Source organism: Vanessa tameamea, chromosome 19 (genome assembly GCF_037043105.1).
Source record: "Vanessa tameamea isolate UH-Manoa-2023 chromosome 19, ilVanTame1 primary haplotype, whole genome shotgun sequence".
NCBI lineage: Eukaryota > Metazoa > Arthropoda > Insecta > Lepidoptera > Nymphalidae > Vanessa > Vanessa tameamea.
In genome coordinates this window covers 5,290,307-5,555,279 of record NC_087327.1, presented here as the reverse complement: position 1 = coordinate 5,555,279, position 264,973 = coordinate 5,290,307, and the positions used below count along the sequence as shown (strand labels likewise).

The window sequence follows — 264,973 nt, the reverse complement described above, 5'->3', positions numbered from 1 at the left end:
TTCTGTCAGTCAGGTTTGTAAATAATATATTTACTGTATATGTCACAGTAATTTTTAAAACAGTAATTAGTAATATTAATATAATTTGACTAAATCTAGATATCTGAACATATATTTCATTAAGTCAAAATATCTATTAGGGGGTCCTCTCTTGCGGCCCCGGAGCAGTTGCTGCGGTTGCCCTCTCCTAAGTCCGGCCCTGTGGTCCTGTTTTTTGTTTTGTATTGAATTTAAGTTGAATGACAAACTACCAGAAATGTCTACTTGTGAATGAAGATTCAGTGGTCTATATATATTATATTATGGATAAGCTCTCATTAAATAATGTAAACGAAAGTATAAGTTCGACTGACTTGAAATTTAGTATAGTTACGCCGTTCGGAAGGCACGCTAAGAAAGGATTTTTGGAATTCTCAACAAGGGGCGAAGTGCGAGAGTTAACCTTATATAAATATTACCCGTACAAAGTCTGGACGAACAACTACTGAATATATTCGTAAATTATTATAATCGTAAATTACAATTGATACCGAAGATGAAGAAAATTTTATCGAGTCTTTCTAAAAACAAATACAGAATTACTTTTAATGACGTTATATATTTAATATCGTTTTTTTTTTTTTTATTGTAAGTGGATTATAATACCGAATATAATTAGATATTTATAGATTTAATGTTAATAACGATTTAATTTTTATTTATTTATATATTTAGGATTTCAATTTTTTTTTATTATTGGGTATAAGTAAACACTACATTTCTACATTAATATATCTTTACTTGGTGGTAGAGCTTCGTGCAAGCCCGTCTGGGTAGGTTCCACTCACTCATCAGATATTCTACCGCCAAACAGCAATACTCAGTATTGTTGTGTTCCGGTTTGAAGGGTGAGTGAGCCAGTGTAACTACAGGCACAAGGGACGTAACATCTTAGTTACCAGGGTTTGTGGCGCATCGGTGATATAAGGAATGGTTAATATTTCTTACAACGGCATTGTCTATGGGCGGTGGTGACCACTTACCATCAGGTGGCCCATTTGCTCGTCCGCCTACCGATATCATTAAAAGAATATATCTACTACTATACTAAGCACAACAACCTTTAAATGTCCCAACGCTTTGGTAGGGCCTTTAGGTAAGTAGTAGCTAATTCCATCACGTTGCCCAATGCGGGTTGGAGGATAAACATTTGACAAAATTGCATTGAAATTAGACATATGCAGGTTTTTACGTATTGTTTTCTTCAACGCCGAGCACGAGATTAATTATAAACACATACTACGGAAATACAGTGCCTGAAGTGTATTCCATAAGAGGTGCTGTAGTACAATTCAATGAACTTATAGTGAGAATAAACATTTGACCCACTACACAAATGGTCGAACTACCCTCTTAAATCGAGAAGACGTTAAACCATATTATGTTTATTGTGGTTTATTTTTATGCATATTTTTTATTACTTACAATTTCAGTCTTTATAGAAACTTAAATATGATGTGTTCACCTGATGTTCGAAATTCGAACATAATGTTCATGTTTCCTACTCTCATTTTATTTATTGTATTGGTAACACTGAATCTCGTCAGTAACTAACACAAAAAAAAACAAGAGAAAAATGTTCTGAACTTTTTTGTTATGTATATTTATGATTAATTATAATTTTAGTCTTTATTGACTTAATTCAATTGGAATTCACAACAAATTTCAGATTTATGCATATATATTCATTTTATTAATCAGTATGAAAAAGAAATTCAATAATATACCAAAGCTGATTCGTCCCGTTCCTTCCACCGGCCTTTTAAGCGTACGTGTACGATAAAATAATTTCCTTAACCACGATGAATAGGGTAAACGTTTGGAAAACTGAAACCATTAAAAGATAAGCATTTGTTACCGTTCCGAACCGTTTAATTTCTTTTCTGTAATGGAAATGCCGAGTTCGTACATCGATTTGGTAACTTCGGATGATACTATTTTTTCGAAGCTCTGAGCAGTCGGATGTCATTAGTGTTATTTATGATGGCGTCGTGTACGCGTCGGCTTCAAACTACGTGACCGCTTTGTACAAAACTATGTCCAGACAATTATTTCCTTGTTGATTACTTTTTAGTTTTGAAAGACTCAGTCAGACTTACGTTAAATACAGTAATGACTGTTATGATATTTATTCAACAAATGGTATCAAATTTTGATAATACCATCTGTTTTGTATTTCGCGTAAAATCGCAATCGTGTTTCGATAGTTATGTGAAATTAGTGAATTATGGAATCGAAGATAAAGCTTCAGTTGACGTTATTAGGAATATAATTGTTTGTAATTTTAATTGCAATATAATGTTTTACAAATCTCTCTCAGATTGGGTTGTCTGGAAAAGATGGCTAATTAGCCATAAGTCCGCCCATTGTCCAACACATGAAGTAATTGTTTATATATTTTGTTTTATTTTCTGTGTTTAAGCCTAAGTTTTCTTTATTTTTGTTTGTAGTGTACAAATAAAGTATATTTCATTCATTCAATATAAGTAAAAAAAATAAAGGCTTTTTACAAGGCAGAATGATTTCATATGGTGGACTAAAATCCACTTGTGCTAATTTAAGACGGATTGGTAGATATTACCTATAATTGGCACATGCATTTTCACACGACATAAAATTTAAACGCAAATTAACCCAATGGTACTTGCACGGTCTTGACCGCTCATTTTCTATTAAAATTCATCTGTTCTAATAATAAGGCTATTTCGTCAATACGAGTACTGATTTATTTTTATGACGTAATAAAAAGTAATTAGGGAAGGTCATCAATAGGAATTACAGTTGTTCGACAATAGTGCAAATAGACCGAACACATGTTTGGAGGATTACGTTTAGGCTTTCGAGGCGCTCTGTTAACCCACAGTGGCTCTGTTGTGTAGGATTAGCCTCAATAGCGCTCACAATCAAATGACAGTTCGGAATTTTAACCCGAAACTATAGCGTGAAAAGCTCGGGTATAGAGTAATTAAACAGCAAACACTCGCACACATGTAAATAACTAAACTATTAACAGTGAAATGAAATTTACTTTTTGAATTTGGAACTTACGTTTTTCATTCGATTCATTGACAAATACCCAAACAAACATAACTGAATTTTGACAATTGTTTTCTCTAAGCCTTAAAAAAATAATTTACTCGGATAAACATGTACGTTTCGTTGCGGTTCGGAAATTAGTAAGAAATTTGGATAGGTAATATTAAAAATCTTTTTTTTTTTTATGGCATTGGTTGGCGGACGAGCATATGGGCCACCTGATGGTAAGTGTTTAATTAGTTATAAGGTTTTACTTTATATAAAATACAACAGAGTAATAACCAGTGTCTTTATTAAAGAATAGTAGCAATGATCCGTTTTCAGTAATATCTTTCTTATTTAAACCTCTAATTAAGCTTAAAACTAGGTCGTGCTATGAGTGTGGACGATAATAGCCCGAGGGTACAGGATCGATCCTGGGACTTTTCACATCGCTAGGCGGTCCATACACCATTGCGCTATATAAAATACTATAATACATAATACAAAATATATATGAAAATCGTATTCTTGATAATTACAGCTTAATAAGGTAAAACAAAGAAAAAAAAATGTGAAATATATTATAACTCGTAAAAAAATACCATCTAAATGATTAGCACGTGGACAATACCACAGCCAGACAGATTACCTCATTACTAGGAACTTATTAATGAATTTAATTTTTCATTCTTTTTCTTGTCATCAATTAAATTTGAATTATGTAAATGATTATTAAGAAATAATAATGCGACACTCTTTCAGGCTTTTCGACAACTAAGGAGGTTGCTTTGGCCTTGATATATTTGTGAACGTAAGGAACTTATATCCCCTTTACTGATTGCTGACCTCCCAGTGGTTACCAAATAAATTAAAAAAAAAAACTTCAAGTGCAATAAGCTGAGAAAACATGATTGTCAGCAGTGCGATTCTTTAAAAATTCACTAAGCATCTCACACGTGAGGCGTTGGATACGCGACATACGCTGATACGCCATTTTAACACGTATATACTATACGTTGTATAATTATTTTAGTCAATCTCACATATCATATTTTGACATTTTACGCTCGTATTCAACGGTGAGGTTCGAGTTTCATCTTATAACATTAAACTGTTGTTGTTATGTAAATAATACAATATATTCACCGATTCTAAATTAAATTTATAGTATGGATTATACTTTGAGGGTTTTCTTATATAAATTAAAAAAAAACACACACAACTATTGTTAAAAAAACTAATAAACTCATCACTGGTTCCGCTAAGGGGCGGCGTCTTCTTTTCTCAGCGCGTTTTGGAGGGTCTGTTTATAAATTAAACACTGATAAATCATTAAAAGTTAAATAATAAAATAACAAACAAATAAAAATTGACTTTAATAACTTGTCTATCTTAAAAGTATTTAAATACTTACAATACCTAACGAGTTTTATTAAAGTGGGTTGCAAGACATATTACGTGTTTTGGACCTTTTTATTGAAATTGTATAAATAATTTTTATTCGTAAATCAAACCTAAATAGTAATACAATTATAACACTATTGAGATTTATAATATAAAAGAAATTAAAAGTTAGTGAATAATGTATTTGTATAATAAAATAAAAGAAAAAACAATAAACAACCCTAACGATAATCTTGCTTCAAAACATTAATTCACTTCAAAAATATGAGATATCATGATAAATTTATATTTTATCAAATTGAATAAATTCGAATGTCATTTTCTGAATTTAATATACTTATGCTGAATAGTCTGTAAATCTCCTATTACAAGGACTATCGATTCAATCGTGAAGGCATGTTGAATTATAAGCGTTTCAATAAAATAAACTTTTTTGTCATCTGTACTTATCGTCTAACGCACACTAATACATATTGTTAACACAAACGTCACTCACACACTAATGTACGAAAATATTAATATATTTTATAATTTAAGATTGACGGTCGCGTCTACGTAATTGTATTTATGATGAAGATACATTACTTAGTGAATATACACATTAAAACATATCTAACAACTGTATTCTTTTAACGTTGTTTAAGTTCATCAATAACTACCCGACGACCCCCGTGGTCGAGTAGTGTGTACACCGGTTTTCATGGGTACGCCACTCCGATGTCCCGGGGTCGATTCCCTGCCGAGTCGATGTAGAAAAAGTTCATTAGTTTTCTATGTTGGCTTGGGTCTGGGTGTTTGTGGTACCGTCGTTACTTCTGATTTCCATAACACACGTGCTTTAGCTACTTACATTGGTATCAGAGTAATGTATGTGATGTTGTCGTAAATTACGTCATAAATTATTACGAAAATTCCGTCTTTATAAAAATCAATAGTATTCAATTCAAACTAACTCATAAAACATCAACGCGTAATTCCTTTAGATATCGTTCCCTAATCGATATTCCCAGCTTAGATTTCCGTATGCAGGACGCCGACAATTTCACAATACGCTCATATTCAAATCCATATAGCAGATAATCACAGCACATACATACCCTTAATTGTCTCCAGAGTATTGTGGGGTAAATTAACACCTGAATAACTCAATCGAAAATACACTTGCCTCTAGTAAATTAACTCAATAAAGGGAATATTCTACATTTTAAAGATTTTAGAGCCGAGATGGCCCAGTGGTTAAAACATGTGCATCATAACCGATGACCGCGGATTCAAACCCACAGGTTAACCATAAGGCAAGCACCCCTGAACGTACATTATTTGTGTTTATAATCCATCTCGAGCTCAAAGGTGAAATAAGACATCGTGAGAAAACTTGTGTATTATTTCAGAATAATGAAATTAGGCCTAATGTGTATCTACCAACTCGCATTGGAGGAGCGTGGTGGAATTACCTCCAAACCTCAAAGGGTGAGGCTGAGGTGAACAGGCTTTAGGCCTTTGGAACACAAAAAAGACTGTTACTAACATTTTAAAGAGATGATCTCATCTAAGGAAGATAATGTGTAAATATGTTTTACTATATATTAAAATGCAATTATTGATTTATTTATATATATATTTAAGTTACTTAATCGATGTTTAGTACTGAAGATATACCTTTATAATAATATGAGCTATATTGTACAACCAATCACCTACTTTGAATTGAATCAAAATCAATAAAGACATTATAAAAATATTTAGACGTTTAGATTAAGCAATATATTATTAGTTACCGCGAATTTGTTACAATTACATTTTTTATATCTATAGTATTATATGTATTATAAAGCTAAAGAGTTTGTTTGTTTGTCTCGTCATGATTTTAGAATATACCGATTTAAAAATAAACTGTTTCTTTCTCTCTATCTTCTCGTATTGAGAAAGGATTATTTAATAAGGAAAAATACAAAATAAATAATATTATAAACAGCAAAACTTAGTATTTTTGTGTTCCGGTTTAAAAGGTACTCGCCCTTGTAGTGCCAGTGTAACTACAGGTACAAGGGACATAACATCTTAGTTCCAACATGAGTGATGATTAATACTACAGTGCCAATGTATATTAACTGTGACCACATACCGTCAGTTGAACAAATTTCCACTCCACCTAACTATTCAATAAAAATAATTAATAAAAATACATAAAATTTTCAATGCGGATTTTAAGATAATATAAAATCTCAAGTAAACATTTCTGATGTAATTATTTATAATCATTATTTTTAGCATTTGTAAATTTACTCTACGACTTCCCTGATCATCAAACTCATCCCTTTTAGATAGATTCATGTATTTTTTCTATGGATTCGGTGAAGCTATCTCGTTTAGTGACGTAGTCCGAACATAGAGACGAACATTTCTAATTATAATACAAAAACCACTCCTCATAAAAAGTGACAATTTGATTCATAATCCCACTCGTATCATTAGTACCTATTTCAGCTCATTAAAACGCACTTATAAATAAAAATACCGTGTAATGTGTTCATAATAACTCGATTTTAATTTACAGAATAAGTATAAAATATCCATTTTGTATTTCAATGAGATTTATATAATTAAATCTTATTTTATTCATTTACTTGTCTAGTTTAATTAAATCCTAGAATTATTACAGTTAAAAACTTTTATAACACTTGTAATAATGCATTACTTAATATAAATATACCCATATTTTTCTGTAATTAAAATTTTCAGGTGCGTTAAGGTAGGTTCACATCGGTGAATGAACGTCGAAGAGTTTTAAAAATTATTTTCTTTTTTAAATATCGCCGATGTTCGAAAACATTGATTAATGAGACAGTGTTATAAATCAAAAATATTATATTTTAATTTAAAAAAAAAAATGCACGATTTTATACGTATATTATTACGAATAGTGAGTAATTTTTTTTTTAATAATTGAAAAGCAAAGAACATCCTAATATCCGCCGCTTAATAGGCGGCCTAATGATAAAATATTACGTCCCTTGTGCCTGTTATCACTCTGGCGAGCTCACCCTTCAAACTAGAACATTGCTATACAAAGTGTTGACGTCAGTGTTAGAATAATTAATGAGTGGGTAGTACTTATCCAGAGAGAAACTTGCGCGTTTGAGCGCTCGTGTGTAGTCACCCTTATACGTATGTTGTATGTCGTGTGGCTCATTATTAACATATGTACGCTCGTCAAGTACTGTTGAATACAATAACTCTGATGGTCGAAATTAATATGATTTATTATTTATACTGAAAATAATTATTTACATGTGAAATGACTGATCGTATTAATATAATTACTTCTTATGAAAAGTAATAATACGAAGTAAAAAATATTTCTGAATGACATTAAAATGTAATAAGTATATTAAAACTTTTTGTTTAAAATGAAATGAATTCTATATAACAGAATAGAGTTTTTAAAAAATGAAAATATATAAAAGACTAGCAGCCCGTCCCGACTTTGAATGGGTAAAATAAAAACTATATTTACTTTTTTTGTTAAAAAAACCTGAAAACCGGTTGCAGCTCCACGTCGGTTCTAAACAAAGCCATCCAACTCAAATATACAAAAAAAGTTATCAAAATCGGTCTAGGATGACTGTAAAGTAATAAACTGAACCGTAAAGTAATAAAACTACACAGTGTTTTACCATCAGATACACACGGAGCTGCCTTTATTGTTGCAAGACGGAACCTTGGTCGAGTGACGTGACGTGAATTTTACTCGGACTATGCGGTCAAGAAAGTTTCACTTTACAAACTGTAGCAGTTTATGCTATTGCTTGAGATTTCCTGATATTGACAAAGTTAAAAAATACGCTGATGGTTCGATCACATTTGCTTTGTTAAAGATTTTACGAAAGAAATGAAAATATCATGAAAAGCCGCACGTGTGACGCATAAAAACCTTCTCAACTGCATTTGAACAGTGTGTAGCAAGCTTTTTAAGAATCGTGGGCCTTAGCCCAGCAGTGGTGCATTAATTTAAGTTTATTCTTATTCTTACTATTGACAACAATTACCAGATAATTCAACGACGAATAGGCCCTTGTGTTTTTACTTGAGCGACGAAATAAATTCTTACATGACGTGATTAAGCTGCGTGGAGGGATAAAGCAGATGTTAAGTATCCCTTGTCTTTTTTGTGTACTCCTGATGTGTATGCAGAATTTAACGGTGATCAGTATCGATGAATTGCGTAGTTAAAAGTGCAAACGTTAGAAACGAACAAACAAACAAACTTAGATACACTTTTCACTTAGATATTTATATTAGGAATAATTTATCTCGGTTTAACTGTGTTTTTTTCGGTTAAAAATGCTTAAATGACGTATTAAAATTAAATATAAAAGTAAATTACTATTATTAGCATAGTTTTTTATTTAGGGCACTTCATAGACGTTTCGCCAGCTAGACGTCACAATAAGATAAGATATCATCTTATTCTTATTCTTAGCACAAACTAATGTTTTAGTAAGACAACATTTAAATGAATGTATATTAATTCTATTTTCAAAATTATCCAGCCAAGTTTTTGCTTATCACACTTAAAAAAAAGTTTTGATTGGTCTCCTTCGTTGCATAATTAAGATCGTATAATTCCGGGAAACGATTATCAATCACATTTGTCGTTCTATTTTTGAATTAAGTTATATAATATCTAGTCTTATATTCTAGAGGTGTATGTTACCGTTCTATTTTTTTTTTAAAAAGAGGTTCTAATACACAAAAATTGTATTATAAATTAATGCGACGATTTCGTAAACATTGCCCACTTTATTAGAAGGGAGTCACGTACAAGACCCGTTACGTCAGTTAATGAATTCTTATCTTGTTTGCAATGGCTTATTGTTTTCGTGAACATTCGTTAAGCTGATCTTGGCTCATGCATTTCGATCAACACGTTTTGTATCATATATTTTGCGTAAGTCAAACTCTTTGATCGTCTCAGTAATTAGGAATTACTATAAAATCGACATCATTGATATTTTTTAATTATTTCAATTTAAAAGGATTTTTTTTACATTTTATTAAACATATACGTTAAGAAAGCGTTATTTTTATTTAAATCTACACCGTTTGACTGTCTATCGATGCACTGCCACAACTACTGAAGCTAGAACTTTTAAATTTGGAACATACATTTATTTTACAACGCAAATGAAGGGGTTTTTGGAAATTTCAACATTAAGGGGGAAATGGGAAGAACCCTTTGTATGAATTTTACCACTGCGTCGTCGGGACGGGAAGGTACCGTATTAGAATTCCCTCGCAAAAAATGTTGTACAGCGGTTGTGGAGTTAATAGTGTAATTTGTGTAAATAACTTAGCAGTTTTTTTTTTTATATTTATCAAAGTCTTTTCAAAAGGTAAATATTCTAGTCTAGTTTTTTTCTATGAATGCTTAGACGTTTTATTTATATATAATTTTAAGCTTGTATCCCGTTACAAGAAAACTTGTTAAAAGAATTAAGAGCGAGAATCAAAGCGATTTTCTATTAATGAAAACGAAATTTTAAACGGCATACTCTTCGAAGTATCTTCTAACAGTATTTTTAAGGTATTTCAAAAACAATTTTCTTTCTATTATATTCAAAAAATCGTCTATTTTTCTGTCAATCCAAATCCTTGATATATTTTTTGTTCTAAAAAACCGGCCAACCTACTGTTCTAAAAACTAACCTAAAATAGTTTTTCATACGAATAACGAATAATCCAGTGAACTATGACGCCAAAATGTTAGTATAAAAGTATCAAATTTTTCGCCGATTGAATTTTATTCAAAATAACCGACAACGCTGTTTGCAGCATTCAGTTAATTTAGGTACACGCTATAGTAAATACGATGAACAACATGTAATTCCTGTTTTATTTGGAACCGCTGGCAAATTGGGTGCGGAGAAAACACGACCGACGTGTACGGCCGGTCAATATTTTTCATTACTATGCTAATTTCATTGTGCCAATAAACGGCACGAGCCGCACTGCCGCAAAGAGGTTAGCTTTCACGAGCATTTTTACCCTGTCCACTAAAAATTTGAATTCGCTCTTCGAAAGGTCGGTCGGTTAATTTGAAATTCAAGTGGACATTTTTGTATTGTCGCTGCGCGCGATTTAAATGGCATGCGATAAATGAAATGATGATGACAACAATGTAAATCCACTCGACTTAAATGTTTTTCGTGGTGGTTTAAATACGTCCAGTTAAATACTTCAAGTAACAAAAAATATTGTAAATAAAATATCAAATAATATTTAACATACATCATTTAATTCAATCTATATTTTTAGATGACTGTGATTTTGTTCCGTGATAAAACTAGTTCCTATTTCGAGGCAGGTATAAAGAAATAAACCCGATTCCAGACAATGCTTACAAACGAACACACAATCACGCCATGATTCAATAGATCAGTGTTGGAAATACACGCGATTGTAAAGGACTTAAAGGGACCTCTACATAGGATAACCTCTATTTATGTACTGATACGTTGAGAAGTACGGAACAATATAAAGCTATAACAATATATTTTCTTTACAACTGAATCTCAATTGTATTTACTGATATAAAACTGAAGAGTTTGTTTGTTTGGACGCGCTAATCTCAGACCCTGCAACTTCGATAGCCCATTTATTAAGAAATACTAGACTAGACTAGACTGTATAACTTCTATATAACATGATATGACCCTCAGGAGAGTTAACGCGAAAAAAATATATATTTATTAAATAAATAAATATTATATGGAATTTATTTATCTATATGTAATGAATAGAAAAAAGCGCAACAATGTAGCTGCTTAATATTATATATTAATTTAGAGTATTTTGTATAGAAACTTTTTAAATTTCAGATGATGAACCATAGACATAAAGATTTTAATCTTAAGTTGGCTGTACATGTTGGCCGTAGTTCGCCAAGGCGTGTACCAATGTATAGATAGTCGATTTGTCTAGGTTCCTCATTGTTCGTCGTCACTCGGTTAGCTGGCCAAATACAAGCGCGCTAACGTGTATACGGCTCGTATGGTATTCCTTAACAGTACAGAGAACCACTTACGACGACTTGTTTTACTGCGAAGCAGTTTTGTCTTTCTTCAGAAGTCAAAGGCTTGTATGGTCCGTTAAAGGGTTAAAAGATTATGTGAACTCCTAACTCTATTGCTGGCCTCCTCAACTTTTAAAGAAAAGACCTGTTAGATTTTACTACCACGCTATTCCATAGAGGTCTGGTTATACACGTAAGAGAATTCACTGAACACATGCAGGTTTCCTCGAGTATTTTCCTTCATCACCAAGCAATAGATGAATTATAAAGACAAATAAATGAAAATTCAAGGGTGCTGATTACGCGTTCTTCTGTTAAGATTAACTTTATTTTACCACAGGGCCAACTTATAATATACAGAGTGCTTACAAAATAGATAAATTGCTCTCAGAACAACTAATAATATGCAAACAAACAAAGCTTGCAAGAATATTATATTCTGTACAAGAATACAAATTATGTTAAAAAGTAAATAAATTATAAAGAAAAAGTGGATGAAGCTTATAATATATTTTATTTCAGTGTTAGTTTTATGGAGTGAATCCAACTATGTAATTAAAACTTTTAAGAGTAAACCGGTGTTAGTAAAATAGACCGTAAAATAAATTTTAATAGCGTGTACTGTTTTTCTCTTTTTTTATTTTATAGCGGCTGCACAGCCGTAACTGTACGAAATTTAAAGTGTTAACATTCCTGGAGCCGTGCAATGTGTTCTGGCTCACGCTTTGTATAAGTACACTTTAATACGCAGACGGTCAAAATACACGACGGTCGAAATACAATCTTTAATAAATTATAAATATATAAAAAAATCTTACATTCTTTTGACATGACATGTAATTTTCTTAAGGATTTGAGTACATGGCGCCGTAACGATACCAGATACCAGCGCCGCAGGTCAATAACAAACCCTATATTGAATAGAACAATAAAAATCGGTTCCTTTTATATGGTGCAATATAATAAGGTACCGAGTAGATGTTTGTTTTTAACAAACATTGTATTTTTTATGTTAAATAGACGGACTGAAAAATAGGCCGCTAAATGATAAGTAGTCACCAGTTCACATTGATTAGATACCGTAAGAAATATTAATCATTCCTCACATCACTGTTGCGCCACCAATCTTGGAAACTAAGAAGAATTATACATTTTTGTTTCTCCTACTTGTAGTTAGAAGAGCTGAAATCGGAACACAACAATACTAAATATTACTGTTTACCAGAACAAATGACCAGTAAGTGGTGCCTATCCAAGGAGTCTGCACAAAGTCCACCAAATAGATAAATAGATTTATTAACATAATGTCAATTATAGTAAACAGTATCAGTCTATAAATGGCTAAGTCCCCTCTGTTAGTGACGAGTTTATTACAACAAGCCGCGTTGGAGAAGCGATGTGGATGAAGCTCCAAAAAATTAGGAAAATAAAGGCCTTTTTTATCTCGTTGATAAAACACTTCAATATCGGTATCATGCCCTAGCACAAGAAACATCCACTAAATACCATTACTCCGTATCTTCGATGGCAGTGCGGGAACTCTTGCGTATGCTACAGTGACGTCTCGATGATTGGACCTTTGCTACTCTCCATGCTAGAGAGTTCAAGGGGTACAAATCTTCAACAACTATCACCACCACGGATATCTCCAGGTCCATTATGGTGTAACGCACCGTGCCCGACAAAGAGTACGAAGGCTTTAACCTAACAGATAGATATTTAAAAACTGTTGCTTTTACTATTTAAATATACTATTTAGTGTCAATAGTTTTTTATTAAATACATGTGGTACTGACGGAGTATAGTAAAGCCATTTCATCTGAACCCGTGAGCGTCTTATGATCTGAAAAAAGTGTGTGGGTGTCTTTAGATATATTTTTGTTAGTTACAAGACATTGATAACTTAGACCAGACCTTTGATATACAGCCATACACCCAATCGATAAATGTTTTACTTTAGTGATATTGAGGGCATCTCTATAAGGTTAAGTACTAGGATTTTTGTAACAAATTTCTTTAAGGCGGCTTTTAGTAAACTGGCATAAATCGTCACGAAAGAAAAAAAACGTTATACGCCCGCCAGCCGATTTTTCCGTGTTTTTTATTTTCACTCTGTCTCTTTCTATTACACATTTATATATGTATTCTATGATATAATGTACAATACAAAAGCGTAGTATAAATTGTTGGTGTCGAATATATATATATATATATATATATATATATATATATATATATATAGTTTTGTACAAATATATTTAAGCTAATGACAAAAAAAAAATCTTGCCATTCTCAAACGTGGCTAATTTATTTCATTTTATGTTTTATTGAATACATTATATACAGCGAATTCGGTCGTCCATGGTTCCAACGATGACACATCATCATATAAATAACGGAATCCAATAATAACGATATCCTATGAGTCTCGAACTGTAATAATGGTAACGCTCGTTTTTACAGTTCGAGCCGGTTTGTCCACGGCCTGCAATCTCAAAGGAGACTAGCCCGCTACACAGGACATATTAAAATGAGTGTTTGTGAGTGTGTCACAAGTGTGTGCACAAACATAGGTGCAGTCTCTATTCCATCACTCTCATAATACAATGAGACGACAAATCCGACACGACCGGAAAGAGTTCAAGCGCAGGACCGATTCAAAATTTCATCTTCCAGAATCCGGCTACTGAGAATTTTCCGACTGAGAAATCCAATAACTTTTTATCTCCTACCGACCTAAGGCTAGAAACCTAGACCTTTAGGATCTGCGGCCTTATATTTGGCCACTAGATCAACGAGGCAGCCTCGAACTGTACACGATGTGAAACTTTTTTTTAATAATTTTATAGTGCTATTAAATTGCAAAATTTGTATAACTGAGCGAACTATTTTCAAAAATAATAGTAGACATTTGAAAAATTATTTGTATCGGTATTACGAACAATTTTTTTTTTTTGTTTCGTTCGATTAAAATAAATTGGGTTTCCTCAATAATACGGTATGAAATTTCCACAAACTATAGGCATGTTTAATATTGTAGTGCTGTCACGTAGATGCCCCTAAGCGCATGGATCTTAAGACAATTGTATTTATACAGAATATTTCAACAAATTGGCCCTTTGTGTTCTAATATATATTGTACAATACGATTGTTACATCATATTGCTTCTGGACGCGGTTTTTTTGGAACATGTTCGGTAATATCCTACTAATATTATAAATGCGAGAGTTTGCGAGGACGAATTTTTATAAAACTTTCCAATAATATTGCTTATACATCAGAATAACACGTAGGCATAATATCAAAACATTGCGTAGATTTCGTTATTGAAATATATTGTATAGTCATATTTCCTAGGTAGGCAGTGTACTTTTTATCTTTTTTAAGAAATGTGATTATTGATGGATCACCTGTGGGTTTAAATATAATATATACGCGAACAAAGTCGTGGGCAAAAGCTAGTGTTAAATAATTTGGTAAGCGCAGTCCCCATTGTATTTCGCTGTTTTTTTAACGGTACTGGTTTTATTCCCCGCTTATAGCAAATACCTGTGTTACAGGTAAAATTTCTCACTAATCACATTCAAATGGCCCTCGCCGATTTTTATGTTGGCCGAGTCTAGCGGTAATTAACCCGTGGTTTGTACAATCTGTAAAAACGTTCGAACACCTAGAAATTGTATCTATTCCCAATTTTTATAAATGTCTTGTTTTTTGAATTACTTACCAGCTAACATAGATTTTTTTTGAAATCGTTAAAATCAATTCGTCTAAACTTTTTTAGAAATACAATCAAAAACTGTTTGCTGAAATTTATACAGACACATGTTATCACGATTTAATAAACGTCCAGAGACGACTTAGTCGAACATTTATTATAAAATCATATAAGCTATGAACAGTCAACGAATCGAGTTCAAACTAATTCTAAAAAGTAGTTTTTAATTGCTGTACGCCAAATAACAACGCACGATCAAGATTCAAGTCTCGCACTATCTCCCTCCCTCCTCTTAGTGCGGAAACAAAATCGCAACTTTAACTTAGTTTTACTTGGCTATTACCTACTACTATGTTATTGGCATCTACCTTTATAACTATTTTATCCGTCAATTATTATTAAATCCTATTAATATAGCAAAGTTTTTTCTTTATTGATGGAATACTTCTTTCGGGATAACAAAAGTAATATATCAACGTCTAATGTTAGTGCAACGTTTTGTGTGTAACGATTCTGAATCGAAATTACTGTTGATGAAATATCAATTAGTTGATGAGTGGCGCATCCGTTAATTTTATTTATTACTTCCCATTCGGTAGTTATCGAATTGGACCTTTTTTAGACCTTTAATTCTCTAGATTCCAAACCACTTTTCGTTATTATAAAAAAAACCATCCGTTGACTAGTTTATGTTTGTATCAAAACCTATGTATAATAGAAAGGGCAGAAAATAAATAGTAAAAACTATTTGTAAGTAAATTACCAAATAAATAATTCATAGCACCGATAGGCCCAGTGGTTAGAACGCGTGCATCTTAACCGATGATTGCGGGTTCAAACCCAGGCAGGCACCACTGAATTTTCATGTGCTTAATTTGTGTTTATAATTCATCTCGTGCTCGGCGGTGAAGGAAAACATCGTGAGGAAACCTGCATGTGTCTAATTTCAACGAAATTCTGTCACATGTGTATTCCACCAACCCGCATTGGAGCAGCGTGGTGGAATATGCTCCATACCTTCTCCTCAACGGGAGAGGAGGCCTTAGCCCAGCAGTGGGAAATTTACAGGCTGATTATGTATGTTATAGTGCCGCGCTCAATACTGAACATCTTCTGATCTGTTGACATCTGTCGAGCCTTATATAAATACTTGTCATTGTAATCAATTGCACAACCTTATTATAATACCGGAACTTGATTAAAAAATATTATTTCCCAAATATTTATTGACCAAAGTATTGTGTTGTTCGTTTAAATTTTTCTTTTCTGCTGCAGATTCCCGAGTTCAGATCTAACGAAAAAAAAGTATTAAGTTTTCTTGTCAATGAACTGTTATTATAACCATTAATTTAATAAGTTGGTGACTCCATATTGGCGTAGCACAGAAAATCCGACCATCTCGTATTACTGGACTCTCATAAGCTGAGGGGAGATATTGTATACTATATTTTAATTTTTTATTTTCATTTATGTAACGTATGTCTTAGGATTGAACCTACCAAAAAACGACTCAAAATCAAAAAGTTTTAAAGATAAAACTAAATTGTACAGCTACAGATTACAGACTACGCTTCCTTCCTCGCAAAAATAAAACAAAAGAAATTAGCTTAAAAACTAAAACCCGACTACGGAAAAAATCGCACTCTGAAAAGTGCGAAATGAGATAAACAAAATCTTCCAATTTTTAGATTATTTCAATTACCTTGCGGTCACTTTATATATTAATAAAAACGTATACATCTTAATACTAAGCATAAAACATAAATTAAAGTTCAAATAGTTATAATTAATTCGATTAATAAAATCAAAGAAATTATACAAACGTCATTTAGATTAGCACCGATTTTCTCACGTCGATATTTTGCATCCACAACAAATAAACACATTGATCAGACATATCGCCATCTCAGCATTTTCGTAGAGGAATATTAGAAAAGTTTTTCGATTGCTGGGATGGCACGGCTACGTGAGACACAAACATTGCAGCGAAGGCAGCATAATCTCCTGGCATCGGGCCAGTTCACAATATGTAAGCGTAGTTTTCAATAGAGCCGTTTAGGTATCCACTGCAGCTCAATAACCCAGCGACAATTAAGAGAAGGTATGCGCTGTGATTATCTGCTGTATGGTCTCGAATATGGGCGTATTGTGAATCCGATGGTACGTGTGCATTCGATCGCTTACGAAGGCGATTAGTGAACAATATTGGTTCGGAATTATTCCTTGGTTTAAGCTGTTCTATTTTAAGATAATCAAGACACGATCTCTTTGTTTAATGCGTGAATGTTATGATGTCTTTGTAAATTTATTTTAGTGAAATATCTAAAATTATATAAATAAAATATAATATAAACAAAAATAAAAAAAATAAATTGTAGTTATATTTCAGTGTTCTGCAATCATAGTTCCACAGATTTTTGTTTGGGAAATATTTGCATAAGCCAACAATTCAGATACGTAAATTATTCAACTAGGGACGTAAACAGAATGTTATGTAATGGTTTAATTGTACTTGCGTTCATTTAATGTGTAAAAGTTATTTGGTACTCGGCGTTGAAGAAAAACATCTTGAGAAAACGTGCACGTGTTCGTGAAAAAAACGCGGATCCACCAAACCGCGCTGTAGCCAGAAAGTGGTGGAATAAGCTCTAGATCCGTATTGTAGCCGCTAGATGGAATAAGTTCCTGACCTTCTCCTTAAAAGGAGAGTGTCCCAGCAATGGGACATTTACAGGCTTCAACTTAATATTTACTTTATCTGTTAGCATTGTATGGATACAAAATCAAAATATACCTTATTCTTGTAGGCTTTCACAAGCATTTTTAAATCGTTATTTTCCAAACTATATAAAGAGAAACTACCACTGGTTCAGAATGTAGACAAGAAACTCGGTAGTTACTCTTTTTTAATAATTAAAAATACTAAGTTTCACACAAAATAATATACATTATTTAATACCAAGACAAAACAGTTGCAGTAAAATAAATAAAACAAAATAACTGATGTCATCAAAAACGGGATTATCTGTAGAAAGAAACATCATTAAGGAAAATATTCTGTTATCGGTTGAGTACAAGTACCCACACAAACACACACATATATATTTGAGTGTATACATACCATCAGATTTCAAAAATATAACAACACGTAATTTAAATTGTTTCATAAAGATTTAATCTTAGTGAATTTAATGTACCACCTAATTCATACGGTTTATATTATAACCGTCTAGTTTTATAAGACAGTCACATACGTCGTGTATCATGTAAGCTTTAAAGTTAGTTTTTATAGATAAATAAAATAGGTCTCCGTTAGCTGTCGAGCTGCTTAAATATTCAAGTTACGTCATAGAACATGCTACGGCATTCGTTGCATATGTTCAATAGCTTACTACAGCTTACATTGTGTCACCAGTTACATAAATAACATCTCCAAGCGACTTTCACGTTTAAAAGCCGCACAATAAAGACCATTATCGCTTGTTATTCAACTATTTCATGTATGCCGTCTTCATAACTATTAATCCACAAACCTTAGTCTTCCTCATCTTGACAAGACAAACAGGAAGTCATGAATCATTGACAAACATTGTCGTTGTTGCATGGGTGGCGGATGTGGAGAAAATGCTCCATCATTCAGCTCGGCCACTTCCACCGGATATGAAGCCTGTATCGTCATCATCTTCGTCAGTCTAATGGCCCCTCTGCTATTTGGTGTTCCTGTGAAAATGTCGCTACGATGAGTATGTAGTTTCGAGCGAGTTTTTTTAATCTGGAAACGGTTTTTTGTTTACAATATGATTTAAGACTAGTGTATAAAAGCGGCAACATCAACCGACGTTTGCAGGTTCAAATCCAGACAACGAACTAAGTTTTCAATATTTATGCATTATTAGGTTTAATTAACGATGAAAATATTTAAAGAATAAATTTGTTTTGCTGACCACATAATACATTCACCAACTCGTATTGAAAAACTAAACTAAACCAAACAACAGGGCTACTGTGAGTATATATAACATAATGAAAACATAATGTGTCTTTGTTTAAGGATTATTTACTTAAAACATATTATAGTTACCGAACCGTACATAAACATACCGAACTACACTTAAACGCATAAAATACTAGTGTATTATTAAACTATCTAACCGTCTATAATTCATGTTTATATACACTGTATAATTGCATATATATAATTCTACACAACTGTCTCAAATTGTAACATTTCACTGACATTTATAAAAAAATTCATAAAAAATCTTAGTAGATATAATGTCGACTCCAAAAAGATTTTTAAAACAATAAATTTACCATGTATGTATTATTATATATTTAGAGTAGGAAAATAGGTATGCTATATAATAACATGGCAATTAAATAGTCTAAATTAAAGCAGTACTAAAGGCAAAATTCTACGGAGATAATGACAATTATTAAACAGATTGTATAATAATAATTTATTTTGAATTATTAATTACAATTATAATTTTGAAAATGAAAAAAAATATAACGTATTTTTAATGATACGTTACAACATATTCAGGATGGAGTTATTAATAATACTGTTGGAATTAATCATGAAAAGTTGACAAGGGTACAATCGGTATTTAGACTGACCGTAACTGCCACAAAAGCAACAATTGTAGCCGTGTTTAGAGAACGTTCACCTCATCTTCGGATAAATACGGGTTGAGTTAACAATGCGTAATAATCCCATTGTTTTCATTTCATTTTTACAAAATATATATCGAATCGTTTTCATCAAAGGAAAAGCTTAACCTCTATTATTATTCCCAATATAATCTAGACTTATTAAAGAATCCATATTTTTTCACGCACTGGTATCCTTCAAAAACCCGTAGTCCAAGGAGAGGGGGGTGGGGGGGAAGTTATGTGGCCTTCTTTTTGTTATCCGCTAAAACCACTGTGATATCCGTCCGCGACACTGATATCACAGTGGTTTTATATACGGATACCATAACCGCGGCTAACTACTAAGTATTGTTGTGCTAAAGCTTGAGGCCAGTGGGTGACTCAGTGTAACGAGAGGCACAAGGGACATAACATGCTTGCTCTCAGGTAATGGTGAATGGTTAATATTTCGTACAACGCCTATAACTATGGGTGATGGTGCCTAATATCATCAGGTAAATTTGCCCGTCAATCGACCTATAACAATGAAAAAAGCCGTGTGAACCCGGAAAGGGTTTTTCATAAAATGTTAAATGTAATTACTATAATAATAAAATTGATTAAACGCAAATAAAGGTCTAAAATATCAATAACATCATTAATCATAATGAGTCCTTGGTAATACTAGTTTCCATACCACGAATCGAAATATAATTTTGTAGGTAATATCAATGCCGTTTGTGAAGTCAATTCAATGATAATTCACGTTTGCTGTTAATAATTACGTGCATGAATTAATTAAGATTTTGTCGGATATTGATTGTTAAATTATATTATCATAATATTAAACATGTGTTTTATAGAATACGTTTTATTAATTGTGTAGTAATTTCGATTTTAATTAACATTCAGAATTAATAGAAAGTGTCATAACAGTCATGCCATTTAGAATATATACATTTTGTAACCCTACCAACGAGGGTGCTTGACTCTTGCTGGTAGGTATGTTTCTAATTTAATATAACTTAATATATAACTAATTTTATGGTAATTTTAAAACGAGTTTCATCCGGTTTTCCTTAACCGGTAAAAACCGGTAAAATTCGAACATGGAAGCAAATTAATCTACCCCGTCTGTTGCTTATTAGCGTCCATAACGAGCGCCTGTGAAAAAACTGGCAATCTATCAAACCATTACACCTAAATAACTTAGTATATTTTGTTTTTAGGCAACACTTTAGGTAAAAATTAAATACACAAGATATGTAACGTAAAATATTCCATAAAATAATACATCTAGCCGAGCTGTATTTGTAATTAATCTCAACATATTATGTCAAATGAAATTGTACCGTATGTTTTGTGTGGAGAAGCCTGGTGGAATAAACTCCAAAACTTCTCCAATCCTGTAAAGTTTACAAACTTACTAATATTATAAATTTGAACGTTTCGGTGGATGGTTTTTTGTAACATCAAGCCTGGTAGCACTGCCAAACCTATTTGATTATTATACGTTACATATCTTGTGTATTGAAGCCACAGTCGAATCATCGGTCAGATACAATAAATATCTATAATTTTAAAATAATGTCCTTTAATAGAACGTGTTTCAATATTTAATCTTAAATATACTTTCTATTTCTCATCCTGTACTTGATTTTATTGTAACAACAACTTCGAAATGTTATTAAACCGAAGCTACATCAACATACAATTAATATATATTTCCAAATATCACAAGCGGATATATCATTGATACAGATGCTATACCGGCATCCATTCAACCCGTAGATATGCACATAAACTTACTCTAATTATACAAAGACACGCCGGACGTATTACTCAATGTCAAAGTTATACCGGTTATAGGGAGAATCGGTCATCGTATTAATATCCGTTCGGAAACCTTTGTCTTCATAGTTGACACTTCCTTTTGTCATACATCATAACAAAAATATATTTATTTTCAGTTTTTTGTACGTAAAACAATTTGTGTTAACTGAATACTATCAACATTCTAATAGCTACTTTCATATGGGCCATTTGATGGTAAGTCAGTACCGCCTATAGACATTAGCACTGTAAAAAATATTCACCATGTAATGCCAGTACGATATTGCTGTTTAACAATAGAATGTCTGTGAATGGTCTTCCTGCTTGGCCAAAATGGTCAAGCCGTTTACGGGCCTCGAGGTTGCCCTCCTTGCCCGGGCTGGTCCTCCCCGGTAGCCGCTACCGCGTCCTTTCCTTTTGACCCATAGGATCAGGACCAATTTGGCCCAGTGGTGTCTTGTAGAATGTGCAATGTGAGTGATATATATTCAGACGCAATTTAAAAATACATCAACCACTATCATATGATAGTTTAAATTTTTGTCTGCAATTCACAGGACGGTCTATTTTTTTTAATTGTCAACGTCAATAGTTTCAAGTTATTTCTGCAGTCCTTTGTCTATTTTTGTTCTAGTTTTAAATAGAAAGGCAAACGTGCAAACGAGCTTGATATCTATGAGGATTTCACGCTTTATGTACCGCAAACCCTGGAATCTAAGATAATATGTCCCTCGTACCTTTAATAACACTAGCTAACTTTTATACAGGAATGTATTCCAGAAACACATATTATTGACTTTCGGTCGTAGAATAATGATGGGATAACCTATTTAGCCATACAGCTGTGTATGGCTAAGTAGGTTTTTTTAGATTTTATAATTTCTTCGTTTCGAAATGTAAACGTCAGTACTGTATACTGTACTGATGACAAAATGATATTATTAAATAATAATATGATAGATATATTATATTAATAAATATATTTATAAAATTATAACAGTCTTTTTGTCACTTACTCGATGTATGAAACTTGTGAAGTGGACACAAATAAGAATCTGTGACAGCAAAGTCATTATTAGCAATTCTGAAAAGATAGTGTTTCTTCCTTTGACCACAAGTCGCCTAAAATCTCCCACACCTAACTTTCAATGAGAATGCCAATGTTTTGTACAACGATTTATTTAAATTAATTAGAAACAAGTTCAATGCCATGTTCACGTCTAAGACAGTTAATACACCAATCTTTTTAGAATTCAATGATTGGGCGACTATTGGAATTCATAAGAGTAGGCAACGAATGTACGAGCTTTATGATGAAAGACGTACAATCACAATGCCACTTGGTAATTATGTAAGTAACTATTCAAAATTATTTAGAAAATTTAGTTATATGGCATATAAAAAATAAAAATAAGAATGGTCATGACAAAATAAAAATTACTTGGAAAATTATTAATTGTGAAACTGGTAGAGTGGGCAGTGACAGTTCCGAATTGACCTTGAATTATAACAATAAAGGGGTAAACAGTGAACGGGAAGTTGCTTCAGTTTTATAAAAAAAAATTGCGGGCATACCAGTTTTGTTCTCCAGCGGTTTCCGATTCATTGATCAAAGAAAATGTAAGAGAATGTAAATCAAGCTTAACCACTGTAGACACCAATGACATAATATGTCCGTTTAAGTCATTAGACATATTAATATATTTCTGTAAAGATGTTAACTTCAATTATAGATGTGATTGCACTTTGCAACAATATTTAATAGTAGTGTTCAACGTGGTATATTTCCTGACCTGATGAAACATAGTAAAAGTCATTCCAATATTTAAATCTGACAGTTCTCAGCAAAATATTGTCTTTCATGTTAAAAAAAAACAAATAAATTCAGTAGATATTTAAGTGTTTGTAGTTTTTGATGGAATAAAGTTAAGCCTTGTTAACGTGTGTGTGTTAACCTAAGGAGTTTCTCGTGTTAAGTGCAGCAATTAATACCATCAGCATCATGCCTTAACAAACGTATTGTAGTGCAAAATTAAGTTTTAGTTAACCTCAAGTTTGTGACTTGCAAAAAACATTTGAAACTTTCTTCTGACTCTTTATTCAATAATTTGTATCATCTGCCTCCAGTGCTTTCGTTGGTTCATCTCAGGTAGATCAGCAATCAGTTATTCGACCTTAAATAACGATGTAAAAAATATTTTCAAAGCGAAGAAAACACTATGCGGATTCCAAACTAATAAAATATGGGCAAAATCATTATATGTATATACATATGTATATATAAGGATCTAATATATATATTTACTAGTATTATGTACTTAGCATTATTAATGAGAATGTAACTGTCTGCCAGTTACGCTTTCGTGGTTAAGTTACTGAAATGATTTCGATGAAATTCAGCACGTAGTGAGCGAACCAGAAGAATTTATTTTCAAACTCGATGGGGTTAAATTGTTGAATAAGGTCTGTATGCTATGAAGGTTTATAAATTTCGCATTAAGTTTCAGCGACAGGTTCCGCAAGTTAAACATATTTTCAAAATGAAAGATAGCACCACATTTATTTCACTTAATGAAATATATAACTTAAACTTTTAAAAAATTACGCACTTCAAATCCAAGTTAGTAAAAGTATTAAAACTTACTTAACTTAAAATTGTAGTGTAGTAAGAATAAATATTTCTCTTTTAAAGAAAAGTGCTGCAATACAAAAGAGTGTTTTCAAATATAACTTAAATTCGAACGTCAACGATTCCGTACAATAATAAAGTTTTTATCGTGACTTTGCTAACCATAAAATAAACTTTGTCAGTAATAATATTTAGTGGTTGTATAAAATATATTCTCGTGATAAACACATACAGTTTGAATAGTTTCTATGACTCACCAGTTATCCAAACTTATTATTCTAGCAAAGACTTGCGGTGCCACGCAGTTATACCCGATTTAATTTGTATTATAAATAGAATAAATATGAGCGGTAACTTTAAGCTGTTATTACTTTTGATAGACTGAACCAATTTTGATTAAATAAAGGCTAAACGATACCTTGGAATACTCTATACATTAATAAAAGAAAAATAACATTAGCAAAAAAAAAATAACAGATGAAAATGTTAACTTCGAGAAAAAGGTTTGGAGATTATTCCACCACTCTGCTCCAATATGGGCGAATTTCACTTAAATTAAACACATTTAGATTTCCTCACGATATTTTCCTTCACCACTAGAAGAATTATAAATACAAATTAAGCACTTGAAAATTCAGTGGTGCTTGCCTGGGTTTGAATCCGAAATCATCGCTTAAGAAGCACGCGTTCTGACCACGGGGTCAACTTGGATCATATAATATATGACAGCGCATCGCCGGCACCATCTTTTAAATTACGTGAAAATGAGATTTGACAGCTAGTCGATCTGGTGAAGCGTCGTATCGATGGTTGGCGGGAATGTTGAACGTCGCTATTATTGTGGAGCAGTCAACTGCAAGCGCTACCATGGCTGCTACGAATCGCCTTTATTCCTTGAAGTATTGTAATTTCTTAGGAGATAATAAACAAATGGCTGACCTTAAAATGGAGATCTGATTTTATGTATATAAATCTAAAATATATGTTTATAAAACAACACCATCGGTAAAAAGACAAATAGACATATGTATAAAGATTAAAAAAAAATGGTAACTGATATAGAATAATAAAATCACAGACGCACACTTTAATTTTTATGTAAAATAATAGTTAGAACAAACTGTAATTTTTATCTGTTGTGAGGGAGGGTGATAATTAAAAGACACGTTTTAATGAGCCACCCACCACTTACTATGAGAATGGTAAATGGTAACTTAACCCCACATACATTAGCAGTTAAAGAACAATCCATTATTCTTACATCATCTATTTGTCGGCAAACACGAAAACTAAGATGTTATGACACTGCCACACAACCGAAAAATCTTTAAAAAAAATTAAATGCAAACACCCCGACACGCGTAACAAAAATTAAATTATACCTATCTGCGTCAGAAATGTTGTAATCATAATTTTGGCTTTGAATTTAAGGTTCTATTTGAAATTTGTACATTACAAACAATCAAAGGACCTTCATAAAAAGAAATTTTACATCAAAAATATAACATTAATATTTTTAAGTGAATGTAAAATTAATCAACAAAATAAACAAGATCAAAACACAAATAAAATTGCTGGTACATGATTAATACGACAAGGTTTTAAAGTGTATGTTAAATTGATTCCATGAAGTTCTCTGTAATATACGAAGCTCCCGATGTTTATCTTAACTAAGCGCGTGCTTAAGTATACGCGAAGCACTTCTTAAGTTGCAGGAAAAACTTGAAGTACGGCTTACATCTTCGTTATATTAGACTTCACCATTGAGTATGAAAATAGAGAAATGTTAACGTCTGTTTCGTTCTGTATACAACTCATCTGATATTAATTTGGTAAAAGGAAAAACGAAAAGCAACTAATTAAGGCAACGGGATTAATTATTTATTGGCACTTAAAAGGCACTTTTATACTACAGCAGATCAACACATACAAGCAAATATCTCATTTAATAATAAATATAAAACGTCATTGTTATTAATTATATACGCGTTTATCGTCTCCGCTATACATATTAGACTCTTTTGTTTTGCAATAAAACAATTGAAAATTACGTTTTCGTTGTAATCGTCGAAAACGTACGTTTTCTAACTTTTAATAAAATTTAAGCCTTTAAGTAAATTATAAGAATAGTATAACCGATATCTTCAATGATAAATTACATTTGTCAAAGTTTATGAGGACTTTTTTTTATGATATCCGTAGGCGGACGAGCAAATGGGCCACCTGATGGTAAGTGGGCACCGCCCATAGTCAATGGCGTTGTAAGAAATATTAACCATTTCTTCAATCACCAAAGCGCCACCAACCTTGGGAACTAATATGTTACGTCCCTTGTGCTTGTAGTTACACTGGCTCACTCACCCTTCAAACCGGAACACAACAATACTGAGTACTGCTGTTTGGCAAACTATGATGACGATACTAAATTATATGCAAAGAAATTATAATACAATGCAAAATAATATGATAAAAGAAAAGAATATTATAGGACGAGACAAGTCGAAATTGTTCTATATCTTATATCTATGACTTACGAATATTTAAGGAAAAATGAAAATAATAAAGTCCAAGTCGCAAAATAATTTCAATACTGATTTCAGAAATATCAAATAAGGAAATATCGTAAATTTAACATTTACAAAAAAAAAAAAACAAATGGTTTTCCGAAACCTTTGCAAGTTGTACTTGAAATCGAATGAGGCGAGATCCGTAAGCTTTATACATCTAAAAAGATCAAAGAGAAAAAATATATTAAAATACTTATACCTACAGTTTGTTTGACAAACGAGAAATTCATCTTTGAAGGTGTTTACCACGTTGAATAAAAAGCGGGCGCGTTCAAAGTGTGTTTACTATTAGACTTGTTCTCTCAAGCCACAGCTTGTTTTAGACAGATAGCTGTAATTTGTGATGAGATCTGTATATATAGTTAGCACACTTATTGTGCGTTTTTAACGCGACCTCTAATACTAAAAACGTCAGTATTAGTTCCTTACATGTGAAATTAGCGTTTTGTCGTACTGACCACTTTGATCTGAAATTCAAATTTATAAATTCATTTAGCTGGTATATTTGAGTTTTGAAAACAGTCATTAATTTGTTTTTTCCTCATTATTTTTTTATCTTTGGCGTCGATTATTACCGTACAATGGAAAACATGAAATATCGATATATTTACGAGTACGAGTTCTACCGTGGCACTAGTGTTGCAGAAACAGCTCGAAGGATTAATGATGTGTACGGCGCTGGGGTCGCAAAGCACGGTACGTTTTTGGTTTAAACGTTTTCGTTCTGGAAATTTCAACCTTCAGAACCAACCGCGTGGACGGCCGTAGACCAAAGTGAAAAATAAAGAATTAAAGAATATTGTGGAAGCGGATCCACGAATAAATGATAAAACTGTATTAATCCACTTGATGACAATCCACAATTGACAGAGCCGAGATGGCCCAGTGATTAGAACGCGTGCATCTTAACCGATGATTTCGGATTCAAATCCCAGGCAGGCACCACTGAATTTTCATGTGCTTAATTTGTGTTTATAATTCATCTCGTGCTCGGCGGTGAAGGAAAACATCATGCAGGTTGCATGTGTCTAATTTCAACGAAATTCTGCCACATGTGTATTCCACCTACCCGCATTGGAGCAGCGTGGTGGAATATGCTCCAAACCTTCTCCTCAAAGGAGGAGAGGAGGCCTTAGCCTAGCAGTGGGAAATTTACAGGCTGCTAATGTAATGTAATGTAAATGTAATCCACTTGAAGCAAATTGGGAAAGTAAAAAAACTAGCACGATGCACGCATAGCATGAATTGAGTGAATCGAACTTACAATCACGCGTCGACTGCTGTGTTACTTTGCTCAACCGACAAAATAATGAAGGGATTTTAAATCGAATCATAACTACTGGATACTGTACGATAATCGAAAGCGCTCGTCGCAATGGCTGAACCCTGAAAATCCAGCCAATTCCTGCCCTAAACGAAAATTGACTCAAAAAAGTTACTTGTGAGTGTTTGGTGGACTAGCGCCGGTGTCGTTCACTACAGCTTTCTAAAATCTGGCCCAACGATTACGGCAGATATCTATTGTCAGAAACTGCAAAACCATGAAGGAAGATCTAGCTGCTAAACAACCGAGATTGGTCAATCGCTCTAGGCCACTGCTGCTTCACGGCTACCCAAGACCACACACTGCACAACAAACAACCACTAAGTTAGATAAGCTACAATTGGAATGTCTGCAACATCCATCGTACTCCCTAGACCTATATATATAAAAGTTTAAAATTACTGACTAACATACATTGCACAGCCTAAATGGGTGGATCAAAAGCAATATATATTTTTAAATGCTCTTACTATGGGTGTTAAATAGGGGATGATAGTTTGTACGGGAATTTATTATTTCTTTTGTTAGAAATATGGGAATCGGTTGAAGTTTTTTTGATAACTCATCTATTAAGAGTTTTAAATTGCCGAAAGTTAGTATCAAAGTACGCCGTTATACAAAAAAGTAAAGAGTTTAAAGGAAATAAAATTGACGAAAAAAAAAAAATGCCCCACTGAATTTCTTTCGTCGGTTCTCAGGTCAGGGTACTTTTTTTTCCGAGCCGGTGGTAGTGTAATTTTTGAATAGTGTCTCCGAAGGGATATCCCATCGGATAGTAATGCATATATTTCATTTTATTTATACCAAAACATATCTTTTCGACTGGTCTGGTCAATCTATTATGTTACCCTATAGCGTAAATAACAATGGAAACGTGCCCTTGGAAAACAGTTATTAAATTCTCGCAGTATTCAATTTGTTAAAACGACTCATACGCAACATATTGTATCGTTGTATTAACTAATTAACTGTGTAAAACTATACGCGTACAACAAGTCACTAAAGTTAAATCGTATCCGAATAGATTATATCCGGGAAAAACAAAGATATACAAAAAAACGGTCGAAACTTTTTAAATTATATAAAACCTTTTTATGCGAACATTTTCGTCTATCGCGGATTGCTTTCGTCTTGTTTTCTAGGAATGTCGGGTTCAGTTATAACTTTCTTACCCACATGCCAATTTGTACGGAAAATCGTTGAAAATTGAGTTATTAAAAACGTCTTTCTATGATAAATTGTTATTTTTTTAATGTTTCTTGCCCAACGGGTAAAACGGGACCCTATTACTAAGACTCCCCTTCCCTCCCCGTCCGTCCGTCTGGCACCAGGCTGTATCTCGTGAACTCTATGCTGTATACTCTACTCTATCTCTATTTCTGTTGCCGCAATAGAAATAAATAAAAACTGTATAAAATAAGTATTTAATTCCCATAGAACAATCGTGACTTTTTTGCCGTTTTTATAAATAATGGTATTACGGTACAGCATATACTATTATTATACATATACATAAATATATTTACTTTTATTAATGAAATAAATAAAGAATAAACTTTATACAAGACCCATATGTATCGTCAATTAACAAAATTAAATTTAGGTTTAATGATATCGTTCCAGGAGGTCTACTGAAAAGAAAGGTTCAGTGAAAAAGAGTACTAATTACTCTTACAATACATCAACTCTAACAATATAACAAAAATATCAATTTAACAATCGAATATATATCGTTTTTTGAATTATTTATTTGATCTTATATAGAACAATGTAGCGTGATTATATAACAGACGTAAGTTTAATTTAATTATCCAGGATAGGTTTTGTATTTGTGTATAATTTATTATTATGTATAATTATTTATCATCTATATTAAAAAAAAAAAAAAAAACATTCATAATTGCAAACGTCCAAAGTCGGTACCATTACAAATATAAAATATCTTATACTAAATTCAAATGAAGGTATTATTATATTATATATATCAAGGGTTTTGACTTTATATATGATATTTCTTTCAGATTTCACCCTAAAAATATTGCCAAGTACGCTTTTATGAAGTGGGAACAAACCTTAAAAAAAAACTGTCTGGACAAACATATTGCTCACGCCATCTTTATCAACACACTGCATACGGTTGAAAATTGAAAAAATAATATAAAAAAAAAAAAATCTAATCTCCCAGTTCTTTCAAATTCGTTCATACATGTCACGCGTCTCGCTAAGCCGATTTTTATTACATTTCAAAGTGTGTACTTAGCGGTGTTCAGATTAACTAAAGGGCGACTATTGAATACAATATTTACGGTTCTTCTATATCCCTAGCTAGTAGTCGCCAATATTTTCTAGGTAACAATATGTGTCACTTAGTGTAGTATTATGTACTTTGAAGGTAAGAGGTATCGAATATTTAAGGAACATAGAAACACTTTTCTTAAAATCAAAATGCTGATTTTTATACATGTTTGATAAAATATCATTAAATATGAATACTCTATATTGCCAGACACGTTTCAACGGTGGCGATTTTTGCCAGACGTTTCGAAGTTCTCAAAAAGAATAAGGTAATTTTACTTTTAACCCGAAGTCTTCATTTTTATTTTACAAATGTGTCTGGAGATGTTTGACCTCTTGGATTTGTCTGGCTGTTTGCAAATAGTACTGAAATGACTCCCTAAGTGTCATATACACATATACTAGCCGAGACATTTTGTTACTTAGAAAATAAGTAACATCTGTTTACCCTGAGAACTTGCTCTATAAGGTAACTTCGTCTGTGTACAACTTCGAAATATTCAAACAAACATTTCGAGCTAATTATTAAATAATAAATATTTCATAGATTTATTTATGTAGTTTCAGTAATAATTTCTTAATAATATTGGACTACATATTATATATTTTTTCATAAATACCTGTATATAAATCTTAAGTCAGTCTCGATATTCACTAACAATCCAAGTCATTTTCAAATTAAGAAGCAAAGTCCTCTTACATAAATAAATAAATATTGGACAACATCACATACATTACTTCGATCCTAATGTAAGTAGGTAAAGCACTTGTGTTATGGAAAATCAGAAGTAACGACGGTACCACAAACTCGCAGACCCAAGACAACATAGAAAACTAATTAACTTTTTCTAAACAGACTCGGCCGGGAATCAAACCCGGGACCTCGGAGTGGCGTACCCATGAAAACCGGTGTACACACTACTCGACCACGGATGTCGTTTTATGCAATGAAAATGTATACAATAACGTTAAAGCAAGAACAGTCACAGTTACGATTGTATTAAAAATGTATCATAACAGGTTCGCAGTTGTATCAAAAGTGTACCAATATTAATAAATTATTAATAAAAGAAGATTAGTTTTTTGACCACTAAAATGCGTTGTGTTATTAAAAACAGTATTTGATTTGACAAGTAAATTAATTTCTGATATATCCCTTTAAGAGTAACTTATTTGACAACTAACTATCGGCTTCGAAAAAATGTAATTGGATATCGTTAATTAGTTTTTAAATTAATTCAGTTCGAGTAATTAATCTGTGAAAGTATCTCAGTCTCTGTCAGTGGCAAGATTTGATTCACACGCTAACAAATAATAAGGCAAATACATTTACTAATCTTGCTAACTACCACATCCCTAACTAAAAGTTTGCGGATTTACTTATAAATACTGTATAGTGTCTACTTAAACAATGTATGTCTTCATCTTTCTAATGACACATTAATTATGCTAGAAAGAGACGAATCAACGTTTGTGTTGTTGATCTATTCACTTAACAAAATTTATAACTATAGAACTATCATCAAGGTATATATCGTCGATCCATTATCAAGTGGCGTAAATAATTCCTTCTAGAAGGATTCAGCTAGTCGGAGCTGGTGTCTAAATAGTCTAAATCAGTAACTTTAATCTGTGGAACCCAACAGACCTTTTAAAGACGTGTACGAAATGAAAAAGAAGTAACTAAAGGAGAATTATAAATTGCCCAACAATATTAATTCCAGTTACTTTTTTTTTATAATACTCGAACGCTCGAGACCTAAAAAATGATATTAATAGTAATATATATATATATAAATAACTCACAAATGTTTTATGTAAAGCTAAATTGTTGTAATTAGCAATCAGCTCACCTCTCTGTGACTAACCTATAAGTCGTACAAGCTTTACGACTTCTGAACTGAACCAAATTTAATAAAACTTATCCAACTTCATCTATTAAATTTCAGAGAACTAGATTGAACACAATCAAGGCTAAGATGTGTAGAGATTAAATGCTACAAATTGGTGCTTAGTTATAAGTAATTTAAATTACAGTTTGAGTAAGTTTAGGCAATGTACCTACTAATAAATGAGTAGCGTTTATTCTGTAATGCCTAAATGAAATCCCACTGAGCCAATATATACAAAACTTATACGAAAATATGCAGCGGGTTTCGCAGAACATTTTGGTATATAACACTATTATATATATATATATATATATATATATTGTATGTAGCTCTTCTACACAGTTTCAACCGTTTTAAATTTAGAGTATTGCTAATTATACTTTATTGTAAATATGTATATGTCGCAGAAAACAAGCTTAACTATCCATTGAATTCATTCATTCAAAATTATTTCTTGGTGGTATGTCTTTATGGAAGCTCATCAGGGTAGGTACTATCCATCAGATAGTACCTACTCGTACCCAGATGAGCATCATAATATGATGACAACATACTATTAGGTCGCCCATTTGCCCACCCGATTACCATTCATCAGCAGCCCATACTCGTCCACTGCTGGACATAGGCCTCTTCAATTGCACGCCACTGTAAACTATCTTCGGCTACTCGCAATCAGCACCAGCTAGGGCTAATGAAGAAACGACGTGAAAACCCACTTCGTCAGAGAAACGGCAACTAAACCAAGAGATCAGCAGGCGCGTACGACACGACCTCCGGTGGTCCAATACTCTTGCGATTGATTACCATTATCATAAAAAAATTAAAACACCAATAATAATAATATTTATATAACCAAAATAATAATTCTGCAATCTGACCTAACCAATATAAAACAAAATATTTTCAGATGAGTCTAAAACAAATTACTCTATTCTATGAACGGAAGATCTATTGACCCAATATCATTCCTGAATAAACGGCTCCGTTGATCCGTTGCTCCCCTAGTTGAACGACTCCGTTTGTTAAAAAAGCTAGGCTGTTAATTAAAAGACTTATTAAACTAGTTGACTACAACATCTACATAACAAACAATTAAACAAACAAAAAACATTATTTTTTAATTTTCATCTTCAAGTTTTATATTTAAAATTACTCCGAAACTAATCCTTAAATAAATTTAATTAACAACTCATTTAATCACAATACTAAAACCAATACCAATAACTATTTATTTTAGAAAACCCTGTCACAATGATATTTCATCTGGTTAAATATGATTAAAACTAATTTAGCAAACCAATTTAATAACACAAAGTTCTAAAACCGCAGATGCATTATTGCTTCTGGCTCGATGTTCTACTGTATTACCAAGTCCAATGGGTCGAACCAAACGTTTAAATCGGCGTAGAATTACAGCTATTCTACACATAATTACAAACTCGATTACATTACACGCCCACTTGCGGTAATCTGACAACAATACTCGATTGAGGCTTCTAATGTTTAATTACCTCATTATTCTGTAAATGTGTAAATATAGTAGCTCGATACTTTAATAATTGTTTTGCAGCAGTTGTTTCTTCTATGTTTGCTTGAAATATCGTCAAATAGTTTTGGTGGTACGGCTTCATACAAGTCCATCTAGGTAGTTATAGTCATCACGTATTCTACTGATAAATAGCAGTACTTACTATTTATGTATTCCAGTTTCAGGTAAACGAGCCAGTTTGACTACAGGCACAAGGACACGACGTCTCAGTTTCTAAGGTTGGAATTTGATTGCCTGTGTGAGTAACAGTTCATATTTTTTAACAGTGGGACCATCAGTTCAAAAAATGCAATACGTGTAATTCAAAGTGATTCGCCCAAAGTTCTGATCAAATCTCTGTATCATTCGTACAGCTAAGTAAGTAAATGCATAGATGCTGAGTAGAGCCTAATGTATCACATTCACGTTAATTCTTGTTTCTTATGATTTATTATGTGTACACACTGTGATTTTAACTGTTATTGGCAAACATACATTGCGCTGATTAGTGAGTACACAATTATTATCTTAAGATACGCTTTGCAGAGTTGCTTTAGGAATATAATCGAGTTCAATTTTATCAAATAGATTTTCACTAACACAAACATAAACCTATTTACTTTTATGCTGACTAATTAAGTAGCAACGCTCGTTTACCAGAATAGATCACAGTAATCCGAAATAATCCCCCGTATTTTATACGTTTTAAATAACAATATGATATTCCGATCGAAGTAATCATTTAATATATCATAATATAACATAATCGTTGTAGTATTATTTAAACCACGAGTATCGTGACAAGTACAAACAAATTGTATTTCATTACAACAAAAATAAAAAAAACACGTGAGGCTCTCGGGTTGGCACGTATTTATGGAAGCCAATTATCACTTTGGCATTCGTCCAATGCAATTTCAGAACTAAACACGACGTATTTACCGAGACGTCGGTGTTTTTAAATAACTTTAAAACCTAACTATACATCACGTCATAAACTACAAATGTATGATAATAAATAATTCATAGATTTAACTGAAGCTATTGGTTACGTTGTAATCTGTAATTTTATTTGTGATATTGTAGAGCCTTGAAATAACTGTAACACGAAAATCGGTAATTTGGATGATTATTTTTAGTGTAGTTAATCTACTGAAACGGGTAGGAGGTGGCATACTGGTAAGTGACCACAACACTTAGATATTGGCTGTATAAGAAATCTTACACCATTAATACACCGCTAGGGGTTCTAAGCTGCGTCACGGTAGCGTGCGAAAGCGATCCCGTGGCGCCCGCCGAAGAGACGGAGAAGGTATTCCGGTGTCCGTACACCGGAATACCCTCGCACTCGGCTTCTTGGGCACCGGCGAGTCCCACATACGCCCTCCCCCCACTTTCACGTAGGGGAAACGCATAACGTGTTTTCCGGCAAAAAAGCGGTTCAGGCTGGCCAATTTCTTGTGGCTATTTGTTTTTTTTTTTTGCACTTTAATCTAATTTGAGCACATTCCTTCTGCACAGATACAACATTCTCATAATAGTTTATACAACTAAACTTCACTTTACACAGTATAATATACAAATCTTTATTAATAATTGTTACCCGATAAAATTCAAAAAGCACTCTCAGAGATTCTGATAAAGGATCTGATAGAATGCTTCGTACCGTACTGATATCGAACAAACTTAAATTACTTGAAAAACTTCACGTAGAAGGTTATAATTCATTTATTTGTTAAAAGGTTATGTTGTTCGTTCAATATAGAAAAATTTCAAACGTTGATTTTTTATCTAAATCTCTGTTCTAAATTCTGATTGATTTGATCTGAATGACTTCGTTTGATACAAAAGTGATTGAAAAAGCCTAATTGAATCAGTTATATTTGAATTTGAATTTATCGCAGGTATAGGTGAAGAGTGTAATTACGCTGAAAGGTTGATTTCACGGCCTTTTTTGTCTCATATCAAACAAAGACCAAATTTTACTACATATTTTTATCTATTTTAAATACAGAATATCAGAATAAATTAGAATATTTGCGATTTATCCGTTTCTACTTCGGCCTTTTACGATACAGACTATCTTTTTGTACAGAAGATATTATATAGTACACAACTGTGTGGGAAAATATAGATGGACTTTCTGTTCTTTAAATCTCATACGAAGTCCAACGTGACATGACTGCATAGAAATAGAGAATCGCTGGCTTCCCTATGTAGAGATCGAACGAAAGACCGACAGAAATTGCTTAAGACAACCTTAGCGAGAGACCAAAACGCACATGTTCCTTATATCAATTCTGCCATTGTGCTCCGATTATGCCTTAACAATAACGTTTTTGAAGGTTTTTTTTGGGACAGGTGGCAATCGAGTAGGAAGCTCACATGGAAAGTGACTACCACCCGCCCACGGTACCCTGCAAAACCGGGGGGTGTTTCCTGCCTTCAAGAAATGTGTACGCTCTTTTCTTGAAGGTTCCCGTTCCGAAACGATACGACCCGTATCTCACTAACTAACTATGAATGAGATGCAAAGAAGGACCTCATCCCAACCCAATCCACTGACCTGTAGTGCCACACTCAGCGGTAACCCGCTAAACGAGGAATGTATCACAGAGTAGGGAAAAAAAAAAAAAGCTGACTGCCGTCTCAATGTGATAATTTATGTAAATGCTTAGAATAGAGTTTAAGCCTCTTATTGTTGTAGTTACACCCTTCCCCAGAATTTGGTGGACGCGCTAAGCAGAGCAATCCTGAGAGGGACTCTTCAACGCAATCTCTGATAGTACCCTCCTGGGGTTAAAAGAAAAAAATTCTGCACAAATTCTGGGAGTCGGTATCTGATCTGCGTTCATATAATCTCGTATATTCCACTTTTGAAAATACAATCCAATTCAATTATCGAATCACCTATCCAGCTTATTCCTCTTTTTTCTTATCATAAAGGTTTCTCCACGTGCTGTCCGTGCTTTTGGAGTAACTTTTATATTATTTTGTCTTTTCTTTTCCTGCTCGGTTTCATTTCGAGATAACATCCCAATCAGAATATTTGGATTAACCCAACTGATATATTCAATTGTCAATTATACTGTTGCTTTTATTTTAAAAATAAACTATACCTAACAATATTTAGTAAAATACTGATATGTGAGGGTCCAATCTTTTTATTTTTTTCTTTTTTTCTCGCTGGAAAAACTCATTATGCGTTTTCGCATGCTACCGTGGCGAAGAGGGTACAACCCTACTCGATATATATTCCATAAGTATTTTATATAGTAAACTTCTTACTATATAAAATACTTAGAAAATAAACAATATACCAATCATATGAAATATGATGCTTGTAAACTAACCTTAATTTATTTCACATGCCCAAGTTAAACGCACTTAAACGCACTTAAACGCACACAAATAACATATTTGAACAAAATCAAATTTTAGTATGTTCTTACTTTGAGACAAAAATTGGAGTATGAGAACTAAGATGCATAACTATATTTGCATTCACTAGCTGTTCCTTGCGACTGAATATATTTCATATTATATTACCGTAGCTCAAATTTATGTCTATTTCCTTATTCTGGTCCCAGATTACTTTAATGTCAAATTAATTTATGAACGACTCCTTGGTTTTGTCATGTTTTGTGAAGTAGCTGACAGACAGTTCGCATTTACAATATTAGCAAAGATATATAAATATTTAAAACAAAAAAAAATTTATCATGATTAAATATTTGATAATAATTATCAAATAACACGTAACAGTTTAAAATGAAATACAGGGAACGCTACTCAATCATGGTTTAAATCATTTGATCGCTTGTAATTGTTAGGAGGTTCGAAATCGGCTAATCCGCTAGCCTGGATTGCGCGCTTCGCTAAAACCGATCGATTAATGTATTAACTCGGATTTGTCGTCTATTTGCCTAGTTTGAGCTTAGCGTAGCTAAAATAAAAAATAAGTGATAATTTATTACTTAGCATTTAAAACTCGTGACTAGAATATTCTAGTTAATTTTGCATTAAGAACGCTTAATCAAATTTGATTATTACCATTTGTTTTATCAAGTGCTAAAATACTTTTATGATTATCATCAAACTTTCCAATTCTTCATTTTTATAATTTTGCGTTATATTTTTTTGTATTACAAAATATGGTGGTGAATTTGTCTCCTGAGAAGTGATCACCACCTAATAAATATTTTAAACCTTGGCACCATCACCAATGCGCAACCAACCTTGTGAACTAAGATGTTAATATGTCCTTTATGTGGAGACATTCTCACAATTACTCATTCAATTGGAACTACTACTAAGTAATGCGGTTTGGTGGTACCTACTCAGACAAATTTGCACAAGGTCCTATTCCAAAGTAGAGTAGCACCATATTCTTCTGCTTGATAGATGTAATTTGTGATTCCATAGCTTAATAACTATGGAGTTTTTATTGGCTTTTGTATTTGTTGCTTTAGTTATTTTTATTTTTATAAATTTATAGTTTTTTAACTTATCTGATCTTATCTATACGCATTACATTTTATATATTCTATAATTTAGTTGAGCATAATTAAATATTTTTAAACAATCGAAACTCCTCAATTGGTATGATAATTAATTATTATATATAAATTATTGGGACTATCTTAATTTCGAAATAATATTCCTCTAAGATAGTAATAACATACTATTCTTAAATTGTATAGAAAATTTAATTTTATCGTGAAAATTCTCCACACCAAGACAGATAATCGCTGACAAAAATATACCTGAAGTTTTCAAATTTTCACCTGCAATTCAACTCATAAATCGCGCAGACAATGTCTTTTTTCGCAACTATTTCATTCTTACAACCTTTCCAATCCCGAGTCCTTGCTAACAGAATGGATATAGGTGACCGCAGCGGAAATCCGACCGAGTACGGAGTGTCAGGCCGGTTAACTAATTGGGTGTAGCGGGTCGGATGTGCGAACAAGGCAAATGAAGATTTATCATCTCCCCAGGTCATTCGGCCCTTTTGCGTATATTTTAGATTTCATACAGTTTTGAATTTAGAACAAAATTTTCGCGGTGATTGTCTTTTATTTATCAAAACTATAAGTTGAAAAAGTGTCACGCACCTTCGTGCTACTTTAATACGCGCAACATAAATATAGCTTGGAACACATTTTATAATATCTTGTCATAATAATTATATTATTCTCTCTGTTCATTGTGATTTAAGTATTTATGTTTGAAGAATAGTTAATTTGAATAATTCCAACCAAACGTATGGAAAAATAATATACTTGAAGTACGCATGGATATGACCTTAAGTGGAAATAAGTTGCACAATGCTTGACCTGGTTGAAGAGTTCAACTGGCACTTCGCTTGGCAACAGATCCACTTCAACCCCTATTTGATATGATTCACATAATATCGATTAATATAATAAAACAATGGAGACCCACTCCTGTATATTGGGGTATATTATTTTTTACTGAGCAATCGCTGAGATGGCTGAGTGAATAGAGCACGTGTATCTTAAACAGAGGTTCAAATCACAGTAGCAATAAGAGTTTTTGAATATTTAATTTGTGTTTATAATCCATCTCATGCTTAGCGGTGAATAAAAACATCTTCAAAGACCATGATTCGGATAAAATTCTGGCCCATGCTTTGGACCAACCTTATGCTCAAGAAGGTTGGACTGTCCTCCTTAAGTGAGGAGGATATGTCCTGAAGTGAAGCATTTACAGGTTTCACCATCATCTCCACTGATTTACTGACCGTACAGCACGAACCCCGTTTTTCATTTTATTTTTTTAATTATATACTTGACGTATGCATGGCACAAAAGAGTTGAATTTATATTTTGAAATCGATCTTAACATCATTAACGATTTATTGAGTACAGTAAAGTAATATTATGCAATAATGAAGCAAACGTATTGAACCAAACAATACGGACGAATTGCAGCTGATTTTGTAGCAATTAAACTGTGAATGAGATTATTAGCAAGGGGAATGATCAACGAGCGGTCCGCTTGGAGTGAATTAATTTTGCCATTTTCGAATATGTACGAATGTTTATTGATGTCCATGTGTGTAGCGAACGCGTGTAGGCGTGTGTAAACAAACAACGAATCAATATACATGTGTGTATAATGAAGCTGCGCAATTGTTTGTGTAGTGTATGGTCATTATGTATCGTAGCATTATTAGAGGTTGTAAAGAAAGTGTGAACAATTAAAACAAATACCCTTCAAAGAATTTAATTATGTCTCCAGAGCAGGGCGGTCAATGAGAAAATATCCAGGGAGGATCATTATACGCGCCACAAATTTTCCCTTGAAAACAATCGTAAAACGCTTTTATTGCTCAAACATTCGCCATTGATTCACAGCCCGAAACAATAAAAATACTGGCTCAATCAACCCCACAAACTTTATAGGCTTTGTAGGTGAGTGAATTTATTGTACAAACGCCAATAAAATAATGTTTCATTTACACCTCAGTCAAGTCTCGCAGTAAATGCTTTATCACCGGACAGCATAATGTTTGATGTCATAATGGCATATTTAATACCACTTTGTATACGAGCCTCATAACTCACTTACTGGTGTGCAAATAAACTTATTATATTGACTATAAATCTCGAATCCATTACGATTAAGCAAGTTAAGAAGTTATTGTTTGTCACTTGTTTAAATAATATAAATGACACAAATTAAATCAAATTAAGTAACATTACGTTGAACAAAATAAATAAGTAGGTAAAGTTATTTTGTTTTAATTCTTAATTTGAATATAATTCTGGATTTGAAAAGCTATTGAAAGCCTTCAGTAAATTCTGAAAATTATTTAGATCTTTGTTTTGGGTTGGTTAGCATACCCCATTTGAGTCACTGGATAGTGACAAAAGGCGGTACATGGCCTTTAGACTGAAACAGTTGTTTAGGGGACATAAATGCTTTTGTAAATACCTGCTCAGAATAGTCACGCCGGATATGACATCCTCCACTCTAATGGAGAGTGCCCTAGCGCTTTTCCATGTCGGCCACTATATCTCTCGGAAACCATGCTCGGAAGGGATACCTTCCGAGCATTGTTATGGAAGGAGATGGTATACTTCTGCGGAAATGCTATGTCGCAGAAGGAGGCTGCAGAGCGGTTGCATGAGCATAGTGCCTCCGCTGACTTGCTCCATCGGAGAAGACCAGTGAGAAAGCGTTAGTACTATACGCACCTTCTAGTAAGTGTCACAGGGACTAGGGGGATTTTTTATACTCCACGAACCCGTCTTGTAGCGATTAAAGAAATGTCTTGATTGACATAGATGTCTTCTGATCAGAATATGGAATATATTCTGATATCATCTTCACCACGAAGTAAATAATGATAGACAAGTTAAACGAATTTAAAAGACTAGAAAGATTAATTTACATAGATATTATCAAACGAAATATTTAGAAGTATTAATTGGTTGAATTTGAATCCATCATCGTTAAGGACGTTCATTACGAGTAATAGGGCCTTCACTGTTCTAAATAATAATTATATTTCATATTATCGTTCAAATTTTAACTCTATTATTTGATGTTACTTGTACATTAACTGATGATAAATTTGTCCCAATATCAATGAGTCATATTTTTTTCATAACTGAATATACGGGCCAATATAAAGGATGTTTCAAAGCAATCAGAAGATACGTTTTCAAGTTCTCATCCAAACAGTGCAGGTTATACTTATATCTGGGCTGTCCTTTCGCAGTGTTGTTCATTTTTCTTCTCTTTTCAAGGGGCAAACGGTAAAGAGAAGCTTAATTGGAGGCTTTCCCGACTCTCGGGCTCAATGAAAAATTACGAGCTAAACGAGAACACGCGCGGGAATTCAGTGCTCATTCTCAGCGATGTTGAAGAAATAATTTCTTAGACGCGTAAGTAACGCGTGTTTAAAAATTGGACAAGAGAAGTTACGGGAGCTAATTGCAATGAAATATATTGTTCGTAACTTAATGACAATCTACGGATGTTTGTTATTTTGAATGTTCTGATATAATTAGATTTTTAATATAAATATTTATATAACTAACCGTTTAAACTTGTCATTTATAAAATTAATTAATTTGACCGATATTTAAATACAGATCAATTATTATCAAGTCTAGAAATTATCCACGATTACTATGGACCTGTGGGATAATCAATTAACGCATTGGTTTGTAGAACGCACCAAAACATAAAAGAATAACTAAATTTATTACGACATCTGGTCCAAGATTAACGAATATAATTACGTAATCACTTCGATTCATTTCATTGTATGCTACAAGCATCTTTACACATTATATAACATACATAATATATGCCCTTCACTTGTTCGTGTATTGATAATCAAAAATCTATCCTAATTTGCTGTCATTTAGTACGAACCAAGGTTAAACCCAAGAAAGTTTATTAGGCCTTTTTATGCCTAACACCTGACCACCGACAGCTAAATTGCAAATCTTGCAATTGTATATTAAACAAATTCTACCTGATTTATATCGAAAATTAACACACACTTAAACTTTTCTTTTTAGTACCATTGGGTCAATAATACATATTCCAACTAAACGAAACTTTGATATGACGTACTGAAATTTTGATTTTTTAATTCACATTCTAGTTCAGTTTTCGTGAATGGAATAAAATATAGGATGTTCAAATAGTTAGACTCGTAATTCTAAAGGAGCTAATTCAATTTATTTTGCTTGTATTTATTTTAATCATTTGTAATAAATCTAAAGCTACTGAAAATTATCAATTATAGTCGGCCTTTCAATTAAATCAATTGAAATGTAAAATAACAATTATTTACTGTTTCATAAATAAATTTAAAGTTATTATCGATTTAATTATTATAACATTAGTAATGTTTGAAATTATTTTTTCTTCAAATTAACGTACTGGCATTGAAGTAGTATGTCTGCTATCGTGTTGTCAGTGTTCGCGTTAAAAGCATCAGAATAGACTGTTTTATCTCTTACAACTGTAAACCATACATAGTTCCCTTCATTCCAATCTTGAAACAAAAGGCTATCTTAATAATCTTAATGATCATAAAATCTTACATTCGAAAAGTACTAAATAATTAAAACTAACTATTCAATAGTTTTCGAATAAATCCGCAAAAAATATAAATATATTATACAAACGTCTTAATTAATTTAGACCATTTTTTAGAGAAAGAAAGAATTAGTATATTTTTATTTATTTATTTTTTTATTTAATTATTTATTTATTTATTTATTTTAAGGACCACTAGTAGCTACTACATGTTTTAATGACAAATGTAACACAATTAAATGAAAATAGTATATGTAACGATGATAAGTTTAGTTTTAAAATAATCAAATTGTTACACAGGCATATTCATATAAAGTTTTAGGTATTCGCTCCAGACAACACGCTGTATAAACCTCGCTTTAAATGAGTACTTATATATTTTTTGTAAAAGTACAGGCAATTCAAAACTGTTTACATCATAAAAACTCGGTCTGTCCAAGCTGGTTAATAGAGTATGAGCTGGGGAGTCGCCTAATTGTTTAACTGGCCCCAGGATTAGGTTAGCTGTTCATTATTGCGCTTTCAGGATTTCCCCTAAGGCCACGTGCATAACTCACGTAGGCGATTAGCCTCGATGCATTAAGCACACTTAGAACTGTGGTTACAGTCAGCAAAATATTTAAATTAGAAAGAATAGTGCACTTAGAAAGAAAATGAATTTCTTTTATTAAATACGTAAAAGCTAAAAAAATAAATGCTTAGATTTTTGTTTGTATTACACTAAATTGTTATTTTTTTAATTAATTTCAAGATGTTGTCGTTGCTGACGCTACAGACAAATTCATAGAGTTATAAAGCAAAAAGTCAATAACTTACTTAAAAAACAGAGGAGCAGTGGCCGCTCGGTTAATCGACCCAGCATTTATAAAAAGACCAAAGTTTATTTAAGTCAAGTTGATGGATACAAATTGGAAAACCCTCTCAGGCACGTAAAAGCACAGTTTTAATACGAGAAAAGAATTTGCATCGTTTTTAACTGCAAACTTTGATTCAAGCGATGACATTTAACTGACATTTTAATTAAGGTATGATCTGATGGATTTAATAAGAGTGATTAATACTGTTGGTCGTTATGTCCTTTTATTTTTTAAAGTGTAGTAGGTAGCATTCACCACGCATATTCTACCTACAATCAGCAATAACATTTGCATTGCTGTGCTTGAATGGCTAGTGTTCAAGTGTAGCCAACACAAGGGACATTACGTATTTATTTTAGTGGTTGGCGGTGAATTGTTTACGAGAGAATGATTAGTATAATAATATATTGGGCAAGTTGTCTTACTTTAAATTTGATGTCATGTAACGTTAGTTTAACGTCCCGACTATGGGTTAAATTTCGAATTATTTTCATACATCACATTCACATATAAAGGCGCGCTCCACGACGCTAAATTATCGGCCTGTATTTGTATGAGCAACCCTTGTGGTTACATATTATAAAAAATTAATATATCACTGATTATCGATACGGGCTAATGAAGCCATCGTTCATCAACCCAGTGCTGCTTCAATTTCGTTGCAGTCTTAATAATTTATACATTTTTAACTTTAATTTAAATATGCATCATTATTATATAATGACCTGGACGTTTGAATGGCACTATGGGATTGGATTTTCGTGTCGAGCTGAATTCCACGCGTGTAGAGTTTTACCATCCGTGGTTTTAGCTAATAGATATTATAATTGTTTCTGTTTTTAGTGTAGTGTTGCAAAATAAAGAGCTTATCGCTGAGATAATATTTGAGTCAATGTCAATTCATGTAAGCTTTGAACGAAATAGCCTATTAATGTGCCACTGCTGAGCTCAGGCCTCTTCTCCCTTTGAGGAGAAGTTTCTGGAGCTTACTCCACCACGCTGTTCCAATGCGGGTTGGTGGCATGTGGCAGAATTTTATTGAAATTAGACACTTGCAGGTTTTCCATCACCGCTGAGCACGAAATGAATTATAAACAGTGATGCTTGCCTAAGTTTGAACCTGCAATCATCTGTTGAGATGCGCGCGTTCTAACCATCCGGCCACCTCGGCTCTTTACAATAAAATAGACAAAGACAAAACAATCGCGAACCTATTTCTCGACTGCTTCTCAAGGCATTTAGTTTTTTTTTTTTTATTTCGAAACTTTTTTCATAACTGTTTTTCGTAACTCGTGATATCGTTTACAGCAGTCGATGGCGGTATTGTGACCACCATTCTATTTAATATAATACAATACATACCATTTTCAATCAATTATTATATTGTTCTGAATAATTTAATCCCAATTAACCTTTAAATTAATTTAAAGTTATTTCAAATATGTATGAGTAAGCCATTAACGTCAGTGGAGAATTTACTTTCGTTGTCATAGGAATAGTAATAATTCATTGGCAATTAATCAAAGCATTATATATTGTTATTATTGCCAGAACCGGACTCCACGTATTATATAACATTTAATTATTATTATCTAGTAATGATTAAATATAAATTATTATGATAATGATAAAGACCTTAGAGAGCTCAGTTATTATAATATGTTAATCTTAACCGAAGATTGCAGATTCAAACCCGGGCACTGATTATTATGTGGTTTATTTTGTTTATAGTTAATTAAACATATTATATAATTGAGTATCGGATGAGAATAAACTAAACTTACTCTTCCAGATCAATAATGGGACATTTGAAGGTTTTTACTTTACTTGACTGCAAAAGTAAGCGAATTGGAATTGATAAGAAAAGAAAATTAATTTTCGTCCAGTTAATTGTAATTGCAATTCAATAAGGAAATGTTGCCAGAATTGTTACAACATCCACGTCGCGATAACTTAATATTGCTGAGAATATAATTTTTGGTATGTCCATTATCACTTTGAAAATTAGAAAAAAATTCTAATTCTTTGTTCAAATTTAATTGTAATTAAAAAAAAGGTATTTAATCAAAAAGTTTATATATGAAAAAAAAAAATCAAAACACATTTCAATTTTTATTATTATCCATTTACATTATTTACAGCGCATTTATCACAATTTTCACAGTCAATACATAAAAATTACTCTTAAAATTATTTAATACAAATTTTACTATGAAACTGTTTTTCTATACACAACTCTCCGGGCCTGGTACTTCTTCGGCTATTTGATGTTCTCTTCTACTTAACGTGGAAGTACTTATCGCGACTGGCTTGCTCGCAACTGTACTCGTTGACGATATAGACTGCGAAACGAACATAATATTACATTACTCTGTGGTAGCTTAGTACGTACCTAACAATACTTTTGAAGGGGGGGCAGTGTTACACAAAAGTCATATCTTTAGGAGGTAATGACCACTTACATTACTTCATTTTTTATATAATTTATAAGGTATATAGGCTTTTGATAGTTAAAGAGACCTATTTAATTCCAGGCCAGTTGAATAAACAATAACAAAACGTGTAAAAAAACCGTCAGATATATATGTATTTATAGCATACGAATGTCCTTCATTCTGGTGTCATTTTAGTTACTACCGATAGTATAATTTATTTTTGTGCAGAAAGAGGTTTTATTAAAGGTTTGGAGACATTTTACAAGCGATGTACATTGATTTTATGACGTCAAAATATAAAATTCATACAAGCTAAGGCAAAAATAAAAAGGCAAAAATAGGAATTTATTTTAAAAAAACGTACAGTTTTTTCCGATATGCTAACTTGCCGTTCGGACGCGCGAGTTGCTCGCTCGCACCACTCGTCACTCGTATGAAGAGTCCCATTTTTGACAGCCTCCACCCCACACTTCAGGCTTGGAGGGCTCCCGTCTAAAATCGTATTGATATTTTTATATTTTTTACCTTTACATCGGCAAATGCATTTTCAGTTAACGAAGTCCGCTGGAAACGTTTTTTTTTATAAACGAATAGCGACCACTTCTATTTTACACGGAAGATGTTTTTTTTTCTGAAGGGTCATATTTTGACAGCTTCCGTACTTCCCGACCTCGGTCACGATGACCCTTATCTAGAATAACATTGATGTTTTCCTCACATCCATAAAAAACGTTTGCAGCTCACTAAAATTGAACGGGCCATTAGTTTAAAAAATGCAAAAATATAAAGTACACAAAAGTAATAGAGGTTTTGCGAGATATCCTTTTTCGCGGTAAATTGGTTTGACAGACAGCCAACAGATATGAATCCACATTTTACACACATACGCCAAACACGTAACCAGAAAAAGAGCCATCGTACATATTATGTTGTATTGTCTCGATGGTCCATAAGAATGCAGATTCTAAGCTCATGGGTTTGAAGCCCAGGAATCCAATCGTTTCAATAAAAAAGTTACGTATTCTTTGTCAAAAAGTTCTTAACCAAAGAATCACTAGTGACTTTAACTTGTCTTATTATTTTATAATTCCATGTTACGTAATGACGAGCTCGGCGGGGAAAAACATCGTAAGGTGACCTGGTAACCTGCCTGTCAAATTATGCAGATGTCTCCCTAGAATACCTAACTGTGGGACATACCCTCTTCAAATACATAACTATTATTGATACAATATATATATATTTGTTAAAAAAAGTTATTGAAAATTAAAAACATATATTTTAAGACATTATAACTGAGATAAAAGTTAAGATTCAAATCAGTTGCTTAGTACAAAGTTTGATTGTTTCATAGAATGCAATCAAGTGTAAGGCTAACCAGGTGGCGGATTTAAAATATCTGGCTGTGCTTGTTTAGGCGGCTTCAGCGTGTAGGCAACGACATATTGTCCATCCCCGGAATTTAATTGGAGTTCAGGCGAATGTTGTTTACTTGCCGACCGTGCTCTATAAACAAAAATTCAATATGTACGAACAGAAAGTAACAAAAATACAAAGCGTTTATTTGATATATACCAATTATATTTCAAGGGATATTATATGGTCAAAGTTTTAAGTGGGTCAATTTGGAATTGATTCTTAACAATGTGATCATGTTTTAATTTATAATATTAATAATATTTTAACTGATAATAGATTTTAATATGAAAAATATAAATTAAGGAAATTAATAAATAATATTATACAGCTTTATATGGAATACTTTACCTCATTATCTGAATATTATCACAAAATGTATTCAATTTAATAGTATATGATATATTTTCCAAGTAAAACTCTATATTCAACATAAAATCATCAACTCTGATACACGTCTGATGGTATTCTTTTTTTATTAAGTTATTTTTTTCCCCTTAGACTATTCCTCGAATTTGTGAGTTTATTTCTATCAAATTATTTATTAATTTCTTACATTTATATCTATGTAACCTATATACTATATGTTGTATGTTAATAATCAACAAATATAATCAATAAATACGTAACGTTTATATTTAATATTTTAACAAGCTTTTATTTAACCTTATCTGTTGGTGAGTATGGGTTACATCGTGCAGGTGAATTTTAAGCCAGTTCCACACTATCGATTTAATCTATCAATTACACACACAATATTGCTGTTGATATATCAAATAAAATGTTGTATATATTGTAATACCTACTTAATTTTATTTGATGTATATTATAGTTGATTAAATAAAAACTTGTATTCAAAATGTTTCTTTAATAACTTAACAACAAATTATATAATTACGGATACAAAGATTATTTACTGTAAAACGACGAGTCAAGACTTAAGTTACATTTCTTTTTAAAATAATATCTAAACTAAACATGTTTCTAAATTCTGAGGAAGTGTTAAATTTATAATACCTTTTCCTTCTCAGAAAGACTCCAGCTAATAACGCGACGCAGGTACAAAGAGCCATTGTGAGTACGATGGACCAAAACGCTCCGCTCGACATCCCCGCCATTAGATTCTGACTTCCATCTAAAAAGGAAAATTCTATTTAGTTAAAAACACTAATTTATTTAACCCGTGTATAAAGTAAATTAAATTAAGTATACTCTTTTAATACTTTATAGTTCTTTCGATTCGGTAGAACTGGTTTAAAATTATTAAATAAAATACAGATTAAATAGAAGTGTGCTAAAAACGAATATTTAAATTTGACTTTTTTTTTGTAGTAGTAAGCATTATGCTAACTGTCCATAGAGATTAGCGCTCCAACATTGGGAGCTAAGATGTTATGTCCCTTGTGCCTATAGTTACATTGGTTCACTCACCCTCCAAGCCGGAACACAACACCAAATACTAAGTATTACTGTTTATGAGTTACACATATCAAGACGGGCTTGCACAATCTCCAACTGTACTTAACTGTACTATCAAACAATGACACGACATTTTTAAAAATAAATTATGTAATTTTTTTTTTGATTGGACTGGTTAATTTTTCATTCGGAATTATTCATTCAATGCTTCTTAGCATTCTTGCCACCATTTCCCATACTCATAATCACTACATCAAAAGGAATTGTATACAATTCCTAGGAAATGTATGTAAATCCTAAAATCGCACGGAAATGTGTAAAATAAATTATATTAGACACATTTCCTAGGAAATCTCTACATTTCCTTAATAGCAATCGGAAATGTAAAACATTACTTTAATAATTAATTGTGACATTTATAATTACTTAAATAACAGACTGATTACTTATCAAAGGAAAATCTTTATAAGAACAATATAAGTCAAATTTGTGGCAAAAACATTTTAAAAGTTACTAGATAGTTGTTTTGCGAAGCTTGATGTATTAAGATAATATGAAGATTATTATATTTTACGATATAATTGTTTACTGAACGTTGTTGTGAGTGATTGATCTCAACGAGTGCTTTAATAAGAAATATTATTCTCATTTTAACAACATGTTTTATTACAGAAAACATTATTTTTATTTATTTCCTAATACGATATTCGAATTATATACAATTCCTAGGAATTGCATACATTTCCTAGGACATTTATGTATTGAATAGTTTTTGAAAAAATATTTTATACATTTCTATTTTTTCCTAGGATTCATACATTTCCGGTAACATATATGCTTATTCAATTCTTTTGTATAATTATTAAGTTAATTGTTATTATGTTAATTTATATAGCTAAACTTGCGATTCGTATAATAGAACAAAATATATAATATTACAAGGAGAGTTAGTGTGACTTTCCGAACGTCATACGTCAAACTGTCAGACGTATTTTAAATACATTATCTTTTTGACGGGAGGCAGCGCGGAATACGGTCAGGCGTATCATTAGTAAACTGTTTTTGTAATGATAATAGCCAACCAGAAATTTATTATAATATTTTATTATTAATTATTATTATATTCATGTAATAAATTTATTAAAAGTAAATTTGATTTGTTAATATCAGAAGTGGGATTTTCAACTCACTTTTTCTTTTATTGATTTCTGGTTAATTCTATTTCTTATTTTTCTTTATTATTACTTTTGAACCTAATGTGCATAACATTGATTCTTGGTTTGAGAAGGTAGATCGCGCACAAAGTATTAATAAACGGAGTGATATAGAATGTCTGTCACGCGTAGGGCACTGTCTAAATGGAGACGCAAGGTCGTGGTTAAACGATTGGGTCACCACGGATCGTTTATGGAGTAATTTTAAAAATGATTTTAAATCCTTATGTGTCAAAAATGCTGAAGTGGCTAATATTTTGTATGACATCATGAGTACAAATTCTGACGATTATTCTACATATGCCGTATATGCTCGTCGATCTTTACTACGTTTGCGTATGGTAAAAGGTTTAAGTGAGGATTTAATTAGCGCAATTGTCTTACGGGGAATTAATGAAGCACTCGTAAAAGCCTCAACTACTAATGGAAAACTTATACCCTGTGATTTAGTTAATTACTTGTCTATCTTCGTCAAACCAGTATTAGTTAAAAATGAATGAGATGAATTCCTTGTCATATAACTCTGCAACACACACTAAAAAAACACATAATAAAATCACATACGACAAAACGTGCACAAATTTTTTACATCATATTATTTTATATACAAAATGTTTTTCATGTGGTCAAACGGGCCACAAACAAGCCGTTTTTGAGACGAATAAAAAGTCGACAGTAAACAAAAACGATGTAAAACCGAATACAAAAATAACTTGTGCGTGTTGTAAGAAACTCGGTCATCATATCAGCGTTTGTTTTGCTAAGCTCACGTTCCGATCAGAGAAAAAGTCACGTTAATTATTGTTCTTTGCCTAAATTAAATAATTCTAGGGATGTAATCGTTGGAATGGTTTAAGGGATACCTATTGATATCCTTATAGACAGCGGTGCTTTAGACATTGTCACTTATTTCGTCCTCCTCGGTTAGTCATTTAGCATGCGCTATGAAGCCGATTTATCTTCAATTGAAAGGTGACGGACAAGGTATCACTCGAGTTTTTTCTTATGTTACTGTCTTCATTGAATTTGAAGAAATCACTCTTGAAGTTGATTTATTGGTTGTGCCCAGTGAGAGTATGAACGCACCTATTATAATTGGTATCGATGTCCACAACCGTGAAGGCGTAACGTACGTGCGTACAAAATATTTTTAGCATTTATCTTATAGTCCTGCCTCTACAAATGTTTCAATTTTTAAAGCAAATGAGCATTCTATTAAAACCCCGTTGGCTGGTAAAGATTATGTTAATCTTAATGAAATTTTAAAAGAATATTCGAAATTTATGATTATTGGAACTGTTACTTCTACAGTAACCACAGGTATTTTGCACATTCGCTTGAACAGTGATACAACTGTATATTATAGATCTTATAAATTGTCAATTAATGAAAAACTAAAAGTCCGAGAAATAATAGAAGAACTTTTATCAAAAGGTATAATACGTGAATCCGAATCTGCGTATGCCAGCCCAATTCTATTAATAAAGAAAAAGGACGGAACGCGTCGAATGTGTGTCGACACTACCTAACTGCGCTGAAAATAGTTTAGTGACTATTATCCTGGAACAACTGAAAAGACATATACCGAATATTTAATTTAAAAAAAAACTGAAAATATTTTAGTGACCATTATGCTGCAAGAAATACAACTGAAAAGAGATATGCCGAATATTTAATTTAAAAAAAATCAACTCTTAGTATGCAGTTTGTAGATTTAAACTCAGGGCCGTTAAATTTAGGAAACCTTATCCTACTAGAAGAAGAAATACAACTAAATAGAGATATATCGAAATTAATTTCATAAAAAACAACTGATATGGTCCAATCTGTAGATTTAAACATAGGACCTCTAAATCTGCAAGCTAACAAGTCGTCCAAAATTGTCATATGACTACCGATATTAAATAAAAGGAGCAATAAAAACGCATTTATTTTTAAAAATAGAAACGATTACTCGACACTTAGTCGTCCAATTGTTTCGTATTGACAATAAAGTTTCCTGTTTTCAACTTCTATCTAACTTCTCTTGATATCGCTTTACCAACCTACCATTGGCTTCAATGTATTAAATTTCCTCTTTAGTCTTCCATTCAGACATTAAGCGCATGCTTTAATCAATTACGAGCAAGACAGGACGGGGCGAGATCAGGGAAAAGGCGCAATGGAATAAAAACAAAGCGAAATCCCCAAACAACCAGAGAAGAACACTTTCCTTCTTGCTTTAGCAAAATAAAAGATTTTGTTAAAGTTAAAATTGGCACTTAAAAATTATCTTTAAATATCTCGATTTAAATAGAACATGATGTAAGGGCGTTACTCGTCGGTCATTTACCGCCACAATGCAATCGTTAGCAATTCATTGTAGAAATAATTATCCTAAACGTGTAGATGTAGCCAATTATATTTTATAATAATATAATTGGCTAGCCACGTTATTTTATTATAATATAACTGGCTACACCTGCAATATTCATTTATTTTTAAATAAAAAAAAAAAACGATTCATCTTTCTATATCGATTTTGATTATTTAAATTACGCAATTTATGAATTAAAGAATCAACTTCAACAATAAGTTAAATTAATGGAAAAATGAAAAAAATATATATATTAAAGGCAATATATTCATGCATTTGAGTATCTTATAAGAGACAGACATTAACGCCTACTAAAAATCACGTGATATCAATACGGATTAAATACTGTTTAAATTCGAATTTATTGATTGGTCAATTATAAATGTGCACTGTTTTAATTGAACTAGTTATTTTAAAAAAATCAATATTCATTTCAATGTTTATATCTATGGTAGTTTGTCTATGAAATTAATTCTGACAAGCAACCGATCCAGGCTTTGGACGCGGGTCGGTTATTAATAAAGAAAATAATATTATATAAATATAATTCATAAGATTAAAGCTCAGAAAAAAAATATATTGTAAAAATTTTAGTATTGGATCATCAGTGCCGGTGATGGCAGCCTACACATTTTACCTCTTTATAATATTAGTGTAAATTAAATCGACTTGAAATTGATGTTCTTATTATATTTCAGTGTAATAATTTACTATTTGAAATAAAACAAAAGTTCATAATATATTGAATTCAGAACCATAAAGTCATAACTACCGCAACCAATCAATTCAAATGGATACTTTAATGTAAAATTAATGTTATATGATGATATCATTTATTATTTGATACAAAAAAAAAACTCTATATCCACAATTGAAACTTTATTGTATTATACAAATTAATACAAAGCAAATATTCAGCACCTCGTTGCATTTTCAATTATTAATTTAAAACGATCATAATTATAAATATGAATTCAAATAACAACGTGAAAACATTTATGAATTCGTATAAAATATATTATTCAACGATATTAATATCGTTATATTTTAATTTTATAAATAACTTTTGCAGTTAATCATCAATTAAAAGCGAAATTTTTATTGAATTTAATTATGTTTATATAATACAAAACAGCCAAAATTAGAAATTTTGAATATTTTTTTTATGATATCGGCAGGCGGACGAGCAAATGGGCTACCTGATGATAAGTGGTCACCACCGCCCATAGACAATAGCGTTGTAAGAAATATATCAACCATTCCTTACATCACCAATGCGCCACCAGCCTTGGGAACTAAAACCTTACGTCCCTTGTGCCTGTAGTTACACTGGCTCACTCACCCTTCCTTCAAACCGGAACACAACAATACTGAGTACTGCTGTTTGGCGGTAGAATATCTGATGAGTGGGTGGTACCTACCCAGACGGGCTTGCACAAAGCCCTACCACCAAGTAAATATTATTTGAATAGTATTTGAACACATCATTTTCGTAAATGATAGAAATATTAATAATTTGTTTTGCTTTATTCTTCATTATTATAATAAAGCATGAATCGAATTCGAATTAAAGAAGTTAAAAGAATATCATAAATGGTTTCGACTCCTAACAATAACGATATCAACCAGAGGAGGATTACTTTCCAGCTATAAGCCTTTTCCTGTCACGGCAAACGAGTATTGGTGTACTCGGTGTTTCTTATAAAATAAAATAAAACTATAATCCGATAAGCCTTTGAAAACCATCCGTTAGAATCACAACATTTATACGAACATAACAACAAATAATTTACGTAGCTTAATGATAATATTTTTTTTTACAAGGAAAAAAATGGCTGACACAGCTCGATAAAAGAATGAACGAAATGAACGAATGTGAACAGTGTACCTGTCCTCCTTTCTGGATCCTGATAAGAGAGTGCTTGTATGACAATTCTTTCGGAGGCGCCTTTGTCATTCTTCGAGTGCACGGTGAGACGTAAAGCATTGCCGCTAGTCCACAGTACTTCTACGGGGACCAGGAACACAGCTACTCCATCTATTTACAAAAAAGAATTAACTTTTTAATGCCGAGGTTCTCATCTTCTAGTGTTTAAACGTAGTATTTTAGTTTATTATGTTATAAAAAAATTTCACAGAATCTAATTTTTTATGCGCAACAATGTTATTTTTTAGTTTATGAATTCTCTAAAAACAAATATTTATAGATGAAATTTACTCGTAATTGACTTGGATTGGTTGTAGGGATTAATTTGCAAACATATGTTTTAACAGATATGTATTATCCGTCTGATTTGTGAAGCTTTCTTATTGTTCTTGTGGCTTATACGAGCCGACGTCCAGGGGTCAGCGCAAAAAAATATATTTTCAATTTTCCATTATAAACTTAATGTAAGCAAGAGTTAATCCATCTTCCACCAGAATGGCTACCGTGATTGAAACGTTTAGGAAAATATTATCATCAATATCGCCAAACAAAAAAAACTTAAAGAAAGACATCAATACGTACATACAATTTGACAAGTTTAAGTTCTAGGTGGTAATATATTTCGTTCATACGAACATATTTGGTAGGACTCATAATATCAGTATTGTAATTTTTACATAAAAAATAGTAAGCTCAATTATTAATTTCAAACGCAATTCAAGCCACCGGTTCAATTCGGTTAATTAGCCTAATACGGGGGGGCGTAAAATAGATCATTAAATACTACATATAGCAACCCTTAAGTAATTTAAATAAAAGGATATATTATTTTATCGCATTCCATATTTTCATCAAAGTATATAGTTATTTTATGATATTAAGTCTGTCACAGTAAGTTTAGAACGAATATTTGCAGAAAATAATAAAGAATTAATTCAAGACAGACAGACGCCCCTTACCGTATATGTGTGTAGTGTTTACATGTTTGAAGATTGGAGATTCAATTTAGGTTTCGAGCAAATATTTGATTCCATAAGTAACATGTTTATTAAGGTACGAACGTTTTGTGTTATTGTTGACAAAACATACAGTATTCTGAATTGTTTGCACGAAAATATTTGGATTGACAAAATTAGAGTATATTTAAAGTCGTAGTTTCATTTGTAATGTCACCTTACTATGTTTAAAATAACTTTTGATATATTAACAAAAAGGGGCGTGTCGTGGGACAGCCATTAGGAACGAAGAACCCATTAAATGGCAAGATATATATTATTTATTAAAAATTCAATCGTACGCAATAGAAGAGAAGAGTCAGAGTGAAAGAGAGGGGATGAAACGTGAAGATTTCTACCAGTTCACTCTACCGTAAGCCGCGTAAAAAATTTTAGTTGAGAAATAGTTTCAAATGTTACTGTGAATTGATCTTTAGTTATATACACTTAAGTTTGATTTTCTGTTGTTTTAATATTTTATTTTTAATAAATAAACTTTATACACGTCTGTTCGGGTCGACTACTTATTGATGATTTCATACCACAAATTAATATATATATAAGTAACTTGTTTCTCGACACGGTGTTGCCTGTGTGTGAAGGGGAGTATTAGTTACCCTATGTTATTTGAACCTGAACCTCAATCATGTATGCCAATTTTATGATCAGTTGGGTAGTAGCACAGAAAACGTAGTAGGATAATATTAACGATTTTTTTTTAAATTTAACAATTTCACTTCAATAATCTTAACTTATATCTTGAAAATATTATTTTCTACGGCATCGAAAGTATATTTAGAAACAATACTCAACATTTATAAGGAAATCCTCAAACTAACTGTCCCTGCGATTAGAGGTAAAAACGTGTATTTCAGACGACAGTCCTCTTATCAAAACAGGACTTACAGATTTTATCAAATGAATAAAAAAAAGGCTGTCGAATAAATATAACTTCTTTACTTATAAATGAATACAAATATATGTCTTATAAGCAATTTTTTTTTTGTCCTAAATCTTTTTAAATCGTTAGAAACTATTATAATTCTTTAAAACAAATAAAAAAAACAATTATTTTAAATAGCAAGCAAAGCATTAATAATATTAGCCATATCAAGCACTATTTACTTGAAAATTTATTTTAACATTATTCCTGAAATATATATAATATTGTATCAGTAACCCATAATTCACGTTAATAAATAAAATTTAAATATATATTAGATGAGTTAAGATCTTGTCATGAATATTACTTGGAACGTAAAGTTTTCTAGTTTTACTTGGGGATAGGGCTTTGTGCAAGCCCGTCTGTGTAAGTACAACCTACTCAACATAAATATATTCAACCGCCTTTCATCAACACTTAGTATTGTGATCCAGTGTGTTCCATTTTGAAGGGTAAGGAGCGAGCCAGTATATCTACAAGCAAAATGACTTGACGTCTTAACTCCCAACGTTTGTGGCGCATTAACGATGTAAATAATGGTTAGTATTTCCTACAGCGCGAATGTCTATGGGCGGTGGTGAATACTTACCATCAGGTGATCCTACGCCTGAAACCTCTTTGGTGTCAGAAGTCTAGTCTGACATTGGTGGATGGTGCATGACGTTGGAATGTATCATGTAAAAACAATTCTAAGTCACTATTAACTTACTTGTTTCGTTAGCTGTTACATTGAATCTTACGATTCCAGTCTTAGGGTCCAAGGCTTCGAGGACCACCAGTTGTGGTAGACCCCCATCATAACCAGCAACGCATCTCACGACGAAGTAGTCGTTCGCTTCTTCTTTGATGGACTCGTCGATCCAGTTGGAATCATTGGCAGTTGCTACAGTACAGTTTCTTGGTGGTGACGGACGCGCTGTTAAAGATAGAAGTTATTTAAGCCAAGTATTGTTATCAATCACGTTTTTAAAGCTTCAATTAATCAGCGTTAAAATCGAGGTGCCTTTTTGCCTCAAATCGATCACAGATATTCTTCAATTGATTTATTTCCGGTTACTATATTCGAGTAATTCATAGTACGATGGTAAACAGTTTTACGGGGCGTTTATTTAAAAGCGTCCTAATAAGAAACAATCATAAGTTACCCTCGTAACTCAATTGTTAGTTTTATAACTGTTTCTCTTCCTAATTAATAAATATATACCCTCGTATTAGCAGTGTTGCCCTCGTATTAGTAATAATAATTAAGATATCAAATCAAAATAAAATCACAAACCAATCAAACAAGTTTACGTGACGTAAAAAATTTTAGGAACAAATTTGACGGATAATTCAAAAATCATATACATACATATACAGGGTTATTGGTAATTCGACGTATTCCCGTTAGGAGGTGACTATTTGCGATAATTTTAACCCCCATATGCATGATGCAGAAGTGAACCATTTTTGAGTTATCATCCTCATTAAGCATGAATCTACAGAAAGCAATTCTTCTTTCAGCAACCTCTTTTTTTTTTAATAAATTTTTGATTTTTTTATGTCGAATTACCAATAACCCATATAGGAATCAATCTATAACAATCATTAGAAAACCTTTCCGAATTACCATTAGTTCGCAATAAATATGCAGTATAAAGAACCCCATTTAACCCGTATTTCAACTTGACTCTAATGAACTTTTTTTGCACTTCAAAGGGCTAATATAGAACTTGAAAGACCTCTCTTATTTACCTGCTGGTATAATTTGAAAGACACAAGGCTGAGCTTGTTGACCGACGGTGTTTGTTCCCCGGCACGTCAGCGCGCCGTAGTCTCTCTCGCTGGCAGGCGTGTAACGAAGCTCGCTCGTACTGCCATTCAATGTACCTTATGTATTTAAATAAATTGTTTAATTTTATATGAAACATTTGAATTATACAATAATTGAATTTTTCTAAATATCAAATAAGACGCGTCCGCTTTTTATATTTGGTACGATAATTTATTTTTATTTTATCTTAATTATTTCCTTCAATTTTGTGACATATATTGTTATTTTAGTGAGTAAAATACAAAATTACAAAATTTTCTTTGTTAAATATTTTAATTTTACTGTCTACTATAATACGGAATATTTTTATAGGAAAGTCTTCCTTCCTATTCTAGTCCATCCAGAGACAGTAATATCTCGTTACTTGTTCAACAAATTAAAATCTATAGGTACATTTAACAAAATTGGAGTGTCTGTTTGTAATATTAAAATAACCGCTTATTACTAAATGCATATATATGTATACATATATGAAATAACAGCTCTTTCAATGTTTGTTTGTGTGTCTGTCTGTTTGTTCCGGCTAATCTCTGGAACGGCTTGATCGATTTTGACGGGACTTTCACTGGCAGATAGCTGATCTAATAAGGAGTAACTTAGGCTACAACAATAATAAATAACTAAATAACTAATAATAAATAACAATAACTGTTTTAATAAATTCAAATGCGCACGAAGTCGCGGGCACGTCTAGTATATAGTAAAATGAAATCAATACTATCTTACCAAATTTAGAAGGAGTTATTTTAATTACATAAGTATTCGTATTTAATTATACTCTTATATATTGTATATTATTTAATGACTCCACTTTGATGGATTTTGTTTATATATATATTAATATAATTAACACATTAACACTAAAGATCTAAGAGTACGCTAATCAAAATTAACCCTATGTACAATGCGCATTCCGATCGACCTATTTTCGATGGCACCCAGATTGATACCAGACCGATAATTGTCAATCATAGTTGCGTATTATTTACCAAAAACATTAATGACAACGGTTTATCATAAATTAAAGATTATTAAAACAAATTTATAAAACAACGCTTAAAACACATTTCGACGTGTTATTTCACGTTCACGCCAATCAACGCGACGTGTTTGCATTAAAAACGCCAATTGGCTAATAAAAGTAAATTTTATCACTTCATGAAATAGGTAAATAAATTAATATATTGTAAATTTATCGTGAATATATTACTACTAAACAAATGCCTGTATTTAATTAAAATAAATTCACAATTAAAACGTCATTATGCTTATTTCGTTATTGTATGTTGTTTAGTTAGCGAAATTTCTTCCGACGTAAAAAAATTTCCTTGCGATATTTTCCTCACGGTGCTTTCGTTCCACGAAAAAAATGTGAGCATATGCTTTTATTTTTTTTCACTCGCTTACCGTCCACTGCTGGACGAAGGCCTTCCATGGAACGCCAACCATCCCGATCTTAGGCAGACCGAATCCATTCCGTACCAGGTACCAGTCCACTTAGCAAAAGGGCTTCCTACACTACGTTTGCCTAAGCGTGGTACCCACTCTAGTACGTGGAGCATAATTTAAGAACACGATCAATGGTAGTCGAAAATAAAATCTTAATGTTCAGGTGTTCAGTCTAATTACTAAATTAATATTACTTGTTCTGTATCTACATATGTAGGTACATACATCCGAATTACCTACCTTTCCCCGGTAGAGCGAGTAACGTGTAGGATGCGAATAAAATAAATTAAAAAACCGTATCTTTATAATTAATTTGATCGTGTGATGCAAAGTTTATTATACCATTACAATATGATGTTTATGTACTAGCTAGCCGTCTCAGCTTCACACGAATAGAATAAGGATTTACATAAAACCTCTATGTCAACGAAGAAATATAAAAAGAATATAAACTATTTTTTTTACGGCTGGATCTTCACTTATTTATGCAAAACCTAAATACCTATAGGAAACATTTATAGAATACCTATAGAAAACACATAATATATATAATAATTATTTTTTTATTTATTAAGAAAGAAACAAATATTGCTATCTACGATTAACTTACCGTATCTCGCTGGTGAAACATTAAAACTCTCCCCACTATTATTGAATTGCCAAAGAAACGTGACGTCAGAGGGGTCTGCCTGCACTGAACATCGGACATGTAGCGATTCATCCAGCGCCGCCCCAACTACCTGAGGCGACGACATACCACAAACTGGTGCATCTAAAAAATACTCATGATTACTATTGAGTCTATTGACATTTGATTAATAAAACTCATTCAAATTGTACAACAATTTTGTAAAAGTCTCAAATAGAATACATAATTATGTTATATTTACAACAAAAGCCAAGATGGTCAAGTGAATAAAATACGTGAATCTTTATTGTACATAACGGGCTCAAATTCGGGCAAACACCGATAGTCCACGTGCTTAGTTAATGTTAATATTTATCGTGTTCAGTGGAAAACAAAAGTACTATAAGGAAACCAGGACTATAACAATTTATTGTAATTTTCTATACAAGCAAATGACATCCCTCAAGTATAGAAAACAAGAATGTTATTTCAGTCATACGAAGAGAAATGCAGCCATTATTAATTACATTATCTGTCTCTCTTCTGGAGTAATCTTAATAACGAAAGAAAATAACAAACTTAAATTAACGAATTACTATAGATACGATGGGAGTTAAAACTTATTGGCTGGATTTTATTTCATCAAAATATTTTTAATCTGTTACACGTTAAAACAACATACATTTTAAGTACGTATTTAGTCCACGAACATTGTATATGACATTAAAACCATACTAAGAAATTAAACAGTAAATAAACAATCCAACCAATATATATTTATTGTATAATTTACTTCAACCCTTTATTTATACTTCAACGATAAAGCCAGTTCAGCAATTCCAATACGTGAATGCAAGTACATTCACCTCGGAAAGATATAACATGCACCAACAACACGATGCGGAACGTATCCGTGGGATTCGAAAGGAAATTTATTCCGGGTTTTCGAATTTAAACAAAGCTCTATGAATTAAATTAGTACCGCATAACAACAGATTGCTAAGGTTCCCGCAGAATCGTAGTAATATTAGGCAATAATTTTGATGATTTACTACTGGCACCGCCTTCCTCAGAGGCAATTACTATGCGGTCGGTCCGCAGCGGAAGGAAGCGGGTACGTCGATCCCGACCGCAATCATTTGAATACCTACTCGTAGACACATCGGTATTTATAACGCATACATACCATACATAATAATTCATGCCGTATCATGACATTTTATTGTTACATGTCGTATTCGCTTCGTTATGGTATGTTAATTAGGTGCGTGGTGATTACAAGGGGTATGTTTTATGAGATAACGATTAAAGAGGTAAATGTAAATCAAGCGGAAAGCGACAATTGCTTCATTCCCGTATATGTATAAATGTCTTTGCTGAAAAAAATAAATTTGCATTATATTCGATAGGAGTTAACCGAGCCGTAGGTTGATATTAAAGCCGTAAATACAAATACGACGGCTATTCTACAATTTCAGTAATAGCGTTGTTTACATAGATTGAAATAAATGCCACAAGTTTATTATTCTGTTAGAGCAGCGCGTGGAATATTTTTGAAAATATCGTGCAATTTCGAATACAAAATAAATAAATGGATTTATCTTACAAATAAAATCAAATGTGTATTTGATTAGTTGTGATCAACTAAAATAATTGTATAGTTTTGGTAAAGGCAAAAGTCAAATGATACCTTCGGGGTTTGATTAAAATAGTTCCTTTATTGTTACAAATTCGCTCTCCAGATCGAAATTATACAATATAGTGTACTTATTCATCATATAGAAGTTCGGTGGTTCTAAATTGAAGTAACTTTTGCTTTAATGAGTGCTATTAAACCACCTAACTATGTCTGTATTTCCACTCGATTTACAGTAACAGTACAGTAACAGCCTGTAAATTTCCCACTGCTGGGCTAAGGCTTCCTTTCCTTTTGAGGAGAAGGTTTTTGGAGCATATTCCACCACGCTGCTCTAATGCGGGTTGGTGGATACACACGTGGCTGGTTTTCGTTGAAATTTGACACAAGCAGGTTTCCTCACGATGTTTTCCATCACCGCCGAGATGAATATTTATATTCATTCACAAATTAAGTACATGAAAATTCAGAGGTGCTTGGGTTTGGAACCGCAATCATCGGTTAAGATGCACGCATTTTAACCATTGGACTATCTCGGCTCATCTTCTCGATTTAATTAAAAAAAATACGAATAGAAATAATACTAATACGGTATTTTTTATATTTTAAATAGTTTGTGCTAATTATAAATATAATTAACAACATTTTTATTAAATTTTTCGGTGTTAAGTCATAATGGCCTACAACATCACTTATTAAAATTGCTACGTAAGTGTTTAATTCAACAAAGCTTCCTCTCTTTCTGTCATTATTGATTTCGTATTCGAAAGAAGGAGACAGCGTCATTACTAATCATCACCTAACCAACAGTTATAGGAGAAGTATTCTACTAAAATTAGCAAAAGTATGGAATTAATATTGTCTACCACTGAATTAAATGGTGTATAAAGAATCTGAGATCATTTTATATCCAGTCACTTCGTGCAGAATCAACCTAAAATGGAAGAAAATGTACTCACATTGTACACGGAGCCGGACACTTTCGCTGGAAGTCTCTCCCCTAGCATTTGCAGCTCTACAGGAGTAATGGCCGGCTTCCTGTCTCGTCACTTTTTGCAGTACAAGCGATCTCGTACTTAGAATGATGCCAGACGTCATGTTCTGTGTAACTGGTCTGTCCTACGATAAAAGCAACGAATTGAATCTTAATTCATGTTATATTCTGATATTTACAAAAAAGGATATCTTTACTTTTTCTAGGTGGGTGGTCTGGATAACGGTACTCGGTGGTAAATGGTAACCATCGCAATTGGCTTAGCAATTTACGACTAGCGGTGATGCGACCCAGTTGATACGACACGTCTTAACTGAGAGTCGTAAGTTCAAATCCAGGCAAGCATTATTTGCCTGGATTTCAACTGAATTTGCAAGCCATAAACAAACTTTATTTTTCACAAGAGACTTTCACGGCAATGGGATATATACGAGTTGTTTTACTATTTGAAGTTAAGGAAAATGTCGTAAAAGAAATCTGAGAAATATACACCCATAAAAGGCAGAGTGGTGCACTAAGCTTCATAACATTTCCTTGTTTAAAAAAGGTCTCGGTCGAGCAATGGAATGGAAACAGGCTGTGAGAAGACTGAGAATATTTGTAACACTACCACAGATTAATATATCTACCAAACCATTTGCGAGATAAAAAAATATTACAAATTGTTTGTTCTTTCCAATAACATTATCAAGATAAATCTTATGATCGATATCTTCTATATGATTTACGCTTATAACATTAGCAGAAAATACAATAAATTAGTAAAGATAAATATCTACAGGAACGGAACCATTATTGGAATTGCTCTGTGTAATCGATTATCACTTACATTATGATACCACGATATCCTGTGTTCCCTGGGGTTGGCACGCACATTACATTCGAAGTACACGTCATCGCCTTCTTTGATGTCGTGAGGGTTGAGAGTGCTTCCAAGGGTCAATGTCAATAACGGACTGTCTGGAGGACAATTAATTAAATTATTTAAATTTTTAACAGCAGAGATTTAGAAAATTTAATTTCGTTGACTATTAAATAGCCTAATTTTATTATTAAGATGTCAATTGAATTTCAAGTGCTAAGTTTTAAATAATATACCAAAGCGATTTATAGACATTTTTTAGAATTTTATTGTAATTTTAACAAATATTTTTATATAAATTTAAAAATTTGTAGTTGAGTGCAAAATAATCACAAATATTTAAAAAAAGGACAACTTCAACACGATCAAGAAATTTAATATAATATTTCGTTCTTAAATTAATTTCTTTAAATGTTAAAATTCAATGAACAGAACGATAAATGTCAATAAATCTGAATCATTTAAATCTTCAACTTTATAACTCTAATCATAAGGATCAACTGTCCTATGTATCGGACTGTTAAACGTTACGCTTTGGTGACTATGACAATTACGCGCCATACCACGTTTGCCGTCCTTCTCTTTGATCAAACCGATTGCAGCCCGTGATCCGTATAAATTGAATCTTATATTGCATACTACACCACAATTTTCTAGTTGACTAACATCAAATATTCGAAATAAAAATAAATCATATTATTGGTTTCGAACAGTTTGTATTTTTTTAAGTTCAAGGTTCAATGGCTTTAGTCAAAATGTTAAAACCCTTAATAGCTATTTAAAGTATCTCTTTAGATATTTTAATTAACAATACAGTGAATTTAATATATGGTACTCACATTAAAATAGCACTGTCAATCAGTGAATTATATTCGCAAAGTAAATTTTAAATTCTCAAGCATCAAGCATTAATCTGCTAAGACTTTAATTTTAGCTTGATTATAAATAAAAGTGGGTATAATTAATCATCTGATGTCATCTGTTGCTTTAGCGATAAGATTCATTTTGTACTACTTTCCTTTCATTATCTATATACATAATATACTTTTCTAATGTTGTAATAAAATATATATCATATAATCGTATGGAATATTCGTAAAAATTGACAAAAGTCTTTTTAATACATAAACTCAATTTAATAAATCTATATAGTATAAAAATCGTACTAACATACGACGTTTAGTTTAACTTGATCGTCTATTGTTTTCTCAGGTAAAGCAGTATTCGCAGCGACACACTTCACCGTGACACCATGGTCCTCCGGAGCCGGATTGAAAATCAGCGTACTCACTGTCCAAGTTTCATTCGAGTGGTCACTTACCTACAAATTGTATAACGGGTGAGACTCTTTGAAACTCTAGTCAGTCTAGTTACCACAAAATCTTTGAAAGTTTATTCGAATATTTTGTATATTGTACTAGCATCTTGTTTTCACTCAGTACAAGTACTATAATTTCATTAAAACATAATTCCAAGATAATAACATAAATTAACAAAACATACTACTCTGTCAAACGATTCTAATTACGATTTGTCGACTGAAGACTTTTTTAATAGAAAAACAATGCTATCATTTTCTACGATAAAATTAACTTAATATAAGCATGATTTAATCATGAAATAATAATATTTTCAATGTTCATTACACAATATCGTGTCGAAATAAATAGTAAAATAAATCTTACTTTTTCCTTTTCAAAACTTCGATTATCCTTAAACCAAGTAATTTGCGCTGGAGGTCGGCTACCTTCAGCGACGCATCGTAATGTTGCTGCCGCACCAGCGAGTAGTTGCATCGGTCGACTTACCAAAGAAACTGATAACGGAGGTACTATAGAAAAAAATAAACATTTAAGAATTTCATTTCATCTCTTAGCTCTTTCTCTCCGATACAGACAATATTTATAAAATGATCATACATATTAGCTGTGGCAGAGAATGAGCTCAGTGATGGTCCATTGGCAAGAACAGGAAATCTTAAACGAAGACTGCTGTTAAATCCAAGCAAGCACCACTGAATTATCATTTGCTTCTTTCGTGCTTATAATTCATCTGCGTAACGTTGAACAAAAAAATCACAAGAAATCTTGCAAGTAATTTGAAGTTGGAACAATGTGCTAAAATACTGTCACGAGAAGGAAGGAAGAAGGAAACCTTAGCCTAGTAGACGTAAATGTCCCACACTTTGTGATTTACGTATTAGTGCTCCTCGTAGTTCACTTTAATACATAAGGTATAATAAACAGGACGTTAATATAACAACATTAAACAAATTATTATTCTCTTGTGCAAAGATAAGTTTCCATCTCCTTCGATGAGGACTAATAAATACGCATTTCTTGATATGTGATGTATGCGCGTTTTCATTCATGCCTAGAATTTGATTAATTATAAAAAATCTCGGCTCTTCTCACTCATTTTGTTAAATAATTAACAATATTAACAGCCTGTAAATTTCTCACTGATGGGCTAAGTCCTCCTCTCCCTTTGAAGAGAAGGTTAGAAGCATATTCCACCATGCTGCTCCAATGCGGGTTATCGGATACACATGTGACAGAATTTCATTGAAATTAAACACATGCAGGTTTCCTCACGATGTTTTCCGACACCGATGAGCACGAGATGAATTATAAATACAAATTAGGCACATGGAAATTCAGTGATCCTTGCCTGTGTTTGAACCACTGGGCCATCTCGGCTCTTGGCTCTCAGCTACATAATTAACATTTACTAATAACTAATTTTGGATATTGCATAATATCAGTTAGTTACAATTAGTTCACACTTCACAAATATTCGATAACAGACGAGTAATATGTTACCAAAATAGGTATTATACAAGTTTTATCTAAAACTACAGTTTCGTAAACGTGCTACATTAATATTGACAACATACGACAAATCAATTTTTCTTCTATACATAGACTTAAGTTACTTGAAATATCGGATATTTAAAAACACGTTTTCTGTCAATCCTCAACGCTATTAACACGTGAATCAAAAAGGATTTCATATTTATATTTACTTAAAATAACCCTGATGTCTGTTTAGCTCTAAGCCACTTAACTTACTGATAATAAATTTTAAATAACTTTAGGATCATTATTGTTATAGTGTTAAGGTGGAAATTTACATGAGCAATCTGTCAGTTATAAGCTTTTTGCGAAATATGTGAAATTAATAAAACTATCAGATAAAAATACATTGATTCTCAGATTATAAAACAAATGGCAGATATTATAGTGAAACAACAAAAGCGAATACAAAATCAAAATCGAATACAAAATCCAAATTTGTTTATACCTAAATAATTACTCAAATTAACGTTATAACAAAAAGACGCGTCATTTCGCATTACCTGGAATTTGCTCTCGCTTTTGATTGTTTATTTGATTTGTTGTTTCACTATGCTCTACCTGCCTTTGTATAATCTGTAGTAGTAGTAATAGGAATTCCTATTATTTCAGCTAAAATACAACTAAATAATTAAGAGAAGATATTATTTAATTTAACAACAAAAATAACAAACGTAATAATGACCGAACAAATAAAATGATTAAAATCAAAATTGTGTCAAATGTTTTTTCTCACTATTACAAATATTCTCAAAGCTAATAGCTATATGAATTTCGTTGATAACCTGAATTTTATAACAGTTATTACGTTTTTGTTAAATCAAATGAATTCTGAACGATATAGCGATGGAAAATTTGAAGCTACGAGCTCCATATCTAGCTTTATTGAACTAAATGCTATTGTTATGCACGTTTTATTCGAAACAATTTTTAATTGCTCCCGTTTGAATCAGCCTCCAACACAATGGACCCAATCCGCTTGATGCAAAAAGGTCCCACCTAAAAATATTTAAAAAAAAAAATAGGATTTTACAAGTTGCAAAATTACTCTTGATATAAGTTAAATATCAGCTTATTAATATCCCATAGCTGGGCTAAGGCTTCTTTTCCTTTTGAGAATATTTTGGGCTTTAATCAGCACAAGATTAATTAATTATAAACACAAATTTAGTACAAAAAAATTCAGTGGTGTTTGCCCATGCCTTGAACCCCCAATCCTCGGGTAGGCAACTAAATAATACGGAATTAAGGGGTAACTTAACCGATTATTATTTACCAAACAAAATTTCAGATAATGTTTACTTAATAGATTTTTACTGGTCATTTATCTTATTGTCAATTTATTCTTCGTAAAAAATCCTAAAAGAAAAGGAAAATTTTGCTCCAAAGAGGTTTTACATCATTTTTCAGCATCCCGTTTTCTCATCTTCCTAGAATTGTGGTTTTGACCTTTGCTCGCAATAGGTTATATATTTTACTTATGTTTTGTTTTAACGCAAAAATGACTATGATATAAGTGCTCGATAAAAAACATTTTACGAGATAACATGTTTTAAAATAAATCATTTAAAATAAATCAATAAAAATGAGTTAAAAACTTAGAAGGTTTATTAAATAGTAATACACAAAATTCACAATAAGTAAGAAATTAATGCAAGTTCAAAGAAAATGAGCAATGAAACTATGTATTACAAGTTTCGAGACTAAATTATGAATATTACATAGGTATGCCTAGGCAGGCAAAGGTCATCGAGCAAAAATGGTTTAAAAAGTTTGATTAATTTAAGCGTTATAAGCATAAAAATTTATATCGTAAATATTTAAAAAAAAAACTTTATTGAAATTTAATATTAAAATCAATGAATTATTATCTTTAGTCTCTAAAAGTATGATCGAAATTTTATCGCTCACCGTGTCAGCCTTGACTTTTAATTTTACTGTTTTTAAAATGTAATCAAACATACGTTGTATCGTGTAAAACATGAATTAAGCATAAGTTGTTACGTGACGTACAAGCGACTAAGGCGTTTTTTATTGAGATGCTTTTGAATAAAAACGAGAACAATTCTAACACCCGTGACCAAAACGAATCGTATACATTACCAGACATAAATAGATAAAAATCAAAATACTTACAATTAATTTCGAGTCTAACGATCTTTTCTTGCGCAGGTACAAGCAACGTGTTGGATGCTCGGCATTTAAATGTTTTATTAAGATCCTCTCTCTTCACATGCTGAAGCTCTAACCTGTTCACCACCACATGATTATCTGTCTTTTCGCCAATATACTGTGGAGCTGGTGTACCATCTATCAGCCAGGTTACTATTGGTTCTGGACGACCTATAATAATTAAATAATATTAATTCTATAATTTTATCGATTGGACAACCAGCCACGCTATCAACATCTGAACTCTAGTGCTACTGTGAGTTTCTCGATGTAAAAATGCAACAAATACCCCAACTAAAGGATTAAAAATAGGACCTTAAGTTCTGCCATATAAGCTACTGTAAAACTAACCGCTCAAAGGTATTTATTGGCAAACTTTAAACAAGTATAATCTAGTAAATATTAATGAAAACCGGCCCCACTTATTTAATACTAATAATAATACGCGTATGTGTTGACTTTGACACTTCGATTACTTTTTTTTTTAATTGTTTGACGTGTGTTTATTGAAAAATATTGTAACCGTGACAATTATTGTTCTTAAATAGTAAAAACGTTTTACTTACCTCATCAGGTATTAAGACAAGCGATAAGGTTTTATTACGTTAATCGCAGAGAGTTTTGCAGATAGAGTACATATTATAAGAAGTCAGCGTTAAAATTTGGCCCGATTCCAGGTAGGCGAAGACTTTACTCATGAAAAAGCTATTTTATGAAAATGTTAAGAATTTTTCTCGCACTATTTAATTTAAAGTATGAAATGGACTAAACGTGTATTACTGCGTTAAAGTTAACAAATATCAATGTATTATCTTAATTATTTAACGTATGTAAGACCAAATAATATGACAGAATACGAAAATTACATAATAGTTTTAAATTTCGAATCTTAATCAAAATATCTTAACTTAGATACCAAGTCACAAGTAAGTTATGTTGATAGCTAAACTTAAATTTACTATGGAAATTGAAATACAAATAATTTAATTCAATCCATAATCACTTCGTAACCACGTTTGATGAAGGTTAGCGAGCGAATGTAATGATAATACAGTCAAATTAAATAGTATAAACACTACTTTTTTAATTAATAAATACATACTGTAACTAAGGAGTCATGATACTTTCACTTTATAGTGGTATGAAAGATTTGCATTTTTTTTTTATTGATTTAATTGTATATCGCCAGACATGTTTTCCGTGCCTTTGGTGTATGTTTTTAATTTTTATTTTATTGTACTTGTATATTTTTAATCCAAATTTAACTTTGAGGATTAATTATTATATCTACACGTGATATATAAGCAAAGTAAATGTCTGTCTCAAACGAAGTCGTTGAATCCAGGCGGACATTCGAAACGAGTCCTTACCTCCGAGAAGTGATAAAATGGTTCAAGATTATTCAAAAAACGACCTTGAACAAAGTATTTTAATATTTAGATAACTTTATAACTTTATCTTAACATCAATACAACATCATATTGATACTAAAAAAATATATAATAAAATCACTAATTGACAGACACCGAATAATTCCAACATAAATATACACAATCGCTTTCATATTGACCTGGTGTATGCCCGCTGCATCATCACAATTGAGCACACAGGCAAAGATAATCCGTGACGGTACAACGATCCCTAAATAAAGTTTGACACCGGTAGTTCCTCCTGTGTTTATTATAAAGACTAAAATACAATGGAACTGCATTCTCTCGCGAGTCGCCCACCGTACTGGCGCACCGCCAGCCGTCCATACTGCGGACTTTTCAATGAAGCCATCGGAATGGAATATCTCTTCCAATGTTTCCATAAAAGAGTCAAGCAATAGAAAAATCGAAGAGTGGTAATTTCAGTTAGCTCGCCGAGACGTGCCAAATGCATTATCGAAGTTTAAATTATATTTTGTTCAGAAATATAAAATGTTCAAAATTGTAAATCATTTTATGGAGAAAATTTTACGTCTCCTTGTTCTTTCTGGAATTTTCTTTTTCAAGTATCTCCTTTAAAGATTTTTTTTTATACTTCATATCACGCTTGACTGAGTTCAAATCAGAATGTTATGTTATTATCTAATTGAAAAAAAAAATGTAACCAGATTCATCTTGTTAAATCCTGATATTCATCTATACATATTCTAATTTAATAGTAATTAAATGAGTTTATCCAGATGTACTTTAAATATAAAATATGTGATAACCAACCGTAACGAATTCGTACATTATGTCATAAGTTTGGAAAACATAATCCTATCCTATTGTCTCGTCAGCTTTAATCAAATTTTGGAAGCAACACGATGTACCTGTCATACAACATTAAACATTGGAAATTATGTGCTCTAATAACTTATACCGCGCGTCAATCGCCAAAGTTTCAAATGTCAAAACGGCAATAGAAAATTTGACAAATGAGTATATGAAATCACTGAGCCATAAATTCATATAGTCGACGTGCCTAATGTTACGCGAATAATTTCTACTTCATTTAAAACTAATGTTTACTCACGTTTCGAAAATAAATTAATTTGTACAACTGTAATTAGAACGAGTGTTATAGATACACGAGTCAATACGAATATTTGTTGAAACATTTTTAATAAAAGTTTTCATATATCTACAATAGTCTGAGTTCTTTATAGCAACCCTTGGCTCCAGCTATACGTAACATACTATATACGTATAGCTTACATTCAATATGAAAGAAGAGTCTAAACTTCATCCAAATGTAATTTCTATATATTTGTGAAATACCACCGACTAACTCACAGTATCTCCGAAACTATAAGTCTGATTGATTTGTAATTACATAGCATATTTACTTGGTGACATAGACGGTCATTAATACTTTTTTGGTAAACTTCAAATGGGGGAAATCTTTGAATGTTATTCGTACGATGTCGGGCCGAATAACTAGTATTAGATATATTGGACATACGTGGACAGCTACGAATTTATGACACACTGATGGATGATGAAGAGATGGCTACATTTATTGATATGAGATGTCATACCTAGTCCTCATCCTAGTAAATATACTAGGATGGGGACATATATTTATTGAAAATATACGAGACTAAATTTGTCTATGAGCTTGGATGCTTAATCTCATCGCCTGTTTCGATAATCAAACTCTCATAACTATCATTCAAATTCAAATATCTTTATTTAACATAGAAGTACTACCCTTTTTTACTGATTGTCAAATTTTACAAGCGGTTCGAAAAAAAACCTAAGAAGAAGCGGTAAAAGAAATTCTGCGGTTTTTTTTGTCAGTAATTTGTGTTAAAAATAATATATTTTTATTTTTGGAGAATAGAGGTGATCGCTTCTAAAAAAAATTTTCTATTATATAAATCAATAATATACTCGAACCTAGTACGGAAGAGCAATATTAATTGAATATGGATATTAAACAAATAAATAAATATTGGACAACATCACATATATTACTCTGATCCCAATGTAAGTAGCTAAAGCACTTGTGTTATGGAAAATCAGAAGTAACGACGGTACCACATACACCCAGACCCAAGACAATATAGAAAACTAATGAACTTTTTCTACATCGACTCGGCCGGGAATCGAACCTGGGACCTCGGAGTGGCGTACCCATGAAAACCGGTGTACACACTACTTGACCACGGAGGTCGTCTAAACAAGGCAAGCTGTAATCGTTTTTTACATTTAAAAACATTTTTCTGATTTTGAGAGTTTTTTAATACATTTTTAAATAAAGCGTTAACAAAGAGAATTTTATTTCAACTGACTGTTACTATTGAAAGAGTCGGAATATGTCATTTTTAATATACGTAAGTCTCTGTTAATCAAATTTGAAAAAATATTTATTTACATTATTTACAATCAAAGTGACAATAAACAAAAAATTAAAATGTCTTAAAAATTAAAAGAATTAAATAAAATACCGAAACTACAACCAAAATATTGGTGATTTCCTAAAGTCAAAATACTCTTTATAAAAGAAGGTTTACATACTTTTGAATTATCATTTTACAGAACTATATTAAAAGTAAACCTACCACCGGTTAGGAATGTAGATTCTACCGACAGGAACCAGTGAGAAACTATAGATAAAATATTCAAGGAAACTTACCACCCCGTACTTCACAAACGAGCACCAATGCGGCCCCTTCCACTAAAGGGCCAACAATACCCGATACATCAGCTCCTGATTTGTCGTATAACAACATTTGATGAGGAGGCACTACAACAGAAACAATTACATTATATACTACACAAATTTAATCGATATATTCGAATACAAAAATCGATGTAGGTGAAACGATAATATAAGTACTACACAAATTTAATCGATTAAGTCTACACCGATTTCGCGCACAGATAACAATTTAGATATAATGTAAAGCAACATTAATACGTTTAAGTTTTTTTTTTTATTTATTAAATCTAAAAAAAATTAAAGTAAAAAATTGAATCAGATTAAAAATAATATTTTTTTTTATTTACTTATTTCTTATCACAACTTATTATTGATTTTTAATCTAAATGAATGATCGGAAGATTATATCTATGATGCTTAATTAGCTGATCCAATTTTTAGAGCAACAACAAATTAATGCATATTATTGAAAGTGCAATAAGTATATAAGTAAGTTTCTAAAATTTTAATTGTTCATGAGTTATTTTTGCTGGCGATTCTCGGGTTAATAAATGAATCTTTGATAAAAATAAACCTGCAAACTATTTGTCAAATTATCATGAAAAAACATACATTCTTCAATAATACGTATTGCAATCCACAAAAGAGCATATCGCGTATATTTTATTCCGTGTCTAACCACGATAAACAAAAAATAAACATATAATACCACCTTCATTTAAATTGACCTGATGGACTCATCGTTGAATGAATAACTAATTTATTCTTAATCTATTCTAACCAAAGTTGAGGACGAAGAAGAGGACTATGCAATAACCGAACAAATGTCTAGTTTAAGCAACAAAAAATATTGTTAACTCATATTATAAATAAATTAAAAGAATAGGTTTTTATTGCTATTCGCTTCGTGAATATCGACTAGATGGCGTTAGTGTGTACACATTTTAATACCTATCGAACGATTGTATAATGACTACATGACTGGTATATAATATACACAGATATGACATCTGTCAGTTTTAAGTATAACAATAAAATTAAACAGATTAGTATTGTTGAAAAGTGACACGTTCACCTTTCTCGGATAAGAAAAGGTTATCAATGTATCAAATATGAATTCTAAAATGATTATTTTTTTTTTCGTTAATTCTCTAATTATCTTCGTTGATTTTTCTACGATCGTATCGTATCATGTTCGGCTTTTTGTAAAATTTACATTTATTTACATAATTTTTTTTTTATTGTAAATGAAAAATACCACGTTTAACGGAAAAGTGAGCTCGCAATATAAACAGACTTAACCCCAATGAAAACAAGAGGGGGAACGCTTCTCGGAGGGAGATAACAAAGAATTTTCTTATTATTTTGCCGCATACTTAATATCGCTGATCGGCTTACAAGATTATAAGATATTACGACGTCTTCTGCATTATTATTTCACGCCTAGGTAATAGCTTTTGTTATTCCAATACCCTTACGATTGTAGCACAAATGTATTTAATTTGATAAATAATATTTATCCATACTGGCCCAATGGTTAGGTTAGGTACGCGTCCTTTTTAACCGATGATTACAGGACCAAACCCAGACAAGCATCGATTAATTTCCACGTGCTTGATTTGTTTTTATAATTCATCTTGTGAACATCGTGAGGGAAAATGCTAGATGCTCGTTTCCTTTAATAATAATGATATTATGCCATATGTGTCTCCATAACTCTGTATTGGAACAGCGTAGTAGAATAGGCCTTAGTCCAGTAAACATATTATATATTATGTCACTGTCATAGTATTTTCAGCATTACAGATAATTGTTTCTAACACAGTATGAGCTTGGAAAATTAGCGTTGAATTATTATTTATTTATTGTAATACCTCCTTATAATTTTAAAATATTGCTGGCAGCTGAATTTTTGATAGTTTAAGATAATTTAAAATTGGAAATGTAAAATTTCTGAACACAATAACATTATATTATATTTATTCCCTTTTGTATTATATACATGTTATTACTTACAGACTGTAAATTTCCCACTGCTGGGCTAAGGCCTCCTCTCCCTTTGAGGAGAAGCTTTGGAGCATATTCCACCACGCTGCTCCAATGCGGGATGGTGGAATACACATGTGGCAGAATTTCGTTGAAATCAGGCACATGCAGGTTTCCTCACGATGTTTTCCTTCACCGAGATGAATTATAAACACAAATTAAGCACATGAAAATTCAGTGGTGCTTGCCTGGATTTGAACCCGAAATCATCGGATAAGATGCACGTGTCAGAATAAGTAAGAAATAAATAAATAATTAGACGATTACAAACAAGGCTTACACTATGTATTGTATGTTTTAATCAATTCTGTAATAATAATAATTTAAGTTATTTTTTAATTGTATTGATAACATTGATATTAAATAAGAGGGTACTTTGACTTTCATTATTGTGAGTCACGTGATTTGTAGTGAGGCTTATATAAGTGATGGAAGCTCGGTACAGAACACTTTACTTTAATTTTACTTTTCACTTTGATCCTGGACCAGCAAGGTGCTAACATTTAAGGTAGGATATAATTTTGTGATATACTATAATTGTTATTGCTTCTTAAATTATTGATGAATATATGAATTGTGTTTTTTGCAATTATCAATATACAAAGTTAGTATTAAGGTAATTTGTTTTAATGTAAATATTAATTGATACAATATAAAGATTACTACAGCCATTATAATAGTTAAATAAATATTTGTGTTTCATATATAATTTTTTATTGTCTTAAAACCTTAAAATATAATAAAGAAATAGAAAATACTTATTATATATTTTATTATATATCTATTACTTATTATATATATTATAATCGTGGAGGTTTATTTTATAATGTTTAAAATACCATCACCAGACCAAACATATTTACGCAACTTATATTAACAGATGCAATGCTAAATTATTACATAGGTAGTTGCGTTTCATCCTCTTAACGTGAAAAACGTGTATTTCATGTTCTTGTATATAATAAACTGAGAAGAGGGCTTTATTGAAGAAGTGTATTGTATGTGGATCCAAATTATGAGGAATATCTTCCCTCTAAAATCTCCGTTCTTTTCTCCCAAATCAGATCGCGTTTCTGTACGTTTAGTTTCGTGCGTTCAAATGTAAAAATTTAATTAATTTATGTGTCATTTAACTTACTTCAAGTATTAAATACCAAACTAGTTTCACAATAAAAAAATCCATTCAATAGTTTTTTTTTATCAAATAATATATATTTCTTCATTAATCAGTTAATAAATAAATAAAAGTCTAACACAAGTTGAACACTGAATCAAATCAAATGACTATTGAAATTTATATTCATGTTAATATAATACAGTCATATTTAACTAATATATATGTACGTTATGTTGTAACATAATATAAACATTGTGCATATCAAATAATTGGATTATGGTTACGTTATATACATTAAACTAAATTTATTCCTTTATATTATTCTATTTATATCTATCTATCTATATATATATAATAAAATCGTAACTGATCGAAATATGTACATAGAAGATATTTGAGAAAAAGTAGGTAGGTACTGGGAGTATTTATTAACGCAATAGATCAATAAATTGTCATTTTTAGAATTTTTGTCTGTTTATCTGTTCGTTTGTTACCGCTAATCTCGGAAACGGCTTTACCGATTTGGATGCGGTTTTCACTAATATACTATAGTTAAATCGGGGTTTGTTTTAATAAAATGGGTCCACATATAAAATATATATTTCAATTAAAAAAATATACATTAAATATTTATTTCAAAAATGTCGTCAAGTTCATTTGGTTGAAGCTTTGGTTAAGTATAGTTTGTAAAACAGTTATAACTGACAGTTAATGTGTTAAAAAAAACTGATAACTTCAGAGATCAATGTAAGTTGAGCTATCAGCAATGTAGTCGATCATATGAAATAGGGTTTAACTTATACTGGTCAATTTAAATTTTAGCCAATATAAGCCGTGCCCGCGCCGCTGCCCCCTCCCGATGACGTTGTTGAGGCCATTAGGACCAACAGCATACTCAGCTCGAAAAAAAGCGGTGCTACCTGTAGTATTGAATGACTGCAAGCGTGTGCATGTATATTACAATAATATTTAAAACGCTCGCGGTTACAATACTATTTTTATGTGTTATATCTCCTTAATATATTTAATAAGATAGGCTAATACGATTACATAAGATCTCTACGATGATAAATACATAAAGATTATGCACGGAGTTGATTAGAATTGATGCTCCCCTGACCGATTTTGATCCGACAACCGTTCATAATTGAAAATAGCCTGCACAGGTGATATAATAGTGCACACATGTTCAAACTCAGGTGCAGTTTGTTTTAAATTCAATAGGACGGTAATTTACAGACATGAATAGGCATAGATCAGGCACAAACGGATTTACATGTTTTCGGAAGAACTGCGTATATGGTACAGATTTTTCACTTCGGGCAGCAACTAACTAAATTCAGACCTCAGATATTTTTTATCGGCTTGATCCGGAATCTGAACCCAAAGTTTCCAGTTCTATTGCCCTATAAGCGAAACACTATTATATGAGAATAACATTTATTATATAACTAGCTGTTACCCGCGGCTTTACCCGCGTAGAATATGAATATATTTACAAATTAACTTAAAATGTTACGTTAATGTAAGACCTCTTTGTATACCACATTGGTGTGAATTTCAGCCCTTAGGGTAGAATATCCAGAAACGCTTAAATACGAATCAACTCATTTTTAATCGGTAGCCCAAAAATAAAATTCCATGCTTTTAACTTCAAAACGACGGACTTCCGGACTAACCTGTATACGAAATGTCAAACTCTATTTCTCCCCTTAGGCGTAAAATATCCAGAAACGCTTAAATACATATCAACTCATTTTTAATCAGTGGCACAAAAATAGTTTCATGCTTCTAACTTCAAAAATGAAGGTCTTCTAGACTATCCTATATACGAAATGTCAACTCAATTTCTCTCCTTAGGCGTAAAATATCCAAAAACGCTTAAAAGCGAATCAACTCATTTTTAATCGGTAGCCCGAAAATAAAATTTCATGTTTCTAACTTAAAAAAATCCATACGAACGTTCAACCCCTATTTCATCCATTTAGGGGTAGCATATCCAAAATTCCCTCCTGAGTGGGTGTCGTGATATGTTATTTTATAAGTGTACAGCCTAAAATATAAATTTTACGCTTCTAGTTCTAAAAATTCTAAACATGACGATACTTCCAACAACTTATAACCTTTCATCCCCCTTTTCAACCCTTTACAGCACTTTTTTCCAAATAAAAAGTAGCCTATATCCTTTCTCAGGCTCTAGACTATTTGTGTACCAAATTTAATTTAAATCGGTCCAGTAGTTTTGGCGTGAAAGCGAGACAGACAGACAGAGTTATGTACTTTCGCATTTATAATATTAAGTATAGTATGGAAGTATGGATTGTTATTTCCCTCGCATATAGCTCTCTACTATAATAAAAATAAATAAAAATTATGAATACACGTATCGAATCACGCACGCACGTTCGTGCTAAATTAAAGATTTCCTAAACCAAATCTTGGAACATAGCAATTTTCTCCCTTTGAATAATAATAATTAAATTACATAGTGATCATCACAGAATGTAACATGATCGAATGATATTAAATGTTGTATTTGTTTTATTATCCTGTGAACAAGAATCCGTTGTTATAAAATGTAATTTGATTTATGACGATGTGAGTACACCTGATTACAGAGCAGTTCTTTGTGGGAACGGGTCCTTTGCTAACAAAAGATATAAAGTAAATTGCCTCTTGGCACGAGTTGTCTAATGGTTTTGAATGGAGTACACGTGGTATGAGGCTTACTTTAAATGCTTTGTTCCGAGTAAAAGAAAATTTTCCATCTCCTTTGGTATGTCTCGTCAGTTTGGATGGGGTAATTTCTTTGAGCGACCGTAGTACGACGCGTTTAAACGCTTATATACGATTATCGTGTTGTATCGAGGAAGCAATGTTTAAACGTCAATCGGTTGAATACTCACTTATTGATCTTTTGTTTATCTATTTCAATGTTGATAAATATTATGTCTTTTAATAGTTAAACATGTTATTTTTACTTGTAAAGATACGCATCTCGTATTGAAAGAGAGAGAGGGCCATACCATTTATTCCTTTTGCTTTTTCAGCTTTATTTTGTTCGACGCCGTTGGTCTACGATTATCCGAACTTGTCACAGGCAGGTCCTCTGCTTCGGCCTCCGCGTTTACTAATTAATGCCGCATGGTGGTACAATATTTGGCGTATGGTACCTTCCCAGACGGGCTTGCTAAAGACACTACCGCCATGAAGCATAAAATCGACCTAATTCATCTTACATTACGCGTAAAATTATGTACATGGACCTCGCATATATCTTCCCAGGTGGCGCATCATTAGCTTATGTAGTTTCTAAAAAATGGATGAATTTCTTGGTATAGCTTTAAAATAATATAATAACTAATAAATAATAACTTATATTAATATGAATCAACAGATAATTTATTTAAATCTAAATAGGTAAATTTAAGTCCCACCATTTTATGTTATTTTTTATAAATCTAAGAAAACAATGTCAGAAAACATTATTTCTTCATAAACGTTAAACAAGTAACATTATGCTCCATGTTTACATCACATAGTCCTCAGGTCTCCTAACAAAATCGAATTTATCAACTTCAAAAATTAGGCCCCTCCAAGTTCCACCACAAAAATTCAGCGTAAAAAAATCCTCCATTTTAACAATTAAAGAAGCTTTGAAGAAGGAATGTGAACAGAAATATAGCAACAAAAAAAAACAGAGCAAAAAGGATAAGACGAAAAAAGACACAGAGCAAAAAGTTAGAAAGAACATTTTGACGTCCGATTCTAGGCCAGATTAATGGTTATTTTTTTGGTTTGTGATGAAGCTTATGGTGATTTTAATAAAAAAGTATTATTATTTCATGTGAAATATGCGACAGAAGACAAGATCTCATTCTGTGCTTTTTTTGTAATTCAGATTTCAGACTGGTTATGCTGCTATGATTCTTAGAAGCTTCATTTTCAAAACAAATGTATTTCATTAAACGGTTGGTGACAGAAATTATAACTGGAAGACTGATTGAATATCACTATGTGACTATTGTTAAGCCTACTGTATGTCTGAATATATATAACTTTTAATAGAATAGCAGAATGATGTTTTGCAGTGACTATAAATAAAAAAAATGTACAGTTTAATGACAAACAAAAATTTGATTGTTACTACATGCCCAAAGTTATAACAACAACCCTCGGTTAAATTGTATTATTTTCTTAAAATATTGAAAGTATGTTTTTACTATTAAGATATATTGTATACAGATATAATTTATCTCAAAATTATTAGCCTAGTAAATATATACTTGAACTTATCCACTAAACTCGACGTTTTAAAACTTATTTCAGTCACTTACTTATAAATTTTAAAGAAGCTTAGTCAAAGCCGAGAGTAATACTCATTTTTAAAACTTATTTTTTTTAAACATTCAAATCTAATTTCCTGTTAAATCCTCCCTGTCTCGAGCAGATTTTATCTACGTCATCGCTGGCGTTTTTATCAACGTGGTCTGAGCATCGCCGACAGTTCATAATTAAAATGTCCACGGGACGTCATTACTCAGCCGCGATGCTCCCGCGACTCATCCATAATGACTAAATTGATTCCCTGTCGCAGTTTTATGAAATTTTCATTCGAGATGAAAAGTTTCATGGCTTTTTTTGTTCTCTAGTTTTATAGGAATCTTATATTGATTACTTAGAAAAGTGAAATTTTAAGAAAGTAAAATTATGAAACATAATATTTATCGTCATGAGATGGTTAATAATTTTATAAATATTAAAAGCTAGACACTTGGTTTAGAAGAGCACGCTAATCACAGGAAATTCATAAACGATTTAAATTATTATTTTTGCGTCAGATACTTATATTTTATTGAGGAACGTTATGCGTTAAGTACTCGTAATTTCATCATTATGTTTATGAGCCTAAAAGTCAAGCTATCTGTCAAAACTTTAGGTGAAAAGAAATTAAAAGAAACTCGTAACAAAAACAGTAATTATGTCAAGAGATCTTAAAAGTGATAAATTTATGTAGTTCATTATAATATTCAAATAGAACTCAATGTATAATATATATATTTAAAAAAATACTTACCTATAACAATAAGTCGAATCTGAAAATTTCTTGTTGGTGAGTTTTTGAAATCAACACGACATCTATATACACCTTCATCGTCCAGCTGCACCGAGCTCAGTGTTAGAGCTGCTGGTCGGACCACAGTTGCGAAGTAGGCCCGGGGACCGAAGGCCCCAGGGTCAGACCACTGTAATGCTTTATTAAATGAACGCCCTCGCACGTCAAAACTGTAACAAAATGATTATTATAAGACCATTGGGAATTAATTTTTAATTTAATGGAAAACTAACTATTTCTCACAGTATAATTATTATAGTAAAAACATATTGCTCTTTAGGGACCAAATAACACCCGCGCATTTAATATAAAAATATTGTTATTGTTTCATACGATACGTAGCGCGTGTTCATACTCGAAGTGTAATTATTTTAATGCTAATTGCGTTAACAAATCAATTTGAACGCAATATATTTTGAAATTCTATTACTTTGTTATTTCTTGTAAAAATATTGTGTTAAAAATTTCCATAACACAATTTACTAACAAAACAATCACGACGGCCACTCCAGTTTAATAAAAGCAAATAAATTGCCACGTGGCCCGTTCCTAAATTTATTTTTCCCAACGAAGATTCTGTCAAGTTCTAGAACGAAAATAAGGAGGCTACGGTGAACTTTTTCAATTTCCGGACGAAGGGTACAGTTCTCAATTTACCGACCTTCATCCTAATTTATACACCAAGAAGCTTTGAGAGAGATGATTTGATTGTACACCCTGCTGTTCGCAGGTAAATTTAACAATTTAAGTAGGCTTTTTATGAAGGCATTATCCCCGCAGAACGTTCCCTTCGCTTTCATTTATTGTCGTGGATATTTATAATTGCGATTTCGCGTAATTCTCTTCGTAAACAGGAACGGCGGTTATTTCAATATTGTTTTCGCCCGACAAATGAAACGCTATTTCTTTTCCAGTTTATCTTTTTAATTTCACAGGCTTGTTTTTGACTTTACCTGTTAATATTTATAGGTTAAATCTTGTAACTGAATTAAAGCTAGTTCCACTGAATTGATCGAGCTGAAATTTGGCTCACTGTTTTGGTATTAGTGACATAACGTTTCGTTAAATTATTTTTGATGCAGAATTAAGAATTGGTATATTCCAGTGGTAAGAATACGTGAATCTTAAGGAGTAAGCGGCAATTTCATGCGTTGCGGTTATATTTAGGTAATCTCGTCAAAGAAAAATTTCGTGAAGAAATCTGTAAGCATTGAATGTAATCTGCTACATAGGTATCAACAAACCTCATCTCAAAAGAGGCCTCAGTCTAGCTGTGAGACATTAACAGGAATTAAATAAAGGGTTATTATTAAACGGTTTTCAACTTAATGACTTCTAAGAGTTTCGTTGTCAAAGAATACCCCTTCGAAATGTAATAAGTATGTGTGATTTTAATAAAATACTGTCAGTAATTTAACAGACACATCATCCTCATCATCCTCCTGCCCTTATCCCAATTTAACTTGGGGTCGGCGCAGCATGTCTTCTTCTTCCATACTTCTCTGTCGGACGTCATCTCACTAGTAACATTCTTTCTAACCATATCGTCTTTCACACAATCCATCCATCGTTTCTTGGGTCTTCCCCTACCTCTATATCCATCCACATCCATTTTCAAAACCTTTCTCACAACATGGTCCTCATTCCTCCGCATAACATGCCCATACCAAGACAGCCGGTTTCCAGATAGCTTCTCGGTTATCGGTGCCACTTTCAAACTTCCTCTTATGTACTCATTCCTTACTCTACCCATTCGCGAAATTTAACAGACACGTTATAAATTATTTTTCAATAGGATATTTTATACATTACCATCTTGTAAAAAACACACGAACGATTTTGCCCCAGATGACTCATAATATTTTTCGTTTGAACTGCATAAAATTATTATAATTTCAATTTAGACATTGCTTGAATCCCAATAACGATATTAAGGACGTCTACCGATTCAATAGAAATTTTCTCGTCACCTAATTGAATTATTGTCTGTTCAACTTCCATAAGTTTATTAAAACATTTCGTCTACTTCTCCTGATTGAAATATATTTTTATATTGCCTTTACAATTTTATATTTCTAATTAAATATAGTAATTTAACAAACAATCTCGAGTCAATTTGTTAATCAAAATCGATATAGAAACGATTTGGGAGACTGAAAAATAATATAACAGATGTTTATTCAATCGCTAATTAAATAATTTCAATAGAGGTCCCGTTTAAAAAACATCGGAAGCTATTAGGTTGTTTCAATAGAACTCGGAAAGGTCTTCCCTGGATCGTAAACATTTTCAGGCCCTAACAAAAGATAAAGATTTTTTTTTACAACAGAGGCTAATGGAACTCGTAAGTGCTTTCAAGGGCTAATTTGATGTTTACGATTGAATAGGGCTGCCCTCTCAGAGCTTGAGGACAATAAAAGGTTGTGAACCCCCCCGCAAATCAAGTGTGATCGTTAACGAATCGCGTGAAATGTCTTAAGTGCATTTCGTTGTAAGTGTATTTTCTGTACGCTAATTGGATCGTCTGTACTGGGCTTCCGCTTATCCGTTTAAGGTGACGCGAACGGTTCATTAGCACCGCCTTAACAGGCTTAATTATAAACCGGGAAAATTTTATTGTTCACAACAAAGTCTTTTGTTTAACATAAATATCGTCAAATACACGTAAAAGATTTTATAAAGACGTCTATGGTTTGCTTTATCTTTGTGATCGCGAGTGGCGCCGTGGTGAGGTTAACGATCTTTAAAATGTTCTCTTTAATCGTAATGTATTTCGTAATACATTTTATCATCTCAAATCTCCAAATTATCCATATATTCGAGTCTCGTTATAATGATAGTGACGTAATGTGGCAATCTCAGTTCATTATAGTCCATTTATTTTATTCGAAAAAGGAAATTGTTTTTATTTTCGCAAACATAAAATAATACAACAGGCTACAAAAAATATGACAAATAATTAAATACAACAAATAATGTTATTGAATTAATTGTATTTCCTACCTGTATATTGGCTTTCCGCCGCTTTTCCGAAACCAGAGCACCATGTATACTCTATCTTCGTTTGTATCGGGTGTGACGTCACAAGGAAGCGACGCAGTCCGCCCGAGCACCGCATCTACGTCCACTGTTGATACTGCAAGAAAAAACTTCATAAAGTTCACTGTCACGTGTAACATCGTACACACAAAATTAATTTAAAAAAACAATCAACTCAAAATATTAGAGAACCTAATACAATGTATGTTACAGTAATCAAAAATAATTAAAAAAAAGTCAGTTACACTTGCGATTATATCAAATAATATCAAGTGTACCAAATTAACTAAAATTTTTAGTATCATAGAATCTTTTTTGTCGACGGTACAGTAATATTCAACAAAAAAAAATGGTAGTGTTTGTTAGCATAAAATGTTTTAGTACATTGGAATTTATGCTGAGTTATTTTAAAATTCCGTACAATGCGCTATACTTCTTTATATTTCTGCTCTTAAAACTAAAACCTGGTAGAATTTTTGTCGTACATTTTGCTGTTTGCTGGCAGCTTTGCCTTTACAAAAAGAGGATCGCAGGAATCACTTTAAAATAATTAATTAATAGTTTCTCAGTCTAGTGAGCCTTTGACATGGATTATTTCAATACTTGTGTAGAGCGTTAGTGTACACCGATTTCAGTAGTGAATTGTTCGCCTCATAATTTCTAGTAAAATCCGGTAAAATAAGATCAAACATAACAATAATATTAAAGTATGGTTATTTGTTTTTTTTTATTATTATTAAATTGAGTATTACATCATCATTACCGTTACTTTAAACCAAAGATTTAAGATAATATTAATGAACGCAATCTGTGTGCGTGATTTAATAAAAGGGACGGAAGTGTGTAACGAGAAACCGGGGAAGCACTCGCTTTTTGATTTGCCCAATGAGCGCGCGCAGAATTAGAGTTTGTCATCAGATGGTATAAATTTTTCGAGAGGATATGATATTAATTTTGCTTAGGAACAAGATGAAATAAGATCAAATCTTTTCTTTTTTTAATTTTATTAATGTAAATTGGTCTAATTTTAACTATTTCTTACATAACCATGCGCCACCAATTTTGTAAATGAAAATGTTATGTCTCTTGTGACAGTAGTTACACTTGCTCACTATCCCTTCCAACCGGAACAAAACAATACTAAGTATACCAGAAGCGGAAGAATACCTGATAAAGTGGTACCAACCCTAGCTTGCTTGTAATAAATTATACTATAAACCCATTAAATTCGTAATATAGAAAAGATTTAGAAGAAATTAGTTTCTTAATCGTTGAACTAAAATTAATAAAGTTCCCTCTACGACTGCCAGACCGTAAAACTAACATCAGATATTAATTTACTTCATTACAAGTTCAAAATGTAAAAGACAGTCACAGGGTCAAACCATTTACATTTAGAATAAATCTAGTAAAGGGACGACGGAATGAAATTTATTATGTTACAGATAAAAAATAACTTAAAGTCGACACTTCTCTCCGGCAAATAATAAAAAAAAAGTTGAGAAAAACGTCCCCCGTGTAATACATTTATTCATTATGCAAGTAAATTTAATGAAAGCGGTAGGTTAGAGTTGGTTGCTGAACTGGGATTTCATAAATTAAATATCGCATTTAATATATATAGATATATATGTACTAATAAATGAGACATTTTTATTTGAAACGCTTAACTGGAAAAACAGCTACAACAATTTTCATAATTTAAACCAGGAGATGTAACGCGTTTCCGAGTAGGGTAGGTATTAGTTGATATATAATATTACTATGTTAGTTGCTTGAATTAAATAATACTCATATTTATAAAACAATACTATATTTAAGTGAACGAATTATACGAAAAAAAAATATTCAGAAATGTGTGAGACTGCAAAGAAAAAACTAAATTATTAAGAAGAATATGTAAATATAAATACATTATTTGTAATTGTAAGTTGAACGTACAAGTTTGCAGATATTATAAATATAATATTATATATAAGACGTATTAACCATTCCTTGTAACACCAATGTCCCACGTTGGTAACTAAGACGTTATTGCCTATAGTTACATTAGCACATTCTGCCTTTCAAACCGGAACACAATACTGTGTATTTCTCTTTAGCGGTTGAATGTTATTATGTGGTAACTGGCGCTACCTAGAAGGACTGGCACAAAGCTTTATTAACAAGGAAATGTCGTAGTATTTGGGAAACGTAAATGTAAGGATCTCTGTACGATGAGTGCTTACGTGACCGTTGATCAGCAATAATGAGGATTGTTGTTGTCTCGTAGGATATCGCACGATATCCTACGAGACAACAACAATCCTAGCGCGCTTTCCGGCTTTGGACATTCTGGGGGATATGGACGCGAGAGTCGAGAGAGAATGATGAGCGCGCCCCATCCCAGTGCGCTCGAACCACTAAAGCGGCGAGGACACTGGAGAGCTCTAGCGACGTGGCGATCCTGTCTCCGTAAGGAAAGGTGCGTGCGCAAACGCCTCGTTGGAGTCATAATACCTTCGAAGTTTGGATGAGATGAAAGCGACGAGTCACCTTTCGACTTACACAGGTCACGATTGTTTTGGAGAATACCTGTGTAAGATCGAATGTGGAGGTTCATAGCATCCTTCTGCTAGACCGTCATGGTCCAGAAGAAGACAGCGAAGCGATAACCGGAAAGGGCCGATCCTGCTCGGCGGAGACGATGAAGGCGTCCTCTTGACCCTCCCATAGCTCCGGCGTCCGGGGCTTAAAAGATAGGACGTGACCCTGGAGTCGTGGACGTAGGGGCCTCACGTTTCCTATTTCAAATGACTCCAAGGAGCCGAGATAGCCTCGTGCTGCTGTACGCACTAGCAAGGAATGTGGGTCGCAGTGGTTTTAGTGGGTAAGAAAACCACATGATATAGGCTTTGTAAAAAATATTACATATTCCTAACATCGCCAAGGACTCGTATGTTCTTAGAATGGTATTACCTAAATAGACGAGCCTACAAAAAGTCTACAATAACACCAAGCACTAAGTTAGCTGCAGTATATAAATTTTGGATTTTAAATAAAATAAAAATCATTTCACTTTTCAATAATAATTTTAATAGAATAGAATTGTAAGTCGGGCAAATGGACTACCTGAATGATCACCATTGACCATATACTTTGGCTCCGTATGAAATTTTAATAATTTCTTATATAAACAAATCCCCACCAACCTTAGGAACTGAGTAATGTCCCTGATATTAAGCTGGTTTACTCCCCCTTCAAATCAGAACACAACACAAAGTATTACTGCTTCGCGGTAGAATATACGATGCGTGATGATCTACCCGGACGGAATTCCACAAAGCCTTATCACCAAGTAAGAAGTTGAAATGTGTATTAAAAAAAAGTATCTCGATTCATTATTGTAAGTTACTGTTCATAGTCAAATGTAACTGCAACTGTAAAATTATACTGCCCAAAAAAATTGTTAATTTTAATGAAATTTCTTGTTTTAGTAGCGGCATTTATCTTGGCTTAGTTAATTGGACTTCTCTCTCTGCTCTCCATACATAATTTATTAGTGTCTTGCAGTAAAATTTTCTTAAAGCAAGATGAATATTCTACCAAGACCAGTATTTTGTAATTAATATTAAGTTTTGAACCCTTGTTACTTTACTACGCTATTTGTTTAACTAATTCTTAGAATAACAATATAAAGAAATAATATTTCAGTTCGATTGGATATTTATATCAAATTTAAAGAACCAAAATCAAAACACACACTCAAAGACTCATATTAACAAACAAAATGTATATGGAGATCACGGAAGATTAAAGTGAAGAAACAAAAGCGAACTCAAATTCCTGGGTATTGCGAAACGATGCTCCCGTTTTTTTTAGTTCGTCGAAAGTGTTGTCATTTTAATTATTGACGTATTATATTGCACACTACGGGAAATCTGCATTCGTTTTTAATTATGTATTTACTTTTGTTTGCCAAACTTTAATGTTCCGTGCGCTCCATCCTTGTTTTGTCTAAGCTTAACTAATATAACGTAATAAATATATTGCGCAGGATATGACAGCCTTCCTCAAAAATCATTGTGGTTACTATAGATGTGTGCGGGTTATACCCACACGTATATAAAGTTAATACTAACTCCCAGTATTATTAACGTATTAATTAGATCTTCTAATAATCAAATACTAGATAGGGATTTGGATATGACGTGCGATGCTGGTGACATTACGAACTATAATCAAAATGGCTGCCACACCATAGACGCAACGCTCCTCTGATGTAAATTTACTCCTTTCATAGACGCGCCGTCAAATACATTTACACATTTATAATCACAGACTTTGGCAAAATTAAACGAGATGAAATTCAATCCTTATATTTTGTTTATACATAATTTTTAATTAATTCAATTTTGAATTGCAAAGACCAAAGATTATTTTTAATAGCTTCTTAACCGACAGTAATTATTATTTATATATCCTTTTTATCAGAATAGATAGATATATAGATAGATAGAGTTCACTCAATTGTGGACAAACGGAGCGAATACCACCCAGAACACTCACGTCACGTCATTTGATTAAGTCCAAAGTATTGATGCACCAGTGCTTCTTACTGTGGACATTAAAGTTAATATTTTTTATGTACACTTGCTCACCTGGAAAGTAGTCACGTACTCATTACAGCTATATTCTACCGCCAAACAGCAAATCTTAGTATCTTTAATAAGTCTTAGTATTCTGGTTTGAAGGTTAAGTGAGCACATGTACAAGGGACAAAACATCTATATTCCCAGATTTGTGGTGCAACAAACTTAAAATATTGCAATTTTTCTTATAGCGCCAACATCTATGTAGGATATTCTAAATTTAAAATATATATATATATATTTGAAAAGATTTGGAAAATGTACGAAATAAACATTTTCGAGTTCTATTACACTATTTAAATTGGTTAACCGTTAACATACTTATACAATAGCTATCAAATTCTGTTTTCAATTTGAACATACATTTAAACTGAAATAATTTGACAAATTAATCAATCACATGTACTTAGAATATATTAACACTAATTATTAGCTTAGCAGTGACTATCGAATTAATTATTGTACATTACGTTAAGCCAATCAAATTGCTGGAATTTGTATATACTGCTATAATATTTAAGAGTAAAATTAATTAGGACCAATTAAAACATACGTGTATTATTGAAGGCATCTCAAATTATTGTTAAAGTTATTAACTAAAAATATATTTATTAGGAAATAAAATTAAATATTATGAACAATATCATTGAAAAATTCACTTATTTCCTTTTATAAAAGTAACTTACGTTAATGTACTTAGAAATAGATACTTATAATATCAAATTAAAACCGAAAAGTCACATGAACATTAGTCATACCATAGCCCCTAAGATGTTATGTCCTTTGTGCTTTTAGTTACAATGGATCACGTTATGTTCACGAAAAAGAAAAAAAGAAACTTACCAATACAACGCGCTTCAATTACAAAATGTTAATATATTTTAAGTACTTTTGAATCATCGTTTCATAATTTAACTTAATGTAAATTATAGCCAGTACTTACTGTAAATATAATTATTAAAATATTTGCAAAATTAAAAAAGCCAATATTTAAAACATGACCAGATTACTTTCCATATCGATCAACCTTTCCCTCAATTAGTTTCTTCTCTCTAGTATTCATTCAGAACCAAGTAAATTTTAACTATAATGTTGCAGTTTTGCCTAAATTGCCCTATTTTCAAGCAAAATCATCTAACTTAGTAGTACTAGCATTTGTTTCACACATAAAAAGTATATTACCTTATGATAACAAGTCATAAAGACTAACGTGACCTATGAGACACGACGTTTATCTATGTAGTAGTAGTTTATTAATTACCCACACATGTGGTCAAGTCAGGTCAAGTGTTCAAGTCTGTAACAAACGTACGTGCGAGATCCTCACACGCAACCGTCGATGTAATAGAAAATTATTATAGCAACTAGGCTAAGAATTCACCATTTTAACTTAGCATACAAAAACATTTATAAATCAGAGTTATTATTATTCGTAAAAATATTGATGATATAAAAATATTTTCACAAAAGTTAAATAATATTTAAATTTATTACACGACCGTACATATCTAATTTAATCGTTGGAAAAGAGTAACTATTCTCTTGAATAGAATCTATATTCTGAATTCCGGATATGTAACTTTTTAATTTAAATAAATAATGTTTATTTAAAAGTACTTATAAAAGTACACTTAAATGATTTGGATTAATTAATTTTTATAAGCAAACATATTATAATAAATAAATAATACTAATTGAAAGTATTCAATAATACCTAAACAATTATGAATTCCAAAGCTTCACTAATAACGTCAATTAAAACAACTACTGTGACATAAATTTGACAATTATTCTATTAAAATGAACAAGCTTTATATTAAAACGACCCTACGGAACCTCAATAATAACATAGTCTAAAAACATGTTCCATACAAAGTATAAAGTTTATTTAATAGCGATTTTATTTAGACCGTAAATAATCACGACCGTAATAATGTACCAAAGAACGATCTGGCTTTAAATACAAAGTCAGAAGTGAAACGGAGCGTGCTATTTATTTTATTACATTTTCTATATAGTTATAGTATGTTAGATGTAAACGTTAGAATTATTCTTAATATTTTGTGGGTGGAATTCATATTAGAAGAAATCACTCGATGTATTGTATTGGTTATATGTTTAAATGAAATATTTATTTACATAAGATATATTGACAATAAGTCCTTAAATATATACAAATATAAAACATAAATATTTACTGTATAAATCATGACTGCGTGGAATGGTGGAAAGAATGATAGCAGGCAGCATTTTCCCGTTGAATCGCAATTCCGATCCATAAGGCAAGATCCGAGGCAAAGGCAAACCAGCCATCCTGTGGATATGGCGAGGTGTTATACTTTTAATGAAGATATTTGCACTACTACTCCAAGATCTAAGTGTTTCAACGACAAATGCGACTAAAACATGGTGTGAAACAAGAATTAATATTGGTTTTTGATATTCAGTTCGCGAGCTATTCATGTAAAAAAGAACAACTCAGTGCTGTTCAGCCGAATTTGAATATGCAATTTTCATTTCAGATTCAAAAGTTCCAACCACTGGACCATATCGGAAACATAATATTGGAATAAATTAAAAAGAAAATATATTTTATTACACTCAAAATACTCACTTTATTTTTCTAATTTCAGTATAATACAAGTAAACAATGGATAATAATTAATATTGCTTTATGTAAATTTGTAAAACAATGTTGAAAGTAAATATCAGTGGTCAAACATAAGGGATGATTTAATGTATTGTACTTAAGTATATAGTGCCGTATCGAATAGGCTGTTCCAAAAACGACCACAATCACGCGATGTCTGATTGAGATCTGAAAACCAAGAAATTATGGAAATATGTTTTATTATTTAATGTGCATAAAACCTCTTCAATGCTGTTCCGTTAAAAACGTTTTAAAACTTTTATATTTTGATACGTGGTTTATCCCTCTGTTCATATATTGTCATAAAATGGTTCTTTTAGACAAAATTTACATAAATATACAAATTAAGATAAAAAATAAAATCTAAGTAAGCAGCATATAAAAACTTCAGGAAACCCTTTAACCAAGTCTACGAAATATTGACTACTACAGATCTCAAACTCAAATTATTCTTAATTGAAAAACTCGCTTGTGACTTACTTGTTTTTTTCGACTCATTAATGTTTTGTTTACATAAGTCTGAGTATTTTCATTCTTTGTTGTATTCACTGCATAAAAAAAAACAGTTAAGTGCGATTCAGGCTCGTATTCTGAGACAGATAGAGATACATATACCGATAAAACCACTAATTTACGGTTTTCGGTTCCCTATACTTGTGCTACAAGATATTGCCAAATTTCATCATTCAAGGAGACGTATAGGTTTTGTTTATCTTCGCAAATGTACAGGAAAAGTGACATAAACGGTCATATACTTCGATTGCGTGGACCTCCATGGCTCTAAGGGACCTCAGACTACTGACAGAATACTGAGGTATTAGAGTATCTTGACGGACACACAGAAAAACAGACACAAGGAAAGACTAACAACGAAAGTGATCATATTAGGGTTTCCTTTTTCCTTTAGAGGTACAGAAACTAAAAACTGAATATGGAAACAGGGACAGTGCCATGGACTAGTTTAAAGTAGAGTCGATAAATGTTTTACTACTGAGCCAAGGTGATTTGCAAAGGTTTGGAGCGTATTCCACTACGCTATTCCAGTGCGAGTTCTAGATGAATGGCTTGAACATGTAGCAGAATATTATCTAGCGAATGAAGGCTTTTATTTCTCACTGTGTACGAAATGAAAATAAACGTAGATAGAGGAGTTTGTATTGCAAGCAAATTTCTTTAATTTTTTTTTTTTTTATTTGTACTTGATTTGTAACAGCATATACGTACAGAATTCAATAACGAAATGGTACGCTGTCACTGTATGACGTATTATATATTTTATTACATTTATAACAATTGTGTAATAAATTTTGATGATTACACGAAGTATAATTATTGTATATTATTATATAAGTATAATTGATGAGGCTTGTTCTTTGTTACTCGCGGAACCAAGGTGTATTTTACACACTATTATAAAAAATTGGTATTTTCTCTCTACGGAATAAGCGTCAATTTTTATTTCAAAACTAATTATAACTTTTTGTTGGTATACATTTTTAAAAGCAACTATTTTATTGCATTGATTTACTATGCATGCATTTAATAAAACTACATTATAAACGACAACTGTTCAATGATTGTCTGAATAGGTGACAATAACGTTATGATTTATCTTTTAGGTACCCACCTCCACTCGATTATCAAAATACGTCACAGTATATATAAAAATCTAACAAAATATCAATCTCAACTTCAAGTTTACATCTATCAATCGTACAGTTCAATAGAACCCGAACGATGATAACCAGATTGTAGTGACATCTAAAATCGATTACGCCATTCGAATCCATCTCACGGAGAGTCGGAATCGGTCAGCGAGTCCGCGAGGGAACCAGCGCCAACACGTGACTGGCATCACACTGGCAACACGTTGCAACAATACTTGTACTTGTACATATTACGATTACTGTCAGCTTTAAGTGATTATAAATTAATATAAAATTTTAGATGAATTATTAAAATGTCATTTTACACACTATATCACTTCGTTTGGGTACAAGATCAAGATTTAAGTACGATTTTTTTTTGTTTAATTTAATATCATGATCGAACTGATATTGTATTAAAGCGAAAATAACGTCTTTTAAGTGTTATATGTTAACATATACGCATTTATTGTGAATTCTTTAAAAAACAATAACTTCTAATACTTCTAAGAATTAAACAAAGATTGCTCAAATTGCGATAAATGCCTACGGGCTGTTATAAAAAGCACATAAGCACAAGTCCCACAAATAAACAAAGTAATATTGGGAAAAAGCTTGGAGCTAATTTCACCGAACTGCTCCATACCAGTCATGCAGATTTCCTTACGTGCTCCTAATATAAATAATCAGTGAAGCTTGGCTAAGGCTCTAATCTTTGGTCAAAATTTTGACTCTATCGCCAAAAATAATCAAACACATATCCTTTGAGATATATTAAACTTTTGTTCCCTCTCCAAACTATTGACTATGAAACTATCAGTCATTGATCTTACAAAAATTTTCTTTAAAGCCTTTATTATTCAAATATTTTTAAACCTTTCTTACATACATAGTATAATTCGTTGTGATCGTCGTCATCTGGCTGATTTAGTTTTATCATTACTTGGAGAAATATAATACTGCGATTCCTTATAAAGTAGTCTGTTTTTCATTTGTAAACTAATAGCTTAAACAATTAGATACTTGCAATGAATCGAAATAATATAAACAATCAAAACGTACACACTAAAATTAAATTTGATAGCAAATAATTGCGCATAAAAATTAAATTAAATTTAACAATAACCGCAACATATAATGAACTCGGTAATGAGAACTAATTTAATTATAGTACAAAGTAAATCGCTTGTGACCTTAACTTTGCTAATTAGTGAATAATTTTAATGTCATGTTAAAAAAGCTTTATTATAAGGACGTATTATAAGACTAGTATCACCTAATCACTAATCTACTAATCCTCGATACAAGATTACTAAAATAATAAAGGATATATAAGTTTACAGTTGCTGAGATACTCTTGCCGGTCTTTCTCGGTAGAATCTTCGATCCGGATTAGTGGTAGCTTTAATTCAAACATATAATAAATATATAATCCACAAGACCTTGTTAGAGCGTATTTGAATGAAGTATATTTTGATTTGGACAATTTAAGCAAATTATAACTCCTACTGATTTATTTATACGGTGACTGGATTTAACTGAAAATAGAATATTTAATGTTTATATTATTGAGATTAAATTATTCATTAGTCATTTGTTGAGATCAAATTATTTTGGTTACAGTAGCCAATCTTAAGTACTGTCAAACTGTGCAGGGAATATTATTGTGTACAATTTCCCTCGCTCTAATATTCCATTGGGAGACCAATCTAAAACGATGGAATATTTTCCAAAACTTCATCTTATAATTTCAACAATGAAATTCTCGATAAAAATATTCAATCATTTTGTAGTGACCCTTGCGATTATTTGACTTTGACTTAGTAACCACTAGACCGACGTATCAATTGCTGCTGAATGCTTTGAGAACACGTTACAGAAATTAACATTACTTCATCCGTTGAAGTCATTGATAAGAATAAGATTTTAGTATAAACGATTCTAGCGATTTCATAAAAGTAATCTTCTGCCCTTTTTCTATATCGACTGGTCGTGAACTTGACCCCACCATGGCTCACATTGTAGTCGTTAAAAAAGAAAGTGCTTTTATTAAGCGCTAGAAATTACTTGGTGGCAGGGTAAGCCCGTCTGGTTAGGTACCACCCACTCATCAGATATCCTACCGCCAAACAGCAATACTTAGTATTGTTGTGTTCCGGTTTAAAGGGTGAGTGAGCCAGTGTAACTACAGGCACACGGGACATAACATTTTCGCTCCCAAGGTTGGTAGCGCATTGGTGTATTAGAATTGAATGGGAATGGCTATCATTTCTTACACCGTCAATGTCTATGATGCTAGCCACTTACCATCAGGTGGCCCATTTGGCCGTCGGCCTACCTATAAAAAAAATATTAAAAAGTTACTTTTGTGGTCACGTCCGTAGACGTGACGCCATAAAAGAAGTCGTAGCATTTCAGTGTGTATTTCCGAGAAGTGTCTTCAGCTATCTTTATCTAGATCAATCTATAGCCTTAATCTTGATCTAGAGGGACTTGTAAAGAGGGGACTAGCTCTAAGAAAGTTTAAATATTTTGTACTATTATCAGGATACTGTGTTGCCCTCGTAAATTAATTTCCAGAAAGTATTTTAGAATGATTTTGTATGAAATCGATGTCAAAGTCCGTGTTGAATTGTTGATGGCAATAGCTCATCCTACATAGATAGAACGAAGATCTGCAAATCTATGTAATAATGCACACAAAACAACTGTTAAACAATACAGCCATCATATCGTGTATTTATAGAAATCAAATTAACTTACTTTTCTTTTATAAAGATATTTTTACTAGCAATGTAAACGAACCGTACGCATAAAACATTCATGGTCCATGACTATTTTTCCACTCAATAAAAATATTTAGTCATGTAAACTTGCCGTTCGATTAAACTTCGAAATTCAAAATATTTGAATACAATATTGTTATCAAGGTCTTTTGCATAGTTTGTCATTGCAACAAAGTCAGTTCAATAACAGATTATATCGCGTGAGGAAAAAGCAAGATGAGATCTTTCAGAAGGATTGGTTTTATCTAGCAAATAACAAGTCATGGAAACAAAGAAGCGTGATATTTACTCAAATATGGGATAATCTGTTTTGACGTAAAACAAATCGATCATCAGTTCCAAATGCACCACATTTTTCACGGAAATATTTCAACCCCTAAAAACAAAGACAGCTCTTAATACTTCCTAATTCAATAGAACATTCGCTATGAACGTGACGGTCTATTTTTTATGAATAAACCCTCGTCACGCCATGCTTTTGTGTGTTGTGCCTTGTTTAGACGTCCTTGGATGAAGCGGTGAGAGCATAAAATTTCTTGAAAACCCACTTATCACCGCAAAATCTTACGGGGCTATAATAAATTACGAAACGACTTTAGCTCGTTCTTTTTCCTTAGTTTGTTAATTTAATTGACCTAGAAAGCTGGTTACAAAATATTTTATTTTAAAATTAACTCTTAAACAACACTATGTAAGTTAAAATAGTATACACGTATGGTTTGACGTAAAGTTCGGCGAAGTTTTGATTGAATATGTTTCGGTACTTGGCATTTCCCAATAGATGCGTACGTATCTGATTTCAAACAATTTAATTTGGTTCCGCCATTGGTTATTAGACTGACGAGTTGTCAGACTGACAGAGTGCTACTCGAAGTCGACACAATTCAAAGGGTTCCTTTTGGCCAATTTATATTTTTTTCACTTTGATGAATTTAAATATTGTAAGAAAAGCCATATCATTATTTTTTAATTCCCGTTAATTAGATAAACAAATTAATTTTAAATAATTTCTAATTTTATTATATATATTTATATCTTTATTTTATTTCATTACCATATTTATCTATCTTCCTACTTATACACACAATGAAGGTGTTGAGACGCAGTTGTCACATCAAAGTAGCATAACAAACTAAAGAACAACTTTACGTATACAAAACAGTTGATTTTATATAACAATTCATAAAGAAAACATTGATAGCGTGATTCAGGTTTGTCACACGTGTTGTCATTATGTCAAAATTATAAGAATGTATTAATAACATGATCAGCCTGTATTATGCCACTGCTGGACGTAGGCCTCCCCCAACATAACTCACAATATGTAGTCAGTAAAAAAAGCGCTTTTATTAAGCGTTAAGTTTGTGGTCAAGTCTGTTGACGAGCCGTAACTACGCGGACTCCGTTTCTGCCAAAAAAGAAGAATAATAACATGTTTACTTATTTATTCCGTATTTACCCAAGTAACATTAACCTCACAAACTCGTAAATAAACACGAATGCCATCGATTTTTATTTGTAATGCACTAAGCTGTCACTGATCGATGTCTGTATATAGAAGATATTTAAGTAAACCTTCCATTCAAAATCAAAATATTCTTTGTTGAAGTAGGCTCATTAAAGTACTTTTAAATTGTCATGTTGAATTAAATTTAAAGCTACCACCGGTTCAGAAAGTAGATTGTACCGAGAAGAACCTGCAAGAAACTCAGTAGTTACTCATTTTCACCGTTTCTATTACAGAGTATATCAGTAAACAACGATTATTTTTTTTATATATCCTACCTAGAAATCAATAAATACAAATTCCTCGCCTCTTTATCTTCAATATAATCTTGTATTGAGTAATATCCCTTATTTCTCAATGTTTTTTTTTATATGAGCTTTAAACTTTTAAATAGGCCAAGATAAAAATAACTGTGGAATCTTATTATAAAAACGAATACCGTGCCCGAGGAAGGATGTATTAACTTTGCGAAGTCGGAAACTAGGTGTTATTAGTTTACCTTTCCTCTTCGTGTTCATACAATTATTGTCACCAATTCTTTCGAAAAGATGATTTTTATTGTTAATATACATAACATTGTTGTACACAATTGATTCAAATATATCGTTTATTGAATATAAAATTGAATCTGTATCTGTGACAGCATTATAACTGCATTTTTATGTTTATACTAGTCGTGTGTCTGATGGCGTAACGCATGAGAAATATTATTCAGAAATACACCGAATTTTCTAAAGCGTTAGAGTTTTATTTGCTTGTACCGTGTGGCCCATATCCTCATTTAGCTCGATCAAGGTACATTATCTATTTAAAAATGGACTTTCATACAAGCTTCCATCCCTTATTTAAACAACATAAGTCATGGTTCGATGTTTAAGTTGAAATTTTAAAAACGTTAAACACCGCTGTTCGATGGTTTAGTTTCAATAATTAAAATCTTTCAAATTTCAATAAACAAATTTCATCCCAGAATTAGGGATGAATTTTCAAAAAAAGATTGTCTTTCACTCATAATTTAAAACAGAAACAACGATTTTCATATTTCAAAAATTTTATAATGACAATATATTTCATCCCAAATTTCACCTAGGTGATGAATTTTACAAAACGCTTTATTTAACTCATAACCACAAGCCTAAATACATAAAACCGTATTTCTAACTCTCTAAAATAACGAATTTGCATCCAAACTTTTCATCCCCATATTAAGCCTCTCAAGGAAAGAATTTTCGTAAATACTGCGTATGACTAACAGAAACTCACATAAAGATTTCCATATTTCTTACATCATTAATGATGAATTACAATACAAACTCTTATCCATGACTGTTAGAAATAAGAAATATATTCGATGCTGTCACTCCGCTGCCAAAGACGTTGTAGATCCAATCCACGATGTCTTCGTGTCTTTAATTATACGGCTCTTACTTAAACCGGAAAACAGAAACACAATGTTTGATGTTTGGTTACAGAATAACAGTTCGATACGTAGCTGTATATTTTTGTTGCAATTATTACTTTCAATTCAAATAAAACGTATATAAATTCATTTGCTATTTATTATATAGCTAGCTGTTACCCGCGGCTTTGCCCGCGTAGAATATGAATATATTTAAAATAAAAAGTAAACGATAAGAAAATGGTTATTGTGGGTTATCTTTAAGAGATAGACATATACCATCGCGGACTTTTTTGCAGACATTTTTGAGGTGTACAATTCTGTAGTACATTATTTTGATCTATCTAGTAGGGTTCGACAGCGTTTACAATGTAAGCACAAAAAATGTATAAATTTACGACATCACATTAGAAACTTTTAAAATTATCAGTGTTGCTTAACTATATTGTCTATGTATTATATACAAAAACCTTCCTCTCGAATCACTCTATCTATTAAAAAAAACCGCATCAAAATCCGTTGCGTAGTTTTAAAGATTTAAGCGTACAAAGGGACATAGGGACAGAGAAAGCGACTTTGTTTTATACTATGTAAAGATGTACGATTTATATTCATGTTTATTTATAAGTTTTCAAAATCGTTTTAAAAACAATTAAACAAAAAATGTGCTACTCGAATATCCAAATTATAGCAGTAACACGGCACATAAACGTATGTATTGGACAAATAATTTAATTTTTGAGTCAGTTGTGTTATGCAATATGCTTATATTGAGTTCCTGACGTCGATGGCGTCCTATGCTGAGGTTGGCCTCACAAGATTAACATCCAGCTTGAACCATAGTACTCGCTATCCTATCTATGGTCACTGTCAAGATCAAATACATACATAGTTCCAAAAAACGTAGCATTGTCGTTCATATGTCTAATTTTCAACGAAATCCTGCCACATATGTATTCCACCAACCCGTATTGGAGCAGCGTGGTGGAATATGCTCCAAACTTTCTCCTCAATGTCCAGCAGTGGGAACTTTACAGGCTGTTAATGTAATGTAATTTAAAAATGTGACTTATTTGTTTAGATACATACAGTTTCAGATTTTTCTAAAAATACTTTGTTGATATACAAACATGACGATTCTAGTTTTATTATACGCATATTAAATATTCTTTTGGCAGCATGCGTTCGCAAAACGCAACTGTCAATCTTTTTTTCAACAACTCTAAAACTTCTAAAATAAAACACAACATGTCCGTAATATTAAAAGTACAAATATATATATATATGTTTGAATTCTTAAAAAAATTATACAATTAGTTTAGGTAATAAAAGTGTGCACCGCGCACTGTACAGAAGAAAAACTTCACGCTGCATTAGGAAATTTAATTGAACCGAGAAAATCTAATTTTGTATATTAAGTGGGGGGGATAGAAAAGCCTTAAATTGTTGACCAAAAAAGCCTTGTGCAATTTCCGCCACATAGTACAAAACTGACGTAATGACTGGACTAAGACGGGTACTTAAATTAGACCTTGGAATTAATCGTTCTCGAAAAAACGTAACTTCAGTCACTTCGTAATTTCAGTTTTCGAGCGGCTGACCGATTTCGGCCGTGGGGACTATTCTCAAGGATCTAGAGGTCTAGCTTGGAATATATTACAGTGCGTACGCAAACATGTTATTATCCTACGGGACGACAAATCCGACACACCGATGGAAATCATTCAGGCACACGATCAACAGCATTACGTGTTTACCGTTAAATCTGCTCATTTTTAGAATTTGGTATGCTACTAACTATTCCTTGGCAAAAATACCTAAAGGTTTTTTTTAGCCTGACCAATAAGCCTGAAGTCAGAACCTAAAAGCCTGTGACCTTAAAACCAGAACAAACATTGCAGTACAATGCAAACATACATACACCAAATCCTATAACATATATTTTATTGAATTGATTTTATAACGCTTGACTTTTATTTAACAAACAAATAATCTGATTTTCTTTCAACAAATCTTTTTGCATTCTGTATGAATATAAGGAGTTCACTTAGTATAAACTTGAAGCGTTTAGTTTTGCCTTTAATAAAATCCTCTTTGAAATGGCCCTCGCTAATGGTTGTTTGGCCTCTCGAAAAGGTGTAGAGACATTTGCATGATTTTAATTAAATTCAACTCCCAGAACTGCAATAAACTTAAAAAAGTTTTATAGCTATGAACTAATTTTGAAGCCGGTCTATGAGGCTAAAAATTAATATTGTCGCGATATTAAAATACCTACTGTAAAATTTATAATAACCAGGTTTTATTAAAATTTGTTGATAAAATAATATTAAATATTGTTTCACATAAATTTATTTTAAGGAAATGGTTTAAATTGTTATCTTGCTTTTTGGTAGTATCATTTATTAAATTTTAAATCATTATAGATTCCATCGATTTTCAGAATTATAATTAATAGAAAAATCGGACCTGAAGTGAAATGCTAACTCGTATTTAATTATTAAATACTTTAATAATATCGTTAATCATTGTCAATTAATGATAGTTCAATGTAACAGGTCATAATATGTTATTGTGAAAACAAAGACAAAAATATATATCGGCCTTCAAAAATGAACTTAGTAATTTTGTATTGGATGAAATTCGTCCACATGTGTATCTAGCAAACCATAATGGAGTATCATAGTGCAATAAACTTCAAAACGTTTCCCATAAAGGGGAGGAGGCCGTAGCCTGGCACTGGGACGTTTTAGGGATCAGGATATGACAATATACACTACGACCGTCTCCTTACAATTTTCTGGCACGGTCGTTAAACTTCCTGTAACGTATGCATTTTACTTACTTTCGTTAAGAAGTACGAGTATCTCTTGACTTGTAATGTGGATTCTATCGATAAAATTCGACAAGAAAAATCACTATTAATATCATAATTATCGTGAATTTGTTTATTATTAAATTGTCGTTATATGTTTTATTTTTATTTTAATTCATATGCAATATAAATATTCAGTTGATGTTAATCGAATTGGAAGATATAGGATATTATATTATATATTATATAGGAATTATTTGTAATGTATTCTCTTTTAGAAGTCAAAAATGTAAAGTTGAATAAATCGAATTGATATTCATTAATTTCCTAACACGATTAAACAAACAATTCAATTCGACTCAAATTAATTTTAAGTAATATTTATAACATTAATTCTGATACAGATTATCTTCGAAGATGGCTTTAAAACTCTATCTATTCGTTTAAAACTAAGCTATATATTAGTAGAACCATCGTTCTTTGAGATAAAGAGACAAATTATCGCACGGAAATCGATTCAGAGGCGACGATTCGAGTCACATCACTAACGAACCATGTTTTACCTGAGCTTGTCAGCTCTTAACGAGCGTTGAAACTACACCTATAAGTTTCTCTTGATACTTAATGAAGCATAGTTGAAACTGGTGACGTCACACGTCACTAATCAGCCAGTAATGTATTGCGGTAATTAAATTATTTTTAATCATATTTACCATGAAGTTGTTAGCATTTGCTTCGTTTATGAATCGATTTATGGGTCTCGCGTTGTTTTGTTTGTTTGCTTCTTAAAGTCATAATAAAATGTGGAAAAAAAATAACTGTCAGAAATCAACCAATTACATTTAAGATAAAGAATATAAGTACTTAATTAAATCGCCGTTTCATAAACTGTAGGTTAAACTGTTGTCCAACTAACTTCTAGGGCAAGTCAAGCAGAGGGGAAACTTAGAATTGTTAAGTATGTTATATATTAATCTGTTTCGTTTCATGCGAAACAGACAGTATTTAACACCTTGTTGTTACAATGGTCAGCTATTAGCTGTGTTTAAATTCTCAAGTATCGAACCTGTTCACGACAGGTAAACCTGAGTGTTTTTACTCGTATAGTGGTTAGCAACTGTTGACTTTAACATTGTAATTGAAATGGTGGAAAAGAATAATTACTGAGCTTTTTGCCGGTTCTTCTCGGTAGACGGGGAAACAGAAAAATACGGAACACAACAATACTAAGCATTACTGTTTGACGAGTAGGTCATACCTACCCTTGCACAAAGCCCTACCACCAAGAAATATATCATACTTATATAGCAAGGGTTTCTTTCCGAAGATTTAGTTTACTTTCCGTACGATAAAGGTTGAAATTTCCATTAAATTAATGGAGAATAGCTGCGAATATGACACAATACTATGTTAAACGCTAATTTTAATTTAGGCTCGGACACAACAATTAATTGAAATTAAAAATAGTACGAGGAAAGTATCCGTCAACACAAACACTCCTTGTTCTAACAAATTAGAACATGCGAGTAATTTATTCGAGTTAAGCATATGTGATTTGTTATTTAAATTTTCAGTATTGTAATTTTGTTTTTATAGCAGGATTTACTACTCTTGATACTTTAATGTCAATAACAATCGTGTTGCTGATGAAATTTATATATTTTTTTGCTTAATCGTGGATTAAACCGGTTTGGATGATACGGTTCTAGTATGGATAGAGAAACAATTTATTTTAATACATGCGAATTTCCTTATATGATAAACTCTTTTCGAAGAGTATGAAACTACTTATAAAGAAAAATAACGTTTCCCAGTATTTGAACCCACCACTCGATCGGTGAAAACATAAAATATTTGTATCTACCATCTCGGTTGCCGCTACAAATCAGGTGGGGTTTTTAATATAACATAGGTAGGCGTGGGACAAACAAATGGACCAACTAATACTTAGTGATCACCAGCGCCCATAATTGACAACATTGACACTTTAAAAAATATTAACTATTCCTTGGGAGCTACGATAATTTATCCCTTGTGCGTGTAGTTACATTGCCTTACTCATCCTTCACACAGAAATACAAAAAAAAAAAAACTTAATATTGCCGTTTGGCGGTAGAACATCTGATGATTGTGTAGTACGTACCCAGACTGCCTTGCACAAAACGCTACCACCGTCACAGACATTTCTTTATAATAAGTCACACTGTTGCAACTAATCATTTTGAAATTAAACTTCGTCTTTACTGTACAGATTAATTATTATTGAAATTCAATAATTTTCTATAAAGACTATGAAATATTTTGTCTTTTGTTAATTTTTTTCTATAAATGATTGCTATAAATTTTCTTTTTTTAACATTTCTATAAATGATTCTTTTTATAGATATAGTAATTTGTTATTTTTATTATATATAAATACTTCTAATATAAAACTTTTCAATCGCTATTCCTCTATTTAAATAGAATATATTTTTTTTGAAAAGTTAACAGGAAAAGAAAGAAAATGTAAGCTTCAAAGTATTGCTGAACCTAAATCGTCTGGTTCCTTTGCATACAAAGGCCAAATTTGAAATTATGATTTCCGTTGCAAACTACAATTTCCGATCTTAATGCATTCAAATTAATGCAGACGTGTCCTCATAATGCTGCATTCAGGTTACGAGAAAACAAAAATACTGACAATCTGAAAAGACAGTTTTGAGCTTCGCTTGCTGTAATAGATTTGAGCCATTATAATTTTGCCACATTGTGTCCATCTCCGTAGTTATTTTGGGAATAAGAATAATTAAATTTCTTTATAGAGATTTTTTAGTCAATATGAAATAAACATGAACTTAGAATTGTGCAAAATTTATTGCTTATATGTAAATAAAATAATGTTTACATAATTTTAACAAAAACACTACTAATATTTTTTTTTCCTTTAACTTAACGTTTTTTAATATTTGTGGCAACACTGCAAAAGTATAATCAAAAAGTTTGCATTTCCGAAAGGAACTATTATTAATAATAAATTACGATAAGTATATAAGTATATTTTAATGTAACTATTGGTTACACTGTAGTTATTTTTTATTATTATTATTAAAGAGTTACCGCGTTCAAAGTATATAATATGATTACAAACGTCATTTATTTATAGTCTCTACGATAAAAATGACAAATATTATCACTGTAGTCATTTTATACGGGTATTTATAGTTATAACAATAAAAAAAAATCTTTGATTTATAGATTCGATTCAACACCATTGTTTTATGCAACGTACCCGTTTACCGTTACGGCTATTAAATAGTTTACTGATTTTTAAGTTTCAAATCATACAAAGTAAACTAAAATTACTAGACTATTCTTATGGAGCTGTAGTTCGTAATAAAAATTAACAAATTTCAACTGCTTAAGATGATAGAGTTGGATTTTATGTTGTATTAGAATTATGTACGAGTGTGGTGTGTGTGAGTGTGGGTGAAATTAAGTGGTTTCTTTCTTACACTCATTCAAAAAATATATTCCAGCCGACAATATTCTACAAACATATCCAGAAGTTCAAAACACAGACCAACAAGTTACATAACTGAAAACATGACATCACCATTTTCGTTTTCTTTTACGCTCAAACCAAAAATAAATAAAGAGTAATATTACTTAATTATGTTTCTTAGTACGTATGAATTAGTTAATAAAATTTGAATATACGTTACATTTCAAAAAACAATGATTCGATATATAGCCAAACAGAAAACATTTCAGTAGGTACCTTTTCTCTTTTGTTTCTCAACCGATGTTCTTTTGTTTTTGGTAGCTATAGACGAGCTTATGTGCTATCAAAACAACTAATTGGAAATAGAACTAGAAAAACAAGTATAAGTAGCACCTTCAAACCGGAACACAATAAAATGTATTGCTGTTTGGCAGTAAAATATCTGATGAATGGATATCTACCCAGGCAAACTAGTACAAAGTCACCTACCAAGTGAGTCAATGCAGAAACGATGATTCAATTATGAAATATTCTGTTTTTTATCTTATATATCAAGGATGGGAGCGCTTTGGCGATACAAGGGATGGTTAATACTTACAGCGACAATATCGGTGTTAACAACATATCATTGGGTAACACCAGAATTACCCGTCCGTCGAATTATAAAATTGAATACATTAAATTTACGGTATTTCCAAAATAATATATCAACCTCGTCTTTTATTTAAGCGAAAGGACAGAATGTGGCTAAACCACTCCATGAAATTAATTCACAGTTTGAATACGAGGATAATTTAAATTATAATCAAAACATTGAAGTCGTTTCCGTCCCCTATTCGAACTATGCACAATTTAATTAATACATTTCTACGACTACGATGAATGATACAAATATATTGCACTTAATGTGTTGCCATATACAGTGGAAAATATACCCGCATTTGTAACATTTCTTGAATGTATATATTATTTACATTTTATTTGATTTAATTAAATATCGTTACACGATGATTGACATGTAATAAATAATTTGTAATAGATTGAGGAAAATATATTTAAAAAAATGTAATTAATTACAATTTTATATTTGCAATGTTAAATGCGAGTAAGTATACTTCAATTTAACCTTAACCTTCCACTCATTAGATCTACTGTCAAACAGGAATATATACTATTTTTTGTTCCGGTTCGGTCGAGCTAAAGCAGTATTATTTAAATTAAAAGGTTTATGTACTTGAAAATAAAATAGTAAGGTCACCACCGCCTATATACAATAGGACGGCAAGAAATATTAACCATCTATACTGATACTGTTGCTCTTTCGCGGCCAAACCACTTAACTGAATTTGATCAAATTAGGCATGAAAGAAACATGAATTCTGAGGAAGGACAGGTTTTTTATGCCTAACACCGCACAATCAACTCCTAAAACGCGAGCAAAGCCTCGGGCGATAACTAGTGCCTTATATATCCCATGTGTCTGTAAATGAACTGGTTCACCTTTCAAACCGGAACACGACAATATACAAAATAGTGCTGTTTAGCGGTATAATTAATCATGACACGTGGGGATACCTAGTACCTAGCAGGCGTGTATTATTAAAACGCGCCACAATAAATTAATAACTGCTTATTTTTCCAGAAATCCTATTCATTCTATGAAAGAAAAATAATATTTGAAGCAACGTTTGCTTTGATGAATAGATTATTGTGCCTTTAAAGTTTTCGTATTTTATTCAAAATCATACTCATTTGGGCAGCTCTGACGTCAATTCTGTTTGAATTGAACAAATCCAGTAAACCACCTATGGCTTGTGAAGTTCTTCAGCTCAAACTAATTAACCCTTGAAAGGCGGTTTGAGCGGCATTAAACGAAATTGTGTCTTACGTAATTTTACCTTTACCAAGCGGCTCGTGATTAAAGGTATCTCGACAAATAACTTCTAAAACATTATATATATCAAAGACATATTTGAATAGTTTAGCTTAATAAAGGCAATTACGTTCAACAGTACTTAATGTTATAGTTCTTAACAATATTAGTAGAAAAATAAATAGTTTTATAACAGTTTTCGCTGCTTGGTGAACATTTGGCAGAATTTCATACAACACATGCAAGATAAGATTTTGAAACATTAATTAATCACGTTAAAACTCATCGGTGCTTGCCCGACCTTTAACCCACAATTCGACGTTAAGATTCACAGGTTCATAAAGCCTAATTAAATTTAACACGTAAATATCAACTTGTATTTTTTACTTTAATATATAATAAATAATTCATAATTCAACAGTGATCTTTATTAACATAGCCAAGCCAATAAATTTAATATCTTCTCAGTCTTAACTAATCTATGAAAATAAAAGGGATAATAAAAAATAATAGACCAAAGATATATTTAATGTATGTACTTAAAATTTTATTCGTATAGATCATTCTTGAGGCTATACTTCGGGATATTATTTATATGTACAACAGTAACAATATTCCGATAAAGTCAGGTAGCAAGGTCTATATTAAATATAGGTTACATTAATCGATTAATACTCAATTAATTTATCCTTTCACCGGCCCCCTAATCCAGCTTTACCCGGGAACAATTATAGCTACAACACGAAACATCATTATTAAAGATACTTTATATTCACAATTATTATAATATTATAGTATGACATATAGAAAATCTATAACAGTGAAGATGGTTTGTACAGTGATTTATAACATGAGGAGACATTTCAGAACGATATATTTATATATGAATGTACCTAATTTTTCATATATTTGTAGTAAAATACATATTAATTTTCAAATAACTTGACACTTACACAAATGAACATACCGTTCAAAAGCAGCTTGATTTTAATTAAACTTAATAAAAGGCCACCCGAAATGCACACATTATTACACGAATAAAAATACTGAATAAATATTATTATATCGGTTGGACTCTGTATAAATGAAATCCCCAGGGGTAATAAAAGCAACGCGATATAAAAACTCCGACAAAAATAATTCTGTTCCGTATCACACCCGACAAAGATTGATGTACGAGTGAGCGAGACGGAAAACTTTAGTTTCTTTCATATAAAATTATCACACACATATTAATCAACCAACGACAGTACAAACATCGAATTGTAAAAGCAAATTTCGTGTAAAAAATAAATGAATTTCATTTAATAAAGGCAATGAAACACTGTTTCACCGCATTGTAATTGGCTGTCCTATGAAAACGGTTATTTGATGTTGCCGAACGTAGAACATATATTTAAATACATTCCTTTTTTTTTACAATCCGCTGTTGAAAATATTTACTTTAATAACAGCTAGTCAGTATATAACTATTGGAAAAAGCATCGTTTCCTCTTGACACTTTCAAGGTCAATGTTATGACGTCTATTGGTGTATTCTGTCGTGGAGTCCTGTTAAGCAGACGGTTTATGACTTATTTCACCAGGCTGTTCCATGGCAGCTTTGCATATTTAAATATATATATTGTAAAATGTCATCCAATAGATGTAGGTTTCTTCACGACTTTCCTTTTCAACGCTCATTACGAGATAAATTTAATAAATAAGCTTTAATAATAATAAAAATATCGTCTATTATATTTAATTTATGAAATATAATTCGATGTCGTTCTAACCAATTTCAGCCAAATCAGCCAATCTTATAGTTGATAAGCCAAATACGCAGGACATATGTAGTGCACAAATGTCGACTGTCATAATTCAATAGGAACGCAAATTCCGAGACGACCGGAATGAGTGCAAACGCGAGACCAAAGCTTATACGTGCTATCCGAGGCATTGGAAGGTAAACACTTCCAACTGTCAGACTCCGGGCTGCTATTGTTTCTGACAGAAAAATTCAATAGCTTTTTAGTAGCCCAAGCCGGTGCTTGGACCACGAATCAAGTGAATAAAATATAATTATTAATATTAAAAAGACAGATAAACATTTTATAAAATTTCAATTTTGATATATAAAGTATAAGTAACTATCTTTCATTAAAAAAAGGAAAAAATATACTTCGTTCAAGTAGGCTCTTACAAGCACTGAAATCGTCATTTCACGAGTTAATTAAATGCGAAACTCTGCTTCAAAATGTGGATTTTGCTGAAAAGAACAGGGAAAGAAATTCAGTAATTCTTTTTTACGAACAACAATTAATATTTTAAATGTACTGTTTAATTAATCCGTCTGAAAATCAACGAGTACTAGTTTTATAATATTTATGAAGTTAATGTTACGTCAAGTAATTTGTATTGGAAGTGTAATAAGTTAGGTTGATTTCCTTTTTTTACTTTCAGAATCCAGTAAGTAGTCAATTTTATATTATATTTCCAAATAGGTCTTTGTTAGTTTGCAGCTAAAAATTTGGACTTTGGATTAACTTTGAAAAAAATATATAAAACATATTTATTCCTCTACCTCGTGTCAGAAGGTTTTTTAATTTTTCGCCTAGAGGATCGAAATTGCGATTCAACGGGTAAATGCTGCTTGCCGCCGTTCCACGCGATCATGATCAATACAGTGTCTTTTTTTTTTGTTAATTAGATTTGTCTATAATTATTAAATATATTTTGTATATAGTTATATAACTAGGTAGACAAAATCCCAGGGTCCTGAGTTAAAATCCCAAGTCTGACTGACAAGAAATTATTGGTTTTTTCTATCGATAAATTCTCAGTAACAGAAACTTGGAAGTATGTACACTTACGTGCCTCGGAATGCACGTAAATCCGTTCAATATGAACTGAATTATTTCCGGTCGTATCGAATTGTCATGATCATCATAATAAATAGGTAGATTGTGTGAATTAGAAGAACTAGTAATAGTTATTGGAGCGTATTTAAAAAAATACAAAAATACCAATTAAAAAGGATTGTAATTTTTCAGATAGATATGTATTTCACAACTTTACTGCCTTCGCTGTGAAGAAATTCATATAGGATTTGGAATAACGGATGGACACTTATCTTGTTATAACTCTGCGAGCGAAGATTAAGTTGAAGAATTGGAACAGATCCAAGACAAGAAAAACGTTGGATCAGATAGTCAAAAGGGATAAGAGAGAGTGCAATATTAGAGAGGAAGAGAAGGAAGATGTCAATTGCGATAATGTATAACGCAATTGTAAAATGCAGAATATGAAATGATATCAATTTATACAAAATAATTTTATACTCAGTTACTATAAGGTTGGAAGTTTAAAAATCACTTAATTTATGAAATATTTTGTTAAAATACAGAGCCGATGCTTACGGCGCGGTGTGACAATATTTTTCAATTCATTTAATATTATTGGCTTTCATTTTTGGTGAGTATAATACTCGTATTACATAATGAGCGGAAATTTTAAAATAACCTTTGTGTGAATATGATATTTTATTTAAAGAGAGAAATGATTTAAAAAAATGCTTAGTTGTATGCTCAAATAAGTATATATGAATGTTTTAAAAAATAATTAATATCAATCAATACATATCTTCAAGGTATTACTAATATTTCTATTTCTTTTCTAATGTTTGGAGTGGGTCCATATCGTATTGAACCTATATAACTATTCTCATCAGATATTCTGCCGCCAAGCAGAAATACTTGGTATTGTTGTGTTCTGGTTTGAAGAGTGAGTGAGCCAATGTAACTACAGGCACAAGGGACATGACATCTTAGTTCCCAAGGTTGATGGCGCATTGGCGAAGTAAGGGATGGTTAATATTTCTAACAGCACTACTGTCTATGGGTGTTGGTGACCACTTAACATCAGACGTATTATCATAATATTTACTTTAAAAAAATGCTTTAGAGTATTATTAATCTATTGAAGAGTTATCAATTTTCTTGCCTTGCCTTTTAACTTGTAAACTAAATATTATCTTAACTTGAACCAGACGAGTTACTTAATTTATATTTTCATCTGTAACATTGCCACGTAAATGGCTACATTATTATGATAGATGAAACGTGAGTATTGTGTCCTATTCGATAATCATTATATAAATATATTTTAATTTGTGGTACTCGGAAAAATAAATTTCATAAGCATCGAACGTAAAAGTTAGCTGATAAATGGTACAGTTTTTGTCGTAATCACGAAAGTTTGTTGAAACTGCCCTCTAAATACTGTTGTTTACGAGGGCATTGCTCGCTCCGGATATCCTACTTATATCGTGGCACCTGAGCCAGAAGTTATGTGACTAATACGTTATCTATGTAACAGAATTATAGTCTAAGGTGAAATTTTTAACTTCGTTATTTGAAACCGCTAATATATATTTATTTAACTTTTTAAATTTTAAATAACAAACGTAATTGTGTATATAATCAGAATTCCTACAAATATGTAACTTATTGTACGTTTAGGTATATCAATAACATTCATATACAAATCTTTTATTTTATAGTTGAAAGTTACTGAATTTAAATATAATAATGAGTATGAAGTGTAAAAAGTAACATCCTGTATATATCCGACTTCTGGGCAAAGGTCTTCTTTCCTCTTAAAGAAGTTTTGAACTTATTCGGTGATGCGTCTATGAAGTGGAATTATATCATACGCTCAGGATGTTTTCTTTTATCGCCGACCACGAGATGAATTATAAATACGAGTTAAGCACATCAAAAATTCACTAGTGTTTGCTCGGATTTAAGCTGTCTTCGATTAAAACTCACGTATTCTCTTAGACTACTTCTGCTCGATAAATAATAAAAAAATTTACCGTATATTTAATAAACTAAATGATTTTATGTTTTTTTTTTTAACAAAAGCTGACATTGCCAGTGTTAACATGTTTGATGAGTGTTATAATAGACACATTTTTCAATATGTATCACAAAAATGGAAAATACCCAAAAAATAATATCCTAAATATTATTTATTGTGAAAAACAACGTAACTGAAACTTACAAATGCTTCCATTGCCAAGTTAGTTGTTACCATATTTTAATGACAAACATTTGCACCAGCAATGTACTTCATTTAAATGTATCTATACTTTAAATTCATAGGAATGCAGGTACCTGGTACATGACATGCAAACCACTTTAATTACTTCAGCCGATTCGTCCTGTACAAAGCATAATTGAGACAATCGGGTCACTTGTACCGCGTGGGGGAATTGTATTAACCAGCGCCTGCGTTGGGTCAATTTAGCTCCGGCCGTTAAGTGTTAACCTGAAGTCCTGAGGAGAAATGTGGTGTACCGTGCACATATTAATGGATATCACTATATAACCCACGATTCAACTTATGTGGGGTAGCAATATAATTTTGCATTTTGTTATGGATTTTTTGTCCAAAATACAGATCTTTAAATACTATTAAACAAATAACGATTTTTTTTGATGCATTCATCAACATCACTTAAATAATTTCCAAAAAAAAAAACAGTTAAATAATAGTAAATATATCTCCATGGATAATAGTATTATTATTATTTTTAGGTATTGTTAGTCGTTTATAGGCGAGGAATGAAAATAGATACAGTACTGATACTGAATTAAATATTAACGTAGCGTTTATAGTATACTTAAAAATAAATTACTAAGGTTTGTTTATCTTTAATCCCTCTGTTATTGGAATGGAGTCGATATAATTAATAAATATAAGTATATATGTTACTGTAAAAGCTCGAACTAAGGTAAATCTTAAGATTTTCCAGTAAAACCTAAGATTTACCGACATGAATTGGTAAATGTAAATATTTATTATAAAGGGACGACTTTTTCTGACTTTTACCATTCCAACCTAACCTAACATTTAAATCCTAAGATTTACCAAGTGAATGATGGTAAATGTTCGAATCCCAAAGTTTTATGGATATTTACCATTCATAATCAGCAAATCTTAGGTTTTACTGGAAAATCTTAAGGTTTACCGTAGTTCGAACTTTTACAGTAACATATAAGAAATGTATTTAAAACATGTTTTATTTTTGTTACATCGTTATATATTCCACAAATACGCTTAGTTAATGTAATTGTTGAGCACCAATTGAAATACTTGTCCAGGAATGCCTCTAATTGATAATACACAATTCGTTAAAACTTAGAAGAGCTGAAACTATGCAGATCGTGAAACAATGTTACATTAAATTCCCGCCGAGAACTATGACAACTTTAGCACGAACTTTAATAGAAACCGATTATTCGCTATCCGAATAATAGAACAGTTGACCGTTGAAATTTAACTAGATTTTTACATAATATGAACGGGCTTAGTGGTAAAAAAGCAATGCACGAAGACTACGGGTTCGAGCATTGACCAAGTGCTGAATTTTCATGTGTTAATTTTTATAATTCATCTTGCATTTGCTGATGAAGGAAAACCTAATGAGGCTGATGGACGAAGCTGTATGTATCAGATGAAATTGTACGGCATGTGAGCAGCGCGGTGGAATAAACATTTACTTTCACCATTTACGTGATTGTATTATTTATAATGAAAAATGTATATTAAAAAAAAAAAAAAAAACGTTTTCGTCTCAATACTACCAACTTACTTCATAATGCAGATTTTATTATTATGATTTTTTCAAGAAGTCGTAGTTTTTAAGAAACGACGTCGTTTGTCATAATTATTTACAAATAAACACCCGTATACACACACACACACTCACACACACTCACACACACAAACAAACAAAGATCACTTTGTTGATTCGTGTAATATACAAAATATGTAAATATAAAAAATTAATGTACCGAGTATTTTACATTTGCTTTCATTTGAGTAGAATATCATATAGATATTTTGATTTTAGTAGGTAAAACAAAAGAATCGTCGAAATAGGTTTACAATCACACGTAAGAAATTAAAAATACAAATCTTTATGTCTGTTTATTTATGTTACAGGAATTTATTTTTAACAAAATAATAAAAAATATATTTCACTCGTACGAAATCTGAACGGGCAGCTGGTAATAGGGCATAGTTCAAGGAAGATTTATAAAAAAAAAAAATACAATGAGTATATAACATTAACTCGCAGCAGAAATTTACTACTTTATACAGAAATAACTTCCGCTGTACGTTGATATTTCTTAGGTCTTGAGAACTGAAATTTCATCATGTTTCGATTGACATTTCTTTATAACTGACCGAGTCTCAGCGTTTCAAGTGCTTCCACTTCAAATGATGAAATAGGAAATTTTCACGAAGGCCTTCATACTCAAAGCGATTGTATTTTTGTAATTAGGTATCTTATGGGTTGGAATTGAAAACAAAAAATTTTGATGTCATAATTCTTCTGACGCTTTATGAAAAATGATGAGAGTGTATTTATATGATGCACGCACGTTGGGGAACATGAAGACTACGTGATGAAGTTGCTCGCTAATCCGCCAATTAGGTGTCAATCCGCTAGAAATAAACAAGTTCACACCTTATCGTATTGTTACAGTGTTTATTTTATTACAAATTTAAGCAGTGATTGTTATAACAGTGGTGAATAAAGAAGAAATTATATTTATCATAATAATAATTACTATATTATTATTAATAATGAATTTATTATTATTTTATTGTAAATAATTATTTTCAACTAAAAACTATTTTAATAACGCCTTAGGTAGAACTTCTCATGCGCGTACATACTTACACGCAACAATTGTATTATTTTTTTATGTTTATCTTTATAATTCTCATATTATCAACTGACTATTATATAATATCAATGACATTAACTATCTAAAAATATATAATTAATTATAATTATTTACTCCTGATCGATTTTGCCAACGTCAGCCTTTTGTCAAACGAGGCAAGCCAGCTAAGAAAAAGCATATTGTAATGCACAAGTGACCTCTTAATACATTTATCTTTATAATATGATGTGATGGTAATCCGGCATGACAGAAAATATATCAGTGACAGGACCAAGGGCTCTACGTGCTTTTTGAAACACTGCAAACATGTTTCATCTCAGTACTACTGATAATTTATTGACAGAAAAATCGAATTATTCTTAATGTCCCGAGCTGGATTTGACCTAGAATGTCAGAATCTGCAGCCATATAAGCTAGCACTAGAGCAACAAGGCAGCGAACGAGTCATACGACAATTCATACTAGTATGTCATAATATCATGTCAGTCTTAAAACTTGGCATATAAATTCATATAAAGTTTAATATCTACTAGATTACATATAAGTATTTATTTAACTGTATATGTATATCTTTTTTACAATTATTTTTTAAAGGTGTCTCAAACATTTTTGCTATGTTATATGTTGGCGAACAGTCAATTAGGTCACCTGGATGGATGATCACCATCGTCCATAAATTTCGGGGTGTAAGAAATATCAAGATTCCTTACATCACCAATACTCCACCAATTTTGAAAGCTAAGATGTGCCTAGTTACGCTGGCTCACTCGCCCTTCGAACACAACAATAGTATTGCTGTTAGACGTAAGAATATGATTGGTACCTACCTAGACAGGCTTGCACAAACGTTTACCAAATAAAGCGCCATGCGATTGGGTTATTTATATTAAACTTTGGTTTCTATCATAGTTTGAATATACACATGAAATTATGTAATCATTGAATTGCATAGTTATGAGTTTTTTGTAATTTTATTATCCAAAGCAACGACTTTAATAACATTTATAACTAAAGCTAACTGTACAAATTCTCGTACGTTAACACCGCATCGTTACATTGAATAATATAATAGCGTATACTGCTAAACATATATCTATGTCACAAACAACAGCAATTTGCTGAATGCCTGAGCTATATTCTCAGTATAAAGGGAACAGGAACAAAGCGTCTTCGTATCGTTTAACTACGAACATGCTTCGATAGCGATTCACGCCACCGCCACTGGACTTCGCGAAATATATCGAATACTAACTACATTGTCGACTTGTATCGACTTTCTATTCGATTTAATTAAATGTTTCGATTACCTTTGTATCGATTATTCGAATTTCAAATTAACCACGAATGGATTGGTAAATTAACCGAATGTTAAAGTATCGATTGTTAAGTTTTGTAACGTTGTATTCCGATAACTGGCTAGTTGATTCTGGTTTGGATTGTTTATGACTAACGAAATGGAAAGAGCGATAAACGGAATTGTATTGTAAAAATTCGATAAAAAAACCAATACCTATTCGATATTCGAATATTTTTATTTTTTATTTAGTTTTATTTTATTGGGTTAGCGTTTGGTGTTCCCAAGCCAGCCTATAGTAGATATCACCTCCGCGGATGCATAGGGAATTGATTGTGACTTTATTATTATAACACAGAGACTCTTTAATCTTTTAGACTTATTAAATTCAAAAAGTCAAAAAGTCAAATCTTAAAATGGCATTTTGATTGCCAAAAATAAATAAGTACCTAGATTAAAGCTACGAGAAAAGTTTATAACATGTTTTTATAATAACTCATTGACATTGTATTCGTACTTACGGATATTATAAAAAAAAATCAATTTTATCATCGTGTCCTAGCCAAGTCAAAGAGAGTCCAAGATCGAAAGACTAAAGAATAATAGTCTTCTATTATTCTTTAGTCTATGGATCGAAGATAACAGATAAATGTCACAATATTTAAAAGATTCCTGCGATTAATAAATTCACACTATTGGATCTCCCGCGTTTATTCAAAATATTTTATAGGAATTTCGAAACCTATGACAGGTTTTGTTTTAATTTTATTTCATTGCAAGCCGCAAGTCCCTCGTTCACATTTAGCGCCAAAACGATGAAACCTCTTTTAAATCAAAAATCAATCTAAAACAATTTACTTTAATTTTGGTTACGTTTTTCATTTTTTCTTTCTTATACAGCTGCAGTACCGCTCTCTAGCCGGCCAGTAACATATTTCCGCTCTCTAAAATTAATTCTTTGTTAAATCGTAACAATTTAGTAAATTACAATCAAGAATTATCTTTAATTTTCTGTACATCTATGTCTGGATATCTTCGAAATGAGACTATAACAGATTTTTTATATGCAGACATCGTCCCATAATCACTGGGACAAAAATCGACTTACGCTGTTAATATATAAGATTTTGGCAAGTTGTACTTTTTTCTTTCAGTAGATTTTTCCTTATTCCCTCACAAACAAAAGGGACATAACATTTCTGTTTCCAAATTCCGTTGTACAAGGACGATGTAAGGAATGGTTAATATTTCCTGCATTGCCAATTTCTATGAAAACTTACCATTAGGCCCGTTTATCAGTCTGCCAACCAACTTGCATTAAAAATAGTTTTTAAGGTGTAGTTTTTATTTAATAAAAAAAAACTCATAGTCATATCAGTTAATAATGTTGTCTAACATTAACTTGTTGAATGACAATATACTTTAACTTCATTCTTGAAGTGAGACGAAGTTCTGAAATTTATATTTAAGGGCGTACAAAGTTCTCCCGTGAACTCAGTAGAAAACAGGCGGAGAAAAGCGAGACACTTTAGAATTTAAGAAATTTCCTCACAAAACTTTGTAATTTCGTCGCGGCACTCGGACTAAGGACGACATAAATCATAAAACTTATCTTTGTTTATAAGAATTGTAACTTTATATACTACGTTAATATATATACATTTGTTAAAAATGTAAAGTCCTGCCATGCTATTTAAGGCGATTAATTTCATTTGGGCCTCATTTTGACCTTTGGAATTTATTAGCGACTATACTTATTAAGTGGCTGGCATTTTAATCTCTTATAATCTCCTTGAAGTAACAAATCAATAATTCAGATTATATATTTAAAATTAGAAGTTGGCTTGTCTGTATGAGATTATTTAATTTTAACATTGTTTGACTGTCATTGAAGTGATGGAGTGTATGCAAATGTGATATATATATTATCACGTAGGTTTTTATTCCAGCTCACTAAATTGCATACAGTTCAACTGATCGAAAATGCTTTGCGTAAGTAGTATCAGATATCAGACCGTAAACAAACGAATTTAAAGAGGTGTTGCAATGCATTCCAGGCGGGAAACTAGTATTATTTGAAAATGTTAATTGATATGCTTAAATTATATGAATATGTGTGTGTGTGTGTAATATGTGAGCAGACAGTCAAATGGACTACCTGATGATACGTGGTCACCACTGTTCATAGACATCGGCACTGTTAGAATTATTCGCCATTTAACTACTTACTGAGAAGTAGTCTCCATTGTCCCTGTAATTTCACTGGCTCACTCACCTTTCAAACAAAATGGTACCAAGTGGTGCTTAGTATCAAAATGAGTTAAGTAATGAGTGAGTTGTAATTGTCCAGAGAGGTTAAACTAAGCCCTACCACCAATTAAAACGGACTACACTTCGATTAACAAAATAAAAGTCTCGACGTATTATTAAAATAATTGTTGGATTTAGTCGCAAGCTGATGCCATCAGAAGTTTTTTTTTAATTACAATGAACAAACTTTTCAATGTATTTTAATAATAAATACAAATCTAGAAGTAATCTTCGGTTCGATAAACTTCTTTATAACCTCCAATTTTATAGATTTTGTATAATTTATATTTTATGTATGAAAGTCTGATGAAAAAAAAAGGGTTTATATTGATAACCTAAGGATCAACTTTGACGAAAACTCCTAGATGGGACGCTCACCTGGGAGCAACCGGGTTATGTGGATTCTTACCCATTAAAACCACTATGAAGGCCGCATTTATTATTTAAAATTGGACTTAACATATAATATATATATTAAGTATGAAAGTTTTTGTGTCTGTCGGTCGAACTGATTTGATGTTAGTATCGAAATAACTTATTTATAAATCTCTTTTTTTTTTTTGTACTGTTTGTAAAATAATATACAGCCAAATATTATTTAAATGAATCTTATTGTAGTCGTTACCTCTGTCATAGATTGACATTATGCTTGTAATTTAAAGGTGAACCTGAAGGTATAGTACCTTTATTATAACGTGACAAGCTTTAGTTAGTAGGATCACCTAAGCTTCAGTATCCTTGTTTTGTCACCTGGGTCTCGGAAGTATTATGGGGGGTATTACGGAGCTGTAATTTTCGATGTTCGCGTTATATCGATAACTATTTACGGCAAAGACGAGGATGACGATAAAAAAATTATAAATAACTAAGGTACTATTTATGTTTATGGAATTACTTCAAATTGTTCAAGTGGCTTATTATAATTTTTTTTGTATGAAATCTAATTTACTTAATCTTCCCATAAATACAATTTTTAATTAATTAAAAAATTAGCTTGGGACCGAAAAATAGAAGTAAGTCACCATATAATATTTTTAAATAAGCTTCTCCTTATCATATTACTGATAATGTTATATTAATAAAGTTCTACAGCTAGATATTATAACGAAAACCTTTCACAATTTATACCCTCCTAAGGGACACCTGATTTTAATACCTCATACTTCCAAAGGGACTTTAGTTCATAATGACCATGAAATGGCACCGGTGTCGTTTTTCACGCTAACCTTTTTTGTAAAAGTATTTTTGAGACACTTGATAGCACAATCTCATTTTAATTATTATTACTTTTTTTTCTTTATTTATAGAAGGTAGACGGACTGGCAAATGGGCCACCTCATGGTAAGTGGTCACCATCGCCCATAGTTATACATCATTCATTATTATTAACCTTAAAATTCCATAACGTTATGTCGCTGAACTAGCGACACAAAATTTTACTCGATTCAAAATCAAACCGTATAATGTTTTATAATATTACCCAGCTGCACGTCCTAACTTCGTAATGGTAAGCTACCACCCTCATTACCGTTTGAAGTTAAAATTTTCAAAAATCCTTTCTTAATGAGAGTCTACGTCGCGAAAGGGGTAACTACGCTAAAATTAAAGCGAATCGAGCCTATAATATATACATAGATATACTAGCGACCCGCCCCGGCTTCGCACGTGTGCAATATTAAATGTACTACAGAATGTCTTCATATACAACGTTGACAGCTTTTTCAGTCAGTTCAGGGCCATATTGATCTATATTAATAAGGACTAATACTGTATTGTTTAAAATCGCTTCGTAAACAAGTCATTATTTCTCGTAAAAAGTAAAAAATAAGGGTCATTGTTATTGTGGGTTATCCCTATGATATAGACATATACCATCTCGGACTTTTTTGTAGACCTTTTTAAGGTGTACAATATTGTAGTACATTATTTTGATCTATATCGTAGGGTTCAGCCGGCATTTGCAATGTAAGCGCAAAAAACGTGTTTATTTACGACATCACATTGGATATCTCTAATATTAACAGTTTTTCTCAACTATATTATGCAGGTATTCTCACTCTATCTATTAAAATAAACCGCATCAACATGCATTGCGTAGTTTTAAAGATTTAAGCATACCTACGTAGGGTAAGACTGACAGCGGGAAGCGACTTTGTTTTATACATATAGCAGCAATACTCAATGGAGACAAGCTCGAAGTAGAAGATATCAATCATGACGTCATCATTCAAAGAGTCGACAACCGGTCATGACCGGAAGCTAGGCTAGCTAGCTAGCTAGGCCACAAATTTTTCGTGCTTTCAGGGTAGTAAATTAAAACATACACATAAATTTGAATATGTGTCACGATCGTCGTCGTCAAACGGCGATTAAAATATAATTCCATAATTTTGGTCCTAAAATAACAAAAATTGTAAATATAAGTTTGCCGATTTTACTATATTTCTCAACAATGATATTTTTTCCAAACTATGATTTAGTCCCTTTTGCTGTTGAAACCTTGGAGTAGTAGTGCAAAAAACTTCAATAAAAGTATAACACCTCGCCATATTGCCTCCACTGGTCTGGTTCATTCCTTGCCTAGATGATAGGATTCAACGGGAAATACTGCTAGCATTCTTGCCGCCATTCCACGTGGTCATGATTTATACATTAACTATTTTTAATTCTTGTTTTCATATAGTTCAGGAATTAATGTTAATAATTCTTATGTAAATAATAAATATTGTTTGGTTAAAGCAATAGCATTTCAGTAAGGTTTTTTCTTGATCGATACAGGCTCAACTTTTATCTCATCTTTAGGGAAATTCAAGATAATCATCGTAAAACAGCAGGTTCCGCGTCGTTTGTCATAGTCCAGAGATTTTTTGCTTAAGCTATAATCACACCCGTAATAGATTCGAGCCGATATTTCCTTAAATTTTCTTTTAAAATTCCTTTGGTAGAGGTTTAGGTTAGAATCCTTGTTTGGATACGTTAAATAATTGCTTAAAAAATAATAATAGTCTGTAATGTTTTCCTGTAAAGACCTCACTTTTAGGGAAAAGGGGAAGGTTTGCAAGCTTATCATATGTCAAAAGTAAATCTCTTCATGTAAAAACCAACCCGCATTATAGCAGAATGGTGGAAGAAACTCTAAACCTTAACCATTACAGGAGACATTTAGAGGATGATAATTTTTACTACTTTTATATTCCGGCGAACGAAGCTGAATGTTAATATGTATATCATTATATAATTATTATAATATATATATTGAATTACATAGGACTGATATGTAGCAATTTAACTATAATCATTAGATATCCTGTTTTCCAATTAACTTGATCTATCATCATATAATTACTTTAGCGGAACCTGTTGATAGACGTTATCAAATCAATGATAATCCTTTCAAACAAAACCCTCAAGAAAAATTATTAGCAAATGTGGAACTATTTCTCGTTTTAAGTACTTAGGGAATCGGTCCAACTAACGCTAAATAATGTACACTGTCCGTAGACATTAGTTCTGTAAGAAATATTAACCATTCCTTAAATCGTCGCTGCACAACCAACCTTGGGAACTAAGATGTTACGTATTGCTGGGATAGTATTGTAGATGAGTGGGCGTAACCTCATTATTAAAAACTATTTTATTTATAATATATATATTAGTTTTATTACAGTTATATTATTTAATAAAGTATACATTAAAAATACCTTGACATTGTTAAAATAATTTCACAGCAAACTTTTTTCCCGCTTTATCAGGTCAAGCCCTTAACGTTTACATCTTTGATAATGACAACATACATTATTCAGAAAAGGAGCAATATTCGTTAAGACCGTAAATGCGCTTAATGGATGTTGCGGTTTAAAAATGTCACTGGGTCAACCGTTTTAAAATAATTCTTTGAAATTTGTTCTTATAAAGAGGTGTTTTTTTTATTTAATACATTGTAGTTGTGATCTTTTTTTTTAAATTATATTATTACAATACGGCGGTCGAGGGAATTGGCCACCTTTCATTTATTGTATTTTTTTTTTTTCAAAACCGATCGTAATATTGACGAAGGATAAACACGCGTATTGCCAATCTATATCAAACGTTCCATCCTGACTTTGTACGAGTAAAATTTATACAAAGATATCCTACAATTTCCTTGCCTCCCTAAGCGTATTAAAATAAACCTTACGATCATAATTTTAGCTTTTATAAGCTAAGGAGATTTGGTTGTGCGCTGATAGACTTTGCCTTTTATGTTGAGTGGTCAAACCGTCTAAGTAATAAATAATATATGTAATGAGTAATTACATTAATATAGGTAAGTGTGAATAGGGACGTGTGAATAACAATGAGCCGAGATGGCCCAGTGGTTAGAACGCGTGCATATTAACCGATGATTTCGGGTTCAAACCCAGGCAGGCACCACTGAATTTACATGTGCTTAATTTGTTTATAATTCATCTCGTGCTCGGCGGTGAAGGAAAACATCGTGAGGAAACCTGCATGTGTCTAATTTCAACGAAATTCTGCCACATGTGTATTCTACCAACCCGCATTGGAGCAGCGTGGTGGAATATGCTCCATACCTTCTCCTCAACGGGAGAGGAGGTCTTAGCCCAGCAGTGGGAAATTTACAGGCTGATTATGTTTATGTTTATGATTATGAATAACAATGTCCAACATATCTTATATTACTAAATTGAAGACTCGGCTTCATCACTGCAAGCTAACTGAATTGGTAATGACTGTATATGTTACCGTAAGATTACAAACATCGTTAGATGTGATTACAATGTAGCGAAAAATAATGCGTTAAATTGCAATCATATTTCACGGTTCACAATATTTCGACAGTTTACAATCTGACGAGATAGATTGTAATCTAATGATGTTTGTAATCTTACGGTGACATATACATCATTGAAAGATTGACTTCAGAATTTGGACCACAGGTTTTACGTCCTTTAATAAAATTTGTAGTACAAACACTACCACTAGAAGCTGAAGTATTTTTTAATAGAATAACCTAATAACTTTTCATTTTCTTGATACAGGATTTGAACCCAGAAACTTATAAGTAAACCACAAGACATAAAAAACAGCTATTTACTAATATTAATAAGTAAATACTAATTTCGATATTCAATTTTATTGAAAAGATAAATATATTAATAACGTCGATAAATGCTTCGTAAAAACAATCTTTCCATTGATACATAAAATATGGTTTTAAACAGAAGTCTTTCTTTAAAAATAATAAAAGATACATATTATATTTCCTGTAAACTACCACACGATATATAGACCTTCAAAGTTTCTGATACGAAATTGAAACAAGAATACACCACACGATCAACAACCTGGCTCCCATCCAAAACATAACGTAAACACTTAGAACAACAAACAACAAATGCTCAAAAACCTAATCTACTGCAAACTGTCGTTAATAAAACTTCCTCAAACTCTCCTCGGGGTGAGATAATATTTTTACACCGAAAAACAAACATTCCGCTTGAGGTAACTTGAAGCGCTTTGCACGCACCCCAGATCATAATACCTTGATAACTCATGACAACCCTTGGCAATGTACTATGAGATATAAAATTGTAAGCCCATTTCGCCTCATAACAAAATTTACGGCAAGTATAATGTTACATGTTTTTGAGTAAGCACAGGCTCTCAGGACGCGCTACCAAAAAATTCTTAAAGAAAATAGTCTTCATAGGCTAATATAATAATTTCACTCGTAAAACCTAAAGAGATTTTAATCTTAGTTGCTACAAAATAGAGTGAAATTCTAAATACGAATGCGTTTGGATGGAATTGAATATTTTATAGTACATTTGATGCAACATAATTTAGTCGAATTATAATAAATCAAACAGAAATTATGAGAGTTAATTCTACTTTGTTTGAGAATGATCTCAATTTTTACAAATCACATTGAATAAATATTTTAATAGCTTAAGGTATCGTTGAATCAAATTTAAGATACCACTTTTGTATACTTAAGTTTTAATAAGATTGCAAAATGAAAAATAAAAATATTCTTTATTCTGGTTGGCTCATAAAAGCACTTTTGAATTATCGTGTTACAGTGTTGGATTAAATGAAAAGCTACCTAATTAATAAACGTACCTTATTACTGGGCAAATTCTTTTCTTCTCGATAAGAAGGTGTTCGTGTTATTCCAACACGTTCCTACAATGAAGGCTGGTGGATACACAGGTTTGCTCAAGATATATTCCTTCACCAACTAGCACGAGACGCAATAACACAAGTACGTCGTATTTAACGGTTCTAAACGAAATCAGAAATCAAATAGGTTAAAACTCATCTGCCCCAGCATCTGATGTAATGAAAGAAAACCTCGCAAAGAAATTTGACAATTTTAACCCTACACTTACCAGCAGCCTAATTTAGCTTTTCTATATAAAATTAATACGTTTATTTTTAAAACGTAATCGTCTTTGTGTGCATTTTATGAAAATACACGAATAATTCTGTGGTTCCCAATTCCATTCTCACGCTCGTGTTGAATTTTAATGTAATTCTGTTTACTTGTGTGCTGCGCTGTAGTTTTATGTTTTTTGTTACCTCCTTTGTAAAAGAAGTTGCATTTACTCTTTCTAATGCCTTTGAATTCTATTCGGATTATATTCGGTACGCGTTCTCAGACTGCATTGCCTCGGACGCTATTCATAAATATTTGAGACTTACAATTTTGGGGTTCCGTGTAACGAAATGAAAAATCTTCATAAGCCTATTTTTTCTTAATTTGAACTGAAAAATCTGTACCTTCAAAGAGTATTTAAGCATATAGATAAGAGTATATAAGTCGTAAATTATACTTATCATCGACAAACCAACATATTTTTTTTTAAAGTAGAGCGTCATTGCAAACGGAAAAATATCAATCATTTAATTATAATTTTGTAATTGTACAAGTAAAACTGTACGGAACACGTTTCTATTTCAAATTGAATATTTTTTTATTTTGATAAATAACAGAAACTAGACTTACTTTTGAGCATCATCATAAAAGTAAAGAAACAAGTATCGAATTAATTCTTACGAAACGAATTATTGTTAATTATGCGCTAAGCCACTGAGCCAAACGTTGCATGTGGTGAGGGCTTTGCAATCTGGTCTGGTTAAGTACCATTCACTCACACAAATTCTCCCAGCGAATAGCAATAAATGTCTTAATTCAATAAAGATGAATAAATATTTTTTCAATATAACAAAACAAACTCTACCACTGGTTCGGAAAGAAACTCAGTATAACTTATCTTTTTTTATATATATGTATATTTTAACAATCGTATTTCCACTGTAATTTTTTATAATTCTATTTGAAACGGCCTGGAGGCTACCATTACATTCCCAAGCGTGTTATCGTCTAAGAAGTCATTAGTTTTATAATATGATTTAACACACAAACGTGCAATAAGGATTTTTTTGAATTTCGAATTTGAATATTGAATATTTTCTGGGATCCTGTTGTAACGTATACATTGCCTTAACCTTATGTAGTCATGTAAAAAAAATAAATAGTTCCTTTACATTTCCCTCATAAAGAAAAATTTGGGGTCCAGGCTATTGCGCGTATCTAGACGTGCGGTAGCGTGTCTGCCAAGTTCAACTTGATCAAATTGAACTTGGCACCCATTTAGATCTAAATTCTTTTGAAGTCAACAACCAAGGTATATATCATAATATTGGACTTGGCCCTCATTGTTACATTTATGTTTTTGATGAGATAGATTCTACAAATATAATATATAGAAACATAAATATACTTATTTTAATGTAAATATATTTTATTGTACACCACAAACAAAAATACAGAAACCTTAGGATTAAACAATACCCAAAAAAAAAACTTATCTATGATATATATCTGTATAGCAACAATTCAACGAGTAACATTTCACGTCTTTCACCAGACTGTTAAAATAGAGATGCAGTCTTAATTATACTTTGCGATGTTACGTACCGACGTCAATTATGATGAAAGGCTTTCAGCATTTGATGCATGAGTGACGTCCTCATAGGACCGCGATATGCAATTAAGGGCTCGAAATACCTACATGTCCTCGCCATTCGACACCTGTGTTAGGGTCCTGTTTTGGGTTAGGGTCGCAAGGGTCCTTATGAAAGACGAAACTCGACGATCCCTCCATACAATAGCTGTGTTTATTACGTATGGCAATAACGACTGGGATATTTTTATATGAAAGTTTTTTTTTAATAGTTATTATTAGTTGAAAAAAATCACATATCGAAAATACATTAATATCCATTTTTCTGGTCGTAATATTTTTAGAAACCGTATTTATTATTTTAATATTGTTTTGGATGTTTTTTTTATTTTTTATTATAAATATCTGTGATTTCGAATTCTGTACAATTTTTAATTATTATTATTAAAATTGCACTGAAATATTTTATATATGTAGGTTCCCTGAGAAGAGCTCCATCCAGACACGACAGGAGCGTAGCACGGGGCCTCGGATGCGTTATATCAACACGATCCCGCAGCCGATCCATACCGAAGACGGCCATCGCAGTAATATTTTTGCAGGACCTTTCTTTGCGTTTACTTCTTGCGTAAAAAGAATATACGAGATGCTTATTTTCAACTAATTTAGTATATGTTAAATACGAACTAAATATTAAATCCACCATGCAATAGAATAAGCTAAAATATTGCACGACCTTTTGGTAAATATCTTGTTATTAAAACTTTATAATCATTGATCATACGTGTATCGTTCAAATTCTCCTCGGTGTAACAAATCTGCATGTATATTGGTGAGTTATAAATTAAAAATATAAAAAATAAAATCGTTTAGATACAGACGCACTACTTTTGTGTAGAATTATTTTAATATACACAAAAATACGTGTCGCTAAGATTCTATTTAATGCATACGACATGCATTTGGAACCTCAAATAAAAGAAACGCAACGAAACACTGTCTCTGTGATCCGCTAATTACTTTATTCAAGTAGGCTTTTACGTGTGCTATTGAATCGTCACGTTACAAAGTCGCGACGATTCCACGCAAAGCTAAAGCCAATTTCGAAATATAAAACTATTTTTTGATATCACAAACTAAACCTACTAATATGACACTTGGACCTGGGTTCAAAACCGAGTCCGTGTAATACGGCTATTGAGCTTTTCCTTTAAGAATTGTTTGGAAAATAATAGAATAAGGATTGTACGTTCCTTTGCACGTACACTCGGTAGTATAATATGTACCGTGAAGTCGGTCTAGTGAAAAAATCAAGATCAAAATATACTTTATTCAAATAGGCTTTTAGAGAAACATTTGAATCGTAATTTTTTTAAATTTTAATTAAGTGTTCGGAATGTTGATATCGAGAAGAACGAATTTTCAAATTCAATAATAATTACAATCCTGTAAAATGACGATTGAAAAGTAAGCACTTACAAGCGTAAGGCCTTATTGAATAAAGGAGATTTGAATTACTATTGAAAACAATTAACATAAATCAATCATATACATACAATTACATTTATGTAATCCGTGTGACCCTCAACGAATATTAAATCCGAAAAGTTTTTTATTTTGAATGTATAACATTTATTGGAATTACATAGTATATTTATGAATTAATTAGCTCTATCTGGTTCTATTGGAGAAAATTAAATATTTATTTCCGTAAACTCCCAAGTTCGTTAATTATATCCGCTAACACAGATATATAATCTCATATACTATATACTATATTTAATCTCATAATAATCTTCAAGCTCATTTCGATCGCTTGTTTGCGAACATTCATGCTTACCTTCGCATTTATAATATTAGTATCTCATTACTGAGAGCCGAGATGGCCCAGTGGTTAGAACGCGTGCATCTTAACCGATGATTTCGGTTTCAAACCCAGGCAAGCACTGAATTTTCATGTGCTTAATTTGTGTTTATAATTCATCTCCTGCTCGGCGGTGAACGAAAACATCGTGAAGTAACCTGCATTTGTCTAATTTCCACAAAATTCTGCCACATGTGTATTCCATCAACCCGCATTGGAGCAGCTTGGTAGAATATGCTCTAAACCTTCTCCTCAAAGGGAGAGGAGGCCTTAGCCCAGTAGTGGGAAATTTACAGGCTGCTAATGTTATCTCATTTCTATACAAGTTTATACAAGTATCTTTTAAATTCACACATGTATCTTTTATATCATAAAAATATAATTTAAAAAAATATTAATGTAAATTCTATATAATAAGATCTGGCAGTATTTTATATTTTTAATTGTTATTTCTATATACTTAAGGTCTTAATTTAAATAATTGTTATGTAAATAAATTTTAATAAACATTATATAATTTTGATTCAAGTTACGTAATAAGCGAAACGAGCTTGCTGTGGTGAGCGTTACGAAATATCTAAGTTAGGCCATCGAGTACCTATTACTTCAAAGGTTTCAAGGAAAATGACTTAGGTATTCGGTATAATAGGTTCTAGCTGATTTATTTATTACGTGATATTTATAATGAACATGATTTCCTTTATAAGAAAATTCAGTTATAAAACATGTGGAGTCATAAAATAAATATAATAAACGGGATAAAAAATTATAGTCTAATGAAGTAATTAAATTTTCATAATATATAATACAATTTATACTCAATTATATACATAGAAGAAATCTTACGGAAATCCTTTTTTTATTTTAGTTTTTTTTTTTTATTTTGTTTCAGTGATATATATATTCACCAACTGTCCATAATTTTGTGCATTTAAATGGCACAATTTTTATAAACAATCAATCAATCAAATCACTCAGTTGCCACACATAAACGACGTCGTGACGATATGTAACAATTTTACAGTGTGCCAGGTGACTTCCACGACACAAAGTCGCAACCCTACACGACGTCACAAAGTGATACGCCTCGATATACGTATTTATATGTGACAGCCCTAACTATAGTAGTAACAATGTTTAAAAAAAGAAGCACATTTTACTTATAACGATAAAAGCGTTTAAAGATGAAAAATTCTTGAGCATTGTTGTAGCTTACGTCGTTTCAAATAATAAACTTAATCACAATGAAACTACAGCTTTACTATTTAAACAAAGAAATGAAACACGAATAAAGAATGAGTACTAATTTAAAAATACAAAAAAATAACTTAACGTAATAGCCTATTCCATATCTATTACAAAAGCCTTTCTAGTACATTTTAATATTGCGAAATTCTCTAATTCACTTCCTGTTAAAGGACTGCGCTTTTAATTTAAAATTAAAACAGTTACCCCGTAAACAGAAACAAATTAAAGTGAACAGAGAGCAAAAAGCATTACAGTGGTTATATAAAAAAAGATTCGATTCGACTTCGTTGGAGAATAAGTAAATATTTTTCACTTAAACCTCTAAGGAGTCGCGGGAAATAGTTTTTTTATTGATGTCTTCGTGAACGTCGGGAGAAATTTACTTTTCATTACGATAGAAGTTTGTTCACAAACATTTTCAGTAGTTCCGTTTCATGCAAAAGTTACGCGTCTAACCACGTTTTGCTTGCAAAATAACGTTCGAACAGAATATTGTGGAAATATATACGTAGTAAACATATCACAGAAAACGTTTTGATATTAAGTTGCAAAATACAAGTGCAATAACCTCTTTGAACGTAATACATTTATTTTACATCGCAATCATATAACTTTGTATGAATGTTTATTATTATTGTTATTTTTAAATAAATTTGGAAGCCAGGCGGCAAATGGTTCCTGTTCTTATTGGTCAGACCTCCACCAATAAGATAACACTATAAATGGGCCGAAAAGATATTATTTATCTTGCGCCCGTAATCATTTTATCTCAGACACCTATCAGTTTCCCTTAAAATAGTTTTATTAGTCACATATAATTAAACAATCTTTAAGTATGGCCCATTGATGTGCAATGTTTTCCTTCTATTAAGAACACTTCAAATCTTAAAGCTTAGTGTACCACGCAGCTCCAATTTGGGGTTGTGCATAAACATTTGTAGATTTTTATTTAACCCACGCAAGTGTATGCATACAAAGTGATGTTTTCTACCGTCGAGCACGAGGTGTGAAATTGCAATACTTACTTGCTTGGATTCTAAATACATAGAATAATCATATAGATATAAATAACATATAAAAGTCGAGACATAACTATGTTTCACATGACTTTCTCGGTAATGGGGTATTGTGCAAGTCCATCTGGGTAAGTCCCACCCACTCATCATATTCGATATGTAAGGAATGATTAAAATTACCCACGGCGCCAATATGACTTGAATATGTTTGCAGCTATCTCTGAAGTGCTTTGTGATGAATTCGCTTCCACAATAGCCTTTATTTCTTCATTTTCGACTTTGGTCTACGGCCGTCCACGGGGTTGGTTCTGAAGGTTGACACCAAAAACGTACGGTGCTTTGCGACCCCAGCGCCGTACACGTCATTAATCCTTCGAGCTGTTTCTGCAGCACTAGTGCCACGGTAGAATTCGTACACGTAAATATATCGATATTTCATGTTTTCCATTGTGCGGTAATAAGCGATGCCGAAGAAAAAAATAATGAGGAAAAAACAAATTAATGACTGTTTTCAAAACTGAAATGTACCAGCTAAATGAATTTATAAATTTGAATTTGGAATTCTTAACTAAAGATGAGATATTTCGGATCAAAGCGGTCAGTACGACAAAACGCTAATTTCATATGTAAGGACCTAATAATAAATATTCCCAAATTATTATTGTTCCAATAAACTTTTACTAAATTAAAAACAATACTCATCGAAAAATATATTCATAGAAATTAATGTTTGAGAAAAAGAGTTTTTATTAATTTTATTTATTCTAAAAGCAATGAAATAATAGTAACAATAATAAACCATGTCAAATTATTATTTTGATACTGTTATAAATATATATGTATTAACTTGGTTGTACGATTTCGTTCAACCAGCGCAAGTACCACCTACTCATCATACGTTCTACGGTCAAACATCAATACGTAGTATTGTTGTGTTCGGGACTGAAAGGTGAGTGAGTCGGTGTAACTACAGGCAAAGCAAATCGGGGGGCCCAATTACCACGCCTACCTATAATAAAAATATATATAGTTCTTTAAAATAACGAATACATCTGCTATATACAATCAGTTTTTATTTCAAATAATTTTATCTAACGTTATTGGTACGTAAATAATCTCTTCGCCCAGCCGTGGGGTAGTTCCGGGACACTTTATCATAAATTTAATATCGTTTCCAGCGTTAAATACTTTATACTTCATGCAGGTAATATCGTCTCGCCAAAGTACTAATTACGGCGGCTAAATGAGAAAGGCTGAAGCAAAATCCTTTCATTGGCTCAAAAGTAATAAAGGCTCATCACTGCGTCCAATCTTCCATTAGTAATATCGTGTGACGTGCGCCTTTTCAAGGTACAATAGGAAATATGAGGCTTTAATGAAGCTACTTTTTACCGAGCTTCATAAACTACGGTGAAATTATTCTTTATTAAATGTGAACTTTCGTTTTTAAATTAAAATTTGTTTTGTTAACAGTACTTTATATTAAAATTTATTGTATGACGATGTTGTAACAGAATGTAGCTATAATCTTGTAGTGATATAAACGACTTAGGCAAATCAATACCGTATTCATAGAAAAATAGAGATTAAAATCGCTTGAGGACGCTTTTCTAAAATTAAAAATGTATTACCAACAAGTTTTTCTATGCACTCTCCGGAATCCGTTCGGACATTTGAAACGGATCGATTACCATAATACATTCAGAGCGGCAGAGTGTAGACAATAAAAGGAAATCACCATAAATCCCTAACTTAAGTGGATACTCTCGTTATAATAAAAAATCCCTTCAGACAATTTTCCATTATCTAGATATCTATTGTTGGGGACGGTGGTCAGCGTTTTATGGCTGGGAACAGTGTCATCGTAACTTCTTATTAAACCGACGGGACGCACCGTCTTTTCTCTAATTGATTTACAGACTCGCCATGACGGTCTGCCTTTGTTTTCTTCTTTCCGTTTCAAACGATCTTCGAATTATTTGAATGGCAGCATTTTTGCTTTGGTGTTTGTTTGTAATTGTAAATTATAATAGCATTCATTAGCTTTTTTAGCGTTCCGCACATCGATGAATGAATTAAATTTGTCTGTCTGTAAAGCGTATTTTCTCCGAATTTACTGGGCGACCTGAGTTGAGATTTGGTTATGTATATTTGTTTAAACTATCCAATTATGGATTTTACAAACGATATGACAACAAAACAGAGAGCTTAACTGATAGTTTAGAACATTGCAGGTTCCCTTAAAATTTTTGAAGATTTTGGAAAAGTGTAAAAGCGAAATGTGTGTACAAAGTTTTTGAACTTAAACAAACATGGTCAATAAAATATATTTATCCCGTCCCGAGATTAGAACTGAGGACTTCTGGGTTTACCTTATAAACAAGCGAGTCCCTTGAACAATATGACAGTCGAAATATGTATTGTTGATAAAATATTATGATCGCATTTAAAAAAAAATCGTTAAAGAAACGAGTGCCACTTACACAGTTACGAACGATTGATGTGAATACTTTAGTAGGGCTAACTTACGAGTTAGAAAAGTATGGAACTATATGATGTTAATAATAATAAATTAAAAGCACCGGGCTCTTACCGGGCTACTTTCAGAGTTATCCGAGTAATTTATATCATCCTACGAATATTCCTTACAAATTTCTGAAGTATCCAGTATTTGTCTTAAATATTTAGCTTTCTACATTAATGTTATTAAAAATTAGTGATAATAAAGCATAAGAAAAACAAAAGAATTACCTTTTTGAATTTTCATTAATATAAACTTATTATAATTTCGAAAGTCTGTCTGTCTATTGCTCTTTCACGGTCAAACCCTTGAACCAAATTTGTTGAATTTCTTTATCAAGGTAGCCTGAACTCCAAGGGCAGACATAGGCTTTTTACGCATAACAACCGACGCCCAACTTCTAAAACGTAATTAATTAATTTTGTCAACAGAATCAGAGAAACAATAACAAAACTAGAACAATCTCTGATCCGTTTAAGTTTAAATGCACGTGCCGTTCATTAATAAACAGCGTATAGTCTAATTAAGTATAATACATCTATTTATTTCCATCCAAACACTATACACGGAGAGAATTCTACATAGAATAGATTTCTACATAAAATATTTAAATCATAATAATTACGCGGCGCACGCTTTCAATTGGTGCGATTTTTCCGACATCTTTAACAATTATTTCAGGCAATTTACACAAAAACCATAATTATTTGATTTGATACAACCGGTAATTTTTGAGTTTATCTTTCGTTCGTATCGTTCAGACAGACAGACACAGTAATAAAACAGATTGTAATAATTGGTGGCTACAGCGACTTATTCAGACTTTACACGTAACGTTAAAACATAACATTCAAAAAAAAAATATCGTCACTTGTGCTTCTGTAAATTAAAACATAGTCGGAAACTTAATAACATACAAAAGTTAATAAATGAATTAGATGTATTTAATATTGCTAAAATGTTATTGAATTCAAATATAACCATATCTGATTCAATCGAGTTTTGATTGAGAGATCTACTTATTTATGAAATTGATTCGCACGCTAGTGTAAACAATAGTTAGGTCAGTAGTCAATTAGTGAAGCTGTTTTATTAATTCGTTTGACTACGTTACGTGCCGCTAATGTGAGGTACATTGTATACATGTTGACATTTAAAAAATTATAACAATAATATTTTTTTTGTTGAGACTAGGGACAATTTAAAACACTTGAAAGTAAAAAATGCATGTAATTTAAATTTAGAATAGAGCACGCTAACTTACATTAGGATGTGTTATATTGTTACTATTGTAAATTGACATTTTAAAATATATTTTATTTGGCGATAATTTTATTCTATTTAATAAAAAAATCTATTCATTAAAAGTGGACTGGCAATTGGACAGACTGATGGTAAGTGTTCACTGCCCCCATAGATATTGGTGAAAATATTATTATTGGATAGTGTAAAAAATATTAACCATCTCTTTTCACACCGAGAACACACCATCAGCCTACTAAGATGTTATGTGTGCCCAAGGTGTTTCCAAGGTTGTGGTATATGTTTCTTTGTGCCTGTAATTACACTGGCTCACTCATCCTTTACGCCGGAAAACAAAAATACTGAGTGTAATGTTCACATATAAGGTCGATTTACCAATTAGATAAAATAAATATTATATTTAAATCAGCTCGCTGTGCACACACTTTATATTTCCTCTTTTCCCGCGCTTTCGCGATGTGTGTCACTCGAGATGACAGATGCATAAATACACAGATAATATATATTTATATAAAATATAAATCTAATACTAATGAATATGTTATTATAGATCTGTGTACACTACACTGAGTATTACTCCTTCAGGTAACTTATATATAATAAAATGAGTGTGTCCCGCCCAAAATAACCCATTGTGATTTATCAACAAACAAACTTTCATATTTATAATACCCATGTCCGCATTACAAAATGATACCTATCACTTAAACATTAAAAAAGATTACAAACCTTATTACAATGTTGATATAATTTGTGTGTAAATACAATTGTATTGAATACATAAATGGCGGTATCAACTAAACTAAATTCAACATTATTTAACTTATTCCAAACATAATAAAAGGTTTATTTATGCGGGTCAATTTAATAAAACAGCTCACCGCATAGCGAAAGATCGTTTAAAACCAAGTAAAGCAGAAAACGACGGAAGAAAAATGAATGATTACAGCAAAAAGGGCTATCAAAACGAATGATAAACGAGCTTAATCCGAGCCCCATCCTTGTTTTATTACCGTCCGACGATTGTAAAAACGTATTAGTGGGCGGCTCTACTATTGTGATCGGGACGTCTAGGCAGCCTTTTTATACCCGATGGGACATTTTGCTTAATTTATTGACCCATTATAATCTAAATCGGCGGGATTAGTTTTTGTTGGTGTAATGAGCCATGACTACTTAAGTTTGTCCATCCGTGACCGCAAACATACGTAGAACGTGAAATGACACTTGTTGATATTAAAATTAATATGTAAAAAACAAATATATGTATATAAAATTAGTTACTGATTTTTTTAATAAAATAAGTAGGTGGACCAGCAAATGAGCCACTTGATAATAAGTGGTCACCACCGCCCATAGAAGTTGGCGCTGTTATAAATATTAACCACCCCTTCGCCAATGCGCCACCAACATTGGGAATTAAGATGTTACATCCCATGTGCCTGTAGTTACACTGACTCACTCACCCTTCAAACCGGAACTCAACAATACCAAGTATTGCCGCTTGGTGGCAGAATATTTGATGAGTGGGTGGGACCTACGTAGACGGGCTTGCACAAAGCTCTACCCACAAGTGCACCAATAATATAACGTGCCCATTGCTTAATGAATTACGGCTTTTGCTAAAATTTTGGCGTAAAATACTCGATATGAGCAAAGGGCCCAATCGAACTCAACTTTCACATGCAGTGAAATAGCAAAAAATAATACACGTGAGTTTGACATGTCCGTGTCTTCGCAATGATACATCGACCTATATGGATCTATTTACTAAAGAAGTCACGCCCTTCCACGTTCAATTATCGATTTGATTTGACAACTTTAAAGTACGACCTAGATCACAGAACGATCATTCACAGGTACGGTAAGGTGCTACTTAACTTAATCAAACTTGTTTATATTTTACTATGATATATCATATTCAATAAATATGTTATAATTTTTCTTTAATAATTTAGCTTTTCGGTCTCAAAGCCAATTTAAATAAGACGCCGTTATTATTTTACAGCTATCTGTCATAAATAAAGAAGTTGAAGAATTATTTTTGTTGGGAATTTTACTTAATGGAAAGGCAAAAGTAAAATACAATGGGGAAGAAATCAGCTTAACAAATCAGTGACAAGCATTTATAATTAATCATCATAGCTTTATGATAGCGTAGTGTACCATTTGATACGGAATATATAATAAATAAATATTGAACAACATCACATACATTACTCTGATCCCAATGTAAGTAGCTAAAGCACTTGTGTTATGGAATATCAGAAGTAACTACGGTTCCACAAAAACCTAGACCCAAGACAAATTAGAAAACTAACGAACTTTTTTTACATCAACTCGGCGGGGAATCGAACCCGGGACCACGGAGTGGCGTACCTATGAAAACCGGCGTACACACTACTCGATCACGGAGGTCGTCGAATACGAATTATCATTATATTTTTTAGCTGAGGTTGGTATATAATCTAGCCTGAATGAACTCACATCATGTAATGCTTAATTCAAAGCTACTAGTTTGTGGTACATCTACTTGGCGTGGTCTATGTAGGTACCACCCATTTATCAGATATTCTACCGCCAAACATCGATACTTAGAATCGTTGAGTTTTAGTTTGAATGGTGTATGAGCCAGTGTAACTAATGACACAAGGGACATAGGATGATAGTTCCCGAGGTTGGTTGTCTCATTGGTGTGATGTAAGGATCATAAGGATACCATCAGGAGTCCATTTGCTCGCACCTACATATAACATAAAAAAATACTAGTTTGACAGTAGATGAGCATAATGTTTTAGAAATATGCTAAATGGAATTATTATCAAATGTTGACCGTATAATGTTGTCTTATTGACGATAATTCAAATACGGTCGTACTTTTTGGTTCAATTTTAAGCACCAGCCGCACAGATATATTACAGTTTCACTATAACCTGACTCTGATAGCCCAATGGGACAGTAAACCGACCAATTCGGACAGGGTATACAATATACATGCTAACTCACGGAAGTTGTTCTTCCGTACGTAGACTGGCAACTTTCTCTGATCTATCGATTTCTGGATACTCCGCTTATCCGCAATTCGCTGGTTCAGAATAGACGATATCGACGATAGATTCCCTGATTCTAATTTGACTATCCTACCGACTGAATGAGTGTTACTGGGAATATAAAAATACTTTAACCAATTTAATGTCTACCGATCTATGATAAATCATGTAATTATTGTTTCCCGTTCCTATGTTCACGTTAATGCTGTGCGTCCCGTGTGCCTAGTTCTGATGCGGCGGTTTACTAGGATTGGTTATATATAACATCTGGAATTTAATACAAATTTCTTTGAAAACAACAATTTCAATTCGAGATAGAAATGCATACACGTAAGTTAAATAGCCAAAGTTGCGTTTGCATAAAAATTTATTAACAAACAAAGAAATTATGTCGTTTTTTAATAAATTTAATGAATATTATACGCGGCCTAATTCATATTTACTCAATTATTAATTTATTTTTTCAATACAAGCCATTTATGAAAAAAACAAATCATTAAAACTTTTAAAAATGAAATATATTTGTATTCGGATATTTATTATTGGCAAATCGAACACAGATCAAAGGCTGGTTTGAACCAGTGTAGATTAGCTTTTCGATTAATGAATGCTTTGTGATAACTAATTTTTAATTATATAGATTCTGTCTAGACAGACATTTCAATCAAATAAACACACCTTCATGTAATTCATTGTAGTAAAACTTCGCTTGAAAGTCTTTAATTAACTTTAATTCACCCACAAAATATCTATCGTCGTTGTCCTTGAGAATGACATTCAGGTCATTATATAAGGATTAAACGTCAAAACTCAGAATCGACGTTCGTCGTACGTACATAGGTAAATATTTCTGCATTTACATTTTATTATTTATAGCAATAATACAAGCGGAAAATACGTTTGAGTTGATAACTTTAAATGAATGAATGAAAAAAGCTTTACCTGCAGGACCGCAAAAAAAAAATTAGTAATTTATTAGTATTCAAGATAATTTATTCTTCGTAATAATACTGTCTTGCTGAATGGAGGACAGTAATACATTAAAAATATTTTTGGAAATTTTCTAAAGTTCACCTATCTACCCAGGCATGCACAGAGTCCAAAAGCATTATACCTTGAGCACGCGATGATACCACGTCCATCTACGAGAGGTCTGTTCCTTCTAACAGAGACCTTCTCCTTCCTTCTCCAAGCCCTCAGCTTTCTAAGCTTTGTAAGATGTGAAATGAAATATGAATGTCTATCCATTGGTATATACTAACATCTAGGTAAATTGTTAAATTTATTAACAATGCATTAATAGCCTATAAATCTCTCACTGCTTGACTAAGGTCTCCTCTCCCTTCGAGGAGTAGGTTTGGAGAATATTCCACCACACTGCTCCAATACGGTTTGGTGAACAGGGGGCAGAATTTCGTTGAAATTAGACGACGAGCACGAGATGAATTATAAACACAAATTAGGCACATACAAAATACAGTCGTGCTTGCCTGGGTTTGGGTCACCTCGGCTTGCCATGCTGCTCGATTGCTGGTTATTAGACATACGTGAGGGATTTACATACATATATACTCGATAGAATTCAATGGTCAAGGTTGAGCCCTCCGTCATTGGTTAAAATTTTCGCTTTTTACCAGATCAACTCTGTTATTCATTATTTCTATTTGCTTAACAGAAAACGTTAAGTTATAAAACTGTTGAAGGACGCTGACTAAAGATTGATTAATGTGAATCCGTTAAAAACTCACTTTGTTAAGAGAACCTAAATAATGAATTGCTAATACTTAGAATGTCTACATAGTTTTATTTATTTTATTCAAGATTTTATACGTAAAATAAATACAAAATGTATGCAAAGAAAACTAAGAATAATAGGCATGCTTATGCTTTGAAGTTTTAAAGTTCCAAATAAGAAAAAAGATATATAACACGTAGACAAATCAAATCATAGACAATCTAAATAACAATATGCCCACTGCATATTGTTATTCAATCAATCATATACATACATTAAATAGATATTTACTTGTTGGTAGGAATTTTTGCGAGCTCGTCTGGGCAGGTGCCACACATATTCTACCGTCTAGTAATCTTACTGATGTGGTTTTCGGTTTGAAGGCTTAATAAACAACTATAACTAGAATGATAATGTAATAATTTTAAATATACATATTTCTTTACTTTTTTATTACAATCCTACCTAGATGCAAGTACCTACTGCACCTGACAGGACTACTTTAATGGACACGTATGAAAACCGCTATAAAATTCCAGAGGACGTGGACGTCGTCATCCAGACCGGACATATTCCTTTTTTCTAAAACGTAGAGCTTATTGAACCATTGAAAAATAACATACAGAAAGACATATAATAAAAAAGAATAAAATAATACGAACTAGTAAATGAGCTTACCAAAAATGGTTATGTAGTTAATTTATATGTTGTAGAAGTTGGAAAGAGAAGTATCCTAAAAGTTAGCCCGTCAATATCTGCAGTAAGTTCTGTGTTAGATCGAATAGTCTAAGCTAACAGGTTCCTACCGAATTTGGCTAGACAGTGAGGCCAACACGAGCAGTGAAGCTGAGCGTTGGTGCGCATTGCAAAGAGCACCTTAAACCTAAACCCAAGTCGCAAGTCCCGGGAACTGTTCGAAGACTCAGACACACAATGGACCCACACGGTGAATCCATGGAACGCTGAGATGTTTCCTCTAAATCGTTGTTATTTTGACATTAGTTACTGTAAGCGAGCGTATCTACAGCTACTTTGTAAAATACAAAATTAAATAAACTCCGATCTTTTCGTATAATATTTTCCGACGATAAAATTTTCTCGTAACTTATATTAAACGCTTTATCTTATTTCTGCTAAGGAGTTATTTTTATTATTCCATCGAATCTTCCCCGATGTAAATGTTATATGGAAAATAAATATAGCCGATATTTATTTTCCATATTCCTAAATCGAGCCACATATTAAACGTCGTATACAAAAAGAGGTCGATTTTTTTTAGAAAAATAATGTTTTACTTATTGTAAATGATATCGAATAACCTTCTAGGTAAAACACTTCCACTACTTCAGAATTATTGTTCCGACACAAATGGCAGAGTTTCATCAGACATGTGCAGGTATCCTTAAGATGTTTGTTTTTCTGAGCACGAGATTAATGTACTTATAAGTATAACTCTAGAATGTGAAAACTTAAATAGTTGTGTAAGACTAGATAACCGATCTTCAGTTAAAATGCATATTTTTTAATCTACCATCATCATGATTCATCAAAATGAATTAGCCCAAAATCTATTTTAATGAAATGAATATACGCGAAATAACAATATTTATTGTATGATAGGTATAATAATATTTTTTATGTATGTGATAGGTGGCTAACGAGCTGGAGGCTCACCTGATGAAAAGTGATTACCACCACCCATGGACATCTACAACAATGGGGGGGCTTGCAGGTGCGTTGCCGGCCTTTAAGAAAGGAGTATGCTCTTTTCATCAAGGTTCCCAAGTCGTATCGGTTTGGAAAAACCGCCGGCGAAAGCTCTTCTACAGAGTGCTTATGCGAGCCAGACAATGTCTTAAAAATCGCAAATTATCATTATATATATTATTATTATTATCTACAAATGTATGTCGTATTTGCATTGATTTTTAATTAATGAAAATATTTTCGGTTTTTTTTCACAATCGTTACTTTTTTCATAATAATTTTATGTATAGTATACAAACGCATGACCAAACAAACAAACAAACATTCATTTGTTTTATTGAGATAACTAATTACACCGCGCGGCTTCGTTGTCGTGAAGACGTACATTCTTCCGAGATAAGAAGCAACCTATCTGCTATTCAACAACAGTCTATCCATCCGAATGTCATTCAAAAATATTCAACCGTTCTTGTAGTAACAAACATCCAAACTATAGCATATAAAATATTAATGATATTATAATTCAGCAACAAGATACATCAAAATATGTAAATAGATTATCAGGAACGAAACATAAATTGAGATTTATTTATTGATAATTACTTAACAGTGCTCTATTGGTAGTAACATTCATGTACATATGCTTTTGATGACACAATAAACATACATACATACCTATAAACCTGGTAATTTATATCACACAAAGCTTAATGATAACTGTTTATCATTAAGCTGTAAACATAATTAATCGTACACTCGATCTAACACGCTTAATGACGTACAAAATGGTACATTATATTAATATTTAATGGTACCACAATCTTAATACCCGTTTCGTATTGCTCGAGATACTTAGTATGTATATATTATATTCTGTATACTAAAGTTTTATGATTGAATATTGGTATTCGGATTCTATAATGCTGTAATCCACGCGTACAAATTTTATATTCCATTATTTACAAGTTAAAATAGTTTGTATTAATAAAATCATTTGTATAAATATACTAGCCACCCACCTCAGCTTTGCACGAAAGAATTATAATATATATAAAACGTTTATATATCTAACAATAAAAACATATGACTAAAAGCTAAAGCTGACATGTTTCTTTCCGACAACTTTGATATGCGTCATTACTTTTCAGCTAATTTACACTAACCTATAATAAATTACACCTTAACTTCCTTTAGGAATCTCTCCGTTCGTTGATCCAATGCGTTCTGTAGTTTTTGAATTCATCGCGTTCAAACAGACAGACAAACGAAAGAGACTTTGATAACTTACAATATTATAGTGATACGAATCCAAAATTGAAAATAGTAACTGTACAGTAGTAACCATTAATACGTTTCGTAAATAATATAAAAAAAAAAAACAATATTATATAATATTAATTTTATTGCTTTATAATAAGTTTATTTATATTGATTTATAATAAGTCAATAAGTGGGATATTGTGACCATATATACATATATCCATTTATAGCCTCAACCGATTTTGTTCACGGCAGCGATTCTCGAAGGTGACTAGTCAACAGGACACATAGTTTACGAACTTGTGCAAAACACAAGCACAATCTGTATTAATGCATTATTTATAATTAACTCTAATATTAGAATGGGACACCAAATCGTAAATATTTTTTTATTTACTTGACCCGTTCTTAATAGCCAGCTAAACTGTATAGATAAAAGATTATGTATATTTTTACTTTCCTTGTCGTAATATGACAGAAAATCTTAACGTTGTCTCAGTTATTAAACGAATGAAAACGATGACACTGGACAAAAGCTAGAAGAGAATACTTTGTGCACGCAACACAAGAACATTTACAGCCTAAATTTCTCACTGCTGAGCTAAGGCCTCCTCTCCATTTGAGGAGAAGGTTATAAGCACATTCCATCACGTTGCTCCAATGCGGGTTCACATGTGGTAGAATTTGCAGGCTTCCTTACGATGAAGCGCATGAAAATTCAATAGTGCTTGCCTGGTTTTGAACTCGCAACTATCGGTTTAGATGTAAGCGTTCTAACCACTGGGCCATCTCGGCTCTTGCACGCACACAATTCAAATGACATATTAAGAGTACATTTCAAATTGCCACACTTCGAACTAGTGTTCCTTTTTATTTTAATAAATTATGAATGTCAAGGGTTTGTCAAGTTGTCAGCAAGGCGGTTGTCAGGGCGGCTGAGGGATCTACTCATTAAAAGGACTGGGGTTTCTTGTGGGGCCTATTAAGCTGGGAGATGAGAGGATATTTGAGTGCTCTGACGACAAATACCCAGTAGGGCGAGACAAAAAGGGCCCCTTGTCTATTAGAATATTTAAAAAATATATCGACAGCGCAATGTTAATCAATATATTTGTTTATTTTATATTTCTACTAAAATATATAAAATTTGTTATAAATTGAATCATTACTTGATGGTAGGGCTTTACTTGGTGGTAGGGCTTTGTGCAAGCCCGTCTGGGTAGGTACCACCAATCAGTTTTTTGCCGTAAAAAAGAAATGAATTTCAGTCCTTTCAGATTTAAAAATTTCATATAATTTAAGCAGTGTATTTAAAATATATACAGAGATATGAACCTGACAATATTCATAATTTAACTCAAGCTCGTTGATCATATAACGTTACTGATAGCCTCTAAGTAATTTCCGTAATTTCCGTGCTATTAACGTAAGCGTTCATTTATAATTATAAAATTTTATCATTAATGAGTATTACATATAATTAGAATTAAATTCGGAGAAAAGTTCCGCGAACTTATTATCATTACCTTTTTTTTCAATATTTATTTTTGATTAAAATTAAATTAAATATATATTATGTAAAATAAAATAATTTTATTGTTACTAGGAGCATATGATATCAAAGGAGCAAGAAGGATTAGAATCACTGGTTGGTCGCTTTCATTTTGTGCACATCTGCGGCTGGAGCTCTTCAAAATGGGACAAAAATCGGCTTAGACTATCAATATATAAGCTATGTAGCTCAATAATGTGTTCATTTTCTGATTAAAACAAAATATCTATTGGCACATATATAAAAAAATGTCGAGTGCACATAAAACAAATAGTTGGGGTGAGAGTGACAATGGTAGTGATGACCAGTATTTACGCAGCAAACGTACGAGAAAGAACGATATGGACATTTTTAATGCCGTCAACATGTACTCGCAAACTTCAGTCTCGTGAACAAGACATTCGTAGATAATGTCGAAATATCGAGCTCCATCGAATAAAAATAAAAAACATCGTAAATATCCCCTTTGAAATACTTATAGTATATAAAATCGATTTAAAATATTGATATTATATGAAACGTTCAAAGTAAATCCGTCAACAATCAATTAATTATTATTTTTCAATAATCTTCGTTATTTATTTTCAATATATCGCTGGTTGATTTTAGTTTTTAAAAATACGAGTTTTTATTCAAGATATATACAAGAGAAGTTTTATAATTTTTAGCGAACCATCATTCGAGTTGAAATCGATGACGGATGACATCCCTTGAGAATCGAATTCGATTCCGATGGAAAAAATACTGCACGGAAGAAAAATATTTTTAAACAGAGAGACAGCTAGTCTTTTTACGCATGTATACATTCCACTATCTACCGATCGTGATTTAATACCTACACATTTGTTTAAACAATAATATAAATAATTTAAATTTCGAATATAAAATAAGTATATAAATTAGTAGCTATCAACTTACATACTCAAAATATTCTTTATTTTAATAGGCTCGTATACATACTTTGTAATTGTCATAGTAAGGATTAAAATAATTGAACGTTAAGTTAGACTGATTTCGAACTTTGATTTTATTACAATAACTATTATATACTATATACTTTTTATGATATAGTTGGGCAAGTGGTCACCACCGTAGACAATGATGCTGTAAGAAACATTAACCATTCCTTACATCACCCATGCGTAACCAACCTTCGGAACTAAGATGTTATGTCCCTTGTGCCTATAGTTACACTGGCTCACTTACCCTTCAAACCGGAACACAACAAAAATAAGTGCTGTCATTTGGCAGTAGTCTCTGATGAGTGGGTGTAACCTACCCAGACGGGCATGCATAAAGCCCTACCACCAAAGAAACTACTACATATATGTATATAGTATATTGTAATATACTTTCAGAGACTAGAAGTGAAACCAATCAAATCGGCATATTTTCTATGACTGAGAAATTGTATGTCGGAAGCGTCCAAACTTCGCGCCAAAAAGTAAACCCAAACTTCACGTGACAGGTGACCGCGCGCTTTATATTTTTAATGAAATAAGCGACAAGGTAAGGTAGGCCATAAAAATACGATAACTTTTTATAAGTTAGATAGATAAAAATAAAAGCAAAATAGATGCATAAAAAGATAAAACCATTGACATTCATACATTGAGTAACAGAAGCATCGATTTATAATACTGATATTAATATAACATTTGTATTTTCTTAAGACTATAATATAGTAAAGTCTCACTTCTGGATAAAGGCTCTTGGGAATAAAGTTTAGGAGCATATTCCGTTACGCTGCTGCAATGCGGAATGGTGGATGAACATGTGGCAGAATTTAAGTACTCGATACGTGCAAGTTTTTTCATAATATATTTTTTACTTTTCTTTCTCGACTAAGACTTTTATATCTTGGTATAAAAAATATGTCGCAGGCGTGCAATGTCGTAGCACATTATTGTATATTTATATGTGCGAGATAGTGTTTTGTTTTTTTGTGTAATTTATTATATTTACAATAGGTGCCAATATCTGAAAGTATTTTTTGTTTAAATCAGGAATGTATTGTTTCATAGAAACGAATCGTTCCGATTCTTAATTTAGTATTACATTAATCGCAAAACATACACAATTAATAAAATAGACCATTTTTGTCGTTGAATGTAAAATAAACAGAAAATGAAACACGAAAGCGAGTTGATTAAATAAACAACTGAATTCGCCGACATATTTAATATTAATAAAATTTATACAATAAAGCGACTTTAAAGCATAAAACAATTGTGCTTTAATTTGAAAATCTTATCTTCATTAAATAAAATTTTCTTTATGGCTTCCGAGTCCGATATTTTAACTCGGATAATTTTATCGTTCTGCCTACATTTGCGAAAATCTCATTAAAGTTCTTCATTGTTGCCTCCGCGGTGGAGTTCTTTGTACAAGTTACAAAAAATTATTATCATATTTTAATTTCGTCTCTACTATTCTCCGATTTAGCGGACACAACGCGAGTTCTATTTATATATCAAAGTTTCTTACTTTATTACATAAATAAATAAATAAAAGAACTGTTCTTACAGACGATATAGAAAAATACAGAGTATATCTACGTATACTACGACAGGTGGGTTCTGACCTATCCTGTCAACTACGAATAGGATACAAAGGCGGCTCCATTGTGCATTGGTGATAATATATATATATAATACTATATTATATATATGGAAACTATTCAAAATATGTATGGAAATACTCATATGTTTGTTGCTTATTGACTAAAGAGCGCTAAATAAAACATTGTGTGTTCTTTTGCACTGATTGTTTCAATAAATTAAAAAAAAAAATACAATCAATAATTGAATAAGGGCTTAATTGTCAAGCATTGCTGCTTGGACGCTATTTAGATAATTAGAATATATAAAATTGAAAAACATAATAGCTTTTATGGAACTGAGGCCACACCCTATCGCAGCCCTAATCCCGGTTCAGTAATGGATACCGTGAAGAGTAAATGTAATTGATTCAAAACATATTTTGATGCGTCAACTCTATACTAATATTATAAATGCGAAAATAACTCTGTTAACTCTTCACGTTTAAAAGTCTGGACCAATTAAGATGAAATTTGGTGTGGAGTTAGTTTGAATCCTTGCACCGGACTGTTAGACTTTTTTAAATCATCCCTCGGTGACGTAAAATGGACGTAAATGTATTCATGCCTTTTGTTTTATAATCCGAGACAATTCGTTAACAAAATCCAAAGCTCACTACCGCACGACTATCATTTAACAAGCACGATTTAAATTACGTCATAGAGCTTGCGGCGTTTATAAAATGTATAAAGATTGGGTAAAATCGATATTAGTGTTTAGAGCCTAGCTACGATATAAAAACAGTTCTTGACAGGGCCATATTTTTACAACCGCGTAACATAACTCGCTGAACTATGTGTTTTATGATCGTGTTACACGATCTGAGTTAATAACTGTGTGAAAATGATGTAATACATTTGTGGATTGTTCTCATTGTTGAAGTTATAAAATGTTTACACTTGCAATGTTCCTAAGAATTACTATCGTTATTATTACTAAATTGTAAGTGAGCAAATAAAACAAATATAAATCTTACCACTGTGTCAAATGAGGGTAATGCTTCATTTCCAATACATAGCAATGACTTCAAAAAAAAACAAAACAATTGCGTTTTTTTTTGTACAATTTTTTACTCTACCAATTTAATTTTTCATTAGGTTTCCCATTCGTATAATGAATATTAGTATTATTTATTTTATTAATGTATTTTTGCCATCAAAATTCTACCGTCTTCATTCATTCATTTATTAGTTCGTTCATGATGTGATACAGAATCAAACAGAAGAACCGGATACGTGTCTTGAATCGTTAAAATTATCGTCATCTCTCGGAAACTTTGTTGATTACGGTTACAATATTAAAGCTAAACCAAAATAGAGCTTAACACGAATATAAAATAAACACTGAATGACCCAGTTGAGCTAACCAAAGATTCAGATTAAAGATGTGTATATAAACAATATTTTCCTCAGCGGTAAAGGAAAACATCGTCAGGAAACCCTTATATAACGACTGAAATTCTGCCACATGTGTTTTAGAACGGCTTGGTAAAAGCTTCAAATATTCTACTCAATAGGAGAGACGACTTTAACCATTAATGGAACATTTACATCATATCGTTGTATAAACCTTTTGTTTAAAAATATTTTTATTTTTATATGAGCCAAGATGACCCAGTAGTTAGAACGCGTGCATCTTAACCGAAGATTGCGGGTTCAAAACCAGGCAAGCACCACTGCTTGTCATGTGTTTATAATTCATCTCTTGCTCGGCGGTGAAGGAAAACATCGTGAGGAAACTTGCAGGTGTCTAATTTCAACGAAATTCTGCCACATCTGTATTCACCAACCAGCATTGGAGCAGCGTTGTGGAATAAGCTCCAAACCTTCTCCTCAAAGGGAGAGGAGGCCAGCAGTGGGAAATTTACAGGTTGTTAATGTTAAAAAAATAATTGATACATTCGATAAAAATACATTATTATACATTTCATATCAAGTACATCATGATTATTTGTGAATTGTATTCAAAATGTATTTTAATAAACAATGAAAGAAATTTTCTACTCAGAGATTTAATCGCTTAACATATTGAATTATTCATAATTCACGAATAGCTAAGAAAATTACTTATTAATTTAGACCGTTTTATTCTTCACGATTAAATAAATATATTATCAAAGGAACATGAAACAAATATAAATACTATATTATATATTTATTTGTAAGCTATTCAAATAATAGCCCAATGGTTGGAATGGAATACAATATTAATCAAGAGCCGAGTCCGGGCAAGCAAGATTTTTGAATTTGAAGATTAAATTTTCAATTTGATTAATATGTGTTTGATGGCGAAGTCGTTGTTCTTTCCAAATCTCCAAGATTTTATTCAAAATGTAAGGGACCTTAAGATACGTACATAAGTTTAGACTAGTGTAATTATTCTGTAAGAACAACTCGAAAGTCCATCGTAAACTCGATTGTAAAATTATATAATAAAATAAATAATTTGCGACTCTACTAATCTTTACAGCAATAACATATTTACAAACGGAATTTTTTTTAGTAACTCTGTATAAAAATGTATGTCATACGAGTATAATTTTGCGGTTCTTTTTACAAAACAATTTTCGCCGTTAAACGTGTGCGTTCCGACAATAAAACGATGGCGCATAAACTAAAAGGCGTCACGGTGAAACTGCGCAAGTAACTCGAGTAACATCAGACCATTATAAACGAGTAAAACGAAAAGAAATACGCGACTTCTAAATATAGACTGAACTAGACTTTGGTCAGGAAGCTACGTCATTATGGAATTAGGGACACTGCACTAAGTCTTCTGATTTCGTATCTGAGCAATCGGATTCAGAGGGTTGATGTAAATGGAAAGAGATCTCCCGGGTCTCCAGTTACTGTGGGGGTCCCTCAAGGATCAATTCTTGGACCATTTCTCTTCCTTGTTTATATAAATAACCTGCCACATCTCCTAAGTGATAAACTCGAAATAGTATTGTTTGCTGATGATACTTCTTTAATTTTTAAAATAAAAAGACGTCTTTCAATATATGACGATGTGAACAATGCTCTCTCTGAAATAGTAAATTGGTTTAGTGTTAATAATTTAATGTTAAATAGTAAAAACACAAAATGTATTAAATTCACTACTCCCAATGTAAGATGTGTCAAAACGAGTGTACTTTTAAACGGGGAAGCATTAGATGTTTTAGAATCAACAGAGTTCCTTGATATGACAATAGACTCTAAGCTCCAATGGGGCCCCCATATAAATAAATTGGCAAATAGACACAGCTCTGCAGCCTATGCGGTAAAAAAAATTAGTCTTTTGACTGATGCGGGTACGGCTCGCCTTGTGTATTTCAGTTATTTCCACAGTATAATGTCGTATGGCATCCTACTCTGGGGTAATGCAGCTGACATTAATACCATTTTTGTACTGCAGAAGAGGGCTATACGTACAATTTATAACCTGGGCCCAAAAGATTCGTTAATAGGTAAATTTAAAGAAATTAAAATAATGACTGTCGCTTCTCAATTTGTTTTTGATAATGTTATGTATGTACACAAAAACATAAATGATTTTCCCAGAAATTGTGACGTACATTCTATTAACACTGGGAACAAGAATAAACTTGTTACTCCAAGTACCCGATTACACAGGGTTAGTAACTATTTTTAGGACAATGTATACGTTTTTACAACAGGATCCTAGAAAACGTTCAAAATTATTCAATTATAAAATTCAAAAGAATCGTTAAAGAGTGTTTGTGTGCTTAAGGATATTACAACACTAATGACTTTTAGTTGACTGCACTGCACAAGACTGCACCTTGGGAATGAAATGATCGCCTCCAGGCTGTTTCAAATAACTAAAATATAATTATTATTGTACATGCCAAATGGAATAAAAAAAAATATCCCGCTGAGTTTCTTTCGCCGGTTCTTCTCAGGTCCGAGGTGTTAAATTCCGAACCGGTGGTAGATTTTTGACTATCAATAATCAAGTGTAAACACTTCTATATTGAATAAAGATTTTTTGACTTCGACTTTGAAAAATAATCTTCCTAGATTTCTAGGATGATTATTTTTCAGTCAGCACTTTGTTTGATAGTTATTATTTAAAAAATATGAATATTATTTCAAATGAAATAATAAGTATATATATCAGAAAATCAATGAATATTTTCCTGTAGATAACAAAATAAAAAAAAAAGAACAATAAAGACTATTGATGTATCATTGTAACAGAGTATTCATTTTTATTAAAATTATTATATAATAAATAATATTTTACACAGAACATTTTATATATATAAATATATTATACAATAATGTATTTGAAAATAAAAATAATTTATTAAGTATTTATACTTGTTATTTTTTTTAATAAACTGATGTGTGGACCTTGACAGGATTGCATAAAACCCTGCTATCAAGTATAATAAAACAATAAGCATGCAAGATTGAACCTCGATAAATTAAAAAAAAAAACAAACATTGCACCTTTAGTAAAAACTTGTAAAAATACGTTGAACGTTCGGAAAAACGAGCAAGGATACAGGATGACCGATCGCCACCCGTGTTATTGATTGTACCATAATAACCACTACCCGTAATTCTTATAATTAGGATCGGTTTACTAAATATTACAAGACTACCTAGTCGTTGGTCTATATGTGTGTGTGTGTGTGTCATATTTCTCCGTCCTTGTTTTTTTCCGTAAAAAGGGGTACAAAGATTTTTCTTCCTGTATTAACATATAGATATAATATTTTTATATGACCGGTTCAAATTTCAAAAATTAAATTGCAATATTTACCCATATAATATGTTTAAAATGATTATGTTATTTTGTGAGAATATAATTATATTAATTTAAATGGTTACTAACACTTTTTTTTTAAGATACATGCATGTTTTAGATAAATTTTTAATCCTTTGATGCATACTTTTCGTGTATCGGTAATAGTTTGTTCAGCGTTCGCTTCAAAAACACACGGACCGATAGTTTTCTCTTCGACGTCGTTAACATAAATACGTTGATTTCAATTAAATTCGTTATTTTTAGCGCGGAACCTCAAAAATAGAAATAAACAAAACTTATCTCTTTATAATATTGAAATATAAACCACTGATTTTCGCTTGCGGCCTTGCTCGCATTTTTGGTGTTAGGCGCTAAGTGTTACATATAAAAAAGTACTCTAAGTCCTTCCTTGGGGTTCAAGCTTGCTTTATAGCAAATTTCATCAAATTCGGCTTAGCGGTTTGTACGCGAAAACGGAACAAACAGCAAGAAATAATTAGTTTCACATTTATAATATTAGTATGATAATGTATACTTATTTTTTATGGTTATTTTTTAACCCTAATATCTGGTGACTGTCTGTTTTCAGGGTTGAGTGAAATGCTTCATCATAATATACATCAGGCGCCGTGCTCTTGTGGCATCTGGACAGAACTGCTCTCAGTGATTTAGTATTTTCATTTCATGCACTTTACTTTAAACTGTATTTGTTTCCTTAAACCGCCAATGCCATGTTCTCAAAGTACAAAGGTTAAAACTGCTCTTACTGGACCTTTCTCTTTAGTACGTTGAAACTAAAGATTAATGCGAACAAACCTGCATTTGAAAGGTAGGCCTCATAAAAGGTCAGGTGTTATAAACAGTGAAATAAATTGGGCTAAGAATGAAAACATACTGCTAAGGTACATTTTTTTACTGTTTTTAACTAAGAATGCACCTGAGTTCAATAATTTCTTAGTGTACTGTGTACTTATATACAAATGTTTTCTTCTCTACTTCTGTATCCTATAATATTTTTTATTGTATTTAAAATTTATTTATGCATATAATTAAAAAGAAAAATAGTTAGATACTTAGAAATAATTTTCTAGTAGCATTGTACACAAGCCTTTTATAATAAGCTTAAAAATATAGGTTATACACAAACTAATGCATGTTACTTGTGAATTAACAGAGTTTAAAAATTAACCGACGGCATCCGATTATTTGCTTACAATAAAATTACATTACCGACTAATAATTTGTTCAAAACACGCTACTTTATCAAGAAGTGAATTTTATAGCTTTTTGATTGTATTCAATTATATAATCACTAATGCAATTTTACATTCATTGCGGCTTGATTTAAGTATAACATATAAATTGTAGTAATATATATAATATAAATTGTAATGTCACAAGACGAGAAGATAAGTTATTATATTAGATTTGGTAATCTAGTACTAGTACTAGTGCTGGTACTAGTGAGGTGGTCGTCACAGCATAAAGGCAAGGTTCTATGATCGTAAGCTATCATTCACTCATTCCAATTTAAAAAATGATCATTCGTATTACTGTGTGATAGAATATATGTAAATTACATTTTAGAGAGTTTTCTTTATGTTTTTTTTTTTTTTGGTACATATAGGTCGATGAGCAAATGCGCCACCTGATCGTAAGTGGTCACCATCCGTAGACATTGGCGATATAAGAAATATTAACCATTCTTTACATCGCCAATATACCAACCCAGAGAACTCAAATGTTATATCCCTTATGTCCGTCGTTATACTCACAACAATACTAAATATTATTGTTAACGATAGAACAAATAACGAGTGGGTGGTACTCAGACTGGCTTGCACAAAGCCCCACCACCAAGTGACGACTGTGAGTATAACATAATGTCATTAAAAAAGTTCAAGTGACAAACACTCGCTATAATTAATAACAATTAATAAAACTCGAGTTAAAAATAATATTGTCGTTAGTTGAAACCAATATGACGATAGTACAAAAGAGTTTAAGCTCATTCGTGTCCCTTCGCTGGGCTGCCACACTTTCGTTCTCCTGTCTTAAAGTTGAGAAACTTATGCTCCTTTTCCTTACCATGGATTCCAGGTATATATGTCTAAGAATTACGACGCCTGACGGTTTCCTCGCGATGTTTTCTTTCAACACCGAGCCCGAGATTAATTGTGAGCATAAAAGCACAAGAAAAACTTCTTGGAGCTTAGCGTGTTTTGTCTACTTGATCAGGTCCGTTTATTTATAGTCGCAGACTGTATAAGAATACTTCTTTGATACAAAAATTAAAATAGTTAATGACTGGTCAAGGATACCTATGTTATAAGTTAATCTTTTATATCTGGCTGTCGTCAACATGGTGAGGTATATAACCCGTGTAAATAAAGTGTGTCATAGCACGCGGTACAATAGTTTTTATGTGATGTTTGACCGAAAATGTTTTGTTATTTCTATTTATTTTTCAAGTTTAAATAATTGTCGATTAGCTCACTGATTGCGATTTCTGATGTGTTTTTTTTTTATTTAATTAGCCGTCTACCAGATGAGAGCCGATATGGCCCAGTGGTTAGAACGCGTGCATCTTAACCGATGATTTCGGGTTCAAGCCAACGCAGGCACCAATGAATTTTCATGTGCTTAATTTGTGTTTATAATTCATCTCGTGCTCGGCGGTGAAGGAAAACATCGTGAGGAAACCTGCATGTATCTAATTCCAACGAAATTCTGCCACATGTGTATTCCACCAACCCACATTGGAGCGGCGTGGTGGTATATGCTGCAAACCTTCTCCTCAAAGGGAGAGGAGGCCTTAGCCTAGCAGTGGGAAATTTACGGGCTGCTGATGTAATGTATGTAATGTACCAGAAGGGATTCACAACAGAAAACACCGTACTATTTAATTGATCTTTTCGATACTTATCTCCTATTTCCATGACCATTTCTTAAATTTGCATTACCTAAAAAATGTCGAACTTTCATCCCAAGTTTCACTCTCTGTGGTGATGATTTTTATGAAAACTCGTAGGTATAGGCAGTGCGTTTGTGTGTGAAATTATGTGTTATGATTATCGATGTGTTTATTTTTAATTGTATAAAAATTATAAGCATTAAGAGATTTATAGTTAAACAATGCTTTATCTCTTTCCCTCATGATTGATTTGACATTCGAAAGAAGAAACAACAGTAAGTCGGTGAGTCTTAATCTAGGTTATTGTTTATTGAATGTTATTTTGTGTATTAAAATTTTTGATTATTTTATTATTTTGACTTTGAATTATTGATATTATTTTTAATTTGTTATGGGATTTTTGTTTCGTTATATCTCTCGTCCATGTTGTGTACATTTGTCATTGATATACATATCAGTAAATACATCTCCCTTAATGTAATATATGAATATTGTTTACCTATGAAATAAATAAATGATCACGTGATAAATAAAATACCCAATAGCTGTATACTAAGGACTAAGATGTTGCACAAGGAAAAACTTTTAAAACAAACGATCAAACAGTTTAATCATCACGCCATTAACAACCTCTGAGTAATAAAACAAATAGTACATTTTTGATTTCAACTGTCACGAAGGAACGTATCCTTGTACCTGTAATTACAGACTTAACCAACCTTCAAACTGGAACATACAAACATACAACATCAACATATGTTCATACAACATTTTGATTTGATATTGAATCTTATACGTTGACAAAATTTTAAAGGTTTTTTTAGGTTAGAATTAAGCTATATTATCTTGATTCTATTATACCTTGGAATGGAAGTATCTTAGTTTTTTTTATTACATTGGAATACTGGCAAATCTGCCACTAAATGCTACGTGGTCACTACTGTTTATATCTATATTTTTATATAATAGTTACAATGCCTCAAATCAATTTAGGAAGTACTAATATTCCTATTTACCCCTTCTTTAAGCTTAAGTGTTAGGTTAGGTTAGGTTAGACTTTTTTTAATGGCCCGCTATTGGCGCTTTGGTAGGCTCGCATATAGCCCTCCCACCAAGTATAAATTATGTCTTATTATTTTACGTAACGATTATAATATATGTAATAATATCAGTCAAAATAGTTAAGATTGATGAATCTTTACTTTTTACACTGACTGATCATCTTGTCAGTTATTTTTTTAATTATCTCCAAAAAAATATACATTACGAAGACAAATAGCCATAGCGACTATTTTTGACTAGAGATTAGCTGAGTTGAAAATAACCGTAGTGTCAAGTATTATGTCAGAAGAAAAACTTAATTTTAACTAATAGTATAATCAACAGGGTAATTTATCTTAAAAATATAAATTATACATACACTTAACTATGAATTTTAGCTCAATTAATTAACAACAATTTTCCTTAGAAAAGTTAATGAAAACACGAGAAAAGGTGCGTGGGTTGTGTAGGAGAACGGGGTGGGTTGGCTGAGTGTAAGCGGACAGATTGCATTCCACACACTACCCACAGTTTCTCTTAAAATGTCAACAACCACTTATTGTGAATACAAAAAATATTATGTAGGATTTTTTGTGTAATCAAATAAGCAATGGCTCTTTTAGAATTATAATCATATTCATTCGACAAAATCTCGTATCGCGTTTGTAATATAATGTCAAATGTTGTCATTTGGACTTATTGTTGTGGCGATATGTTCGTCTCTTGTGAACAACGTACAATGTAAAAATGTACATGTAAAAGGTCCCAGAATAGATCCTGACCCTTGATCTAATGTCGTCCCCACTCCTAATACAAGTTTTAAGCTCAAATAGAGGGGTATATTGGAGTATTAGTATTTTTTTATAATGAACCATAGTAACTGGACTCCAGCGAATATCTGCTGATGTTCAGTAAAAATATAAAATAACGCCACAATTTATAAAAATAAAATGTAAAAAAGGCACGGGCAACTGTGAGCCCGTGGATGTTGTAAAGTAAATAAAAAAAAAAAAAAAACATAGTAACTATTGAATATAAAAATTTAATTGAAATTTATCTAAACACCTCCTCTATGCCTCTAAAGCTGTCTTTAATAAACTATAAACTACAAGTCATAGCTAATAAAATGATACTTGACTTCGATAAAGACCAAAATCTTTAAATGTGAATAGTAAATCTTTTTTTAAATCATTGATTGGTTTAAGCTTTTCATTAGGCTGTTGGCCTAGTGGTCCTAGATTCGATTCTTGCTAATATAAATATGGAATCAATGAATTATTCTGTAGATCTTTACTTCGTATCTTACTTGTGAACTGTTGACAGCCGACTTACGGTGATGACGCAAAATTTAGATTTTTTTTTTCATCTTCAAAAACAGCAAAGAAACAGTCTGTTTTTCTCTCCCGTAATCTTAAAAGCACTTATTACGCTTTACAATCTCATCTACTTACAATATCTTAAAAGTACGCTAAGCGAATTCGTGGGTACAGCCGTATCTGCATGACGCCGACTTATTTTTGCCATTTCACGATGGATCGTTGCTTAAACGACTTGGACAAAAGATAACGCCTGCTCGTTTATCAAGCCAATTCTCATGCCTCACTTCATAATGTTATGAGCATCGAAAATGTACTCCATAAGCTTCTACAAAGAATCTACATAATGACGTAATGAAATGTTTGGATAGTCGAACGGTGAACTGTAGTAGCTTCTACTGAATATAAATTATGCTAATGGGACGGGCTTATATACGAATATATATAATATATTAGTTAAACGTCCCATTCTTGATCAAACGCTACTTGAATGGAATCCACGTTAGCATGAACGAATCTTGCTCAAAGTCCTATTATGTTCTTAATTAGAAAATTTCAGGACCTTATTCTACCCCACTGCTCCAATGTGGTATCGTGGTGTGGTGCTCCAAAGGTTGGTGGTAGATTTACATCCGACTAATATACAGGGTTATTGGTAATTTGACGTATTCCCGTTAGGAGGTGATAGGGGTGACTATTTGCGATAATTTTAACCCCCATATGTATATGCAAAAGTGAACCATTTTTGAGTTATCGTGTTTTTTAGATTTTTTCAAAATAAGTCAAAAATGCAACTTCAAAAATTTATTTAAAAAGAAGTATCAATTAAAATCTATTTTTCCTTCTGATTTATAAAAACGATTAAACATTGGATATTTTTCAATATTTAAACAATAATTATCAGTCCAAATTTAAAAATGCGAGACGGAAAACGATATTATTTCAATATTTATTTTATTTTTTTCCCTCAAATATACCTGAAAAACAAAAAAAAACATTATGAAACTTGTTCTGCAGATTATTTTAAAAACATAATCGTTTAATTAGCTTTTCGAAAATGTATAAAAACTAGGAATTTATTTCAAAGCAACCGAAATAAAATGATCAGAAAGGACGCTGGTGGAAATTCGTATTCGAACATGACCGAATTCGTACTAAAGGTCGCTCTTTAAAATTCCCACAAAATTGATTTAAAATAATAACCAATGTAATATGTAATGTATGTAACTTACTTATTTACTTAACTTACATAATACAAATTTAAAATTAAATTTAGATTCAAATACAGTTCAGTAGCTTAGTAATACCATCTTGATCAAATTTGAATTTGTCGGTCCAGAGCCTATGGGGGTTAAAATTATCGCAAATAGTCACCCCTATCACCTCCTAACGGGAATACGTCGAATTTACCAATAACCCTGTATATTCTGGTACAATGATTTCCGTCACCACCAAGTATGGCATGAATATTATACTTAAAGTGGTATTGCTTATGTAAAAGTTTGAGCAAATCCAACGTGTATATAATATATCTGTTAAATATGTATTGTATATTAATATTTTGATATTTGAAAAACTACATTTATCAGTCTCCTTTGAACAAAAGTAACAAGTGAATGATTTATTCAAATACAGTTTACAGGTATCTCTTATTAGTCAGAACTTACGTAAAACCCGTCTCGAAAATACGTTTTATATCTGAAAATCTCTTGGAAAATAATATTATTTTTGCGTCCTCGGAAACGTCCTCTGACTACTCAAGGAACATAACGGCTCCTAGACTAGCTTTGATAGCTCAATGCTAGGTAGGGAGTTTTATGAAAGTCAAAACCTGTCCGGGCTTTACATCACATCGTATTTAAATTACATATAACTAACGTAATTATTTTATTTATGTTGGGGGACGAGCAAATGGGCCACCCGATGGTAAGTGGTTAAAACCCCCCTAGATATTGGCGCTGTAAGAAATATTGACCATTCCTTATATCGCTAATACACCACCAACTATGGGAACTGAAATGTTATGTCCTTTGTGCTGGTAGTGACACTGGCTCGCTCACTTTTAAAACCGGAACACCACAATAACCAATGGGAGAATACCTAAAGATTGATTTTGTATGAATGTATGTTTTTGCCTCTTATTTATATATTTTTTTCATTCTTCTTCAATGCTGGATGATATACTTAAGAAATATTCAAGCCTTTAACACTTCTCCTTTATATATTTTTTAACGTTACTAAACACTTAAAAAATAATAGTTTTCTGGCTCTAAATATTAATACACGTATTTAAAAAAAAAAGTAATTTAAAAATCTGGGCAAATACGTAATTTTTTTATAACGCTTAACGCACGTAATGTTAGTTATATCGATGGCAAAGATCGTGCGGTACTATTCTGTTAACGTATAATTAAGTTTAGTATTCTTAGTTCCACATGGTCAGTTCGCTTGGCTGGCGATAACTGCTTCCTTGCACGTAAAGGCCCCATTTGGTCTTGTACGCTGAGATGTATGTATATTGGTATCTATTCTTTTATTTGCTGAAAGTACTCCAAGGTATTGTGGATAAATGTGTAATGTTCGTTTGGAAACTACTGAACCAAATGGAACTGCAAGGCGTGTTGGAGTTTCCTTGGTTTGGTATTCGTTTTTGTAAAAAGATTAGGTAAATCTTTGAACAGATTTTTTTTAGGTATAATGAAATTAATGAACCATTAAATCTTATTTCAAAATTTACAGCAGCTCTTTTTTATTAGTTGCTTATTTTGAAGTTTGACAACATATAAAAAAATGCTGCAATTTGAATTTCGAACAATATTTTTACGAAACAATTTTGTAGTTAATTTATCAATAGTAAAAACACTTGAATACTTGGAGGCCTGACGTGTTTTTATCGGTCGATACTTTGACTGTAAATTATGCAAATCTAGGTGACATAAGTATCTGATTGCAGAAACATTTACATGATTTTAATATTAGGTTGATTATTTTTTTTATTCATGATTTATATTATTAAAAAAATACGGGTACGTCTTGGGACTCCCGACAGAATTTATAATTTCAAAAAGTGTGTGTCCGAAAAACGGCATGCACTGTGGGTTAGAGTGAGAGAGGAGGAGCCTACCGCTGGCGTATGTGTAAGAGAAAGGGACAGAAAGACTGGCGCCGTAACGCGTTACGTAACGAAGCGATTTACCTTCCCATATGAAGTTATCACTTTAAAATCCTATTAATACTAAATATATCCTATAAAATAATAATATATCATTTAAGACAGTTGACAAAAATCCATGTGACAATAATAGTAATTTTAATGTAACTTTTACAACAACTGCATCCGGTATTCCATTTTTTTTAACATAATTTATTTCTCATAGGGCATGTATCTACGTTACTTAAATGCTTAGACTTCAAAATACAAACATAACATGCGGACATGAAAAGACTTAATAATTAAATGTATCATAATAAAAAATACTTAAAACATATAGCTGTATGGACCTATTCCTTTGACAGAGGAAACAATTAAACAAAAAAAAAATACACATAATCATTGTTGACTAATATTAACATCAACACTGACACTACATTAAGTAACTCCTCTAAAATTAACAAAATTAAATAATCCAGCTTTATGTACAGAATAAAACAAATATTTTTTAAGGGTAGCGTTAAATACCGAGGAAATAACATGGAGCATCAGCGATTATGCTGGCAGATAATACGCTGCCTCGTATATTTATGGCGCAGATAACAGCAGCGATGATTTAAGGAAAACTGATAATGTTCACGATTTACAGCTGTAAATAACTTGTTAACGGTTTTCTTAAATCGAAAAAAAAATAGCCACGTAACAATAAGGTTGGTTGGTATAACTTGATTTATGAATGATATTTTATTGTTTGAAGGCGATAATGTGAGTGATATGTTCTTACGTTTGTTTTTTTATTTTTTATTTTATCCTCACCTAAGCCCAATAGTTGATAAATATCAAAGGTTATGAGGGTGCACAATATATTGCGTTGTTAATTTAAAACATCTTTATTAACAGGTCGGGAAAAAAGTATTTTTGTATTTTATAAGTAAAAGTTGCAGTAAAATCACTTTGGTTGTGTAAAATTCTTTGTATCTGGCTGTCATTGAAACCATTAAATAGATAACATTTTAAAAACAGGTAAATAAAAATACAAATGATTTCAGGTAATTTTTGTATTAATTGTCTGTTCACCAATTAGTAAAACTAAAGAAGAAAACGATATATTTTGTAGTTTTATTACAAAAAAGGGTAAAAGCGACTCAAACCGCGTAAAAACTTTTGTGACATTTATGGCAGTATCAGATAGAGTGGCTCAAAATTGGTTCGTTGTCAGTCCAGAAATTTTGATGTTAAAGATGCTCTAGTCGGTCTGTTGCAGTTAAAGTTGATGCAATTTTTGAACAAGTGAAAAAAACTGACATATTGAGTAACAACATAGCTGAAGAGTTAAGGGTTCACCATAAATCAGTTTTGACCCACTTCGAAAAGTCAAGCTCCAGAGACTTCAGCGAAACTGGAATTAATTCGCAATAAGATCGCAATGATTTGTGTATCGCGGGATTGGAAGGACAGCATTTATTGTGAACTTTAACCGCCGGGCAATACCAACGACTTGGATCACTACTAGCAACAGCTAATTCAAGCAAGAAATAGAGAAAAAACGCCCGGAATTGATCAATGGGGTGCGATTTTTCCTCACGATAACGTCATACGAGCTTGGTTCGGAAATATTATTGCATCCACCATATAGTTCTGATCTGGCATCCTCAGATTTTTACCTGTTTTGGTCTTTTCATCAGGAAAGACTGCCATACTACTTGTCGCAGATTTTGTGATCATAAGTCCCAAAATCACTATAGCAATTGGATTTCACTGTAACAAGTTATCGAACAAAATGGCACATATATATTAAAATCTAATGGAAATAAACAAGGACATGAAATACGAAAATACTTTTCTCCAACCCTATTACACAAACTAAAGATATTTATATAAAACCTGTCATAAATAAGATTTTCTTTTACAATGTAACTGAAATACTACTAAACTAATATTAATAAAACTTATACCAAAAATGCAGCACATCCCGAAGAAGGTATTAGTGTATATTATTACATAAGTAATATACTTATAAAATAATTATTTCATAAATCATGATATGACATGATACTTTATAATACATTATCAATGTAATCCCATTTAATCGCAATTCGAAATGAGAAATGGACGAAATATCAACATGGAGTGAACTGGGATTTGTCTATGTATGTGTGACTTATAAGAAGAAATGGATATGCATTTTAATAAGACTCGGATGGTTATAGTCTATAAACCCGATCAAGATATAATCAGGATTATCAAATAGATCGATCTATACTCCTTGTAGACATATAAAAGTCGCTGATCCCATCCAATTCCCTCGTGATATTTTCATAGCTTCCTCGAGTAAATTATAAGAATATATTTTAAAGAAATAATGGAATATAATATAATTTGATTAAATTTATAATTCAAGTTTAAATACACGATAACGGTAATGATTCTGTTATACATAATATACTAAACTAATTTGACAATGGAGCCTTTAATTGTCATCAGAAGAAAGGGATAGCAATATACCTTGTTCAGTTCAATTAAGATATTATGTTTAATATTATCGACACCGGTGATATAATTTGGTTTAAGCCCATCTGTGTTGATACCCACGCATCAATTATTTTATCATACGTCAATACTTTCTATTGGTGCTGCAGTTTGGTACAAAGGACAAAGGACATGACATCTTAGTTACCATTGTTGGCACCGTAGTATGTAAGGAGCCGTTTGGTGTTTTTTTTTTGCTATTCCAGGTCTTTGGGCAAATGTAATCAGGTACCTCCTTATAGTAGATTGTCAGTCATAATATAAAAGGTTATCATTGTATCTAAATTCGCATTTATCAACAGTATCAAGCTGAATTACCTTGTGGTTAAAACAGATGCATTTAGCCGATGGTTGCGGGTTCAAGTCTCATTTCAATTCATTTCGTGCTCGGATGAAAGTGATGATCGTGTAGGATGAATATCTGCATGTGTATCCGCATTGGAAACGCGTGATGGAATTAACTCCTAAAAAGGTGAGGCGGCATAAGTCCAGCAGTGGAATATAATCTCAGTCATGTCCTAGACGATACACATTTTAATTTCTGAAATTGTCTTATACATTTACAATTTGTGTAAGAAGTTGTTTACAGAATTGCTCGAAGGAATTTGTAAAGAGTTAACTTTTCACTGAATTAATTCAAGACAGAAACTCGTGGCAATGTTTTATTATATGTCGACTTTAATGTTACCGTTGTTGACAATTTGTTCTCCATCAAAACTTTGAATTTAGGAAATTCATTTACAGAATAATGTTTAAATCAAAATAATTCAATCGCCCCAATGCTGCTAAGGAAAGAAGTTGCTTCAATATTGACTAAATTAAAAAAAATATGCTTAAAGGGGATTCGCTCTGTCTGGTAAAATTAAATCATTTTTTTTTTTGTGAAATAGAAGCTTCGAATTAATGGCTGAGGAGAAAGCGACGACGTAAAAGCGAAAAGGTGGTACGTAGTCTTTACTATTACTAATTAGTTGGTGGTAGGGACTTGTACCCATCTGGGTAGGTACCACCCACTCAATACTCAATATAGTCTATCGTGAAGCAGCAATATTTTCTATTGTTGTGTTCCAGTTTGAAGGGTGAGTGAACCAGTTTTACTACAGGCGTAAGGGACATAATAACTTAGTTCCCAACCTTGGTAATGCATTGGCGCCAACCACCGAATTCTGATCTGAACCACTCACTTGATATTAATACAATGAGATGTACAGTGAGATGTAAAGAATAATTATATAGCCCAGCTCCCTAACTCATAAAAAAAATGGCGTGCGAACCTGAAATAATCGAAAATTAAGATTCACTTGCTCTAGTTACCATCCATATCATTTCCACCGTAACAATGAAATAGTGGCTGCAGTGCACATCTGAAAATCAACTGGAGCATAATACTTGAAATAATAATAAATCAAAATTAAACTTTTACAAATTAAAAGCTCGTATAGTCTGAAAATTATATGAAAATTGGATTGAGGTTTTGAATAAAGGAAAAAAGTGTCTCTATAATATAAGTAGGCACACTTAAGGCAATTTAAACTAAGTTACTAAAATACATCACTTAGAATCCATTATGGTTAATAAAGAATTAAAAGCTTAAGAGTAATTAGCACCTTAAGCAACAAAGCGCTCTAAAGCATATATTTTATTCAAATATCCCAGTCACTCTCTCGAATAAAATGTTCAACAACAGAAATTAAGTTTAGCAAAATAAAAGCAATATTTTCCCTTTCTGACCCTACCTTATTCGGCCGTTGATCATTCGCTCATATTAAAAATGTAAGCCTATACTTTAGTAATGATCCGACCCGAGTAATTGTCAAATATTATTCGTCCCCCGTCCCGAAAGTAAGCAACAGCTGTACAGAATTGTATAATTTTTAAAAGTAAAAAAATAATGTTCCACTCAATATTGATTAATTTAAAAATAAACGTTCCTTAATGCATGTACTCATTGTTATATTTTCCTTGAGAGAACTTTCCTTAAACATTGTACGAAAACTTTAACATATATAGCTATAATCTATCTTTAATGGCAGTAATAAAGTGAAACACTGGAAAATTGCTCCCTCGGGTAATAAAGAAAAAATTCTCGTTATTATGAGACGGAATTTGGAAAGGCAATAAGAAATCAAACAGAATTTTTACGGTGAAAAGTGGGGGTTATATCGGTATCCGCCTGGCTGGCAGCCGGCAGTTCTGTTCTCAGGGAGATAACCGGGATAATGCGACGGCATTCTGTTCTCATTTGTAACCCGGCTTTAATGGAACTTTTTTCATAGCCCTTCACTTTTTCTCTGTCAGTTTTTGCTTCATCTTATTTTAATTGTCTTTTCCGTTGAGGTAAATACGACCACAATGAAGTGCTCTGTTTTCATAAACGCTATAATAATGTTAATATTTTATTACGTTTCATTGAACTGTTTATAAAATAAAGTTTAGTATAAAATAATCCATATTACTATTTATTTCTGAATTTAAAATATAATTTAAAAAAAAATGTACGTATTTTTTATTTAAATCGCGTGTAATGAAGCGATCACTACGCAAAGATATTCAAAAAGCGTTTGATCATTCGTATTTCGGACACATGTGAAAATTCGCATCGATGAAACGTCGAATTATAACATAGATGTCACGAGAGATACAGAGGTTTTATTTCTTCTTTACGTGTGCGATATAAAAGACCATTCGTAATATTTTTATGATCGATGAATGATGCACGTACAGAGCACGTACATCTTCAATAAAATCGAATGAGTAAATCGTAAAATGAGACCAAATATATTGTTTTGTATTGACTACGATACTGCGTTCAAAACTCCTGACGCGACGCCACGTTCGAAATGCGTAAAGCGTAGACAATTTACATAATATTTTCGCCGTTGTCAAGATATTTGGTATACGTATTTTCGCAAACACGAACATCTTAAAAAATTTATCGGTGCTGAGGGGAGACGCGAATTCTTTATATCAATTCTAGTTAAGTGAATCATAATAGTTTCGTCTTGGGTACGAATTGTTGCAGACTTTGTAATATTCAAACGCGACGATACAGAATACTTACGGGGGTCTTTGCGTAACATTATGACGTACTTATATTTTAACCGACACATAAAAGAGGTGTATATAATTTTTTTATGTATGTTCACATGTAACTTTTTTATTAGCTGATTTTGTTGATTCTTTTAACGTTCCCAATGTAACTCTGTAAGGTCCATACAATTTATTGGCATTAGTCATTGTTTAGTTTTACTTGAGGCAAAAAGTACGACCTAATTTTACAATTGTATAACTTTCTTGTAGTTATCTTTTAAATTTGAGTGGAATTAACCAACTCGTTATCTTGTGGCTTATATGGTTATGAAGTTCGAACCTTAAACCGGTCAATAATATTAATTGGGTTTTTCTCATAGACTTTTCTATTTCTCATAGAGAGTAATTCACTCTCCATTCCACTCGTCTTCTTTTACTCTTACTCCATTCATCGAGCGATCGTACATCATATGACATTTTCTTAATAATTAATTTTAATTTGTTCGCGTTTTGTAGTTAGACTAAGTAAGCTGTTATTCATAACATAACATAACATAATCAGCCTCAAATTTAATATTCAGTTATAAACAAATTCAAATATTAGTCTGAAAATTCTTAGTAATTTAATTGTAAATTTACATTTAAGTATAAAATAGAAAAATATTTGTAAACCGTAACTGGATAACATCAAAGAGTAAACAATCTCAATGTTTTAGATTAAATGTCAATTGTTTTTTTTTTATTGGAAATCAAATTAACCTCAACCAAAATACTTACAGCCAAAGGTTAAAAAAACAAAAAGTATGGATATAATTTAATTAATTTAAAAAAAAGTTGTACTTACTCATAAAGCAGATACTTTCTATTTATTTATTTTTATTTGCAACTGTCCCTTAGGACTAGTACATGGTCACCAACGCTAACGAGCATAGGCGCTGTAAGAAATATTAACCATTGTGTCTATAAATACACTGGCTGTCTCACATTTCATATCAGAAAACAAAAAAAAAATGGTGATGCTGTTTGGCAGTAAAATAAGTAATGAGTTTAACTATCTAGACAGACTTGCACACCGGCATACAGCTTACAAAGAGTATCAATCTCATTGCAATTTTAGGTTTGCATAACGTGTTATTAAAATTAAAGATAAATAATAGATACTAATCAATTAAATTTTAACAACAAATAAATATAAACAAAAACCGACTCCATAAAAGATATACAGTCAGAATAATTTGTAATTTTTTATATGAAAATACAGCCAGTTAAAAACATGTACCCACTGCGATTACATACAGACATTTCAATTCAAAAAATGTTGCAATTCAATTCGTTCAAAGCGTTCCAACACGGCAAGTGCACTACCGACCACCAACATTTTATATCAATGAAATTTCCAACAGGAAGTCCGTGCTTAACATAAATACGAAAAACTTACGCCCCATCAGTGAGAATGGGACATATTTTTATTATGTGAAAACTCGTAATACGTCAGAGTATTCTATTCATTTGCGTTTTGCGAATGACATGTGACCCGTACGCCATTAAAACGGAATAATGAAACACCTGCGGTTTTCGTCTTCAGTCGGATGCCGCATAAATGGAAACAGTTATGGTCCCCTTTTCCCTGATTTCAAACGGTTCACTGAAAACATTGCTATGCTTTTAGTACCTGCATTAAATAATCTATTACAGAAACCATATATTTCGAAAAATACTTTCATGGCTGCTGTTGTTGTTTCAGTTGGTATTTTTTTTACGTAAATTGCATATTATAATATTCGTTTTAATTTCTATTGTATCAAATAAAGTCGATGACCTGTTTGTTTATTTTTAATGTTATATTTGTATTTTATCTTCTACATAAAAAAGCAACCAAATTTTCATTATATATATATATATTCAGATTTTTAAATAAAGTCTACAAATAGAAAACGAACCCCCGACAATCAAGCGCTGCAGCCACAGCGTAAGCGGTCTTAGAATATAATTATCAGCGTACATGCGGGCTCTTCCAGTCTACATTTTTCCCTACAAAAGAGCTTTAGCATCTCTCCGCTTTGTTCCCGGGTGTCCGTCCGTACAAAGCGGGCGTTGCACAAATAATTATGTGCATACAATTATTTCCTAAGCGTTTGTTCGGCGGTAGCACGCTACCGCGCCACCACGCCACGCCACCCCGCTCCCCGCTATCACCCTCGGTCGTATTTAATTAAAAACTTATCCCTGTATCAATAGCATACCTGTAAGAATGTTAACAGGAAAGTATACATTTAATTTACATTCATAATTAAGGCTTTATTATACGACTTGATTTATCACAACGTTAATAATGTTGATGAATAACGGTCAAATGATTTACTTGTCATGTCGCGACGCGATTTTCGTATAACGGAGCTCTTAGCTTAGCTTAATGTACATAACATAACATAACATAAACAGCCTGTAAATTTCCCACTGCTGGGCTAAGGCCTCCTCTCCGTTTGAGGAGAAGGTATGGAGCATATTCCACCACGCTGCTCCAATGCGGGTAGGTGGAATACACATGTGGCAGAATTTCGTTGAAATTAGACATATGCAGGTTTCCTCACGATGTTTTCCTTCACCGCCGAGCACGAGATGAATTATAAACACAAATTAAGCACATGAAAATTCATTGGTGCCTGCCTGGGTTTGAACCCGAAATCATCGGTTAAGATGCACGCGTTCTAACCACTGGGCCATCTCGGCTTCATGTAACGACCTACATTTATTATATTTGATCTTCACTATTTATTTGTTATTATAGACTGACTAAGCGACTTCATAAACCGAAATAGCACAGGGATTGAAACAGGTAAATCTTAACCGACGAATTACGGGTTCAAACCTTGACAAGTACCATGGAATTTTCATGATCCTAATTTATGTTTATAATTCATCTCGTGACTTGTAAAACATGTCAGTATTTGCATGCTTTGAAAATATGTTAAAATTTCAAACACAAAATCTTTATCGATATTATACGATAGATAATTATTTTATCCCATCACTATAGTGATAGAACGTCAGCGAATAGTAACATTTCTGATATACATTATTTTTATTAAACACGAATTAGTTTTGACACAATAAGGTCAGGCATCCAGTAAACGAATTAGGTCGGCTAACTTACGAAATCATGTACAATTTGCTGACAGAAATGGGGCACGATTTCATCGACTTATCAAAGAACTAGCAATACATCATTATGCGGCAGATTCTATAGGATACGTGCTAAGTGTTTTGTTAAATATCTATTTATAAATTTACAAAGATAAAAAAGTTCAATATCTATCGGTTTGTCAAATGATTGATTTTTGTTTTTAACCGACTTCAAAAAAGGAGGAGATTCGCAATTCGACTGTATTTTTTATGTTTATGTTACCTCAGAAGTTTCGACTGGGTAAACTGATTTTGATGATTCTCCAAAACCGACTCCAAAAATAATAATAATTGTAACCACATTATATAATCGTAAATCTATTTTTAAGTAGTCTAATATTTTCATTTCGTTTCATTTTACTTAGAAGAACTCTAAAAAATATTTTGATCATTGTTTGTTTTTCAGCGGTATGTGTTGAGTTAGATTTCAAGTGGGTACCTATCTTCTTGCTCGGTAAACTCATAGATCGTACCTACATATTAATGAGTAGAAAAAATAAGTTTATTATTAAGTTGTAAAAGAATACGCAATTATTTTTTTAAACTATTTAGTGCATAATGATTTGTTTTTAAATAGTGTTTTTTTGAAGTCGGTTTTTTTTTGTTAACATTTTTCTTTATTTAGCTACTTTCACTTGGTGGTAGGGCTTTGTGCAATCCCGCCTCGGTAGTACCACTCACTCATAACTACTTAGTATTGTTGTGTTTCGGTTTGAACGGTGAGTAATTCAGTGTAACTGCAGTCACAAGGAACATAAAATCTTAGTCCTCTAGGTTGGCGGCGCATATACTATTTGCAAAGCAATCCTATTGTGTACAGTGTTTATGTAGAATTTGACAGAATTTATTTAGTGCGATGAGAAATCTCCATGGACGTGCTTTTGCTAGTTGTTCAAGCGTTCCTGGAATTCTACCTGATCGATGCGTGTAACACAAAATCCCTTAGTCGATTCTAACGACTCCCAAAGGTTCACTAATACAATGAAGTGATAGGACTCTACTTCGCTGGAAACTACACGGAACGTCTATTATCTATCGCCATAGGCAAACGACGTTTAAATTCAAATTAATTATAACGCGCGTATAAAAGCTTCATAATATGAACACAATAATCTCAAACTGAAATTCAATTCCAAACATTACACTTATTTATTGATAGTCAAATCAAACACTACCACCGGTTCTGACAAGAAAATACCCTGACCTGAGAAGAACCGGAGAAAGAAACTCAGCAATAATAATAATAATGTCGTCCTGACCGATTTCGGCCACGGCGGAGAATCTTAACCAGCCAACTATACAGGACATATTATAGTGCACAAACGAGGCTTGAAGAGACATCTTGCGGGCCGGCATGGCGAGGGTGACTAGTGCAGCTCATCCTTGCTGACTGTACTAGTCGTTTTCGCGTTTGGACTCCACTTCCACTCCACTTCCTTTGGACAATATAAAAAAACAAGTGTGCGCGCAAACACAGGGTTTTGTACAAACCCGTCTGGGTGGGTACCCAGACGGGTTTGTACAAAACCCTGCCACCAAGTAATTTCTTCAAAATTTACATGCGGAAAAATACACTTCGAAGATCTTTCAGTATATTTCCATTATACGACCTACACAAATGTTATGCAAATAACAAAATAAAAATATTAATGAATTTATTACACTCTGTTGAACTCAAAGCAAAGGTCTCCTAGAATTGTGTAATCATCGTAGATGCTTCTAGTGAATCAGTGATCTGATTACACGACGTCACCCGCAGTTCTCAAGTTCTCTGTGCGGAGCTGTCGGCCCGTTCTCATTGTGTTCCTGTATTAACGACCAACGCACAAAAGACTTCGCTCGTATATCAAACTAACGTCACGCCAATGTCTTCCTTCCTCAGTGTTACAGGCCCGCAAGAAATTACTCTTTTTATTGGGTATTCGCTGTAGTAAAATTATGGTGCGTAAAATTCATATTCACACATAAAGGTTTTTTTTTTATATTCTTGTTTGTGAAGGGTTTGATGTACTCCAACGTTTATATTTGCTTGTATATAACCATTTTATATTATTATTATAATAAAATATTATACAGAACTTTTTTATGACTTGTAATTTTTTTTTTTTTTATATATTTTTCTTTAGAATATTTATTTGAATAATAATTATTATATTAAAAACGCAAATAATTACAAAATCTCTTAAGAATTAAAAATGCTACTCCAAAAATCATGACCACATGGAACGGCGGCAAGAAGCAGCATTTCTCCCAGTAAATCGCAATTTCGATTTTCCGGGAAAAAACTTAATCTAGATTCTTATAGATTTTTAAATTATATTATTAACCAACATAAGTAGAAATATTAGTAAGTAAATCTTTATAAAAGGCGACTCTTATCCAGTTTCAGATTTTTTTATCTCACCTTTTTGATCCGTTATTATTAGATATTATAAAAGTTTCATCAGCAATCATTGGACGTAGAGTATTATGACTACTGAAAAGCCGATATGACTCAGTGGCTACAAGTGAATCTTAACCAAAGATTACGGGTTCAAATTCGAACAATCTTTTTAATTTTTAATGGATAAATTAGTGGGCTTAATTTTAAGCTTGGATTTATGATTCATATATGTTGAGTAGCAGGGTACCAATCCGTATTAGGACAGCTTGGTCGAATAAGTTCCAAGTCTTTTCCTCAGAGAGAAAGGAGGCCTTAACCCAGCAGTAGTAAAAAAGGCTGTTGCTTATAATAAAAAACCCACCAATAAAAACCCTATAATACGAAGCAAATACGAGGCCGCGAACAAATAGGTGAGGCTATTTTTAATACTACTACTTTTAATTACAATAGTTAATCTTGGAAAATATTGATATTTATTCCCTCTAGTAAAGCTGATAAAGTTTTCAAACTTCCACTTAGTAATTAAATACTCATTTTTGTAAAGCGCTCCAAGAACTTATAAAAAAGGATATGAGAGCTAATCCACTTACGTATTTTTTAACAGAGCTTTTTCCTAAGTCAATCTTGCATTTAAGCTAAAATTCATTTATTAGCTCAGAAAAATTAAACAAAGGAGGAATGTTATTGTTTCTGCCACCCAAGAAATATTTGTTTTCCCTCCAGGTCTGAAAGTTCACTCAAACTTCGCTAATGACTTCTTTTGAAATAGAAATTTTCCGGGGAGCTATTCGAAAGCCTTCGCTATCTGTTTAACAGTAGTCAAGTCTTTTATTGTTTCTGAAGTTTCCTCGCTAATCGCTTTCGTGCGTTTAATACTTAAAAACGCCTCAATAAAATGGAGATTTGACAACATTACGCTGAACGCGTAATTAAACGCGTTCAAGTATTAAGCCACTAATTCTTGTTTACGAAACTATTCAGCTGTTTGAAAATGTCAATACAATAACGATAATAATAAAACTTTTATAACTCCTTTAAGCCTTATACAAAATAAAATGGAATCGGTTTATAAAAAATATTTTTTTTACAATTTATATGATATGAACAAAAATAAAATCCATCAATCAATGAAAATGAATTAACAACCGGTTGATTGAGTACAGATAATAAAACTATATTCAAAAATTTTAGAGTACATTTTGATTGATAGGCCTACTTGTTAAATATTCTCCAAGAGCTGTATTTACGAAATTAATCAATACTCTAACAACTCATCGTGGAATAGCCCTTTAAATATTAATTATCCGAACATGGCTCGTAATTAGTTTTCTATTCATAATTTAGCTCATAGGCAAATCAGGCGATAATCTATTGTTCTTTATTTAACAAAATAACAAATTATTTTATAAAAGCTTTATATAAAATTCATTAATTGTATAACTTCGAGTCTCCAATTTATTTTCACGTATGTCAAATGAATTGCCTTTGAAAATCAGTCCGATGGTTGGCTACAAAAAGAATTTAGACCCACATTGGGCGCCATTCCGAGCCGGGATTATCGAGGAGTCACAAAGGACACAAAAGGCAGTTTATCAAAGCACGTTTGACTGGGTATCTTCCTGTCACAAGTTCGCTTGCGGGGTTGAACCAAACTTGGCCTACTAAGGCCCCTACGTGTCTTTGTAAATCGTAACAATGGTCTAGAGACACCAATACACGAATCACGTACGACAACTATATTGAAAAAATAATCTAAATAATGCACCCATTCGGTCTTAGAAGCTATTATGTGAATCTGGATATCTAATTCTCAATATCTATTTCTCAATTCAATTCATTGTACTTTAAAATGTATAAAGGTGTTTCGTCGATGTATGTATATATCTAAAGAATCCCATGCTGTCATAACCAACCGACATTGAATAATATAAGCTTACAATATCTGCTATTTAAATACCTATAAAATATTTGTTTATATTTTTTTTCTGTTTTAATAATAATTGTTTCCTATTACTTCAAATAAATATAGCAATATAAAGTTAATCAAATAATGAATAAAGTATTTAACCACGACGGTAGCGACGTTTAATTTGACGTAATAGAGAACGGGGTAGCATAATTTTTTCACGGAAGATTTTGAGTCGTTTTAATTGGTATTTCAAGTTTGATATCCAGTGAAATTGTATTGCATAATTGAGATGCAGATGGGTGGTGTCGACGCGATGAAATCGCTTCGTGAATTCTTCAAAGAGTGCTTAATTAGCGTTTCAAGAAGAAATTAATGAGCTGAGTCGACTAGTCACCAGACGCGTCCTTGTTATGAATCGTGATATTCATTTCGAATTTTCTCTATCATTTCATTTAAGGTGATTCATGACTTTCTTTTAATAAGTTTATCCAAGAATCAAGGTAATTTGAATATTGAGTGAGCACTATTTTAGGCATATTTATTATGTTTTCTAGAGGTTTTTACATAGGTTATGGTTAAAATACAATTTCATATATATAAAAAAATTAAATGCAAAAACTACATACAACAAATAATATTATAATTAACAATAATTGATTAAAAAATATAAACGAAAGCTAAAGACAACTTAACTAACAAAAGTAGAAAAAATAGAAAATTCAAGTCTCTAAAAACGCAGATTTTTACAGTTACGATTTTCAATATTAACTTAAAACCTTTTTAAAAAAAAAAACTACTTTAATTTTTTATTATGATTTCGAATTAATCAGAACGTATAACAGATAAAGAATTAAGTAAAACAATCACTTACCTAATGGATACATTATATTATTAGACACGGATAACTCTGACATATGATATTAAGGGCGAAGCCTTTACATAGGAAAGAAAGCTGCCTAAAACATCAGACGTAAGTGATGACGTCTTTCTGGACAGTAATAAGACGAAAGATTTATAAGTTGATTAATTAATCAAGGCAACATACAAATCGGATACTTTTACCAAAATTATAAAAAATATAAGATTTGTTTACTTTAACTTCAGCTTACAATTATTAATTACTGCATGTAATGACTGCATGTCGTTCAGAATATGAAGTCAAACATATGTTTACATTTTACATAAAAAATAAAATTAACCAAGTATGTGACTTAAAAGAAAAACAATAATGACATCCATTCTAATGATGTTGACGCGCTTAAAAACTTAATTTTGTAATAGTAAAATTGGAACCTAAATAAAAATATTCACTCCGATTACAATATAGCTTTTTGCCTAGATGCGTTTACGCGTTTTCCATATGAAGTGGAGTGTAAATGGGACTCGCCGGTACGCAGAACGCCTAGCGCGTCTAAGAACACCGGAATACCTACTAAAAAAATATCTTAATTTGAGGGATCAATAAGCAGTATAGGTATCTTAAATACAACTGTACTAAATTATTCTCTTTAAAAATTTTAAGTAGGTAATAAGGGGATGAGCAATTGAGTTGGTAAAAAAATATTATGTGATATTAAGTTTTCGCTCGCGTTTTAGGGGACGGTCGTCAATTGTTAGCTATAAAAAGTATTTATTAAAAATTATAATACTTTTTTGACGTTCAAACTAACTTCATACCGAATTTCATCAAATTCGGTTCAGTGGTTTGGCCGTGAAAGAGCAACAGACAGATAGACAAAGAGACAGAGTTACAGTTAGCATTTATAATATTCATATGATATATTAATACATGAATCATGTATATACATAAATAGATGATCGCAAATTGCATCACTCTACCGAATATTATACTCATAAACGTTTGCAAGAATAATGAATGAACTTTATTTATAAAATTATGAATTTTAAATTTAGATTTGCATAATACATTATGCTATATTCAGAAGAGAAATATTTCAACGTTCGTTTGTAACATTAGAGAATGGGGTGTTCCGTTACTACATGATAGTTTCAGAATAATAATACTTCAAATTAATATGAACTTCTTAATTCATAATGAACACACTTCCTCGTTGATTTAGCTGTGGTCCTGTGTCACAAATTTTAAGGAGCAGCCTGAAGTATCAATTTTAGAAGTATGCAAGTTTAAATAATACAGTCTCGTATTACGGAAAGCACGTAATGGAACCTGAACTTTCTCCGACCTTATTTTCTAGAAAGAGAATTAAACATACAAATTCATTCAACTATTTTTTAAATGAGACTAATTTCCACTTAAATAAATATATATAAATCAAAATAAACAAAAATAAGTTATTAGTTTAAAAATGTTATCATTATAAAACACACGTATATAAACTATTTACTCGAAATGTTTTATGACGTCATAATGTTAAAGGCCACTCAACTATTTTAAAATGAATTTTTTTATGAGACTTTTTCATTAGTTTCAACACAATCTTTATGATCGAAACGTAAATGCAAAAAATATAAATTTTACGATTTAGTCTAGACTGCTTTTCTTCATTCGTTTGATTTTAATTTATCCGCTGGGCTTGCATTTTTAGCTCTTGCTTTAAAATTGCACGGGAATTTATAAACATGCAAAACAAAAATATATTAATCGGTTGTTACACCACTGACTGATTCTTAATTCATATTCTACCGCCAAAATGTTCAAATGTTTTTAGAATTAACGATACTGATGATGATGAACAGGTTCGTTATTCTAGTGTTTCTCTTGTAATTACGAAATGATGTTATGTCATCCTGCCCGATTTCGATCGCGGTTGCCATTACCTCGGTCCATTCTATACATCTCTTACTTTCATAATCCGATGCCAATACGACACCGTCGAAGAAAATACAGGGGCAGACTTTACGTGTTTATCGATAATACTACAACTGACAGAAAAAAAAAATGATCTGCGCTTGGGTTTTGGACCAAGGACCTCGAGATACTTCCATCAATGAGGCAGTTAAAAAAAGTTACATTAATAACGCAGTTTCTCTTCAATTCCAATAAAATTTAAATTAATCGCATTGCAAATAAAAAATTCTATAATCTATAACAGTTTCAAAAAAAAATATTTCGTATTCAAACACGTTTCATTACAGCTTAACAATAAAAATGAATAGATTTGTATTTCAAACATTTTATTAACGCATTTTCAAGTTCAAGCTTATAAAAGCTATACAAATTTATAAATTCAATAAAGCGATGCACATAATTCACGGAAAATTTCGGGAACACGTTGGAAAACCACCCTCAAACCACAGTGTAACTCCATAGTGTATAATTTTGTGTACACTGCGTTAAATGCGCTCGCGAATGGACAATTACGGTAAGCGGTCCATTTCTCCCGTGCCACATAACGGTGGGATGCGTCACATACATACATTTAAATTTCATACACTATATATTTTTATTTTTGTTGTGGTCATAGGATTTTGTAAACTGTGATAATTTTAATTTGAACTCCTGTAAACATCACGATCATAATAATCTCTATTCAATTAGGGTATTACGAGGTCATCGACGTTACAAATCGTGATTTTCTAGATATTTAATATAAAGCAACCACCGGATCGGAATGTGGATTCTAACGTGAACTATCGGGAACTCAGTAGTTTATCTTTTTCCCGATTGAAATACAGAATGAACTATGTTAAATTCAATTTATATATCGAGTATTAAAATCAAAGATTAGGAACCTCACTTTTCGCTTTTTCATCAAGTAAGTTTTATATATTAATATTACATATACCTACTAGTTTTAGGTAAGATATAAATTTGAATTGAATGAAACGATAACATCCTTATAATACACTCCGATACTTGGATTTCTCTAATCCGGATTTATCTGGTTACACGTTAGTAAAACCATAATTAAACCTTTGATTTATTTGCATACATAATATAGAACAAACGAAACTAAATGTATTACTATATATATTATATATTCGAAGGACATTTGATTTAAATGTGTAATAACCAAGATATATATGTTTATACTTCATATAAACTCTGTATGTAACATAGCCTTTAATTATGTGTATACCGTTCTTTATGTGCACTCGCGTGGGGACTATTACGGCGTGCGGTCTCTCTCAAACGTTTTGCGACCTATGCATTCCTTTATAACTATGAATTTTTTAAACGTTCTAAAATGAGCGTTAAATACAACGATACCACATATATGATGCTTGTCAACTAAAACAGTTTGCGACGTATGTATTTCGAACAGTTGACAGTTTTTTTCCGAAATTCATACATCATTTAATTGGATTAATCATTATATCGGTTACTTAAGAAACTGTATTCATGACAGCAACGCACGTTGCGATCCTTTTGAAAGCGCTAATTCAGTTTCAGACGTCGATACGTACCACTGGATCATTACCGTATTAATAAATCACTAAAATGTTTTGATAACTGATTAATTATATTCGATAAATTTAACTTAATTATATGAAGCAGGCAATTTTTATTACAATAGAATTAACAAAAATACACAAACAAAACAAGCACTCAACAGTCTGATTGCCGTAAGGAAACGTACAAAATAGATTAAATAACAGAACGTCCCTCGCTTAATTTTATTAAGAAGCTGTAATATTTCCTAATGAAGAAGTACTCAATATTAATAATTCAAAGTAAAACAAATTTCAGAACAAAAATCTTTAACTAAGGGACTTACCGTTTTCATTATTTATAAAAACCACCAAGAGATTTAACAGTTTCAACAATGAAGATAAATTTAGGAAATGCCCACGGGCCTGAGGTAATGTATTCTAATATGAAGTTCCCCGAAAAGTAAAAGCTTTAATAAAATACCATGAACGTTACATAAATAACAGCAATTCCTTGCTAACTTAAAAAATTCTAAGTACTTAAATGAAGAAAAAACGTATTTAAAAAATACGTCAGTTATTTTTTGTATTACAATTGAAATGTATTCGACTAAAATCGCTTGGCTCGACAATCTATCAATGCAGACTACAAAGATAAAATTTGGATTTAAACATAAGTTTATTATAAAAACGTAATCACGCATCGCATCCATTAAGATGATATTGATAATAAAATATCAACTAAGCAAGGTTTCACTTTGTATAAATGTTATCCATAGATCGGACGGAATAAATAATCACTGTCCTTAAAGGTACGAACTTATTGTATAATGATATTGTCTTACTCAGCCAAGCCCGAAATGATTTATAAACACAAGTTGAGCGTGAAAAAAATCAATTGCTTCTCAGAATTTGATCTCATTTAAAATCCACGTATTCTATCAACCAGATATATCATATTTCGACTCGATAACAGTAATTAATCGGATATAGAAAATGCATTGTTCGTTTTATTGCAGGACATTACGATGGATGTTATTTTCTCACGGTTGTTAATCGATCGCTGCCGCAGCGTTCCGGAATCGTGCTTAGTGGCTTAGACAAGTGCATTTGCTATTTCAGATTTTCCTGTAAATAGTCCTCTAGAGGAAAATAGACACAACCTCTATATTCAACCCATATATTCACAAACCGACAGTATTGGTTTTATTCTAAACATACTTACGTATAACATACTTATTCGGCCCCAAAAATTGATTAATATAGTTTTGATAGCTTGCACAAGATTTAAGTAAAATATAAAAAAAGATTTGATAAGGTCATGTTGAATTAAATTCCAATATAACGCTTTACGCTGTCATAAATTCGATATACGTACGTACGCTGATATTCGTTTTTTTTTTTTTTTGTTACGTAATAATATAATTATTCATGAAGATTAACTGAATTTACAAAAATATTATGGCAATTATTGAAAGAACTCCCTGTACCCGAGTAGTATATATTTCAACCAACCTTTTTTTTAATCGATTTTTATTTAATTATTAGCAGTATTCTATATTAAGTGGAATAGGTTATAATTTTATCATAAAATCCTATAAAAATTAGTTACTATGCAAAGTGTCCTAGTATAAAATTCAAAGGACTGAATTAATTATGACTGCCGCCAGATGATAAGCTAAAGGATTTAATATATTATGAATATTTCAAGTATTCCATTAATTGGGTGTTAAGTTTAAAAAGTTCAAATGTATGTGATTAATTAAGCTTTATCATACAACTATTTAGTGGGTATTAGGGCTTTGTGCAAGCCCGTCTGGGTAGGTACCACCCACTCATCAGATATTCCACAGCCAAACAACACTACTCAGAATTATTGTGTTCCGGTTTGAAGGGTGTGTGAGCCAGCGTGACTACAAGCATAAGGGATCTTAGTTCCCAAGGTTGGTGGCGCATTGGCGATATAAGGAATGGTTAATCATTTTTAAAGCGCCATTGTCTATGAGCGGAGATGACCACATACCATCAAGTTGTCCATATGCTCGTCCGCCAACCATATAAAAAAAAAACTACTTTCCGACCGTAGAATCGCCCATGTGAAGGAAGGAGTTAGACATAAGTGTCAATTCGCTTGAATCGATTCCGTCAACTGCTCCTACGTTACAAGTTTGGTGTTGCTAGTTCAATTCTTTGTTTTGCATTTTCATATTTCAGTTTAATAATAGGAATTATTTTGATTGTATTAACTAATTCGTTTACAATTTCGGTTTTGTTTTCGAATAGCATCGTTTCATATCAATTTGTTACCTGTCATCTTCTCTAAGGATTGTATAGAAAATCGGACGTAGTGTTTGTTATAACAGATTTATTAAATTAATGAAATATTCTATCATTGTTTCAAAGTCAAAGTCAAAAATCTTTATTCAATATAGAAGTGTTTACACTTGCTTATTGATTGTCAAAAATCTACCACCGGTTCGGAATTTAGCACCTCGGACCTGAGAAGAACCGGCGAAAGAAACTCAGCGGGATATATATATATATATATTTATTTTTTTTTTAACTTTTTTTTAAATTTTTGTTTCTTCAATTTGAGTATAAATTCAAATCCCTTTTCAATTGTCACATAGGTGTTTTTTCTTTTCGTGATACTTTTCATTCACGTTCTCTTTTTTCATGTTTTTTACCTTCGGTGTAGTACGAAATACATTCGTTTTCGATATGCTAAATATATTTAATGATATCCTTATGTTAAAAATTAAAAAATATCTATATTTATGAATATACCGATCGCCAACCCTTTAAAACCCGTAAGTAATTACGTAAAAAAACACTAGATTACAGATTAAAATTTTCATTAAAACGAATAAATTATAAACCTAATTATCATGTAAAACGGTCGTTCTAATTTTAACTTTTATCTTTTATCTGTGAACACGATAACGTAACAATTTGACACACGTACGGATTTAAAGCGACAGGTAACAAAACGCGCTGACCTCTGGTTACACCGCACCGTTTTTCGCACGTCACCTCTCGCTGCCTCTGACATTACAGTGTCATTTGTATTAGTCACCCGCGAATCTAAACACCAAAATTTAATTCTGAGCTAGGCTTGTTAACTACAACTGATTTTACATTTAACGTTTGAACTTTATCAAATGTATTTTATGTATAGTATGTCAAATTATTTATATAATGAGAATAGTGACTGACTCTTAAATATTTTTTATTAAAATATGCCGGCAGATGACAAAAGGTAAATTTTCACTGCCCGTAAACGTAGACACCCTAAGAAAGATTGATAATACTTTTCATAGTCATGGTTAATACCTCGGGAATAAAATTATAGTCCGCTATACCTGTAGTTAATCGGATTCCCTAACCCTTTAAACAGGGATAAAATATTAATTACTGTTGTTTGGTGGTAGAATATATAATTGGTTGGTGGTACCCATATTTCACGAAATCTTACCAAGTAATAACAACATAAAAGAAAAATATTCTTTCCAGTATAAATAAATGAATAAAAAATATAAATTTGTTAAGCTTTGAACTATCTATAAGTAATCTAAAACAAAGCGGCTTTCGGTTCCTGTCTGTATCTCCCCTCCCTTCTCCTAAACCACTCAACGGATTTGGATACGGTTTTCAAATAAATAGAAAAAGAAATAAATAAGGAAGATTGAATATATAAATTGGTTGAACTATAACGGCGTTTTATCCAATAAATTTGTTTTCGTAAATGGCTAATCCTGGCTAAACCTTAGAAGATACATCAAATAAAAAATCTTAAAAAAGTATTTATATATTAAGGTAAATTCATGATAACAATTTTTTCTATTATAAATTAGCAAATGTTTGGAAATCATTTTTCTCCAATTCATTATCAATCCTCATTCAGACAAATATGTCAATAATGTTGGGCATTTTATATAGATTAATACGTTTTTTACGTTATAACATTTGAATGAATACTTTATAAGAAATCATTGTTTCTAAATTATATGCAACGATACAAATCTTTCGCTGCGAAACCGGTAGGTTACAATAAAATTTGACCTTGGTGTCAATAGGAAATTTTATTGATTTTAGTATGGTAATACTTATATAACAAACACAAAAATGTTATATAATAAATAGATATACCATATTAAAATCTTCTTGGTAATCGCACTTCTTATTTACTTTATAAATAAATTGCAACCGTGCAACTCTGGGCGGATCGCTTGTAAGGTACATATATAAAATAGAAACGCTGACATAAAAATAAAAAATCTATTTTTAAATACAACATAGATCATAATTATAACTAGACACTCAACGGACCTTTCAAATATATCCCCACGTGTTAATATTAATAACTAAATGAACATTTCCTCTATGGGCCTCTTGCGTAATAAATCAATAAAGATAATTATAACTTCTATCCACGTTAATACCAAATGACAACAATATTGAATATCGAATTAAAATCGCAAATTAACTCTATCAATAATTTAATTATTTCCACAAATTCTTTTAAAATAATAAAAGCACTTTAAATAATTCATTCATGACAATATTGAACTAAGATTGATTAATCAAAGCGACCACAAACAATATCATCGAGTCAATGTAATAAGTTTTGGAAAGCCATTTAAATTACGTTATGATTTAACATTTAAACACACCCGTATATTATGTAAAAAACTGGGTCATATTGAGTTGCATCGGTAGTACGTAGACTATGTAATTACAGTAAAGCGGATGTGTAATTAATTTACGCCGGTTAAGCCCGCGTATTTTCGGCAAACAAATATGTGGTATGGGTGGCGGCGACCCACGCCAGAGTGAATCTATGCTGCCAATGTTGCCAACATCAGCAAAGATAGATTTGCTAGAAATGGCATCACATTTGTACTTGTCAATCTCAGCTGACTTTTTAAATTAGTCACATAGTATTTTGTTTAATTTAGTATAGTATTTAATGTTATTATATTATATGTTACCTGTTCTACGTAACAACATTTGTTTAAAACGTCATTACATAGTATAAAACAAAGTCGCTTACCGCTGTCTGTCTGACCCTGTGTATGCTTAGATCTTTAAAATTACACAACGGATTTTGATGCGGTTTTTTTTAATAAATAGAGTGATTGAAAAGGAAGGTTTATATATATAATACATGTACAATATACTAGAGAAACACTGATAATATTAGAGGTATCTGAAGTGATGTCGTAAATAAACACATATATTTGCGCTTACATTGCAAACGCTGGCTCAACTCTACAAGATAGTTTAAAATAATATACCACAGTATTGTACACCTTAAATAGGTATACAATGATAAAAAGTCTGCAATGGTATATGTCTATCTCTTAGGGATGGCCCACAACAACCTTTTTTTTTATCCTTTACTTTTACGAGAAATAATGGCTTATTTTCGAAGCGATTTTAAGCAATACAGCATTAATTCTTATCCAATTTAGTACCTTAAATACACTGTACGTTTAATATAGAACAATATGATAGCCTGAAATAAGTATATGCACAACAAAAATGAAATTATCTACTGTATTAATCATGACGGAATGGTGGCTAGAATTAAAATTTGCTACGAGGAAATATTGCTAGAATATTTCCTTGTAGCAAATTTTATTTCCCTTTTCGAAAAATGAACCATATCTTCAAATGCTTAACGAAGAAATACAAATTTAAGTATAATATCTCGAACCACGACTAATTCTTGTAGGCTCATTAAGACAAGAAAGTCGATAGAGGCGTGACTGTTTTTACTATACCAAAACTGCTATTGTAAAGAAGCATAACTAATTCGTAACATGTTTATTTACTGCCAACCGAATACCCATAAGCATCTTTAATATCACTGATTCAACCTACACATCTAAAGTATTGTGATGTCACTCGACGCCCTTCGTCTCACTCACATATGTCACTTCTGATAAACTCTTAATTCTGTGGTACGAACTTTATACAACTACCACCGAAAGTTGCAATATATCCAACCAAAATAATTATTTGGGTTATACTCGGCATCGCGTTTGAAGGATTAATTTTTAATCAAGACTTAAGTCCTAATCAAAATTTGAACAGGTTCGGTAAATATTACGCACCTTGTTTGACAAATTAATTTTACGTTAATATTAGCTTTTCCGATGTTCGTTTATTTCTTAATGCAATTTTAAGGCTCATACTTGTATTACTATGAGGTAAGTGGTATATTTTATCACATGCATTATTTCGTTCAAGAAGTACCAATTAAATTTATGTGATGTATGTGTGTGCAAGAAAGAGATAGAAGAGTTAGTGTAGCTACACAGGTTACATACTGAGGTTGTCAGATAGCAATAACTTTTAACCAATAAGATCGCACTGTTCTTCTGTAATTTGGGGTAATTAAAGTATTATATTAATTATTGGCTTAGGTAGTAAGTTAATTCCTGAAATGTATTCTTCCACTTCTTTGGCCAGTAGGTATTTATTAACTATTACCAAATGTATTAGAAATAATTAAAATGAATTGCTTTATTTAGGATTTATCAATAATTAATGAAGAATTTTATTCATAAATACCATATCAAGTTTAGTTGAAACGCCAAGGTCACGATCGAATCAAACCAATATTATAAGCTCCTGAGTTGGTTTTAATCAAATATTAATTAAATAGCAATAGCAAAAATAATACCGAATATAAAGTTAATAAGCAATATAAAGAAAATATTGAAACACAGTAACTTTGAGACGTGACTTCAAAGTTTATCTGGAAATCAGCGATACGTTATATTAAAAAACTTTTCAAGTTCAGGTGACATCTACACCGATGTAAGGGAATTGGTATTCGCATCAGGGAAAAGATAATTACTATCACGAAATAGTCGTCTACGATGTGTTACGTATTATTATGAGATAATACTTTTCAAGATTTTTTTTTTTGAATTTCCAAACCCGTATCTTAGTAATTGTTTGTCTAACAAACGTAAAGTAAAGACGCTAATATCCCACAGCTGGACAGGAAGAAATTCCTAGGAAGAAAGTTAGTTACGATGAAAACTCAATACTACTTGCCAGGATTTGAACCGGCACTCTCCATTTAAGATGGACTTATATTATCCACAGGACCAACTCAGCTCTAGTGAACTTGCACAAGAAAGTTTCAACAAAACGTAAATATAGTCAGTTTATATTCAAGAGTTAAATAAAGGAAAGACGTAATAGTACTTCAATAAGGAAAAATAATATTCATATTATTTTAAATTCAACGGTGAAGATATCTCCATACGCAATAAGATGCATACATTTCTTCCGGGCCAAAAGCGCCGAGAATATAAAGATGCAAAAGTGGGTGACAGTAAGTGCACCCGCATGCACAGTATTTAAAATTTTCTCGGCAAGCAAAAGACAAGCGCGCAGCCTCCGCGCCGTCACAGGCAGATTTCCATAACCATTGCGATTCTGGTATGTTAGACTACGTTTGGCGAAACGCCAAACAATTACTTTGTCTCGTCAAGAACGTTTCTTCGGCTGATGGGACTTGAATGTCTCACACTTGCCTCAGATATTCCTTTTAGAGTTCCGCATCAAACGAGACCGTTATTTCAATATGTATATCAATTACACGGAAATCTTCACCGTATATTCTTTATGAATATCAATGATGCTGACAAAAATATGTTATAATTAAATATTGCGATATGATGTATTCCGTATATGGTAACTATACAATCAGGCAAGTATTGTCTTGTATGTGTATAAATATCAATCGCCATGACGATTGATAGATCGATTATAGAAGTTAATATACCGCAGCGCTAACTCGCCGTAATTGAAATAAAATTGATAATTAAAAAAAAACTTTTGCCGAGAAAAAAAATCTTAAATGACATTTTTATGGTTATCCATCAAAAGTCGTTGAAATCAGTTAATCTCAAATATTATAACATAAATTTTCATATATGCATTTCATTACATACAAATTAAGAGATTTATGTGCAACTTTACAATTTCAATGCTACGTTTAAATGTTTTACACGAAAAAAAAATAAAAAATAATAAAAGCAATTGTATTTAAGAAATAAAGTCAGAGCTGAAAAATCATAAAGGTAAATTCATCCAATAATGGAAATATCTACATCGATGACACTTGAAAATGGCTTGACAAGACAAAGAAATTGGCGTGACGCCAGCCGCATCCCGAACGAAAGCTCCACAGTTTTCTCCTAACGGGCTACGAAATAGGAAGCGGGCCGATCAAAGATTGCTCTGTTTAAAACAAGAATGCAAAGTTTTGTTGTTCGAAACCGATAGTAGCTTCCGAAATAAAAATGCAAATTGTTCTACTTCCCTGTTGCCGTTCCGTACTACACGAAACTTGTGCTTTTAGTATTTCTGAACGTTCAGGCAATTTTAATGATGTCCCACTTTAGACACGGGTAAACTTTCAAATCGAAACATAACATAATAACTCCTCTACATATATAATATTATAAAAATAACTTTAGAATTTGATAGAAGTACAACATAATGCAATTTATATATATTTCATTAGTAATGTAAAATATTGAAGAGCGTTCTGTATTTAATGGCAACTTGATATGATTTTTATTTCGTATAAAAATCTTAGGCCCAGATCACGAACCCAATCTATATAATAAACTCAGAAAACAGTGACGAATATAAATTTTATACAAAGATATCTTCTTCCAATTTTAAAGACGATATAAAATTCCAATTTATAAAAGTCTAGATTAAAAATCTAATCCAATAATGTATTTGGAATAAATAAACTTTTCTAATTAATCCCCAATTTACCTTGCAAAGCCTATATCTTTCATAACAAACATTCAGCACACAATTACAAATTCGGATTTCATTTACCAATGAGAGTTTTACTTTGATTATTATAAAGTAATTATTCAATATTAAACAAAGACAATTTAATATGAATTTTAACAATGGAAAATTAACAATTATATTAATAAATTAAAAAAATAATAATTAAAAAGTAAACTTTTTTTTATTTATTAATATTCATAAGTATTTTTGCCTTAAATGAATCTGACAAGTAATTACATAATCCTGTTTATTAATTTTATTTATTGTTCAAATTTAACTGAATATGCACAGATAAATTTATAGATAGATACAGTTTACATGTAGAGGTTGACGCGTACTAAGATTTCACTAAATTTAAATTTTCAGCAGGGCTCTGAAGTAAACTTAAAAGTTTAAAGATATCATATAATTATGATCATTTACCATTTGCAGATTAGACGAATGTATCACGCTAAAACGAATTAAGATATTACTTTAACATTCCGCGAGAAGCCGTTACGAACGCTAGTTAGTATAGAATTTAAAAACGGAATAAAAAATAAATGTAAAGTCAAACGGGGCTCACCTGCAAGTGGTACACCGCGTTGAATAATAAACGAGTTTCACGAATATGTCCTCGAGGAATATTATGTTTGACATAAAACTTGCTTTAAAAGAAAGATTATAAAATCGGAATGAAATTTATTAAAATATATACGAACTCATATATAATACGAATTTGAATATCGATATATTATAACTTACAAACTTTGTATAACTAATGTTTAGTTAGACGATAATTTCTCTCGTTCTCTCATCATTGATTTCACATTCGAAAGAAGAAGATAGAGCATTTTTTAACTAAATAAAATATAAGCTAAAAGGTTTACTGCACGCATACAAATTTGACTCTTATATTCATTTGCATACTATCTACATTTGTCTCAATACTAATTGGTTGTTGAGTAACTAAATAATGTTCCTTGTATAAAAATGTTACCATTTCAAATTAGTTTCATAATAATCGATACCTCACATAACATGATATAATATTACTGCACTTAAACTTCAATATTTAAATTTATTTGAGCGATATATAATGCTACCAAATTATGAGCGCTATTATCGCGAACTGCTAAAACTACTTACTTACCTAAGTCCTCCGCATCTTCGCTCCATTCGCCTGTCCCTATTACACGGTCCACTGACATTGCCAGTAGGAAGTTCCACAGGACTAACTTCATCATCCCATCACTTATTATCCACATCCCCATATTTGCTCGTTAAAACTTCACATTATATAATTCTTGATTTAAATGAGCTCTTTTTGTAATTACAGTTCGTCTTTGACACTGTTATATTCACTCGTTATTTGTTAATGTCCCTCTTAGGTTCATGTAGATAAATACGAATCGACTTAAAATTTACTAAGAAACAATTAAAATTAAACTTTACGCTTCAGTTATTAGAGATTTTTATTAAATTTATGAACTTTGTTTTGTTACCTATTGAGGATTTTCCACACTTGGTTTGAACTATTGAATTCATTCATGTCGCTGATTTCAAGCGACAATTATTTTCCATTGAGTTTTTATACAAAAACCTTCCGTGAAAACCGACCCATAGTTTAATTTTATGTATTTATTTCAAACTATAAAATTTCAAAATTCCAAAACTTCGGTAGTATTTTATTTTAAAACAGGAATATCGCGTTAGTGACTTTTATTAGGTGCGTATAACTTTTGTACATCGATGTGTTTGTTGAGATACCGTTGTAACGCGTTGTTTATTGTATTTACGCACGGGCAGGCCAGGACCCGGTTAAATATGTCGATGAATAATTCAGGACTCCTTTAGCTGGAGGACGGACACCTGAAACAAAGTTCCGTGTTTAAAAGCGACTACGTTTAGAATTTGCTTATTATTAAATTCCACTATAACTGAAATTTTCATATCATAAAATTGCAGATTGATTTTTAATTAATATTGTTTTAAACACAAAAACATTGAGAACATAAGAAAACTTTCATTAAAAATAATTAGCTTCAAAGTAAACCTATAAACGCACTGGGATGAAATTCTCAGCAGCTCTGTATCATAGAGGGCGTATTCTATTTATTTTAAAAAGAATTCCCTGAGAAAAATTTAACAAAAGCTTTCAAGAAGCAAATCCTTCATCAAAGCAGCTCAACGACCCGTAGCGAGTGCCGAAGCGCTAATATAGTTTAGGAGACAGTCTGTATAGCTTAGAACACGAAGTATAATAGAAATGACATCAATAACTTCTAAGACTCTTAATCTATTTTTATTCATATTACATTATAACTGGATATTTTGATTGGTCAAACGATCTTAGATCTTATATTAGGTATTATATATCGTTCGTTTGTTGAAAAAGGGGCGGCTATATATGTGGATAAGACTAACCAGTAACATCCATCAATGGAAAACTAATTGAAATAACGGATTAAACTACGAAACAATAAATAATAAACTGGGAAATGACAGCAACAAATTATTTTATATTATAATTTTAGAATTTATTTTATTAATTCATACTTAACTAGCGGAACTTTACCGACAGCACACAAACCGTCACCCCCCATTTTAGCGCCGCGTGGAATTAATAAGCCTATGTCCTCCCCCGGGATTCCAACTATCTCCAATTTTCATCTAAATCGGTTCACCGGTTTAAGAGTGAAGACGTAACAGACAGACCTACTTTCACATTTATAATTTTAGTATAGATGGTACGACATGTAAAAAAAATAGACGTGATTGGACTAGAAAAAAATGATGGTCAAAGTTAATCTAATTGTTTATGACAGACACACAGAGACCTTTGTAAATTAAATATTCTCGTATGTAGGTACAACATATGTTAATTATTTGGTTCGATTTGGGTTCAGGTCGATCTTCTGTAATTGCCATGACACTAATACTCTGCGTACTGTACCTTTTAAGGAATATCTGACGTGATGTCGTTACGAAATATACGGAATTACCGCGTAAAGCTTATAGAACTTTGTTAAACTCGTGACTATAATAATTGCGCTATTTACATTCCCTTTGTATCAATGACACTTAAATACGTCATAATTGTGATATGAAATGACTTCAAACGGAAAGCGCTTTTAGAACACTCGAAACCAATTAAGAAATGTTTGTTTCTATTTCAAAACAAAACAGTGATCATTTGAGACTCAAATTTAATGAGACTATCTTAAACGGCAGTCGTTCTGAGCATATTACTCAATATATTTTGTACTTTTCAAAAATAGATTTATGTACCACTTGTTTCTTTAATATTAATTACTACCTTATAAATTAATTACTTCAAGACTTTAATATTATCTGTGTAAGTATTTTTTTGTGATATAGAAAGGCGTGGACGTGTGAATGGGTCAAAGTATGGTAAGTGGTCAGCACTGCCCATATACATTGACGCTGTAAGAAATAATAACCATTCCCTACATTACGACAATGCGCCACCAACTTTAGGAGCTAAGATGTTATGTCCCGTGCCTGTAGTTACACTGGTTCACTCACCCTTCAAACCGGAACACAACAGTACTAAGTATTGATGTTTGGCGGACAATATATGATGATTGGGTGGTACCTAGACGGGCTTACACAAAACCCTACCACCAAGGAAATTTTGATTATCGATGCGGATTATAATGTTATGATATCGTACAATAATTAAAAATTAGGTATATTATAAAACTACTTTCAAATTAAAATAAATAAACACTTTTATCCGGCACTTGAAAAAAAAAAAACGAAAATAAAATTTGAATTTTTTGTTTTCATGAAAATTATTTTCATGTATAAACAATTTTAATCGCCTTAGAGCTAAGTGTAGCATTGAATTATTTTTATAGTTCGTTATTTTATCCGTATTGATATTTATATTCGAAATAAAGCAGCAAAATATCCACTGAAAACGAACATAATTATTTATTAATATCTATCTTTGTTTGAATCTAAAATACGAAATGCAAATGCAAATTTATTTCTTAGGAAGCTACTACGGATCAGCTTACATACGACTATGAAATATATACAATGACATATAAATTTAATTGTATATATTTGATTATGTAATTAATTTTAAAAAATAGTAACTCTAGACCGATATGGCCCAGTGGTTAGAAAGCGTGCATCTTAAGAGTGCGAGTTCAAACCCGGGCCACCACTGAATTTTCGTGGGCTTAATTACTCATAATATATCTCGTGCGTAGTGGAAAAAGCTCCAAACCTTCTCCTCAACGAGAGAGGAGGTTCAAACCCAACAGAAGGACATTAACAGGCTGCTACTTAATAGTAACTACAATTAATTTCTGGTTTGCCATTCGCCTCATCTACTAAAATATGGTATTTATATATTTCGATTTTGAACGAATGAAGTAAAATTCGATAAACCTGTATAAACAAAAGCACAATTTCAAAACATGTAACCGGCTTGTCATGTAAAGATCCAATCGTGTTTCAAGGGGATAGATTCTTGGAAAAACTACTAAAACATAAAAGCTAAAAGATAAGTCATAGTACGATATACATTTATCTCCTCTAAAATTATTATGATGTAAAATTTGTTTGTTTGTATGTATGGGGTAATTTACGAAACTAATGATAAAAAAAAAATCACCACGGAAAAACGCATTACGCGTTTCCCTGAAGTGAAGGGGGTATGTGGGACCACTAAAAAACCAGGGGTACACTCTTTTCAGCGGGCGCCACAGGATCGCTTGCAACCGTAAACAACCACTGGTAGAAACCTACATAATTCCTAAGTATTATAAAGTATTTTTTATATCATATATCGTATCTTTAGTAATAAATTACACCCGTGCAAAGACGGGGCAGATCACTAATTAAAAATAAAACATTCAAACTAGAACGCAAACATACTTTACTCTAGTAAAGCAACAACCGAATTAGGAATGAAACGAGTATGTCGAACAGAACCGGCAAGAAACAAAGGTGTTACGCGTTTTCATTGATTCAATTTCACATTTCGATCAAGTTTTTATATATGTATATATATTATCAGTCTTTCAATTTATATCCTTACAAAGCCTATTGTAGAGAAATAACCTTAAAACCTATTTATTATTTACACAATAAAAATGTACCTATAACAATTAAAATGAATATTGTACTTAATGAAAGGTTAACTATGTGCTCGTTAAATATAAATCGAAAAAAATTACTATGTAGTCGAACATACGTATTTTTTTTTTTTTAAATATTGGACAACATCACATACACTACTCTGATCCCAATGTAAGCAGCTAAAGCACTTGTGTTATGGAAAATCAGAAGTAACGACGTTACCACAAACACCCAGACCCGAGACAACATAGAAAATTAATGAAATTTTTCTACATCGACTCGGCCGGGAATCGAACCCGGGACCTCAGAGTAGCGTACCCATGAAAACCGGTGTACACACTACTTGACCAAGGAGGTCGTCAAACGTATACAAACATACATTTAAATTCGTAAATACATATATGGACAACTTAAATAAAAATAGAAAACTCGAGGGCTTCCAAAATCATCCACCTTCACATAAAATTATAGTACTTAATATATCGTCAAAATATATAAAAACTTTATTAAATGTTGCTTTAAAAATAAACAAATGACTGTTACAAATGTACACACAGACAAAACGGTCTTGTTTGCATTATAAAAATACGGTAAACTCATCTAAAACTCATTAGTGAGAAAATCATAAACACAACACGTAACTAACGATTTATAATAACGTCTTATGTACAAAAACCAAGTAAATGCCTCGGTAAGTTTATATTACAGTTTTATGAGGTTGTAATTTTTCGACCTCTGTGATGTCGTGTGCACGTTAACGGAATTAACCTTGGCCTTCATTTTATTTTATTTCAAAAAACAATGAAGACCGCAATGGACCACAAGGTAAGTAGATACCACCTTCGTAAACATTGACTCTGTAAAAAATATTATCCATTTCTTACAGCAAAGGAAATAATGTTATGTTTGGGCCTATTATTACATTGGCTCATTTACCCTTATAAACAAAGGCAAATGTCAAATGGTGGTAAGTGGACACCATCACCATATACATAGGCACAGTAAGAAATATTAACCATCCCTCACGTGCGCTCAATGCGCCGCCAACCTTGGCAACTAAGATGTTAAGTCCATTGTGACCCTAATTTCCACTGACACACTCATTGTTTAAACTTATTCTTTGTTTTGGGAGTTTGATAAGTGATGAGAGGGTGCTACCTACTCAGTCCACCGAGTATTGTGTTTTGTTTAATATATGTATGTTTTAGTGGCTGGTAGCTATCCTGAATAAATTGCACAAAATATAATACAGCTTCAGTTACTTATACGCACCAGATTTAATACTATTAATGATCACATTATTTCTAACCTGTCAGTTGAGGAGACCTTTGCCGAATAAATTGACCTACTTATTGGTAACTAACCAAAAATTTTGTATTTGATCATTTTACAAGATCTAAGCTCTTAAGAAAAGTGTAGTACTAGCAGATAAGAATAGATTAACCCTATCTCATCCCGTGGGTGTCGTAGGAGCCGACTAAGGGATCTCTGCTAAGCGCATCCATCAATCGGGCTCGGTCGTTAACACCTCAACCAACCATAAGATTTCGGGTAACCAATCCATATGCAAAAGCTTTCCCAAATACACTTGGCGTCAGATATATATATATATATGTATCGGCTGAGAAAATCTGCTAAATATTTTTTTCATGTCCTCTTAACCGACATCTTTACCGAAGATTGTTTCAATCCGGATAGGCAAAGCTGAATTTCCTTGTGCTTAGTTTATCTTTATAATTCATCTTTTGCTCGGGACACTACACATGGGGCTTAAATATTCATTCTGAGGGGATACCTAACCCCCAAACAGCGGAGCGCCATATGACCATTAGATCAACCGCCATCTTAAAAATATACTTCAATTCAAATTTATTTTTATTCAACTAAACACTACAATAAAGCGATTTTGAATCGTTGAAATATTGAAAGCAGGCTTGATATGGCAAGAAACACCAAAGACTTCTTAAGATTATTTAACTTCACTAACATTCCTTAATGTAATCTTAATAAAATTATTATCACGCTGATTAAACATTTATAGTGAAACGAGTAGTGACCGTTGGGTTTTTACTAAAATTACTAGGTATGTTTTAATTATAATAACAAAATATTCAATATAAATGATAGGGCAGTAAAATTATATACATTTACTAAATTTAAATGTAAATAATTAATTCGTGGAATCAATTATACTATACAAGAGCAATTATTGAGTTTCTTGTAGATTCTACTCGATAGCATCTGTTTAATTTATATTTATATCAATTGCGCTTGTAGATAGCCTAATTGAATAAACTTGATTTTTGTGTTATATTTTCCTCTATTCATACAATGTAAATATATAAAAACTTAATCTCTAACATCATTTTATTTAAGTGATCTCATTTTAATACGAGCACAATTAACAAGAGCGAAGCTACTATGATTGATGATTTTGGTTATGATATATTGTTTTAAATGTATGTGTTGAATAATACATGAAATAAATACGAAACGGCAGCAAATCTAAACATTTAAAAAAATCATATTCCTCAGTGTTATTCGACCCAAACGTGCATTTTGTTTCATCATCATTCATCGTCATTTTGCTTTTGATAAATGAATTTAAAAATAGTTGCTGTCATGCCATTTCTATTATATTTTGTTCTAAGATCATCGCGCAAGCCAACGCATTCATCTAAGTATAAAACACCAACAATGCAAAGGGAATCAGTGAAAAACACTTCCCATTATTTAAGCGCACCTTTTTGTCAGCATAACATAGTATAAAATATAATTAATTGCCTTAGCACCTACGATTTCAACGAAAATTTATGTATGATATACCGTTAAATAATTCAAATAATGAGCTGATTTCGCGAACATTCAATAATTAGTCATAATTCAATTACATTCAATTAACACCTTTCTATATTTCATTATTTATAATAACTAATATAAATCATCATATGTCACTACAATGAAAGCGAGTTTGAATGTATCCATAATCATCATTTATATTTTTAATTATATTACAAAACAAAACAAAGAAATAACAATTGTTTTGATAAATTGGTGAAATCATATGAAAAAGTCATTTGTTTAAAAACAAAACGTAAATAAAAAAAATTTAAAAGACTCACAGATTCTTACGTACTCTCCCTAATATAAAAGATTCGATCTTATTTTTAATAAATACTTGGTTATGTTTGATAATAATGTTTCGTTACGAAATATCTAAATAATGTTTCAACACCTTAATAACACAAAGGCTTACTTGAGATGTTGAGTTGACTTTCATTGACTTATAGAAAACGATCAGAGCTAAGAAATTGCTTCGTACTTTGTAAGTAAATGCTTAAATATTACTTGCTTAGTATTTGTTGTATTATTGAGGCAATGTTATAATAAATTTTCTTTCCATTTATTTTAATTTTTTCCATAAATGTTTGTTTATAAGTCTATATATATATAATATATGTTTATGGACGCGTATAAACAAATTAAAAATTTTAAGTATGTAATTCTCTTAAGAAGATTTGGCATATTTAATTATTCCTTTTAAGTTTCCATTTAAATATTAAATTATATACGTTTAATTATATTTGTAAATCCTACATTCCATGTATATAAGGACATATTTTCTTCTAGATAAAAGGTCACACCGTGCGATGTTTGCGCAAACAGAATAATTATAATTCAAGCATACTTACGAAAGTCTCTAACAGCTAAACAAATCCGCAAAGTCAACGTTATGCCGCATTAATACATTAGACGTAAGATTAACAGTGCCAACTAGATTCCAAATCGTACATAAGTACTAACTTAGCCGAGTCAGCGTTTTAGAAATATCAGCTTAAACATACTGCATTCCCAACACTGAAGTTCACAATTCACGTGTATAGTTACGGGGTAAAGTGAGCGAACACGAAGTTTAGAGTGAATGACAAGCATGCATTACTAAACAGGCGTGTTACCAGGCGCGCGGTGCGCGGTGGACTGGCTGAAGGCTCGTACGGCGACGTCGATGCGTATACCTTGCTAACTTGCCACCTTCGAGGGCGGTCCCCCGCCCTCAGCAGGTAAACTCAGTAGGTACATATTAATTACTGGGACCCAAATTAGCGCGTTGACCGTGCGAAAGTTCTCGTTAAACCTTGTCAAAACGCTCTCGCGAATAATTCGTAATTTTACTCTTTGTTTAAATAGATGTTTTGACTCAGCCTCGCTTTACCGTTAATTACTGATCGTAATAACTTAATATGTGTTTTTTCGGAACATTGTCTAATTTTCATTTCACGCAATATTATATGAATACAAAACATTTCAATTTCGCAATGTCTGGTATAAAAATAAAAAAACGAGCTTATAATTTATTAATTTTGTACATTTCATTCGTATATATTGTAGGAATATAATATTCTTGCAGATTGCTTGAATTTTCCAAATTAATTATGTATTCCATTGTTTTATAGGTTCATACATAATTCTGGGCTAGGAAACTCATTATATTTACAATTTATACTATTTTATTATTATTTAACATTTACTACAATCACTACCCCCGCAAATAATACTTAAGACTGATTTAAATTAAAAAAAAAGAAATATTAAATAATATAATTACAAAACACAAATAGTTTTTAGTTCCATCTTTATCGTTGATTCAACTCTGTCCATTAAATTAAAAATACAATAAAAAAATAAAAAAGCCTTTTATTCCTTTACTTAAATACAATTTTAGTTACTATTTACATTTTTAAGTTACTTAATTTTATTTTATTTATTAATGTAGTTTCCCTAATCTAGTTGATTTAATTTACTTTACTTATCTTAAATAGATAACCTAATAAATTTAAATTTACCAATTAATGTTAAAATAAATTTAAGCAAGAACCCCTGTTAGGGTAAAGGCCTCCAAAAATTGCCATTGTTCCCTGTAGAGTGCTATTTGGCCCCAGTTTGGGCCAGCAATTCTTCTGATATCGTCTTCCCATCGTGTTAGCGGTCTTCCTCTACCCCGATTTCCTAGCGGGCCTTCCCAGAAGGTTGCCTTCACGGTCCATCTTTGATCTCTAAGCCTCGCTACGTGGCCTGCCCATTTCCATTTTAGTTTTCGAGCGTAGGTGAGGGCATCAGTAGCTTTAGTAATGGATCTTATTTTTGTATGACGCATCTTATCAAGTTTCTTTACCTTGAGCATGCTTCTCTCTATTCCTCGCTGACAAGTGGTGAGGCCAATATTTCATGTGCTACCTTTAAGGCTTCGTTCGTGATGTTATCTGATCCGGGGGATTTGAACCTTTGTATTGTCTCTATAATTTCGGATTCAGTAATTGCTTCAATGTTTTCTTCGCTATCATGTCTAGTGGTGCAGAGTAGTAAACGCATAGCTGTGTTTGTGCTGTTGTAAAGTGGATTTTTGGTTAGAGTGCTACCATTTTATAGGTTTTTATAAAAGTCGGTTGCTATAGTGATAATATCATTACGGTTGGTTACTTCTTTGTCAGTCTTCTTTAGCCCTTCTATCCAAGTTTTATGCATTTTGAGGTCCTTACAAGCCTTTTTTGTGCTACTGATGAGGTTTATATGTCTTTCTATGATGTATTTTTTGTGTTTCCCGTAGTCGTATTTTATATATTTGTTTACTAATTTATAGGGTGCCACTAGTTCATTTTGCATCGAACGAGATTTGTTTTTAATTTGCTGCAATACTTTTCTTCTTTGTAATAGGTTCAATATTCGTGCCGAAAATATTTTTTTGCTATTGTGTTCATTTCCTGTTATTTGGGCTGATTTTAGACTACACTTGATTTGAGATTTCTAGTTCGCTTTTCAGCTGGTTTATTTTTCTACTAATAAATTTGACTCTACTTTTCTTTTGACTTGTTAGTTTCACTATTGCTCTGATTATCCTGTGGTCTGACGGATAGTTCAAGTTCAAAGTACCAATATCATGAAATATTCTGGGTTGGTTTGATAGTATATAATCTATTTCGTTTTTATTTTTCCCATTTGGAGATCTCCATGTCCACCTTTTGTTTGGCTTCTTTTTGAAACATGTATTTATTATTGTTAGTTTATGTTCTAATGCAAAATCAACAAGCCTCTGTCCTCTTTCATTTCTCTTACCGCAGCCGAATTATTTTAATAACATATGTTCACCTCTCTTGGGAATACCAATTTTGCATTAAAGTCTCCCATTAGTATAACGATGTTGTGTGCTTTGTCTAAAGCAGAGTCGACTGTTTTGTAGAATTCGTCAATTTTGTGCTCGCTTGCTGCTTCTGTTGGTGCATATACTTACGTATTATGGTGGCCATATAACCTTGAAAGTCCATATTTAGTACTGCGACCCGCTCCGTTAGACCACTGAAACTTACTATATTGGTTTTATGCGATTTGTGTATTATAAAACCAACCCCGTATTTGCCGGGAGTACAGCCTACATAACAGAGTATAAAGCTCTCGTTTCTATTTTAGAACCCAGTCGCCTCACTTCAGATATTCCTATTACGTCGTACTTAATATCTTTTATTGCTTCTTCCTGTTCTAATAAGCGGTCGTATGACGATAATGTTCTGACATTGTATGTTGCAATATGTACTTATAAGAACTTTTTATAGTTTTTGCACCCTGTAGCAGTGGTAACTTCCTTTGGAGGGTTATGGTCGTGATCTTCCACGGTGACCAGCCGGCTTGGAAGATGTTGTTTATGTTTTGTTTTCGTTTTGTTATTTCTCCTGATTTTTCACTATTTATTTCAGGTAATCATGCCTTTTTTCCATTTCTATAAATTTTTCTTCAAACATCCTGCCAATATTTAGTGTGACTTGTTCTGTAACATTCTTTTCAGTTTCCCGGATTTCTAATCTTTGATCTTCCAATTCCTTTGTTACTTTGTTCAACGTATTCAGAATTTCCTCCATGATTTATGATTCAAGTTGTTTGTTTTGGTGCAGGTGATGCCCTCTATTAGTGCGCCTTAAAAATAATTAATCTCTTTAGTGACATAGAGCCCTCGTTATTACCTTTATAATTGTGAATTGCGTTGTAGTGCATCCATAGATCCTCAAATGTCGTTAATCGTAAATGTCGTACAGGTGCTGCACTCTATTGGTACGTCTCAGCACTAATTAGGTGCTATTGATTTACTCGATCCTTTGGTGACGTTATTGAGGTACAAGCTGGTGTAGTGTAACCTTGTTCTAGTAGGGTCGCTGCGTATGCAATGATGTTAAATATATGGTAGCAATATGCAAGTCATCACTTTAGGCTATGTTTTTTATTCATTTTGTTTTTGTAGCACTTTATTGCATGTTTATTTACTTATTTACACAGGAAATATTAAGAAATGGAATGTCTTGAAAAAACTCAGTAATGTCCACAGTGTAGTAAAAAAAGATATTGATGTACACTTTGTTTTCTTCCAGTATTTGCTTGCTTCTAAAGTTTTAAACGTCTGTCTTTTATTTATCACCAGATCACTAATCACTTTGACTTTACATACATTTAGTATTTGCCGTTCAAATGTCACTTTTTAGGTCTTTTCTTTAATAAGTTTTGCGGAGCCGATGTTTACCGTGGCACAGGCAACTCTATCCATTAACACGAGTATAATTACTTATAGCCTTGAGAATTTGTGTTATGGATATGAAACTAAAAAAATTATAAAATATTTTTTTTATCATATAGATATTTATGCATAAAGTTAATAAATAAAATATTAAGGTCTAAATTTACATTTAACTTCAATCATTCATTTTATTTAAGATACGTTATCAACCAATAATTCAGCATTAACTCCGACCATGATAAATCCTCATTGCGCTTTGTATTTCCAGTGTTCAGCTCATCGAAATAGAGCCGTCGGTAATTATAACAATAGAACAAAATCAACTCATCTGGATATAACTCCTGAATAAAACACTCATTCATCTAATTTAATATTTCTATTTTAAAAATAAATATAAATAAATTTATTACAGTAAAGAGTATCAGCCTGATACATCGATGACCTACAGCTGGCCAAAGTCTCGCTCTTTTTTTGTCTGGAGTTTCAATGCGGATTGATGGATACAAATGTGCCGTGTTTTTATTTGACTACCAATCACTAGATTCATTATAAACATAATTACGTAATTGATAATAGGACTTTGTTCAAACCCGTCTGGGTAGGTTACCACACACTCATCGGATATTCTACCTCCAAACAGCAATACTTAGTGTTCCGGTTTGAAGGGTGACTGAGATATAATCTAGCTCCTAAGGTTGGAATAGTTAATACTGCTTACATCGCCAATGTTTATGGTCGGTGTCACTTACCATCAGGTGGCCCATATTATGCCCGCTACCTATTGACCGCTACATGAAAAAAAAAAAACACTTAAAAAATCTGCGATAATTTGAACCCGTTATTGGGATTTTCCGAAGACACAAAAACGCTCCTTTTTACGTATAAACACAAAACTAAACACCCATTTCCATGTTTATAACTTAATAATTCAAAAACTTCCGTACACACTTTCATCCTCAAATTCACTCTCCTGGGTGATGAATTTTTAGAAACGCTTTCTTTAACTCGTACACAGAATCATAAATAGCGATTCCTTTATTTCAAGCATTCAACACAAAGGCGAATTTCTAAACAAAATATCATCCCCCATTTAACTCGCTTAGAAGATGAATGAAAAATCCTCTCTTAGTGCTCACCTGCATTCCATAAGAATGACTATGCAAAATTTGATCCTGTTAGACACCACGGTTAGGGTTTTTATTAAGTAGAGTTTAATAATATGACTACTAATATTTTACTGCACTTCCGACTAGAATTGTTTTTTTAATCATAATTATAGTTCTCGATGATACAGATGATATAGTTTTTTGTTGAAAAGAATATGTTCAAAAAGTTTCTATATAATATAAATAATATTAGTACAACTAACATCTTGTTGTTACAACAGTTTAACTAGGCAAATTATAATTTAAAAATATTTACACAATCAGATGCTTATGTTGCCTTCCGCACGTAACTATGAACAAACTAATTTACTAAGAACATTGTGAACCGTGTCAATAACATAAGGGTAATCAACAAACAGGGCGGTAGTGACGGCGTGCAGTCTTATCGATGGCCTAAAACGTTTACGAGAAATTCGTGTCGAAGTTAATCTTCTCCGCTTCCGTTATCGATAAACCGAAATTTCATGCTGAGGGATGTTTGTGTAAAAGCGCCGAATGCGATATAAATTATATGATTTTCGGTCGAAATACGTTTTAAATGGGAAATATTTCGACAATTTAACGGATGATTGCGTTTATCATTTGCACATGAATTATGTAATCCATCGAGGTGCATAAAGCACGTGACTAGTACAAATTCTCCCATACATGGCCGGCACAAAAGCATGCAATAATTTAACTGGGAACAATAATGTTCAGTGGCTTCATACAGAAAACTAACTTCAGAGTACTTCAGTGAACTAATTTACTTATGGAATTTAGATACAATTTTCATTTCGGGCTCGAATGGGCTTAGCGGGTGTTTTTAGGTAGTAGGATACTTAAGATTATATAATAACGTGTTTTTATATATATATATATATATATATAACTGAATTCAATTTTAAAAACAGTTATGATTATGATAAGAATACGTTAACTCTCTTTATATACTTAAGTTATTATACATAATAACCAACTATTAAAAAAAATACTAGTAAATATAACAGCCTTTGTTTACTTATATATACTATATATATATTATAACTTTTCTTATTTTACTCTTCATTATACAATATTTTTGTGGTAGGGCTTTGTACAGGGCCATCTGGGTAGGTACCACTCACTTATCAGATATTCTATCGCCGTGCTTAGTATTGTTGTGTTCCGGTATGACGGGTGAGTAACCAATGTAACTACGGGTACAACGGATATAAGTCTTAGACATAATCTTAGTTCCCAAGATTGGTGACGGATTGGTAATGTAAGAAATGGTGAACATTTCTTACAGTGCCATTGTCTATATGCGGTGGTGACAACTTACCATCAGATGGCCCATTTGCTCGTCCGTCTACCTATATCATAAAAAAGTAATAAGTTCTATAAGCTTTTTAAAATATACTTTGAATAAATCACAACTTCAACTTAAGATATACTACAGTGAAAGTTAGAAGACGAAATAATATTTCTATTTATAGGTATAATAAATACACATACACGAATACATTTTATAATATTATCAACAAAATAACAATTTTATAACCTTTTATTTATTTAATATTACATGTTCGAATACATATCCCTTCTAAAAATGTACATTCGTTCAAAATCCAATGGCAAATCTTGATTTAAATATAGTTCGTAGATGATCTACGTAAGGTGCTACGACGCCTACGACTTATATCCTACACAAAATATTCAATTTAAAATAAGTGTTTTGAATAATATATTTTATTAACAGAATAATCAAATATTACAATAGGATATCATGCTCTTAATTTAAGATGTCTTTGGAAACAGCAGTCAAATTACACGTTTATTATCAAACACTTAGTACACGGCTAAATAATTTCTTTCTCCGTAATCAGTACATTATTTCAGTTCTCACCGTCTGTAATATGACTAATATTTACGAAATATTTTTGTCCTAACTTACCAACCTATTTGCAAATTAGTATTTTTAATATTTATTCATAATATCTGTATCATAATATGCACATTAAAAAAATACAAACAAAGTTAATAATATTTTCCTTTCTTATTTCAATGAAACCGCACTATGAGTTATATTTAAAAGATAGCTTTCTGTAGGTACTTGTGAATTTTAAAACCTTTTAGGCAAAGTTTTCAAATGTTTGTTAAAGTATTTTTTTTTTTTCAAAAACGGTTTAGTAACAAATAATATATATCATAACAATACAACAAACGATGTCCGTTCTGAAACCGTTAACTGTGTCATATGAAAATTTCATATCAAATGCAGTTTATTTTCAATAAATCGTAATTTGAATTACAAACCAAAACATACAAACTTTCATCTTTAGAATATCACTGGTAATATTATGATAATATTCCACTACAAATATATACGCAAAGTACGCCTCCGCTTGTTTCGTTAACGTTTCAATTTTGAGTTATATGATCTATTGGATAAAGAATTATTTATTACATAGATATTAATATATTTTATATTATTTAATCGAACATATATAAATATAATAAGTCTAATTAGGTAAGATAAAAATCAATAACAAGGAGAAAGCCTACACAATATACACATACAAACAAAGTATAAGATAATTTTAATATATTTTGCTTCAATATATTTAAAAAGCAACCGCTCGGACCCGTCCAATTTTCAAAATTATCTTTTTTTCTCCGAGATAATTTCTATGATTAGGAAGTTTCCGTCGGGATTGCTCAGCCGGTGACTTTTAGTCTAACGGACACATAGATGGACGGAAGCAGTTGAGTACGACAGGGAGGCATTAGCAGCCAATTTGGACAGCGATTCGATCGGCTTTCGATCGCGTATGGCTCAAAGCGCTTCTTTCAATGCTTCCTTCATATGGGCTTCTCAGAATTTTATGCAACGGGATCACCAGCCTTTTGTCACCTCGGAGCATCAAGGTCGTTGTCGACGATGCATGCTCTAATTTAAAATTCGTCAATTCTGGTTTTTCTCAAGGCTGCGTACTATCCGCCTACTGTTTCTTGTGCGTGTCAATGATTTGTTGCAAATCAGCAACATTCACTTGTATGTCAGATATAACAGATGTCAGACCCGTCGACGTCGGCTAAACCTAGTCCAATTCAACCCCAAAAAGATACAAGTTTGGGCGTTAAACGCTAAATCATTATTTGTCGTATTGAGAACATTCCCATGCTGCCAAAGGTAGTATCTTAACTATCTTATCTATCATATCTTAACAAGAAGTATAATATATATATAATACTTGGCATTGATGTTTCGAATCTCGTTCAGTTCCGTGGCCAATTAGAATGTAAAGCCAAATTGGAATCAAAAAAGTTTGGTGTGCTCACCAAGGCAAGACTATACTTCAGGTCGGCCTATCGCCTAAAAATATACAAGGCGCAAGCTTCACATAGAGTACTGCTTTCATCTCCGCTCCCCAGCACCAGCCTCTTCCGAGCAATTGTTTGGATCGGTTGCCGAATTTCACCTTCAAATATCGCATCAAAATTCCAAGTTTCACCTGCAGCATCTAGATATCCGAAAATCCATAACAACTCGATTTTTAAGGTCATTAGGATTTTTTCCTCGCTCAATCACTTTGTGAAACCAGCTTTCGCCGGCAGTTTTTCTGAATCGATAGATAGATAGCTAAGTATATGAATTACACAATAGAGTCAATTACAAACACACACACACATTCATAATTCTCTCTAAACTTTATTATTTATTTTGTGGAAAACAAAGCCCGATCTTGCAGGATTCCCGTATTAAGTTACAAAGTTGAAGTAAGTACATAATATGTTTTATAAGATATCTCTCATAAAATTAAGAAAATAATATTATATTTAATATTATTTTCTTCTAAATCTAAATATATCCGATTAAAATATTTATTTATAAATATATATTAGTAGTACAGAGTGGGTTAAAGTAATGATTTAAATTCGACCTGGTAGGTGGCTCTAGGATAGAAACCAGGATTTTTTAAAATTAAACGTATACATTTCTTATTTTGTATCGTACGGAGTCAGGGCGGGCAACCAGTATTTCAACCATATTTAAAATATATAGTAACAATAAATGTATAATTCCGAATTTCAAATAACCAATCACCAATAAGTATTAAGCTTGTGGAAAAATGGAAATATTCAAAGCTATAATGTATTTTCATTCGTTGTTTTTTTAAAACGAATTTGAAAAATTGCTTCGAAATTCGAATCTTAAAAGATAAAAGAGTCTTAAGTCTTTCCTTTATATCTTTCAAGTTTTGACTTATTGATGTCATTGACAATAACATAATCCTATTAAAAGAAAATTGCTATCGAAGATAACGGGAACAAGTTAAATCGAGTGATGTTCAAAGATTTTATTTTCATAATACAATTCTGTTATATTGAAAATACGTGTTTTTTTTCTTATTGAAATATTGGGAAGATGATATATATTATTGAACGAGAAAGAAGGTTCTGATTCTGATTCTAAGGATAGCTGAAATGTTCTTGATAAATTTCGAACTTTTACTACGAATTAAATAAACTAGTTTTATACGAAGTCCTGTAAACTTGATATACATCTTACTGCCACTGAAAACTAGCGTTAAGGTTTCATCCCCAACATCAAGCACTCAGCTTGGTTGGCTAATTTGTTACGTCACGTTGCTTTTGCAACTCAAAATCACAGATTTAGTTTTTATAGCTGTTCTCTATGTCAGAACAAAGACACATAAGGACGTTCTTTATTCAAGATCAAATTTAAGTTTTGTGAGAATAGTTAACCATAATTATTACCCTCGAACTTTACTTACTAATTTCACATTAAAGTTTCTGAACTATTTCTCTAGTACGATTTGGTGGATACATATGAGGCAGAATTTCAATCGACACATGCAGGTTACCTCACGATGTTTAACTTCATCGCCGAGCACGAAATTAATTATTAACATAAATTAAGCAAAGGAAATTTCAGTGTTTAAGCCCGCATTTAATATCAATGTTTTCCATAAAATAAACCACCACGGCTCAAATTCGTCAAATTAACTATCAAGAATTTTATCTAACAAGATAATGTGATATTCGAAATTGAAGAAGTTACTTGTAATACTTTGTCGGTGCAAATGTATAATTGTGTAAATAGTTTGCGAAGCCTTAGTTTGTGCAAGTTAAAAGGCTAATCAGCTTTAAGTGCATGCTCATAATCAACCAATGAACTTTAAGTTAAAACATACAATATAACAAGTACGTACATATATTTAAATGTCATGATGATTGACAAAAATATTACATTATACCAAGACAAATGAACATGAATATAAGTAGGTACTTATACAACAGCTACGCGTGTATTTGTATAACCAGTATTTTTTTGTTTTAATTGTTTTATTAATGATATTTGATACCGATTTTTAATGATAAATGCTAAGATTGTTGATACCAGTTTTAGTTATTCGCATGGCGATTGGAACTGTCCAAATAAAAAGGGATAGCCAAGCGCCAATTCGCAGTATTTTATGCTCCTAGAAAGTATTAAGACACATCCTAGGTAGATTATATAACAAAAAACTGAAAAAAATGGACATTTGACTTCTACAAGTCGGCCCAACGAAAATATCCTACTCCAATATTTGGTTATACTTTTACTGGTGGATTCCGATATAGCCACCATACAGGTTGTTTCGGTGCTTACCGGACAATGCCGTAATTGAAGATATAGATTTGATCAAAATAGAAATTTTCATTCATCGGCTCTTTATTTTAAGACTTCACATAAAATGTAATTTTCTCTACGACTACTTTCGCTTTCGCAAGAATAAAACTTGTTATACTCTGATGTAATCATTCATATATTTAAAATAGTTAGACAGACTGGTAGACAGTACACTACCGCCATAGACTACAAATAATATTAATCATCCCTTAACCACCAATGAGCTACCAACATCGGAAACTAAGATGTTATATCCCTTGTCCCTGTAGTTACGCTGGCTTGCACGCCCCTCAAATAATAAAATAAAGTTTAATAAGTGATAGCCATCTAGATGGGCTTGTAAAAAGCTTACCAAAGCTTACTCCTATCATAAAAATAGAAGGGTGTGTCAGGGGTTACCATAAAAAACTTTAATGACGTCCAAAACAACGCGCGCCAAATCACAGAAGCATAAGCTCGCAATAATAATATAACAAACGTAAATCAATCAGTTGAAATCAAATACTAATTTACTTCGTGCACACAATAGACTGAAATTCATTTAAATGCTTGTTTTGCTGCTGTCACATTATAATGAGTTATAGGATCGGTTATTTGGACACTGCTCGCTGAATAATAAATATACTTACGGACACATTTCCAAACTTGTCTATGAACTCTTTATTCAATATCGAAGCGTTACTCGTACTTATTGATAGTTTGAAAACGTTCTAAAAGGAAACATATAAAGTTAAAAAGAACCGGAGAATAAAACTCTTTTTTTTTTGTTTTATATTTATTTTGTTATTTGCATTGTGTAAAATATATATGCATCTTGAAAAGTTTGTTGCAAATTATTTTAGTAGTAGTAGATTACATCATTATATATAGTCATACTTCTATTTACTAATGTTTAGTAAATATAATCAAAATATACTTTATTCAAGTAGGCTATCACAAGTACATTTGTATTATAGTTTAAATAATTGAATAAAATATATACATGGAATCTATCGCGGATTCGTAATATATATTCTAGAGAAGAGAACCCGTAAACCGCTTTATCCACTGTAAAAACACCTTTATGTGTTTCCTCCATTCCCCAATAAGCCTACCGATGGGGATTTTAGGTCCTCCTATAAACGCTACTTAGTAACGGCGTTTATTACTCCGGCACGCTGTTTCAGGCCCTCCTAAGTTGGGCAGAAGGCGCAAATGGCAAATAATTCAGTAGTCAGCCAGTACAGAAATAACATCATAGAAACAATCATAAAACAGTTGAATTATAATTTATTTAAAAAATAGTAATAGCATATGATATTTGATTAGTTTTATAATCGAATACTGATTCAGGGCTAAGCTAATGAATATGTTTTAACTACTCCTCAATTAATAAATAAATATTGGACAACATCACATAAATTACTCTGACCCCAATGTAAGTAGCTAAAGCACTTGTGTTATGGAAAATCAGAAGTAACGACGGTACCACAAACACCCAGACCCAATACAACATAGAAAACTAATGAACTTTTAATACATCGACTCGGCCGGGAATCGAACCCGAGACCTCGGAGTGGTGTACCCATGAAAACCGGCGTACACACTACTCGACCACGGAGGTCGTCAAATCGATATGAAATATTTATACGTTTTCTGTTATAAAACCGTATTTTATTATTATATTACCTCACAAAAGAGTTACTGACTCGAGCTATTGAGACGTAACAAGTTTATGTTTGTACCTTATATTAATATTATGAATATCACCATTTTTCTTATTAGTTATTTCAAACAAATATACTATATTAATACATTAAAATACTTAATACGGTTCAATAAGAACTAAAATATCCTATAGACGTCATAAGAATTATTTAACAGTTGTGTAGCAAACATTTTCTTCAAGCTATATTAAGATAATAGAGTTAATTATTCATCTCGCTTTCTAAGATGCATATAAATCATGATTACTTATCTGCATTTCCAAAAGAAAATCTGTAACATTTACATCCGCTCAACTACTATGAAGCAACATATTTTATTTCAGTATAAAAGCCTTGTTGAAAGTAGATATATTTACTTAACAGGAAATTGTTATCACTGGCTCAATTTACATAAATATTAATAAACATACATATATAGTAGCTTGGGGAGCATATAGATTTATTATATTAAATTAATATTTCAGCGCCGCAGTGTAATGTGTGTTTAGAGAGTTTTAAAACAAAAGAAATATTTAACTAGTGAATATACCCCGTATAATTATTAATTGTTATAACAGTTATTTGGTCCTTACATATCAAATTGACGTTTTGTCGTACCGACCTCTTTGATCTGAAATATATCCTCTTTGGTTAAGAATTTCAAATTCAAATTTATTAATAAAGCAACGTTAAAGAAAAAAATAATGAGGAAAAAACAAATGACTGTTTTCAAAACTCAAATGTACCAGCTAAATGAATTTATAAATTTGAATTTGGAATTCTTAAACAAAGAAAAGATATTTCAGATCAAAGTGGTCAGTACGACAAACGCTAATTTCATATGTAAGGACCTAATACTAAAGAAACCATTCAATATTACAATTGCGACAATTAGTGCGACAATATCATGTAAGTAATTCTGTAGTTAAAATTTTGAACAAATAGCTATTGCCTTATAACAATGTAAAAAAAAGGATTTTATTTAAACGAAGAATCCTTTTATAATGTAATACATTTCAATGAGCTGGTATATTGTCAGTTCGTAGTGGTAAAAATTGCCAATCGCTGTTAGGCTCTACCATCTTAAGTTCAATGCAGACATGCAACAGAAAAACTTACGTACAATAATTCCTATTAAACACATAAAATTCGCGTATAATATCGTGATATAAAAATGCGTTCATTTAATTCCTTTAAATCGTGAATTGATATTTATAAATATATATTAGCAAAGTTCAATGTTTCAGAAACACGTAATAAGTATTATTACTGTATTCAGAAACACATATTTACTTTATTGGCATCTATTTCTCGAACCTTCCATTAATTGTTGTATTAAAGTAAGAATACACACGTTCCATGAAAACATATTATTACGTGATAAAAATAGGTTATCTGCATAAGAGTGTTTTCCATTGAAGACTTAACGATATGCTTAACGATCAAAATTAAATTGCTTACGTGCAATTACGGCCACATGGACAAGTGGCAAGAATGCTATCAGTATTAAATCGTTGAATCCCAAATCCCAATTAACCAATCCACCATACTAATGGTGACAGAGCTTTGTACAAGCCCGTCTGGGTAGGTACCAAACACTAATCAGATGTTCTACCGCCAAACAACAATACTCAATATTGTTGTATTCCGGTTTGAAGGATGAGTGAGCCAGTGTAACTACAACTACAGGCACAAGGGACTTATCAATTTAGTTCCCAAGGTTAGCGGTACATTGGCGATGTAAGAAATGGTTAATATTTTCGGTTTTTGGCGGTGGTGACTAACTATCAGGTGGCCCAGTTACTCGTCTGCCTACCTATATCATTAAAAAAATCCTCCTAGCCACAGTGGAAGCAATAAGCAAAACAAAGGGAACTAATTGCATGTGAATGTTCCACTACGGGGCGAAAACCTCCTCTTTTCATAAAGATAAGTTGGAACGGTATTCCAACAAGCTGCTCCATTGCAGGCTACGTATCTCTATACTTTATTTATTTTATATTAATTTAATTTATAGCTATTTTATTACGTATTGAAATTTTTATCTATAAAATTATATATATTACCATTTAAGAGAATTTGTTTTATTTATATGTAATAATGTATGTAATGTATTCATAAAATAATAATATAGGAGACTCGCCATATTCTTTTAGATCATTTTAAACTCTCTAATTATGTAAACACATTCGTATCTCCCTCGTCACTGATGCTTGATATCCCAGAGCTAGTTAGAAGAGATCTCTTTGATATAATGCCGTCTTTGTTTCCGTTAATATCGTTAATTGCTTGTACGATAATTTGTGCAAATACAATTAACATCAGATAAAACTACTCGTATATTTTTTGTATTTTTTTTATCAACTCTATCTATCTTTAAAACTCCGTCTGATGTCTGCACTGCTCCTTAGGCCATTCAATTTGTCGCAACCAAGCAAGACCCTTCTCAATACGTAATTGACACAGGCTTATCTACAAAGTTAGATCTACAATTTGTTCTCATTTCTCTAAACAGAGAACGGCTATCCCCACTTTATTGTCGCAACGAATTAGCTGAGTAAAGTCTGAGTGGTACTTTCGTCACGAAATGAAATTATCTTCAACCTTAACTTATTTAAGATAATAATTCGGTTCATGTCTGACTTTAGTTTTAATATATATATATACCACCACCCATAGACCACCACCACGCATAGACATTGGCGTTAGAAATATTAACCATCCCTTACTTTGCCAATGCGCCACCAACCTTGGGAACTAAGATGTTATGTCCCTTGTGCCTGTAGTTACACTAGCTCACTCACACTTCAAACCGGATCACAACAATACCAAGTATTAATACTTGGCGGCAGAATATCTGATGAGTGGGTGGTACCTAACCAGACGGGCTTGCACAAAGCCCTACCACCGAGTAATATAATTTTATTTCATTACATTAAATAAAGAGGACGACAGACAATTCATTTTATCGGCATCGCCTTCTCTTTGCTAAACATGAAATATTTATGTCATTAAAAGCAGTATCAATGCTTTGTCTTTTGTGACTATTTTTATAATTTCTACAATGAAGACAAATATAAAATTTATAACAAAACATTCAATAATCTCTCTTTTGTACGGATTGAAATAGATAATAAACAAATTCCTTAACGTATAATTTACATATTTTTTTAATTATTTTTTTTTTTTTTTATTGTACATACTTCCTAAATGTATCAAAATGGAGGAATGTCAGTTATGCTAATTTCACATCAATTTTTATCCAATATAATGCGACTTTAATATATATACAGATGATTAAAAGTAAGAAAAAAAAGCAAAAAAAGCATTTTGTTAATTAAGAGCACATATATGTGCAATTAAAACTTTACACTAAAATATAGAATAATACATTATTCCATAGACGCTTCCAGGCTGTTTGTATCGTCATACTATTAGATAAATTAGAGGATCCAGTTCGGAATGTAAAATTCATCAAGAAATATTAACAATATTTAAAACTGTAAAAAATAATTTATACAAGAGCACGTCGACTTAGCCTACGAAGTTTTATACGCATGTGTCAGTTTTTCAGTACGACTCTAGAAGACTCAACTCCAAAGGACGAACCCAATCCTATATACATTAGAACGTGTTAAAAATAGCAATAATGAAACGATTGAATTCAAATGTCTTTATCCAATATAGAAGCATTGCTTTTACTTATTGATAGTTAAAGTAAAAAAAAAGCGCGCTGGAAATGTAAAGTGAAAGAACAAAGAAAATTCTGAAAAGAACTGGTGAAACAAACTTCGTGTATTTTTATTTAACAATCAAACAAATATGCTGTTGACAATCAACAAAAAACAGAAACTTAAATTACTACTCAAATTGATTGATTCAATGAATATGTAACAAATTATTTACAACAAATAATTTTATAACAGGCTGTGATTTCCTTATAATCAACAGTTATAAAATGTATTCGTAGATATGACAAAATTATTCTGTACTGAAAATTAAAGTGCTCATTCTCTGGCCTTACTCGTAAAGTTGGGATCTGAGGGAGTCTAATGGCAGGGCTATTCAACCTTAGGTTCAGGTAATGAAATCTCAATGGTTGGCATATCGACAATAATAACGAAAGTTTGACGTTTTAATAACCCTGGCCTAAAGTTTGAGAAACTGAATACGCCGTAACTCTTCTATTGGTACTAGTTTAATAACTTTATTGGATTAATTTCTAGTTATTTTAATGATTTATGTGAGTTTAGTACAAATAAACTCATTCCTCGTAAAAAAATTCAACAGTATACCAAAATTAGTTTATTTGTTTCAATAATTATAATACTAGTGATTTTATTAAAAAAGTATGGGCTATTGATTTAAAAAATCTTAGAGTATATAAAATAAATCAGTCGATTATTTTTCCAAGAATCCCGCAAGATCCAAGACACGCTTTATACGAAATATAATTTTCAAAGTATCAAGTATCAAGACTAACTATTGCAAGGATACGGAAATAATTTATACCTGTCGTTTATTAACAGTCATAAAAGTAAAAGAAAATCATAAATGAATTATTCAAAAATTATATATATATATATTTTTAACTTCTAATCGCGAAAGGAAAATCCGAGATAATAATTCACACCCTTGAAAGCGTTCAAAGTTTGTTCGTCCAACTTTCTGGTAACATTAGTCACTCTTTTGTTAGCGATTGTGACAGCAAATTTTTCAAGATGAGACAAATTTCGCGAATAAATTAAGCAATGTTGTAATCTTTAATAAAAACGAAGGAAGAGTTCCCTCTTTTGTTTAGGAAGTCTACCTGCCAGTTTAATTAATTATATCTTAGCAAGTTTTTACATGTTCTATGTTCTTGGTTCTTGTTCTTTCTTATAGCAAGAGGTCTTTGTAAGATTAATGTATTTTTTTATAATTTTTTTTTCGTGAAATAAGTAGGCAGATTAACAAATATTTATGTGGTCACCTTATAATATCTAGTCACTACCGCTAATAGATATTGGCATTGTAGTTAATATCAACAATCCTTTACATCGTCAATGTGTATCAAACTTGGGAACTGGGCCCATCGCCCTTTCCGGAACACAAAATTCTAAGTTTTGTTGTTTGACGGTAGAATATATGATGAGTGGGGGGCTTGCACAAAGCCATCATCAACTAAAAAATTTACAATAAAGTCAGTTGAATGACATTATAATTGGTACTTTATATTTATACTTTAATTAATCAATTTAAAACAAATTATACGCCGATTGAAAGACGTTTTTTTATTGATAAATTTAATATATAAGACCGCAAAGAACCTAATGAGGAAGATTCATCCTATATTCAATTTTACTTCAAAAAAATTAAAGATTAAAATTGTCGGTCGCATTTTAAGTGCAGTCTGATTTGAGCAATCAACGGTACAAAGTGCCATTTAAATAATATTAAAACTAGCTGCTCTGCGTAGTTCGTTATATATACGTAGTGATGTTAATAGTCTATTAAATGCAATAATTTTTCAAATCCAACTGCTTACCAGGAATTAGCGCATACAATAATATAAAATTTTAAAAAAAGAAACATTTTTTTTAATAATAATATTATTAAATGTGCATATGTTTATACAGAATGTAAACCTAAGAATCATTCATCATGTTTTCATCGCTGTCAAGACTGGAACCGTTACAAGAAACAGTTCCATCGGGAGGTACAGTCACGAGGGACTAACTCGTTCAAATTCCAAGGGCAAGTCACGTGTACTTGTGGAGTTAAGTGACAATGCTTGAGATGAACTACTGGGTCTCCCGTGAAACTTCGCGCTTATTCAAAAGATATTTTAGGAATTTCGAAACCTATGACATTTTCAGTTTTGATTTAATTTCATCGTAAACTGCAAGTCACTCTTCTACATTGGGCGCCAAAACGATGAAACCTCTTTTGAATGACATTTTTAATATCAAAAAGTATACATTACTTTAGTCAGAATTGGAGTTTTTTTTTCGTATACAGCCGTAGTATCGCTCTCTAAAATTATTATTTTTTGTTAAATCGTAATCAATTTAGTAAATTGCAATCAAGAATCCTCCTTAATTTTCTGCACATCTACGACTGGAGCTCCTCAAAATGAGACCATATCCGACTTTTATGTGCAACGTCGCCCCACAGTCACGGCTTACGCTATTGATATATAAGAAAATTGTTAGAATGAAAGTTAAATCGTCACAGGTGGATTCGGTTCTGAATGGTTTTTTGGGTAAGACCGTTGTAGTAAGATGGACAATGGGGTAAAAAACGGTCAAGTTCCAGGTTGTTTTTCTTTTTTAATCTGGATAGTTCCGAATACGTGTAGTATGAGATAGTATCGGCAGTTACAAAGTTTCGAGGACTCGAACCAACTCCTCGGTTTCCTGGCGTACTGTGAAGAAATGGTTACATTGTACCAATTAATTTCCGACATTACGAGCACATTATTATAGACCTTGTTTTCCAGGCAATACAAGGTAATGAAACTGCTTCTATTGACTGGAAAATAAAATATAAAAAGTGGTTAAATCAGACGAATAACCCCCACAGATGATGGTGATGTCCTAACCGCCCGAAAATGACTCCTAATAGTCTCCTCAAATACAGAGGAGACCTCGACCGAGCCCAACCAACCAACCACTTTTTACAATATACGCCTTTAAAGGATTACACACTACTATTTATACAAAACTCCACGATTCATATGGTAAAAATAAATAAGCCCTGTTGTTTGTAATCTGAAAAATTGTATTCCTTATTTTGAATATTTTATAACCATATTATCTTTTAGTAAATATATATAGTCATAGCATTTCTAGGAGCGAGGAACGTAATTCTCATTAGATAAAGCCGCAAGTAACAGCTTATTAATTTATATTGAATAAACATCAACACACAAATATGTACTTCAGTTTCTGAAAATTATTATACAAAATATAAAGAAAATACAAATTAATATAATCGTTGAGTTTTATAAGAAATATGAACGTTACCGCTTAGATTTGGATTAAATATGACAAACACTATGACAATAGTGATGATGACTGAATCCACCCCCGAATTAATCCAGGAGATATTATAGTATACAAATATATGCGCAAAAACAGGTGCACTAATCTGATGGATCTACTTATCATCAGGAAAACATCACTGCCCATATATATTGGCAATGTTTAAAATATCAAAATCCCTAACATCTTAATGCGTCTCTAATCTTGGGAACTAATATAATATTATGTCCCTTGTTCCCGTAGTTATACTGGCTCACTCATCCTTCACATCATGAGTAACTCTATAATGAGTTTAATAAATGAGCAAGTCTATAATTAGCAACAGCTTGCATATTAAAGTAACGAAAATTCATTATGAAATATGTTTTTTATTGTGAATACAAACTACACAAATCCGGGTTTCGAGGAGCCTTTGATGTACTTGAATGCCAGATGAAAATTAAAACTTTTGAGCTATTTTATAATTTATTTTCAATTATATTATATTTGATGATTAAATTATATAATACGAGCTAAACATAACTACTTGCACGTGTAAAATAACATACTACCCAAAAGGTTTAAAGACAAACTACAAGAGCTACAACCAAATACTTGGTGGCAGGGCGTTGTGCAAGCCCGTCTGGGTAAGTGCCACCCAGTCATCATAAATGTATTCTACCGCCAAACAGTAATACTTAGTATTGTTGTGTTCCAGTTTGAAGGGTGAGTGAGCCAGTGTAACTACAGGCACAAGGGACATAATATCTTAGCTCCCAAGGTTGGTGGCGCATTGTTGTCATGTAGAGAATGGTTATTATTTCTTACAACTTCAATGTCTATTTGTCCATTTGCTCGTCCGCCAATTACATAAAAAAAAAGAAAAAAAAAATTATTATCTTTTGTTTATTTAGCCAAGTTAAGTGCTGGCATACACAATACATGTAAATAGTGTTTAATTGTAATCGGATTAATAGTTTGGGACAACAAAAAGGACAAACATGCTGACATTTTATTACTGAGATAATATTGAGATTAAAGTTTCTTTAAGATAAAACTGTTGTAAGCCTGTAGGCGACCTGCATCACGGAGTTATTTATTGGTAAACCGCCGTAAGCTTGGCCCTCCTGACAGTCTGCGGGGCGTGGAGCGAACGATGCGCTCGGCTGTACACGATACGAGGTAACTACTCGATATCTTGAGATATAACCAGACATAAGATTAAATTATGGATCTATTATATCTTTTTAAATGGCTTAATTTATTCTTGAATTAAGTTTTTAAATACAGTTTCTTTTACATAATATATAAGAAAGATATAAAATATCAGTGAATAATAAATAAACAACAACCTTTATTACTTTTTGTTATTATTTACAAACATTCTAAAAATGAAATAGAAATATATAATTTAATTAATATAATGAAGTTTCTCTATCACTCGGACGTTCCTCAGTTGAAGATATTTTGAATAAAGACTACCAGAGACCAGTAAAGTAAAGGCTAAAGCAGTAAAATTGCTGACGGAATATTTTTGACGAACCCGACTATACTAAATATACTACCAGCATTCAATAATATAATTTTGTTTTTTTAAATTTATATTGCAATATTTATAAGACCGCGTGCAGGATTCTCGGACTAATCTTTACGCAAGTCACTGATCGTGGTCAGCGACAGACTATCTAATTGGTTAAGCGCGCTAGCGCCCCGCGCACCGCACCCCGCAGACATACGGAGGGCCAAGCCTACGGCGGTTTACCTATAGTGTATTTCAATAGTAATTTGTTCTTGAAAGGCTCAGTGATAAAAGTAAACATCATAAAGAACCTAGCCATTACTAAGAAATTATTCGTATTTAAAAAAATCCCAGAAGGCAGAATACTAAATTAAACTTAGTATTTTTATAATAATAATAAATATTGACGGGTTAATTCTTATTACTATACAATGCTTAATTTTGCTGTACTGCCTTTGAATTTGCTTGGGGGTTAAGGTTAACTGTAGGTATCTGAGGATTTCCTTTACCCTCTCTGACTATACTTAAGGATTCCTTATTAGGGATTCCTTGTACCTCTCGTAAACCGTACTCTCAGGATCTTTTCATTTCCTGAACTATATGTAAGAAAACTGTTACATGATTAATAATTGTAATTTATAAACGTACACAATATGAGCGAAAGTTTAGTTTATTTTTTGAACTTTTATTAAATCCCGATAATAACAATAATAAATAAATCTCTAAGAAACTCGACTTATTTTACTTTGTCTTAGAAAGTTAAGAATGATCCATCAAATGGGATAATCGGTTGAAGTTGGAGATTGGGTGGGTGTAACGCCTCTTTAAAATCATAATTTCAGAAAATCGGAACATTACAAAATATTCCATTCCCTCCAAATACCATGATTTTTTTTTTTGTATTAGAGATCTCACCGATTAAAGTCCACCAAAACTGTGCCTCCGAATTATATATATAAATATATAATCTTATTTTGAATAAAGTATCACGGTTTTATTTTAGTTAGTTTTAATAATTAAATTGATTTTGATAATTTTGGTAACGTTTACTATTTTAATTACTTGCTTAGACATCCTTTAATAAAATTGAAGAACATGTATCCTATGATATAATGAATTTTATGATACAAACAACAGATTAAATCGCTTCCAGTAGTGTGTTGGCGAAGTTTCCCGAAAATTTCAACTTTGTTTTAAAGTCATTATTCATCCTTTTGTTGCCGACGCGGTGTTAGTACAAAATTTTACGACAAAAAGAAATTCTTGCGACAAATTAAAACGCTTTGTAATGTGAGGTCCCCGTTTCCTTGATATACTTTTAAGGAAAATATTCAAAAAATCTCGTAAACGCACTTCATTTCGAGAATTTTATAGCTCAAGAATAAACTTCGTTTATTGTTATAAATCAAATGGTACAGCTGTTATTCCTGACAGACTTCTGAAAGGTTTGCAAAAGGCATGCTCATAATATATCGACTTTACTATGACATAGAATCGATGCACAAAAAAAAAAGTGTCGTATATAAAACTACAAGAATACTATACAATAATAATGATACATAAATACGATAAATAAATCAATAATCCATAATACACCTCATTCTAGCACAGATATCCCAACGTAGAAATGTAAACAGCCAAATAATAGATCAATAATAGATAAATATATTTTAAAACAGAAACGTAAGGTTTGTTTAAATATTAAACAGTCGTCGAAAATGAAATCCCAGTGAGCGCCATTCGCCGTTTTTTCTCAAGTGTTTCTTTCCAAAGTAGATTATTTGATCATTAAAAAGGAATTGTAATGCTTCTATGTTAAATTAAAATTTTGTATATAAAAAAATCGATGAATGGTTTGAAGTTTAAAGCGTTAGTGAACCATTGTAATCTTAGATGCAAAGTACATAACTTCCTGATTCTAATAGTTTGTTGAATTGACAGTATGAGTAATAGTTACAATTTCTATAAGAGCTATGGACGGTCAAACAATTACTATTAAAGCAATGCATGCAGGCCCATTCGTCGTATGCCTTATAATTATTAAAAAAATATATCTTATAATAATGTCACTATTTTTAACATTGAAACTAATTGTTACCATAAAATTTATTCGCAGTCTGAGTTCGGGTGAAGAGATAGCTTAGTACTATATTGATTTAATATATATCCGAGGTTAAACAATAACCGAAGCCATGCAAAATTGTAAATAACCTATCGATGGCCCACCTCAGGTCAAAGACTTCCTCAATTCTGAAGGAAAAAAATTTGAACTTATTCCACTTTGATCCTGCAACGCGAATTAGTGGATACGCATGTGGCAGATTATTGTCAAACACGTGCTGGTGTCCTTAAGATATTTTCTTTTACCACCGAGTGCGAGATCAATGTGAAACGAATCGATCCCATCGCGCACAAGAAATCTGGCAACACTTTTCTTTGTCGCACCGCCAAAAAATGGAATTTTTTACTGGCACACGTGTTCCCCTCCTCTTATAACCTGTCTTCAAACGAGGCGTGAAGAGGCATCTTGCGGGTCGGCATGGCGAGGGTGACTAGTGCAGCTCTTTCTTGCTGACTGTACTAGTCGTATTCGCGTTTGGACTCAACTTCCATTTACCATCAGGTGGAGTGGAGTCATATGTCTACCCGGACAATATAAAAAAAAGAATTAAAAGCAAATACTTTGTACTTACAAGGTTTATACCCTAATCTTTACTTACGATTCACGTGTTTGATCCCTTATCGAAGTTAGCTAGTTGAGATTAAATTTTATTTACACTGATATAATAAAAAATACTCGAAGCTACTAGCTGGAAAGTGACTGTAAAAAGGATTTAAAATTAAAAATCTTAATAAAGGAACACGATAGCCACTGAAACACAAAGTTTTAAACAATACAAGCTTTTGTGTGCGAGGCGAAAATCCCGTGAAAGGTGCGAGTCGACAATATATTCGCATTCAAAGCAACTCTCTGCTCATTTCCGAAGTGTCACACCCGGGATATAAAGTTGTGTGCATATAATTATCGTTTTAGAAATGTCCTTTCACTGAATAAACCTTTGAAAATGCAGCTCTTGAGATGACAAATCGATAATTCTATTGTAATACTTAGTTTTATTATTAAATATGTGGATAACAAAAGATTGGTTAGGATGTCACTTGTGACTATTCCCTGCCTATCTTAGTTAAAATATAATTTTACGTTTATATTTCTTATATTTCAATATCGGTTTGGCTCGTGATTTCGTCTAGTTAGTTAGGATCCATATAACGTTGACTTTGTATAATAACCGTGTTCTTTTAGAGCGTCAGAGATTATAAGTTCAATAGACTATAGAGGAGTCAAATAAAACCAGGTTTATCTTTTAAATGCGTTTTTAATATAAATATTTTGTTTAATTAATTTGAATAATAATAATCGAATGTATCAGATACCGGTCCCATTTCCTTTAACACCTCTTACGAGTAGCTGAAGGATGTCGCTCCTAACCATCTTTATATATTTAACCATTCCAAGCTCCTCCCCTTTTATGTTTTGAAAAATATGAAAGGGGGAGGAAGTTGAAATGGCCCCGCGCCCGCCATCAACTGTAGATTCCAACCATAGATCGGCGAACCTTCCCCGAACATGGGAAGTGCAATTTTATAGTGTGCCAACACTTTGTTAAATAATATACATATGAACTAAAACTATAGTCCAGCAGGTATCACAGCCGTAGCTGAGGTGTATAAAACACTAATAGTTTTATTAATAAACTAGACCGTAGTGCAGCGGATAGCACAGTAGTAACTACGTTATTCAAATCGACAATTAAACTTATAAATAAGTCAATAAACTAGACCGTGGTCCAGTGGGTTTCACAGTCAACTGATGTGTTTATAAAGTAGCCAATGCTACAACTATAATAATAAAAATAAGGATCAAAATCCTGTAAATAGACAATCAGTCATATCTGAGGAAATCTGTAACCAAAGGGTTAAACCCTGGATTCATTGCATTAAATCACTGTTTCTCATACCAGTTCAAGTGCACGACCGTCAGGCGGCCTAATGCAAGCAAAACGTTATTCGTTGCTATATCCACTGTCGCAGAGTGTCGTTTTATTGTAAGATAATAAGTAATAATTCCAAACATAGTGGAATAATATTCAATGAAACTCACGATTACCGCGTAGGAATATTTTAAGTGGATTTAACATCATTTGTTATATTTTCTACCGTAGTAGGTTATGAAGTATGAATATATATTATAAACGTATAATCGTATTCTTCTTATAACTAAGACTTATAACTAAATCGAACGCTTTCTTAACTAGCTTATAAACCTTATATACACGTATTACATTTTACTACCGTATCGCCGAAGACGTTATACAGTAATCTCAAACCTCGCAACTGCATCACCTAAGCAAATTCAAGACGACATCGCCACGAGGGACACTAATGCAGCGACTTTCGGTCGAGCCACACAGCGTCAGACCACGCGTCGAACCATCAAGAATCCACCAGAGTATATTCAGTACAGTACACATGCGCGATCATTTTGCATGTGTATAGTAGACATATATTATAAAGGTTTTGTTATTTAACAATAAAAGTCTTAAAACATCGTCGTGATCGTACCAAACAGTTATACCAAACTTGAATCTGTTTATTATGAGTTGATATATGAGTAGGCACTACACCGACACACGGATCTGCGCCACTCCCATATTTCAGAATAATCAACCATAGCTAGCAGCCTCGCAGTATAACCCGCACAGCAGCACCGCCTAGTAGCATTTCTAATTTTGTAATTTGATATGCATTATTGCACGCGGCCGATGCGGCGAGCGCATCGCTCCTCGCGTCCAAATTGAACCGAGCTGTCAAGCATCATACCCCTATATATACGCCGAAACAAGTATGACATTCGGCGCGGGTCAACCTGAAATCTATAGAATTTTGTATGGAAAAAAGCTGGCGCCGAGATTTTTCCTCAAAAAGTGGCCCGTCATTTTCTTCGCCAATACACGAACATATCCTTGAATACACAAACGATTTCACCAAAAAACGTATGAAAAAAAGTAAGCTTAATATAATGTCATTCCTTTAAATATCCTTTATTATTCCATGTATATGTATACATTTACTATGCAATCTCATGAATTTATTTGTATGTATGTTTTATGTTTCTATATATATATGCATGTTTTTATGATTCTACATATGTATGTATATATGTAAACTCTCCAAAACAACTCGACCAATTTTGATTAAGTTTTAATATGTGCTTAATTGGGTCTACGGACGGCTTATATTGAACCCGGTAGGTGGCGCTGCGACAGATGTTATGTTTAAAAAAAGAAAAAAAAATGTATCAAAATATCAATAATTAATTCTCACGTAAATAGTATAGTCCATTACACACTGATGTATAGCAGACGTACGTTGAACATCCAGATCGATGTAAGCACATATGATTTAATTAATTATTAATAATAAAACTGTACTAAAATAGCTTTATGGACATACATTTAAAGTTACTCTGACACTCTAATTATATAGAGAATATATCTATATATAGATATATCGAAAATAGTTGATTTAATAGTGTGGACCATTACGTAGAATGTGCAAAACAAATTGATAGTAATTACCATAAAAAATAATCAATTAAATATTTCGCTTTGTCATAAAATGTAAATAAAAATAGTTCTTAATTTTTTTGGAGTTAATTCTATTTCCTTTACATATATATGCGTAAAACATTCTTAAAGCCTGAATTCCTCCATTGTATATAATAATAAACTAAATTATATAATATTTACACTCCAAATCGTGTTTAATTCTAAAAAAAGATAATCAATTCTTCTGTCGTTCCTTTAAAAATATTGAGTGATTATTATTTTATTAATCATTCTATTCATCTATCTTTTTACCAACTCCGTCTAAATATCATCATAAAATTCTATATATAATCTGTTATGAATTGTGAATCTAATAATCGCATACAAAATATTCGAAGTTTTATAAGAAAAGTTTTATATATAAATATATTGTAGTATGAGATAAACTATAATAAAACAAAAATAAATTTAAACATAAAAGTAATTCGGTTCTTTTCTAAAATGATGATTGATTGAATTCTGTGTAAATTTATAATTTATTATTTTTTCATTTTTTTTATACTTTGTATAGAAAACTTCAATATAGTCAACCTACAGGACATATTATTAAAATATAAACATGTATTTTATACCCAATTATTTATTTTTATTACGTATTGTTGATTAATGAATAAATACATATTATTAACCCTATTTTTATTAATTCTCATGATTATACACACACCCTAAGTGGATGCTCGTTTTGAAATTAAAAGTGAACTTTGGGAGTAACAACAGCAAAGTTTCGAGTTTAAACAATGTAGTTGCCAGCCTCGCTGCGTCGCGTTTGACTTTAGACTTCAGCTCCTAGTTTGGAAACTAGACACTACTAGACAGGAATGGATGAGTGCTTGTTTTGCTAAGAAAACATCGCTTGAATGATAATACCGACACATTAATTAATATGCTTTATTGTAAGGCTGTGGATTGAGATGTAGTGAATAGATTATATTAACTAAATATACTTATTAACCATTATACATGATGTAACCTACTTTTGTACCTATTTAATGTACGATCTGTTGCAAATAAAGGCAGTGTCTACTCAGCAGTCTCGGCTTTCATTCCTCTCTTAGGGAACCACATTACAGGATGTAGTGTTATTAAAATCCGTATTCAATATTAAAATGTGTAATAAGATTATTTCATATAAGTACGTATAATGCAATCTTAAGTGTTTGTTACTTAAGTCTTCTCACTGTTTATAAAAAAATATATTGATCCATAAGTTGTGAATGTTATGAAGATAATTTGCGTGGATACTTATGTATAAAAATTAAAATTAACGACCTTTTAAAGCCCCACTGCTGGGCTAAGGGCTCACTCTTTGAGGAGAAGATTTGCAACTAATCCCACTACGGTGCTCCAGTGCCTATTGGTCACAGAATTTCATTGAAATTAGCCACATGCAAGTACGTTTCCACGGGATGTTTTTCTTTACCGCAGAGCACGAGATGAATTATAAACATAAATTAAGCACATGGTAATGAATTAGTGCTTGTGTGGGTTTGAATCCGCAATCATCGATTAAGGTGCATTTTCACCTGATCTAACCGCTGCAACTCAGCTCTTTATATGTATTTAATAAAGCAAAATCAGTAAACGAAACATCTTAATATATTTCTTATTTGGGTCATACAATCTTTTTAGGTAGGTTTTTATTAATAAAACAGATAGGGTTTGGATTTCAAAATGAGAAGAAGTTAGTCACAAATAATATTTATGAATGCCGTAATAAGTCGAATATTAAAAAAAATCATGAGATCAAACCTTATACGTAACATTTATAGTTGGTTAATGTATCGTGAATAAATATAGCTGTTGTATAATGCAGAAGTAGTTCCCTAAGTTTTGTTCAAATGGTCGTTACATATTAAGATAAAGTTAAATGACCTCTTTCATTTATCCAGATAAAATGTGTCCCATATTTTCTTACGGTATTAGCTAGTTTAATTATAGCCAATTTAGTGTTATAACATAGTAATGTTCAAACGGACAAAAAAGGTTATATAACTTATCTAGCGTCGTTTTCTTGACCTTCGTGTTTCGTCTTTAGTGACAATTTTGCAACAGATAGACATTTTACAAATTATCGTACACGTATGTATATGACAGCCCAGACGGTTCTGGCTAGAATACATGGATTCATCCCGAGATTGGCTGTATAAGAAAAACATGTATTTGTCAAACGAAAATCTGCCAAATGTGTATGCGGTCAAATTAGCTCAAACCTTTTCTCAAGAGGAAAAGAATTCTTTGTCCAGCATGACATAGACTTTACGTCACGTCCTTTATAAACGATTACTGTACTAACTTTTATACATTATCCAGTTAAAATTATATCCAAAAACCGATCGTTAATATCAATTGCTTTATAACATTGATAAAACATCAGACCCAAAACTCGTCACTCGCAGCTTTTGATCGTCAACGACTGCGCAAGCAAACTTCCCATTAAGAATCACAGAGATGGAAGGTAGGTCGTCACGTAAAGAGGTCGAGTCAAAGGCGCGGAAATATTACCACCCCCGTTCCTGCATACGTCAGCGAGCTGGAAACTCGTACAATGGGCAGACGTTGAAGCGTCTTGACGGCCAGATTAAGATAACACCTTACACTCGCGCTGCAAGCAATGTCTCTTCTGCAAAAGGCTGAATTTCAAAAGATGCAATGCTTTGTTGACTTTTGAAACGTAACGGCGTGTAAAATTCTTTCTGACATTCAACGTGTAACTGAAATTGAAACACGCTCGGCAATGTACACCTCCCCTAGACTTGAAATACGAATAAGTGAAAGACAACTTTGTTAAATTGTGAAGCATTTCTCATCCAAACAAGCTTTATAAGTAACTTAGTAAGCAACGTTATATTTTCTCATCCTTAAGAAGGTACTTTAAATAATGATCTCTTTTTCATGAAGTGCGAGGGTCTGTCTTATTAACTACTGAGACGCGTCCGGACTTCGGACGTCTGTAATTAAGGGTTTTTTGTCGAAACGATATAATTTATTGTATTTTTATTAAGTCGATAGGTGGACTGACAAATAGGCCACCTGCTGTTGTGTGGTCACCACAGTGGTCACCACCGCTTATCTATAACGCCTTAATACAAAAATAGGCATGACAATAGGACATTATTAGAAAAACAACCAATGATATTATTATTTATTACTTTTATTAAAACTAAACAAATAATCTGAAAAAATACTTCAAATTTTATATTAGTTGTTTAAGTTTAAGACAAGCCCCAATACTAATTTATCGTAAAAAAAATATCTTCATTACACCGGACATAAAAATATTATTTTTTGTTAATATTTTACGACGCAAAAAGTTCTTATTACAGCAATTGATAGAACCTATATCTAATAGCAGCTTAAGGTCTTAGACTGATTGTATAAAAACGAAACAGGATTTAAAAATATGTAGTACACGGGCAGAAGCAAAATAAGTACATAAAAACTTTATATCAGAGATATAATGCATGGAGTTCTAAATTATAAGAAAAGGTATTAATGTTTTGCAGTGTAATTACCGTTGGTGATACAATGATACATTAATTCATTTTAATTGATCATATAAATCTGCAAAGAAATTATGCACAGCTGTGATTTGCGTATGTAAGAAAATCAAAATCAAAAGATACTTTATTCAAGTAGGCTTTTACGAGCACTTTTGAATCGTCATTTAACAAACAATTTAAAGTAAAGCTACCACCAGTTCGGAATGTAGATTCTACCGAGAAGAACCGGCAAGAAACTCAGGTGTTACTCTCTTTCAACATCTAAAAATACAGTCATGTTAGTTAAATACAATTATATATGTATGTTATGTCTCCTGCCTGGAAGTCAACAAGCATTAACTCCACGCTTTTTTATCATCAATTGAATCTTGTATCGAATAATATGCCTTCTTTACCAATGTATTTTTTACAATTGACTTGAGTCTATGAAACGGCAAAGTTAAAAATGTCTGCGGAATTTTATTATAGAAGCGGATACCATGCCCCAAGAATGATCACACACACACTAGTGTGAGTCTCACATACTTCGAAAAATAATTATTGCATTATTAAAAATGTACATAATAATATTATTTTAATTTCAAAAATATATTTCTATTATTTTAGTAAAATAATATATAAGAAATTATACGTTTCTATATCACGTCCATATTAGATTTTCAATTCTGGTATGATTTTAATTATATAAATACGGTCATAGTCCTTCAGAGAGGAGTCAAAGCTTTGAGCTCAGTAAAACCGACTTGTTCTCTTAGCTTACGGTATTTAAGAAGATGTCCAAGATGCACGTCACGAAGTCCCTTGCATTCATTGAAATAATATTTAGCTTTGCAGTGAGATATATTTTTTATTTATATTCATGCAATTTAATTTATAGCAGATTCCGACGAACTTCCGTAGCTTTATATACATATACATATATATATATGGAATAACAAGGATCATAAAACCCTAAAACTTAGATTAAATCGAAAAATCGGTTCACTTAAACCCGCTTCCTAGCTCCTCGAAAATGAACTACTCCAATTACGTTCAATGCACAAAACTCGCTTTGGCCACAGCCACTGTAGCATACGAGGTTCTTGTCAGCTTACTTCTAATATCATTGTGGACGTATTCATTAAAAAGGCTAAAACAATGCCTTCGCGTGCTTCGAACAAGGATACAAATACATTGTTCTATTTGTGAACATACACAAAGCACACGTGTTTAGTTATGTAGTTATTTGGCCCTTTTTTGGTTAGATTTTTTTGGTTTGGTTTAATTCTCTCATACAATTATATTCAATTAAGAAGTACAATTTATAAAGCAAGCTGTTACCGGGACATATAAATGCGGCCTTAAGTCTTTCCGACATACCAATCTAGGTACCTTCAAGAAGACCCCTAGATATGATCTATCATATCGTGCCTAGACTCTTTCTGCGTAGGTAACTTTAATGAAATAGCCATTTAAAATCTTCTGTATTATTTACCATTTAGCAATATTCATCGACACCTTCGTCCGTATTGCAATCTTTGAAGTACAAAGTATTCAATCAACGCATTGTACCTGCCATGACCAAAGTTCCGCAACGTTACGACTACAGGAAAATACAAGATCGAACAGTTTTCGAAAGGTAAGCTACGCTGGAAATAACCTCAAATTATATCATCGAAAATTATATTACGTGGCGAAGAAACAGAGAACCTTACCGACATAGGACATTTAAGATAATCACATATATATACAGACTGCTGATTAATACAGCAGATGAAAGTCAAAGGAACAAAAGACCTAAAGAAGGAGGTGACCTGTTAATGGAACTAAGAGGACTACGAAATTTGGAGCACTAAAGGCTTCATCTAGTTTCATTGAAGATTAGAGCATGAGATCTATGTTCAAATACTAAAAATGTCTTTGTATACACAAACATTTAATGACAATCAGTAATAACTAGTTATCTCCCTACCCGTGCTAAGTGCTAACTCATCATTTGTAAAACGACGTTCACAAACGTCTTGTAACACGGTACAGTCAACATTACTGGATATTAATGAGAATTTTTGTCACAAACGCTCGTAATTACTTCGTCATTGATTTCATAAACTTTGATTTCGTGTGGCAATTATATGTATGAAGGAATGAAGAAATGTGGTTTGAACATGGTCTATGAATGGCTATTATGGAGATGAACAAATCTTGGATATGTAACTTTCTTATCTCTCTATATACAATTATTTTTACCAGAAACCGTCTGTAAAGAACTCGAAAGAACTGACGATATTCTCGTAGATATAATTAACCAATTATTGTATATATTATGATCTGGCATATAAACTTATTCGTTTCTGATGAACATGTCCGAGGGGAAGCTAGGAAATTTTGAAATTAACTCAACAGTAAAATAATATATGATATATTTTATCATTGTATTTACAATCGGAATTTTATAATAATAATTAAAATCATAAGACAAAAACTGATAAAATGTCAATACGTCTTCAAATATACACTTCTGTCAAAGAACCGAAACTGAAACTGACGCCATCATAATTTTTTTTAACCATTCGTTATCAAGACAGCAGAATTTTTATCACTTCTTAAACGATCCAACATCTATTAGTATCTTTAAGTTGAAAGACCAATAGCACCTGTGTGAAATTAAAATAAAGTCAATTATCGATCTATTATCGATAGAAAAATATGTCGACACAATAAAATATTAAACACCTAACTTTAAAGGCTTTTGTAACGTAATAAATCAAAATTATAGGTTAAGTCGTGACACAATTATTGAATTCGAAACTAAATAGTTTAGTAAGTTTACTTAACTCTTACAATACCAAGGTTATGTTGGCTTTGATTTACCCCTTTAACAAATATTGTTATAAGACCACTCGCCGAATTTGAAATATTCAAACTAGTTAGGCCAATAAAGAAAGTTTCGGTTACGGCAGTCAATAGAATCAGTTCACCACAAGTACACACCGAACTGCACTAAAATTTCGATCAGATCATAACTGTTGGAGCAAACTTGAATCGGCCACTAAAATAATCGACACAGAAAGCATAGCAGCTAAAAATGACTGACTTTTATTTATTCTTAAATCAGCATTAGTTATTGTAGATTTAATTTGGGATTATTTTACAGTTGAATCGTCTTTTTACAATATTAACTAAGTCGTAGAAGTTCGGTATGTACATCTACGAATTGAAACTGGCAATAAAACTCCGGCATGACTCTTAATCATGTACGTATATACAAGAAAAATCATATACAATAAAATTGTGTATATAACATATGAGAATCAACGAATATAAATTCACCTTACAAACGATTTAATAAAGTTTAATTAGAGGCACTAGGGATATAGTGATGTCTACTTCTATGTAATGTAAAGAGTGAGGACCCATTGGTCAAAAGGCCAGTGGTAGCGAAAATCATACCTTTTAAAACGCCCTCGCCCTTACCTAACCTAACCGGTATATATTACAGACCCCTCTTGAGGACTAACCGTTGACAGGTTGTGTGTTATTTTTAAAACAACTCTAGCTTTATCTAAAATGCTATCCTTTGTGTTTTTAATTATTCTTGTATTCCGACGGTTTACATTGAAACACAACACACTTAAAGAGACGGTGATTCGTTATATAAACTCATTAGACCTTTAGCAAATTTGCGAGTGTGATTTCCTAGAATATAGATACAAAAAATTATGTTAATTAAATTTATTTCAAAATTATATATCAGATAATTGCAAATGTTATGTACGTAACCTACGTTAAGTTAATTCACAAGCCACAGAAACGAAATTATTCAGAATAATATTTGAACAGCCTTTTACTATTTGGGTTCATTTGACACTTTTGAATTTTCACACTTGGTTTATTATTTAACTCAAAGAATTTCTCGTTATTATTATTTTATCTTATTATTCTAAGAAAGATAAAGTTATTTAGATGATTGTGCATATAGGAATGTGATTCCATAGACTTTGTTACTTAAGAAATATTAATCATTCCTCATATACTCAATACGTTTGGGATGGGACCTTGGGATCTAATATGTTGAACACAGCAGTACTAAGTATTGCGGTTGACGGTAGAATATAATTATGGGGCGTGGGTACCTACCCAGACGAGGTTGCGTTATTCATAGTAGTGCGGCAAACGAGAAAATTACTATGAGTATCGTTAGATGGATAAACCTCTCGTTGTCAGGCTTACGTAGAACAATAAAAAACGTATATTTTTGTCGAATCTGCGCTATTAAAATGTTAATGTGGTACTTATACAGTGACCTAATGAAACAAAAGAGCCCAAACCTAAAAATCTTATTCAAGTCTTTATACTTGTTAAAAATACATCAGAGACAAGAAAACGAAGTTCTTTTCATCAAAATCAAATACCTACGGCAAATAGAAAATATCAGTTAAGTGAAAATGCGTACTAAATAGCTACTAAAGATAACTTCAATTAGTCTAGAGGGTACGTAAAGAACTAATTTTGTGCCCAGTAAATATAAGTCATTTTATCATTTAAATTAATTTTAAATCTCTTATGTCTTTGAAATAATTGAAGTATTTCAAATATAACATTTTATATTCTCGACTTGTGTCGATATTATTAAACATTCATTTTGCGCTCAAGTAAGCCACCTCAATCGATTTTTAACGAAAAAAAAACGAAAAAAAACACGCGATAACAATTTAAAATGTAAAATTACGCACATCAATTTTTAATTTCATACGTTTTTAATTATAAATATACTCTGGTGTCTGAAAATATCAACGTACAACATATCAAATATCAAAGACGGGCTGACCAAGTTGATTGATGAATGAAACATTAAGCGTAGAAAATTGGAAACATAAGCTTTGTAACTGTTTTGGTAACGGTATCGAAACAGTATATTTTAATTGATACTTATAACATTTAATGATAACATATAATTGTAATAAGACTAGCGCCCCACCCCGACTTCGCGTGGGTGCAATTTATCAATAAAGAAAATGATATAGATAATATAAGACAAAGGTATTCACTATTTTAAATAAAGAATTCAGACATAATTTCTCCTCTGTGGTTTGACGTGTTTAATACACTCTGATGTTTTCGACCCTGTGACTTTCGGCTACATACCCCGAGTTCCGTCCCCTGAATCGTTTCATCTTAACCGATTTACAAACCTCCAATTATTTTTCCACCATTTAATGTCATATAGGTATCTTTTGGTGTCAAAAGAAGATTAGTTATAGAGAACATTTTATGTGGCAAATGGACCACCTGGTAGTAAGTGATATTACAACACAAAAATACTAATGATTGATGTTTCGCTACAGAATAAGTCATTAATGTTTGGTACCTACCCAGACAGGCTTATCTAAAGCTGTACCAGTAAATTATATAGGTCTTTTCCCTTTTTAAATAAATATAACAACATTATAAAAACATAAGTATAAAAAAATGTGGTAACTTAAAAGAAATAAAAGTGTATTAGTATAATAGTTTTTGTGGACATAAACCCAGCCAGCGAGCACAAACGACGTATGCTCGTTAAACGTTGGACGTCATTCAAGAGCCGTAATTTCTATGCTTCTTTACTGCCCTCGTAATGGACAACATCCCATAATAATTGTACATAGCATGTCTGAACGTACCTTAAAGCACATAAAACGGGTCCATGTACGAGTAATATAATAGCCATTTTGAATCTGTAAGCAATCATTATGAAGCTGTACGTATTTTTTCTTATATTTTATTTACATCACATGTTAAAAAACAAATTCCAACCTTCTGCCATGTCAATCTGTCTGAACGCGATAAACTCCAAAAACTATTAAACGGATTATCATACGGTTTTTGACAGAGTGATTCATGAATAAGGCTTAGGTATATAATTAGTTAGGGCTTTGCGTAAATTGGTTGATTCACGACGATACCCGTAGTTGAAGTATATTTATTTAAAAAGGGAAAAGACCTATATAATTTAGTGGTACAGCTTTAGATAAGCCTGTCTGTGTAGGTACCAAACGTTAATGACTTATTCTGTAGCGAAACAGCAATCATTAGTATTTTTGTGTTGTAATATCACTTACTACCAGGTGGTCCATTTGCCACATTAAAATGTTCTCTATAACTAATCTTCTTTTACACCAAAAGAGACCTACATGACATTAAATGGCGGAAAAATAATTGGAGGTTTGTAAATCGGTTAAGATGAAACGATTCAGGGGACGGAACTCGGGGTATGTAGCCGAAAGTCACAGGGTCGAAAACATCAGAGTGTATTAAACACGTCAAACCACAGAGGAGAAATTATGTCTGAATTCTTTATTTAAAATAGTGAATACCTTTGTCCGACAGTAGAACATTTCAAGGATGTTTCTAGTACGATTATCATATAGAAGTTGTACACAAGTAAGGCGAAATAGCTGGGTAGTTAGAACACCTGAAACATCAATGATGATCGTGGGTCTAGCTAAGGCAGCCGCCATTGAATTTTCATGCGCTTAATATGTGTTTATAAATCATCAAATCATAAATTATTGTGGTGAAGGAAAACATCATAAGAAATCATGCAAATTTCGAATAATAATCCGCCACATGTGTATTAACTAAACCACAATGTATTAGCGTGGTTGAATACTTTCTACGCTGTCTCTTTAAGGGGAAAGGTGACCTTAGCCCAGCAGTGGCGCCTTTATGAACGGTTATTGCGTAAGACATGTCTTACGATTATCGAGATTAAAAAGTTTACCAGCAAATTACTTACAATGTTCATTCCTCCAACAGTTTCTTAAAACCATTCGGTCGTGATGGTTGGTTACTGCGAGCGTAGCGAAGAGTTTTTGTATACAATTAAAAAAAATACACAAAACGACACACACACTTATGTAAGGGATTTTTATAAATACTAATATTATAAAAAGGTAACGTTTGTTTGTACGTAGGGGGTAATCTTCGGAACTAATATCAATTCAGTTCAAAAATTTTTTGGTAGAACGCTACAATATTCCCTACTTAAAGAGACATATATATATTATTTATATCATTTTCTTTATTGATAAATTTCACCCACGCGAAGTCGGGGTGGGGCGCTAGTCTTATTACAATTATATGTTATCATTAAATATTATAAGTATCAATTAAAATATACTGTTGCGATACCGTTACCAAAACAGTTACAAAGCTTATGTTTCCAATTTTCTACGCTTAATGTTCCATTCATCAATCAACTTGGTCAGCCCGTCTTTGATATTTGATATGTTGTACGTTGATATTTTCAGACACCAGAGTATATTTATAATTAAAAACGTATGAAATTAAAAATTGATGTGCGTACTTTTACATTTTAAATTGTTATCGCGTGTTTTTGTTTCGTTTTTTTTTCGTTAAAAATCAATTGAGGTGGCATACTTACTTGAGCGCAAAATGAATGTTTAGTAATATCGACACAAGTTGAGAATATAAAATGTTATATTTGAAATAGTTTAATTATTTCAAAGACATAAGAGATTTAAAATTAATTTAAATGATAAAATGACTTATATTTACTGGGCACAAAATGAGTTCTTTACGTACCCTCTAGACTAATTGACGTTATCTTTAGTAGCTATTTAGTACGCATTTTCACTTAACTGATATTTTCTATTTGCCGTAGGTATTTGATTTTGATGGAAAGAACTTCGTTTTCTTGTCTCTGATGTATTTTTAACAAGTATAAAGACTTGAATAAGATTTTTAGATTGGTAATTAAATTAATAAACAAGAGTTACTTAACGTAAGGATTTCTCATCAAATATTGTAGAGATAAATAAAGAAACATTTTGTGGTCCGATTTGGAAGGTGAGTGAGTCAGTGTAACTACGGCCACAAGAGACATCATAGTTCATCTTAGTTGGTGGCGCATTGGAGATGTAATAAATGGTTAATATATTTTATAGTGCCAATGGTGACGGTAACCTTACCATCAGGTTGCCCGTCCACCTAATTTTATTAGAAAAAGAGTAATTTCTTAATTCTGGAAACATTCTACATAATATCGTCTAAATTAAATTTAATATCTGAAAAGAATTTTCAAAAGTTGTAAAGCTGTGTTTCCCTGATGTATAATTGGCAACGTTGTGTTTTTAACACGCGTTACTGGTAATGTTCACGTTCATGATAAAATGTTGTTTTATTGTTGGTGACATTGAAGAATTGCAAACAATCCCAAACACAGGAATGTTTCAGTAGAAAATCAACATAAGAACCTACTTAACTTAACATGTATTTATATTTAAACGAAAAATAAACACGAGCTTAACATTGTACGTAATATTCTAACTACGATTGTCATCGCGATCTCAATTGATCGTAATTATAAAATAAAACGTAAAACACATTTTTAACGTAAAACAACTTTTGACTATTGTTACAACCACACTATTTTTTAAATACAGCATTGAAAAGGTATTTAAAAAAAATTAATAAATAATTCAAATGTGTTCCATTGATCGATCGAGAAAGATCTAGAATATAGCTCAACTATAAAACATGTAATTCGAGAAAATTAAACTAAAACACGCAAACTAAAATAGGCCTTATTTCGTAAAATGGAAAGTCGTGTTTCGTTTCTTCTCTTAAGTTGTTTATTAAAAGGGCGTTATATACTTCGAACTCGCCGAAGGATATTTTTATTTATTTTTGTTTATTGTTATGTTATCTCATATTTCTACATGATTCAAGAATGTTATCGATAGTAAATAAAAGTGATATGAAATACGCGTTCTGTGGCGGGGTAGTCAGTTTACTTTCAGAAGCGACTGTAAAAATATCTCTGCGATACGAATAAAATATACGAGGAAGATGCCTGCGACTTAAGCTAAAACTCAGGACCTCTGTAAATGAGTTAGCGACTTAGTGTATCGACTTTTGACAGTTTGTGTACAGTGCAAATAAATCTCTTCTAATTTTCACCAACGGTATTTGACTACACAGAAGCTCGTAACAATAGTATACAGGCGTCAATTAGAAATTATTCCATTACATTGGTCTTGTAATTGAAGGTCATACTGAAGTCCTCTATTCTAATCGAGTAACAAACCAAAATTTTATCACAGTAAAAAATAAAGTGTCTCTGTATAAGTAAAGATGATTTTGCGTTTAAGATTGGTCATAGTGAATTCGATCCAGAAGATTAACAATTAAGTGAGATTTTAACACTTTCATAAATAATAATAAGCCATTTATTTCTTGCTTTTACATATTAAATATTACAAGTTTAAACGCATTGTGAAAGTATCTATATCTATATAAGAAAAAGTATAATGTATGTATTTGGTTAGTAATTCTAATTGTAGTAAGTACTTAAAAGTTAGGTTTGTTAGTTATGAATTTAACTTTTTTACAAAAAGAAAACATGTTATTCTTATAGTAAATAGATTTAGTCAGCAAGAACCCCGTTTTGGGTAAAGGCATCCTCCAAAGATGCCCATACATTTCTATCTCTTGCTAAGACAGTCCAGTTTGGGCCGGCTGTCCGTCTGAGATCATCTTCCCATCTAGTTACTTTTATAAATAATAATGTTTTAATAACAAGGTACGAAATAATTTCAAAAGTTACACTTCATTGGAATAAATTGACTTCAAACACGTTCATAATTAGCATGCATACCAATTATATAAACGTGTTTACATTTTGTGAAACCCATTTGTCAATAAATAATATATGGTACAAAACTATCAAGCTTTCATATAAACGAATCACGAAAATTGAATTTGATTCAGTTGTCAGCAGAAAATTACACATTATTATAATAGCGTATAATTAATGTTATACAAATTGCATGTTCATTTAAAATTAGAATTATCCCAGGCTCCCAACAAGCAAAACGATTTATAATCTAAACATATTTAAATACAAATTTTAACAAAACAGCGTTCTGTTTAAAAGGATTTAAATCCTTTAAGGTATACGTATGCAGCGCTAAAGCGGTGTTTTGAGGCGTTCTTCCTAACGTATTAAAAATAATGTACTTTGTAAAGTAGCGAAATGAACACGGAAAGGATTTAAGAGAATCTGAAGCATGAGTAATCTGCTTTTCTAGCTACGTATTACAAATAATGGCACACTTTATAGCTCGTATTATACTAATATTTTAGAGAGGTAACTTCTGTTTATTAGTCTTTTGCATTTAAAGCGATACTAATAATTCAATTGATGTGTGCATTTACATTGTGATAGGTTATAAATATATATCGAACATAGGTTTTATTTTTACGTATGGTATACTATCTGCGTTGCGCGGTTTAACCCGCAATAAGCGTTACTGCCCGTGATGCAGAGTGGCTATCTGAGGAAAAAAACATTTATTCAAATCGAGCTAGTAGACTCTGAAATTAGTGCATTCAAACAATATTTTCATCTTTATACTAGTAGCATAGATTTTGTTAGATAGAAAAAAAAATGTAAATTAAAAAAAAAAATTATAAAAAATATTGCCAACACTATCTGTTATTAATAAATTAATCTTAATTTATTTTATCCATAAATTATAAATGTACATTCAAAACGACAAACCAAAGCAAAACATTTATTCGGAACCTCGCAACCAGAACCAATGTCTTGAAGAAACTACAACAATTATGTATACATTTTAAGACAATACTAGCATTAATAAATGTGCGTGTCGTATAACTTCTTCATTTCGTGTTACAATTATTTAGGTACACGAGTTTATGTACTACGCTGACGAAATTAATTAAATTCCTTTCAAAGTTACGTTCACAGATTTGCCCCGTATCTAATATACATATATATCGATGCAATGCGAACCTTTTAAAATAGCTTCCTGCGGATCCGTGTGCAAATTTGCACAAAGCGCCCTCACTCAAACTTGGATAGAGGCAACCGCAAAGTGCCGTATTTCTCCCCCTACATATTAAACCAACGTTTGACCGAGTATCCGCTTTAAAGTTATTAGTGACGGAATAATTTATTCTCCTAAATCGAAATTCATCTTAAATCAGAGGTATTTTCTGATACACCATTTTGTGCAAGTCGTTTAACTGAAATATCAATCTTTGTTTCCGTATATTTATTAGTGTAGTTAATTACAATTATTTTAACACGATGTACTTGAGTCACCTTAGTAACCATTTTCTTGCTGGTTAGCTTTCTGTCTGCCTTTTGATCAGACGGTTTTAAAGGGTAATAATGGTTCACATTTATTCTAATATTTTATATTAATTGGTAAAATAACATTTTATAACCCTTTTTTTAATTAATAGAATCAAAACTCATATTTTTCGTTCATAATTATGTTACATATTTATTTTGTATGTCTTTTGTTCGAAATAAAAGAGACAAAAAATGTTCGGAGTGCTTTTAAACAAAAAACATATGTACTTAGTTGTCAAAGCGAATTCTAACTTCGATTCTACCTTAAGGACCTTTGAGGACTTTTGAGGAATGAACAATGTCGAGCAGTTTGGTCTCATTTATATAATAGTTTAGAATTTCAAATATTCAGAAATTTAATTAAAAAAAAATGTTACATTTAACCTAACAGTACTTCGTAAGAATATATATTAAGAAGTACCCAACTAGGGACCCAATTTAAAGCAAGTTATTAATAAAGAAAATAAAATGGTATAATTTATACCCTATTATTTGTATATTATACATTTATACCTATACATTATTGTATAAATCTTTCTACCATTGAATCATCAGTTACGGAGCTTAGCCCCTATACTTAGTATTTTTGTATTCCGACGACCTCCGTGGTCGAGTAGTGCGTACACCGGTTTTCATGGCTACGCCACTCCGAGGTCCCGGGTTCGATTCCCGGCCGAGTCGATGTAGATAAAGTTCATTAGTTTTCTATGTAGTCTTGGGCCTGGATGTTTATGGTACCGTCGTTACTTCTGATTTTCCATAACACAAGTGCTTTAGCTACTTACTTACATTTACCGATATGTTTTTTTTTATTTATTCCGGTTTCAAGGTGGGCGAGTAACTGTACAGGCACCAGGATATAAAATTTTAGTCATACTTGGTGGCGCATTGATGATATAAGCAACAGTTAATATTTCTTTCGCTGATATTTCTGACGATAAATGTATATGGGCGGTGGTGACCACTTACCATAAGGTGGTCCACTGGCGTGTTTGAATTATAAAAAAAAATCATTGTGTACGTGTAATATTACTCCACTGACAGTGGTTAAATTATCACGTTAGATAACATTTAAATCTAATGCAGTCTGCATTAAACACGCCGCATTGCACACTATTGCAATTGGATTTCCGTAGATTCTAATGTCACACCAAAGCTGTTGAACTATATATCAAACTAGTAACCAAACGATTCATCAAATAAAACTTTTTAACAAAGTATAGGCTATAATCTTAAAAGTTATGCCCTCAACTAATTTTATAACTAACAAAATAATTACTTCTCAAACCACAGATTAGAAAGCCATTCTTTTGAACGAAAGCATTTAAATTAAAAATTATAACTTATAAAGATTTGTTGGCTGAATATAAAAAATAAGTATAAGTTAAAAGACATCATGAAAATATTGACATTTTAGTTTTTTGCTCGTATACAATTAAAAACTATATTAAGAATACAGTTTTAGATTTTTTTTTTCGTTCCCGTTATTCAATAGGTATTTAACGTATTTTTTATAATCTTACTAACTTAGGAAAAAACACATTCATGAAGTATTGGAATAAATATTTTTGATCTACTTTAAAAAAATATAAAAAAAAACATTTAAAAGATGAAAAAATAATATGAAACACTTGAAAGGCCACGGAGTTTAATCGTTTCACTTTAATATTAATAATTATTAACTTAGCTAAGTGAGTTGGCTTATTAGAGCAAAAATCTTATAAATATAAATTAGTCCTAATTTATTTTAATCATAATACTTATCTTCTATCTTATTTTAAATTAAGAATAATAAATAAAATACAAAGTTTGAAAATAGTAAATTTTTCGTACACAGATAAATAATTGAATATATTTAAAATTATGAATAAGTTGTTCTCTTCCTTTGTCCCAATTAACATTTATACTAGAACTAAGCAATGTAAAGCAAATAACAATAAAATAACATACAATGAAATTTGATTTCACATTCCGATTAAATAATATTTATCAAGTAGTTATTACCCGATATACGTTGAAAATGCCACTGTATTTTTTTTGTATACAATTAACTGTCGGATGAACTCACAGGCCATTGATTTTCCTTTGATAGTACTATGCTAAATTACACAAACATACGCCATACACACAAAGAAACAATAAATTAAAAATATAATCAAAATTACTCTATAAAACGTTATTATATTAAAGTGTAAAGATTTCAAGTGAATTACGTAACAGGAGTAAATCTTTTAAACTTTGGCGGTTTTCTGGAGTACCGCGATACACAAGAAGGATTTGCCGTCTCCGAACTCGGTACGAGCCACTTTAGAAGCGTTCCGTTGCGCCGCCACAAAATGCACCAAGAAATCTCCTAAAGAATACACAACTCCTTAAGCCGACGTGTTTGTGTATCCATTTGGTGGATCTCCTTTGAATACGACAGTGATATAGGATTTAGAGAAATTGGGACGGTTTGTGAGTGAATTGATTGATAGGAAAATGTTCGCAGTCTATTCGGCGTATAATACGCTAGTAATATTATCATATTGAACACGAACCGCTGTGTTTACGATTACAGACATAGACAAGAATTTACTTAATATTTTTGAAATAAATACATATATATATATATAGTAGTACTGTGTAGTGTATATAGTGTAGCAGTATTGTGGTGATTTTACTACAATGCTTCAATTCCGGTAACCACGGTGCACGAGATGAATTATCTCTCTATACTAATATACTAATATTGTAAACGCGAAAGAACAAGAAAAGAAAAAAATCTTTGTCTGTCTGTCTATCTGTTGCCCTTTCACGGCAAAACTATCGTTTAGAAATAAATTAAGCGAATAAATTTATATATGTTTGACCTGGAGTGACCTCGCATTGTTCATATCGAAACTGCAATCAAAACGATACACAAAAGATTAGATTTGAATATGTATGTTTTATTAACTTAACACATATTTAAAAGTACTAATAACTTCTGACTGAAGGGTTTATCGGTTGATTAAAGGACAATCGATTTGGTGATCTATCACCATTCACTATTACAAAATTAAATATTCTACTGATTTTTACAGTTAGACCAAATAACAGATGACACCTGTAGTGTCTCGTATCTTCTTAACAAAAGACAATCAATTTAAAATTTTCAGTGTACTTGAAGAGCGTGTGTGTCACGCACACAAATGTATACCACGTCTGTGCGCGTGTTTAAGTTGAGGACGTATGCATGTGTGATCGAACTTTTGTAAATCTTAGATTGATAATAAAAATACTAAATACTGTGAAGTGGATTTCAGACCAAATAAAGTTTAAATCAAACGAATAGATTACGCAAAGAACACTTAATTTAAATTCTAAAACAATAGTACAGAGCGGATAACCATTTCAAGTGATGTCTTTGAGACAGTGCACCTACATCCGAAAGGCAAACATCTTACAATGTGGGGAATTAGAGTGCCGTATTTGCCTAATGCAATCTTGTAAGCCTCAGTCGTAGGAGTTAAATAAATTGTTATAAAATCAAGTGCAATTTATTTACGCTTTACATCATAAAACTGTTATGAAGAGGTCAAGTTAAATTGTTCGGTAATATTTGATAGACATAATAGATACCATAATACTATAGCTTACGTTTTCATACCACAATTTCAAACCATAGCCGAGATAGTCCAGTGATTAGAACGTAAATTTTGGGTTCAAAACCACAAAAAACACTACGAATTTATGATGACATCGTGATGAAATTCAACTGCGTCATAACATTAGAAAACTGATGGTTTAATGAAAATTATTATAAAGAAAACATTTTTGATATTCAAATATATTCATATATTTGCTCAAAGCACTTTAAAAGTCAAGGTAGACAAGAAATTATTCGACTAAGAATACAATTTCTATGCTTGTTCTTAATATTTTTTAAATTGTTAGTTTTAACACTTATCCGCACGAACCTTAACTTGATTTCATAGTTTTTCCTCATATAAATATGTTTTCTTTTCATTGCAAATATAATTATAGTTTCAATTTATTTAAATTTTTGATATTAAAAAAAAGGACTCAAAAGCACAATAAATTTAAACGTTTTTGGGTAATATTAAATACAGTACCTAAAACCATCTTTATTTAATTCACAAGTGTAATTGTCGACTGCCTCGTTGGTCTGGCCAGATACAAGACCAAAGATCCCTAGGTCATAGGTTCAAACCCTATGACGGGGCGATAAATAAATATTGTTTTTTAAGAATTCTCAGTAACAGCCCAGAGTTTGGTAGTTTAAGCGTGTGGAATCCCGTGCCTTGGAAAGCACGTAAACCCGTTGGTCCTGCGTCTGAACTCTTTCTGAAAGACCATATAGCTGGAAAGAATGTTACTTGTGTAAGTCAGACAGATTATGAAAAAAGAAGACTTGCTGCGCCGACCCCAAATAGAATTGTGATAATGGCAGGAGGATGAGTGGGCTGGTCCCTTGAGACTGATCCCGTGGCCGAATCTAGCCATGACGACATAATCTAGTGTGTTGCAAATAAATACGTTTACTTCAAATTGCTTATAAGTGTAAAGCTACGTCGTCATATTCGATTAACGAAATCATTGAATGGGATTACTATTGAAATATTGCTCCGTATTTTTTTAATAGTCCACACAAACTACAATTACAGTAAACACTTAATAAATCAGTAAGTGTTTACTGTAATTGTTGTTTTACTTGCATCATTGGATCGGGTCAGGTCAATGCTTATCGCCATAGTTTTGAACAGCATCGCAAATTTGCTAAGCTATCAGTACACTACAGATTATTTTTCGAGATCATCTCTGCTCCATCATTTCGAACAAATAGTAGTCGAGAGAATCACCAGCCTCAGTCATTGGCAATTCACCGATTCGTAAGTGTTTTGCTGATCTGATGCGGAAATCAAATGTGTAAAAGCGCTTCCAGTATCCGTTCCCCGATAATTTTAAGCCGGGTAAAGATATCCAGTGTATTCGCTGAAGGTATATTCTGAGTAAGCACGTTACAATCTAGATTGCATCGGCACTTACTGTCAGCTTTTTTTAATTTTATTTAACAGTATGAGTTGAAAGTTGACAATTTTTTTTTAGTCGCTGCTTAATATTTCAACTAGACATTACTGTTCGGATATTGCACATTCGTCTTAGATAATATATTAGTTATGTTCATGTTAGTTAGAAAAAAAGTGAAGTTCTTATTTTATAGTAGAGCTTTGTACAAGCCCGTCTGGGTACCACAATATATATGTATATGGTACCACCCACTCATCAGATATTTAACCGCCAAACAGCAATACTTAGTGTACTAGTGTTCCGGTTTGATGAGTGAGTGAGCCAGTGTAACTATAGGTACAAGGGACATGACATCTTAGTTTCCAAGGTTGGTAGCGCATTGGCGATGTAAGGAGAGATTAATATTTCCGACAGCAAAAAAATCTATATGCGGTGGTGACCACTATAGGTGATTTTGAAAAAAACACCTCCATTTAGTGATCACTGGGCCAATCTATCACTCGAATTAAAATGGGATATTATTAACATAGTCTATGATATTCATTAATATATCTCAATGACCAATAATTATAATTAATTATAATATTACATAATATAATTTTTAGACTTGTTATTTTTTGTTATTTAATTTCGTTTATCACTTGAGCTGAGATGGCCCAATGGTTAGAACGCGTCCAACTGAACCGATGATTGCGGATATAAACCCAGGCAAGCACCTTTTTCATGTGCTTAATTTGTGTTTATACTTCATCTCATAGTCGGCGGTGAAGGAAAACAGGTGAGGAAACCAACATGTGTCTAATTTCAACGAAATTCTGCCACATATGTATCCATCAACCCGCATTGGAGGAACTTGGTGGAATACGCTCCAGAACCTTCTCCTCAAAGGGAGGCTGTTAATGTATTTATTACTTACGGAAAAGTAACTGTAATTTTCCACTGCTGGACTGTCTACTTTTGAGGAGAAGATATAGATCTAGCCACACCACTCTGTTCCTAGTAATTAGACCTTTTTTCATAGGATACACGCACTTTTTCACAGTTTTTCCCTTTATCGCCGAGCACAAGACGAACTATAAAAAAGTTAATCATAAGAAAATACAGTATTGCTTGTACGAGTATGAACTCGCTTCAGTTAAGGTATTCCAAGTCACATAAGTATTCCTGACCTTCGTTTCTTAAATGATTTATCACTAATAACAAAATTGCTTAATCATCTTATAAATATTATAACAATAATGACTACTCTATGCATATAAAACATAACAAACGTTGTATACAGGTAGAATACAGAGACAGTATATTTTGGAGAGAATAGGAAATTAAGGTCAGAAACAGTTTGTAACCTATTACGTTGCCCACTGTTGCAAGCAATGGCTTGTTATATCCAACATGAAACCTGAGTGAAACTATTTAATTACAAGCAAAGAGTCGTTACTTCCTGGCGTAATCCGCCAACAAACGACCATGGTACCTACATGTTATATTCAGATTCAAAATTTGTAAGCAAGGAAATTATTTCTAATATACATACATACTATTTAATTACTTTTTTAATCTGTGGGTGTTAATTAATTTATATCTAAAATCTCAATAAAAATTGTTATGGATACTAATATATATTATTGTTGAACGAAAACTGAGTGACGTGATCAAGGATGTGACGTCACCTACCAGACGTAGAAAAGGAAAGGGGCATCCATCTTGAGTTGTCACGATGGTAAAAATTAAACTGTCAGTTGAGTTCTTGATGAATTTCATAATATTTTTTGTTATATAACTATAACTTATAAATGTCCGTCAATATTTATTTTATATGTTTTAGGAAATGGTCGATTATATGAATAATATGTATTTATAATATTAATATTTTTTATAGTATAATATCTATTTAAATCTACAATAATACAGACTATGTATTATTGTAGATTTAAATAGAGAAAATCACAGAAGTTAATCAATAAAAAGCTAGATCAACATGTTTAAACAGTGAATACGGCTTAATTATTATAACAACAAAACGTAAAAAAGAAGAACTATCAAATGCGAGATGGTCTGCAAGACGGAAATGGCTTTCTACTATGATGAATTACGATAAAAATAATGTAATGAAAAAATTATCAAAAAAACAAAATTAATTGAATTGAAAATATATACCATTAAAATAAAAATAAAAACATTGGTTTAATAAATGCTTTAATTTATTAAATTACTAGCTCTGCCCGTGACTTCGTGTGCGTTTGAATTTAACAAAAAAGTTATTGTTGTAGCCTAAGTAACTCCTTATTACATCAGCTAGCCAGTGAAAGTCCCGTTAAAATCGGTCCAGCCGTTCCAGAGATTAGCCGGCAGACAGACAGACAGACACACAAAAATAAAAAAAAAATGTAATTCAGGTATACGCTCCATTTATAATATATATACATATACATTTAGTAATAACCGCTTATTTTAATATTACAAACAGACACTCAAATTTTACTATATGTAAGTATAGATTAGAAGCGCATTATTGATATGAGGAGTGTTTAAAATTTCATACAGTTGCAGTTTAAGTACTGCATACAGCAGTTGAGCAAATCACCTAATAGAAAACCACCTGATGGTGAATCACCTCTGCCCATATACCATTACTAAAAGTAGCTTAAGCCTCTTTGCACCATCAATGAGCTGTCAATCATGAAATCTTAGAGAGTATATGTAATTACAATGGATTCAACACTCTTTAAACAGGAACACAGCAAACCAAGCAGTAGAAAAATCTAGACGGGCTTAGACAAAGTCCTACCGCTTTATAAAATGGTGCATTTACTTTTAAAAACTGACAGGCACGATTCGGTGACACATAATTTATACAAAAATAAACAACAGAACGAACAGACACTCTTCGTCAGAGCTAAAAAGTCTTCACTCCGCCATGTTGAATTTTTGATGACGTCATATACCATAAATGACACTTGTTACAAGTCTTTGCCGAAATTTAAAGCGTTTAGCTTGTTAGTGGTTTTATATGCGGGAAATAGGTTAAACACATTACTCTCCCTGGTTGCCTCGTGCTCGAATTTACACAACGAGAAATATTGTTGTACATTATTTGTACACATGCATGTACAATGTATATGTATGTATGTATATATATTTTAGTTCAGCTGTGTACAATTAACGACCCAAATAAAAGATAATATGTTGATATTTATTTGCTCATTCAAACTCGGTTGACCTGGATTCACGACTCTTCGGGGAGTTCGTATAAACATAATAAGGCTATACTGTTATCGTTCTAGCCGATATATCGAAGTTAAATAACGCTTTAGATTAATGTACCAGAAATATTATTGAACAAAATTTCGTTTCCAATGTTCGTAACTTGGATATCATTCATATTGCAAATATCAAAACTTTAGGTCGGGCTGAACCGATTACTTTTCTTAAGTCTCAATTAAGTAATCTGGGCTTTTGTTGGCCAAGCACATGTTCCTTGTTCTTTGTGTGACTTTGTCCAGTTGTAGAATACTTATAGGTCACTAGTATTACGGACGTTCCTTCTTGATACAGTGCTGTACTCACTTCTAGAACAAGCTTAACATGCAAAGAGAAATATAAACAAGGAAATATTAAAATATCTAAAAAACAAACATGTTTATGAAAATTATCATTTCTCGAATTGTGACTCGTTCCACGGATTCTCAATTTTCGATGTTATTTTAATGATTAGTGAGTATTATTAAACATCAACCATATATTTGACATGTCTGTCATTTCCAAACACATCGACCAATCCTCGATAAATAGCGTAAATGAAACTGTAAGATATAAAATATAAAAAATATAATGAAATGTGTAACATACCTAGCATGAAGGCAAATACAGGTGATGTATAAATTGGAGCAATTTATTGTCACAGATAATATTGATAGCGTGATTCAGGTTTACCACGCACAAATGCCATCACGTGAAATCTATAAAATTTTAGTACAATTCTCATTGATATAATCAATTATTAAGAAATTCTTCCAACTTATTTGAATATTTCTATAGACTCGAATCATCAATTCAAAATGTTTAATTAATCATTGAATTTAAAAAAAATTACAACCACGGCTTCTCTTTCGTCTAATAAAATTGGCAGTGTAACTTTTTGTTCTTTCAAACAAACATCCACATGGACGAAACCGAGTAAATGCTAGTAAAATATATCATTTAAGTTAGTATTTAACTTAGAACAACTCCTAGTATCTAAAAATTCAAGTCACGACTTGAGCTGTTCCTAACAAAATCTGTCAAGCTTCGCGACGAAGTCAATTTCATTTGATGAGCATTTTTATTAACAGACTTTATTCGTATTTTTAAAACTGCACTCACAGAGCAAAATGATGTTGCTTTATTGTTCACGCGAAAGAATAAAACGTAGATCTTTAAAATGAAACGTGAAATAAAAGTTTGCACTCTTAAGACTTCGGTGTATTCCCTATTTTGTGTTGTAATGGGAGGTTTTACGGTTGTTGTGCACTATGTACTATAGTATTTTTATTAGCTTAGGATTCTGTTACATTTCTCGCTGAAAGTGCATTAGCAGTAAAACCGGTGTTATTGTTTCGTATTATTGAGACTTTGGCAAAGATCGACTCTCTTCGAAGCGAGCATGAAATAAATTATGAATAGACCCAAATACAACTAATATGCCAAAACTGTTTAAAGTATTAATTTTCCTTCCAATCAAAGGGGATCAAATTAAAAACTTTCTTCATTCATTTAATTGTTATTTTGTGACGCAATTTTTTGGTAATTTCAGCAATTATACTGATGAATGAAAATTAATCGGTGTAAATACAATCTAAAATGTTGTCCTAGAATAGTTTTACAAAAACTGGATGATTGAGCAGGCAATGTTGTCTAAAAAGATTAATATAATGAGATCAAAAGGTATACATGAAGCATATTTGAAGCCTTTTGAAGTCACGTTTCATAATAATCCGGGCAGTGTCTTGGAAATAAGGAGATGTTCGTACATTAACCCTTGTTAGGCTCTTTGACATCGCGGACCCTCCTCACTTTTCAGCCGGAGCGATCTAACAATCGCATGTAAGAGGTCCAAAGCGAATGAAATTCTCAATGCTTCGGGATTTTTAAGGTAATCGCAACCCAGGTATGCGGATAAGATCGTATTAAGCTAGTGTAGTGTAGTCACGATTCGCGAGTGGGTGTGTCCGATTAGTTTGATTCAGCTGTTTTCAATAGCGACACGTATTGAAAATCTACGAGTAACACTATGCAAAAGCGCTTTTGACATTACGTTATAGAGGTACGTATGACGTTATAGAGGATGTTATCAAATATTCATATCGAAATCATTTTTACTCAATTATATGCGAGGTTTTTCTCGACTATATTATGCGAAGCGAATGAAACAATGACAATCGTAAAAATGTAAACTCATGTATTATGTACCCATACTAAAAATTTAGATACGAACTGGACTACTTAAATAAATCTTAAGCAGATGTTAAACATCGAAATTATACGTCAGAAATGTCATAGAGACACCAGGACGCCCACCGTCCGCCACCTCGCACGCACCATGTTCGCTCGCGCAGACGCAAGTGTGTGCGGTCACCTCCACGGCATTGCCCCGCTTCATGCAAGACCACCTGACGGGCGTCCTTAGCCTCGCGAGCTCCTACTGTCACCGACCACCTGCCCTGACGCAGGCATTGACGACGACGATTTGGAGCAGCGATAGGACGACGCAACCACCGGACTTGACACCCACCTGGAATGACAACCACCTGAATTAGACGACTTCAACATCGGACTGGACATACCACTGGGCCAAGGAGCCCTGACCCACCGGGTCAAAATACAGTAACACGGTAGCTGTTGCTACCGTTGAGGACATGCCCGGGCAAGGAGGTTTGCCTCGAGGCCCGTACCCCGCTTGGCCTAGGTCAAGCAGGAGGAACCAACACACACATCGAAATTGATGTTTTTAAAAATATATAATTAGAGAGAACCAATAAATTAACATTAATGGAGTAAAATCATAATTAATAGAGTTTTAATAATAAAAAAATACAGTTTTACAGCGTATGCAGCATATACACGCGACGAGAAGAAAAACTAATTATCATATACGGGTACACAAAGTTCGCACCAACGCCAACGAAGAGTCTCGTAACTCGTATGTCGTTTGCCGTCACGGCATACGAGTCGGCCGGTAAAGCGCGTCGTTAGATAATTCAAATCAATTAATTATAATTGTAAAAAATAATAACTCATACAAGACCTTAGAAAGCACAATTCAATATTCACATGAAACAAAACATGTCGAACGCATACAATGGTGAAACAATTACGTGCCCTCATTGTAAACGGTACGTGACGTGAACTTTAAACGTAATTGACCGACACGAGCTACTGACTTCTGTAGCCAAATGCTTTTATACTGGTTGTATATTACGAGGTCGCGACTTTATCTGAGTTTCCGTGCCGCTGCGTTCTCCGGCGATAGAGTGAAAATAGTAGCACAATAAAACAGGGCTCACTGTATCGGGCTGAGAGCCCACTCCTTATCGGAAAACTGTTACGGTGATTCATTGCTCGCCTCTATTTACTTACCGCTCTCTTAACCGGCTGCAATGCTGCACCTGAAGAGATTACGGCTCGTATTTTTCAATAATGTTCGTTCGTTTAAGTTATGTTTTCAATGTATTAATTACATGGAACCGTTTTATGAAAATCAATAAACAGGTTCATTAGTTAAATATTGAATAAAAAATTGACTTTGGTTATTTAAATTATGATCCGAGATGACTCAGTAATTAGAACGCATATATCTTAACCGATGATGGCGGGTTCAAACCCAGGCAAGCACCGCTGAATTTTCATGTGCTTAATTTGTGTTCATCTCGAGCTCGGCGTTTAAGGAAAACATCGTTGGAAAAACTGCGTCTGCAAAATTTAATGAAAACCAACCCGCATTAGAGCAGCGTGGTGGAGTAGACTCCCAACCTTCTCTTCTAACGGGATTGGAGGCCTTATTACAGCATGGACATTAACAGGCTGTTACCTTAAATAATCGACTTCTAAAAAAGGAAAGGTTTTCAATATTTTGTCTTTACGTGATTTTTTCCAAAACTATGCGACTTGTATTTAAAGTGCTTTAACCTGGTAACATATTTATTTATGGTGGATGTATTTAAAATATGAAGGACCCATATATTTACGAACTATAGTTGTATAAGTCGGTTCATTTAACATGCTGTATTAAATCCCAAAAAAAATATCACTAGGTACCTTTATATTAAGGTTATTGTTATATATTTGTGCGTGATTATTTATTATCTATTTATCATAAAACAGATATATTTTAATTTTATTTATACAGTAGTATTGTTTTGTTTTAACCAAGCTTTTTTCAAAGTATGTCTCTAAGAGACCGCTAGACAAGCGATAAGACCGCTTTTGCGCACATTTTTTTTCTGTTTCTCTTATGTCATCTGATCTCAACATGTGCAGTGAAATTAAAAAAAATATAGTATAAATCTTTGTATATATTTACAAAAATATACACACTTGTATAAGAAAAAAGACGGTCCAATGGTTCGAGCGAGATTACAATTATCTGATTGGTCAAAAAGAGTTAATATTAATATATCCTATCGTCCAGTTTTTGAAACTCTTATAAAAGTCATAGTCGATGACGCAATATCGATGACCAATGAGCATTCAGATAAATAAATTAATTTGCCTTTGACACCGACGTTTATTAAAAAATACATTAATTTAGATAATTATATACATAATATTATTATCTAAATTCATGCGTGCGTGTATTTTATTTATTTAATTTTGAACCTTTGTCGTATGAAAATAGCCTGAAAAAGAAACTTATATATTTTTCTCGCAGTTAGATATGATTCATTTTCTGGTAACACTAATTTAGTACGCCCTTTCCTTATATCTCCGAGAACCCGCAGTAATTCAATTTACTGATATCAAAGGTAAGAAGCTGCCCGATACAAAAAGATGGCTGCCACACTCAACTTCAACATTATCTTAACAATACAATAATTCATTATTTACGCGTATACGATTACATAGCTTTTGTAACATCATTAGATAATCTATTATCCTATATCATATATACAAATGAATCACGAACTATTCAACAGTAAAAACAATTTTTACTAATAATTTTGTACATATTTTTTTGTAATTAAAACCAATTATTTAATTATAATTTAATAAATTTTAGGAACTGAAGTTTAATGGTTAAAAATCAGGAGGCTTTTGTAATGCATAAACTCACTTACGCAAGAAAGGGTTGTCGATTTTTATTTTCAACTGCATTGCACCTGCTAAAAGTAATTTCATTGTTATTCGTTATAGCACATCAAGACACGTCTCTGGGATGAGCCAAACATTAAAACGCACATATATATTATGTAAAATAAAATACAATATAAATATCCTACGGATGGGAAGGTTCCCTTCGAAAGTTTATCTTAAGGGAAATCTTATTCCGCACGCTACTCCAGTATGAGTATATTGTGTCCAACCAATTATTCGCTTTTCGGCAAATGGAACTAGTACTTACGGCGACGTAACATTTCTAATATTGATTCGATTATTGGCACTAAATATATGTAGTATCGTATTATATTCGATTAATTAATTTCATCACGTCACCAATTGTCGTGTAGGTAATGTAGCTTTATTTACGACACATGACGACAAAAAAAACAGATATATTTACGGTATTAAAATGTAAAAAATCATAAATAATTAAAAAAGAAAGGCATAATTTTTTATCGCTCATTCTAAATTTAAATTTTAGGCAATCTGCAACAGTTATATCCTAAAGGAACCGTCAAAAAGTCTACAACTGCTATAGAAACATGTGTTACAAAATTCATCTGTCACGTGCAGATTTCCTCACGATATTTTCTTTCACAGTCGAAACCGAAATGCTACAAACATCGATTAAGCACGTCATGGTAACTCAATTGTACTAACTCCTAACTTTTGTCAAAATACACGGGTTCTATCCACTAAGTCATTATTACTTTTAATAACCGTTATGACTAGCTCGTGTATGCTTATACATACAACTAGTTGAACCTGGCTTTATCCACGCGAAAATTTTAAAACTTTACCTTATAACTTAAGCCGTCACCAAACATTTTACCGCCTTGAGGAATGAATTAAAAAAATTACCTCTGTCCTTCCGCGGAACTAAAACTTTTTCCGCACCAAAATTTCATCTAAATCGGTTCAGTAGTTTAATCGTGAAGAGGATATCCAAATGAAACAGCATTCACATTTATAATATAAGTAACATTTATAATGTAACTAGCTGTTACCCGCGGCTTTGCTCGCGTATAATATGAATATATTTACAAATTAACTTAAAATATTACGTTAATGTAAGACCTCTTTGTATACCACATTGGTGTGTATTTCAGCCCTTAGGGTAGAATACCCAGAAATGCTTAAATGCGAATCAAATTATTTTTAATTGGTAGCCCAAAAATAAAATTTCATGCTTGCAACTTTAAAAATGACGGACTACCAGACTAACCTGTATACAAAATGTCAACCCCTATTTCTCCCCTTAGGCGTACAATATCAAGAAACGCTTAAATACGTATCTACTCATTTTTAATCAATATCCCAAAAATAAAGTTTCATATTTTTAACTTAAAAAATGGCGACTTCCATAAAAACTTTCAACCCTTATTTTACCCCCTTAGTAGAATATCAAAAAACACTTAAAAATGTATTAACTCATTTTTAATCAGTATCCCAAAAATAAAGTTTAATGTTTTTAACTTAAAACATTACGGGCTTCCATAAAAACTTTCATCCCTTATTTCACCCCCTCAGAAGTAGAATATCAAGAAACGCTTAAATACGTTTCTACCCATTTTAGCCTATGTCCTTTCTCAGGCTCTAGACTATTTGTGTACCAAATTTCATTTAAATCGGTCCAATAGTTTTGGCGTGAAAGCGAGACAGACAGACAGACAGAGTTACTTTCGCATTTATAATATTAGTATGGAAGTATGGATTATTGATGAGGTATTTTCAACATTTTTTTGCGAATGAAATGACTGAATGAAACGTGTAGTAACAGTAGTTCATCATAAATACATTAGGTTATCGCCTCTCTTTACCCATTCGGTTGAAATATTTGGAACACAAAGGACGACAAGATATTCTACAAAGTTTCGAATGTTAATGGATATATGACAGTCAGCTGTTAATCTTTAATCGAACATAATCAAGCTGTTTTCATTAGACAGCAACATAACGATTCCACGTCAACAAGGAATCAGGTAGCTTTCTAATTATGGCTAAGTTAAATTAATCGGGCTATAAATATGATGCTCTTCAAATATCGCTCTGCTGGACTAAGGTAAGCGAAAAGGTATTAGAACATATTTTGTTATGCTGCTCCAATACGGGTTGATACACATGTGGTAAGTTTTCACCCGATGTCGGTCCTCATTACAATTTCTTGCATCATCTAGCACGCGACGTAATCACAAATTATAAATGGAAATTCTGTGGTGCTTTCTCGGGTTTGAATGAAGATTCCTTGGTTATGGTTCACATGTAACTGAGCCGATGCCTGCGAAATAATGAATATTTTCATGATGTAGTTTATAATTTTTACACAACCATGAGTAACATCCAATCAACGTAACTTAATTCAAAACGCGAAGTATTATTCAATTATTCAATAACACCTAGCTAGTTAATGGGATTTAAAATTTCCTCGATAGTCTTTTCAGTGGCGCTCCAGCGTTTCCCAAGAGTGTCTCAACAATTGTCGACGGTTATTGGGTCTTCGGACTCAATGAGGCGAACTCATCTCGTTTGCTCGGACCGAGAGTAAACGAACCCGCTATGAAATATTCAATTTCGCATCCCTTGTCGACACCGTTCAGGTTTATAATCGATTTTTTTCAAATACGAACTCGGCGAAACCGAACGGGACTGACCTATCTGTAACCAATTTTGATGAACACATACACCGTCTCATGTATATATATATATATACATATGAATGTAACCAAGTCGATTTGAAAACATGGAATGTTCGGAAAACTTAAATACTACTCTCTTTACCGTAATAATACCGATAATATTTTGATATAGATGAATAATTAATTATTAGTTACTTGGTCTTTGTGCAAGTTCATCATATATACAATACCGGGTATTTACAGGTGCGTTGCCGACCTTTACACTCCCGCTTTTTATTAATTATTTAAATATAAATAGAACAAAATATTTAAAATAAGAAGAATAAATAAATAAAATATTAATCACGAACTAACCCAAAAAAAAAAAACATTACGCATAATATAAAAATAAATGCATAATATGAATATTAGTATGAACATTATTGTTAAAATAAAAACACATTTCAGTTCGAAAACTAATTAATCTAATTGGTATAATAAAATATTTTCGCTTCACGTGATTATTAAATTATTAACAAGCTATGTAATGTTAATATCAATTATTGTATTACCGCATTAAACAACGCTCTCAGCCGCAGACCGCGACCTGTTTGTAATTACCTCTATACTACAATTAAATTGGCTATTCGAGCGAAAGAAAATATTACATAACAATATAATTGATACCATTATTAATAATGGTAGTAAGATTTCAAACAATACTTGTCTAATAACAAGAATTATAAAATATGTATGTTACTGTAAAATCTCCAACTGAAAATCCTAAGATTTTCCAGTAAAACCTAAGATTTACCATAGTAAATGTCCAAAAAGGTTTGCGATTCGAACTTTTACCACCATTCGCTTGGTAAATCTTTGGATTTACATTGAAGGCACGGTAAATGTTGACAAAAATCATGTCATAACGTGTTATAAAGTTACAAATAACTTCATATATAATAATATAATAATATCCGAAATGAATTTTGAAATTTAAATAGGTTAGGATTAGTTCGTTAATTACTATCGTTCGATACTTATATAATAATATGTACCTAAGGTTTTGACTAATAGTTAATTAAAATAAGTTATTAAAAATTACTCATTGTTTTATTCCCAAAACCAACATCTACCAGCTGACAGCGGAAAAAACTAGCATATACCGAATGCAAATGGTACAATCCCGAAAAAATCGTCTCATTTTCAGAAATGTTTACATTTACCAACTCATGTCGGTAAATCCTAAGACTTACTCTTAAATGTTAAGATTTACCGCAGTTCAAGCTTCTACAGTAACATATATATATATATATTGTCAAAAGTAAAGTAAAAATCTACAAATTTTCCTCTGCTGAGTGTCATCTCCTCTTGAGCTGAATATTATTTCAACAGACTGCATCATTGCGCAAATCATTATCCATATTCTGTTATAACACAAATCTGTTGAAAACTACTGATACGATACTGATGAGTTTGAATCTATAATCTTTGGTTACATAGACTATCATTGTATTACATTTTGTATGGAAATCAACTGAAATATAGTCCACTCGTTTTTATTATTGCTAGATTTTTTTAACATAACATTTAAATGTATTCATGGGAAATTTTAAAATATCTTGATTACTTAATCTTTACGTGAAAAGCAATGATCGTCAACGAAAACATCGTTAAGCATTTTAATTTAAAAAAAACTTTGCGAATAAATGCAAATATTCGTATTTATATTTCATACAATTATTTTACCGGCGGTAGGTCTCTGTGCATTCCCGTTTTTTTTTATTATATCGGTAGGCGGATGAGCAAATAGGTGACCTGATAGTAAGTGGTCACTACCGTCCATAGACAATGGCGCTGTAAGAAATATTAACCATTCCTTACATCACCAATGCGCCACCAAACTCGGGAACTAAGATGTTATGTCCCTTGTGCCTGTAGTTACACTGGCTCACTCACCCTTCAAACCGGAACAAAACAATACTGAGTACTGCTGTTTGGCGGTAGAATACCTGATGAGTGGGTGGTACCTACCGGGCTTGCACAAAGCCCTATCACCAAGTAAATGATGTATATCTGAATGTATAGCACCCAACATCAATACAATATGAATAACCTATTCATACAACAGAAGTAAAGACCAATAAACGTCTTTGACATTGAACTGACGGGATATCATTGGTCGAGATCTTAAATAATCTATGATACTCATTATGGTTTCGCGAAAAAACGTTTGAATGTCGACGAAGTTGTTATCGTAACATTGTAAACATAATTAAGGTTCATATACGTACTTAAGGGGAATACTCGTACTGTTTTATTATTTATAGTTCAATTAAGAACCGTTTGTGTAAAATGTAAGAAAATACGAAGTAAAATAGTGTTTAAATTATAATCTCCTGTCAGAAGACGTTCATTTACTATCATTAACAAATCGCATGAATATAAATACATATAGAGGATCAGGATGCGATGCGTACGCCTGCCAAGCGCTGACAAGAGAGCTCCTAGTTGGCATGTTCCTTCTTTTATACTCGCGGACTATATATCCTGCAAATCTGGTCTCCCTATAGAATGTTCGCCGTGTCAAAAAGCTAGGAGATCATCAAATTAACACAACATCATCTACATACAAACGCAAACGCAATTAGCACTTATGTGAAACAACAACATTTACTTAGAAGCTAAAACAAATTTTGTTAATAAAGGAAACTAGTTAATTTACTCGTTTCACGTGAACTGAAAAACTTTTAATACATAAAACTTTCGTGCATTCAAAATTACTAAAAATCTGAGTACATTGTTGTGTAAAGTTCTAGTTTGAATTCCACGCAGTCTCCGATGCGTCGCGCAATAAAATATTTCATTACTGCGTGGAACATCCGCCGGTAGCGAGTTGCACTTTTTTTATTCAGTTTTATTTTCGGCTGCTCAATACATTGACATTCTACTACATAGAAATACCTATACATGTATATAATATCCCATGACAGTCGATTTAAAGTGAACAGCAAGCCGCGTGGTTACGATTTAAGCTATATCAATAATTGTGGGCGTAAAGGCGATTATTTCAATAATTGTGTTACGCTCATAAATATTATCAGCATTTATCACCTCGACAATCTTTATGGAGGGAATCCAACCCACCAATAATAGCATTCCCAGGGAGGTTCGCGTCAAGCAGGCGGTCGGATATAAAAATCTGCCAAATCCCTTTTTATTGGAGACGGCCCAGTATCTAGAACACTTGAATCTTAAACGAAGATTGCGAGTTCAAGCCCGAACAAGCACTACCATATTTACTTAGTATGTATTTAATTAATCTCTTGCATAAAATTATTTATCAGTTATCTTATTTTTTCTTCACACTAAATAAACCTTGTTATGAAAATTTATTATATATTTTCCTTACATTCACTTGGTGGTAGGGTTTTGTGTAAGCCCGTCTGGGTAAGTACCACCCACCCACTCATCAGATATTGTGATCCGGTTTAAAGGAGAGAGAGCCAGTGTAACGACAGGCACAAGGGACATAACATCTTAAATCCCAATGTTGGTGGCGCATTGGTGTATGTATGTAAGGAATGGTTAATACTTCTAACGGCATGATCTATGGGCGTTGGTGATCACTAAACTTTAGGTGGCCCATTTATTCGTCCGCCTGCCTACATCATAAAAAAAAATTTTTAATTAACTTTTTCCTAAAATTAACTTAAATATAAATAAATGATTTATTATAGTTTTTGATTAGCAAAGTAAATATTTGAAATACGCAAATATATTATCAAAACAAATAATTAATTTTAAAATAATAACCAATTATAAATCCAAACGAAACATCGATTTGATGGAAATACGTTTAACGTTCTAAATTAGTCAAAAAATTATGTTAAACCTAGATATCTGTCAGACACAGTTAACAAATCTCCAACAAGTGAAACATTTGAAAGGGATTTATGTACACGAACGACCCGTTGCGTGTATCATTACCAATACATAATATAACGTACCATAACATATCTACATACTTGTTATCTTGGCCCTAGTATTCACATATAATCACAGTTCGTTGAACGTTGGCGCAGAACCTCAACATACACGATTCATATTTCTTGTGCAATACGCTGCGGTATTCAGCATCTAAGGATATATTTCTGTTCGAGTAGTAGTACTTTATTTCTATTGTATATTTATTACGATTTTAAGGAGGGTGTAACCCATTAAGGGTAATCATAACTTGGAAATGTCAAGACGTCTTATTAAACTTGACAAAACGAGCGCTGATATTTATATGATATTATACAATTATACAATTTTTATATAAATTAATGAAAAATTAATATTATATAAAAAAACTCTCTTCTTATCTAAAGATACTGACTTCGTCTGGGTAGGTACCACCCAGTCATCAGATATTCTACTGCTTAACAGAAATATTTATTATTGTTTTGTTCCGGTTTGAGGGTTGACTGAGCCAATGTAACTAGACACATAAAGGTCGGTGGCGCATAGGCGATGTAAGGAATGGTTAATATTTCTTGCAGCGCCAATATCCATCGGCGGTGATGACCACATACCACCGGATGGTCCATCTGCCCGTCCGCCTATATAAAAAATATGTAAAGTAAAACACCTTTTTAATAATTACCTTTTTCTCATACATGTACTTAACGAATAAAACTATTCTAGGCAGTAATTTGCACTGTTACCAACATCATAACAGTTAAAAAATTAACGACTCACCGTTTAGACCCGCATATAGTAACAGATTAGGCTAAATAAAAACTTCAAAATAAGAATATCGAACACCTAAAAAACTATTCAAAACCTTTAATATATTATATAATGGAATTGTTTTAAGATTTTGTTGTAAAATTTGATCCAGTGATATAAGGGCGCTTTCAAATGTGACAGTTGGTGACTAACTGCTGCTGCACGAATGCTGGAAGTTTATCGTACTGTTCGCACATACATACCGATTACGATTTTCATACAAAATTACTCGAGGCAAGAACATGCGAGAGGACGTCTATTGGCAGGACAGCAACATCACGAATGCTACGTTTTACTAGTGAGGAGAGCACATAGTGTCTTGAGAATTCATGTAGTAAATTATTTATATTGTACTCCGTATTATTTATTAATGTACAGTATACAGAAATAGGTATAAGACAAAAACGGAATCTCTTTTAAATTTAAAAATATATATTATTTAAATTTACTGATAACTCAGGCGTGGATAGGATGGCATTTTCTTTTTGGCCAAGGGCAGCTCTAATAATAATCTCTATACTACCATCAGGCTCCCACCCTTTAAATAAGACTGTACAAGCCGTACTGCTAACATCCTGCTAAAGTATGAGACTCGCACATAAATTGATTTGATCCACTTGGATCAACCGTGCACGGAATCTGACCCAAATCGTCTAATTTTAAAACAGCCTAAACGTTGAAGTCAAATAATTATATGGTTATAAAAAAAGTCGATACAACACGAGTGATTCTTTGCGCACATCATTGTCGCGAAATTTATAATATTATATCTTACACTTTATTTTATTTGTAAACTTAAAAATTTCGATAAAGTTTTTTTTGTCTCATAATTAAACATCAACGTTGTCCACTGGCGTTATTTAAGAAAACATCATCAACACGCAGGCTCTGAAGTATATGTAATTTTGCACTACCTACATATTAAATAGCATGCTCTTTAGGATTTACTCTAAAGAGCATGCTATTTAGTAAAAACAAAAGAAAAAGCGCTTACACCTTATTCAAATTAACCTGTACTAGGATCAATTAATAAACGTAACGTGTAAATATCAATTAAAAGCACATATGTTTTCATACATTCGTTGGCTTGTGCATCGTGTATAATAACAACGTCCTATCCACCTCTCCGCAGTTCGCTTAACAAACTAGTTTGTTAAATGTTTCGGGAGTTACGCATTACTATTATGGCATGTTCATTGAACCTCGTTAATAATTATTTATATTAAGAAGTTTGCATAACAGCGTTTTCGTATGTAATAATATGATTAAACGTTATGTAATTGTATTGGTAGCAAAAATTGGGTATAGTATAAGCGTACGTGACTCTTATAATGGGATGGATAATATTTCCCTTTTCTTAGGAAGTTATACATTTATTCCTATTCGTGTAAGCAGGTGCCCCTAGCCTATTCGTAAAGTAACTGTTATTTTTATCCAATTGCAAAAAAATGTTTATTAATTCAATCTTATTTTTCTGAGTGTGTTTCTCGTTAGCTGTTCCAATTGAATACCGAATTTGATTATCATTTTTCAAACCAAAATACACTTTATTCGAGTAGGGTTTTACAAGCACTTTTGAAAAGTCATTTTACAAAATTATATTAAGTGAAGCCACCACCGGTTCGGAATGTAGATTCTACCGAGAAGAACTGGCAAGAAAGACTTTTCCAACATTTAAAATACAAAGTTATGTTACTTAATTACAATAATTATATATGTATGTATATAATATATCCTTCCTGAGAGTCAACAAGTATTATTGGATCTTAATGGATCGGTTATATCTCGAGAATGGTCTAATTTAAATTAAATGAAAAATAACTTTAAGAGGAGTCAAGATAGATAACTATTAGTTTTTTTCATTTGTTTTGTGTTTATAAGTAAAAGTAAAGTAAAATATCTCCTTTTTTTAATGGAAAGCGGCTACGGAGAGGCGTCGGCATAAGAGAGCGTCACGTCGTTGGGCGCCATTTTTTCCCCTAAAACGCGCTAATAAATGTTTCAAATCTAAAATCTCGAGGGACTTATTTACTCGCAAATAAAGTACAGGACTGTGTAAAAGGGATAATCTATATCTGCATAATTAAATAAAGTTCGCGTGTTGAAACTCAAACCAACGTTAATAAAACATGCACGTCCTGCGATTTGAGCAACGATTTCAAATGTTAGACAGAGTTCCAAATTGGAAACCTGTTGAAGACCGTCAACCATTTTGCTACTGTTGTTTAATCATTTATAAAAAATATATACTCACACTGAGTGTTTACTATACTAGAGAGAAAGAGGGGTCAAGATTGTATGTGGTCAAGATTTCCTTGCATTTTATATCATCAGTCAACCTCGCTCCCCTATCTGTTATACTTGCTCTGTAAATTGAAATATTCATAAAATAAACGTTCATTAAATTTATATAATACTAGATTCCGTACCGACCCTTAAAGGTAAAATAAGCATTTAATCCTGAGATATTTTTAAGCACTTTCGCTAACAGATCAATTCGCTCGTACTCTGCTATTGCATAATAGAGCACACGCACTAAATATTTATTTAATGTTCATATTATAATAATAAAAGCTGGGAGACTGAAAAATAATGGTTATACGTTATTATGAATAAAAAAAAAGATGTCGCCTACAGCTTCAACTGCCAAATTAAAGTCTAAACAGTCAAAGGGAGGTCGCCATAAGGTCTGCATCTAGTGGCAAGGTGATTTTGCCCGAGATTAGACAGCACTCTAAACATAGCACCTGCTAGCTTCTCGATCCCGTGGCGATGCATTCTATAGCAATATTCTTCAACCATGAGTGCTGATGCTTAATTATAAGTTCATTCTTTTAATTACTATAACATTAAGTATGTTTTATAGTCAAGTTCACTCGGTTGTAGGGCTTTGTACAAGCATGAAGGATAGGCACCAACCACGCATCACATAATCCACTTGGCACAAATAAAAATATTTTCCACTGTCAAACAACAATACTCGGTAATGTTGTGTTCCAATCTGAATTATTAATGAGCCACTACAGGTACAAGGGGCACAACATCTTAGTTTCCAAAGTTGGTGGTGTATCGGTTATGTAAGGAATTCTTGACCACTGACTATGAGGTGGCACATTTGTCCACCTACCATTTTTAATGAAAAGAAAACCTGAAATAAGATTCCATGTTAAAATATTTTCAAATACATAATGGGACGTAAATATTGTAATATAATTTTTTTTTATCGATCTTTTACAGAGATATTTATAAAATTTAGTTATTTTTGAAGAAAGATGTAAAAATAATAAAATTAAAATAAAATACCTTGTATAGCCACCATCGATATTTTCTGTTTTTTTTTCACTCACAAAGTTATTCAAATGTTTTTTATTATCTCTGAAAATAGAGATCTGAGTTGAAAATATGACTATGAACCAAATATATCGAACATTCACTCTCGTTTATTCGTTTATTGACTTTTCTGTAAACATTTTGAAGACCTACAAATCACTCAAAGTTTCAACTACAATTTTGAACAAAAACTTCTTTTATATATTTTGTGTTTCTTATTTTGCTTTTTACTATTTATTCATTCCAATAAACATTAAAAAAAGTCTTTATTGTGAATGCGCAAATATTTTCATACATTGTAGTTGTCCGAGCGAAGTCATCTTCTTCGACAAATACGGATAAAAATGCAACAACCACATAAAAATCTAGATGATTCATTTCAGAAAATATACGAGAACCACGAAGAATTAAACCTTACAATAGATTTCCTAATTACCTACAAATGTCGTCTTACCTAACACGAATAAAAAAAAACATTGAAAAAAAATATACAGTACAAAAAATCCGTCATAAAGATTCCGATGACAATATTGTAAATTGTCTTGTATTTAATGTTGCTACTTTTGCTTTCCTTATTGACTTTATACGGCGTACAAAATAATAAACAAATGCAAAATTTCAAGACGCATCTTGCTTCCCTAAGTTCCAGTCGGTTCTATTGGCTATCTGGACATCTGTTGGCATTCTGCAGTGTTTACATTTCATTTCTCGGAGCAACAAACGGCGTAGTCAGAAGGATGCGCGCGCAGAGATCGCAATTCTGATAGCTTTGAGCTCGTAATCGAGATCAACGAGCACACTTCGTAGTGAAAAGTCGTTGTACCGCTCTTTACAACGGCTACATATTAGTTTTTAAAAAACAACTGTTAACTTTGTAGATTTTGTAAGAGTCTCTGTAAAGAAAACACAAAGAAAATTGTTATTTATTTTAGTACAACCACAAATAAATCTTTTTGAAGTAATTTTTTCTATCCAATTATATCAATTTAACGTAGCACTTTGGACTCTTGATGTGTAATGCTACCGCATATTAGAATACACAATAACTACATATATTGTAAGTAGTACTTAGTATGTAATTTATGAAGTCCGAATATTGTACAGTTCAAAACACTCACCTCTCGTATGCCAGAGGGAACAATAAATCCGGAAGTAAGTCCAATACAGAGACGAACTAAAACAGAGAGACTGTTTCTCATTTTCCAGTATTACGAAACGAACAGAAGCTAGAAATATGTCTGTCGTTCCGGAATAAATCGCTTTAAGTGTGTGTTCTTTGTAACAACTCATCGTTAATGACCACAAACATATATCAAACCAATAAAGACTACATTGTTATATAATAGACAAAAGCAAGAATATATAAACTATTATTCCAATAATATTAACAAAATATGTGTAAAGTTACTCGTTATTATAGGAATTAATTGGGGGTTTATGTCGAGCAACTTTTATTATATTAACATTTATTAAACCCATATTAAACGCTATAAATAATATAGCTAAAAAGGATTTTGCCTAAAACGACAAAAAGGCGTTTATGAAGTACTAGTTTCGCCCCCAGCTCTGTGCCAAATTTCGTTCAGATCCGTTAAAACGTTCTGGCGTGATTTAGTAATATTCATGCAAACTTTCGCATTACAATATTAGTAAGAAACTGTTTTCGTTGAGTAATTAATGACGTACACACTCATATATTTTTGATTTACGAAAATTATACCAATATTTTACCTTAGGAAATATTTGAATGGTATTTAGAATGAGTTCCATTTAAAATAAAATATGATTCTGGTAAAATTGCAAATTTTATTACACAATAATTTATTTATAATAATTCATAAATATTTTCAACTTGCTTTTACTTAGTAAATTCCTAGAACGGCTTGAGCTTCAAGCAGAACAATCTCAACATCGATTCCATTTTCTTTTAAGATTTCAACTTCCTTCAGGAATGTCTCGTTTTGCCAGAGAGCGCTGTACAACTCTTTCCATTCCTCGGTTTCGAAGCTTTCCATGGCATTTCTGAATAGATCATCTTCAGCCATTTTCTGTTCATACAGAGCAGTCAATTTTGCCTTGGGGAAGGCATCGATGCTGTCTTTGATAAAAGATGACATATCACGGCCGCTGACCTCGTGACGGAGAGTTCTTCTTTGAACATCATCTAAAAAAACATATTTTATTTTATCTACATTGATATGTGTTATTTGATAAGTACGATAAGTTCACGATTGCTCTAAACTCAAGATAATGTTGTAAATCTTGCCCATATTTTGTATTTAATATACAGTTCATTGTGGTTTATTTTCCTTACAACATTTAGAAGTACAATATTTACTGTATTAATAGCTAGTTTAACAAAAACCTTTCGTAAAAATAATATAATTCCTATACTATACTTACCAACAAAATTATTGATAGCATTGATGAAGTAATTAATGTCGATGTAATGAGTCTCGAGGTACTCCACAACCTGGAATAAAGTAATTTTGTACTATAATGTGCACTTTATAATGATTATAACATTTTTCCTTTGAACTAAAAACTTTTTAAAAAATATTACAAATTTTACAGTACGAGAATTTGGCCATCCTTTTGATATTTTTTTTATTTATTTATTGTCAATTGGTAGACGGATTGGCAAGTCCACCTAATGTTAAGGTGGTCACCACCGTCAAGCATTATCACTGTAAGAAATATTTACCATTCCTTACATCATCGCCATGTGCCGTTAAATACACAATCATTTAAACCGGTGGACCACAATACTTAATCTAGCAGGTTAAAAGTGATACTCATTACTTTTAACCTGGTAGGTGGCACCTACCTAGACGGACTTGCACAAATTTGCTACCTATTTTTACGTCATCTTTATTTTTTATTACAAGAAACATTTACTTACAGCTTTAAATTCGGGTAAGTCTTCCATCTCGTAAACCAAATTCCTGAAGTTTGGGGTAATAAGGTAATCGAGAGACATTTGGAACTCTTCGAACTCCAAGTAATGTTCTACCAAGTGATTTAAATCGTCAGCAGCTTCATCTCCAATGAGTCGGCTGAACTCTTCAAAATGTTCATGGAACAGAACCCTTGGTTGAGGAGCTGAACAAGCGACAGCGACCAGAGCGAGGAATGCGATAGCGACCTTCATCTTGTAAGGTTATTTTTTCAGTGTCAATCTAATGAAAAAGCATCTCTTATATACTTTGTGTGATACTGATAGTGATGGAGATATGATATCAGGTGTATGAGTGACACCAGATTTGGTTTTTTCACTCACTCAGACGAATCATGCAAGTTGCTTAAATCTAATCTTACAAAAATGATAGTTTAATAACTTAAGTTCATAAATACTACTTTTTATTTGATATTAGAGTAAGCCGCCGCCAACAACGTAAAGCACATTTAACGGATTAGTTTGTCCTACGCGATAGGTACGAGGCTCGTATTTCTCAGCAATTCTTCACCAATGTTCTGAACGAACTCGTCTTGTAGACTCTTATTCGGCTGATTGACATGCTCCTAAAGTACTATAATCAGCTATTCTTCACCAGTGCTCTATAACCACTTTTTTAAATAAAGATAAAATACATTTTATATCAAGGAACTTTTATATTTTAATTATATCTCAATATACTTTTGAGTGCGTTCCATTTTTCGAATTTCCAATTATATGTATATAATACTTCTTCATAATACATATTATATAATGTAACGTTATTTTTATGTAATAAAAATTAAATTTGGAATCAAGTATTAACGGACTTACACAAAATATAACTTGAGTCGTATCCTCGTTATTAGTGGAAATAAACAGCTTGAAATTATATTTATATGTAAGGTTATGATTGTAAAAATATAGTAAATTAAAATTATAATCTTATCCATTTATATGAATACTACTTAACTAAGTAGTATGTATATACCTATTTATTAATATTTTTTTTATCTGTTTTAAAAAGTGAATTGTTCAAAAACTTTAATAACCTCTTAGTTTATACTACTGGACTAAACAACTATTTATTAATAATTTACGTTACTATTCATAAATTGTTCAAATATTATGCGCTTATTGACTTCAAAAAAGGAGGAATTTATCATTTCGGTTGTATTTTTTTATGTTTATTCAAAACACCGTCAATTATGAACCGAATTGATAACAACAATTAAAACACCTTGATACTACATTACTGTTTTTATTATACTCGTCAGAGTATATATGAAGACACATTTGACAGAAACATACCTTTAAAAAAATAATTTCGTATAAAATATTATTATAAGAAATACAAAAGCATTTAATTGTTATTTAAAAAAATATCGATCAATTTTGATTTAAGAATTTAAAACTATGTCGGAATCATTTATGCAAAATAAATAGTGATTACAATATAAAAATACCGTCTTTTTATTATTTTGATTAGGACTCACAAGCAAGATTTTGTAATACTAATATTTTATAAAAAAATAAAAATTGAAAATGAATTGCTTCAAGTGAATAACTTAATAATATTTAGTCCACAGATCTATTAATTATATTATTTTTCTATTTATTTTAAGGTAACACTATAAATATGGAGATTAAAGCTTATAACGTAAATGTATCTGTTTCTGTTTTAAAAATGTAATGGTTAATCTTGAAATGTTTTTTTTTTTTCATTTAGGAGTTTTAGTTTTACATTTACACTTCTTGTTGAATACCATACGGCTGTTTGAATACTCTTTGAAAATATTTTCACCACAATTTGGACAATTGTGCAAACCGAAACGATCGAGACGACCATTATTTTCTGTTACAAGTGCTTGATCTATTGAATTAGTTTTAATTATTCTGTCTACTGATTTCTGACCATCATTACTGTTACCATTAGATAGTTTTTTATTATCATTTATCAAAAAGATTCCGTTATTTAGATTGTCAATTGTGTCAATAGTTTTTCCTCCAGGGTAGGCTAATTTAAAAGGATTTTTATTGAAAATACTTTGTAAAATACGTTGTTGTACGACCATATTACGAAAATGGTGTACTTCCGGTTTTAAAGTTACTTCAGTCGCCTTAGATGCAATTTCAATATATGGCTTTAAAAAA

General features: G+C 32.0%; 2 protein-coding genes across 2 annotated transcripts in view; both read right to left on the bottom strand.

Moving 5' to 3' along the window:
* Positions 1-46,004: 46,004 nt before the first annotated feature.
* Positions 46,005-187,180, bottom strand: LOC113396100 (neural cell adhesion molecule 1-like). The gene is made up of 17 exons (XM_026633890.2): positions 186,934-187,180; positions 84,439-84,571; positions 81,397-81,605; positions 73,130-73,240; positions 68,984-69,190; positions 65,678-65,823; positions 65,163-65,313; positions 63,960-64,090; positions 63,096-63,255; positions 60,483-60,644; positions 58,345-58,479; positions 57,320-57,526; positions 54,634-54,783; positions 48,774-48,891; positions 47,719-47,846; positions 46,705-46,832; positions 46,005-46,247 (listed from the first exon to the last, which is right to left on the bottom strand). The coding sequence occupies exons 1-17, from the start codon at positions 187,052-187,054 to the stop codon at positions 46,131-46,133; spliced, it is 2,514 nt and encodes an 837-aa protein (XP_026489675.2). The 5' UTR covers positions 187,055-187,180; the 3' UTR covers positions 46,005-46,130.
* Positions 187,181-261,724: 74,544 nt separating this feature from the next.
* The window catches only part of LOC113396058 (uncharacterized), an 8,023-nt gene continuing 4,774 nt past the window's right edge, over positions 261,725-264,973 (bottom strand). The window contains exons 4-6 of the mRNA XM_064217921.1: positions 262,787-263,041; positions 262,288-262,357; positions 261,725-262,048 (exon numbers count right to left, since the gene is read on the bottom strand). Of these exons, the coding sequence (XP_064073991.1) occupies positions 261,747-262,048; positions 262,288-262,357; positions 262,787-263,041 (627 nt within the window). The 3' untranslated portion in view covers positions 261,725-261,746. The remainder of the gene's footprint in view (positions 262,049-262,287; positions 262,358-262,786; positions 263,042-264,973) is intronic.

Coding starts and splice junctions, on each gene's coding strand:
- LOC113396100 (XM_026633890.2), bottom strand. CDS start 187,054: ATGGGGATGTGGATAATAAGTGATGGGATGATGAAGTTAGTCCTGTGG. Junction 58,480..60,482: donor TGTTTCACCAGCGAGATACG/GTAAGTTAATCG, acceptor TAAATACATAAG/GTACATTGAATGGCAGTACG. Junction 54,784..57,319: donor TGTAACAGCTAACGAAACAA/GTAAGTTAATAG, acceptor TTTTGTAAATAG/ATGGAGTAGCTGTGTTCCTG.